The sequence below is a fragment of the Gopherus flavomarginatus genome, chromosome 2 (genome assembly GCF_025201925.1).
Source record: "Gopherus flavomarginatus isolate rGopFla2 chromosome 2, rGopFla2.mat.asm, whole genome shotgun sequence".
Lineage (NCBI taxonomy): Eukaryota > Metazoa > Chordata > Testudines > Testudinidae > Gopherus > Gopherus flavomarginatus.
The window spans coordinates 19,938,147-20,226,504 of record NC_066618.1 but is presented as its reverse complement, the minus strand read 5'-3'; the positions used below and the strand labels follow the sequence as shown (position 1 = coordinate 20,226,504).

Sequence of the window (288,358 nt, the reverse complement as noted above, 5' to 3'; positions counted from 1 at the left end):
TAGTCACAGTAGTCTGTTGGTTTGTCATCATTGTCATTCAAGGTTGATTTTGGTGGTCCCTTACTGCCTCCTGGACTGGGCAAGCCAAGGTGGCATTTTTTAATGGTTAAAACAAAATAAAAGGGGAGGTGGAAGAGAGCATTAAAAGTGGTTGGAGTTACTGATTGAAGCTGAATGTAGGTGAAGCCAAGGAACAAGGACACAGGTCTCCAGTGTCAATGGGAACCAGTTCCGACTAGCCCTCAGCAGAGATGGGAGCGCTGCTCGTTAATAAAGGTAGGGTTTTGGAAAGGATAATAGTAATCTAACTACATAAAAAGGCTAGCCTGGTTCTGGACACATAATGAACCTTTAACCTATTTCTGTCCTTCTTTCCGCCACTGAATGAAACTAGTCCACAGCCCACCATTCAGACCCTACAGCTGTAGTGTGACAGATGTACAGACCATTAATATCTGCCACCCATTCCAAGTCATTAAACTGAAACTGCACAGGGGTGTAAGCTATCCCCAGGGGACCTGTGAGATGGGGGGTTAGTTCTTTTCACTGAAAGGGTCATTCTTATTAGTGACATACTAGGGAGGAAGGAGTTCACATCCTGACTGGGGTTACACCAGTCTTGCAAAATGCTAGTGAACATTTACCATCCAAGGCACAAGTTCTCTATGCTGTCCCATTACCATGGTGGAAATTTCTCTTTCCTGTCAAATATAACTTCATGCCCCAGGTGAACAGGCAATTAGAATACAAAACATTTTTTTTAAAAAACCAGTAAAATTAGAGAGCAGGCTAAACTAAAATTTTCCAGTGTCCAGGGGAAGGGGGAGATCCAAGATTTTGGTTTGGTTCATTAGAAATAGATTCCGATAGCAAAGTTCAGGTCAGGAACTCCAATAGTGTATTGCTAAATGCCTCTATAAAAAGCTGAATAGATGAGTTTGGGTGCAGTGTGAACAGTGGTTTGGGTACAGTGTCCTGATCCAGGTGCTGTAGGTGGATTCAGTGATTTCTGTGCCATTTTGTTAACTTCAGAAAACAACCACTACAGTGGACACTAACTGGCACCTTCGTGGACAGTTTTAGTGGGAGGCCAAGGATGGAATGAATGTGAAGACTAAAATCCCTGCAGCACAACCCCTATGCATTGCAGAGCTCACCTCTGGGGGAGACCCTAGCAGGTTAGGGGCCAGGGCAATTTCCATTGTGTGGATGTTCCTATCCTCACCCTATGGTGAAAGGAGAGGGAACAGCGGTGGCTACATAGCAACCCATCTACCCAAAGCCCAGTCAGCTACTAAGGCTAAGTGCTGAGCAGAATTTGCCCCATAATCACAGCCTATCTTTTAAGCAAAGGTCCCAGACCATTAGCATGGGAATAGATGCTCATACCCATCTCCCACAAACCCAGGCATTATGACACCCCCTCTGCTTTGGGTATCCGAATGCTCTGTTAGTCATTTGAAGGCAACTAGCTTAGCTAATCCTATCAGGGCCTAATTTGTAGACCTTATATGCCATGAATTCATAGCATTTTTGTAGACTGCATGACATTCCAGCAACTGGCTGACTTTATAATGTTGCAAGTGGGTGAGTTTTTGCTCACTCTCTTGCAATCTCTCTGTAAGCACTGCAAGCAGAAGCAGGGCAAGTGTCACAGGCAATATTCAGTGGCAATTCCGGAAACTTTGCTGCTCAGAAGTGGCACTCAGCCAGCAGAGGGGAAAGCAAAAAGCTCATAGCTGTGAGCTTGCACACTTTGTAACAAAAATGCTACTGATGAGGCAGAGAGAGAAATCTGGAGAGGTGAATTGGGGAGGTCACAGAAGACTAGTTTTTGCCAACAAACATGAACACTCGCAATCAGATTGTGGCCTCATGCCATTCACTGTTTTATGTGCTATCTCATCAAAATATTTGAATTTTCAATGGCTGGTTTAAAGGCCTACTTGTTGCAATATTATATATCAAACTCCTACAGGTTTTGAATTGTATAGATACAAAAGAAGGGTATTGAAGAAAGCTGGCATTCAGAATTTATATTGTTCTCGATTAACATTTTCCTTCATTCTAAAAATTGTCATGTGGCTGAAGGTCACTGAGCAACATGGCAAAACTGATGACAGACGGGTGGCAAAAGAAAAAAAAAGATCACTGGAAAATGAAAATCCTTCATTGTCCAGATTGGAAGGTCACAAATTGCCATTTTAGATTGCCTATTCTAAAAGAATCCTACCCCACTTAAGGTGTCAGCTCTTCAAAGAGAAGTTTTGTAAATATCGCTGCCTTTTACTTGATGTCATTTGTGAAGGACTCTGCTGATGTAAAGATTATTACCCATTTATAAACATACGCTATTGTAATCATTAGCACCCTTTGTTCTTTGATTCAATGGAGTTACATTCAAAACGAACAGGATTTTCTGTAGTCCAGTATTAAGGACTCTGTCAACTTAATTTTGGCCCAACATTTATATTTTATTTTTTTAAAAATCTTTTAAAGCTTAAAACCAATAAACATGACAGGTTATATATATATATATGCATTTAAAATATATATCCTGATGAAAGCAGCCAGTTAAAATAAGCACTTCCTTGCAGGATTTGAAATCCATGTACTGCAGCACCAGGAACTCAAAAGCAAAATTGACTGTAAACAAAAAAGTAACTGATTTCATTTCCCAGGCTGAGCTAAATGAGAAAAATAAACAGCACACAAGTGGTGGCAAGGGCATTAGCTATTTTGAATTAGTTCACTTTTAATAATCAAGAGAGGCACTAGTAACAAGTTTACAATATATGATTTTTAAATTGACAGCATCCCATCAATAAGGCTTTATGTTGGTAGAGAAGAATCCCAAAGGTCTTGTCAAACTGTGTAATTCACTCTGTGTTTGTGCGTATGTGGTGGGGTCTTTCTGATGACTCCTTAAGAACTGAGGTCCTGTTTTCTCTGTATCGTCAGTGTTGATCCTTCTTGTAAGAGTAGAAATTTTTTTTCCAGTCACCAAGGCAGAAAAATTTCCATCACAAACTTATAGTGTGTATTTCATGCCACTGGCTGCACTTCAATGGCTTTTAATGTATATTATTTGTAAGGCGCTTTGGGATTTTTCAGAATGAAAGGGGCTATAAAAATGTAAAAGGATTCATATTACTTTACATACTATGGACCAGCTCCCCCTGGAGTCAGTGTCAGAACCTCCCAGTGTCTGCAGTGGAAGCAGGCCTGGACCCTTTATACAGGGATCATGTCACTCACTTCTGGGTAGCACACAGAAACCATCTGAACCAGCACCCACCCACAGAGGCAACATGCCAAATAGGTTCTCTAGCTGAAAATACTAAGAGCATTTTAGATGTGTGGAATATAATTTCACAGATGAGAATTTCTCCAACACGCTATTACAGAATGGGATCTTTCAGAGCACAGTTCATCAGCATCTTGGTGGTATGACCCATCAAAAACAATGCTGTACTGGTTCACTACTGACTCATAATAAGCTGTTTCCTTCTTATTATTAACAATGTTTCTTACAATAGTGCCTAAAGATCAACCTTGAATGAGGCCCCATCATGCTAGGTACAGCAGAGGGCCTCTTCCCTGAAGAGTTTATAATCTAAAGAGACAAGACAGACACAGTGTGGGGGAAAGGATAGAACTCATGAGCAGAGTGAACAATGTGATGGCAGCAAACGGCATGTTAATGTCAAGATTTATTTATTTATTGACTTGGTTGGGGTGGGTTTACTTAGCAGCCGATCAACTGAATGGAAAGAAAAGGATGGGAAGAGGGTGAGAGAAGAAGAGGGTAGGAGGAGAGGTGTGGCATGAATCTGAGATGAAGAGACTGTAAAGGAGGGGGTGGGAAAGGGAGAGGGTTGGCTCAAACAGCCAATCAGTACAGGGCACAGAAAAGCCAGTCAAAACTGGAGAAAGTTCTCTAAATGTCTAGAGGTCCCTGCTTTGGCTGCCTACTGAGTTACCCAAAGTATCACCTGCAACATCTTGGTTTTCCTTGAAAGTCTTCCATGCAGGTATAAGCCAAACCATGACTTGCTTAGGGTGTGATCCAAACCTGTTAAAATCAAAAGAAAGACTCCTATTCACTTTGAATCAGCTTGGATCAGGCTCTTAGTTTATGAGACCGTTGTATGGCTGTCCTTAATATTATGGAATTTTTAACGGAAATAAGTATTTTGTTCATTTTTTCTCTACAAGGTACTTCAATAATACAACATTTACATGCACAGGAAACATGACTGATGCAGGATACTGCACATCTAAATGCTGTTCTTCCTACTTTTCCCTTTACAAACACACTTATAAAGCTGTAATCTGCAGCAAATGAACCGGATCAAATAAAATAAAAACCACTTTCATCTGAACCCACTGAAAACCCAATTTTTCCTAACAGATTAAAGATCATATATTTTTAAAAATCATTTAAAAATGTTCACTCTTTGTTACTGATAGCACCTTGTGTTATTCCAAGTGACTTTTTTACAACACATTTGCTTTTCACCATTAATAATGTGTTGTAATGTAGCCGTGAAGCTGAACAGCTCTTCACATTGTCCAGGCTGATTAAAGTGAGTTTCACTTCCTAGTTCTCATGCCCTAGTGCTGTGCTGTGATGTTTGGGATGTGGATTTGCTGAAGAAATCATGTGCTCACAAGATTTCCAGACAATTTCTGCAAAATAGGGAGGTTTAGATAGTTTATATCAATGCGGGATAAACATCTGTGCTCTTGGAAACAGAATCCAAACACTGTGACTTTCATGGTCTCCCCATCCCCATCTATAACATTTGGATGGTGAGAGTATTCTATGCAGGTTCCTCCCTTTAGCAGGGTAAAATTGATTCCAAGCTCTGTAGTTACCAACCGGACAGAGTGCAATGACTGTATCTTTGTGCTCTTCTGAATTGTATCAACTAGTCTTCAGAAAAACTTCAGTTGACTATTTTTACAGGCTTTTCCATGGCACTCGTGGTATCTGAGCACTTTGTGTATATGAGAAGTTTTATCCTTGCAACATTCCTATAAGGCAAGGGGGTATTATTCTTATCTTACAGATGGGGAACAAGGGTACAGAGTGGTTAAGTGACCTACCAAAGGTCATAGAGAATGTCTGTGGCAAAGCCAGGAATAGAATCCAGATCTTCTGAGTCCCATTAGGCAAAAGACCATCACATAAGTATTTTTATTACACCTTGTCTGTACAAGGAAGTTGCACCAGGTTAACTTAAATTGGTTTTTAAGCTAATATAGTTAATCCATTGCAAAAAACTGTGTGGACTCTCTTAATTCAGTTCAAGGGTGGTTTATTTCAGGTTAGCTGAAACCTATCCCTAAATAAGAGTGCCCATGTGGTCTTTGGTGTCAGTTTAAGTCTACAGTTTGAATTCACACTTCCAGTTATACTGGTGCAACTTTCTCATGTGGAATAGCCCTGAGACATGGGCCTGAGCTGAAGAGTTCAGACCTGGATCTGAACTTATGTGAAATTCAAAGGTATTCAGATGTGGGGATTCTGAACCACCCAGTGAGAAACAAAAGAGCTTAAAAGTACAGATCTGGAGCAGGCCCATCTCTAATTTTAATAATATTAATATTCTCAGGACAACTATCCTGTCAAAAGGTATTTTTAGGAACACTGGAGTTTTTTTACCAATCGTATGCAGTTTTTTTTTTTACTAAAGAATCACTTTAATTGGTTTGAATTCCTTCAGGGTCGATTCAGAACACAGCAACATGGAGGATTATACCCACAGTACTTATGTTACTTTGCTCCACAATAAACATTATAACTGAGTTAGCCGAGAGTCTGTACTTATAGCTGTAACCTACTATTGACATGTGTATACGTTACAGGGGGAGGGCCTCTATCCAGTTACTATGTAACGTTCTATCAGTGAGATTTTTAGGATTTTTGAACAGTGTACTCTGTATATGGCAACTGCTGGTTAGTGTTTGCCTATTCTTCACTGCCTAAGGACTCTGGTTTTGTCTTAAGGGTCCGCGTAAGGTCAACTTCCCACCCCCCAACAGTGTCATAGAGAACTATGCTGAAGGTGGAGGAAATGCCTCCCTTTACTAAGCAGCCAGTGTTGATAAAACAGCTCTCTGTTAGAATAGCTTTCAGGGCAAACAGTGAGAAGGTTTACTCATTCAAACAAAGTTAAGAGTGAGCAAATTCTCTTAAAGATGTACCTATGTCTGAAATCTTTGTTTCATTTTCAGTTACTTGATAGAAAGTACAGATAAAGACAAGTAAGACCTTCCTTGAGAAAGCCTCTGTGCTCGTGACAATGTTTCTTTTGTGTATAACAGAGGAGCATTAAAAAAATATCCCCACTATTGCATTAAAGTCCAGGGGGGAAATATGTGATGAGAAAAAATAAACCACCACCATTTAAGTCTTTTTTACATATATGAGTTACCATTGTTGTCTTATTCTTTCTGAAAGAAGGACAGCACAAGAAATAGAAACACTTCATCCTGTCCTAGTTTCAATGCATTTGATACCAATGAGCAGTTTGGGGGAAAGTGATCAAAGGTAAACGGTGGCTAAGGAACTGTATGATTTGTAAATATGTGATTGCTATTACAGCATGAAAGTTGTATATCATTTTACTACTACTACTACCGTTTGTTCGTTCTTCTTTAGAATTGTTGATGGTATCCAGACAAATCTTTCATTAAGCACCAACAATACACTTGTACGTAATTAAAATAAGACTGTGGATACAGAAGGCCCTGACTGGGAAGACAGGATCCAATTTCCATATTCCCACTGAATGCTGAAGGAGTTTTTAACTAAACTTCAGGGCAGCTTGGAACCGTCTTTCCCAAGCAGATCTGAATCAAATATTGAATCACAGCCCCTTCAAACTTTGGATCCAGACACAGGTAAAGAACCTGTGCCAGGGAACTACACCCCACAAGTGCCTCCAGGGATGAGACCGCTGAAGTGGGTTCCTACAAGGAATGTGGAAGGAAGGAAGTGGATGTGCCACACATAAATAGTGACATAGCCAGAGGGGGTCTGTTCACAGCACAGGTTTGCATAAACCAGAAGAGCACAGGGGGAGGCAGAGTCCACTACTTCCATTCGAGCTGTAGCCAGCCGCAGGCCAGCCTTCACCTTTCTGCCACATTCAGGGGTGCATGCTCCGTCTCTACTGAATTAGGTTATAGTTTTGTGCCAGCACAGTCCTTCCACTCAGGCTTTGCTTCTTTCCTAGGATTGAGCCCTCTTTAGAATGATGTAAGCTAAATGGTGTTCAGTAGAACTATGTTGAAGGCTTCCCTGTTCTCTCTTTGTGGGCCAAATCCTTAAATGCTGTACAACACGTAAGTAAGCAGGCTCGTCCATAGCCTGGGAATGGGGGGCACAGAATCCTTCCCTGGGCTATGACACTTTCAGAAGCCATTTCATGGCTGCTGCTCCAGCCTTGGGGCTGAAGTGGTATCTGTAACCCCTTTTACAGTGTGCACACGTGTGTGTGTGTGTAACGCTGACAGACCCTGGTTGTCAGCAGGCAGGATCGAGCGGGAGACCTCCAGAGCTTAGTGCATGAGCCTCTACTGCATAAGCTAAAAGCCAACCGGCTCTTAGCTAAGGCTGTAGAGCAGACTCATTAATGACTCTCTCTTTAAGTGGTCTTGATGCCACTAGATGGGACAGAACACCACACCCATGAGGTGTGTGGGTTACATGTGCGCTGGCCTGAGGTTCCATGTGGTTGCAGTTAAAGTAGCATGTTCTCACTCCTTCCTTCAGACCTCAAATTCCCCCTCCACATTTCTACACAGTCAATATGACACACTGGGTACAGAATTCTGTGCACACTCTCCAATACCACAGCAAGTGTAGGATTTTGCATATTTTTGACTGAACAGGTTGTTATGGGCCCCTCCCTCCTGTGTAACATTTTCCCTGACAAGCAGAGCCCTAAACACCTACCTGTTTAATCAAAATATAACCACTGTTGAAAAAAACAACACAGACTGTTGGAAACTTCATCGTATTCAAGAAGCAGGAGATAATTCTGGAAAGTAGCAGTTAAAATGAGTTTGTGCCTTCAACCACAGTGAAAGCCACAGGTAGTCTGAATGTAAATAAACCATTTTCACCCCTAACTTAGGCAACAATTCAGCAGTCTATCCCTGTGCTCAGGACATACTGAACTAGAGGCTTACATGTTAGTGCAGCTTCAACATTTTTATGAATAAAGGTTATGTGCAGCCACTTTCCATTTCTTTGCTTTGTCTGTCCTAAGTGAATGCTGTTCTTGACAGACGGGAACTACTATTTGCATAGGAAATCTTGCTTAGTCTAACACATAAGCAGCCTCCTTATGTCATGAGACAAAAAGCATCACAACTGTTATAAATCTTCTGAAACAAGGATTAATGTGAAAGGCAATGAATATAATTATCTAGTGTATGAACCTTAACTACATAAGCAACACAACCATGTCAGACAGAGACAGAGCACACCAAAAATCCTGGAACTTTATGGAAGTTTTAATTTGGTCTCTGTGAGATCTGAGTTGAGATCTGAGTTCTATGGCTCAGACTTGTCTCCAATGATTGTCTGAATATACCAAATACAATGGTGTGACTGTGTGATTGGTCCTCAGAATAAGTTGTGATATATCACTAGGTAACTTAAATATTAACTCATGCTGCTAATTTAGATAGATACACTAAGAGTGAAAATGGTATTTAGCCCATACTGATTTCTTTAAATCTATAAGCACGCTTTGATACTACTGACTCCCAGATTTTGTTGAATTAGCTGTCGACTCTCACATTAGTGGACAGGATTGCCTTTGAGTGTTTCTGTTCCAGTGTTTCAGAAAGAGCCCAGAGGCTGGTAGGAGGTAATTGCCCATTTGTCCCTAGGGGCAGATATGGTTCCACAGGATTCTATTCCTTCAGCCCAGCTCCTCACCATAGCTGTAAGGATTCTGAGGTAAGCAAGTTGCTGAGGTATCACTCTCTCTCACTCTCATCAAATCCAGGGGGAGTGCTATCTTTGATCTCCAGTATGTGGCAGAGATAGGGGCTTGGGTGAGAGCAGCCTTCAACAGAGTTGATCAATTACTGTTAACAAGACTTATCTGAAATGGATGGCAAGGTATTGCCATAACTTCAAGCATTCCTCTTAGATAGGACTTGGAGTTATGCATTACAGCCTCAGTAGCTAGCACTGCCTGAAAGCCATCGCTTGTTCCACAGGGATCAGTATATTTTCCTCCTTCTCTCCAATCCCTACATGAAACCATGTGGAGATACTGGGAGGCACAACAGACTCCTTATCCCAAAAGCATGCTGACCAAACCCAGCTTTGCATCTCGTGCTCAAAAGACACCATCAGCTTTGTCAAAGATAGCACAACACCCGCACAAGATCAGTACCTGATTCAGACTGAAGCCAGGTGAGACTGAGGCAATGCTAGAGGGAAGGGAAAACACCACAGAGCTAGCCAAGATGCTGACCTGTTCCTCCATTGAGGGCATCTGCCCTCTGTTCATTAGCATGGTGTGAAGTTCTCACTCATAGTTGATGGCGGATACCCAGGTAACAAATGTGGTTAAAAATGCCTTATTCTGCCTCCAACTTGCTTGGAGAGTGAGCCCCTTACTGCCAGAGGAGATGCTAGTGACAGAGATCCATGTATTCATCAGCTCCAGAGTGAATTCCTATCTCTCAATGTAGCTTGGGATGAAGGAGAAAGGAGCAATACAATAATTCTAAATTGTGCTGAATGAGGCAATCTGTCTCCTTACGGGGGAAAAACACCCTGGACACAGCCCACGAGTACTCAGCACCTTCTGCTAACTCCCACTTTACTTCTGATGCCAACTCAAGGCCTTGAACAAGCGGGGTCCAGGCTACCTCAGAGACCCACTAGCCATTCACCACCCACTTAGACAATTGCACTCCAGTGGGGCAATGCAGCTAATTATACCGAGGAGGCCCTTGACTACAGAATGACCTACCTGAGAAAAGATTATGCAGCCCAGTCAGCCATTTGCAGAGCACTTTGCACAACACAAAGGTTTATAACAAAAGCTTTCCTGCGATGACTAAACACAAGAAATAGCAGCTACAACAAACCACCTGAGGCTGAGGCTCAGTCGAGATAATGTTTGTAGGCTGATGGAAGCTGTATAGCAAAATGGTGCCTGCCCTCTTTGTCAATGAGAGTCACAAATTTCAGTGCACTTTTGGATGGCAGATTGCACCTGTATTGAGTATGATGAGTGCAAACATTTGGCTCCTACATCGATATTGCTGTTGTGATCTCTACCTTTGTGACCTCCACACGGCTTTACTGTTACACTGTCTACATCAGTCTACCCTGGAAGGCCACTCAGATGCACAGCTACTCTGGAATGCAGAGCCTCCTCACTTCGCTGTGCTACCTTCAGTGAGCGCAGTACATTAGTGCTCCAAAGGGTGAGTTGTCTCCCTGTTTGCTTTAGGTGTTGATATTGCTCTTTGACAGAAAGAGTTTGAAAAGCTGCCTTGCCTTTCTGCACCTGCAAATGATGGGCACGGTTTTGCACTTGCCATTATTCGTTGATTGAATTAATCTCACTCGGGCATCTACGTACCTTTTCTGTGGCAGCAGTTGGGTAACAGGAAATGGCATCCATTTCACTCAGTTCTTTGTATTCTCAAAACTGAGAGGGCAAAAAGAGAAGCTGGACTGAGGTCCATTCAGACGCAAAAATCAGACCCTCTAGCCCTATATAGTTGAAATCCTAGATACCTTGTCATTGCCTCTGTTTCAGAGCACTGGCATAGCAGGGGAGTTTGGTTTATATGCTCTTGCTTACAATCCTTAGTTTTGAATGTCTAAAGGTGGTGACAGAGAATTCTCAAAGGAAATTTCACACTAGACTTCACTTCCCCTGCTCATTTGTTAGGGCCCAGGCCCGTTGACTTTCAAGTCACAGTGCAAGACCTTTTTCAGTGGAGGTGGGATATACTCCTGCTTCCTTCTACTTGCAAGATTGAGGCACTTAAAACTTAGGTCGACAGAGCTAAAACATCAGGGGTGTGAAAAATCCACACCCCTGAGGACCGTAGCTATGCCAACCTAATCCCCCGTGTAGAGTCACCTGGCTCAATGGAATAATACTTCTGTGAGTTTAGCTACCATTGCTCAGGGAAGGGGTGGTTCCTACAACAATGGAAAATCCCCTTATGTTGCTGTAGGCTGCAGCTACACTATGGGATTATGCCAGCAAAACTACTGACCTGTGCTATGTTGCTGTAGTGCCCTGTAGTGTAGACATATTCTTGGTCTCTTTACATTTAGTTTGAGGTTAGTTATCTAAGTGTGCATGTGTTTTTTAAGTAATTTATGCACAAGTACTGAAGACACAATACGATGGACACACATTTAAAAATAAATGGGCCAAATCCTCAGTTGATGTAAACTGGCATGACTATTGATTAAAGTGGAGCTACACCAATTTACACCTGCTGAGACTCTGTCCCAGTGAATGTAGGCTGTGCAATACCCAGGGCAAAGATAGAATACTATTTTTGTAAACAGTCTCTTACCCTGCCTTAAAATTGTAGTTTTCCTTGTAGCAACGCAACAGTGGTAAGAATCTTTTGGCTTTAAAGAACTCTGACATAATTTATATCATATTAAACTGCCCTCTGACTGAGCAAGTCAGTCAACTATAAAGAACAAAAGTCAATACATTAAAAAGAAAGAAACACTGCAGCCCTCACCATCTGCAGCAGTCACAGTATTTTGTGATATTTAGCATGGGAAGTACCACTGCCAAGATGCCAAGTATTGAATTTTTAATGGTGCCCATTGTATCTACTTGAAAGACTTCCTCCACCATTGGCCCCAATCCTGTAACCTAATCCATATAAGTAGACCTTTGTGGACCCCCTATTGACTTTAATGGGACCTCAAGTGGTCATTAGGCCCAGCCTGTACAGATTCATTGGCAGGATCATCACCCATTGTTTGTAATGGTATAAGGGTGGCTCCTATCTGCTATGTGAACTGTAAAACTGGCCAAAATGTAACTATGTTGTTCAGAACGGCAAGAAATTTGAGAGATTTCTGGTCTATATTGACAGTAAAAAATATTTTCAAATACTTACATTTCCTGCTCTGACACTATTTCAGCATGTTGAAGAAGTTCCAGGGTCTTCTTGTGTACTTGTGTGGTTTTAAAGACTGCACAGTGTACTAATTCCCCTTCAAAAGAGAAATCCAATTTCAACATCACCTTGTTTTTTAAAAAAGACATGAAAAATAGTAATTAATTTCATTTTGGCTCAGTTGATGTAAAAAAATGCTTTTAAAACAAATGAATGTCATCTTCTAACCACAATGTCTGGACGTGCTGACAGAGTCTGCCAATGTCCCCTATACCCTACGAACAGTAAACACGTATCTTGAAAGAAGGATTAAAATAAAGAGCCCAACCCTGCTCCCATTGAAATCTACCCAGCAGAAACATTTCTGATGAACTGAGCAAACACTGTGGTTGTTGGGTCCTCAAAAATTCTGTATTAAGTTCTGTCTCTGGAGAGGTGCTTAAAAATTCATAATACTGTGTATCTATTGATGTATTTAACGGAACTCTGGAGTAAGAAAGTAGAACTCTCCAATACTGTCAAGATAACACTGCCAAATTTTCCTTTGGATCTATACACTTCCAGATGAAAAACTGAGTTCCCTTGGGGGTATAGATATTATAGTTGGAGATGACAGCTTGGATCTCTATTGTGAGAAATTATTCATGATATTAGCAATTCTTCCCTTTTAAGGTAAGAAGGTGAAATATTACATCTTCACTCATATTTCCTGCAATAACCTAATATGCAGCTCAATATAACAGGACATTTATCAACAAGAACTAATGTAAAGGTTAGTTAGGTAGTATAACAAAATAGTGCCTATCTGCTTGAAAGTGAACTTGCAATGAATACCAAGTACTAAGATAGTGTGCATCAAGTTTAGAGCCTCTGAGATGAGGCAATTAAACATATGCCTTGTGGGGCTTTCTCACTGCATCGCCAGCCTTTCTTGTGCTCACAACTGCATTAGACGAGCTTTGGCTTTACAACAGAGCTGCAATGACTTGCATACCAGGGGAAAAAAATCCCTCTTCTGTCTGCTACACTAATATCCGATTGTAGAAAACTCATTCAGCTGTTAGGTCACCCATCTGACATGGGAGTAAGTCAAGTAATATCAAGCATGCAGCAGACATAAAAACACAAGTTAAGCACCTTTTTGGAGTGCAGAAGAAACAAGCAAACCCTCCGTTAAGCATTTCTCATGCCCTCCTGCTTTTCTTGTTACTCTGAGCTCTGCTGGCCCTCTGGCACGTGAGTTACACCAGCAAAGACACATTTAGCTTCCCTTCATCTCAGAAGCAGGCAACGTTTAAGGAATATAAGTTACATGTAGGTAAATGAGTGTGAATCTAAGGCCAAAGGGAGTCTCCGCTGGTCTAACATACAAGTTAAATCAACTCAGACTCATCTCTGAATTTGACCCTCAGTTTGAAGATTCTAGGTGCAGTCATTTCCTGAATCCTGCAGTTCCTCTAAGCCCCAAACCTTGTGTATTTAATATCTCAGCCCCACACGCATATACACCATATCCAAACAGATGAATATCCAGCTAGTGATTTTGCCTAACAGCCAAGTAGTTCTTTTTCAAGTCCTCTATTTCAGTTGATGCTATGCGATTTTTCACCTTTGCCTTGCACAGAATAAGTTCTTTAGTTCAGGTATGCTAAAGTTATCCAGACTTTGGAACAGTTTGAGACATGAGAGTGACCTGAGTGCCTAAATGACCTAATTCTTTATTGAAAATGAAACTTAAGCGCTCTTGAAAAGTTTACTCCTAAGGGCCTTGCAATTTCAGGTGGCTATAAATCCTATAAATCTGTTATAATTGTTTATCATAAACAACCTTAAACCATGGCAGAAGGAACATTTTTCTCTACTCCAAAGTTAGTGCTATTTAACAATGAGGGGTCTATTTGGTCCAACGTTTGTAATAGTTACCCCAAGTAATGCCTTTGCAGAACTACCCCTCAAAAGCAAAATCAGAGTCATATAATCACTACGACAAACAAGAAACTACATTGCTATCATGTGACTTAACACAGATGTCCACCTTGTATTCCCTGCTCCTCCCAAGCATAGCTTTAGGATGCTGTCCTCCATTACGAACGCTGTGATCTCATAAAATACCACATGATGACCCAAAAGGCATACATCAGTTCACAGACATTACACAGACATGTCTACAAGTTTGCTTCTGAGCAGTCTGCAAAGATTGTATTTAGCTTTAGAAATAAGATAGTAGAATAGTGAGGAGAAAAAAGGTAGCTGGTACTGTTTGGATTTAAAGTCTTCCTCTGCACAAAGTGCTTGAAAATAGGAGGCACTGCCCCTAGTTTACACCAGTACAGATAACTTTCCATTACAACTAAGTGTTTGCAACACCATCTCTGAGGTATCTGGGCCTTTCTATCCAAGGAGCTCAAAAGATGAATGAGTTTAGCCTCACAACACTTTTATTGTTCCCATTTTACAAAGGAGAAACCTAAGACTCCCACAGAGATTCAACGATCCTATGGCAAAGGCAGGATTAGAATTTGTGCCTCCTGACTCCCAGGCTCAGGTCTTTACCCACAAGACCATCCTCACATCCTGCTGGTATAGCTGGAGAATTATGATTTACACAGGCCTTGGATGAGTCACAAATTACAATCTGACTTCAGTTTGATGCAGGTCACATGGTATTTACTAGGGCACATTGCACTGGGGGGATGAACAGGAGAAGTCACTGCAGCACAGGGCAGCGTCTACTTGCATTACGCACATGTCCTCCTACGCTATATTTGTCATATGGCAACATGTAACTCAGTGCTGGTTTTATGTCTCCCCCCCCCACACACACACCCCTACTCTGATTTCCATCCCTATTTTGACCTTTCTCCTGCTGTGGGTACCCATCAGAAAGTCCACTGGGCCTCAGGATGGTATCAAATCAGCACCCACACGTTTTGATGACAAGACTTTTGGTGGGCCCACAGACATGTCTCTTCCACTAAATTTGACAGGTGCAGAATGAGGATCTGACAGATTTACATGGTCCATCATATATACATGAGTGAGTTACGAAAAGGTTATGAGAAGTAAGAGACTCTCTCTCATTTCTATGGGCTTGCACTATTTCTGACTTTGTAGCAGAACAATGAGCAAAGTCATCTCTGCTATAACTTCATTGCCTATAAGGAAAAACACCAGGGATGAATTTGGCCCAGTGTTTTTTCACTCATACTGCACTCCAAAACAATGGGTCACTGTTTTAACTAGCAGTTTAAACTTTAAGGAAAATTAATATCATGGGCCAGATCCTCAGCTGGTGTTAGTCAGCACAGCACCTCTGAAGTAATTTACACCAGCTAGGGATCTGGTCTCACATGTATACATTTACCTTAGTCAGAGCACACTAGGTTAAAGAGGCCCAAATCTGTCATAGAAATATATAATACTTTATCTTCATGAGCCATTTATAAATAGTTTATAAAAGGTTAATAACTTGTTAATAGATGTTACATAAATGGTAACTCAGTTGTTATAGAGTCCAGCAGGTTTCTTGTAAATATGGCTTATAACATCTATGCCACCTTCTACTGATGCGCTTATAACCATCTCTAACACAATATTCATGTCTGTAATACGCATATAAAATATCAATCATTTATTAACCCTTCATGAAGTATTTATAAATGCAACCTTAATACAAAGAGTGTCCAAATAGATCCTTTCTGAGGTATTATTCCATTCTGGAAACATAACCAGAAAGTTAAAATGAATCAATATTACCATTCCAGAAACATGTGAAAGAGCTGTTTTGTAAACTGGATACAGTTATATATATAAAAAAATTTTGAAATCACCGCTGTCCACCTCAGATAACAAAAATCTGAAAATGAGAAGTTTAAAATAGATATTATTGAATTCCAAATTTAAACTATTTTGCTCATATAGCTCTTTAAAAAAAAAACCCTATGAACATGTCCCCCACATACATGTTTCTGTTATTTTAAAAGGGATTTGGCTTTCTGGGAAATAATTTACTCTAAGGATAATAATGAAAACATCAACACAAACATGCATTTTTTTTATATAAGTAAGTAAAGGTTAGGGCCAAATTCCACTCTTAGTTACAACAGTGTAACAGAAAACAAAATTTGGGCTCAATGTATTAAAAAAGATACATTACATTCCACAGAAATCTGGATTGTAGCAGCTGTGCTGTTCACTCCTACAGTTTTAAGAAAATGTGGCTAGTGTTTGGTTTTTTTCTCTTCTAAATTAACTCTAACTGGATTCAGTGGCCAAAAAGTCCAACATAATTTAAGTATCTTTAAAAAGAAACAAACGGGTGGATTAAGTTGAAAGTTTTTCTTCAGCTAGCATTTCGCAGTGAGCAGTAAAAGACTTCTGCATATGTTTTACAGTACTGTATTATCTACAAAGGCATATACCAGGATCTCTTAATCTCTGACTGTTAGTAAGAACGGAAACATTTTAATTTTTCAGAAATACTTTTTGTATTATATAACTTTGTCCAAGGATTACCTGGGCTTGATTGTTTAATCATTTCTTTAAAACAATGCAAATGGAAGGCAAAGTTATTTTGATCATCACCACAGGCTGAAAGGCCTTGGCTGAGATTTCATACCAGACAATAGAAGAAAGACTGCAAAGAGATAACACGGAAAACATGATTAAATCACAGAAGTGACATAAAATCAATAGAAGCAGCCAAGGATCAATAATTCTTTGCTCTGAGTAACAGTCAGTAGAGCTTGTACTCGTTTTCAGATTTCTTCAAGATTATTTCCTGTTTGATTTGTAGGGAGAGAAAGAGAGACTTTCTTAAGAACTCTTCTCTTTTTAGTGTTTTTATTAAGAGTCTTCATTTGTAAGTATTTATTGTTGAATGCATTAGCTACTGTCACTTTGTTTGTGTTGGTTTCTAAAAAGTCTACCAGTAACAAAGTAATATCAATGTAGGGTAATTATTGAAGAAAAGTTGATGTGACTTAGCAAACGTATTAAAGAATTTAGGAATTTCCAACTTTTCACATATGTGAAATGTAAGCAAGTATCATTCACTTCTTTATTTAGAATATCTCTCTCTCAATATCTATATTTCTGAACATTCAGATGACATTGGCATTGCATTAACTCAACAAATTCTAAAGGAGAATAGCAAAAGCAGATTTGCTGTCAGAGAACCGAAAGGATCCATTACATAGACTCTGGGAAAAAAGCAAGGGCACCAGACAAATTGCATTTTGTAAGTTATCTAAACTGTAGCAAAACGACACAAATAAACAGAGTCTGTTTTTCAGGCATTGCTGCAAATGCGTACTGCAAAACAATACAAGCCTCCACCACACTCCAGTGGTATAGACAAAAACCGTAACCCGTCATTGATCTATACATGGAACAAAGGCAGTATATGGCCCTAGGTTTGCATTTTCAATTAACATAAAGGCTAAGGGCCTGATTCTCATTTATACTAAGGCCTGCACTGTTCTGACAGGGTAAAGGGGCTTTAAGGTGTGTATAAATTATCCAACAACCTCAGTGCTGGGCCAGATGCTCTACTGGTATAAATTGTCATCCCACTAATAATGTCAATGGAGCTATGCCCCAGTTCTGACAACCTCGTGTGCTCAAAAATCATGAGACAGGCCCCCAAAATCATAAGATTGGCTCAAAAATCATGAGAATGCTTATTTTTAAGAATCCATTTTGGGATCTTTTAACCTGAGGTCTGGTTTTTGAACCTTCAGAGCATGCTCCAGGCATGTTTTCAAGATGCTCCCTGCAACTATGAAGGCCAGAAACTGACTTTTTTATTTTAAAATAATGCTGAGATTTTCACATATTCAGCCGACTTCAGGAGCTGGGACTTAAAGAGAAAGGCCAAGTGTGAAATCCTGGCCCCACTGTAGTCAATAGGAATTTTGCCATTGACGTCAATGGGGCCAGGTTTTCACTTCAAATTGCAGGAGCCCTGCAATCAAAATAATGTGAGTGAGCAATACTGAGCCTCTTGACACCAGCTGAGAGTCTGGCCCAGACAGCTACTCAGTCCAAAAGAGCAAAGATTGGGCCTGATGCCCCACTGTGCTTCCCTACTTTCACTTCGGAGGAGCCCCGTTGATTTCAATGGAGTTACACGAGTGTGAAACTGGAGTAATGAAGCAGTGCAACAGGCCTCCAAACTGTGTACCCAGACACACATATTATTTATAATAATCCATTAAAGCTTCACATCCTGTCCATCAGAAACACAGGTAGGCCTGGTATCATGTCCATTTAGAAAACATTAGTACCAGTATCAATTTTTAGCTAAAGTTTAACACAGCTGTAAAGCAAAGGCACTCGGTCTGCAGCTCTTCAGCTACGTGAGAGAATGTGGCTTTTGATCAATGAGCTTCCCACTGTCCCTAGTTCTCAGGCGGAGTGAAAAGAGCATCGATCATAGGAGCATTACTGGGTTTGTGTCAGGCATAGGGAGCACCAATGTCATATCACTGGAGGTATCCAGGAAGAGCTTGCTGCAAAGTGAGATCACCAGGATTCTTTCAGACCTAAGCAGGAAGCTTGCTGCAAAGGGAACTGACCACATCCAGGCAGTTACAAATCTTCCACTGTGGATCTGCTGATCTGGTCGAGACCAAAACACAAGCACACAAGAAGGATCAGGAAGGCTCCCCAAGGGCACAAAGCCCTCGTCACTTGAGGTGGGCAACATTTTCAGCTGAAATTTTATGTCAAAAATGCAGGTGTTGATCAACTAAAACATTTCATGATTTTGCCTTGATTTTGGTGAATTGTTTCAGTCAAAGAGAGAAAATAAATTGGAAATGTTAAAACAAACCATTTTGACATTTCCAAAATGAAACATTTTGATTTTGGGGTCTAGGATCACAAGGGGATTTGGTTGCTATTGACAAAACTGAGGCAGCCGCACAGCTGTGTGCCTCAGTAGACGGATGGTGAGGGCACTCACCTGGATTGTGGGGGGCCCATGATCAAATCAGGACTCCTAGTAGCAGCCAAGCCTGGAGAGAAGGCTTGAGGGGAACTTTGCTATTGTTAATTTCGGCATTAATAAAACCAAAGCCCAGGAAGGGAGGTTGTTTGCACTCTACTCAGTGCGTGGGTTGTGGTTTAGAACAGGTTAGGAAATGGACCTGCTTACTGCCATAAAATGGGACAAGAAAAGTAAAAGACAAAAGAAAGAGAAATGAATAAAACACAAAAATGGAGAGAAGAGACAATGAAAAGAAGAGGAACGCACAGAGGAGGAAGCAGCAACACAAAAACAAATATGGAGGAGAGGACAGACAAACAGATGACGAGAAATCCCAGCATTTTTGAGATGGGGCATATCATTAGCTATGATAGCAATATATCCAAAGAGCTATCTAAGAGCATTCATCTTCTTGTCTGATGTCTGTGAGGAACAGCACAGGAGTGCCAAGCAATATGATCCACAGCATGGAAGATACTTTGAGCAGCTAACCCAAGCCTCATAAGGGGGGAAATAGAAAAGTACCAATGAGGAATCCTCCCTTCATTCAGGAGTCAGGGAGGAAGAGGTAGAGACAAAAGATATGCCTCCCCACCCTTAAACTAGGATAAAAGGGAGAAACAACTTCTGTGGTGAAAAGCTGAAGGGAATGGACATAGAGCTAAAAAATAATCATGGCAGAACGGCCTAGCAACATGCTTTGGACTTTAGCATTCAGATGTAACAGCATTAAGTCATTAGGCTGAAACAGTTGTTTTGCAAGTACACGTTAGATATTTTATATGTATAAGTGAGGCCAAGCAGGTGTATTTATGCAACTGAACATGCCTCCTTCTGAAAACCTTGCCATTAGATGATTAAATATTCTTAAAAAAAAATTATTTTCACCTCAAAACTTCCACAGTTAGTTGTGATGGGGTTCACTACACTCAAGTACTTTGTTATCACTGTAATCAACCCAAGTCATTGAAAAGTGGTCTCCAAATCATCATGTGACACTTCCCTTCAACACATGTCCAGCCCCAGATGTGTTTCAGAGCACTGAACCTGAATAGAAGGCAGTAGACACTGTCAGATTTAGTTGTTTACAAGCTTCTGAAAAGAAAGGATACAAGTTCATCAGAGGAACTACATAGTCATCAGCTTTATAGCATATTTTCTAGCTGCAGACCTTTCCCCTCAGAATTAAATTGGCTTTTGACAATGGATAAAATGTATTATAGGTGGGACTTGTATCAATGTCTATACTAGAATTAAGATTGCCTATTTCATATTACATGAATCTCCTTTTTCAGTTGCTCCTAAGTTTCACCTTTTGCTTCATCTGGTCTTTGCCAAAGGATGATTTTTTGGAGAAGTTTGGAGAATAAAGGTCTTTTGGCTATATTTTTGAATGACAAAAGTTAATTTTATCTCTCTATATATGCATAGAGATGGGGGGGCTAAACTTCTGTTTGCAATTAAAAAACAGTCAAATGAAAACAGAGAGAGAGACATACACACACACACACACACACACACACACACACACACACACACACACTTTTGCCACTATTAAAAAAATGTGGTGTTTTTTTTTAAGACCACGTACTTCATCAGCAGTTTTGGACAGAACATTGAAATGTGACAGAGAGAAAGTCAATGACAGGGGCACTAGATTACACCAGCTACAGATCTGGCCTAAATGCTTTATCCTATTGGAAACGGAGGGAAAGGAGAATTCTTAAGAGTACAAAGGTCCAGGGACCAATTCTCCACTGCCTTGTGCCTTATGTAGTCATTTATACCTGTGTAACATTGATGTAGCAGGCTATCAAATCAGAATTCTCCATTCACAGTGGAGATAGTGTTTTGCATTCACATTGCACAGACATAAATGATTATATATGGTGCAAGGCAGTAGAGAATCAGACCCTAAACGTCTAGGTATTTATAATGCAACTATCACCAAGGTAGCAAAATTTATAGCAAAACTCAGACCCAGTCTACCAAACAGTTTTTGTCTTCTCTATCCTTCCCATTTAGTAGTGACAAATTTCCTCTTAGGCCTGTTATTTGGATTCATGGTTAGGACCCTACCAAATTCATGGCCATGAAAAACAGACTGCGAAATCTGGTCTCCCCTTATGAAATCTGGTCTTTTGTGTGCTTTTACCCTATACTACACAGATTTCATGGAGAGACCAACATTTTGCAAACTGGGGCTCCTGACCCAAAAGGGAGTTGCAGGGGAGTCGCAAGGTTATTTTAGGGGGGTCGCAGTATTGCAACCCTTACTTCTGCGCTGCCTTCAGAGCTGGGCAGCCGGAGAGTGGTGGCCGTTGGCCGGGCACCCAGCTCTGAAGGCAGCATAATGCCAGCAGCAGTGCAGAATTAAGAGTGGCAATACCATACCATACCATGCTGGGTCTCCAGAGAGTGGCGACTGCTTACCGAGGGTCCATCTCTGCAGGCAGCAGTGCAGAAGTAAGGGTGACAATGCCATGCCATTCCATCCTTACTTTTGCGCTGCTGCTGGCAACGGCTCTGCCTTCAGAGCTGGGCTCCTGGCCAGCAGCTGCCATTCTCCAGCTGCCCAGCTCTGAAGGCTTTGGAAAAGTATCCTTCCTCTTCCCAGTCCCATTGTGCTTTCCTCATTAGCAAGAGTGGCTGTGATGTATCAAAGTTCTTATGCTGGTAGAAAAATTAAGAGAAATTCTTTCCAGATTGTACAGCTAATGGCACATATAAATAATGTAAGAAGAAATCCGTAGCTGTTAAGAGGTATAGGGTAGGCACTGTCAGCTTTAGAAAACTCCCACCAAGAAATGCACAAAAATTAAAAGGCAGAATTTAAGGACGTTTCCAGTGCCCCATAGAGTGCAGAGAACCATCCAAAAATTCTTTCCTGAGCTCCTTCCTTCCAAAATGCAGTATCTGAATCCTTGGTATCTTGCACTGATGAACAAACATAGACATTGTTTTCAAGTTGAAGTTTTCATTTAACTGTTTTTTAATTGCAAACAGAAGTTTACAGTCCAACAATATATAACCTGGTAAATCATCATTAAAATGCCTCGAGTCATAAAACAATGACAGGAACAATAATCAATATGTATATATCAAAAGTGAGAGGTTTATACTCTGACTGAGACAATAGCACAACAAAGCAAATGTTTGCAGTCTTTAAGAATAGCAATGTCATTTATAAAGTATGAGTAATAAAATCAATACTGCTGATATTAACCAATACCTGGGTGGAACTTGTTCTTGGACTTAAGACAGGTTTCCAGATAAGAATGTTGGCTATTCAGATCCTTTTTTCAGTAAATATAAATATATTGCTTAAATATATGCCTTTTTGTGACAAGAATGTGCTAGTTGTGTTGATACTTTATGAGCATATAATAAAATAACTATATGATATCTGCAGAAATATAACATTCAGACTTTTTACTTCTACTTACTATTTTCTTCTCCTTTAATTACAATAAATAAATTCCCTGACAGCTGATGAGGTGGATGAAGCTGGCTATTCTGGAATATGTACTTTGCATCGCAATCAATGATATGTACTGAGGAGCTGAATGACACATTTAACAACTCACTATTTATAGGGCATGGAAAGGATGTCTATTCTAGAGGCTCTTACCTAACCTGAACTAGAAAGGCACTTAAAAAATTGAATCTGCTACTCAGAGCTTGGATTCTATTGTAAATTGCCATCTATACTTCTGTCTGCCTGCTGAGCCATTATGAGATCACAAAGCTGGTCTAATCCTCACTGATGTCTTCAGTTTCAGTTTGCATTTTATGCATCTATCCCTCTGTGTCAGACAAAAAAATAGTGGTAGTTAGGCAGATAAATATATTACCAGGAAAAAAATGATTTTACAAGAAGAGTGTTTTAAAAGCCACTTTCCTGGGTCTTTACAGTATGTAGTCCAGATACTGCTCTCATTTACCATGGGGTAAGTTCAGAATAATGCTGGTGGAGTTACTCCAAACTTATGACAGTGTAAAAAAAAAAGGGGAGCAGAGATTTGGTCCTATATTAATCACAACCGTCTTGATTTTTTCCTTCTCTTTCACCTTTTTCTATGGGGTTCCTTCATGCTAACACTTGACAAAGGTCACACAAGTGTTCAGTGGGTGTAGCACCTTTTTTAAGCTTATCTACATAAGGAAGCCTGGCAATGATCTACCAGGGAGCCCTTTTATTACTGGAGATGATCCAGCTTTTTCCCCTTTTTATTTTTCTTTTAAATGAAGCAACCGCTATCAGTTGCAAAATGCACCTTGCCTATAGTGTGTCATGACAAAATAGGGTTGAAGGTAGGTCAAATTCTGTTCTCAGTTACACTCCTGTAAATTCCAAATGACTCCATTATCTTCAATGACTTTATCTGGGATTTTACACTGGTCTTAGAGCAGAATGTGGTCCCCTGACTGGCACTAGAAATATATCAAAATCATTCCAGTGTAATGCAAAAGCCTTAGAAAGCTGGGTAATTCAGCTTCCAATCTAACGAGCTGCAGCTTGTAACACAGAAGGAAAGAGGAAAAATTAGTACAAGTTTTTTAACCAAAATCAGTTTACAGTTTTGAAGTTTACTAATCCATCAAAATAAGCCTAAATAACTAAATTCACCCATCCTTCAATGTGATGTTTTTACCCTTCCTATCTTTGTGTGTCTAATTGAAGTAACAAGAATTATCCAAATATCTTAATAACAAACTATTGAAAATAAAATAACTGTTTTGTTCTGCTGAGCACAAATAAGTGTTCAGCTAGCAAAGCTTTTAGCCTGCTAGAGTCTAAGGATTTCAGTACTCATGTTTGTCCAATAAAAATAATTCTGAACATTTTAGATCTCAACACAGCAACTAGCTGCTTAAAAATAGAACAGAATGGGTATATCAGCTTTGCAGCCAGACATCCATTTACACAGGAACCAATTACATCCAAAAGAGATGGGACTGCTCCTGTAAAGTGCTCATGCTCATTCTAGTTCAGCAATCAAGGACACTGAATTTTGAAACATTTTACAATAACCTCAGTAGCAGAACTTTGCCCCCACTGAAATGAAAAATATATCAGATCCAAGGAATGGTGAGTTGGCAATGATAGTAAAAAGGAGAAACCAGACAGGTCAGGAATTTTTAATACACTCTGAAATATAAATCTTGATAAGAAATATATATTAACATACCCAGATGCATTAACATATACAGGGAAAGCGTTTTCAGGACAGAAATGCTATCCTATGGCAGGTTGGGATTCATTTTTTATTATAAAAAGAACAGGAGTACTTGTGACACCTTAGAAACTAACAAATTCATTTGAGCATAAGCTTTCATGGGCTAAAACCCACCTCATCAGATGCATAGAATGGAACACACAGAAAGAAAATTTTTATACATACAGAGAACATGAAAAGGGGGGGAGTAGCCATACCAACTGTAAGAGGCCAATCAACTGACATGAGCTAGCAGCAGCAGGAGAAAGAAAAAAACCTTTGAAGTGATAATTGAGATGACCCATTGAAGGTGTGAGGATATTTTAACATGGGGAAATAGATTCAATTAGTGTAATGAATTGTGGATACAGACTAACACGGCTGCTACTCTGAAACCATTTTTTATTACGAAGATTTGGTAGAAAACAAATGTGTTCTTGCTTCATGCCATCAAGCTTTTCCTATGAGGATCCAAGTCAGGATCCACCAGATAAAGTCAATCCAAAATGTATTTTAAGATGAAAAAAGCAATCAGCTTTATCCTAGTTAGAGACTTATGAACAAAGTCTAGCTCCATGAGCTCGAGGAAGAAGACATCTTTCTTCAAAAGACTTCACCCACCCCCACAATTACCTTCCCTTAATTAATTATAAAACCTGAACTCTTACCATAATCTGCCTAACAGGTTACTTTCTAGCTCCCCCTTGTGAATCAGCACAACATACTGTTAGTTCCATCCCATAGGATTATACTGAGCCTAAACTTGGATTTGTAATAAAATTAGTGATGATACTTACATAGCACATTCATCAGTAGATCTAGCAGCTTTTTGCAAGGGTAACTGTGCATTTTTATCCCCATTTTACTGATGGGAAAGTGGAGGCATATGGAAATTAAGTGACTGGGTTTTTTGGCTTTGACTCTATTCCCAAAATATCACCATATTTGTATTTTCCTGAATTTACATATTTGACAAGACATGTTGAAATCTGATACACACTACTCAGATACTCTTCTGCTTATATCATGTCTTACTTAATAAACGACTTGCTTTAACTTCAATCCAGAATTATGGAAACTTGATTTGGCAGGATAGGTAAAGGGAGATCTTCCAAGGAAAATTAGGAGCCTAATCCATTCACGGAATAATGGGAGATGGATACTCCGCAAATATCTCCCTGCAACAAAAGGAGAAGTTGAGCTTGATGAAAAATTAAAACATGAGTGTTGACAAATCTGAGCTGTGTTTGTCTGTTATGAATGATCATATCATTTCATATTAGTTTTTTTCCCTGACTGAATGAACATAACTCTCAGAATAAGGAATCTTTTTGGGAGATACAGCAGATAAACGGGATTGGGAAATTTTGGAAGAAAATTAAGGCCTTTTTAAGCATCATTCTTAAAATATAACCTACTGTAGAATGTATTAGCTGACTGCAAATTTCCCATTTAAGTTTTCTCTCATCATATTCACATAGTTATTGTGTGTGAGCAAGAGAGCTACAAAGGGTGCTCTCAGAACCTTCTCAGGCTTATATAAATGTCAGTGTGTCAGGGCTCTGGTGAAAGAGATTGAAAACATTTTTCCTCTGCTGTGTCAAGCAGAGTCCTGATCCACATAAAATATGTCATGCATGATGTGGATACTCAAATATTAAAATTAAAATTTGCTTTCCACAAATATTTGTGTGAGAAAAACTCACATCACCCAAATGTTTGTAGAATGCAAATGCAAAAGGGGCACAAAGCATTGGTGATGGAAAGTCATTTTTACATTTTCAAGAATATTTGGGAATTGATTGATTGCAGTATTAACCCAATTTTGCTCAGTATCATATCATCCATCCCCTAAACGATATAGTTCAAAAATGAAGGGAATTATCAAACAACCTGAAAGCACATTGCAGTTTTTAAACAGCTATTTTGATATGCTATAGAACATTCAAGAGAATGCATGCTTCTGTTCTATGACCATATATGGATTTTTAAGTGGCAGACTAAGAAAAGTTATAGCTTGTAAATTTGATTAATCAGTAGAAAAGTTACTGGAAACAGTGATCAAGAACACAGCAGGGGAACACCTAGAAAGCTATTGTTTAATTAACGATAGTCAACATGGGTTCAGAGGAAATCATGCCTAAGCAAATCAGAATTCTTGATTTTAGAATACAGCACCACACAAAAGAGATATCTATTGTTTGAGGGTGAGCCACTTCATGGACAAAGAATTGGCTTGAAAATATGATCTAAGTGAAGGCAGATCAGGACAGAAGGAGAAAACTCAGAAGGGTTAGTATTCAGATTGGTGTTGTTCACGTTGCATATCAATGACCTGGAAAAATCGAAGTGCAAGATGATGAAATTAACTGACTGTACTTGTCTGGGAAGACAGTCACTAAAGAGGGGAACAAACTTTGGACTGACATTTTTGGACACAGAGCATGAAGAGACGACTGATGGATGCTATTAAACATTATTGTATGGTGGAAAGGAAGACTAATGACAACCAGTATCAAAAAGAACTGGGACTCTGAGTGAGATCATTGGCCTAACTCCTCCTATTCAAGTCATTCAGAGTTTTACCAGCTGACTTCACTGGAAGCAGAGTTATGTCAACACTGAGCATTTTTTAAAATTCTACCATGAAAAAAGTGACAAGTTAGGATAAAAAAGATGCAGTGGCAGCAATAGACAACATTGAAATAATATGTCATATCAATAAAAGATGCAAATGATTCTGGGATTCCAAAACAGAGGTGATGAGCATCACTCAGAAAAATGGTTCTGCAGAAGAGGGGACTAGTGTATGCAAATGTGGAGCACTGGAACATGGCCCAGTGTATCAGGCACAAAACTGGGTCTGGAGAGATCCAGCTTCTATTCCCATCTGTGCCATTGACCGGTTGAGTGACAGCAGGCAAATCACTTCCCCTCTTTGTGCACTTGTTTCTCTCCTACTCTTTGTCTGTCTTGTACATTCAGATAATAAGCTCTTCAGGGCAAGGACTGTCTTCCAATGTGTTTGTACAATGCCTAGAACAATGGGGTCCTGATCTCAGTTGGGACCCATAGGCGCTACTGTAATATAAATAAAAAATGCTCTGGTTCTGCTTTTTAGTTTTTATAGGATACCATAGAAATAGAGAAGGGGTAATAGAAGCTAATCAGAATTCTACCTGGATTCAAGGACTTTAGTGACACAACCAATTTAAGAGGTGCTACATATGCATTCCTTCCACAGGAAAATATGAAGATGGCACCTGACTAAGGGCTTGACTTTGTGGTCTTCAGTTAGCAAAACTTCCACTGATTTCTGTCTTCTCCAGATTGAGCTTTAAGAGACCATGTAAAAATGTCCAAACAATACTAGAGCTGATAGCTTTACAAGATTGTCTTCACTATTGTCGGATACAAGAATGAACAGGGACAAACTTGAGAGGAAAAGGCTGAGGATGGGCCCAAAAGGGATTTAGGCAGAATTTCTTCACACAGAGTAATTAGTATTATTTACATGTAGCAGTTACAGACATTGTGAGGTACAATTTGCAACTCAGGAAGGCTGGATCCAGATGGGCTCTCTGGCTTCCTTCCATCATAATAGGATCTTTAATTTTCCAACATAAAGCAGCAACTTCATGCACATATTCCTTACTTCAGAGCAAAACTTGGTTTATAAACCAAAGTAGTTTAAGGATTAAAAAGTTTAGTCTATCTCTGCAAATAGCTGTAAATGAACTTTATCAAAGTGCAGGGAAAATCAAGCCTTCAGGTAAACAGGAACATTTGCCAAGTGGAAATCCCAGCCCTTTGTATATTTAGTAATGAGTGAAGATAAGATTTCTTTTTTGACAGCATGATGGATACAATCATAAAAGCAATCATGCTATTGTAACAGAGTATACTTGAAGAGTGAATGTGATGGCTGCAGCTTTATACTTTAACGTCTTTTGCCTTTCCTTGATTTAATGTACATGAAAGTTAGTGTCTCTGGCATGTGAAATGTTAAAGATTTTTTTAAGTAATACAGACAACCTAGATCTAATTGTCATCAGACTCAAAACTGCTGAGCAATTCAATAATTTCTGACTCATTTAAGCATACTTGTTTAATATCTTTTATGGAGAGAAAGGTACAGTAAGCACCGAACTGCCAATTCTTGGAAGAACACTGGCTCATCAATTGATGACTCTGACACTATGGTCTAAAAAAAAACAAGGGATTGGTGAGAACAAATGGTTAGTGCCCTGACATTTCACTTCTGGAAGCCTGGTTCAAATCTGCTTTTGGCTACAAGTGAAATGAGTTCACTGGTCTCAGCTTAATCCCTTCTGGATACTTATCAACATCACAAAAACCATATAATCTGACATGACTGACAATCACTGATCAGGAGAAGACCTTAGCTTGAATTACAGCAGTAGAAAGTCAGGATTGCAGTTTGATGACACAGATATCCAGGAAAGCTTTCACAGTGACTCACTGTGCTGGGCCTGGCTATAGTCTGGGCTAACCATCTTTCTCTTTCATTACTCTTTGAATCCACCCAAAATTTGAAGGTGATCAACAAATATTAAAAATATTGGCTCTGTGGGCCAATTGCTACCACTAAACAGGCGACGTGGGGGACATTCAGCACAGAAATAAGTTAACACCAACTTCTTTAGATTCTGGTTTCCCACTTTGAATTTCTCAAAGTACTCACTGGTCCCAGAAACCCCAGAATGTATAATTCTGTGACGTCAAACATCATGGATTGCACAAATGGCAATGAGGCTTCCCATATTTGTGATGTCCCATTCTGGCATAGCTTCAGGGAACCTGGAGGCATCAAACAGGCTTCAGAGAGGGAATATGAGAAAAGGTTAACTATCACCTATTGTAGGTGACTCTCTCTTGGTCCAGACTGGCCTAAGCCTGATGCTGTATGAGTAGTGTAGACCTGAAATTGGCTAGTGACAACAGGTAAAATGAGACTTAGGCACCTAAGTGACTTTTGCAGTTTCCAAAATTTGACATAACCACCTCACGTCCCCCTAGGGGCAGCACAGTAGGTACTCCACATAGTACAGTCACATGGACACCTAACACTTGGCAAGTTCACCTAAGAATGACATGTGTCGTTCTTTGCATTACAACAACCAGAGTTTGTGTAACCCACACATCTGCTGGGCGTGGTACTCTGTCGCATGTAATGGCACTGAGACCACTAGAGAGAGATTAATGAGTTTACTCTACAGCAGTGGTGGGCAAACTGTGGCCTGTGGGCAGCACACGGCACATCAGGGTAATCCGCTGGTGGGCCATGAGACGGTTGTTTACATTGACCATCTGCAGACACAGCCGCCCACAGCTCCCAGTGGCCATGGTTCGCCGTTCCCAGCCAATGGGAGCTTCGCGAAGCGGCGCAGGCTGGCTGCCACTTGGGAGCTGCAGGCGGCTGTGCCTGCGGATGGTTAATGTAAACAAACTGTCTTGCAACCCTCCAGCGGATTACCCTGATGGGCCACCACTGCTCTACAGCCTTAGTTAAGAGTCATATGGCTTTTAGCTCATGTATTTAGCTCCAGAGGTCCCAGGTTCGATCCTGCCTGCCAACAACTGGGGTCTGTCGTCGTTTCACTTGCAATTAACAACAGGGCTATTTTTACTTAACCATAAATTAGGGTTTGTCATTTGCTGCAGCTCATTCTCTGTCTCTGCACAAAAGGGACCCTTTGGCCCTTCCAGCCATACCCACATCCTTACACAACAGCTGCTCCGCACAACAATTGAGTGCAAAGGCTGAAACTTTCTACACTTGGCTTCTGTGGTAAAGTGAGTAAGGACCCAATCCCACAATCAGATTCACACACATTGACCTTTGCACCCAGGAAAATCCCCGGTGATTCTCAGGGGATGCCACAATGGCATTCAGGGAGTCCATCTGGAGTCAATCAGACTCTAATGAGTGCAAAGATCCACACGTATGGATCCAGTTGCAGGACTGGGGCCTTATTTTGGAAAAGTATGAGGCAAAAGACTCTTATTCATCTTTTGAGTTATGAAAGAGTGGGAGAAATGTATATACTTCCCATTGAGAAAAGAAATACTAAACATGCCTTTTTGATCAGGCTACTTATGATATATTGGGAAAGAGTCAACATGGCTTTTTTTAAAGGGAAATCATGCCTCGCCAGTCTATTAGAATTCTTTGAGGGGGTCAACAAACATGTGGACAAGGATGATCCAGAGGATATAGTGTACTTGGACTTTCAAAAAGCCTTTGACAAGGTCCTATACAAATGCACTTAGGTAAACTAAGCATTCATGGGATAAGAAGGAAAGTCGTCTCACAGATCAGTAACTGGTTAAAAAAAGGGAAACAAGGGATAGGAATATATGGTCAGTTTTCACAATGGACAGAGGTAACTAGCATGGTACACTAAGGATCTGTTTTGGGAACAGTGCTGTTCAATGTATTCATAAATACATTGGAAAAAGGGGTAAACAGTAATACAAAATTACTTAAGATAGTTAAGTCCAAAACTGACTGCAAAAAGTTACAAAGGGATCCCCCAAAGCTGGGTTACTGGGTAACAAAATGGCAGATGGAATTCAATGTGGATAAATGCAAAGTAATGCACACTAGAAAACATAATCCCAACTATACATACAAAATGATGGGGCCTAAATTAGCCGTTACCACTCAAGAAAGAGATCTTGGAGTTACTGTGAATAGTTCTCTGAAAACATCTGCTCAGTGCGCAACGATAGTCAAAAAAGCTAACAGACTGTTAGGAACCATTAGGAGCAGAATAGATTATAAAACAGAAAATATAATAATGCAACTGCATAAATCCATGCTATGCCCACCATTTGAATACTGTGTACAGTTCTGGTTGCTCCATTTCAAAAAAAGATGTATTAGAACTGGAAAAGTTTAGAGAAGAGCAACAAAAATGATTAGGAGAATAGAACAGCTACCAATATGAGGAGAGATTAAGAAGACTGGAACTGGACAGTTAGGAAAAGAGATGACTAAAGGAAGATATGATAGAGGTCTATAAAATCATGAATAGTGTGGAGAAAATGAACAGGGAAGTATTATTTACCCCTTCACAATAACTAGAGGACACTCAATGAAATTAATAGGCAGCAGGTTTAAAAACAAACACATAACGCACATTTAACCTGTGGAACTCATTGCCAGGGAATGTTGTAAAGACCAAAGGTATAACCAGGTTAAAAAAAATATTAGATAACTTCATGGAGAATGGGTCTATCAATGGCTATTAGCCAGGAAGTTCAGGGACACAAACCTTCTCTGGGTTTCCTGAATCTTTGACTGCCAGAAGCTGGGAGTGGACAAGAGGAGACAGATCATTTGATGATTACCTGTTCTGTGCATTCCCTCTGCAGGATCTGGCACCAGCCACTGTCAGAAGACAGGATACTGGGCTAGATGGACCATTGGTCTGACCCAGAATGGCCGCTCTTACGTTCTTAATAAAAGGATGCACTTTGAAACTCAGCAGAGTTCTCCATGAGGAGGGGTTTGTTAAGAGGGAAAAATGTGTGAGAGTGTAAGCCATTCTCAGCAGGAATTACTTGTGGGTGAGCGGGTATTATTTGTTTTTATTTTCTAGGCTTCTGGCAGTGAGGGGGAAGAGGGCTCATAGGTGATGATTAGAGCAGAAGTTCCTCCCATCTCCCTATCTGAATGTATTTAGGAATCCTCCTGGAGTTCCTGAAGGGAGAATGCTATTCTTCCACCTTCTCAGTCACACTGAGGGTGTCTCTTCTAACTGTAATATCTGCTTCTCTGGGAGTTTTTCTGGTAGCAATGTGTTATAGATGAAGTGTAGATCAGATCTACCCCTTGTTTTTTCTCTTATCTTCAGGTCCCTGTAGGATTTTGTTGTCTATAGAGAATAAGGAGGAAAGCATCCCTTTGCGCAATCTCCTTGTGTTTGTTTTCCCATTTATACTATCCTTTCCCCTAGCAGAAGAGCTCTGGAGATAACAAAGGATGCAGATTGGCTTAATCAGCAACTCAGAGCTCCCTCTGGAAAGAGTTCCTAATATCTCCTAGTGAAGAGCACACCTGATTTAGCTTGCTTGGCATTCCCACTGTCAGCCCAGAGCTAGCTTGTCTGAGGTAAAGCCATCAGCAACTTTCATTTCAGAGCGGGTTTGTGGGGGTAAAGCAAAAGCCATCTGCTGCTAATCATGGCCACTAGGCAGAGACAAGCCCAGACGAGATTAACAGAACAGTTCACAGGTGGACAGTCAGCAGTTATTATGAAGCAAAGATAATGGGATGTCTATTTAAGGCTTGAGCCTGGCTACAGCCCACTTGTGGTGGGATCCTGGGGAGGTGGGCTGTGTCCATGGGTTTTTGGAGTGCTGTAAGGTGCTTTGATTTACTTAATAAATGTCCTTACTAATACTGCCAACATGCTTTATAGAATCATAGACTTTAAGGTCAGAAGGGACCATTGTATCATCTTCATTTATCAGACAGTGCTAGCTGCTGAGAGTGATACCAAAAAATGTAAAAACACTTGACTGACCATGTGCAGTAGAACATATGCCTAAAAATAAAAGAACAACGTTTCCCACAGAGGCACTGCGCATGCATTCGCAGGTTGGCAAGGGGATTCTATCTGGTGTAGAAGATTAAATGGACCAGTTGTGCTTTACCCACTGAGGGATTGGGGGGGACTTGTGGGCCCATGGGAAGGGGGCAAGAATTTTGGGCCTCTAGCTATGCTGATGTAACCAAGATCTCCAGTTAAATCCTACAGATCTCTGCTAAGACCATAGTCCCAGATTCTCAAAGGTAGTTTGGTTCCTAACTTCCATTGATTTCAATGGAACTTAGGAGCCTAAATACCATTAGAGGAGCTAGGTAATGGTGTCTGCAAAGTACTAGCTGTTCCTGCAAATGGCTCCTAAGCCACCCTCCCTCCTGGCAGCATGGGGACTCCGGAGCTGCCATGGCCTCATGACCTATGTCTAAGCCATGCACCTGCCAAGGGAGTTACTGGCCCTGAGCAGACTCTGCCAGTGTTAAGAATAGAGGGGTTGGAAATTTTCTATAAAAAAACTTTTTGACAGAAAATTGGCTTTTCTGTTACACTAACATTTTCTCATTACATGTCTGCTTTCTTCAAAAAAGTTTGATATTTCATTGGAAACCTCTCCTCTTCCCAGCCAACAAAAAAAATATCTGCAATTTTCAGTCAATATTTTCCAGGTTTTGGGGGGTTTTCTCACAGAAGATTTCAACAACAACACCAAGTTCATTTTAGATGAAATTTTTCGCAGGGGGAAAAAAATCATATTCCAACCAACACCACTTAATAATGACAGGCTTAACATTAACTTCCGCATGCTGTTGTCATTACTAGTATTAATTATTTATTCTTTGTATTAGTAGAGCATCTAGAACCCCTAGTCATCGACCAGGACCCAACAGTGCTAGGTGCTGTACAAACTCAGAACAAAATGAACAGCCCATACCCCAAAGAACTTACAAACTAAGTATAAGACAAGAGACAGTAGATGGATACAGACAGGTGGTAGGTACAAGGAAACAGTGATGCAGTCCTGGGCACCATGATAGGCATTGGTCTGTACTCAGTAGCAGCCTAACTATTGTCAAGTTTTATGTAGGTATCATGACAAAGGAGGAGTTTTGAAGAGCTATTTGAAGGTGGATAGTGAGGTAGCTTGTAGACATGTAGAATGTCTAGCCATGCTTCTAGTCTCTAAACTCATAGATCCTGGATCAAATAATGTTTGTGTAGACAGGCTTCCACAATCTCCGAGGAGGGGACATGATACTGTGTTGGCTCCTTTCCCACCAGGAGTTTTAGGGCTAGCGTAGCAGGCTCTCCATTTCTTTCATAACTTTTGCACTGTTGGGGACGAAGGGAAATAGTTCATGCTTCCTTCAGAGCTCACAGTGCAAGATATACTTCTTTGCACAGTCCTTTTCTCAGTCAAGTACACAAGTTCCATGTGGAGTGAGGGACATGCAGAAGAAAGATTATATTTCCTGTTCTCCATTGGTTCTGCTCTTTGACTCAAGTCATTATACCCTAGACGTCTGGTCAAAAGAAATCAGTGCTTACCTGATTGGAAGATGCTGTTTTTCTTCCTAAATCTCAGTCCAGCAACCTGAGCACCAGTAAGAAATGCATTTCCAGCTTCTTTCCTCTATCATGACAAACTATCCTGAGATACAAGCATGTACAAATTGTTTCTGATCAGATCAAATCTGACTTAATAAATTGGTCAGTTATTCCATTACTGTCCTGTTTGTTTTGCTTACATCCACCTCCAGTTCAACCTCCATTTCCAGGTTGCTTTAATATGCTTCAAGTTTTATCACAGTGCAGCAAGACTAGACATAAACAGTGCGGTACAGGTCTTTGACATGAGACGTTGTTCTAAGGAGGTCTGCTGTTCAAAGCCATCATGATGCTATATCATGAAAATATACAGCATGGAGACCTTGTCAGGCTGAGCTTTGCCTTGTGACTTCCTGTCAATGCATTGTACCAATTATGTCATAATCAGATCTCTGAAATTATATATTATGTGAATGTGTCATATTTGAGACATTACTCTTAATAATTATTGACATGACATGCTAAAAATGACTCTTTTAGAATCAATATTGTGTATGCTGTCAATGCAAACTAAGACTAGCATACACCGTACTTTTTATGAACACAGACAAAGAATCATTACCACCAATGGGAACTTACACACCCTTATTATGAATGAAGGCAATGGAAATAAGGGCTAAATAATTCCAGGGTATAAGCTGACTATGGCCACCACAGATCCTAGAGGAGTGCCTCAGCAACAGAAAGGCCACCGAGAAAGAGGCTGCTTTGATGGACAACATCGACAACCTACTTTCTGCTGGGAACATGCAAAGGCCAACACTGCCACCAACCAGGACAATGTTGGCCAAACAAGAAGTGTGGACATGGGGCTGATTCATTGCATCCTCTAAGCAGCTGCTCTATAGGAGCCCTTGTCATCATTTAGAGCTGCTCCTTCAACTATACATCACAACATGACCATCTCTGTCTTGGGGTGAAACCCCACAGAGGAGGAAGGACATTGGTTGGCATAGGGGAATGTTGCCATCTTGCAGGGTCCTAGAGCCTGGGCACCCGCTCAAGCCCAAATGTCTACCCCGCAATTAAACAGCCCCTTAGTCCAAGCCCCCCAGCCCAAGTCAGCTGGCAGGGACCAGCCACAGGTGTCTAATTGCAGTGAAGATGTACCTGAGAAGTTTCTCCCTAACTGTAGGCAGTAATGGTTGCCTTATGTCCATAAGCCTCGAGACTAACACCTCTCATAAACATATATCCTAACTAGTGCTAGTGCAGAGATTCTAATAAATTATGTAAATACTGTCCTTTTTGGAACCCTCTGGAGATCTTTGCGGCAGTAACATCTAGTAAGCAGTGATTTCTACAAGTGAATTAACCTATCTCCTAGGCACAATCCCTTCCAGGGGATCATTTCCTGTGTGAAGCAGGGCTTGCAGTGGTTCATACCTGGCCAGGAGTGTGCACTGGAAGGAAGAAAAGTAAAGAATGATGCACATTTTGATGAAAGTATATGGGTCACATTCATCCCGGATGTAACACACTGACTTTGTTAGAGATACACCAAGGGTGAGTTTGGCCTGACAGCTTTAAAAACACTCGGTTTCACTGGAGCTACAACCTATTCAGACAAACTCCTGTCAGGGATGGTCTAAATAATACTTAGTCCTGCCTCAGTGCTGGGGACTGCACTAGATGACCTCTCAAGATCCCTTCCAGTCCTACCTTTCTGTGATTCTATGACTTAAAATAGCTGAGTGTCTGATCCTCCAGGGTGTTTCCTTTTTATGGGCTAGATTGTAACACCCTGATTCACGTTTGGTAGTGTCTTACTGTGTGAATAGTCCCATTGTCCTCAAAAGGACTTCTCAGCAGAAAGAGTCTGCTCCGTGTGAATAAGGGTGTAAGCACATTGCAACAGGGACTGACTTATTCTTTGTTAGTTCAATGCCAGGCACAACGGGGTCCCATTCTCAGCTGGCCCCTTGGCACTACCATCATAATAATAAATAATAAATGGTTAATAATAATCATAATAATTAATAATATAAATATGACCATATATGAAGACATACCAGCTTTTGAAACAACCTTGGCTTGGTCCTTCCTCACTGGCATTATAATGGCAAAAATACTAATTAAAACTGAATCATTCTGTGTTAAATTGAATGAATTTTCACTTTATAGTTGATCTGGGGAAATGTTAGCCTGCTCTTTGCTCAGCATATTTAGATAGAACGAATGCATTCTAACAATTGCCTCTGTCTTCTGTTCAGTGCATTTTGGATTGATTTCAAAATTTCCTTAGGTTATATCAGAGACACATTTTCTAGCAGCTCAGAAATCACAGTGCACCCTGTGCCCTGTTGTCTGTGTGTCTTACGTTGTTTACGTGCCAGGATCATTTTATACACCACACTCTGTGCCTTACTTTGTAAGGCTGCCCTTATATTACTTTGCAACTGTTTAGATTTTCAAGCATCCATGCATAAATTATTATTTATTTTGCTCTCCAAATGGAAGATTGAGATGAGTATTTGTATGTGTTGGAGGGGGGAGATTGTTTTTCAATATGAATATTTTAAGAGGATTTTTTCTTCAAAAAAAACTACTGCACATTAGCTAAATTTAAGTTTTTTTTCTACATAAAAAAACTACACAATGTACAGAGCTGGAATTAAATGAAAAAACTAGCCTCGGGCCATAGATTAAGAGGTGCTCAGCACTTGTAACTCTCTTTGGAGTCTACAGGAGCTACAGCTGCTCAGCACCCTCCAAAGTTTGCCTTCTGCAATAATTAATATTCTTTCATATATATGTGCCTATCATGCCATGTAATATCAGCTAGATAGTCGATACAGACCACTGTTATATACATTTGTCAGGACTTACAACAGATATATGAATTGAATAGGCATCAATATAAATATTGTGCAATTTTGAACATAATGGTAGTACAGTATATTGTTGCTCACAAGTTACTCAGACGTCATTATGATACTGAGAGCCAAAAGGTGAGGGCATAATTGAACTATTGCCCAAAGGCAATTACTGAATAAAATTGATTCATCCTACAAACAAATTTGACCAATGGATTAGTAGACACATTACAGCAGATTTGGAAAATTATGCCATAATTGTTAAAGAGACATAACTGCCTAATATTAGGCAGTTAATATAATTTGTTATACTCTAGAATTTCTTGTTGGTTTAGGCAACTAGATCTCATACAGGAATAGGGAGCTGTGCACTACTTTGTGAAAGACGTGAGTTTTTTCTTGCTTCCATAAAAAGCCAACAGAGATGGCTTTTTGTTTTGTTTTTTTAAGTTTCTTCTATGGAAACGCTAAACTTTCAGTAATAAGAGGAGGGCTGCTCTAAATGTAATGGGCTCATTATGGGCCTGAGCCAAAGCCTATTGAAAACAATGGGATGTCTCCTACTGATTTCAATGGGCTTTGGATCAGGGCCTACCCGGTAAGGATGAAGGTCATCCTTCCTTGTATGAAGCCTGATAGGTTTTCTGTGGGAACTGGGAGGGAACAAAGTTAGCTCCTATCAACCCATAGTTAGATTGCAGGGATTTGGGGCCACTGAATTTGCATGAACATGAACTCATGCCCTACTCAATAGTTCAGCGCCTAAATAGAGACCACTTCCATGGTGGCACATAGCATGAGGGGCCCTTTTGTTGCCACTCTTCTTGTGAGGCCCCAGCTCCTCCACATCTAGAGGAATTCACCTTAAGGAAGGACATTGCTTTTTAAAGCAGTCTGGTTTGAAGAGGTTCAGGCCTGCTACTAGATGCCCATGTATTTGTTTATTCCATCTTCACCTAACAAATGACTGTTTGTTTTGGATGTAAATCTTGCCAAAATTATATGCCACCTTGAGACTAGGCTACTCTCATGTACATTACACGGGGCTGCATTTAAGACTACCTGGAAACTGAAACAGAATGTAGCTGTCCACTTTCTAGGTGTGGTGTCACACTGGAAGCAAATAAATCCAAAGGTCCATTTCTTGCACTGGCTATCATTAGCTTCTGAATGGAGTTTGAGGTATTGGTTTTAACCTGTAAAGCTATATTGGCTTGGGTTCAGAACACCCGAGATTCTCTCTTCCCATGTGACACCACTGCAGTTATGATCACTGGGGGGACCCCATTGTGGAGATAGCTGGGACAATTCCTCAGCTGATGTAAATGGATGTAAGTCCACTGACAATGCATGCTGAGGATCGAGCCTGCCTCAGATTAAAGAGGGAGGGCTGAACACAGCATTCTACATGAATGCCTCTAAGCTTTGGGATTTGCCTCCTCATTTGGTCTGCAAGGACATAGTTTTGTTAAACCGCCCGAAACCCTTCAAGGCCACCACCCCCCTTCTTTTTCCTTAGGCATTTTTGGTGGACTAGGATATAGCTGACCGACTGAAGGTCAAGAGGGGAATGTGTGAGGGATAAGGGGAGCTGTTATTTTGAGTGGGCAATGGATGATGCAGACAGATAGTTTAGTACATGATCCTTGTGTTATTTTATAGAGATGCTGCAGTATTTATGACTGTAAAGTGCCCAGAGTGATTCAGATGGGCACTTATTGTTGTTATTAGAAATCAAAATAAATAAATAAATAAATAAAAGTGATTAAGTTTGATGCATCTAAGAATTGCTTCAGAATCTACTGCTGTGACGTGTGTATGTCAAGCAATATTAGGAACTCTTTTTTATCACAGTCACAGATCAATAGCACAGTTAAGTCATTTTCAGGCACATTTAATATATTAGGGACAATTTTAACAAGCACATTGGGACACTTTGACTGGATTAAACAAAGAATCTTGAAAAAGTTAGGGTGTAAATATGCCAGAAGAGAAAGAAAACATGTATATTATGTTCAAAAATAGTCTTCAAGTGTAAGGAAACAAGAAAAACTGAAACAATCATGTGCATACCTCTCCTGCTGCCATGGACCAATGAATACAGTGGTTACCATGGCTGGATCTGGCTATGAGGTGGATTTCAGAGGGCAAGCTTTGTTTCTGGTCATTACCCAAACAGAGAGTCTTGATCCAGTCTGTTGGTTTGTGTACTTTGGGCAAGCCAATTTCACATTGCAAGAGCCAAGGAGATCACTTCAGTTATAATTTATCTCATGCCTTCAGTGTTTCTCTTAGCATTCCCCTGCTTGGCTGTCATATCATACAAACATGGAGATGAATTTCATTTGAAATTCCAAAATATGACTCTGCATTTTTTTCCTGAAAAAGTGCAGTGAGGAACAGTACAAGTCACACTCATAACATTACTTTCATTGCCAAAGGCTATTTATGTATCTTCTTTTTTTCATAGAGAAAAATAGTAACTTAAAATGTAGATCCTACTAGTAAACTAGCTCTGTCACTGATCTGGGAAGTAATAATATATAACGCATGAGTGACAGTTTTTTCAAAGCTGAGCTGTTAAACACGTACACTGGACTTGATCCTAGCTCTTGATGAAGGCAATTAGAGAAAGAGGCCTTCCCACAAAGTCTGGAGTGCCTTCTGCAAAAAGAGAGCCCCAAGATTTTCAGATAAGAATTTTCTTATTCTAATATTCATGGTGAGGGGGGGGAAGAATCTATTGCAACATCTATATCTAGCCACAATCTAGTACTAAAGATAGAATTTCTTTCAAAGGTCACATCTTAATAATGTTTAGAAAATGCAAACTTTAATATTAAGTGACTTACCCTCAGAGCAGGTGAGCATCAGAATCAGGACTAGGGCTCAGGAGTAATGGGTGACCAGACAGCAAATGTGAAAAATCGGGACGGGGGTGGGGGGGTAATAGAAGCCTATATAAGACGAAACCCAAAAATTGGGACTGTCCCTATAAAATTAGGACATTTGGTCACCCTAAGGAGTTCTGTGATTGAACAGCTAGAATACACTGCCTCTTCAGCCTTCTGAATCATTTACAAGAACAGAAGAATGGTCAAATTGGGTCAGACCAATGGTCCATCTAGCCCAGTATCCTGTCTTCTGACAGTAGCCAATGGCAGGTTGTTCAGAGGGAATGAACAGAGTGATCCACCCCGTCACCCATTCCCAGCTTCTGGAAATCAGAGGCTAAGGCCATCCAAAGCGTGCGATTGCATCCTTGACTATCTTGGCTAATAGCCATTGACGGACCTATCCTCCATAAACTTAGCTAATTCTTTTCTGAACCCCGTTATAGTTTTGGCCTTCAAAACATCCTCTGGCAACAAGTTCCACTTGTTGACTCCAACAATTAGAAGCTTAAATAATATGGTCCACCAGGATATTTTTACCTTACTGTATTGATATATTCGTACAATTTTTTTTTTTTTGCAAATATACAGAGAAAGAGAGAAAATGCTTCATTGCAAAGTTATGTCTGTGGCCCGAAAACTTTGCCTGGCTTTTAGCTGAAGACCTGATCTCAAATCTACTCTCAAGCTTCCACTCATGGGGATAGCTGGACACTATGTGGAGGTGATACTTTGAGATTTGAGATGTTTTAAGAGAGTTCTGATCTTTTTAATATATAGCACCCCTAGCGGCTGTTACATGGAGTTCCACTTGTTTCATCTGCAAAGATAGCTTCTTGCTTTTCCCCCTTGCATTCCCAGAGGAAAGTAGCTGAAAAGAGATGTAGATGCAGATCGCAGAGCGGGGAAAACATGAGGATGAAAGTAATCTCTACTTAATAAATCTCAGATGGGAATAATTTGTGGGGGGCGTGAGGAATATAGAGGTGGGCGGTCATAGAGAAGGGGAAAGGTTAGAACAATAAATGTGACAATTTCTCCATATTTAGAAGTAAAATTAGACCCATGCATTGTATTTTGTTTTGTATTTACCTCTTTGTTGCTCTGATTTTTGAGGTACTATGGGTATCAGGAATCCTGTGGAAAACTCTGCTTTAAAGTACAACTAGCAACAACAAAAAAGATATAATTTGTGTGTAATGGTGATGGAAGACATTATAGGCCTTCTTTGAACCAGTGAAAAGCAAGAGGTATCACCACTGTTACCCACACAGGTGCACATGAAAACTACAAAAGCCACACAAATAGGTGCCCATATTCTGGAAGTCCATGGTCCCCCCTCCACCCCTTCCCCCCACCCCAACATGCAGATTATTTCTTCCTGAAGCATGAATAACATGCGGGAAGGATGTGTTTACGGACCTTTGCCAAGACAAGTGGCATTCAGCCATAAACATGTAGTCCATACATTAGGGCCAACTGCAGAGTACCGTGCCATGGCAAAGTCAGGCACTGTCCATGGAGTGGCTCTTCCCTATATATTGCTGCAGAGCAGAACGAAGGGTGGACAAATTCTGACTCTAGTTTTCCTTGCTGAGTATAGGTTTTCTGACAAGGCCTGTGCCCATTACTTTCTCAAATTTGACCCTATAGTTATGACATAAATGATAGTATCTTCTCTTTGTTCAAAACTCTAAATTGACCATGAAGATGTCATTTCCAATATCATCAAGAGAGCCAAAGTTTGCTACCATTGGTTAAACATTTTCTTCTGCAAGAGAAAATAGTCTAACATCTTCATGAGTGTGGGGGGGTGGGAACAACCTCCAAGGTTTAAGACAATGGGTCTGGCTGATTCTCCTTTTACTTATATCAGTTTTAGAGCAGTATAACTCACTTGACATCGTTGGAGATACTCATGATTTACTCCCTGGTAAATGAAGACAGGCCCAGTATTTCTTGGTAAATATCACACATGCAAAGAGGTTACAAGACATGAAGTTTTAACACTCTGCAAAGTGATAAACTGATTTCAAAAGTCATATATTAGAGGTGAGTATAAAGGGTGACTGTTAGAAGAGTGATTAAGGCCCAGTTATCTACACAAACATTGCATCTGCTGTTTTGTGAAGAAAATTTGAGTATTTGCTGCTGCATTCATAATTACATAAAAGCAATGAACCTCATGACGTTTAAAATAAGCCACTAATAAACTCGCTGTGGTGTTTAAATGCCTCAATGCTCTTACATAATGCAAAATAATACACTGCCAGTCTATTTTCTAAAAAATAATCACGATCTCAAGTAGTTTATATTCCTGAATTGCAATGTGGAATAGTGAGGGCAATTTATAGATATTTATGATACATGATGATGTTCATCCATTGTTGTTGATGAAGACCTCAACAACTCATTCGTTCGATGACTGGACTCTGTGCGTCCGAGGATGACTGATCCGTCCGATTCGGGCGTGGAATGTCCCGTCACACGTCGGGCAGACATGTGATGGCACTGTCGATGATATGCGGGCAGCTCTGGACTTGCGCAGCTCATGCTTTCTTTCAGCCTCAGCAGTACGCCTCGCCTCAGAGGTATTACTGCCTGTGTGAATGAGGCTGCGCCATGCTGGACAGTTCAGTGCGAGGGTTTCCCGTGTGGCGGTGTTGATCTCGAGGGACTTCAGAGAGGTCTTCAGCGTGTCCTTGAACCACTTCTTTTGTCCTCCATGGGAGCGCTTTCCCTGGGTGAGTTCTCCGTAGAAGAGTTGTTTAGGAATGTGCTCGCCTGACATTCTCATGACATGTCCGGCCCATCTGGTCTGGGCTCTCATCAGCAGTGTGTGAACTGACGGCAGACTGGCTCTGGTAAGGACTTCAGTATCGGGCACTTTGTCCTGCCATCTGATTTTTAGAAGCTTTCGCAGACAGGAAATGTGGAAGTGATTGAGCCTTCGTGCATGACTCCGATAAACAGTCCACGTCTCGCAGGTGTACAGCAGAGTTGGAAGCACCACTGCTCGATAGACCTTCAGCTTCGTTGGTAGGCTGATCCCTCGATGTTCCCAGATGTTGGAGCGCAATTGGCCAAATGCAGAGCTGGCTTTAGCAATTCTGCAGTTTACTTCATCATCGATTGACACTGCTCGGGAAAGGGTACTGCCCAGGTATGTGAAAAGTGGTCCACTGCCTGAAGTCTCTGTGCATTTACAGTGATGGACGGTTCTGAGTACGGAGCGTGGGGAGCTGGCTGGTGCATGACCTCAGTCTTCTTGATGTTAATGGTGAGAATGAAGTTGTTGCATGCAGATGAAAACTTGTCCATACTGGCTTGCATTTCTGGCTCTGTACTAGCATTCAGAGCACAATCATTGGCAAAGAGAAAGTCTCGAAGTACAGTTTCCTTCACCTTGGTGATGGCATGCAGTCGCCTCAGATTGAATAGTTTCCCATCAGTTCTGTACTTCAGGCCTACTCCTTCACTGCAGTGTTGAAAGGCATCAGTCAGAGTGGCAGAGAATATCATGCTGAACAAAGTGGGTGCTAAAACACACCCTTGTTTGATGCCGTTGGTGACTGGGAAGGCCTCAGATGTTTCACCGTCATCCAGGACACGAGCCACCATACCGTGATGAAATTGACGTACCATTCGTATGAATCTGTCTGGACAGCCGAATTTCGACATGATCCTCCACAGGCACTGGCGATACATATATAAAGATACAAACCCAGTGTGTGTGTTGATAGGGGGATATGTGGTTCATATATACATGTGCATAACATATATATATATATGCATGTGCATGCTGTGTCCGAGCCAAAGCCATTGGAGTTAATGTAGAGCCTGATTTTCAGCAATACAATGGTACTCACTGCTGCCAATGCTTTCAATGATGGTATGGTTGCCCAACACCTCTGAATGTCAGGCCAATGAAGGCCATCTAAATCTGATTCTCTGTGTGTTTGTCTTGGCGCTATTCATCTACAACAGGTGCCACTGAGAGACAATGACACTACAGCCAGAGCCTCTGCAAAAGGCAATGGAAGATGCTGGGCCTGCTGCAACTCTTGATCTCAGCAGCAGTAGTTTTAAGAGAGGATGAAACTGCTGCAGAGGCTGAGAGTGACAGCTGAAGTTGCTGCAACAGGGGAGAAATCCTGACCCCACTGAAGTCCATGGGAGAATTGCCATGGACTTTAGTGGGGCCTGAATCTCACACTAGGAGTTGACGGTACAGGAGCTGGGACTTCTCCAGGGGAGATGAGGGCAGATAGTTCTGGAGCTCACACCTGATAACGGAGCAACTCCAGTAGGCTAGGTGGGGAAAGGAACTAGCCACTGACCTGGAGCAGGAGATGCTCCATGGAAATGAAAGGGGCTGACTCACTGGAGCAGTGTGCTAGGCCTGAAGCAGGCCCTGCAGCAGTGAGAGTGGGAGGCGCTGGGCTAGACCATTGTCACTGCAGGCTTAAGCTACAGCTTGCAGTGGAGGTGAGAAGCGCCCAAAGTGGAGGTGGCCCAGTCAGTAGGTTGGAGCCAGCTGCAGGTGTAGGGAGAAATGCCCTAGGGAGGAGCAGGTCTCCCTGGAACTACGATTAGAGGAAAGAGTGGAGCCCCTGGCTACACAGAGGGCAGGGTGAGGGGGGCTGGATGCAGAGCCCTTACAGGAGAGGTAAGAGGAGCTGGACCCTGCAGCGCAGGTGGGAGGCCTTAACCCCACCCCCAAGCCGGTGCAGCGGGAGTGAGATGCGCTGGAGCCCGACCAAGAGGGTTACCCGCAGAGCGCGAAGCAGCGGCGGCAGAGCCCTGCAGAGAGGCGCGGGGGAGGGCACTGGAATCTGGTTGCAGGGAAGCGGGGGGTACTGGAATCTGGTTGCGGGGCGGGAGGCACTCCGCCCGCAGCCGTGCTGACAGGCGCTGGAGCCCTGGGGATGGCGGGGGCTGGAAACCCTGCAAGGGTGGGGGAGCGGGGAGAGGAGCCGGGCCCTGCTGCAGGCTGAGCCCCGCGGAGGCGCTCCTGGAGCAGCTGGGGTGGGCGCCTCCGGGAGAAGCGCTGCAACCGGGTGCTTGGCAGAGGGGGTCTGGTGGTGCCTCTCGGGGCGGCGGGATCCAGGGGTCCAGCCGGCGCTGTGAGTACCGGGCTCGGGCGGGTGCCAGGCAGCCCTGCCCAAGGTGCGAGAACAGGCCCGACTGAGACTCGGGTCCACTGGGCGCAGCTGCAGCAGCCAGCGGCCGCCCTTCGCCGCTGCCTCCCTGGCAACTTTCAGACACCGGGAGAAATGCACTGAGGGGGGCTAGCGCCTGCCGAGCGCCTGGGGGCGGGATCGGGGGCGCCCTGCCATGTGTCTGGGGGGCCCTGTGGAGCGCCTGGTGGGCGGGATCGGGGGCGCCCTGCCGAGCGCCTGGGGGAGGGATCGGGGGCTCCCTGTCGTGTGTCTGGGGGGCCCTGACGAGCGCCTGGGGGAGGGATCAGGGGCTCCCTGTCGTGTGTCTGGGGGACCCTGCCGAGCGCCTGGGGGGCGGGATCGGGGGCGCCCTGCCGAGCGCCTGGGGGAGGGATCGGGGGCTCCCTGTCGTGTGTTTGGGGTGCCCTGCCGAACGCCTGGGGGGCCCTGCCGAGGGCTGGGGCAGGGCTGGGGGGAGCCCTGTCTTGTGTCTGGGGGAACCTCTCGAGGGATGGGGGGAGCCCTGTCGTGTGTTTGGGGGGCTCTGCCCAGCGCCAGGGAGAGATCGGGGCCCCTGACGTGCGCCGGTAGTAGGCTCGGGGTGCGCTGCTTGGCGGAAGCTGAAAGGAGCACCCCGTTATGTGACAGAGAGAGGGAATCGGGATTCGGGGGGCGAAAGGGGGGGCACCGATGTGCCAGAAGAGACGTGCGGGGGCAGGGAGGTGGCCGGGGGAAGAAATGCGCCGTTGACAAGGATTCTCCTATTGTGCCAGGGCAGGGCTGGCATCCAGCAGTGGGCAGCAGCGGGCCCGGGAAGTGATGGGGAGAGAAAGGCACAGAGGGCAGGGATCATCTCACAGGGGTGGGGCGGAGACAGGAGAATGGGGGAGAGGCTTGCACTGAGCACAGTGGTTATCCAGATGTGCCAGGGCATGGGCTGGCCTCCTGCCCTGGGCCTAGGAAGGAGGAGAAATTGAAGGGGGAAGGCTGAAGAGAGCCTAGATGCGCTGTATGGGTAGGCACGGCAGGGGAGGGAAGCAGTGACTGGCAGCTGAGATACAGACATCCCGCAAGGAGAGGGCCGGAGTGATGGCTAGAGAGAGTGATACTGGCGGGGGTAGATACAGTGATGCTGCTAGTGGAGAGAGATCTGGAGAGCCCAGCAGTAGGGTTACAGGACTTGGGGAGGGGGGCCACGCCAGATAGGCATTGATGCTCCGCATTTTAAAGACAGAGCGATGAGGCAGTGGGTGTTGGAGACAAAGTGCCAGGAGAAAGAGCAGGTGTCCGGGGGGGAAGAGGTGTTAGAACCCTCCTCGCAGACTGATGCAGACAGAGCCTGGATACAGGCAGCAGAGAGACCTGCTTTGTTGTTTCCCCAAAGAGTTTGGGGCTGCCTGGTGACCGGTGGGCTGGTGTCTCTGGGACCTGGAGGCACTGGGATCTGAAGGTGGGAGCAGGCTTGTGAATGGAAAACAGACACTAGGCACCTGAAGGCAGAGGGAGGGGGGCAGCCTTTGAAATGGATGGGACCTCAAGGTAGGGGCACTTTTATGTCTGTTGGGCCTCAAGGCGGAAGGAAAGGCAGGAAGCAGAGGAAGGGAGCTGTCTTGCATCTGGGGACCTAGAGGAGGAGAGGGAGCAATCTTTTCTCCGTGGGACTGTCTCACGAAAAAGGAGGGAGTGGACTTGTGTCTGGGGACCTGTAGGCAGCGGAGGGAGCAACTTCTGTGACCTTTTAGGTATGTGGGAGGTGAAGCCAGGAGCAATCTAATAGCTAGGGACCTGCAGGCAGAGGGATCAGGGCTCTGCATCTTTCCCTTCTGATGCTTGGCAGCTTTTCCAGCTCCATTTGGTTGAAGAAGGGAAGATTCTTTCACAAAAGAAAAAGCCAAGAGAGCTTCCGATTTCTGAGACAACTGGACTCAACATTGATTTTTTAAAGCCAAGACTGAGCGATTAATCCTCCTGAAGAAGGCATCAATGCCCGAATGGCGGTGGTTGGTTTTTTAATGCACACACATACACATATATTATACACAGAATTTACAATCTCAAAACTCCAGGCACATCGGGTAAAAGTGTGCTCCGGTCTCTTTATCCCCAGCATTTCTTTAGAAGTTGTGGTTAAAAAGATGTAATGTTAGTAACAGCACAAACTAGAGTTACTGAGGCATGCAGAATTTATCAAGGCACAAAGGCTGAAGTGAAGAGTCTGCCCCCTCCTACCCCATAGACATAACCTTCCGTTTGCATTCACGTTCATTTCTCTACTGGGTCATCAGAAAGTACAGCTGGTAGCCATAGACTTTAGGTGAAACTGACCAGATCCACCCAGAAACCATAGCTCTGCTTTCTTTCACATCTAATTTGATAGCAGGCTGATTTTCAGCTTCCCATCGTTACAACTTTGCTTGATATCTCCCTTTTCTCCCCCCATGCATTTATTGCTTGCATTTAATTAATTCCTTCTTTGCGTTTCCTTTCCTGTTAATCTTTGGATGACTGCTTTGTACATATGGCAATCTGATAATGAGGGTGTTTATCCTTGTTCTATACTACATCATTGCAATGTCCACGCATTTACTAACTGGTGCATCGATCATCTTTTGGGGCAGTGGGGGAAAAATAGGCGGGGGGATAAGGGATTTGTAATATCCCCCACCGTTAAGAGTAGTACTTACACCCTGGCACTATCTAATCAACTGTTACATCAAGTCATGCTGTTTGAGGCAACCACATCAGAAGAATATACGGTTTTTTGTATGTTATATATTCCCTGTATCTTGACTTGGCCACACACACCCCCTTAAAAAATAGTGTCAAGCAGGTATTTAGCTGTTGTACAACTCGTTTCTTAAACTAAGTTACTTCTCTATGAGAAGTTAAAAGGTAAATCTTTCCAGATTCCAAGTTTAACAATGGAAAGAGGACATCAATGAAGTAGTAAAAATAATAAAAATAAAATTACTTGTCTTTTTTCTTAGAGGAGGATCACAGGTTGTAATCGGCATGGCAGTTTTGAAAGGAGTTCATTCGGCTTTAAAAAATTGTCTAGAGGAAAATCACACACAGTCCTCTGAAACTCTGGTATTCTGTTTGTTACAGCTTAGGACAGAAAACTTTTTAGCACTTAAAACTATGTTGGTTTTTGTAAAGTCCATTTTTACACGGTTTAAGTTGATTCAGCTTAGTTATGTCTCAGACTGTAAAACTCCCATGTGCTCCTTGTCTCAAAAAGTTTGTCTTTTTAAATAAAGTGGATTTTTTTTTTCCTGAGAAGAGGAACATTTGGTTTACTTCAACGTGTCGCTTAGGATTTTCAAGAACTCTTTAAAATAGTCTTTAAAGTTTCTAAATTCCTGGACAAATTGTATTTTCTCTGGAGCAAAAGCAAATGAGCTCTTTACAGAAACAGAAGTGTTTGTTCATAGTGGGACGCTGCTTTTCTGTCTAACCTGCTTTATCAGCACCATCTCTCTGCGATTTTGCTCGTCTCTCAACACCTTTGTCTGATTAGTAGCTTTTGGAGATCGGGATAAAGACATCACTTGCCACGCTGCATAAGATAACAATTAATTTAACATTAAACTTATCCCCTTTCCATTCACTTTACTTGGATCGGTCTCTGGTAATTGTGTTTGCGGATGCTTTCAATACTATGCTTTTCTAAAAACTTAATGACACCCCACAAGAAGGGATAAGGGTTTTTAATGCACTTCTTAGAGTTAGCCCAAAGAAACAAAGCATATAGTCCCAACATGCTCAGGACATCAGAGTCTGGTCTTTTTTATTCAGTTCACTGCTTGTTTCTTTCTTCAAGTACAATATTTTCTTATTTTAAGTTGTCGTCTAATAAAGTACCATTTAACAGCTATATACACTGCAATTGCATCGTGTAAAAGTTATACACACAAACTTTATAAAACTACCATTTTATATTTTAAAAAATACTTTTTTTCTCCCCTAAGCCAGTCACTTACCTGCTGAAAAAGTAAATGTATTTGAAAAGTCGTATTGCTTTCATGCAATGTTGCTTGTCAATGAAAAAGAAAGATACACTTAGACGGGTTAGTTTTCAAATGGTTAGTCATTTTGCCCCTGAAAGATTATTTTTCAAAAAGTTGTTTGATAGCCAACTTATTATTTTATTTTAATTTAAACCCGCCCTTAAAAACTTGAAATGCAGTAAGGCAGCCTGCTAATATTTCTATTTCACAGAGACATCTGTTACTCCTGCTGACAAATGTACCACTCTGCCAAGAAAGTTAAAAAAAAAACAGCATGTAATTGATGTTATCCCAAGAAAGCGCTATCTCCACCCCTTTCAGCTCCAAGCCCTACAGGTAAAAGAAAAAAAAATATCTTTCAAGAATTTGTTGCCTTTTTGAGGGTTAATACATCAGAAGACAAGCTTGTCTCGCCTTAGCCAATCAGAACTCGGCTCTGGCAGCTATAATATAGAACTAAAGGCAGACTCCTCTCACAAGCGTCTCTAGCCTTGCTACCATTAAAATCAGACCCTTTTTGTCTCCCGATTGCTGTCTCACGACCAAACTCCGATGTGTTCCGTTATCAGCGACCTAAAGCCTGCCATTCCAACACCTGTCTTGCTAGGGATCGGTGGATAGTATACGATTCAGAAAGCAGACAAGGACGTAGGAAGAGAGAGATCTAGAGAGACAGCCAGGGATAGACACAGAGAGCTTTGAAGTAATTGGATTCAATGGACGAAATGCTGCTGTTGACAAGAATTCTGTTGGTGGGCTTCATCTGCGTTCTTTTGGTCTCCTCTGGGCTGACTTGTGGACCAGGCAGGGGTATTGGAAAAAGGAGACACCCCAAAAAACTGACCCCTTTAGCCTATAAGCAGTTTATTCCCAATGTGGCAGAGAAGACCCTAGGGGCCAGTGGAAGATATGAAGGGAAGATCTCAAGAAACTCCGAGAGATTTAAAGAACTAACCCCAAATTACAACCCTGACATTATTTTTAAGGATGAAGAGAACACTGGAGCTGACAGACTGATGACTCAGGTAGAGCTACATAGATACATATATTTTTATTTGTTAGCATATCTGAGCAATCATAAATTAAAGCGTCTTAGAATTTTTGAAAGACACCCCTGCCTCCCCCCCCCAAAAAAACCCCTCATCGGTTAGATTCATATTTAAATATCCAGTTAAGTTTGCAGGGGCATATAGCCCTAGATATATATTTGTTGGGGTTTTGTGTAATACTTTACAATTATAACCTTGCCATGACGTTTCCTGTAACTTGGTTAGAGATTTCTGTTTGCATTTGTCCCCAAGCCTGCACTTTGATCAAACGAATTGTATACAGCTAAGAGGATCCCAAGTGTGTAGTGACCGTCAGGCCACTCTTTCGTTATTACAAATGCAGTCAGCGGTTGGTACAGCTGCTGGCTTTTTTTATATTTATTTTATTTTATTACCCTTCATTATTGTGGTTTGCGAGCGGATTCTAAATTTAGTACCTCTAGAGTCTTGCAGTCACAAAAGGCAGCTGAAGTCCAATCGACCATTACTCTCCTGTTTCTGTATTATATAGCTTGTATTGCAAAACCATCCTTTGCAATTGTGCCCATCAGAGCGTAAATATATTGATATTTCTTTAAGGATGCTCGCCACCAATGCTCTGGTACTTCCAAATGGGAGGGACTTGCAACTTATCAGCATTGCATCACTTCTGTTTTAAAAATCAGATGGCACAAGGTTTACAGCTGGATAAATATTGAATCGGGAGTGGAATCAGAATGCGGAACCACTGTATGCAAAAAATAAACCGTCCCAAACAGCCACATTATTATAATAAATATTGTTATTGCTCATGGAGAGATAGGTGAAAGCAATTAGTCTCCCAGTTCTAGAGTTTTTGAAACTGCATGGAATCTAGATGCCATCTAGACACTGGAAATGGGTTTCACCCAAATATAGGTCAACAGCCTCTCCCCCCCTTCCCACTATTAATGTATTTAAGTGCCTCTTTCAGTGCTATAATATACTCGGCTGCAAGAATCGCGTTGAGGATGGGAAGAATTTCCTAAACTCTCCCCTTTGCCTCGGCTTGATTTTCCCCACATTTACTAGATTTATTTGGGCGAAGGACGTGTCTCCTCCAATCTCCTCCCGACCACCTTAAATCTTACTGTACCTATGAGTGTTGACGCGCGCGCCTCTGCCAGATAGAAGCGCGAGCCTCAATTAAATATGCACAGGCCACGGTGCAGAGCATGTTGTGTAGAGAGTTCCCAGTCCAATTCGATAGCAGCTTTAATCTCGCCTCCTAATGCAAAAGAAAGGCAAGTGAGAGAGGGCTGGCTGATGACTATTGTGGCATGCATTGTAAGATCCAGTCCCTCTTATAGCCCTCGGTCATCCTCCCTTGCTGAAAAGATGCAAGGCAGTGTAGCTGTGCGACAAGTCAGACACATCTCGCATTTTCAGCTCCACTTACTCCTCTTTTATCGATCGCAACGGCTAGGATTTCAGTTTGTATCCTTTTTAATACGGCAAATGCTGCTGCTGCTGCTGCTGCTGGGAAGCCCCAGGAAAAAAAGAAGACGTGTTTTTGTGTGTGTGTGCGTGTGTGTAATTAGACACACACACACACACACACACCCCATACTCATGAAAGAGCAAATGAAGCTTAGGTGTAGAAAGGAAGAGAGAGGGAGCGCCAGACAGATTGAAATGCAGGGGGAAAGAGATGGAGACCCACAGAGGAAGGGAAAATGTGTGGTGGGGGTTTTTTTTTAAAGGGGGGTGGGCTGCAGTGGGGGAGACCCCAGCATGTGTGGTAGTGTCTCCTTTCTCCTCTACCGAAGCCTTGGATGTGCCTTGTCTCGCTAGCTGCCCTTCCCTGGGAATAGAGAGCCTTCTACATGGCTTGCCACTCTCGCTGCAATAGCTGGCAGCATTTGAACTTCTGACCTTCTGTCAACTTCCCTCAGACGAACGAAACGAAAACAAATACTTTTTCCTTCAGTGACTATTCTCGTTCCTTACACACACACACACACACACACAAAAAGGGGAGGGGGTAGATAACACCGCTCTGCCTCATAGCCCAGCTTAGGTACCACACCAAAATAAGAGATCAACGTCTGGCTGCACCTTCATTACTGAACCCCCTTTGGGGACCAAGAAAGGGGAGAAAGGGACATCGGTGATTGCATAATGATATTGGGGGAGGGGAGAGGAAGGAACAGGAGTGATCTCATAACCCTGGCTGGGGCTGGGGCGAGGTAATGGGGTGATTGATCCTAGAGCGACGTTCGGGGTGGGTTGGAGGGGGAATTGCTCGGTGGTCTTCCAATAACAATATTTGTAGGGAGGTGGTGGGAAACTGCCGCTGACATCAGAATTCCCTCATATTGCAACCCTACAACGAGCTAGGCCAATCTCTTTCTTTCTCTCCCAATCAGCAACCTCTTGTTCTGTTAAATTCAAGCCTTCAAATGCCTGCTTCACAAGCCCTTCAACCATGGAAAGCTCTTCCCTGAATGGAATTGTTAAACTTTCAGAATCGTTGCTGAATGCATTAGCTGCTAGTTAATATTAACTTAAGAAGGGAAAAAACGCAAACAGAGCTAGGTAAGTCAGGTTCTTAACTTTGCAGGTGAAAACAGTAGTTTGCTGAATGCCCCCTCCTCCCCCCCCCCCCCACACACACAGCAAGAACAACCATTGGCTGGATCTGTGAAAGAGATAAGGGGGCCAGGTCAATATGATAAAGCTGGAATTTGTATGAAATAAAATAGAAATCTAATGCCACACAGGCACACAACCGGTGCATGATGTGCGGAATTTGGAGATCAGCTTGGCATTTAGGAAGCCCACCGGGTTGTTTACACTGACAGGTACCTGTTAAGTGTTTCCTTCAAGCAATTCATTTGTGAAGAGATTAGGGGCTGGCAGGAGAGGGCTTGTTGAACAACTTTGCCTCCACACAAAGCGTTAGTGGAGGCAGCCCTGCTGAGTTTCACGGTGGCTGAACAGAATTGGGCTTGATTTGTGGCACACGACCCAATGAATTAATAAATAGTCTGGCCTTCACGGCTTTTGACTCTGACAATCCAGCTCAGCCAATATGAAAGGAAGGAAAGTCCTTTAGTAGATCGTTCTTTTCCCTTTTATTTTGCTAGAGAGACTTTAGCTCATATTTATAGGGGAAGGAGCTGGAATAGCAAACCCACCTTGTCTACTCTCCTCCCTGCTTGTTTTCTTAGTTATAAAATAACATGGCTTTAGACTGCTGTGCAGCTAAGGGCTTTCTCCTTGTCAGTGGCCTAAAACGTTAACCGTTTCGCCTTTTTCTCACAGTATATCTGCGAGAGAGATTCACAAGCTAAACCTCCTTATGGTTTTCTGCTTTTCCTAGGCTAACATCACCTTAAAGACCAAACAATCAGCTCTTTCCATAAAAATGTGAAGTCACGTGGAACAATCGGCCAGGGAGTCCAAAGTGGACTCACCAGGGCACTTTATATTTAACTGCCACCGAAGTATTACGAGGGTATCTCTTTATGGCTGTAATATACGCGCTGGAACTTTCCTGTTGAGCAATCCGGTCACGTACCTAAAGGTAGCGTTGCAGGAATCATGCAAGCTTTTTCCCCCTTCTGGGAGCTGTGAAAAGAACCTTTGTGGTGTGTTATTTAACATATTGATAACGTTTTGGGTGAGTCCTCCTGGAGAAAGCCAAACATCCCTACCCACTTGATGCGTTTGCCTTTAGCTTTACTGAACTGCAGATGATATTTGTTGGACTGCAACAGTCAAATATCCATATCGTGAAAAGGCTTTGTCCTTTTTTTTAAAAAAAAATTAGCTGGCAACATGCTGTAGTCTTCACATTTGCAAATGTGCCTGAAATATATATTGCTTGTCTAATCCTCAGTGGGTGTGGATGGTAGCTGACCTTTTTCTAGGGCTCATTGATTCATGCAGAGCAGTATTCCATTTAAACTCGGGGATGTGATAAGAATCTACCCAAACTTTTCGTACTTTATTCAGAATGATCTCCTCGCTCCGTCCTCCCTCTCTGCCCCTTCCTTACACGTTTGTCCATAATCTCTTACAATTTCTCGCCGAACTGCCGGGTCCTGCATGGCAAATTTCATAAAACCAAGAAAACATAAAGGAAAGGAGCTAGTTAAAGGAAATAGAAAGTTAATCATGTGGCAGTGGTCTCTAGAGTTAAAAGAATGTGGCACTCCATATAAAGAATGCTTGTTGTCACTCCCGGTTTCATATTCTACGATAGCGCAGCTCTGGGTTTGTTGGTTTTTAACATTGCTATCAACTTAATCCCTCTCTGCTTTTCATTCTTTCCCCTAAGAGATATCAGCTGAGTTTGCTCTTATATATACACGTATGTATATTTCAAGCAGGATGAATGTTTCTAGCCCAGGCTGGTCTAAGGACTCTAGTGAGTGATCTGCGAAGGAAAAACTCCTTCTAGCACAGAAAGGCTGTTAACGCGTATTGAGAACCTTTTCATCACCGACTTAAGTTGAAAAGACCCGGAGAGAGATTGCAGGGGAAGATATTTGGCTCCCAGATGTATGGCAAGTGTTTGTCTTTTGGAAAACTTTATTCTGCTCCCAACAGTGTGAAAATGCACGTCTTAGCTGGAAGAATGAGGAGAGACCATGCCATGCTTCCGACACTCAGACAGGTTGCAGGTTGTAAGGAACTGGGCGATCGTTTGAAAGAATGGTTGTATCTCGACCCCACTCACTCGGTATTATCCGGGCTTCAACCTTCTCTGCACCGACCTCACTTTACTTCCTACATCAGACTAACAGGCTTGCCCATTAGGTATCCGAGAAGCTTTTCAATTCCCCCAGGCTGGCCCCTTGCACGGATATATAGGGCGAAGTCACCAGGAGTTTTGCCCTTGACTTCAGTAATAGTGGGCCCAGGATCACAATTTACTGACAGCATAGCTCAGGCTTTGTCCGTAGCCTTTAACTCTTGACATGGGAAGTGTGTGTTATTTTGAATGGGGGCTGGGGGGGGGGGAAGATCAGTGGCCAGGGTGGGGGGCTGTCTAAATGCCGCAGTGCCCGTGCAATGCGTGTGCCCCTTGTGTGCCCCTGTCCCTGCAGAGATGCAAAGACAAGCTGAACGCCCTGGCGATCTCGGTGATGAACCAGTGGCCCGGCGTGAAGCTGAGGGTGACCGAGGGATGGGATGAAGATGGGCACCACTCCGAGGAGTCGCTGCATTACGAGGGCCGGGCCGTGGACATTACCACCTCGGACAGGGACCGCAGCAAGTACGGCATGCTGGCTCGGCTGGCGGTGGAGGCTGGCTTCGACTGGGTCTACTACGAGTCCAAGGCCCACATCCACTGCTCCGTCAAAGCGGGTAAGGATGGTGGGACCCAGGCCTGACAGGTTGGACTCTAGGGGAGAATAAAAGTATCCGAGCAACAAGGCGTGTGAACCCCCCTAAGGCAGCCACTGAAGGGACTACAGCATCACTGGGGGCCTAGGAGGGGAGGGGCACTCCGCAAGGCTAAGCCCTGGGGCTGCTGCTGCTTGCAGGGCTGCCCAGAGGATTCAGGGGGCCTAGGGCAAAGCAATTTCGGGGCCCCTTCCATTAAAAAAAGTTGCAATACTAGAGAATACTATATACTCACGGGGGCCCCTAGGGGCCTGGGGCACATTGCCCCACTTTCTCTCTGGACGGCCCTGGCTGCTTGTGCCAAGCGCAGGTTGCATCAGAACCCGGCACTTGACCTGGGGGAGGATGCGGTTATCCGGCCATTGCTTTGCCTCGCGGCTGGGCTGCAGTGGGAGCAGGGGCTGAGGGTGCGCTTCTCTTCCCGTTTAACTGATTTGGAGCCATACATAACTACAGGGCTTGGTCACATTTATGAGCCAGCCTCGTCCTGTGCTTCTCTGCCTACGTAGGAGGGGGCTATTAGGAGGACAGTGTAGATTTAGAGTGGAGTTTACAAAGGCAGGGGGAAGCCCTCGTTCCGATCACAGTGACAAGCTGGGCAGAGAACTGATTCGGATATGAATCCGGTTCTCTAGCTGTCTCACTCTGGTGCGGGTGGGGCGAATGCATGTCATGTATCTGACGTGCCAGGCGCCTCTATAGCCCTAGATTAATCATAAGGATGCAAAAACCTGCAGCCAACTCCGCCACTTTGTTACAGTATTGGTCCCCTCCCACCCCGAATGAGCCCACAACTCTGCAAAATAACAGTCGGGTCCCCCCTGGCACTTATTCTTTTCTAAATCCATATAGTATCTTACAAACAAGTATCGTGACCATTTAAAAACATCTAGCTGGCTGCACGCCCCGAAGTCTAGTATTATTACTATTGCCAAGAGGACCTGCAAGTGTGCGCAGGAAAAGGAAAATTAATGCCATTCGTGGCTTAATCTGTAGCCGCTAGGAAACGCCAGGATTTTTCCCCTGTGCTTACAACGCCACATGCTGTTTCAACAAAGGAATAACTTGCTAACTTGCTAACAATAAATCGCGAAATCTGAAACTTCGTTTCTGCGCATAAATTGGCGCTTTTAGCAAAACTGTTAACAGTGCATCACAGAAGAGCTGGGTTTTTCACCTCTAAGCGTTTGTTGCATAGCATCTAAACTGTATTTTAATAGCCTCTTTTAGCCAAGAAACACTTTTAAAGTGTCAAGAAATACTTAGTTGTGAAAGAAAATAATTACTCTCTCTCTAAATATATCTGTTTGCTTAGAAGTAAGGTAACTAGGGGCCTGATCCTGCTCCCATTCAAAGCAATGGCAAGACTTCCATTGACTCTACTGGGAGCAGATCAGCCCCCTTAACCAGTTTTACATTCCTGGGCTGATGAAGAATAACACTTCCCCGGCCAATGCAGGCTTTACATTGAGTCTGTGATATTGCTTTGGTTAATCTTCTGCTTTTATTTAGCCAAAGAAATCTCTACAAAGTTGCTAGTGTTATTAAATGTCCTTTTCTATAGTAAAGATATGCTCAGCTCAAGGTGTTTGTGATGCACAGTAACCTTATTCCAAACGAACATAATCCAACTCCATGTATATTTCATAAGAGACGAATAATTCCAAGAGAACAAATCTACTCATTAAAATTCCACACACACTTGGAGGTTTGGGGTAATATTTAGTGCATGTCAGGCAGGGTCGTGTGACTGTACTACACGGGCTTCAAGAGAGCAGGCTTGAATTCCGCCAGCTAAGTCTGATTTCAAATTGTCAAACCCTCGTTTCATGACAGAGAATCTTATGAGAAGATTAAACTCTATAATTCCAGGCAGGAAGATTCTTTATCTAGATCTCTATTTGCAAAAAGTATGATCCCGGAGATTGGAATGCAAAGAAGAGTTCCCCCAAGGTCTGAATTATTGTCATCAGGACAGAGAAGAGAGGCTGGGGTGGTAAAAGGGACATTGATAATGGGCTACTGCAAGTATTCAGAGCAAGCTCCTACATTTAAAATTCAAATACACATCTTGAGTGTCTTGGAAAAGTGGCTCCGCTGTGCAAATAGTGCTTGGAAGGTCCTGGTTTTTTGGAGAGTATGTGTGTGAATTGGCACATAGGGTTTCTGCACCTGAACAAATAGGGGGAGGGGGGCGAGGGGAAGAAGCTGGGGAAAAAATGGAAGTGTCCTCTCTTCCAAGAGTGTCTGCATTTATTACATGAATCAGAATGACAATGCTGATCCTTTATTGGATTTTAATTAGAGAACCCAAACAGCACAGCTCAAAGCAGCAGATTTTCACACCTCTGCCAATTCACTGGCATGTTTGTAGAGTTGCTACACTACTAGATCTATTCATCAAGCCCTGAATATGCAAACAAAGCGCAAGCAAGAGCTTTACTCGGGGCTTGTACTAAGGTGTAGTTTGCTAGGAAAGGACTCTACATAAAGCGCATAGCTCGTTTGTTGCCATGTTCTCAGTGAAGAGGCCTTGGAGATCTTGCTGTTCCATTTCTGAAGCACAAGTGATAAAGTCGTTAGCAAATCAATAACATTCTAATTTTCGCCCTTCCTGTCCTTCCTGAGAAAGTCATTAGGAGACTCTCCAAGTGTTTATTTAAATCATAATAGCTTATGCACCAGCTACGGAGGCACAAAAATAAAATCTGTATCTGTGGTCTTACAACTTTTAGGGGGGAAATTACTTGGACTAGAAATTGGCACACTCAATAACTGGGAGAAAACTACAGTGAAATCAAGGGAAGGGAGCAAGAATGGAAATACATTGTATCAAATGCCATGGCTACAGTGGAATACTATGGCTGCAGCCGAATACACAAAAATGTAACTAGGGTGTTCAGGAACACGCAGGAATTACCAGGTGAAATTCCAGACTCTATGCTATGGAAGAGGGAAGAATAGACAGTCATACCAGTCTCTTCTGGCCTGAAAATCTTTTAAATTTCTACACATTATAGTAATATTTCCAAGGACAGAGAATTCAAATCTATAAATGTGGGGTGATCTTATTTTTAAAATGGCTAGGATTTCTCTGACGGACTAATAATGGGGCAGTGGTGACAGCATAACCAAGAGTCCCAAAATTTAGGATCAAGTTAAAACTTAGCCCCAATGACTAGCCTGTCCTTGTGCATAAAGTAGAGGGTGTTTTAAGGTTAGGCAGGGGGCTAGGGGAGCATACACTCCTGATCTGGGCTGTGCAGGGTGTTTGTGCGCGTGCGCACAGAGAATCCTCACCTGGTGTGTGGGCACAGAGACTGCTGTGAGGCAGTGCTCAGAAGTTCCTAAGGCAATGAGAGGCAGGAGGATCTAGTGGATAAGGGCTTGTCTACACCTAATATACAACAGTAGCACTGCTGTGGCACCTCAGTGTAAATATTACCTATGCCCATGGGAGGGGTTCTCCTATCAGGGTAGGTACTACACCTCCCTAAGAGGCAGTAGCTATGGCAATGGAAGCATTCTTCCATCCTCCTAGCACTGTCTACCCCAGGCATTAGGCTGATAAAACTACATCACTCGGGTGTGGATTTTTTACAGCCCTCAGATACATAGCTATGTCTAAGTAAGTTCCCATGTAGACCAGTCCTAAGGCCAGGGGTGTGAAAAAAAATATCCCGACTAACAAGAATTTTACCAACGAAAACTGCAGGTGTGGAAAGCAGTTTGTTGGTGGAAGATGCTCTCCATTGGGGGTGGTTTAATTTTGCCAGCAGGAGAGCTCTGTCCTGCCAGCAAAGAGTGGCTACACTGCGTACCTTACAGCAGCCAGCCATGCCATTTAAGGTGCACAGCCTAGACTTTGCCTAAGAGTCAGGAGCCCTGGGAGCTAAGTCTAGCTCTACCATTGACTTACTATGTGACATTAAGCCAGTCACTTCACTTCTCTGTGCCTCTGATTCCCCTTCCGCCCTTTGGTTTTGGCTGTATTAGGTCTGGTCTACACTACAGACCTAGATAGGTCAAAATACCAACCTAACCCACCGTGTAGACAGTGGGAGAGCTTGGTGGGAGAGCTTGACGCAGCTAATGCCTCTCAGGGAGGTGAATTAACTACGCCAACAGAAGAGCTGTCTCCTATCGGCGTAGCATCCTCATTGAAGCGCTACAGCTGCTGCGCCAATGCAGTGTTTTAAATGTAAACTTGCCCTTACACTGTCTATGAATCGGCAGCACAACTTTGGCGAGTGCAGACACTTGCTAAGGGCTGGTCCACACTACGGGGGGAAATCGATCTTAGATACGCAACTTCAGCTACGTGACTAATGTAGCTGAAGTCGAATATCTAAGATCGGATTACTCATCCATCCTCACCGCGCGGGATCGATGTTTGCGGCTCTCCTTGTCGATTCCGCAACTCCATTGGGGTTGATGGAGTTCCGGAATCGATATAAGCGCACTCGGGGATCGATATATCGCGTCTCAATGAGACGCGATATATCGATCCCTGAGCAATCGATTTTAACCCGCCGATACGGCGGGTAGTCTGGACGTAGCCTAAGTGACAGAAGAGCATCTCCCATCGCTGTAGTTAATCCACCACTCAGAGGCAGTAGCTAGGTCCACAGAATTCTTCCGTCAAGAGGCAGGTCTACAGTACAGCCTGAGTTGATATAACTTACATCACTCAGGAGTGTGAAAAAGCACCCCCCAGCCTGGTGCAACACAAGTTTTGCGCTGTCCACACAGGTGCTATGTCAGTGGGAGACGTATCGTCCACTTCTCGCTGGAATGGAGTAATTATGCCAATGGGAGAGCGCTCTCCTGTCAGCATAGCAAGTCTTCACCAGATGCAGTACAACAGTGCAGCAGCACCAATGGAGCATTGTAGTGTAGACTTACCCAACCGAGCGGCATCTATCCCAGGGGGTTAGGTCAGTTTAACTATGTCTCTCAGAGTGTGATTTTTTCATAGCTCTGAGAAGTGTAGCTAGGTCACCCTCACTTGTAAACGTGCACAATTTAACTATGAACTTTTCTACTGGGAAAATTGACGGAAATAAACTATTCCACTTAGATATGATATTGCAGAATAAAAGTAATTTTATTCTAGAATAACACCTCCACTTTGGAAGTGCACTAATTATTCAGGATTAAAGTATCTTTCTTTCCAGAGTAGCGTCCACATGGGGAGTTATTCTGGAATAATTACTGCAGAATAGGTCATTTTGCAATGGCAATTCTGGTCAATTTCCCCCACATAGACAAGGCAACATTAATTTTGAAAGGGATCCAGTTAAACTGGCCCAACCTCCATCTAGTGCAGGGATTGGCAACCTTTGGCATGTGGCTCACCAGGGTAAGCACCCTGGCGGGCTGCTTTGTTTACCTGCTGCGTCTGCAGGTTTGGCCGATCATGGCTCCCACTGGCCGCGATTTGCCGCTCCAGGCCAATGGGGGCTGCAGGAAGCTGCACAGGCTGAGGGATATGCTGGCCACCACTTCCCACAGCCCCCATTGGCCTGGAGCGGCGATCTGCAGCCAGTGGGAGCCACGATCAGCTGAACCTGCGGACGCAGCAGGTAAACAAACCAGCTCGGCCCGCCAAGGTAAGCACCCTGGCGAGCCGCGTACCAAAGGTTGCCAATCCCTGATCTAGTGTAAACCACTTACACTGTTTTAAGTGTTAGCTTATATTGAGTTAGCTTCAGCTTCAACTGGATTATTGCCTGTTCTATTCATTCCTCTGAAGCAATGGGATTGGCCACTGTCGGAATATTGGTCTACCATTGGTCTGACCCAGTATGGCCGTTCTTATGTTCTTTGTAATGTAAGTGCAGCTACAAAGAGGGCTGCACCACTTTCACAAGATTAGTTTTATTACTTTAGTGAAAGCAGAGCACTTTTCTAGACAAGGCTTTAACTGTCTTGTCTAGTTAGACTGTGAACTCCTTGGGGCAGGGGCTGTCTCTGGTGATGTGTATATCTGATGCCTAAGAGAGGAAGGGGTTCACAGCTACTAACCTGAGCTGGAAAGGAGGCATGCAAAGGCAACTGCTATAAATGTGTGCACTGAAACTCAACCTGAGGCGTGGAATGCAGACAACTCTTAACCTGGGGATCTAGGGAGGAGGAGTAGGACACTGAGCAGACCTGGCTAGTATGTCGTATGGCAGAAGAGGTGGGGGGAGTGTGAGATGCAGAGAGCCCCTGTCCTTGGTTCTCGGTGGGGGAGGACATGCAGAGAGTCTCTGTTCTTGGCTCTGGGGGAGTGGGGGGAGATGCAGAGAACCCTTGGCACTATGGGGGGGGGGAAGAGAAGCAGAGAGCCCCTGCCTTTGGCTATATGGGGAGGAGGCGGGATGCAAAGAGCCCCCTTACCCCTTGGCTGTATGAAGGGCAGGATGCAGAGAGCCCCTGGCTAGATTATGTATTGGGACAAGAAATGAAGCCAACACATAGGGTGAAAGGGTGGGATGCAGAGCAGCTGGTCTGATGCCTGTGTGTAGGATGCAGATAGTGAAGGTTGCAGAGGGGGTGAGGGTGCAGAGAGCCCCTGCCCTTGGCTCTGTAGGGGGCGGGGGGATGCAGAGAGTCCAGGGTGGGGCAGGGGGGAAGGTGCAGAAGAATAGGAGGGCGCAGAGCGCCTGGCGTGGGGGCGGGTGCAGACGAATGGGAGCGGGGCGCAGGGAGCCCGGTCGGGGGGAAGGGTGCAGCGAGCCGGGGTGGGGGCGAGTACAGAAAAACGGAAGCGGGGTGCAGAGTGCTGGCGGGGGTGGGCGGGTGCAGAAGAACGGGAGCGGGGCGCAGAGTGCCGGGGGGGGGGCGGGTGCAGAAGAACGGGAGCGGGGCGCAGAGTGCCGGGGGGGAGGGGGGGAGCGGGGCACAGAGTGCCGGGGGGGGCGGGTGCAGAAGAACGGGAGCGGGGCACAGAGTGCCGGGGGGGGGCGGGTGCAGAAGAACGGGAGCGGGGCGCAGAGTGCCGGGGGGGAGGGGGGGAGCGGGGCACAGAGTGCCGGGGGGGGGCGGGTGCAGAAGAACGGGAGCGGGGCGCAGAGTGCCGGGGGGGGGCGGGTGCAGAAGAACGGGAGCGGGGCGCAGAGTGCCGGTGGGGGTGGGGGGGAGCGGGGCACAGAGTGCCGGGGGGGGGCGGGTGCAGAAGAACGGGAGCGGGGCGCAGAGTGCCGGGGGGGAGCGGGGCACAGAGTGCCGGGGGGGGCGGGTGCAGAAGAACGGGAGCGGGGCGCAGAGTGCCGGGGGGGGGGGCGGGTGCAGAAGAACGGGAGCGGGGCGCAGAGTGCCGGGGGGGGGGCGGGTGCAGAAGAACGGGAGCGGGGCGCAGAAAGCCTGGCGTTGGGGCGGGGGGTGTAGAGAGCCCGGCGGGGGTGGGGAGAGCGCAGAGAGCCCGGCCCGGGGCCCCCTCCGTCCGCCCCCGCCTCTAACCCGTGCGCCTCTCTCGCCCGCACAGAGAACTCGGTGGCCGCCAAGTCGGGCGGCTGCTTCCCGGGCTCGGCCACGGTGCACCTGGAGCAGGGCGGCACGAAGCGCGTGCGGGACCTGAGCCCCGGGGACCGCGTGCTGGCGGCGGACGCGCAGGGCCGGCTGCTCTACAGCGACTTCCTGGCTTTCCTGGACCGCGAGCACGGCGCCCCCAAGCTCTTCTACGTGATCGAGACGCGGCAGCCGCGGGCCCGCCTGCTGCTCACCGCCGCCCACCTGCTCTTCGTGGCGCCCCCCCACAACCACTCCCAGCCCGAGCCCGCCCGCAGCCGCGCCCTCTTCGCCAGCCGCGTGCGGCCGGGCCAGCGGGTCTACGTGCTGGGCGAGGGCGGCCGGCGCCTGCTGCCCGCCGCGGTGCACAGCGTCTCCCTGCGGGAGGAGGCCTCGGGGGCCTACGCCCCGCTCACGGCCCAGGGCACCATCCTCATCAACCGGGTGCTGGCCTCCTGCTACGCTGTCATCGAGGAGCACAGCTGGGCGCACTGGGCCTTCGCCCCCTTCCGCCTGGCCCACGCCCTGCTGGCCGTGCTCTCCCCCAGCGCCGGCCTGTCCGAGGCGGAGCCCGCCCCGCCGGGCCTCCACTGGTACTCGCGCCTCCTCTACCGCCTCGGCAGCTGGGTGCTGGACAGTGACTCCCTGCACCCGCTGGGCATGGCCGTGCAGGCCAGCTGAGAGCAGAGCACCGCCGCCACGCCCAGGCAGCCGGGAGAGAGGGGAAAAAACCAACGCACGGGAACAAGAAAAGAAAAGGAACAACATATTTTTAAAGGAGAGCACCTCGGCTTAAGACATCATCATCATACAAATAATGATAAAGTAGGACAGTCCAAAGTAGACTTTAAGGAAAACAGAGACCCCGGGAAGTTTTCTTCTGTTTAGTTTATAAATATATTATATATTTTTTTTATTTGGTTGGTTCTTTTGTTCTGTTCTCTTGGTTGTTGTTTTTCCTCCTCTCCTGGATATTTATTGGTTTGGTATTTTGAATAGATGTTTTAAAATGGATATGAACCGGACCTTCAAGAGCCTTAAGAAGCTTCTTTGATAATTTATTATCACCTGAACTGCACTCACAGGGGAAAACATTATTTTGTGAGGCCAAGCAAAACTGCACAGAGTCTATTTTTCTACATGTCACACCTGTCCTGACTTTCAGAAAGCAAAATTCTGTACTTTTCCCAGCCCTCCATTGCCATGCTACTTCTTTTCAGCAAGTCTATACACAAACAGAAAGAGACAAACTTCAAGGGGTCCATAAATTATATTTTTGTACACAGAATTGTAAATTAGATTTTTTTTGAGAGATCAATACTTAACTTGAATCACATTTTGTTTTTGAAATAGTGTAAAATATGAGAATATATTATTTTAATTTAAATAGTTTCAACTGTAACATCATTTCCTGTATTGTTTTTCATGTTTCTTAAATATTTTGCTATGTAAAAACACCATTCGGCCACGTTCTTGGAAGTCAAGACTGTTACACAAACTTTTTATTTACAAAACCGTAAGAAACTGTTATTTTTAACTTCAAAAAAAAAAGAAGAAATGTATTAGAAAATATTTTTTAAAAAAGCGCACATGGCGGTAATTCTGTGACAAAGGAGAGGGTAGTTTGTACAGAGTGAAAAAAAGGATGTTTTGCATTAATAAATTGAGAAATAACTGCTGTAAATTTACTAAAATGTATTTTTGAATATTTTGTAATAGTTTTATAGAAATAAAAATGTGCCATGCACAGTCTGGTTAGTATATAATAACTAAGAGTTCCTGGTGCAGCCCATTTTTTTTCCTTTTTGCTTATTGGTTTAGGAAACGTGATACCTAAAGAAATGCCCATTGTTTTCTTTAGATTGTTGCTTATACTTTGAATTCTGCTAAACGTAAGGAAGTAACCAAATACATCACATCAGCTCTTGGGACACGTCAGATTTGTTATACTAACAGTAGAACCGCACTTATTCGCACAAATGACTGGCAGACACATTTTGGATTACTGTAGTCTGGACCAAATCTTGCCACCCTTTCTCAGGCAAAGTTCCACTGTTCCAGATTCTGTGTTCACTTAAGAACTCATCCAAAGACCACTGAAGGCAATGGGAATCTTTCCATTGACTTCTCAGAGGAATCATTGGATCATTAAAGCAAGCTAGTCTACAAGTGAACCACAGTGCCCACAAAGAGCCCCACTGACTTCTGTTAGTTTGCAAAAAAGGGGTTCTAAACTGATGTATCTGGTGCAACCACACCGACTTCAATGAGTTACTCTAGATTCACACTGCTGTAGCCAAAAGAAGAATCTGGCCAGCAGATTTCAGTGGCTGTCTTGCCTGAGTAAAGATGCAAGGATTGGAGCTTTTTAAAAATCAACAAGGAACAGAAAAAAAAATATTAAAAAAAAAGTCAAGGATATTACATCACCAAATATACTTTTTCATTTATTCTAATGTATTATTTAGTTATAACTATTTATGATACTTTGCAATATATTAGTAAATGTAATGGAGTGTATTCTATAAAATTAGTGATGCAATCTGAGTAATATGTGATCTCACTACTGTACTCAAGAGATGAAATCTTTGCTGAGGGTGGGGGTCTGACTACCAGGCTTTTGGTGAGAATTGTCACATGTGCTGATTAGCAAGGTGCCAGTTGGCGAGGTTTTGCTGTATTTTCTGATATCTCCGTACACCTCAGAAGAAATTTTTCTATTTCTAAAAATTTTGCAAAACAGTGTGTGCATTTCAGATAACACAACATAAGGGCAACTTTCCTTGAATGCCCTTTCACTTTTTCTTCAGTTTTGATTACAATTAAGATGATTACACTTAAGTTATCATTTTGCTCCAGAAGTTTAGCAAAGTCCTCCCCTGAGCTGGAAAGCAACTACCTTGCACTCAGACAGTCTTCCAAGAGGTCTGCTTGGGCTTTGAGGCTCTTGTAAGGTGGCATTCTTGGGAGGAGAAGGTTCGTAATTTTTTATCCTCAAAGTGTGTCCATTTCTGGAGCAGTAGTAGACTGTCATGGCTAAATTCTGATCATGTGTACCTCATGTACAATTAATTGACAATTGGATGTGCTCTCTGTCCTCTGACAGTCTCTGGTTTTGTGACCTCTTTTCCCTCAGAAGTGTCGGGGGTTGTGTGTACATCGATAGCCAAACCTGGGTGTGTAAGCTCTTTATGCTCAGACTGTTGCAGTGTCTTGGAGTTGTGAACTACCTGTGTCAGAATATAGTCGTGTCTTTGGGAGAAGATTAAATCTCTTGGCCCACCATTTGTGGTGCTGTTTTGAGGCCCAATCCAGCTCTCACTGAAGTCAATGGGAGCCTCGTCATTGAATTTAATGGGCCCTTAGACAACAATCTCCTTGAGCTCAAAGTAGGACAACATCTGGGGTTTGTAAACTCTTACCTCAGAACATGGCAGTGCCTAGTCATGCTGAGCTAAGACTGGCAGTGTCTGAGGCTGCAGATTCTGTCTTCCTTCTTTGGCAAAGTCTGGGGCTATAATCAGTCTCAGCTCAAAATGTAGCAGTATTTGGATCATAACGACTCCAGACTCAGTTTGTGGAAGTGTCTGGACACATAATCACTTCGCGACCAGACGATGAGAGTGGCTGAAGCTGTAATCACTTAAAGCTCATTGGCAGCGCATGAAGTTTTGCACTCTGCCCACAGAGTTTGGTCGGTCAGGGTTGTAAACTGTCTGCCACCCCGGAGTGGGATATTGCTTGAGATTGTAAACTGCCTGGCCTTACAAAGTGATGGCCTTGGGTTCGTAAAGTCATTCCCAGTTCAGGCTGTGCTGTGTCAATGCCATTAGGGTTGTAAACTGTGCCATTAGTGTATGCTAATACATCTGGGGTTATAAATGCCCTGAGCTCAGAATATGGATATTTCTGGGTATGTAAAATATGATCTCAAAACAAATGAATTTTTAGGAGTTTTGTCCTTAATGTGGCAGTGTCTGGGCATCTAAGCTCTCTTACCAGTATCTCTGACCAGCAGCTGGGGTTTTGTAAGGCCTCTACTGTTAGACTGTGACCATGTCAAAGATTGTACTTTCTCAGAGTTCACACTGTTACAGTGTTCAGGGAGGCAGGCTATTGAACTTAAGGCATGGCTGTGTCTGAGGCTGTACTATAAATCAGAAATGTTAAGAGTTGAAAAAGACCTATTAGATCAGAGCCCATTCCCCTGAAAGGGTAGGACACAGTCCCCAGATATTGCTGCATTTGATCTTGGCCAGAAGGCCAAGAAGAGCTTAGAGCACTGCAGTATGAGAGCAGCTAAGATGCTGTGTTATGTTAGGATCAACTATCTTATCCAAGTAGAGAAACACTATGCTGTGTTTTCATTGCACATTATTTCTAATGACTATATGCTCCCCTCTCACGATCCATTTATTACACCTCCTATTGATACCTTCAGAGCTTTATGTCTTGAACACCCCTCCATCCTATGCATTAGAAGTGCTTTGTTAGATGGATCAATAGAGAATCTATAACTAAAGCTCTCGTATGAAGGAGCTACTGTCTTAACATTGTGCAAAAAGTTTAGGAAATGTCACAGTCCATTTTCAGGGTCTGAGTTTGTATAAAATGTACAAATAGTGGTGGCTACAGAAATAGTTTATGACTAAATACATATCTATTACTGTTAAAATAATGTATAAGAATGTACTTGAAGCTATTATCCTTGTGCTCTGTTGTTTGAATAATTAAAGAAATTACAGAGACTTCCTGAAATGTCTGTTATGTGACAGCATTCCTATCACATACTTTCAACTAGCTGGATGTTTTTCCCCTAAGACATATAAAACAGAATTTGGAGAGACCACATTTTACAAATCTCTCCCTTAAGTGCATGAATATTATGCATCCGTGTGATTTTTCACTGGAGGTGCAATGGCGCTTATGACTCATTTCAAACAAGAAAGGAATTCTAGGTGTGCCATTTGGTGCAACTATGGGAACCTTCTTTTCCCTCCATTTAATATCCATGTAAACGGCATAATATTTACATGTGAAATACTGTATGGCTCTACAAAAATCCCTAATTTGTCAAGCGTTTTGGGAAGAAAGAAGAATAGAACACTAGTGCATGAAGAAATGCATGCGCTTCTTAACCTGCGCTTCGGACTCAAAATGAGATATCATTCTAAGTAGCGTGGGGATTTTATGTTTATTTTCATTAGTCTTAACTGATAATTCACACAACATCCAAATCTGAAATGCTTGTGTGCCAGGAACAGCAAATGAAACCAGAGGGAATTTGGGGTGCACAAGGAATGCAGGATCATAACCCCAATGCATACTAATTAGATATGTCGAGCCAATCATCATAGTAAAAGTAAGTATTTCATTTCCTAGCTGCAATCCAATTCTGTCTCTCTCCCTCATCTTATTTATAGATAGATAGATAGAGATATATTTAGGCTATAACTGTTTGCATCAGTCTTCCTGAGCATTTCACATCATACTAAAGTTGAATGAGAGATTTGAATCAACTGAGTTTGGTGATAATTGGATAGCAAGTTTGCAGCTCCAGCATGACATCCATTTCAATTACAATGGAAAGGAAATACAAATGAACATTTTATTTTACTCATTACTGTGAGCTATAGGGGACCAGTAGATGTTCCTAAGATGCTGACATTCTCTCTAACGGTTTCAGCCTTAATCTGGTGCAAACGTAACCAAAAAAAAAATGGATAGTGTGCAAACCAGTTGGTCCTGCATCATTAAAAGCAGTTGAACTTTTCCAGATTTTGATGGGAGTAGGAGCAGGCCCAATAAATACCAGTAGGCTGAAATTCGTAGATGAGAGCTCTAATTTTTGGTGCCTCGATTTCTGAGTGTTAAACTTTAGCTGGATTAGGCTTGACTTTCAGGAGCACAGAACACAAATTGGATGCTCAATGAGAAGTGTCCAAAACTAAGGCTAGGCCCAAATTTTCAAACGTACGTCCCTAAAGCTGCTCCTAGTAAAATCAATGGCAAAACTCCTGATTTCAGTTAGAGCCAGTCCAGTACATAACTGACCTAGGAGCTGTACTGCTGCTGTATTTCAATCTAGTCCTGTAAAGGATCCTTATGGAGCTGAATTTATTTAAAAAATGAAGTGTAAGAAAACGCTTACAGACAAGACTTGTGTGCAATTCAGAAACAAAACCATGAGCTCAGGTAATGGATTTTTTGGGGAAAAACATTTGTTTTGATGCATTGTGTCCTAAATGTGAAAAGAAAACCCACATTAGATTCACACTGTGTGTTGTAAACAAATGTCCATTCATATTAACAAGGAGACCAGAAGGTAAAGATAGCTGTCTGTGCGATGCCAGCTGTTCTCCACTCCAATAGTCACTTTGGGGCAAAACCAGCCCCATCTCTCACAGAGGGGCCCTTGGCAGCAAAATGGTATGGTTTTGCTGCTCAAGGGAGGGTGGAGCCAGGATGGGGGTGGATCACAGAGGAGAGGCGCACCCCTTAAGCAGCACAAAGCCCCGTGAATTGCTGCCTGGCTCTTTCCATCTCCCTCTACTCCCTCAACAACTTCCCTAGGTACTTGGGATATGCCCTGGAATCAGGATTTGTCTTTTTAAAAAGGGACCTTGCTCTCAGTTGACGTACACTGGAAGGTATTCTAACTTATTTTTTGTCCTGGCATGAAATTCATTGTAATAAATTAATTGTAAATATGTATAGAGTTACAGACACCTTTTGTATGTTATACACACACAGAATTCACAATGGGCTTCCTCTCTAGGAAGGAGATGTAAAGCCAAGGTCCTGGCCAGTTTTGACCATTAAAAGATTCCGAGACTCTTGTTTCAAACGATAGCAGTGTGACTTCCAGTATTCTGGCCCAATATCTACTCCACTATTACATTCTGCCTTTCGCCATTCCCCTTTCAGATTCTTTTTAAGACTAGTCTTTGGATGGAAGCAATATAATGTAATATTAAGTTAAAGAAACCAAGCACTCAGAAATCAGGATATCCTAAAGCTAAAGTTGAATGCTTAGCCTTAATTCCACCCCTTTCTGCGCACAACTTAAAATTAGAGCTGGTAAAATCATTTTGCTGTGAACATCAGTTGCATGGTTAGCTTTTTTTCGTGTCTGCAAATAACTGATGAATCTATTCTGTTTTCTGTTAATGAATTTAGAATTGGTAACTATTTGCCAAACAGCTAATGCATACAAATTTCAGCCTATGGGTTGCTCAGGAAATGCTCTCTTTGAATGATCATTATTTACGGTGTGTGGTTGATCATCTCAGTCTCACGGGATTGTTTCTACTCCCTGCCTGATTGGATGGGGAACTATTCAAAACAAGAAAATAACAATCAGCAAATATCGAACAGGTCACTTCTGGCACAGATATTTGTATGAATAATCATTTGTGCTAACATTGGTGAAAGTTTCAGGATTCAGAGTTATATTCAGAAATGCTTGGCAGCCATGCAAATATTTGCAAATAATGAATAGTGCGATCCCATAAATAACAGAAAACCAAACTTGCTGCTGTAAATGATGAAAATATTTGTAAATCACTGTGAGTTATCCAACAACTACTAATGTCAACAGGAGCCTTTCCACAGATTTCAAATGGGCATTGTATTAGGCTCTGTTTGGCCAGCTGTACTCATGGTATAGTTTGTTTTCATATCGTATGATCAAGTAATACAATCTATAATGCAAACAGGAATTTCTTATACCAGCTAACATAGTGGGCCAAATTCTGCCCTCATTTTCATGTGTGCAACCCCATCAACATCAGTAGGGTTACATAATGGGCAAGTGAGGTCAGAATTTGTCAACTCACTTTATGTGCCACCTGGTATTAAGTTTGCCTCCAAGGTCCTGGTCTCTTTCTCACTTAAGCCATTGGGAACTTTGCCATTACCTTCAATAAGGGCAGAACAGGGCACTGAATATTTACTCTTTGCAACTGAGTATAATAATACAGTATAACATTTATTTACACATTTAGTAATATGAAACTATTTTTTTAATGAACTCTTAATTCTGCCAGAAAAAGAACTACTGCATAGAAACACATAGGATGTTTTTTTCAGAAGAGCCTAAATGCATATAGGTGCTGTTAAAAATTCCACCTGATAAAGAATCTAGTGAAACTTTCATGTACTGCTGCATTTAAAAAGCAAAACAAGGTTCTTATTCCCAACTTTGTAGGGCATTTGCCTTCAGCAATAAAATCTTCAAAAGCCAGCAGAGCATGCACCTTTTTAAAGCCAGAGCTGTTTGCAAATGGATATTGGAGACCTTGGCTGAAATTTTCAAAGCAATCTTCAGGGGATCTGGATGTACATCTTCTGTTTGCATGTTCAGCTCTCCTAGACTACTCTGAAAATATCAACTCTTGTTTATAAAATTAAACTATAAAAAGAGCCTCTGAGGATGCCAGTCAAAGTAGAATGATGTGAAATGAATTCTACTCAGAGCAATGACAACTACACACGAAGGAAAGTCTTGTGTACATGGAAGTAGACTTGGCTCAGGAGATCTAGTTTCAGTTCTTACCTCTTCTACAGACTTCCTATGTGACCCTGTGCAAGTCACTTATAATTCATGTGGTGTTAAGGGGATAAATTCATTAAGGTTTGTGAGGTGCTAGGACATTCCTAGAATGGGACCATATGAATATCTAGATATAAAAAGAGTCATTCAGATATCATACACTATTTTTTTTAAAACAAATGAGTGCCTTTTGCAGGCAGGATGGCAATCCTAAAGAAAAATAAGAACGGTCATATATGTGTCAATTATGTATAAACTTATTCAAGTCATATTACACATATATTACTTTATACATTTCTAGAAATTTAAAAAATATCTCACAACTACCAGTGCTATCATCTTTTATGTATTCTGAACATGCATGTTTTGTAAACATTTCCTGGGGTATTTCAATACAATTCTGGGCACGCTCAGACAAGAGAGCTTCTGTCTTTTAAACTACTTTAAACCCTAAACAGATCTCACCGTCCACAACTGGTCAACTGATTGCAAGTTATCTTCACCTTCACTATGCACAAAGCCAGTCAGTTAGTAGCATCTAAAGTGGAAGCATCACTCCTAAGCAATACAGGACATCTGTCCTCTGCTTTCTACACTGACATCCCATAGAATACTGGGTCAAATTTAAGGCCTCAGTCATTATCTTCAAGGCACTCAACAATCCAAGCCCAGGATTCATAAAAGATCTTTCATAACTCCATAATGAGGCAATAGTTACACTCTTCAGGCACAATGGAACTGTCCAGTGCAAGGGTGAGTACAGGGACAGTGCAACCATTAAGGCGACCTAGGTGGTCGCCTAGGGCACTAGGATTTGGAGGGGGGGCGCCATTTTCTTCGGCAGCAACCACGGTGGCCGGATCTTCAGACGCCCCGGTGGCCACCAGAATTTAGGCGGAGGGAACGGGGGCAGGGGAGTGTGGGGAGGGCTGCCTGCAGCAAGTAAGGGGGGGGGCAGCACGCAGGGGAACTCCCTGCCCCAGCTCATTCCTGCCCTGACTCCTCCCCGAGCACGCCTTGGCTGCTTCACTTCTCCCGCCTCCCAGGCCTGCGGCACCAATCAGCTTAGGCGCCGCAAGCCTGGGAGATGGGAGAAGTGAAGCAGCAACGGCGTGCTCTAGGAGGAGGCAGAGCAGGGGTGAGATGGGGCGAGAAGCTGCTGCGGGGGAGGGGGCGCCTCAGGGTGAGGGCGCAGGGGAGGCACAAGGTGGAAGTTTCGCCTAGGGGGCGAAATATCCTTGCACCAGCCCTGGGTGAGCAGAAGACAGAGCTTTCTCAGGGATCAGTCCTAGATGGTGGAACAAACTCCCGCGGGACTTCAGACCCACCACAAACCTCCCCACCTTTCACTCCAAGTGCGAGGCACACTCTATCAACCTTGCCTTCGTTAATACAAACACACAGCACAGCGTACACATTACTGGCTAATTTAAGAAATTCCCACACAAAGATCCCCTGGGTAGAAGGGAAAAAAAAGAGAGAACTACATGTAGGAGATGGCTAGTCACTTTGCTTAATTCACTATGGTCTATAGTGGGGAGGGCTGTGTCAGAATCTGAATAAAAGAGTAGAACATACATCTGTAGATGTTTCAAAAAAAATATCCCATGTTCTAAAGGAGGAGAAGGGGCAGCACCCAGAAGAGTGGCAATCTCACTATGGAATGACAGTCCTTCCCTTTTATATGTGAGAGGGACATAATAGGTTGGCCACACTCCACACAAGTGATATTTGCTCCCTGCTTGGGACAGGTGTTGGTCCTCCTTTATGTTGTCGTCAGGATCTGGGAAATCCACGTATCCAAGGATGTGATGTGGGGCACTGAGCCAGAGACATGACCAGGAGAGGCCACAGCAGCCAGTTGTTTGGATGGCAAGACTAGGTAAATGGCTAGGTATTCTCATTCTGCTCTGATGGATGCAGGAGTGATATGGACAATGGCTCAACCATGAATGGCTGCAGCTTCATGGCTCTGAAACAGCCTAGTGCCTGAGAGCCTTCCAAGTCTTCACAACAAAAAACGAGAACAGACTTGCGTTCTCTCTCCCCCTTCTGAGCAGGTAGCAGTAAATTACTCGTATAGGGTGCATCTACCCTGCACACTCCTTATGGCGGTGAGTAGAGTGCATGCACTCGGCACACCCCCGCAGGGGTATAAATAGCAGTGTGGAAAGTAAGATTTCACAGGTATGACTGGCAGACAAGGCACTGCTTAGGCAAGTAGAGTGAACGCTTAGGCTATATAACCTGCACAGCTCTCTACACACCCAAGCAGTGTCCCCCCTCGTCCCACTACACTGCTATTTTTAGTAGTGCAGTGTCCCTCTGCCTCCCTGCTGCCGGAGCCTTTCCCTGCCAGAAAGGCTCCAGCAGCAGGGAAAGCCTCTGGCACTAGGAAGCAGCGACATAGGTGCTGACTCCATGGGTGCTTTGGGGATGGACCACCCATGGGGGGAAAATGGTGGGTGCTGATCACCCAGCAGCAGCCCCTGAATCAGCTCCCCCCCACAACTAGCGGTCCCCGTGGATCAGCACCTCCCCCTCCTTCCTCACGTCCCACCCACTGTGAACAGTTGTTTTGCTGCATGCAAAAGGCTGGGAGGGAGGACACAGTGCACTTGGGGGAGGGGGCAGACCTGGACGGGAAGAGGAGGGTCAGGGGTGGGGCCTCAGGGAAGGTGGGGCAGGGCCTGGGTCAGAGCTGGGGGCCAAACACCCCTCAGCACTATGGAAAGTTGGCGCCTGTGGCCAGCAGGGAAGGTTTCCTGCTGCCAGAGCCTTTCCCCGCTGCCTCCTCCTACCAGAGCCTTTCACTGACACATGTAGCTACACACCGCAGTGTGGATGCAGCATGCTTTTCCCTACAACTGTAGTTACACATACCCTACATGCTTCTGCGAGTGGTGTGCAGTGTAGACACAGCCTTAGATATCGGGGTGGTTGGATCTTCGTTATCCAGAGGCAAGTGTGTTTGGGAGAGCACTTACTGAGGAAAGTAAATTCACAAAGCTGAATTCTCCACGCTGCGATGTCTGGGGTCATTCTTATCTCTTGTGAGAGCGAGTTCCCAAAGGACCTCATGACTGTTTTAGCAATCTGAGGGGAGATGTCCTCAACAGTGGCGCTGATGTCACCCATCAGGCAAGTTCTTCAAAGTGCTTTCTTCTGCCTATCACCTCAGATTTGTCTTACTTCAGCATCAGCCAGCTGTTCTTCATCCAGGTACATGATGAGCATGGTTATACTTCCCTTGTCAATGGGCAAGAGGAGGTCATTCACCAGAGCAACAAGTGCCTCCTCATTACCCTGCCCAGGCCTGATGCCCATCAGAGGGGTTCAGGATACTAGTAGAAGAGAGGCAGCACTGAGGGGGTTCTAAAGTGATTTCTGGTACAAGTTACTAATTAAAGGCTCAAATAACTTCCACACACACTGAAATCTACAGGAACTGAAGGTGTTCAGAACTTAGCAGAATGGAGCCCAAAATGGTCACAGAACCAAGTTTGCTAAAGGAAACCAAGATTCTGTGCCAATGGATTGTACATTTTGGACATTCATAAAGGCACTCAATTTGGGCCTTAGTACTGGAGTTGCTTCCCCAACATCCACGTACAGCAGAAGAAACTTTTCACATGGTCATAATGTGTTCAGGGGTTTTTTATAAAGATTTTTTTTATATCATGCATCATCTGAAGCTGAGATAAAGACAAATAAAACATGCAAATGTGTGTGTGCATGCGCATGTGTGTGGACACACACACACACAATTCTAATTCTGTGCCTGTATTGAGTGTGACCCAGTGGGAAGAAAAATTAGAAAGTTTTCTTGCAGTGTTACAGTCTCAGTGTAATTTCCTTCCTCTTGATAGTGCAATCCTGTCAAGACTGCAATTTCATGAGAGTGAAATAACTGCATATGTTATGGACGAACATCAAATTAAGTGGAGAAACTTTTATATTAAAAAAAAGAGATTCAGGGCCAAATCCTCTGCTGGGTTATATGGGCACAGCTCCATTGACTTCAATGGAGTTTCACCTGTTTACACCAGCAGAGAATTTGGTCCAAGAAGTTTACACAAACAAGCATCATAACCATGTGCAAAAAAAGTATGTATTCAAAAAGATTCCTTAAAAAAACAAAACAAAACACAATCTTAAGGATCCTCTTTTCTAAGTGGAATCAAAGTGACCTCTAGTGGTTCTCTGTTAACTGTGCAGCTTAAGAGTCATAAAGACACTATTTGTGCCATGATAGCATAGTATTGTACCTTCAGCTATTGTAAATGCAGCCAATACTTGATTAAACCCTAATCCTAGGGACTAGCATCTCTGAAGATCATTATTAAAATTCAAGTGTAAAAATATTTTAATGTAATTTACTATTTTTCTTAGTTCAGTGTACTGCTTGTTTGGCCCAATATATTGTACATAACTAATATGGCCAAAAGAGGTTGTTGCTTATTTTTCATTATCTAATAAGAACAATCAAAACAAATATATCTGCAACTTCAGAATTGCACCAGTAACTTAACCACTGATGTGTCCTTTGGGGCTTCTTTGAAATATAAGGTGCTGTTCACTGTGTATATGGGTGGCAGAATGTGCATTAGAAATATGACCCTGCTGATTTCTTGCTATCTGGTGGAATGGTCACAGCTTGATGACAAAGCTTTTACTATTTCTTATACAACATAACTTGCAAGTTTCCAGCCATACAATATTTAGTTAGTCTGCATGAAAGGAAAGCGGTTTTTACCAATACCAAGTGATCTTTTTCAAACTATCAAGTAAAAATAACAGTGTAGAGAAAGGATGATACAATCAATCAGTAATGTGGACAACTAAAGGTACATCAGCCAATTTATGTCAGTTTACCATGACGATCAGTAGAATACGGAGACCCAAATAGGATATCACTCAGGTCCATTCACCACTACATAATCATCCAGACAGCAGTATGAAGGGATCGAGGCCAGCAGCTAGATGATTAGGAGTTCTAGCCCAACATCCTCATGGCAGGTTTGAGGGGGCAATAAATAAGATATTGATCACTTTGGAACAGGAGTTAGGGATGAATACTGTACGAGAAGATGCTGAGCTGTGCTAATACTTAGAGAATACAGATTAAAAATTAATCCTTTATAGGTAATATTTTTCTTGGGGACACAATGATCCTCAAACTAGAGCAAGATGAAAACCAGGATGTATTTTTTCCGGGGGGGGGGGGGGTAGGGCAGAGGGAATCCATAAAAATGTCATTCTTTTTTGGGGGGGTTGAATTTTGAAGACAAATTTAATCAAAATCACAAATTTAGAAAATTTTTGAGCAGCGGCACTTCTGTCTTTCACATTTTCTCTCCTTTCTTCATCATCCTCACTATGGAACCAGAGGGTCTGCATTTCCCATCCAAATAAACAGCAAAAAAAAGAGCAATGTCTTTTGTCCATCTTTCCTTTTACTGGCCCCTCGGACTTTCATAGACAATTCAAATTGCTATTTGGACCTTTTCCAGAGCTCCTTAACATTCTCCATAATTAAGGTTGGCAGAGTGTCTGTGCACTGCAGTGGCCCAGGCTTGGAAGCAACTTGCCCCCTTGTTGTAGTCAGTATTACTTTCATCAAGTTTTGCAGTCTGGTTACATTTTTTCCTAGTAGCTTTTGTCAGCACTCTGCACCCCCTACTCTTGAGATTGTGTATCATTTTAAAAATGACTATGACAAATTTTAGAATGACTTCCTTTGTGAGTAATGGGACTGCTCATATAAGGGATACTCATGTGAGTTGAGGTTTATAGGATTCTGCCCCATATTAATGTGTTGTTTTAACTTACAATACTGAGATATTAAGACATTTAGAAATGTAAGCATTTACTGAGTATAACCTTATTCATCCTGGGACATAAGGAGACTACTCACAAGTTAAAGTTAAAGTTAAGCATGTATATTTGTACGCCTAAGTTTGTCTACAGTTGAATAACACTGACAGCATTCAATAAATAATAAATACTAAAACTCCCAAATGACCGTCTCCCTTCCCACCCTCAAGCTCCCCTCTCTCAAATGTCCAACTTCCAGATTTAAAGAACTATATGCTACAGCTATTTTTCCTCATTTCCTTCGATGAGCTTAGTATTTAGCCAGATCACATGCACTTGGCCTGCAGATGATGAAATGATAGAAAGAACCGTTAGCATAAATACAAAATAAATCTGCAGTATAATGATATTCTTTCCTATGCTCCGCTAAACTTCTCTTCTCCTACAACCATAAAAGGTTTATGTAGAAGTAGAGAGAGAAGTAGCAACAAGTCACGTTCACATTTCACTGTTAAATAAAATATCACTTGACCTATGTTTGTTCTTAAGGTTTACAGGCTAAAAGAAAGACAAATTATGTCACTAAAAGCAAACCAAAGAAAAACAGATTGATAAGAAGAAGCAAGGCCCACCACCCAGAACTAGCTGGAGCTGACCGACCTTCAATATTTATTAAATATGTACATTTTCCTGCAATGTTAAATTAAAAACACTGCTTTGGTCTATTTAGAACCATTCAAAAATGCAACAGACTTGCAAGCATTCCCTGTTCATTAGTCTAAAATTATGCAGTTTTAATAAAGGACAATGGCTGGAAAAACCATCTGTTTTGAGAAGGATACTTTTAGGTTAAAATCATATCATTTTTAAAAACAAATGTGTGCCAATGTACATTATTTATAGCACTGGGGAGCGATACACCTGAAAGCTTTTTAAAAATCTCATTTACTTTACACATACATGCTTTTTTCAGCTAAGGCAAGAGAGTACACTGGGTCAGTTTCACTTTTGAGATCCAGTGTGGGTTATGTAAAGGACCAGAAGTCATGAAACTGGGGTTTTCATCTTGACTTTAGGGCTCAGACCCTACTACAGAACAAACTGATTTTCGTTTATTATGTCCATTTTAAAGGTTTAAAGCCATAAAAATATAGCAAAGCAAGTTGTTGCCAACCAATTTGCGCTTAGATCAACACACAGATTTGCCTCCAAAGTAGAAAGAACCATGTGCATAAATACAAAACAACACAACTAGCCCTGTCTAGACTTCTCATGCTCCTACAAGTATAGCACTATGACACAGGAAAGAGGAGATCTAAGGTACCCAGAGTCCACCACATTTAGGGCTTTACAGACAATGTTTTATTGTGAGTCTCCCAATAGTTGGAGTTTTTCTTAAGGCCACAGCTCCTCATTGTTGCTGAGAAAAGCTTGAAAATGTGACTCCCACAGGCAAATGAAAAGAACCCAACATTTGAAAAACCTCATCATTTTAAAGACAACTTTATGATTTTGGGGGACTTGTCTCATTACTTCTGAATTCTTGGGGTTGGTGACACAGTACAAGTCAAAACAAACACTTGGAAGCATTTCGATTCTGTGATTTTGGATGCTATAGAAAAGTGTAAACCAGACAGATGGAAAACAGGCTAGCACAGTCCAAGAGAACAGATTGACTCAGTGCCCTTTGACTTAACGCTTCTTAGCAGGAAAGTTGATATTCTGCCCTTACATATTTCATCGAACTTTCAGAGTTGTCAAAACAATAATTCTTTTGTAAGGAAAGTAGATATGACAACATGTTCCTTAAGAAAAGGCTCTATCAAATTTAGTAGGAATGAAACCAATAGGATTCTACAGACTTCTATAGAAATTACTCAAACAGTCTAGAGAATTGAATACAGAATACTGAAATTTAACAGGTTTTACAGAAAAAAAGCCTACAGATTTCAAGATTGAATACAGTTGATTTTCAAAGTCAATAGGAATTCTCTCATTCTTTATAAATTTCGATAGGACTTTTCCATAAGGGGCAAACCTGACCAACTCAAATAATGGAAGAAAAGGATAAGAAAAGGATAGACAGGTACAGCTTCCTTGCTCAGGCTGCTTTGTGTAGTATGCCAGGAAGTGCTTTTGAACCCAAAGCAGAAGAAAGTTAATCCATAACCCCTTAAATGTCAAATACCAACATAACAAGAGCAGTTTTTTTCAATATACAGTATTCAAGTTCTGTGCTGTAAATGACTGCTTAGCACAACGCCAATCTAAACAGTAATATACTGATATACGATATCATTCACTTTTCTGCAGAGGGCCAGCACAAGGCATATTTGCCACTTTAATGCCTTTTAAGATCTCAGATTAGGGTTTAAGTAGGACCTACATAGGGCATCAGCCTTGTGAGCGTTCTCTGTATGGTTTGAATTTCACTGATAGGAAAAATGCACCCATAAACTTAATCACATCCAAAGACATAAGCGATAATCTTACTAGTCAAGTCATAGGGTTAAAGTTACTACTTGATTCATAACCATTGTCAAGTATTCATTCTCATCCATGATTAACAAGGTACATGTTTGCTACAAGCACACTGATAATAAAAACTATTTACCTTAAGTTTGAGCAGGTGTATCTTCTATACTCATCCTCATGGAAGCATATTGTTTGTAGTGTATTAGAGTGTGGTTTTTAGATGTTGCTTGAAATTATTAGAATTGGGAGCACTGGCTGTTGGGAGTCTGAAAGGACAGGAAACAGGAAGGAGGGGGGAGGAGTTGAGGAGACAGAGTGAGAGTTACAGAGGGTGCAGCAGTAGCTTGGTAAAGAGGTTTCCACTTTAAAATACAGTCCTGTTGAAGTTTGTTAGTACCTTTCCTCCTTGATAAAACATAAAGGCCAGAACAGCTGATTGCCTGCCATTTAAAATGGCCACCAAAGTACCAGGATGTAGAATGACAGTGCATGCTGATAGCAACTCATTCTAAATGTTTTATTTAAAGAAACAGTACAATCCAACTGAAATTCTGGGAGGAGACAAAAACAGAAAGATTCAGTAGGGCCACAGAATACTTTCACCTGAGACAAACTGATCCAGTTAACCTCCCTTTGCAAAAATTGTATATGAATAAACTTGGCCTGACTGTGAAGATGACCTTCTCTATCCAAGAAATTTTAGATCTGACGATAGATGGTTTACACTGAAATTGTGAAAGCATGGAGAGATCAAATGTCCTAGGTCTCATGTTTTCTCAGTTTAAGCGCCACTGCTGTTTCCTTGACAGATACCGTAAAACTGCAAACACATGCCCCAAACATAGTGCTTAACACTGTTGTAAATATTCCCACTGACTGTCACCAAAGCGTCTTTACATCAGAACCCGACTTACCCTTTATATAGGCCCCTGACTTCAGCAGAACTACTCGCAGGAGCAAATACTCTGCTCTGTAGTAAGTGATTGCAGCATTGGGCCCTAAAGGTTTTACAAGGCAATCAAATATGTAGATCACATTTTTGGTGGAACATCAGGTACCTTACATTCCTTCACACTCAGTGGTTTCCCTTTTCTGGGCAGATAGAAAAAGTCAACTGAACATGCTATTGCAGTTATTTTTTATTTATTTATTTTGATTTCTTAAAATAAATCAGTTGTCAACAGTTGTGACAACAGATGCCAGGAACAGCTGTTGGGTATTTCCAATATGTGACTTTACTAGTTTTTCATGGATGTTCTTGTGATTAGCAATAAAAGAAGTTGACTATTTGCAAATAGAACGAGGTGCACTGTCCTACATCAAAATATGCCAATGTTATTCTCACATTTATCTCTAGATCTCATGGAAAGTGCATGATCCTGTATCTTTCCTTACCTCCTTTCAGGGGTTTGCTGCTTCTCTTTTAGTCAAACTTGTGACATCAGTAAAGTATTGAAGATTGATGTACAAGTTTTCCTAAGGCACTCATCATGCTAAATATTGGGAGCTTTTACAAAACATAGAAACAGACATTGACATTATAATGGGTTAAATTCACCCCTGAATATAAGGGCTATGCACTGTTCAAGTCTCACTTAAACTATCACAATAATGTTTACATAGGATTTAAATGGTGTGTAGAGGCCATGTGTGGTTCTCTGTGAAGGGGTGAATTTTACCCTATATCCATAAACCCCTCCCCCTGCTGCCCTAGAGATAACCTCATTTACCCACCACTACGTCTACTGTTATCACAATAGCCCTCAGACCAACCATCCGCTCCCTATAAACATTGAGTTTAAGGCCGGAAGGCACCATTAGGTCATCTAGTCTGGCCTCCCATATAACGCTGCCATCCCATATAACGCTGGCCACAGAATTTCATAGAGTTACCTTTGTATCGAGCAGGTCTTCCACAAAGGCATCCAATGTTGATCTGAAAACTACAAGAGATGGAGAATCCACCACTTCCTTTGGTAGTTTGTTCCATTGGTTAATCACTCCCATGGTTGAAAATTTGTGCCTTATTTCTAATTTGAGTCTGTCTGGCTTTAACTTCAAGTCACTGGTTCTTATGTCATTCTCCACTATATCAAAGAGCCTTTTAATACCTGGGATTGGCTTTCCATAATCAAGTCACTTCTCAATCTTTTTGACAAACTAAACAGAGTGAACTCCATAAATTTCACACTGTAAGGTATTTTTTCCAGAACTTGAATTATTTTTGTGGTTTCTTTTCGCACTCTTTTCAATTTTAATATACTTTAACCCTCAACAGCTTTCCAACACAAACACGAAATAAATGTTCTTGGCTGCCCAACACCACATACCACGAAAGAAAGCTCTGCTTCATAGTTCACCTTGGTAACAGGGTGTATTGGCCCTGTCAGGCTAATAAGGGAAGGCTCTGGGGCCAGCACCACCCCATGCCAGGGGTTTATAATAAAGACAGCCTTTTGGAACAAGGAACTAAGGAGTAAAAAGAAGTCTTGGGACAGTAGCTAGAAGTTTGGGGAGAAAACCTCAACTGTTGCCTCTGTTCAGGGCTTGCAACTGGAACTGCAAAGGGCAGGGTGGGTCAACGGGCAGGGTGGGTCAACGTTGCCCTCTGCCCTCAGTGCTGTGATCCTTAGTCCCAGGGCTGCTGGAAATTGTAGGCCTCTGCAGCAAGGCATGCTGGGATGCGGGCAGACTATGAAAAACATTTTTCCTCATAAAAAAGAGAATCTTGGAGAGTAAAGAATCAGTCTCACCAGGGAAATGGTGAAAATCTGGTGAACTTGATACAGATTTTGGGGAGAATTTGTCATCCTGGAGAGTCTGGGTCAAAATCAGCTTTGTGGCTTGTCTACTCTGAAAACATCCATCAACCTAGCTACCGCTTCTTGGAGAGATGCATTAACTACAACTCTAGTGAATGTCTACACTGAAGAGCTACAGAGGTGCAGCTGCAGTGCTGCACCTGCACTGCTGTAGCACTGTAAGTGTAGATAGATCCTGAGAAAGCAAATTTCCTTTTCTGTTTGCTTGGGACAGAGACCTAGATCTCTGAGGAGAATCTTGATCTCAGAGTGCCCAAGAAACAGTACCTTTGGGAACAGGGGAAACTTTTAAAGCTTCTTGGAACTCTGGAAAGGGCTGTTGCCCTTGGAGACTTGGAAGGAAAGTGCATCCTTGGAATAAAGAGCCAAGTTTGTTTATTTTTGTTTGTTTGTTTGATGCATTTCTCCAAAGCCAAAAAATGTGGGGAATCAAACCTTAGAGAGAGAAAGAACTGTTTTCTTTTGATTCCATAGGTGGAGTCACATGATTATGCACCACATAAGCACCCAATTAAAGGGGGGGAAATCCTAAAAAAAAATCTGTTCTATTTTGAAGTCAAGAGATGACATCTAGGTAATTCATAAGCCTGTTGCATACTCACTGGCTCTGTGTGTGTGTGTGTGTGTGTGTGTGTGTGTGTGTGTGTGTGTGTGTGTGTGTGTGTGTGTGTGTGTGTGTGTGTGTGTGTGTGTGTGTGTGTGTGTGTGTGTGTGTGTGTGTGTGTGTGTACAGAAATCAAAACACAAGCCAAATAACATTATTAGGTTTGGGGTGTTTTGGTTAATTCATCCCTCCCTTGCCCTCTTCCTCCCTCTCCCCCTTTTTTGTGGTCTGACTCATGTTTTTTGATTTTTTTGAACTGACAATAATGTATGTGATTTTTTGACTTGACGCAAGGACCAGCTGGGGTTGAAGGTTAATGTTTATAAGGCTATCAAAGCTTGCTAATAATACACTTTTATTTAATGTAATGCAATTATTGTTAATCTAGCCTAAACTTTCCCTCCTTAGCTTTGTACGATTATTTTCTCCTAATATATACAATCAAAGTTCACCCCACTGTCTGTAAAGAAAAGACTGTGATTCAGCTTTGAGCTGAATGACATTCCGTGTCCCAGGTGATCTTATTTAATCACTGGGCCCCTTTATACTAGAAATAAACAGATACTATCATGCTACCAAACAGTGCCTGGGTCTTGCATTCACATTTAACATGTGTGCATAAATCTATTATCTTTGTTTTCTTGAAATTAATTTAGAAATTAGAGATAAGTATGGCGGCCACATTACAGACTTAATGTATTTTAACAATTGAAACGCAAATAGCTGTTCCCAGCAGGTTACATTTTAAAATGTAGCTTAAGAAGAGTTTTGCCTCACTGATATGCTATAAACTTTTGCAATATGCTGTCCAAGTAATGCCCTCTAAAAGCTGAGGTCTGCAAAACCTTCCTTTGTTCTGAGCACCATCTGCTGGAATGTTTTATAAAAACATCTCAGTTTAGCAGCACTCATGCTTAAAATTGATCAGCAGTGTAGTTCCTTGACCATTGCTGAAATGTAGATCTGAAGTTTTGTGTTAAGTCCTGTAAAAGTTTGAGTCAGACTGTTTAAAAACTACCCCAGTAGCAGTCTTCAGTAACAACAGGGAACACTTCATTAATCTTTGTAAAGCAAAGGCAACAAATGTAACAACCATGTAATATAAGCACTAGTTGTCAAAGAAAAATGCACGCAGAAAGATTCAAGAGTCCAATACTTCAAATCTTTCCTCAAATGAATAGTTGCTCTGAAGTCACTACCTCATGTGAATAAGGACCACATGAGCGACAGTCTGGAGAATAGGGTCCTATCTGAATGACAAGTTCTTGAAGTGGAAGAAAAGGGATAAGAGAAATATCTGATAATTGGTGAAATCCTAAACTACTCTGACCAGGCTTTCATTGGGCACCCGAAAGTTAGCCGGTGTTGTGCAGCATTTACTACTGGACTATAAGGTCTGCAAAGATCTAAGCATAACCAGTCTTGCAAAGACTTATTCACGACACTAAGCAAGTGAATAGTCCCACTGAACACACACTGGCCTCTAGGACTTGAGCTAAAGGAGTTCTCTCCTAGCAGGAAGCAGTAGTAGGTTCTTATCATCTCTGTGGGCCCACCCAGCTAGTAGAGGGCAAAATCAGATACACACAAAGCCTGTGACTTGTGATGTGATGTGATAATCAGTGTAACCCCCAATTAAACTCCTTAGACCCTTGCTGAAATTATTTTAAGACTATTTGTGGGGTTAGTATATCCAGTGATTAAAGCTTACCTTAATGCCTGGTTAAATGACTTCTGTGTGTTGTTACTTTAGAAACCTAAAGCGGTAATCTGATTTCAGATAAAATGGGTCTCGCTCTCTCAGTCTCTTCATTTGTACAATGTAGAATGTTTTTTTCCTAGCAACTGAAAGTGGATGCTCTCCGTTGATCTGCTGGTTCATGAACTGCTCTGGCTGAAGGCACCTCCTCTCGTACTCTTTTAAAGGACTAGCATTTGCTGTAGTTGAGCTGCTGCTTCTGTGAAGCCGAACATACAGAGTGCGGTTTATAATGTTATGAAATGCATTACACTAGGTGCATGTTAATAAGCAGAGAGTCAGACGGTCTTCGTTTATTTTTTGTTTTCATTATAGTTCTATCCAAAGAAATTCTGACCTGTCTACACTAGGGTAAGCTTATAACCAGTTTAGCTAAATTGATTTTAAAACTGGTTAGAGTTGTAGTATAAATCTGGTTTAAGACAGCCTCAGCAGCCTGCCCTGTTTTTAACACTAGGTCCAAGACCACAATTTGAAACTGGTTAATTAAGTGTCACACCACTTAATACTACTTAGTTCCAGGTCTATGCTGCAACTCTAACCAGTTCTTAAAGTGTGCCTTCCTGAGGTGGTTCTAACACTGGGTAGAAGATTAGTGCAGAGTCCTTTCTTTTCCATACTCCTGTGACCACTAGCATCCACTAACCTCATGAGCCACACAAAGGAGGTGTCCAGCACAATCCCACTCCAGCTTGCTTAACCTGCAACAGTTCCCAGTCATTCTCCTCTAGCAGCTTCCCTACCACCCCCTCTTGCAAGTCAGTCCCTAGCACGACCTCTTCTCCCTCTATTCTCCAGCAAGCCCCAATTCATGTTTGTACTACTCGCCTGGTTTCTGGCACCAACCCAGCTTCCTGCCAAGATGCTGCATAGCTCCAGATGTTCCTTGCCACCCACCATTCTGCCTGCACAATCTATGCCCCATATCTCACCCTCTTTCCCCCTTATGGACAGTCTCTCTCAGAAATTTCCACCTCTTGTGAGTTCTTCCCCAGGAAACTTTGACTGCTGCAATCACAGAAGCTCCCCTCCTCTGTGGAATTTTAGCCTTGCCTGAGGGAGAATGGGGGAGCCACTCTGATTGGCTGCTGTCCCCATTCACCTGCTTTGGGGAAAGAGCAGCCAATCAGAGCTTCTGAAAAAGCAGGCAGATCTCTCCTCCCTCTCCTCAGGATCTTTTGGGGGAGGAGGGGAGTGGGGAAGAAGGAGCAGTGACAACTTCCCATCCCGGCCTGGGAAGGGAGAGAAGGGGATCTTGCCCCCCACCCAAGACTGGAAAGGGGTTGGAAGATGAAGCACCCTGGGAGCTTCAGGGCCAGGACTGAGTGGGGACAGAATGAATGTGAGGGTGAGGCAGATTTTATGTGGGGACTGCATAATTAGTGGCTGAGCTGGGGGAACAGGACTGGGCTGGGGACACTGAATGAATAATTAGAATTTTGGAGAGAAGCTGGAAGCTCTGCACCATGAGGCACTCAGCGAGAGCTCCTGCAGCACGGGCCAGGCTCATCCTTCTCAATAAAATGGAGGGAACTGGAGACACTAATTCTCTCTCACACACACACACGGGGGTCTGGTTCATGATTTTTAAACTTTTGGGATTGCCAATACTGCACTCTTACCCCTGCCTAGGAGACTTGATTGGCCCAATTCCCTCTCCATCACCCAGAGTCTTTCTCTTTTACCCTGAGTACTGCCAACTCCAGCTCTTCACAAATCATGTGCTTTTAAAAAGTTATAAATGTTGGGCTCCTTTTATTTGCCTTCTGAAGTTTGTGCCTTTAGGGTTCAGAGCTTCAAAAATCTCTCCACAACCACAAGGGCTAGAAAGTAACTTTAAAAAATAAATGAATCTGACATTGTGACATGAAGCCAGGAGCCGGGGATTTAAGGAACACAGTAAATATGGCAGGAGTTCCTACAGGTATGTTAGCAACAAGAAGGTCAGGGAAAGTGTGAGACCCTTAGTGAATGGGGGAGGCAACCTAGTGACAAATGATGTGGAAAAAGCTGAAGTACTCAATGCTTTTTTTGCTTCAGTCTTCACAGATAAGGTCAGCTCCCAGACTGCTGCACTGGGAAGGACAGTATGGGGAGGAAATAAGCACTCCTCATTGGTGAACGAATGGGTTAAGGACTATTTAGAAAAGCTGGACATGCACACGTCCATGGGGCTGGATCTAATGCATCCAACGATGCTGAGAGAGTTGGCTGATGTGATTGCAGAGCCATTGGCCATTATCTTTGAAAACTTGTGGCGATTGGGGGAGGTCCAGGATGACTGGAAAAAGGCAAATATAGTGCCCATCTTTAAAAAAGGGCAGGAGGAGAATCCGGGGAACTACAGACCGGTTAGCCTGGCCTCAGTCCCTGGAAAGATCATGGAGCAGGTCCTCAAGGAATCCCTTTTGAAGCACTTGGAGAAGAGGAAGGTGATCAAGAACAGTTAACATGGATTCACCAAGGGCAAGTCATGCCTGACCAACCTGCTTGCCTTCTGTGATGAGATAACTGGCTCTGTGGATATGGGGAAAACAGTGGATGTGCTATAGCTTGACTTTAGCAAAGCTTTTGATACGGTCTCCCGCAGCAAATTAAAGAAGTATGGAGTGGATGAATGGACTATAAGGTGGATAGAAAGCTGGCTAGATCGTCAGGCTCAAAGGGTAGTGATCAACAGCTCGATGTCTAGTTGGTAGCTGGTATCAAGTGGAGTGCACTGGGGTCGATCCTGGGGCCAGTTTTGTTCAACATCTTCATTAATGATCTGGATGAGGGGATGGATTGCACCCTCAGCAAGTTCACACATGACACTAAGTTGGGGGGAGAGGTAGATATGCTGGAGGGTAGGGATAGGGTCCAGAGTGACCTAGACAAATTGGAGGATTGGGCCAAAAGAAATCTGGTGAGATTCAACGAGGACAAGTGCAGAGTTCTGCACTTAGGATAGAAGAATTCCATGCACTGCTACAGACTGGGGATTGACTGGCTAAGTGGCAGTTCTGCGGGAAAGGACCTGGGGATTACAGTGGACAAGAAGCCGGATATGAGCCAACAGTGTGCCCTTGTTGCCAAGAAGGCTAACAGAATATTGGGCTGTATTAGTAGGAGCATTGCCAGCAGATCGAGGGAAGTGATTATTCCCCTCTATTCAGCATTGGTGAGGCCACATCTGGAGTATTGCATCCAGCTTTGGGTCCCCCCTACAGTAAGGATATGGACAAACTGGAGAGAGTCCAGCAGAGGGCAATGAAAATAATTGTCATCCATTCCCAGCTTCTGGCAAACAGAGGCTGGGAAACTACCCCTACCCATCCTGGCTAATAGCTATTGATGGACCTATCCTCAATTAACTCATCTAGTCCTTTTTTGAACCCTGTTATAGTCTTGGCCTTCACAACATCCTCTGACATAGAGTTCCACAGGTTGACCATGCGTTGTGTGAAGAAATACTTCTTTTTGTTTGTTTTAAACCTGCTGCATATTAATTTCATTTGGTGACGCCTAGTTCTTGTGTTATGAGAAGGAGTAAATAACACTTCCTTATTTACTTTCTCCGCACCAGTCATGATTTTATAGCCCTCTCTCATATCCTCGCTTATTCAGGCCCCAAGCAACCTGAACCACCCCCATCTCACCCCCTGACCCCCTTATCCATACCAGATGACAAAGCTGGTTTATTTTATTCTCACAGCAGTGAGACAGTGTCTTATATTTTAAAAACCAAAACAACCAACCTGCCTTAGATTAGTGCACAATGCCCAACAAACAGCAACGTCTCCCACTTTGGTCTCTTGGCATACCTTTCAATGGCTGGTTTTGTACAAGAGCAGGTTTGAAGGGGGAGAAGTACACTCCAGAGTGTACCCCCATTCTGTGAAGAGCAGCCCAGTCTTGTGTAAGAATGTGGGATAAGGGCGGCAGGAGAGGTCATCCTCCATTTTGGAAGGCAGGTCTCTGCACTGCAGGGAGTACAGCCAACACCATGCTCTGGTTCCTGTTGGACTCCATTATAGAATGTTTCATTAAAATTAATGTAAGAGTTCAATATAAGCTCTGCGTACCTTAATCAGGAGAACCCCATGTGACTCTACAGCCTATATTCATCATAGTGATGTTATAATGATATGATTATGGCATAATTATGATGCATTTTGTACAAGATGGGTCATGTAAGGTGTCATTGGAAAAATTATGATTTGCTGAATATGATTATCCTATTTGTATGCATGTATTATTTTTGTATCTGAAGTTATAAATATGACTATGGATCTGTATTTCAAATGGGCTTATTCTGGAAAACACCCAAAGCCAACCTTTCAGGTACAACAGTAAAGAAGACAGACAGTGCTAATGACTCCTCAGCAAAGACAATGGGCTTTGGAATAGCTTAGCCTTCCTGTAACTATTTCGGCCAGCCTATGAGTAATGGCTGTCAGGACTCTGCAAGAGCATGGGACCTGACTACATGACTCCCAACTCCATTTTGGGTACCTGTGTTTTTTCTCAAACTAGTCTGGGAACCAAGTTTGAAAAAAGGGTTCCCGCTCTATAGAAAAGCTATATCAGGCCGGGAGTGACATCATCGGTTGTTCTTCACTCCCCGTAACTCAATACCTGAGAGAAGCTCCTAAAGAAAAAGATTTGGACTGGGGGAGGGGATCCCAACCTGCAAAGCAAATGCAGCTGGTCCCTTAAGAATCTACAAGCCTGCTTGTATCATCAGCCAGGGTGAGAAACTGCTCATTCATACCCTATCTTTCTAGTATTTTAGGCTTAGTTCATGGTTTTGTTTATTTGCTAGGTAATCTGCTTTGATCTATTTGCTATCGCTTTTAATAATTTACAGTCTAGCTTTTTGTAGTTAATAAATTTGTTTTATGTTTCAATCTAAACCACTGTGCCTTTAAGTGAAATGTCCTAGGAGGGAAATCTCAGCTTGGTTAAAACAAGTTTGTTGCATATTCCTCTTCACATTGAGGGAGTGGCGAACTTTATGAGTTTACATTGCACAGATTCCTGGGCAGGGCAAGACAGTACAACCTTGGGTTTATATTCCAGCAAGGGTGCAGGATGGAGGAGCTGGGAAATTGGCTGTTGTCTCGTGCCTGTCTTTGAGTATGGCACTCAGGTAGCTCAGTTTGGGTGTGTGGTGTCGTGCTAGGTGATCACGGGGCCTGGAGAGGCGGAGGGTCACCAACAGCACAGTGTAGGAAAGGCTAGGCCAGCTGGGAGGTTAAAGGGGCGCAGCAGTTCCCACAGCTCCCAAACTGCACCCCAGGGGTGACAACCCGTCACACCCCACACACCTCTGACTGTGCCCTTTGCTGGAACAGTTTTTAATGGGCATCTCCATGGCTCTTTCTGGGGAGGCCAGAAGCTTCTTCAGAACTCTTAGGGGTCAGCTCCTCCTTATTCTGCAGGAGTGTTATTGATCAGCTGGGGATGTAGTCACCTTAAGTTGGCTTCATTCATTTTTCTTAGAGATCATTGCAGTAATCTCCTCTTCCCTTCTCAGCATGCTCACTTGAAGATCCTAGTCGGGTTTAACCTGGTCACCCCTCTGTTAAACCCACATGTGAAGCCAATGGGGGAGACTGGGAGAAGCTGCTGGGAACAATGTCATAAACATGGTACTCTGTTCTCTACCATATTGGAGGTGGAGGGAACAGCAGAAGCCCTGATTTCTAGAGCTAGTAAAAAAAATTGTCGTGTTTGTTTTTGATGGAAAATGCTGTTGAGCACAATAGTTTTGTTTAAAAAAAATCATTCTGGGTGATTATTTTTTGACAATTTTCAAAATATTTTGAAAAAAATTCCTACAGGCTGGGGAAAACCTCCCCACGCACTCCCCATTTTGTTTTCCAGTGGAAAAGTATGAGTGCATTTTTTCCCACCAAAACAAAATGAAATTTGTTTGATAAAAATGGAAAATTTCAAATTGGGTGAATGCTTTCCATTTTATTTTTAACAAAATATACTTCTTTTCAGCCAGCTCTGCTGTTTTCCTCAATGCCTCATGAAGATGGAGCCTTCGATTAAAAAAAATCATAGGCACAGTACATGTAAGATGGAGATGATGCTACTTGGCACAGAAAAGCAGCCAAGAGCACTGGCAAAGCCTAAAATTCCTTCTTTTCATTTGTCCATGTATTGGCAAAATGATATGAACTCTTACCTAGCCCTGTGTCGTTCACGGACTCTATAGCTGTAATTATCAGAAATGCCACCTTTCAGCTTTTGCTGACCAAAATATTCTATCCCTCTCAGATACAGCTCTCAGTACGGTTATCCATGCCTTTGTCAATTTGAGATTAGACTGACTGGGACATGTACTGACGGGAGGCCTTCTGAAAGCTAAGCAGAGTTTGACAAGTGTATAAATAATAAACGTTTTAAATGCATCAGCCCAGCGTTGAGGTAGGTCAGACAAACCAACTATTACTTCTCTGACTACCAAGTTACATTTGATTGAACTTCAAAGCGCTGGCTTCAAAGGGCTATCTATAAAGCCCTAAATAGTCTATTACAATTTGCATAGCGTGAGCATTGTGCTGGAGGAGTCACAGACAAGGCCTGTTTCAAACAGCTTACAATCTAAACAGATATATAGATATCTATAGGTATATAGATATATATAGATATGGGAGAAGAGGAGCAATGAACAGCCTGATTGAAAGCTGCCACTGCTGCCATGAAGCTTATGGGAAACTGCCCCGACACAATGACTAGCTTGATGACCAGTGAGAAGCCTGCTTTGGATTTTATTCATTAGTTTCGTTAAATCCTATCATTAAAAAAAAAAGGTATTGCTAGGTCCCTCAGCCAGGGACAGAGCTGAGTAACCACATGTTCCTATTACTGTTGCCCTGATTGATAACCCTCTATCACCCTCCAACTTATAGGGTCTTTTCTTGAATTAGATTGTAAGTTTTGTTTTTCTCGGCACTGTGTGTACCATACTAGGGCCCTAGTCCCGAATAATACCAGAATGCAAATAATAATGAAGTTAAGCATGTTCTGTTAGCTCCACAATGCTTGCATCTTCAATATTACATGAAGAAGATACATCAGGCAGGGAGGGAGGTGCAGTTCATGTATACTGCAGAGAGAGACAGCATGAAGCCCCAGAAACAAGACTGGGAGGCAGACATACTGGTGTGTACTTAGTCCTGTGGTGGGGCAGACCAAAAGGGGGTAGGATGATGGAAAGAGATGAGGAGGAACATAGGCAGGGATTAGGATACACAGAGCCTTGAAAGTGATGACCCCCCAGTTGTAGGTTTTGGCTCCGTTTATTTCAGAGACAGCCGTTCTACTCAGGCCCTACCACAGTTACTGCTCAGAAATGAAAGCTGTTCTCCCTGGTGGATCCTGCTGGAAATACACGTGAGCACTTGGGGCATCTGAGTATTTTCATACTGAGCTAGGACATGTCCTGGTTCAGATTTCCTGTACACTGGATTTTAGAATCCTCAGACGTTTTTAAAAAGACGATTCTTGGCTTGTGCATACATTATTGCACATACAGGTATTGCACATGTGCACAGTTTGGAGACCCTGTGCATGCATAGGCTTAGCCCTGGGTATCCACAATATCCAATTTGTGCACACTCACACAGTGAGTATTACTATGGAACAGAAGAGTTGCTCTTCACCCCCTAAAAGCACACAGAACCCCTTGCAATAAATTATGTAAATTTCCACTCACTGAAACGAAAAGGACCAACTCAGAGACCTATACCCATTTTCAATCAGCAACAAGGGAAGTGCTTTGGCTCTAAGCCCACATCCAAAAGAGGAGGAATTGCCTAGTAAACCATTTGTCCTGGGTTTTGAAATTCCCTTGAAACACAAAGCCCAGTGAGCTGTGCTGAGTCATTGAAGAGGAACATCACATATAAGCAAAAGTAGAATTTATTTTATTGGTTTTAGTCTGTTTAGACCACTAAGATTGTAGGCATAAAATATTAGAATGGATCCTTCCCACATTCTAACCCTCTCCCGGCACAATCCCCTTCATCAGTAGTATTCAAACTCTGAGAACCCATTTCACCTTTTAGAGAGGAGGTAATTACGTCTTGTCAATTAGACTCAATCACTGAACTATAAACAGCTGCTGGCATATAACCATTCAGCCTCATTTACAACTGTGATAGCCTTTTAGCTGTCATAATTTTCACATACTCACGCTACCATTTCCCCCCATACATTCGTCATAAAAATGTATGAGAAAAAAACCGTGGAAATGGAGACAGCTAAGAGAAAGGGTACTACAAACGTTAAATGAAGATGAGGGTTATGTACCACCAGCTGTTTGCAGCTCAGTGATTGAGGGGCTAGCTGATGAGCAATGATTACCTCCCCACCCCCACTCACACAAGGGGAAGTGTGTTCTCATTCTGGATACCACTGATTAAGGGTCATGTGGGGAAGGCCCAAGAAAAATCCTCATATTTTAATTTGATAGTTGCATTTTTCTGGCTACAGCGAATGAAAACAAACCTCTTGCAACCAGCAAGGTTCAGTGTTAGGAACCAGAAGTCAAGCATCACCTTGCCATGAACTGGCCTCTTTGCAATTTCTGCATCAGAATTCGTATAAAGGACTTATCCTCTCATTCAGCTGAGCTATGATTCAGTTTTCATTGCCTTTTTTTAGGCTCAAAATTCTAATCCAGCACTAGGTTTAAGGGAAGTGCTAGGATGTCCTTTACGGAGTTCTGCTGAGATGTCCAGCACCTAAAGGCAAAATTAATATATATTTGCACAGCATCGTAATTGCACATGACAGGTTTTAGGCAGATTTAAAAACAAGACATAGGATGAAATCCTGGCTTCACTGAAATCAATAGCAAAACTCCCATTGACTTCAATGGAGTCAAGATTTCACATAGGATCCCTGTGCTAAGGAGCTCCTCTTCTAGGGTAAAGACCAGCAAAAGTGACAACAGCCCATGATGGGGTGTGGCATAGAGAAAACAAAGGATTAGGCCAGGGAGATAAGGAATTTGGGACAAATGGGCTGAAATTCATTCCAGAACAGAGGTGATTCATCAGGCCCTCTATACCATGGAAGACCTACTACAGCAGTGGTTCTCAAACATTTGTACTGGTGTCCCCTTTCACATAGCAAGCCTCTAAGTGCGACCCCCACCTTATAAATTAAAAACACTTTTTTATATATTTAACACCATTATAAATGCTGGAGGCAAAGTGGGGGTTGGAATGGAGGCTGACAGCTCGCGACCCCCCATGTAATAATATGGTGACCCCCTGAGGGGTCCCAGCCCCCCGTTTGAGAACCTCTGCACTACATCATAGCGTAGGAAGGACTGAAGTGGCACTAAGCAGAGCTGTGGGATGTTTTTTGCTTTAATTTTCCATCAGCTTTTAACAAAAGAAACAGAAAAATAAAGTTTGTCAATGTTTTGTTTATCAGAACGCAACACTTCAGAATTAAAAAATGGTAACAACCTTTTGGCCAAGTCTCCTCATCTTGCAGATGGTGTGTAGGCCCTCGGTGTTGGCATGGATGTCACCACGAATCCACTGGGGACACGTGCTAAACTTGTGTTTCTGGTTAGTGCCACCAGTGCACGTTCTACAATGCGATGGCAGGAGAGACCAGCTGGTGCATAGTTTTACCATTTTCTTAGCATGCCAGGATTAAAGCAGCTGCGTTGAAGAAATGCTTATATTTTGTGATGTGGTTTCCTTCTGGAGGAGCTGTGGCAAACAAGGGATTTTTACAGGGAAGTCTGGGGGCAGAGTTGCTTCCTGGGTATCGGGCACAGGCATGGGCTCAGGCTCCTGAAAGAGGGGATTGCCGTCTCTCTTTCAGGGCTGGTGTAGATGATCTGAAATGAATGTTACACTTAGAAAATACCCAGACACCACATCAGTGATTTCTCCTCCAGTGGGAAACTGTCCTGCAAGGCCCCAACATATGCCACTGCCTCCCAGATGGGCTACAACAAAGTGTGTATAATAGATGCACATCTTAAATGGAGGGGAAATCCATAAGGTTGCACAAGAAAATGGAATACGTTTGTCATATGGACCATATCTTTTTTTTTAATCTACCTGTAAAGTGTCATGCAAAGCTCTGGTGTTTCAAAATATAGACTTCAAACCAATAAAATGAAATATTTTTAAACAATGTGTTACTAGACTGTGAAATCCATTGCCCCCGGAAGTTGAAGCCAAGAACTTAGCAAATCAAGGCAACTGGACACTTATGTGGATAGCAACAATATAGAGAATAATCATAATTAATGACAACACATTTTGCAAGGGATTTTATATCCATGCTTTAGGGTTTGAGCCGATCTATTAGAGACCAGGATGAGACCGAATGTGAGAGACCAATTACCATAAATCTGCCTATTGTGGTGTTCTTCCTCTCTTCCTCTGAAACTGGGCACTGTTGGAAGCAGGAGACTAGACTACATGGGCCTTGGATCTGATCTAAGCTATGTTCACACCCACTGATGAGCTGCCAAAATCTTAACAACTGGTTCCTTACCCGGTCTTTGGCGGCGAGTCCTTCAGTGCTGCCGAAGGCCCGGAGCGAGTGAAGGACCCGCTGCTGAAGACTTGGAGCTCCACCCAGTGAGTACAAGCCCCACATGGTTTTTTTTTTTGTTTTTTTTTTAAGTCATCCCTGCCGGGGCCCCATTGAAACTGTTCGAATGGGGCCCCGCACTTCCTAAAGCCGGCCCTGCACATCGGGGTTGCAAAATTGTATTGGGGGCAGGGTAGGGAAGGCTCTGCCTCCCAAAATAGCCTGTCCCCCCCCGACTCCCACCCACGTCCTACACGACTGCCCCCCTCAGAACACGCAAGGGCCACAAGCAACTCATCAACCACCCCCCCGCTCCTTGTGCATTGACCATCCCCTCCCAAGACCCCCCCACCCTAACTGCCCTGCCGAACCCCTCCCCACTCCCTACCCAACTCACCCTGCTCCCTGTCCTGACTCCCCTGACCCCATCCACCATCACCCCGACAGACCCCCGGAAGTCATGCCTACCCAACCCCCCGTTCCCTGTCCCCTGATCGCCCCCTCAGAATCCCTCCATCCGCTCCCTGCCTTAACCAACCCCTCTTCCCAGCCCTGGTCTGGCCCCCTTACCATGCTGCACAACCCGCTGGAGCTCGCAGCCCCCTCCCCTTGCCACTCAAAGTGGCAGGAGCTGCAGAGCTGCCTAAAGCACTGGTGCCAGCGGCTCGGCACGCTGTGGCTGTGTGTATGTGTGTGTGTGGGGGGGAAATGGGGGAGAGGCTGGGGGAGCCTCTCCAGCTGGGAGCTCAGGTGGGCCGGAGACAGGACGGCCCTATGGGCTGGATGTGGCCCGGAGTTGTTTACCCACCCACCCATCCCTTTCACAGCTGGTTCTACACCGGCTTCTAAATTGAACAACCGGCTCCAGCTCACCAGTATCCATACTTTGAATACTGTGTGCAGTTCCAGTCATGCCATCTCAAAAAGATGTATTAGAATTGGAAAAGGGCAACAAAAATGATTAGGTGTATGGAGCAGCTTCTGTACGAGGAGAGATTAAAAAGACTGATTTTTCATCTTAGAAAAGAGGTGATTAAGAAGAGATATGATAGAGGGCTATAAAATTATGACTGGTGTGGAGAAAGTAAATAAGGACGTGTTTACTCCTTCACATAACAAAAGAATCAGGGGTCACCCAATGAAATTAATAGGCAGCAGGTTTTAAACAAACATAAGTAGCTTTTTACATGACACAGTCAAGCTGTGGAACTCATTGCCAGAGGATGTTGTGAAGGACAAAATTGTAAGTGTTCAAAAAAGAACTAGATAAGTGAATGGAGGATAGGTCCATCAACTGGCTATTAGCCAGGAAGGGCAGGGATACACCACCATGCTGTAGGTCAGGGGGTCTCAAACTGTGGGTCATGAGGTTATTACATGGGTGGTCATCAGCTGTCAACCTCCAACCCGAAATACTGCTTCTGCTCCAGCATTTATAAGTGTTAAACGTAAATAATGTGTTTTTAATTAATAAGGTGGGAGGGGTTGCACTCAGAGGCTTGCTGTGTGAAAGGGGTTAGCAATGCAAAAGTTTGAGATCCACTGCTCTAGGTGTCCCTAGCCGCTGTTTGTCAGAAGCAGAGAGTGGTTGACAGAGGCTGGATTGCTCAATGATTGCCTGTTCTGTTCATTCCTTCTGAAGCACCTGGTACCGGCAATTGTCAGAAGACAGGATAGTGGGCTAGATGGACCATTGGTCTGACCTAGTCTGGCCATTCTTATATTTTTATGTAGTATGGTAATTCCTGTGTAGCACTCTTTAATAGAAGAAGGAAAATGTACCTTATTTATGTTGAAAACTTAGCACTTGCCTATGACTGCATCACCTGCCTCTAGGTCTACACTTATGGGTTTTGCTGACATAGCTACTGGTATGTCAGTTATGGGTTTGAGTTTCTGGTTAGTCTGACAGACACATGGCTATGCCTGCAAAAGCCTTAATGTAGATACAATTGTATGTGGGGGAGAGGGGTGTAAAAAAGTACTTTTTGCCAGTACAGCATTTCACTCACTAACCCAGTATAAACGATGCTGGCAGAAACGCTATTTTTGCTGGCATAACCTGTCTATACTAGGATGATTATGCTAGTGTAGCTATACAGGAAATAGTTTTAAGTGTAGATGAGGCTTAAGCCATCTATCTGGGACTTATTCTAACGTTGCAAACCCTTTCAAACTTCAATATGCCAGAGGCTGAGGACAGACAAGGTTCAGAGTCAGGGAAGTAACAGGTTTTCTAGCTCTTACAATTTTAATTTCATGCCCTCCAAGCCCGGCATATTTGGATTCATGGTAACTAAGGCACCTGGTTTTACAGATAGACAGGTTCATGAAATAGTCCCAAGAACATTTTAAAAATTCCCTAAAACTATTTGTTAAAACAGTTTCTGTACCATGCAGAATATGTAACGATGTGGAATAGTGTAAACATTTCATCAACATTCATTTGGGATCAACTGCATAATTCACTTGGGATTTAGATGGTTATGAGACATGTGACCAACCAAACTCATGCTGATAAAACCTGTATACCCCCACCCCACACATTGATGGTAGTAGTACATTCTGGCCAGGGAACTGCACAAAACGAGGTCACTCGAACAGTACTCAATTGGTGGAATGTAGGACAAGAAACAGGAAGACCTGAAATATTCACTCTTCTAAGGAGTCTCAAAATTTTTCATAGTGTGGATCACATCCTACCAGAAAGATTCTCATGGATCCTCCTTTCTCCCATTCTCGATCACGGGCAACCTCCCTTCCCACTTGCAGCTATAATTTTCCTGTGTTAACTGCAACAAGAGCTTACACGGAAAGATAAAGAAGATATGTAAATGTATGTTTAGCTGTCTTTTAATGTAATGTAAGATTTGGAGATAAGGTGCACCAGCACCATGTGATCAGCTAACAGTCTGAAGACGCTTGTTTAGTTTGAAGGGTAGATATTCAGCCACAGATGCAGAATTCCCTTAGCAGCAACACCGTTCAAAAGATATAAAAACAAATTTAGATGTGAGCTTTTGTAAAATGGCCAGTACTTAACTTTAGACAGGTGGCCTTGATGCAATAGGGCCCAATCATGCAACCTTCATACGAGTATGTCCTCATTCTCATGAATAACCCTGCTGAAATCAATAGAGCTCTATTCAGGTTAATGAGGAATACTTGCCTGGGTCCTTTGGTTTTAAAGCAAATGGTTTCAAATAGAAAGGTTGATTCAGAGTGAATTGGGGACCCAAAGACTTTCAAACCTGTAGAACAGAATAAAAGTCTTGAAGGAATGGTGATAAAGGTTAATGAAACAATGTATTAAATTTTTTCTATCCCCCCCATCCCTCCCTCAGCTCCCAGTTTTGTTCACGCTACAAATTGGGAAACTGTGTTCGAAAAATCAGGTAATCAAAATGCAAGTAACTTGATGCAAGTTAATAGATCAGCTCCTGTGAAGAGCTGACACACAGGGAAGAATGGCAGAATTAACTGTCTAGCCCAGGGATATGGCTGGGCCCTTTGTTTCAGACTTTTAAAGCTACATTGTGGGCAGACCAATACAAATGGAAACAATACTTCTTGCTAAACTTATATTAATGCTTTGTACATTCTTTGTGAAAAGGTGTAGGTAAAAACTGCATTAAAATATTCAAAAATAGCTTTTAGCTTGAAAGAAATTTACTAAAATGCATGAGACTAAGAACCACGAAAGCTTATGTGCCAATACTTCTGCTAGTCTAGGGTGTCACAGGATTTTGTCGCTTTTTACAGATCCAGACTAACACGGCTACCCCTCTGATACTTGACTCAAACGGGTTTTAATTTCACAAATCCTTACTGCAGGCATCCTACACAAATTATTTCAGAATTAGTCTTCGTAAACATTTGCCCTCAAGCTTCTTAAAATAGATTTTATTTTGGATAAAATCAAACACTATTTTGTACAAACAACAGGCTATTCCTGTAGATTTCAGCATAAGATCCAGCACATCCGAGATATTTAATTTACATGAACTTCTTACTTAAACTTTCTGAGATCTCGATGAATCAGTGTTCACTAAATGCCTACTGTGGGTATCTGTGATTTAAGGACTTTGGGAATGTCATGATAGTCTATTCTGAAGTTGGAGGATATTTTCTCTGGTTCTAGGCTCAGTAATAGTTATAGGTTGCTACATTACATTGAAAGTTTACAAGCTATTTCACATGCAGCAGTCTGAATCTCAAAACTTATTTTTTATTATGAACATACTGGGGCCCTTCTTATGTGAGTTATATTACATATGTTCTTCACAATACTCTGACACATATTTTTATGTAAATAATGGTGCCTTGAAAAAAATCACACTAGAAAATGCGTGATGTGCAGTGTGAATATAGGATCCGGTTCTGATTGCTGCTATACTGATATATTTAAGTGAGTGGAATGACTCTCCATTGACATTGATATAACTACATTCAGAATCTGATCCATGGTGATCATACTGGGGCCATTTACACCTTTGTATCATGTCTTGAATTATGAACATATTGTCTGGCACTGGTTAGGCACGTGGCCACTCATAACTGTGACATTTAGATTACTAACTTAGGCAAAAAGCCATATTTTTACTGTTACCTGCCCCTATCCCCTTTTGTCTGCTTATTCACCTGTGGGAGTCTTAAAAAACACTAAATTGCAGCCTCTCTGGGTCATGGATTGTCTTTCTGTTCTAGTCATTTGCAGTGCCTATAAAAAAAGAGACCCTGCCATGTGACTGGTCATCTGTGGGCGCTACCACAAACTGATAATGATACATGGTATTTGTAATTTGTAACAAAGGTTAAGTTCATGTTGTGCATAAGAACAGGATACAAAGGCAATCTGCTACAAAGAAAAGGAAAAAATATTTTATTTACACAATTTAGTTACAATAAATACCCTTAAATACATACTGACATTTGAAGTATGGAATCACATATAGGGAACTTGTACATTATTTCTGTGTTTTCATTTTTACATTCACACCTAACATATACCACAGAAAGATATCTAATGAAAATGGAAGGACTTGGTATAATCAGGCATGTAACACTTAAGAAATGAGAAGTAAAATAATGTGTGTAGATGATGCAGTAGAAAACATGAAGCAGATGAACCCACAGTGGAGTCAGTATCATGATACAGTCGCCTCTTGAATTTATATTCTGAACTCCTAATAAACACAAGCTTCATAATCCAGATTAGAACAGTACATTTTAAATTATAGTTTCAATATACCCAAATATATCCAGCACTTAAGAGTTTATAGGTTAGGAAGGATCACATTCAGTAATAGTAATAGAGGTAGAATTGTGTTGACAGGTGCTCATTACTTCTAAGTGGCAATGATAAAGTACTATTACTATCACTGAACTCAAGAATAGAATTCCTGCAGAAGTAAAGGGGAGGAAAAAGTTAGTAATTAGTCTTATATCTCCTGGTATGCCACAGAAGCTAGAGCATATCTGGAAACTGCTGTCACTCCCCTAAGTGGAAAAGAGCTGTGAAACAAAATGGTTGTTATATTTTCCCACATGTTTGGAATGTTCAACACATCCTAAAGTGTGAAACCTCTAAAAATGACCCCTCCTTTGGGTGGCAGCTGTTTATGTTCAACCATTTACAACTAACATCTGTAGGAAAGACACAGCAGTACAATTTACTTTCAACACAGGCGACTAAAACATTGTATTAGGGAGCTAGACTAGAGAATGATTCTGAGAGATGGGTACTACAACTGTCACACAGACAGAAAGAGAAAGTTTTGGACAGAAATGAGAAGAACATCAAGGAAAAGACAGCAGTAAAGAATTAACGTTCTTGCAGGTAAACTAGGAGCGAGGGGAAACAGAAAGGGGACAGAGAAAGGGTGAGGAGAACCAAGGTGACTAGGGATAACTTGGTAATAAAATAAAGCGTTATGACTTGTTTTAATGGTGTATCTTCTTAAGAGTATGAATTATATGGTCCACTAGAGACAGATGATCAACTGTAAATAAATTCATTAGTCTTGTCTTTGCTGTATCTGTAAATGAAAATGTGTATTAATTTGAAAGTTAAAATTACTGAAAACTCCCATCTCCTGCAAAGTAGTCCTGCAAAAAAATGTTTCATTATTGAAAAGAAGTAGTTTTATTTCTATTTATGCAAAGTAAACCTGGCAGACACTAGAAAAATTACTATGCACAATGAAAAGCCTGAACTATGAAATGCATTAAAAAAAAAGGTAAAAATAGCAGTAAAATGCTTCATTTAACAGTGATTTTCCATATAATCACAGATACTATTTCAGCCATAATATATTTTATGCAACTACACACAGGACTGGTTTTTTTAAAACCCTACATTTAATCTGTAATACATTTTAAAATAGCTTCAGCTCAGTTAACTGGGATGCTGTTAAATTAAAAATCCTTGATGTAAACCTGTGGAGAAATTATTAAATACGTACAATGACCCCTTTCCATTTAGAGTTAGAAAAACACAGAGTCCAACTTGAGAAGTGAGAAAGCAATGCAAGTGCTTAAAGACCCAGTGAAAACAGCCTTCCCATTAAGTTTTACACAGTGCAAAAGACAATGTACTTCCCACCAAAATAAGCACAGAAATGGAAACTGAAGATTAAAAAAAAAACCAAAACCCTGCAAAAGGTAGTGCTAAAGAATAAAACAAATGATCCTTCCCAACCATATTATACCAGAAGATGGTATACGTGAGGATCCAATATGAATCAGTGTTTTTGTACACAAGACCTTGCGCTCATGTGGATAAGAAATTAACATGTAGGCAATTTTTAAGATAAAACTAACTAGGTTACAAAAAACCTTACATAAAATCCTTAGGATTTAATACTAACTTAAAAAAATACTTCCAGTATTCAAACTGTTGAATTGATTCATATTTAAAGAACGGTGCTAAGTAACATTTCAGAATCAAAGCCAGTTTAAAAGGTAACATTGAAACAAGAGCCTTAAATTACCCTAATGATTTATTCCTCTCAAAATCTAGTGGACTTTCTTTAATCTGTCTAGTGCCTCTTTCCCCCACATTTATTTTTCATCCAACACTGCTGCTAGAAAAATCAAAGTATCAAAAATGGCTACAAAGAAAAAAGTTCCGTCTAGAGGACCAAAACTAGAAATCCTGTCTAACAAGAGTATGTGAAGCCAGAAGCATATCCTTGTGGTGGAAACATACTTAGAATCTTGCAGTGCTAGTGGAGAGGACAATATAATATCTACAGGAGTATGGTGGAGCACAAATCTAGGACATACCCAGAAAAGTCAAACTATGGATAAAGGCAACGCCCACAGCTACTTCTGCTAATTCTAGGAAGCGCCCACAGTATCATCTTAGAAGGGGCCAATCTTTTAAAACTGACCAGACTGAAGATACTATATGGTGTAAACATTCAAAAAAAAAATTCACGACCAAATAAAATGTTCTTATTTATTCCCCAAAGTAGTCAGAATTAGTTGCTATAATGTACCTAAGGTAATAAATGTAGTAATACAGAGGCATGCTGAGAATACCTACACTTTTGTAAAAGTTCTTCAGACTAAATCTTTGCAATGGAATCCAACTATGCAAGGAATTAAGATGCCCAATGAAGATCTGGTCGTTTACTTACTAAGAGGGCCTTATGCAGAGCTGTGAAACTTAAAAGTGAGTTTTCAGAACCAACCCCCAAATGGGAATTAAACCTATTCGTTTGAAGATTTATTTTTGTCTTATATTCTGTAGATCTGACTTCAATACTTATAAATATCATCATAATCTTTTGTCCAGTTACACATGGAGACGAATCAGTCATTCTTGGCCCACATCAGCCTCCTAAATTAAAAAACTCTGTCACTATAGTTTATAAAACATTTAGTAGCAATTCCTGTATTTATGAAGATTCTGTAGGTCTGCACTTGTGCCTCTCCCTATCCATAGGATTTTACCAAGCTCCTCAATTATGTTTAACAGTTTCTTTTCATTATATAAAACATGCCACCCTGCTCTCTGAGACCAACCTCTTTGTACTTATACAACATAAAGAACCCTCCCAGAAACCAAAACCTTGGTCCGACATGAGAATGTGAAGATCTAGTGTAATGTATAATCTGCTTAACCTTTAAGGACAAAGGCCTTTTAAAGAAATTAAGAACATTCTTCTATAATTTCACACATAGTATGGCCAGACCAATCTAGTAGCCAAGATGTGATATGATAGAGTAAAATGAACTTAGAAGTGCCACAAGATCAAAACAAGATAACTGAAAAAGAAAAAATATATATATTTGGCTCCACATAATCACCTACTGTATTTACCTATTAAAATAGCGTTACTAAATTTAAGTTTCTCTGAAACTTGTGAACAAATAATACACAGATCAGGATATATGTATTGACTTACTAGCATCTTTATAAAAAATTGAAGAGATACACAAAAACACATCAACATTTATGGAAATATGTCCATTAAACTTAGATAAGACAACACAAAAAAACTAACAAGTAGCTAAGATGTGGTTGAATTGTAAGCACTCTGCGTAACATCTTTTAATTTTAAAAGTTCCATATTTACATTGTATATTAAATGCAATTTTTGCATTCTGCATCTTATTTTAAATGCATGATAAAGAAAGAACAAGATAATGGTTGCAACAGATCTTCCAAGAAAATTAACTGAAGATGGCCAGATTTAATGAAGTGCTGTAAGAGAACATGGAAATACCAGTTTTCTAATGTTACCTCTACTTCCTTTGCTTTTGTTGGAGTAGCCACAACAAATGGAACCAAACTGTGATGCTATCGTTCAAACTGGTCATTGCCAGTAAATCCAGTTTTAAGTTAGGAGTTTATTACTGAAAATATGTTTTATTGAAACCTTTTTAATGCATGCCTAAACCTAATAGTGGTTGTTACTACTGTACTTTTTTGAAGATCATCCTGTTCAAAAGATCTATAATATACAGGATGTATGTATGTACATAATTGTATCCATATAAACATACATACATACAGAACATACCCACAGTTCCCATATGATAGCCAGCTACTGTGATAAGCAGCTACAGTCACTACCAAATATGTCTGCACTCTATCTATGCACAAGCAGTAATCTAAAGTAACAGTCTATAAAGAGGGATATATACAAGTATTAAATAATGCTTACATCGCTCCAAACTATTTGGTAAGTTAAGAAGACATTGCTCATGTCTTTGTTTTCAATGCCACAGGATGGTTATGGGGGGAAAAGTTTAAAAAACCCTGACTAAAAATTCTTAATCCTGTAGTTGCAAAATGTTGCTCTCCTAGGGACTGATTCAAAACCCACTGAAGTCAGTATGAGACTTTCCACTGACTTCTTCAGGTTTTGGATAGGGCCTCTATTCTTTAGGTCTCAAAAAAGCTCATATTCCAACATCATCATCTGCCTACTGCTGGACTCCCCCTACTGAGCTATTTGTAGCCACATCCGACCCATACTTCCATGGGCAGACACTCAGATCCATTTATTTTCCAGATTTTTTCCAATCTTCCCCTCACAGAGAAGCTGTTCCTTAACAGTGGGTATGTCACGACCTTTAATGGCCCATCTGAGATGTAAGCATTCCTTTTTTAACAATAAAACCCACAATATATGAGGGGTTTAGTAATGGTGGATGTGAGGAGGGAAGAGCAATGGTGAGAGCCAAGCACCATGGACGTCAGGTGTCACGCTAGCCTTCACATACAACCCCACCAACTCATTTCTACCTGTGACACATCTGCTACTCCCAGTCTTGGATCTGTCCTGAGCAAAGAACATCAACTGTGCTGCACTGCGCCAAATGTTATGATTTAGAGATATGCAAATGTGAGAAAACCCACCTTCATACATGAATATTCTAATGATCTTACTGTGATCTGCTACGATGCAAATGGCTTTAGAAACTACTATTCCTTAAACATTTTCATTTTCCCATTGTAATAATGTTAATACACTACATTATTCTCATATTATTTCAGTGGAAAAAGAAAGCAGTTTTACCTAGGAAACTTTAGACACTATTTACTGCTCAATCATTAATTTTTAGTAACTTCTACTTAATTGGAAATCAGTACAAAAAACTCTGCTGTGAGAAAGCCAGTTAGAAAGACTAAATCTTACATACAAGCTAAGGTTTACCGCAGCTATTTTGCTTCAACCTGCCATTCTTCCATATTCTGGCACTTGTTTAGACCCCATTCACAAGCTCCTGCAGATTCACTGCATCATGTTAGTGTTTTTTTGTTTCGGTTACTTGAGTATCCTCAAAGACTATGAAGTTTCTGTAGGTGCCCACTTCAAAAAATAGGTCAGCACTCAAAAGTATATCCTAAAAATAAAGAACGAAGGAAAACCCCACCAAATAAAAACTAAAAAAATGTTTCATAAAACCTGCAATCGGATATAAACAATGGCATTCTGCTAAATTTGTCCAAAAGTAACTGAAAATTTGTTCCTTTGGAAATACCATCCAGATGGTTCTAACTCAAAGTATAATGAATTTTACCAACTATAAAATGCAATCTTTCATGTTTGCACATAATTTTTAGAACTGCCAATGTCACCCGCAGCATAACATCCTCATAATCCCATCTTTGTGGGGAACACCATGCCACAATTCTAATGCCTTTGCTATAATGTTTTTTTGTTTAAATGGTTTAGCATTAGTCACAAAATAAATTTCAAGGAAAAATACTAATTGACAAAGATTAAGAGGAAGCATACTCTGCAATAGTGGCACAAAGAAACACAATTGGGAATGTACCACATTCTCTGTGTCACCCTATTTTTAAAATGAGGGTAAGTGTTTCACTTTTTCCTCGTATCTTGCAATCCCATTTAAAAAACAATCTAAACTGTAATAAATTACTACTTGGAGTAAACTACCTCATTATGCTACCGAAAGATGAAGATCAAGATCCTTCGTTTTAAACTGGGGGGGAGGGAAGAGATGTAGCAATGTTACTCCTACAAAGTGTTTTCATTTCACAAAGGGAGGGGGAGGGAGTAAAGAGGGAATGTGTCAGACTAGAAGATGCAAAAACCGATCTAACATATTTACAAAAACAGAAACTACAGCCTTCCAGTGTCACCTCCAAAGCCTTTCAGAATATTATCAATAATCAAGTAGACCACGTCTTAATCTATATAAGAATGCACCTTCTATCTCCTCCGAGGAACAACACACGTGTGTTTTGTTTAGAGAAGTGAGTTCTCATATAAATACCATGCACTGAAGATAAGAGCAACCATTATCAAATATTCTTTGCTATGAAGAAACTTTTTAAATTTTTCAATGTAAGTGTTCTTTTTCTCATCAAGTCACTGTGATCACACAGTATGATCTTGAAGAACAATGTCTACATGCATTGTAAGCACTTTGAAAAAAAAATCTGTAGTTCCATGGGGTTACAACTGAATGTGAAGAAATTGAACACAAAACTCCACTTTGCTAGATCCTCTTAGGTTCAGCTTATCTTGAGGAAATCTTGTTACTTTCTGTAGTTCTACAGAGCAGTTAAAGAAAGACTGTAAACTGAAAAGACTTCAGATCCTGATGGTTTTGCCTTTGTATCTTCTCCATGTGTAGCTCCACTGTATGTTTCTATTAGCATTATCAGCTATGCTCACTCAACTATCAAAGCCACGTTAATGTGGGATAGATCTATCATATGCCTGTAAAACGTTAAAGAAATAGTTAGTATATTTGGCACACAAAACCTTACACTACTATGTGCATGGAGAGTAGAAAACGAGGTTTTATGAAGGTCATTAGTAAAATATATGTTTAAATATGGACTTGAATGTGAAATTGTCATAGGAGACCATGATTTCTTCTTTTAAAAAGGGCAGATAAACTAAAGAATGAATCAATGGCTAAATATTTACCTGTGGAATTTCTGTTGAAATGCTAATGCATGTGCTGGTTCCTTAAATTTCGCTATGGCTTTCCGTTGCTGAGGAAGCATCTGTAAACTCTATGGAAGACAAAAAACACACACAGTTATTTTCTCAGATATGATTACTTTCTACAAAAATATTCATTATCTTTGTTTCAGAGACGTTGCAAAACTGGTCATTTTTCTGTTACCTGAAATGCTTATTGGCCTGTAAAAGGGAATTAGACTGTTAATATTATTTACATAGCTGAGATGTGAAACTGGAGTTCTCTGTTGTTCTATATGGAGAGCTTTCAGTCGAGTTGGAAACGTACTGGAGCTTTCCAAGAGAAGAGGTTAGGAGTCCAAACTAACAATTGTACAGATGGGGAAACTGAGGCAGAGATGCCTAAGTATCTTGTTGAAGTTTAGGGCCTAACCCTTCAATCAGATCCATGTGGATGGACTATAGCATCTGCAAAGAGTCCCACTAACTTCAATGGGAGTATCCAATGGGTCTAGCCATGGGGATCAGATTGAAGGATCAGGGATACACACAAGACAGACAGTGACAAAACCAGATATAAAATCCAGATCTCCTGACAACAAGCCATGTGCTGTAACCACTAGGCCACATTCCATCTGTATTTTCATAAAAATATATAGGACTGGCTTTTGATAGACATTAGGGGAAATGTACAGAATGTACTGAAATACAATAGTTACAGTGCTTTGGTAACTCCTGATTGCCTGCTAAGATGAGAAACAAAAGTTATGAACTAGCATTTTAATTATTATAATGGCAAACTTTTCACGTATAATGCAACTGGAAGAAATCTGAGAAATATTTATACATGATGTGCATAATAAGCAGCTACTGAGTCATAAACATAAATGTTCAGCATGACTGGAGACTCACCTAAAAGATCTGCCCCATATCCCTTTCTCCAAAGCCCAATATACCACCTATGAAATCCAGAGTTATGTCAAGTTGGGAGAGGGAAGATTTAATTGAAGAGACTGTATATAAGGCACCCTTCAACTTTCATGGGGATTGATAAAACTATAATTAAAAGTATTAATCCCAATTTGCAGTACACCAATAAAGATGTTTCTGGGAATTATTTTTTCAAACTAAGGGTAAGTCTACACTGCAATATAAGCCCAAGGCTCAAACTCTGGCTCAAAGCCTGGCCCTTCCCCCCTTACACACAAATTGCACTAACCCAGGGCTCGGACCCAGAGTCCCAGGACTCCATGGGGGTGGAGGATCCAAGCCTGAGTCAAGCCGGAAACCAGGGTTCAAGTCTTGTTGCTGTGTGGTGTAGATGCACCTCACTGGACTTATGTGCTGGAACTCTGCCAAAAATATCCCACAACCCCCCCCAGACAGCTCTTCTTTGTCTTCTGGACAGTCATGTTTGATGGACAGTTGAGTCTTCCCACAATGCATCATGAACAAAGTGCTAAAGCAGTCACATTTTGGGAAGGCGCTAGAAAGTCTCAGATATCCACAGCTGGACTCAGGTTTACATAATACAGCGTAGATACAAGAGTGCCAGGATTCAGCAATTCCTATCCTGGGGTTACAAATGAGTGTAGATGCTCAAGCCCTAGGTTAATAAACCCAGGGTCTGCTAACTCAAGTTCTACTAACCCTGGGCTTACACTGCAGTGTAGACACATCCTGACTCTAAAGTATTCCAGCCATAAAGGCTGGAATATCATCGTACACAACAAAACTTCAAGACATGCACAATCTAAAACAGAATCAACACGTGATTTTACTACTGTAACAAATTGTTCTTCCTCATTTTGTTCCTGCAATTGTTACAGTATCACTACATCATGTCTAAGGGCAGGTCTACTCTGCAAAAAAAAGGTTTATTCTTAACTCAGGTTAGGTAACGCACATTAGTGAACTCAGGTTCAATCTAGAGTTGCCACCTGTCCTTTACCTGGACAGTTGGGTTTTTGGCTTCTGTGTCCAGGTGCTATTTTGGGTTGCCAGGTGCCTGGTTTTCAACCGGAAAATCCAGTCAAAAAGGGGAACCGGCAACCCAAAATGGCACACGAACCAAAAGTCCGGTTACTGGGGGAGGTGCCAGGTCATTACCCTGTACCAGTCCCTGCTCAGCCAGAGCTGCCTCCTACCTGCAGGTTGGCTCCTTGAGACGATCCAGCAAGCAACAGGGGGATGGGGAAGAGGAACGAGCGATGGGGGTGGGGCCTTGAGGGGAAGAGGTGGGGCAAGGGCAGGGCCTCAGCTGTCCAGTTACCAGCAGTTAGAATGGTTAAAACAGGAGTGAAGAGACAGCAACTTGGCTTTTAACTCTGGTTAGCTGGTTGAATTCTCCCCCCAGAATCACCCATAGGTTTTAATTCAAGCTGCTCACCTGAGTTGCCATGCCTTCCCTTCTATTTTAAGCTGAGTTTGGTGATGCATGTTAGTAACTTGAGTTAAGAACACACTTTTTCTAGGGTGTGGGCAATGTAGTCATAGCCTGCTATACGATCTGAGGGTATCTGGAGCAGGGATTTGACCTTTTTGAGTTTCTGTAAATCACTTATCACCTTTTTTCTGTATTACGAAGAAGCAACAAGGAAAAGACCATAGGCCCTTTTTTGTGCATTTTATTCCATCTATTGTGTTTCACAATTCTGTGATTGCAGAATTACTACCTGACTGCAGACTCCAATCCCCATTGCTGAATGGAGCATCTCTAACAAATGGGGCTAGATCTCTTCTACAGCTAGACACACGGCAATCCACTACTCTCCTTAGAATGAGGTGACAAAACCAAACACATGTAGCCAGCATGGCCCTGAATGGTTGCTTCCTCACTTGATCTCAAGTAAATGCTGCTTGTTCTCTTGTGTGTTAGCTGCAAGAGGCTCTCCATTTATCTCCACTGCTCAAGGATTTCTCTGGCCAGGGCCATGTAATGGGTACTTGCACATTAACTTTTTTCCTTTGCTTTAAATTAAAGGAGCATTATCAAAGTTTCAGTGGAAATATCCAGATTTGTCGCTGTGGGGGACGTAAGATGCAACTCTTTGCTCTTTTACAAAATGGAAGTTAAAAAAATATTTATTTAAATAGCCTTCAAGACCCTGATTCTTCCAAAATATTTGAAAGCAGGGAGCGAGCAGCATCATTCTTGGGAGTTTCTAGACAAAATTATTGCTTTTTTTTGGTCACTGCTCATTACCAGCTAAAAAGAGCTATAACTTTACAGCAAGTGGGGGCAGTGTATTCTGCCTTGAATACATTCATTCTTTAAATTCTTCATACTTCTTAATTTAGCAGGGGATATCGGAGTTTTATGCTATGTAGTTTAGTGGGGTCTTCACTATTTCTCTCAGTGAAGAACTGCAAGGCAGTATAATGATGCCTCCCCATTTTAACTGGTTGCCAAATACATTAAGCTTTTTTTTTTTTTGTTTTCTATCAATTGTAATCCTGCAAAATGGATCCTAGACTACTATTTTACCATCTAAGGCAGCATCAATGGCCCAATTGTAGAGGTAAGGTGTGCAAACAAGGAAGGACAAAAAATGAGCAACTTAAGCATGAAAGAAGTGTACCTTGGAATGTGGTCAAGTGCCTTTGTGCTAAAAGTAAACCCAATAAAAAATGATGAGTATAGGCATACATGTTAACATGACTCCTGGAGCACACAGCAAGGGAAATGGTCAAAAGCGAGGGGTGACTGTGACAATCACTGCATACTGACTCTCCCTGCCCATAGGGTAAACACTATTCTATTTTCATGAATAACTTAATTTCACTGTAAGGCAGAAATAAGTCAGGTGTGTAATGGATCACATGTCATATCAGGAGAATCCAGGTAGGTTTGCTTAACAGACAACTTCCTCAGAATGGCAAGCGTATCCTATCCATCACCATTTGTGATGTCCCATAAAGAATAAGGGAAGAAAAATAATTATTGAAGACACATGACCCAAAAATTCCATTACTAGGTGACAATCCCAAAGAAAGAAAAAAATCAGTCAGCTAAAGTAATCCTTATATTGTCAATATAGGCTTCAACCATGAGCATAACTGTGGCAACAGCTCTAAATGCCTACATGTTAGAGGAGGGACACTGCTTCTAGTATTCTTTTTATTCCACCTGTGTCCTAGAATTTGAGTGTAAACTTGCATGAATGTTTCCACTGAGAGTTTTGGGGTTTTTTCCTTCATAAGATATGCATGAAGCATAAATGTCTGAAGTTCATCGAGAGTTTAGGGCATGTTTAGAGGCGCATTTCGATTATAACAGAAAACTACACTGGCACCAGTGAAGTAAGGCTCTTAGTTTAATTTTTTCTTTCAAGATTTAGGTAACCTACTTATGGAACATTAATAGGAAAATAATCGTACTCTTCTTTCAGTGAGACATTTCCATGAACACAGAAAAACATTTAATTTAACAGGAAAGTATTCACGTTTCTACATACAATGAATGTATATACTACAACATGAAACTTTCTTCACAAGGATATGATGTTCCCATCATACACTACAGTATTTTCTATTCATAACGTATATTATACACAATCTAACTAAAAAACACCAGTTTTTCAGTTGTTACATATTAAAATTAAATCGCAAACATGACATTAATGTGACAATGACATTTTCTACAGTTTGATTATGGGAAAGCATGAAATAAACTTTTGAACCAAAAAAAAAATAGGGAAAATAACTTGATTGCAGGGGCTAGACAGGCTCTTCAGGTTGCACAGTTGTTTAAAAAAATAGCAACAGGCATGATCATTTCAACATGTTTCTTCTGCCTGTACTGGATATAAAATAACTATACGCAGTATCAAGAGTGCAGGTGTGTACATTAAATGGTTTTTGAAAAGATCTGCAAATGGATCACATTTGCTACATTAGACAAACTTTCTTCCTCTAAATTAGTAGAAAGATTACAGTATATTTGTAATATAAAACTTCAGCACAAATTCTTCAAACTAGTGGATGGCACCGAGAACCCCTCCTCCCCAAAGCTAAAAACTGTTACTAAGAAATCTCGATGGGGCCTGATTCTCATTTACATTAAGACCATGCTAGCAGTGTAAATTATGCCCACTTTAGGGCCTCTTTAATTACCACAGCAACGTAAAAGGGCCGTAGTATAAATGAGAATCAGACCCAATGAGAAATACTTGAGATTTTGTTCATTTTCCTGTTCCCTCCCCCATTTAACCTGTTACTTCCCACTCTCCTGTCCTTTATCGCAGTTTTCTTTCTAAATTTTCTCTATGGTCGCCCCTGATTTTCTCTTTTTTTCAGTCCTTTCCAACAGAATGGGGCCATTCAATCAGAACCACATTCCTGAACAATAGCTATTTCACAATGGCACCAATATTATGAAACTGACACTGTTCCTTATAGTTTCTCACTGTTGCTGGTGTCTCCTGGAATGAGGAAGAGCATAGTATGGTACAAGCACAGGTATTACTACTGGGAGGGGACCCATCTACTGGAAATGAGAAGTCAAATATTAAAGCTTGCCCTTCTGGATACAAGATGTGGGTCAATAGTCCTTATCTGTATGGCTTTGCGAGGGAGATATGCTACATGTTTTGGAGCTTTACTGAAATTTACTGCATGGCTTTAAATATTAAAATTTAAGTGCAAAGGACATATTGCCATATACACAGGCAGTTCATTGACAAAGAACCCCTACAATTTCACCCTGGATGTGAGGGGTGAGGCAAAGACCCTTTATTCCCTTCAAAGAAATGCTGAGAAAATGTGTTAGTTATAACTATTTGGCATAAACTTATTTGCTTAGTCATGTGGTACATTATCACTGACAAAAGACTTTCTGCAGTGTTTTTTGCCTCCATAATTGTCTGATGCTAATTTCAAATCATAGAATTTGAGTAACATGTGAATAATTATGTTAGTCAGTAGTCCAGAGTATTTGGAGTACATTATCCAGTCAGTATTCAGCCAAAATTCACTATCTACATTCTAGCACAGGAATGAAAAAATTAATACAAATCCCCAGTTCCATGAAGTTCCTGTAGTAATCGCATGCTACATCTATCAAGCATAAGGACGTCAATATTATAGCAAACAAAGGCAAATATTTGCCATTTTATTATCAGGATTCAGAGTCTGTTAAGTGGCAGACAAATATCTATATTAATTGTGATAGTTGTGGTTTATGGAGAAACATACCTGCTGCAACTATTTCAAACTATCTCCTTTTTACTTATATAAGGATACTATCAACACTGATGGAGCTGAAAACTGACGTAACATTAGCAAACGTTTTATTTAAACATAACTCCCAAGTGACCAGCACCGAGTCTGAAAGGCAAAGAAAAGTCTGCGAACTGGGCAGACCCAGTACTTTTGCACCCTCTGATTCCTTCAGAGCATTCTCCTCCTGATTGGCACTTCATTGCCGGTGTGGCTCATACTAAAGGCGTCAAGGGGCTCAAAGCACCAATCAGAATTCCAAGGCAAGAGGAACAGAGAATAAAGGAGTCGTCAGCGGAGAAAGAAAACTAGAAAAGACTGCATTTCCACATTACTCTTCCCTCCTTTCCTGTCAGTCTGGTGTCTGCATTATGCAGGATGAGCATTTCACATGGCTATGTTGAGAGAGTCCAACTACACACACTAATCTGTATCATTTCTACAGATATAGTACATACATCCCATTGCTGCAGCACATAATATACATGAATAGGTGAGTCTGATATGAGGCATGTTGCACTGGTCTAGAAAGGGGAAGGATGTCAGATACGTCATGCACGTCAAGAATTTTAAAAAGCGATACTGTACTTTGATGTAAGGAATCCCGGCCTAATGTTTCTGACACTTTGGGGTGCCAATTTCTGTTCCCTCCTTGGGGGGCTGCTGTTCCAACTGTCCTTGACCTTAGGTTCCTTCTCTTCCTCTACACTAAGTGGTGCATACAGCACTGTTCCTTGCACTCTGTGGTAGGGGGCAGCACTGGGCAGTAGCAGAAACAGAGCCGATAAAGCTGAGAGGGGACATGCTGCAGGAATTCATTTCCATGCATGGGAAGACTGAGCGGGGGAATGAGAATGGGAAACAGTAGGGAGGACAGCACACCGGAGGGAGGGAGAAGAGTCCTGATGAAAATAAAAGAAAAGAGGAGATAACAGTGATAAAGACAGGGAGTTGGGAACTAAGGAGAGAGAAAGGAAAGAAGGAGACAACAGCAAGAGTTAAAGAAAATGGGCAGAAGGGATGAAAAAACTGGAGAGAAAATGGGGAAAAAATGGAAAAGAACCAGCAGAAAAATACATATGAAGGAAAATGAGACAGGGGAGAAACACAACAAAAATCCATGAGCGTGAGAGGATAGGCAAAGAAAAGTTAGCAACTGTCTCAGGGTAAGACATGGGAAATCCAGGGGGTGAGGTGCGCATACTCTATGCCATATGAAGCTACAACTAAGAAAGATTAGCAAGTCATTACTTTAAGGATTTCCAGACACCTAACAGTATCTTCAGTATGTCAAAATTTTGGAGGCTGGTCAGTGTTAAACTTAGAAGCATCAGCAGGATAAGTTACATCTCCACTGAAAACAGCAAGTCTTAATGTTTTTACTGTTAAAGCTACAGTGTTCTTTACAAACAGAGCACATTACAGGAAAAGTTTCATGCTGACTTTCCCTTTTCTTCAGGAGTTTGAATTACATTAGCAACATTTTTACATAAGGCAACAAAAATTGCACTCTCTTGTCCTGCTTAATTAACTGATGTAATTTATTCCATTGCTCTAAGTCAAAGTTGAGCAGCTTAACTATGTAATACAATTCTGATCTTTAAGGAGTTGTTTACCTTGCTGAAAAATAGTAATTTAAAAAATGTATTCATGTATATTTTATTTCCAAGTAATTCTTAGAAATAGTTTTAAATATGTAAAGGAAAAATGTACCTTAAAATGATAATAAAAGTACCTAAATATTTATGCTACAGCAATTCTGTGTCTGCCAGAAAAATCTTATTTATATTTTTAGAATATAAATGTCCTTTTTTTTTTTTAAAGTTTCCTGTTCCAGCAATCCACTGGAAAAAAAATACAGATTACTGGAAATTAGCACCTTCATATTTGCAAAGTAAGTAAAAACTGGGGTGCTGTAATTTGGCTCATCTCCCTAAAAGGAAAGCTCAGACAGAGACTTTTGTAAGGAGTACAGAACAAATGGAACACTAACAGTTTCAAACATTTAGGAGAAGAATATTTTCATTGGAGCAGTCCCATGGCTGTATTTGAAAACAATATCCCAAATAGTTCCCCCATGTTCCTTTCCCAAAAATATGATTTGATAAACCTACTCAGCACCAGGTTGGTGAGTTTGTATTGTATTGTTTTGCTGAAGTCTACCACAACAATAAAAATACATTGTTAAGTCATTGCAATTTAGTAGTTTGTAAGCTCTTCAGTACAGAGGGCATCTTTTCAAAACCTAAACACTTAGTACTTATATAGTTACCATTTTTCATCAGTAGAATCTTTACAAAGTTGGTAAGTACCATCACCCCATTTTATAGGTGAAGAAACAATAACAGAAGTCAAGTGCCACACAACATCTGCTGAGGAGTTTGCAAATGAGCTCAGTTCTCCTATACCGTATTCACTGGACTGGGTGAGGAGCTGCAAAAGCGTCTGCTTCTGACTTCATCCTTAATGGAGTCTGTACTATTATGATTTATAGAACAGTATCGAATATAAATTTACTCTCCCAACACCATCTTATCATCCAGACTAGAAAAACACTTTTGAAATATTTATTGAATTTGTCACTTGTTCTTGCATACTCAATAACAGAGCGTGCTTAGGTGTACTAAAGAAAGCAGCAGCAAACATTTGAAAAACAGAGGTTGATGAAGTAATTAGTATAATTAAATCAAGAGAAGCAAACCCTGTTCTTGTGTCACTTGCCACAGAACATGGCAGTTTAACAAGAGAAAAATCCGCTTAACTCGCTGAAGGGATGAAATACTTAAGAGTACAACCAGCCAGTGTAAGTGTAAAAGAAACACAGGGATATGTCCCATCAGCTGCACTCCGCAAGTCCTCCTCTGTCATTTGCTGCTCTCTCCCCTTGCCTGAACAATCTTCAGCCCTTTTGCTAATAACTGATCCTCACAACAATGTTGGGTGTTTCTCTTTCAACTATTGCAGGACATTCTCCCATTGCTTTAGGCTCCAGCCTCCTGTCACAGTCAATTGAAGGGAGGAAAAAAGAAGAAGCTGTATTTAGCTACAGAACAATTTTTCACAATAACTACTGATGTATCATTCCAGAAACCTACTTGAGATGCACAAAGCCAAAAACTGGTTAACCAGTGAGTTTACAGACCATCTCCCTTAAACAGTGACATTATTCTGAGCCATCTTGATAAAGGCCACATTAATTCACCAGGGAAATCTATATGTTAGCGAACAGAATTAGAAAGCATTAAAAATAATCTTATGGCATGTGATTTACCTGTACTTAATGTGAGATTGTAAATTTTGTTGACAAAAGGGTTTGGCTATTATATCATTGCTTGTCCACAATTCTTCTGCTGTGGTGTGCATTTGCACAAAGAAACACAACCATTTAAAAAAAGTGCTTCTAAATTACTTTCGGTTACACTACTTATTGGTGTGGACTAGAGGTCAAGGTGCCATTTTGCAGATAGAACCAGTATAGATGCTCATTTCAGCTGCAAATATGCAATACCGTGGCAATGAAAATGAAAGCATTTCCAATGAATTTCAGTGGAAATTGCATCTACTTACATCAGCTCTAAATGTGCCTCCAAGTGCATGATTTGTTCAGTTTTCTTAGGAAAAATTTTGATTTGTATCTCCACACACAATTACAGTTTCAATTATTGCAATTAGAACTTTTTATCATGTTAGTTCTAGCTACAAAATATTACTTGTTCTTAAGGCAACTAAATAGTGTCACTGAAAACAATTAAAGACTTAACAAATGTAATTCTGTTAGATAGAATATAGGTTTTATTGGCTAATTAACTTCATTACATCAAGATTCATTTGTGCTCATTTAGAACCAGGTCTCAGTTTGTCCCTTTGAGTACTTTTTGAAGGGTTATTTTCAAGAGTACATTACAAGGCTAAACAAAAACCCCTCAAGCTAAAATTATTTTCTTCCATTTTCTGTTATGTTACACTGTATACAAATACTGTACAGAACCACTAGCTTGTGTAATACTGAAGATGAACTGGCAACATAAAATTAAAGACTGCAAAACAAAAGTGAAAGATCTAATTTTTTTTTTTACTGAAGAGTGTTAGATCTTAAATAAAACATGTTAGTAAAGGGATCTTAATTCAAGCCAAACAGCTTGAACAAAAACTAACATTTGCTGTACCTAAACTAACATTGTAGTGAAAATGATGCAAGATTGTTTCAAACTGGTATTATTCAGTATTTTAACTGGTATTTTAACATTAGCTGAAAATCACTTAACATATAGTTTAGCATGATATTAAGTGTTGACACTAAATCACACTCAATATCTGGTTCACACAATATAGTTTAGGCTTACTTTGGATCAAAAAATAGTTTTTCTAATAAATAAACTAGGCCTCTAGTTTAAACTGTAAACTACTTGGCATATACAATACTATAGTTTTAAATAGCTACCCCAAGCCTCCTTACAGACAGAAAGTGTGCAGCATCTTAGCTTCAAGTGTATTGTTTTGCCTTTTATTTAAAAAAAAATTCATGTGTGCTTGTGTCACAGCCCAGCAGATTTGTGGGGATTGTTCAATTCACCAGTGAAAACTTGTTAAAAAAATCAGTTATGTTCTGGTTTTGGGGTAATATTTTTTCAGATTATTTCTTCCTAAACTATGAACTCTCTGCTTAGGAAACTAAGGACTGATGGCACTGGCTACAGCAGTGGTCCCCAAATGTTTTCTGTTGCATCTTCCTGGGAGCCATGGTTGGGAGCGGGCTCAGGAGCAGAGCCACAGCTGTGGTTGGGAGCTGGGGCCAGGACTCGGAGCTGCAGTGGGGGCTGTAGCTCGGACCTGGAGCTGCAGCAGAGGCCAGGAGCTGGGGCGGCAGCTGTGGGCGGTGCTGGAATGGAGTTGAGGGCAGAGCAGGGCTGAGCCGTGCTCCCTCCCTGCCCCCTGTTGAGGCTGGCCTGGGCCCTGCCACGCCGTCCTGAACGTTCCTTTGTGCCCCCCGACAGTTTGGGGACCACTAGGCTATAGACATACACAGTGCAGGTACATGTTGTCTGCATGCAATTTTGACACTGCACCTTAGTGTTGACCTGTTATTCTAGCCCTGAGTTAGAAAATCTTCTCAATCACTGATGAGTTTTATGAAACATAAATTAACGGCAACTAGGGAAAAGATTCCATTCAATTGATTTGAACGGCATTTCAGTTGAAGTCTCAACAGATGACATGTTACCATATTAATCTACTGCATTATCTTCCATACATTTAATGTTATGTGATCCACAAACTTAGGTTGGTCATGCTCCTACTGAAGCTAACAGTGATTCTCTGAATAAAATGGAACTTTTGCACAAGAAAAATGCAGTATTAGGCCTTACGGTATTAAAAAAATTATACTGTGAAGTTTAGAATCCCATAATTTTGTAAAAAACTTATCCTAAAACTTACTTTACCAGCTTCTGCTTTTTGGATTCCAAACGCAGGTGCTAGGAAAATACACATACAATTAATTAATCTGTATATCATACTTACGTTGCTACAATATTCAGTGTAATAGCCTTAGTTTTGTCTCCCTGTTAAAGACAGCTATACACCAAAACTAACCATTACTAGTATATATAACTCCTCATAATAGTTTGTATATATATATACACACACACCCACACCCATTGTAATAACCTCACATGAAAGTATTTTCAGCATTCTCTGTACAAATTTATCTAGACTTCCGTCCAAATCACTATTAAAAACTCCTTCCTCTTTTTAACAATTATCTAGCTGACTTGTACAAAACTCCCTAAGAAGCATTTCAGAATTGTTAGTCTCACTCCCTCACTCGTGTACTTTCTTTCATGGGAAAAAAAAATCCCTTACATTTTCAAGTGCTCACTTTGCTGCTTCTTTTGTGTATCAGGGCTACCCAGTACTATCCATATGTTATACAGTGATGTATCTTGCACATATAAAGACAGTAGTTACTCATAATATGAAGTCTCAATGCCTATTATAACCTACCATCTTCGCACAACCAATATCATATAACTATCAAGTACAATTTAAAAACTTGCTGGTTTCTTTTCACACTACCCCACCAATCCTAGAAAGTAATTTTTCATAAAAAGTACTACATTAGTTTCACAAAACAAGAACACGCCTGTGTGAGTCTATAAAAATGAGCTATTTACCTAACCTCATACTCTAGTACAGGGGTCAGCAACCTTTCGGAAGTGATATGCCAAGTCTTCATTTATTCACTCTAATTTAAGGTTTCGTGTGCCGGTAATACATTTTAATGTTTTTTAGATGGTCTCTCTCTACAAGTCTATATATTATATAACTAAACTAGTGTTGTATTGTAAAATAAACAAGGTTTTCAAAATATTTAAGAAGCTTCATTTAAAATTAAATTAAAATGTTGATCTTATGCTGCCGGCTCGCTGCTGGTCTGGGGTTCTGTTCACCTAGGCCGGCAGTGGGCTGAGTAGGGCCTGTGGCCGGGACCCCAGCTGGGAAGGGTCTGGCAGCCAGAACCCCAGACCGGCAGTGGGCTGAGCGGCTTTGCCCACTGCCGCTCAGGGGTTCCATCCACCAGCTCCTGCCAGCTGGCATCCCGACTGCCAGACCCGCTCAGCCCACTGCCGGTCTGGGGTCCCGGCCCTGCCCACATACAGTGGGTACCTACCTTCTCCCTGGTTCCGTCCCATTCTTTTCTTCTCTCCGCACTGAGCTGAGGGTGGGAGTGGACCAAGCACAGGGCTGGGGGTGAAGGGTCTGGCCAGGAGCTAGAATGAGGGAGGGGGCTCAGGGTTGGGGCAGGAGGTTTGGGTGTGGGGGCATTTACCTGGGCAGCTCCCATTTCGTGTGAAGAGTGCAGGTGGGAATGTGAGTGGGGGTGCAAGAGCTCCCGTTTGGTGCTCAGGATGGGGGTGGGGATGTGCAGGGTGCATGGGATGTGGGGGGTGCAAGAGTCAGGGCAGAGGGCTGGGGGCATGTGAGGGGGGTGCTGTCATAAACAGATAGCTAAGGGTTAACGTCTCTTTCACCTGGAAATAAGTATCTGAAGCACCTGACCAGAGGACCAATCAGGAAACAGGATTTTTTCAACTCTGGGTGGAGGGAAGTTTGTGTGTGAGTCCTTTGTTCTTGGTCTTCTGCCTGTATGCTCTCTCGGCTATGAGGGGATTTCTATTTCTTGCTTTCTAATCTTCTGTTTCCCAGTTGTAAGTACAAAGGATCAGCTAGTGATTTATATGTTTTTTTTAGTATTTACATGTCTATAGTTGCTGGAGTGCTTTGAATTGTATTCTTTTTAAATAAGGCTGTTTATTCAATATTCTTTTAAGCAATTGACCCTGTATTTGTCACCTTAATACAGAGAGACCATTTTTATGTATTTTTCTTTCTTTTTATATAAAGCTTTCTTTTAAGACCTGTTGGAGTTTTTCTTTAGTGGGGAACTCTAGAGAATTGAGTCTGCAGCTCACCAGGAAATTGGTGGGAGGAAGAAGTCAGGGGGAAATCTGTGTGTGTTAGATTTACTAGCCTGACTTTGCATTCCCTCTGGGTGAAGAGGGAAGTGCTTGTGTTTCCCAGCTGGAAACGGGGGAGGGTGGAATCTCTCTGCTTAGATTCACGGAGGTTGCTTCTGTGTATCTCTCCAGGAACACCTGGAGTGGGGAAGGGAAAAGGTTTATTTCCCTTTGTTGTGAGACTCAAGGGATTTAGGTCTTGGGGTCCCCAGGGAAGGTTTTGAGGGGGACCAAAACACTCTAATTTTTTGGGTGGTGGCAGCTTTACCAGGTCCAAGCTGGTAACTAAGCTTGGAGGTTTTCATGCTAACCCCCATATTTTGGACGCTAAGGTCCAAATCTGGGACTAGGTTATGATAGGTGCAGGTCTCAGAGAAGGAGGGGGGCTGGGCATGTGTGGGGGTGCCAGAGTCAGGGCTGGGGTCATCGGAGGGGGTGAAGGAGTCAGAGGGCTGGATGGTACAGGGCTCAGGGTAGGGGCCTGGGGTGTGTGTGGGGCTGCAGGGCTCAGGACAGAGGACTGTGTGGGGGTGGTGGTGGAGGGGGCAGGGCTCAGGACAGAGGGCTGGTGACTGCCCCCACCCCAGAACTCCCAACCCCCCCCACGCTCCTTGTCCCAACTACCCCCTCCTGGGACCCCACCCCCTATCTAAGCCTCCCTGCCCCTTGTCACCTGACTGCCCCCCTAGGACCCTACCCCCTACCTGTCCCCTGACTGCCACAACCCTTATCCACACCCCCGCACCCAGACAGAACCCCCTGGACTCCCATGCCCCATCCAACCGCTTCCTGCCCCCTGACAGAACCCCCAGAACTCTGGACCCATACAACCCCCCCACTCCCTGCCTGCCCCAACCCCTCTCCACACCCCTACCTCCTGACAGCGCCCCCAGAACTCCTGACTCATCCAACCGCCCATAGCAACTTGTCCCATGACCACCTCCTCCAGAGACCTCCCCACCCTAACTGCCCCCCAGGACCCTCCTTGCTCCCTGTCCCCTGACTGCCCTGACCCCTATCCACCCCTCACCCCCTAACAGACCCCGGGACTCCCATGCCCCATCCACCCCCCTGCTCCCTAACTGCCCCTTCCAGAGACTCCCCCCCCCACACCACCCCCCAGGATCCCACTCCCCCATCCAACCCACCCTGCTCCCTGTCCTCTGACTGCCCCTAACCATTATCCATTATCCCCGCTCCAGCCCCAGACCCCTTACCATGAGAATCCCCGCTCATCCGGAGTTTTGTTGCTGCTGCGCGCGCGCAGCCCCACCCCACCCCACTCCGCCCCGCAGAGTGCTGCACGCGTGGTGGCAGGGCTCTGGATGAGCAGGGAGCGGTTTTCCCTCCCCATGGAGCCAAACGCTGCCCCACGGGAGCATGCAGCCCTGACCCCCAGAGCGCTGCGCGTGCAGTGGCAGGGCTCCAGGGGAAGGAGGGGGAAGGGCCAGCGGCTTGCTGTGCTCTGCCGACATTCTGGCCAGGGAGCGCGGACCCTGCAGCTTGTCGCGTCGGCAGGATTTTTAATGGCACACTAGAGTGCCGGCAGGCTTGCGTGCCATAGGTTGCCGACGCCTGCTCTAGTATCTGTACACATATGAAACATTTTCTCCACTCTCCCTGTTTGCCCCAAGAAGTAAACGGAAATGAACAAAAATCCTGCTGGATATTCACAGAGAACATAATTCATGAGGCTTTTGCTTTAGTGCCTGCCTGCATGAAAAGAACAAATTTAAGGACAGCAAACGTATTACATGCATGTTTCCAAAATAAAACAAAGGTAGGATCTGGTCTTTGGGCTATTAGTCTAGATGGAGATACAATACGTTAAAGCTGCTAAACCTCGTGCTTGAAGTCAAAGTTTCTTCAGATTTTTCAGCTCCTTTAATTCAAGACCCAGCTAGCTGGATTCCCCCTATGGCAGCTTGGTTCTGCAGCTCTGCCTCCTGTGGGGCTTAGGTACTGCTTCACTGAGCTACACAGGAAGTCCAGTCACTCTTCAGCAACCTCTAGTCTCAAGCAGTAGATTTCTTCTGACTTTAGGAGTTCAAAATAAACAGATTCAAATTTCAAGGAACATACTCTTCATTTGGATAACTTGCCCTAACTGGATGGAGCAGCAGAGGATGCAGGCCCTCCTCTTGGATCCATCTCAGACACAAAGGATTTTCCACTACAACAGATGCAGAGGAAATGGAGCAGGATCATTCAGAAAAAGTTAAGAAGGACCTACAATGGAATAACTCCTGGAAACACACATAAAATCATCCCCAGTGGAATTTAGAAGCACTTTCTAACCCTGATCATTTACCTCCCACTCGTCTCCTCTCCTGAAAGTGAATACACATCCCTGGCTTACAGATCAAGTGCCTTTAAAACTAGATCTATGAGAGATGAAGGAGGAGAAGATTAAGCTTGATACATCTGACTGAGGAGTGCTGGCCAGCCAATTCAGTTCCGCTGAGAGACTTTGCAGCTCTATAAACCCTTATCCGTCCTTTCTCCTGAAGGGTGCAGAAGACAAAAGCTCTGAGCCCTGAAAATTCAGAAGAAGCTGTCCTTTTTCCAAAGCTATATTATAAAAACAGCTGGAGGTGGAAGATGACACAGTCACAGATGTACCATAGGAAGCATTTGTGTACTATAATGAGGGGGTAGCACTGTTATAGTTAAGATTGAGATATGTATAAAGTTAAGAGATCACCTCTGTCTGCTAGCACTGCTCGACAATCTGAATTGCGTCAACAGTTAAGCCTAGTGACTGATACTCTGTTAAAGAAAAATGAAGTCAGGCTAACAGGGACTCAAAGTTATTCACCTGAAAGCCTGAACTATGCATGTTGATATTTTTCAGCAGATTGTTCTTTTCCCTGTCTGTCCCAGAGTCACCATGGGATAAGGGAGACCCTAGAAACACTCAGCAGTAAAAAACCTGTTTCCAGCTGAACTGCTTGGGAAGCTGAGGAACAGAGAGGGGAGTTGGAGGTGACAGGAATGGCTTCACTTGAAACCTGTCAATAAACCAGACTGTAATGAGAAGTACAGAACACGCACACTTTGAAATAAAAACAAACAAACAAAAAAACAGTTCCATTCATCCCAGGGAAGAGAGGCCATAAATTTCAGACGCTGTTTTACCACTGTAGAAAATGCAGCAGAAGCCTTCTGCCTCTAACCTCTCCAGGAACGAAAGTGGCTGGAGGGTGAATAGAAGCTGGAACTCCTGTACAGATGAGGTTGCCAGCATACTATGCAAGATCTGCAGAAGTGCTCAGAGGTTAACAAAAACAACTTGTAACAGTGTATGACTGGGGAGGAGGCAGCATGACTGCCCTGTCCTGAAAGCAGCTCAGTGGCCAGCTGGCACCAAAGAATGATATTCTTCTACCCATCTTTCCCTCCCATCCTCTGCTCCCACAAACCTTCCCACTTTTACTTCTTTTCCTCTCTCACTTATCTTCAATTTCCTAGATAAGAGCCAAACAAAAAGCTCAGGCATGGACTCTGTGTTTGCTATATGGAAGAAGCAAAAGGACTCTATAGGATAGAGGTTAATACCAATCTTGACTGTCCATTCTTTTGCCTCCTTGAGTCTGTCTACACTGCAAAAAAGACCAACGGCAACGCGTCTCTGTGCCTGGATCAACTGACTCAGACTCAAGGGGCTCACACTACAGGGCTAAAAATAGCATTGTAGGTGTTGGATCAAAGATCCTGGGCTACAGCCCAAGTCCAAACATCTAAACTGATATTTTTAGCCCCCTAGCCTGGGCCCAAGTCAGATAATCCAGACTCTCAGATTTGCTGCCACAGGTGGGCGTTGCTGGTTTTTTCTTAGCAGAGTAAACAGACCTTGTGTAGTGATGGATAGAGCTGGGTGTACAGAATTCTTGTGCAAAAGAAAAGTACAAATAACCAATACTTTAAAATCACTGGTGCTTTTAGTATACATAACTCATGTATCACCACCTTTATTTTACAATGTATTATTTTAGTGAGCAAATTGTAGGGAAAACAGCATTTTCCAAGAAAATCACCGAGAAACACTGCCAGGGCCTAAGGAATGCTCATGTTTAGCGTCGACTCAGACAGTAGGGCTGGAAAAGACAACATGGGCCATCCAAGCTGATCTCTGGCATTTTAAAGAGACTATTCTCTACATCAACACTTCTCTAACAATGGCCAGTGCACTACTGGCCTACAGAGTGATTGCTGGTTACGCTGGCTTCTCCTGCCTTAAAATCACATTTACAAGTGTCCAGGCTCAAAGGAGATCCAAGGCACCTGTAAAAAGCAGCTAGTATGGAGGGAGCAGCAAAACTAGCAGTCTCCACTAGGGGCCACTGCAATCAGAAAGGGGAAGCCTGGTGACTAGATGCAAAAGATCTGTCAATGAGGACACAGCTAAGAGTCACTGGTCAGACCAGAGTTTCCTATACGAGGTACTTGAACAAGGAGGGAGAAGAGACAATGGAGAGTGGGAAGAGGAGAGTAGTCAGATAGGAAGGAAAACGAAGCACAGATAGGAGGTGATCAGCTAATTCACTGATGGGAGCCATATATAGACAGCAAAAGTGAAGTAAAAAGGAGAGATTTTGGTAAAAAGTAAATGGATTTTAATATTAACTGTACACGTACCAGTTCACCAGTGACTGCAGCTCTTGTTGAGTTGGTGTGGATTTGTGAATGGGGCAGATTAGGAGAGGTGGCAACCCAAGAGACAAAAGCTTGCAGGAAGTGGTCCACACTAGAATAAAGCATGAGCTTCCATACTGGTGTGTGATCTAACCTGTTCTTCAATAAGTGTAGTGATAGCACAGCAGGAACATTTAAAAAGGATCAGATTCTATTTTTGTCTTTCCCTCAGCTTAGATCACATAACTCAGCCTCCTTTTATTGTTCCACCACTTTCTGATGCCCTGGGACGGCTCTAGGTATTTTGCCGCCCCAAGCACGGCAGGCAGGCTGCCTTCCGCAGCTTGCCTGCAAGAGGTCCCTGGTCCCGCGGATTTGGCGGCACGCCTGCGAGAGGTCCACCGAAGCCGCGGGACCAGCGGACCCTCCGCAGGCATGCCACTGAAGGCAACCTTCCAGCCGCCCTCGTGGCGACCGGCAGAGCACCCCCTGCAGCTTGCCGCCCCAGGCACTGGCTTGGTGTGCTGGTGCCTGGAGCCGCCCCTGCTGATGCCTGCACTTCATTTCTGAAAGTGACAAGCAGCACAGATTCTGGTCCAGGATACATTTGCCTTTTCTTCTCCTATTGTGTCTGACCTCCTTCCCTTCTGCTACCCTTCCCCTTTCCCACTCTCTTTCTTTTCCTGCTACCCCCTTGACACTCTCACTGCTTCAGTATCTCTGTGTACTACATAGGATTTCCAGTCTATTGCTAGCAACAGATTCTAGAAGCAAAACTGCAACTCCTTAAAAAAAAAGTTGGGATGGAAAAAGAGCACAACCCCCAAACCAACTAAGGCCTCCATCTCAGACACACACAGGGAATTCCTGACTCAAAACATCAGACCCCAGGTGATGCCTCTGGTGGGTCAGCCTTCTCCTCCAGCTCCAGGAAGAGGATGGGGAGGCTATGGCAGTAGTGATCATCTCTGCTTCCAGAGAGTGCTAATGGAGCCAGTAAAAATTCTCAGTTGTGACAGCATATAAGGTTGTCACAGCCTAGAGGAACCAATGGGTCACCAGACTCGTATGCAATGTCACACTCTAAAATGAGCCTTGCTGATACTATAAGAACCCCATGGGCTGGGATTATTCATCTATCATTACCCCATTTGTCATTTTCACTTATAAGCTTCAGCTCAGAAAATAGAATCAGCACTTTTGAATAAAACTACTGAGAAACTTGCCATTACTGTGACTGAGCACAAGGTAGCGCCATGACTCTAAGAAAGCTAAGTGGAATGCATTAACAAAGCACAATCATTTCCCCTTCTAAAACTGGAAAAGGAATGGTGAGAGAGAGAGCAGGATAAAATTCTTGAACTTATTCTGAGTATGGCTAGAGTTACACCAGCCTGAGCTGTATTTACATACAATTATGAAAAGCTATTTTTATGGCAGGAGAAAAACTTTCTAATCCTAACTCTTAATAAAGCAGTGCTAGGAGTCTACACTCATGGTCTATTTTGGGAAACACTTGGTGCAAGGAAATATTTGATTAAAGGCTATTTACACAATTGCTGCCTAAAACGGTCCATCATTACCAAATTATTTGGCGACTGGAACAATCTGATTTTGCTCACGTAATTCCCTGTCTCCCATACAGTCTTAACAGATACAAAAGAGTAACGACTAGCTGCAATCAAGCCTCCTTAGACAGGTTAAGGTAGCACTACATGGAACCTTCAGGGTAGTGCTGGAAAAATGGGACACACTCACGCTCTTGGCAATCCAAAAATAAATCCAATTCAGACAAGTCTGCTTAAATTCAACATGTTAACAATCTACTTTAGTAAGCAATACTACACAGAGATAACTGTGTTGAATGTCATTACATACTTTGGCACTAGGCCTATGAGGCTGTGCTTTAAATACACAATGGTTCCTGAGAGCCTTTTGTACCTTCGAACACTTTAAAAGTGTGATTATGTACAACAATGCATATCTTGTAGTTCCTCACTCCGATTATGATCGAGTTTAATGTCATGTTATTTAAAAACAGCCAAATAGCTGATTTATTGATCTTTCCGCTCTTGACAGAGTTTATGAAGATGACAATGGACAATATTAAAAAAAAAGCATTTTTTGTATTTTTATGATATTTTATATATAAACAGAGCACTTGATTCAATAACTATGCTGGAGCCTAAAGCATTTTATTACATTTTTCAGTATCCCTGGAATCACGGTCATGGGTTTTCCACCTGTTCTAAGAACAGAGCAGCTTTATAGAAGGACAGGGAAAGTGAGGAGTCCAGTGATGAGACAGGATGGAGGAAGCATTTCAAACATTCATGTGAAGGAATAAAACAATTCCCCTCCTGCTTCTGGGTCCGGATGAAAGATGATGGTGCATCTCCCTTTCTACGAACTGCATACACTTTCCTGACCTCCTCCTACCTCAGAGTTCAACTATTCCCAGCTTATCAGATCTGACCTATTGCCCTTATTCACAGCATCACTATCCTAATGTGAAATCTAAGATGGCAATGCTGAGAGGGAGCAGAGAACTAGATTCATTTTTCAATTTCATTCTCCAGGTGCCTGTTGGTGTATCCTGATACTAAAATTCATGTACAGTCCCCAGGGTAAAATAAAGTCATGGCAGGTCTCTGAGGCATGGCAGTGGACTTGCTCTGCTTCCTCCACAATCTGAGAACAACCAAATCTGACACTTTGCTTGAATGTAAAAGCACACTACAGTATTCCGACTAACAAATTATCCAGTAGGTACCAGCCAGAGTGATTCTATTTGCCATCAGTGTTCTAAATGCATACCTCTCTCAGTGGCAAGTCCTGCCCCCTCTCCCCAGAGATGCAGAGGGTTTTCCTGTATAATGGAACCAGTGCAGTTTTGTCATACAGGGGGTTATGCAAGATTTTGGGAGTTTAGACAAGGCATGTGTGCTCCTGCAAAGCCAGGAGCCCAGCTGAAGGGCAATTACGCAACTGGGAACGAGGGGAGGTGCATCAACTGTTATGTGGATACATGAGTCACTTCCCACTACTCGTGAGACTATTCCAACACTGAGGATGGACTAGTGGTTATGGAGTGGCTCTGTTCCTGCAGAGTTCATGGGATGTCAGAAGAATTCCTTCCCTCTCCCAGAGGAAGGACTGTTCAGGCTATACTTTAGGGCAAGGGACCTGGACTTCAGGCAGTCCACATCCCTTATCAGGGTGGCCTGCTGACAGAGGAAAGGAACACTGGCTTACATCTGACATACATTTGGTAGGTTTTGTTGCTCACTGTAAGGGCCAGAAAAGATTCCCCCCCACCACAGGCTCTATAGAAACTGATGGGTAAAAGTCCCTCACTCGCTAGGGAAAGTGCCTCTTTTGCTATAGGCAAGTCTATGTCAAAGCTTTTGCATATCCCACTGCCTTCAGAAATACCTAAACCCTAACTGTCCTCTCTATTCTCCACAACTAAGCAATCTGAATAGGCTGTTGTTACAACCCCTGCTTTGATTTTTCCCTCCCCTCAGTCTCTCCTGTACGTCCTCTAGCTTCAGCCCTCTTCACTACACTGAAAATACCCTTACCAAGGTTTCTAACCACCTTTTCTTGGCTGAGCTTGGGACCAGTACTCCATTCACCTCACCCCTGTTTTTCCTGGAGCCTTCAGTACAGGTGATTTTTTTCTTTTCACCATCTGTGCTCTCTTGGCCTTCTTCACCCTCCCTCCCTCTTGGTCTGCTTCCTACCTAACAGTTTTCTTCTCCCTTTCCCTCTTCCTATCGGAGTAAGGGCTCTGTCGTTGGTCCCCGCTCTTCTTCCTCTACTCTTTATCCCTGGGTGATCTCATCTGTTCACATGGTTCCAAATATCATCCCTATGATGAAGGCTCACAAATCTAGCTTACCACGCTTGACCAGTCTCCCATGAATCCAAATGTTTTTCTGGTATATTGTCTGGTACAGTCTGTTGCCAGTAAAATCTTGGCAAGGCCAAAATGAGCTGTGTTTCTTTTCCACCCCAAATCTTCTCCACTTCCACCTTTCTCTGTTGCTGAAGACAACTTCAGCCTCCCTGTCACTATGGATCTCACCCCTCAAGGTCACCTAGGCACCACTTTCCCCTTTGACACATCCATGTGTTACCATACCTCCACAATGTTGAAAAAAAAAATCAGATATTCCCTATCTCTGACAGATAAAATACTTCTCCATGACCTGGCCACCCCCTGCCTGGACTACTGGAACATCCTCCTCCCTGAAACCCAGAACACCTTCCCAAAGTCTGCCCAAAACACAACTGCTAATTCAGATCATGTCATTCCCCTATCTGAATCACTTGTGCACAGCATATCAGGTTTAAATCTCTCAACTTGGCCTTCAGAGATTTGCACAATCCTGACCCACCAGGACCTTGTTTTGTACTGCATCACCTTCCCTTTCCCCCTCTCCAGCATTACTGCCCTTCTGGTCTTTTAAACCTCCAATCTCTGTGTGATGAGCCCCCTTCCTCTGTTTGTTCAGATCCCTCCTAGTGGCCCAAGTCTGTGTTACCCACAGCCATTAACATATGTCAACTGCCTCTTCTATCCACATTTTTAAGGAAGGGAGAGTAGGAGAAAGAAAGCAAGGGAACAGGAGGTAGAAAATGTCTAAACAAACACCTCCCTCTTCTGGTGCTCCCAAGCTCATCTCGCTGTCTAAGTTATTTAAATTCCAAATTCCTCTGTGCAAGAACTCAGTCTTGCACAATGCTGAGCACAGATGCTAATAAAAATATTAAGTCAAGATCACAAGAAAACTTAGTTAAGACTCATTCTCTCTGGGGTTTCTAGCCTCTCTTTCAAAATTAAGGGCGCATCTCTGTGAACATGGGTTATTACTATGAAAAATGTCAATTTAAACACTCACATTTTTCAATTCAAGCTCTCTCACAAACTTTCTTTGCAGCCTAGGAACTTACCGGCCTCAGTTTCCCCACCAGTAAACACAGATAATACTTGTTTACTTCACCAGGTTGTTGCGGGGATTAGTTAGTATCACTACAGTACTCTGAAGATGAAAAGCACCAGGTGTTCTGTACAATACCCATCCTTTCAACCCTCTCTCTCTTCTCCTCCCCTCCTGCCCCACCTTTTTACCACTCTCAACCTGGAAAATTCTGATCTGTTTTTCCCAGCAATCGTATTAACTCAAATGTAGGTGTGCTTTTGCTACTAACTGCTAACTTGGCTGTTTCTTATTAAATACCATAACCTTTAGATTTCTGATGTAATGCCAGCGCTCAATTTTTACTAGAAGGTGTATCTATACTAAAAAATATTCTTTTTCAGCAATGGTGCAGTTGCATCCATTCTACGAATAGTGCAAGCTCTTGGTTAGCCTGGGCATACAAACTTATACCATGTCATCGGATTCTGCTGAAAAATGATAAGAAATTCCATATTGTAGATGAGCCCTTCTCAGCAAGACTGTGCTGTGACACTGTATTACGAATCACGCGATTGTGGTATTTAATATGAAATAGGAAGCGGTGAACAAGTTTTCCAGCACGTTCACAGTAAATTTTCTTTACCCTGAATACTTCCACAGCAAGGTTTGTGCTAATTTCCTACTAATATTCTCAAACAGGAGTAAGCAAGTAAAAATTGATTAAATGTGCTTCAAAACTGACCCTTTATATTGAAACTCTGCATGCACAAAGAATGCAGCACAGAGTTTTCTGATTTTTCATCACACCCTAGAACAGAAGTTACTGGACTCACATTTAGAAATTAAATGAAGCAGACCAATTTAATAGTGCAAATGCCACCCTTGCTTTTACTTCCTTGTAGTGCAGGATTTTAGGCCCAACGAATGGCTTAAAAAAACCTCTAGAAAATTATTTCTGTACAAAGTACTGTAGGAGCTGAAGTGACAAAGTATTGTGTGTGAATGTTCTGAGTAAGCAAATACAGAAAAACCTAACAATGTTTTCTTTAAACACTATAATAAATCACATACAGTAGCACTTATCAAAGCTTTTTACAAATAAAAGTTAAGTCTCTCAGAACTACAGACATAGATAAATCAGTAGGGCCCCATTCAATAAAGAAGGAAACAGAGGGTATGTCTACACTACAGGATTATTCCGATTTTACATAATCCGGTTTTGTAAAACAGATTGTATAAAGTCGAGTGCATGCGGACACACTAAGCACAATAATTCGGCGGTGTGCCTCCATGTACCGAGGCTAGCATTGATTTCTGGAGCCTTGCACTCTGGGTAACTATCCAGTAGCTATCCCATAGTTCCCGCAGTCTCCCCCACCCATCGGAATTCTGGGTTGAGATCCCAATGCATGATGGTGCAAAAACAGTGAAGCGGGTGATTCTGGGTAAATGTCGTCACTCATTCCTTCCTCCGTGAAAGCAACAGCAGACAATCATTTCGCACCCTTTTTCCCTGGATTGCCCTGGCAGACGCCATAGCATGGAAACCATGGAGCCCGTTTTGCCTTTTGTCACTGTATGTGTACTGGATGCCGCTAACACAGCAGCATTTATTTGCCATTGCAAGGTAGCAGAGATGGTTACCAGTCATTCTGTACCGTCTGCTGTGACATTGTAAATTGGCGATGAGATGACGGTTATCAGTCGTTCTGTACTGTCTGCTGCTGTCATGGGTGCTCCTGGCTGGCCTTCGCTGAGGTTGGCCAGGGGCGCAAAGACAAAAATGAGAATGACTCCCTGAGTCAATCCCTCCTTTATGGTTTATCTAAAAATAGAGTCAGTCCTGCCTAGAATGTGGGGCAAGTGTACTAGAGAACCAGTGTATCAGAGAACCAGAGAGCACAGCCGCTCCATGTCAGATCCCGCAGAAATTATTAGCTGCATGCCATTCTAGGGGGTGCCCCTGCAACAACCCCACCCGTTGCTTCCCTCCTCCCCCAACCCTCCTGGGCTACTGAGGCAGTGTCCCCCCATTTGTGTGATGAAGTAATAAAGAGTGCAAGAATAAGAAACACTGAGTTTTTAGTGAGATAAAATGAGGGGGAGGCAGCGTCCAACTGCTATTAGTCCAGGCAGGACATTAAACGGTGGGGGGGGGGGGGAAGGAGCCCAGCATCCCACTGCTATGATAGTCCAGGCAGTACAGAATCTTTTCTTTAGACATGAAGGGGGGGGGGGGGCCTGATGGAACTCAGCCCCCAGTTGCTATGATGAGGACGGTTACCAGTCGTTCTGTACCATCTACTGGGAATGACCGGGAATCATTCCTATTTTTACCCAGGCGCCCCCGGCCGAACTCATCTGAGGCCAGCCAGGAGCACTCACAGGATGATGAAGACAGCTATCAGTCCTTTTGTACGGTACCGTCTGCCACCGGGGAGGGGAGGGGAGAGGATGCTGCTATTCATTGCCGCAGCACCATGTCTACCAGCAGCATGCAGTAGACATAGGGTGACATACAAAAAAGTCAAGAAACAATTTTTTCCCCTCTTCTTTCACATGGGGGCGGGGGGAAATTGACGACATATACCCTGAAACACCCCGGACAATGTGTTTGACCCTACAGGCATTGGGAGCTCAGCCAAGAATGTAAATGCTTTTCGGAGACTGCGGGGACTGTGGGATAGCTGGAGTCCTCAGTACCCCCTCCCTCCCTCTGATTCGTTTGATTCTTTGGCTTTCCATTACGCTTGTCACACAGCACTGTGCTGTGGCCTCTGTCTATCATACCCTGGAGATTTTTTCAAATGCTTTCTCATTTCGTCTTCTGTAACAGAGCTATGATAGAACAGATTTGTCTCCCCATACAGCGATCAGATCCAGTATCTCCCATACGGTCCATGCTGGAGCTCTTTTTGGATTTGGGACTGCATCGCCACCCGTGCTGATCAGAGCTCCACACTGGGCAAACAGGAAATGAAATTCAAAAGTTCGTGGGGCTTTTCCTGTTTACCTGGCCAGTGCATCCGAGTTCGGATTGCTGTCCAGAGCAGTCACAATGGTGCACTGTGGGATGCCGCCTGGAGGCCAATACCGTCAATTTGCGGCCATACTAACCCTAATCCGATATGGTAATACCGATTTCAGCGCTACTCCTCTCGTCGGGGAGAAGTACAGAAACCGGTTTAAAGAGCCCTTTATATCGATATAAAGGGCCTCGTTGTGTGGATGGATGCAGCATTAAATCGGTTTAATGCAGCTAAAATTGGTTTAAATGCGTAGTGTAGACCAAGCGTGAGACGGAGGCATACCTCCTTATCACATCTGTTTTCTAGGATACACAACAATATAGTATAACCTAACTCCAAAGGTTTCAAAGCCAAGAAATAGCATCAATATGACAACTGTATTTCTGTCTGCAAATTCCGTTCCTAGAGTTACAAGGAATACATGAAACTCCTAAAACTGAAAGATAAGATGGGGAAAACAATCCATTTTTTTTTTTAAGTTTGCTTTGTGTATTTCACAGCACTTTGGTGGATATTTTCAGAGTTATTCCTCAGTGAAAATCAATGGGACTTCTGCTTCTAAATTCATTAGGCATTTTGAAAATTTCCCCTTTTGCTTAAAGTCATCGTCACTATTTAGCTGATAAGTCACAAGCACTAGTAGGCAGTGCATGCACAGAAATAGGCACAAGAGTTAGGCTGGGTCATATTCGGTATGATTTTTGGGGCTTGTTTACAAACTGTTCCAGAAAAGACTTTTCTAAATACCACCAAGTAAAAAATCTGAATAAATCCTTCAAAAAAAGGTTTTTTTAAAGTCTGGCTATGATATCAGAATATACTACTGAAAACTGATTGTTTAAAAGTCATCCAGTTTAAAAAAAATCACTTGACAGTATCCTTTAAAAAATTAGTGATTCTAAAGAATCTGACCTAAACATCAGAAAAGAGCCTCACTAAGTTATATTAGCAATAATTACTGAATGTTGTGAATTAGTAAACCAACAATAAAAAACAAGGATAATAAATACCTAAAGATGCTTTCTTTGGACATGATTACAACACTTCATTATATGTTTATGAATGTGGCATTTTATTCAAAAAGTGGGAAAAAATTCCTTCAAATATAAGTAATTACCAATAAAAATAATGTATTTAGTGTCAGAGAATTAACTGAGTTTTCCAGAATGAAAGACTTCTGGCACAAAAATTATAAATCAAGCTTGACCTACCTGAATGGGTCCTACTGACATCAGCAGGTTTTTCAGTTGGACATCAGTAGTTGATGAAGAAAGCCCTTCAACTGACACAACACAGGGCTGAGGTTTGCACTCCACCACTCGCAGGTTCTGTTTATTTGGCATCAAGCGTCCCCGGCCCATCTGGCCTGCTACTCCTCTGCCTCTCCCATGCATAATGACCTGCCAACAACAAAGGTAACAGTATTTTGATTTCCTTAGTTAATGCTTCTGTTAAGTAACTTTGACAGATAATATGAAAGTTAACAGTTCATTTAAAGGCTTGATTAAAGTACATGTCAATAAAAAGCAGCATGTCACTGTTTGCTAATTTAAAAGGCCACATGTTAACATATTTATCCGCTTATTATCCAGATATCTCCCCAAATTACAAAAAGTTATCATGGGTACAAAGTCTGCCTTTGTATTTTGAGGTGGGTTTACAAAGCAATTGAGCATCTCATGCCAAAAACTATAGAGTCTACTCCTCTTCACAGTGATTGCATCACATGCATGTGATCAGCGCAGGCCCTCCCCAGTCTCCACTGCTACAGAAAAGATGTTGCCCAGTAGACCGTGCTAACTATTATCCTGAACTGCCCCTCTTTTTTTGAGGAGAGTCCACACTGGCTGATCAGTATGGCTGATCTATAGCCAGGAACTAGAAAGAACTTGAGGAAAAACCCCAGCCTGATCTGTAGGGCTTGAGTCACTTAGGTGGCTGCCAATCTCACCAAAAATTGATTAATTTTCCTTCACCAAAAAAAAAGTTTCCAGGGATCCAGAATTCACTGGCCTCATAGGCTAGCACTGAGCAGCTTTTTGGAAGCAAATGAGGTGGGAAGACAACCTATGACTCTTAGGGAAAGTCACCATCAAGCTTTTAATCCTAGTAACTGGTTTACCAATATCATCTCCATAATGAAAACAGGAAGCAATTTTTAGAGAAAAGAGGAGACTAGCTTTCACACACTTATAAAACCAACACATTGTTGGAGAGCCCCCCTGGCCCTAAAAACTGGCTCTCATAGGTATCTTATAGTACTGATAGCAGTATTGACTAAGATTTAATGCAGTACCTCATGCATAATGCACTTTGGCAGCTGCATAGATGTCTTTTTAGTATTTGCTGCAGAATTCTGTTTCAGAATATAAGCTTCCATTATAGTAAATAAACAAAATAAAATAAAATATAGGTCTCTAAGCTCTTATGATTGCAAAGACAACTTTCAAAATGTAAGCCAGATGTAACAAAAGCCTTAACATTTGCCTGATTCTGCAGAGTTTGAAACATTAGCTATGAGAGATGTGAAATGGTTCAGGTCATCTCACTGGGAAGATAACGTGGAAAATTAATGAGGACCCTTCCTAAAATGTAAACATGTTAACTATTTGACTGCTGACTATTTTAGGAGAAACTTCAAGGCAACATTTTTTGCATCATCATTGGATGTAGTGCGGATGTTGTGATGGGATCCAGTGGAGTTATTGTCAGGTTGGGGTAGATACGGTCAAACATTGTTTCATTTGGGAACAGCACAACAACTGAACATCAGAGGAATAAACACACTACTGATTACACTGGACGAAGGGATCAAAGGAACAGGGAAGTATGAATTATTCTGGGGTTCTTGCTGTAGAATTCATGTTTAATTTGATGCACAGTGCATGTGGTCTTGAGTCACTGTCAGAAACAGTTATAATTACTAAAACTAAATATCCTAATATTAACCCTGGCTGGCAGGACAAGATGAAACAGCACAGAAGGTAATGTCTAGCAGCATTACACCAGCTGTTGAGCTTGATTCTTCAACTGTCTCTGGCAAATATAGTGAACATCAGAAGACCAAGAGCTTTTGAGGAAGCTAAATACACCTCTACCCCAATATAACGCGACCCGATATAACACAAATTCGGATATAATGCGGTAAAGCAGTGCTGGGGGGGAGGGGGGGCGCTTCACACTCTGGTGGATCAAAGCAAGTTCGATATAACGCAGTTTCACCTATAACGCGGTAAGATTTTTTGGCTCCTGAAGGACAGCATTATATCGGGGTAGAGGTGTTATGAGTCAACAGTGTAACACTGTTGCAAAAAAAAGCAATCATCATTCTGGGATGTATTAGCAGGAGTATTGTAAGCAAGACACGAGAAATAATTCATCCACTCTACTCCACACTGATTAGGCCTCAACTGTAGTGCTGTGTCCAGTTCTGGGCGCCACATTTCAGGAAAGATGTGGACAAATTGGAGAAAGTCTAGAGAAGAGTAACAAAAATGATTAAAGGTCTAGAGAATATGACCTATGAGGGAAGACTGAAAAAATTGGGTTTGTTTAGCCTAGAGAAGAGAAGACTGAGAGGGGACATAACAGTTTTCAAGAACATAAAAGGTTGTTACAAGAAAGAGGGAGAAAATTTGTTGTTCTTAACCTCTGAAGATAGGACAAGAAACAGTGGGCTTAAATTGCAGTAAGGGCAGTTTAGGTTGGACATTAGGAAAAATCTTCCTGTCAGAGTGGTTAAGCACTGGAATAAATTGTCTAGGGAGGTTGTGGAATCTTCATAATTGGGGATTTTTAAGAACAGGTTGGACAAACACCTGTCAGGGATGGTCTGGATAATACTTAGTCCTGCCTTGAGTGCAGGGGACTGGACTAGATGACCTCTCGAGGTCCCTCCCAGTTCTGATTCTATGAAATAACTCCTATTCTCAGGAGAAATGTCTTCCAAGTCCTGCTCCTTCTGAAATTTCCAAGAACTCAAAGATATTCAAGATAATTCTCCTTAAAGAACAGGAAATGCTCTGCAGCAAGGGCAGAAGGCTCCAGAATAGTAGGCAGTGCAATGTTTGGCTCAACTTAGGAGAACTGCAAGTACACATTTGTTTTGCTTTAACTTAGTTTCATGTGGTGAATGCCATCATTCCCCAGAGGGTAGGGGACAAACACAGAAGTAATTCCACTAATTAAAAAAATAAAATATATTTTCCCTCTAAAATTCTCTTGGCAATTTCAGGTTCACAACAGAGAATGCCTTAGTCGGTGATCTTACAAATACCATAGACTGCAAAGAAATTTCTGGTACCTGTGATATCGTAGACTAGTATATTCTGGCAGTGTTTCTCAAAATTAATTGCACAGTGACCCCCTTCTGACAACAAAAATTAATACATGACCTAGGGAAGGGGGACCGAAGCCTGAGTCTCACCACCCCAGGTTGGGTGGCAAATCCAAAGCCTGAGCCCTGCCACCCCGAGCGGGGGTGTGGGAGGGCGGCAAAGCTGAAGTCTGAGCCCCATCATCATGGAGTGGGGGCTGAAGTTGAATCTTGAGGGCTTCAGCACCGGGTGAGGAGTTGTATTCTGAGCCCAGCTGCCCAGAGCTGAAGCCGAAGTCTGAGCCTCACCGTCCACAGCTGAACCCTTGGGCTTTGGCTTCAGCCCTGGGCAGTGGGGCTCAAACTTTGGCTTTGGGCCTGGGCCCCAGCAAGTCTAATGCCAGGCCTGGTGACCCCATTAAAACAGGGTCACAACCCACTTTGGGGTCCCAACCCACAGTTTGAGAACCACTAACTTATGGGATCGCTTCAGTGAAGATGACAGTACCAAGGAGATCACACAAATAGGGATTAACTTAAAAATGGTTAAAACTTATTCATGTGCTGAGTGCCTTTGAGAGCCTTGTTAGTGGAGAATTCAGCAAATGTGTTCCGAACTGAATTTTTGTGTTTGCTTTGGAGGTCAATTTTATTGGCCTACTCCATACTGCCATTGTTATACAAGAGGTGCTGAGATCCTTTCAGAAGTGTACCAATAGCTGACTTTAAGCCCCCCTACATCCCCGCAAAAAAAAAAAAAAAAATTACACGAACCTGAATCAACTATAGAATATTCAGTACTAGAGGGGTGTTCCTTGTTTGAGTTCAAAATAGAAAAGTCATAGCATGGAAGAAAAAGAAGAAGAAATCTATACCTCACAAAAGTACTATTTTACTGACCGCCCAATAAAGGTTCCTTGTCCCAGTATTCTCCATTTACAAATGTTTATGTTAGTGGAGGTCCAAATACTTATTCTGTGCTGAAGGGAGAATGTTTTCACAAAGGGTTATACAGTATAGCAGTACCATCTAATATAGTCTAACACATGAACCAGAAAGCAATAAGATGCCAGAGGTACTTTGGAAAAATTACAGCCACTATCTCATACTTTATTAGTGTTTCAGGATTTAATACAGACATAGTTTTTGAGTAGGACTTGTTGTGAGTTTAATCCTCGAGGGACCCATCTAGGGATCTGGGGCAAAAATCTGTCAGGGACGGTACTTGGTTCCACGGTGAAGGCAGGGGACTGGACTTGATGACCTTTCAAGGTCCCTTCCAGTTCTCTATGGTTTTTTTTTTTTTTTTTAAATATGGAGATATACCTAACACGCTTAATTTTTAATAGAGAAAACCGTTATAAACACTTAATTTATAGCTATAATCCTAGTGGAAAATACCACCCTGACAGTGCTAATCCTTTGTCTACCAGACATATACACAGAATAAGGGCTTGTCTAAACTACCCGCCAGATCGGCGGGCAGCGATCAATCCAGTAGGGGTCAATTTTGAGATAAAGCAACCGCTGAGCACGCTCCCATCAACTCTGGTACTCCACCAGAATGAGACGCACAAGCGGAGTCAACGGGAGAGCGTCAACTGTCAACTTACTGCAGAAGACACCGTGGTAAGTAGAGCTAAGTATGTCAACTTCAGCTACGCTATTCATGGAGCTGAAGTTGCATATCTTAGATTGATTCCAGACGGTAGTGTGTACAAGCCCTAAGTAGCCTAACTTGGGAACGCTTCTAGGAGGAGAGAGTATTCATTCGATCTTTGACATCTCGACTCATAATGCCAAAAAGCACTGTCAGTTGTGATAATGATTTTCAAGTCATGAATATTCCTCCACTGGAATACTGGACTGAATGAGATCGGAACAACTTTCAGGCATTACCAACCTTGGCTGGATTCAAACAAGTATCCTGTAGGTTAAAAGCTTTATATCCTCTTATCAATTTCCTGAGTCATCCAGCCTTCCATTAATAACTTTACCTGGGCAGATACAGTTTAAATTTCTTCAGTGCTGGTAAGGATTCTGGTTATTTCTTAAACAATGCTAACATTAATATGGCAACACATTCAGCAGATAATACAGATCCTAGCAGTAACAATGCATCTGAAAATCACCTTTTTAGCTGGATGAATCCCTTGGATGTTTTTGACTCCTTGAGGAACTGTTGAATGTATTTGAGCTTGCTGCTGCTGCTGCTGTTGCTGCTGCTGCTGGAGTGGTCCCTTTGTCAATGTGACCTTCCGCACTGGCTGCTGTCTCAGTTCTGGAGGTTGTTGGAGGCGTTGGGGCTGGCCCTCTGGCTGCACAAAGCCAACATTCTCCCCCTCCTGCTGAAATCAAAACCAGAACATGCTGTTCAGTACCTATCTACTCAATGCAAACATTCACTGCCTGTGAGACCTGCTGTGGAGAAGAACTTTGTTAGTGCACAGAGAATTAGAACAACACATACTTGCATACTAAAATCACACCAGTGTCTGCAAGAGAACTGTGTATGGTACACACTTCAGCTACGAACTATATTTAGTTACACAATCCATAATGCAGGAAGTACAAAATACTACATCTGGTATGATACATTTACTGTGTTTTTCAATTGCTTCCTTTCAGTAGACTGTGAAAATGTTTTATTATTTATCCAAGGACTCACCTATTCATTCTTCACTACAATTCCAGCTTTTCAGGCTATACGTTTACGTTCCGCTAACTAAATTTTTCAAAGGGACATTTATTGTAGACTAGAGAAGGGCGGCAAAGCAGTCTGAACGAAGCAGGAAGCAGTCTGAACCGTTACACATCTTTCAAACCAAGCAAACCTTCCAAGACTAAAGGTTGGTGATTTTTATTAAGTGCATCTTTATGCTGCCTATTTATAGCCAAAATAAGCTTCTAAGTAGTCTCCTCCCTGCTAACGATGACCAATATTAGAGTAGTTTTCTCCTCCAAGTGTTTTTATTTTTTCTCCCTTAAAAAAAATAAAAATAAAAACAGACGTGACAAACCATGTCCCTGTCTCAGCCTCTGAAGTCATATATGGAAGTACTACAGTCTTCCCAAAACGAGCTGTCTCTGCAATTCAAGCTTGGGATGAGAGGAGAGGTAGAAGAGAGGAGCCTGGAAGAAAAGAGTAAAAGAGTGCAGAGGCTCGGCTACTTCCACCCAAGGAACCAGTGATTCTCTCACAGGGATACATGTCCACCTTTCCCAGATCAGATATGGCCAAGTTTACAGTCACCATACACAGTTTTCTGAAGATTACATACAGCAAGCGACAATATAATTAGTCTACTATGGAAACCTGAGAAGGCACTAGGCAGCCTCATAATTACAAAAAGTGTTTCAAATGGAGGATCTAGCTTGCAATGCTATGCAGCATATTAACAGCTTAAGGCGACCCGTCAAAACATTCAATATCTGTTACAGAATAGTAGAGAAAAGGCTACTCACCAGTAACTATGCTTGAGTATATATTGCCCCTGCAGACCCACACTCAGAACACTCATTCCCCACAGAACTGCTAACTTAACCACTGAGAAATGCACAAAAACAGCAGGAGTCCGGTGGCACCTAGTGCCTGTCATGGCTGCGTGAGCACCCACTCACTGATCTGAATATTCTAGAAGACCAAGGTAACTGAAGGGCCCCGCAGCATCAACTACTCAGTTTCTTTCGCTAATTCAAAGAATCTACAGAAGGTCTCAAAGAAGAGGGGAAAGAGGACGGAGAGGGTGGATGAGCAGAGGTATTAAGACTTGAACAGTAGTTACTGGGAAACAGTCACTCTCTGCGCTTGTCTACATCAGAAAGTTGCAGCGCTGGTGAGGGAGTTACAGCGCTGCAACTTAGGAGATGTACACATCTGCAGGGCACCACCAGCGCTGCAACTCCCTGTTTGCAGCGCTGGCCGTACTCCCGTTTTGTCTCGGGTGTAGAGGATCCAGCGCTGGTGATCCAGCGCTGGTAATCAAGTATAGACACTTACCAGCGCTTTTCTTGACCTCCGTGGAATAAGCAGGTATCCCAGCATACCTGAGGAAGCCTCTGGTAATCAAGCTGGTCTCCTTCCCCGGCTTGCTCTCGCGTTCCCCGAACCCCGAGCAAGCAGGTCTCCTTCCCTGCGGTTTGCAGGGTGGTTCCGGGAACGCGAGAGCAAACCGGGGAAGGAGACCAGCTTCGCCGCGGTTTGCTCTCGCGTTCCGCGAACCACCCTGCAAACCGCAGGGAAGGAGACCTGCTTGCTCGGCGGTTCGGGGAACGCGAGAGCAAACCGGGGAAGGAGACCAGCTTCGCCGCGGTTTGCTCTCGCGTTCCCCGAACAAGCAGGTCTCCTTCCCTGCGGTTTGCACGGTGGTTCGCGGAACGCGAGAGCAAACCGCGGCGAAGCTGGTCTCCTTTCCCGGTTTGCTCTCGCGTTCCCCGAACCCGAGCAAGCAGGTCTCCTTCCCTGCGGTTTGCAGGGTGGTTCGCGGAACGCGAGAGCAAACCGCGGCGAAGCTGGTCTCCTTCCCCGGTTTGCTCTCGCGTTCCCCGAACCCGAGCAAGCAGGTCTCCTTCCCTGCGGTTTGCAGGGTGGTTCGCGGAACGCGAGAGCAAACCGCGGCGAAGCTGGTCTCCTTTCCCGGTTTGCTCTCGCGTTCCCCGAACCCGAGCAAGCAGGTCTCCTTCCCTGCGGTTTGCAAGGTGGTTCGCGGAACGCGAGAGCAAACCGCGGCGAAGCTGGTCTCCTTTCCCGGTTTGCTCTCGCGTTCCCCGAAACCCCTTGAAGCCGCCCAACAGCGCTGCAGTGTGGCCACATCTAACACCACTTGCAGCGCTGGTTGCTGTAAGTGTGGCCACTCTGCAGCGCTGGCCCTATACAGCTGTACTAATACAGCTGTAACAACCAGCGCTGCAAAATTTTAGATGTAGACATGGCCTCTGTTTGGAATTACCTTTGTAGATTCCCAATCTGGGAGATTAGCGCCCAACCCCTGGAGGAAGTCAGATGATTAAAAGAGAACTGCCTAACTCACCCAAAACAATCACTGCAATCAAGTACCAACCAGAGTGTCATGATGCACAAATGTATACACATACACAAACTGGCTTCACAAATTTCTGTGAAACAAACACGTTAATTGTCATAAATTATCAAATTTTGTAGAATGAACTGAGTCTTTAAACTAGAATGTGAGTGAATACAAAATCTAATCCATTTTGAAAACATTTGTTCTCACAGTTCCCTTTCCTCCCTCTTTTTGACATGTTGGCAAAATCTATGAATAACTTGGGAAATTAACAGAAGGATTTCATCTTAACATGCCAACTTCTTACTGATCAGGACAGACAATATACAAGGTTTTGGGAAGAAGAACAGGTCTATGTAGTCTGAAAGTCAGTAACTTTTTGATAAAATCATGATTGAGGATTTCATCTCAAGGGATACTCTAAAGGAAAATAATTAATTGAAACTCATAACTTGCTCACTCTTCTTACTGGTTTTATACCAGAAAAACATTCAAGATCAGGCAGATTCTCTTTTCAAACTCCTCTTGTATGTTGGCTGAAATGCCTGACAAATGCACTCTGATACGGGCAAAAAAATGAGGCAAATACTTCAGATTATCAAAGCTTACTTTTTTTTAAGCAAAAAAACCCAAAATATCTTGGATATCTTAAAGATCTTGAATCAAACATTACGGCAGCTAGAAAATTATGATGCCTGCATGAACACAGGAACTAGGATCCTAAGATGGCTCCAGATGCAACAATCAGGACTGATAAAGCCTCACCTGATGGTTAAGTGCCTGCTGGGGGAGGACAGGTGGGGGGAGAGACTTAAACTTAGCTCTCTTTTCTTACAAGTTCAAGAGATGAACCCTATATATAGAAAACACTACCTCAGAGTGTGAGAAATCCAGAGATACAAGAGGCAGTATCTGGCATGCTGATGAATCATGGATATTTTAGAATCAGACACCATACACCTCTTCAAATAGGCCTGTTTAAAAAACCCAGGAAACACCAATGTTTAAACTACTGGGCCCACATATCACACAATGAAGCTGACCAGACTGAAAAATGAATTAAAGCAATACAAAATCTTGAATGGCATGGAGTCATTCTAAGGCAGCAACACTGCTTCACAATCTTGCAGAACTGTAATCGCTAAGGCCCCAACAATGGGGACTTATCGAAAAATTTTACTAAGCTTAAACTATTTAGAGAAAAATGAAAAGTTATAAAAAATGGAAGGCGGCTCACTAACTCAAATACATGTGAAAGCAAAAGAAAGAAGTGATACCCACAACTGACCCTGGCAAAGGAGAAAGAAGGGAAGCTGGATTCAAAATCTATTTTTATATTCTTGTTTAGGATTTCCACAGCTCCCTATGCAAGCCCAAATGGTTACTATTTTTCTATTTGGCTTGGAAGTCACAGTGCAGGAGCACCATGCATGTGATGAGAGGGATCTACTGCATCCACTCTTGAAAGAGACTTGTGTATGCATTAAAAAAGACGGTTACTCACCTTTGTAACTGTTGTTCTTCGAGATGTGTTGCTCACATCCATTCCAGTTAGGTGTGCGCGCCGCGCGTGCACGTTCGTCGGAAACTTTTTACCCTAGCAACTCCAGTGGGCCGGCAGGTCGCCCCCTGGAGTGGCGCCGCCATGGCGCCCAATATATATCCCTGCCGGCCCACCCGCTCCTCAGTTCCTTCTTGCCGGCGACTCCGACAGTGGGGAAGGAGGGCGGGTGTGGAATGGATGTGAGCAACACATCTCGAAGAACAACAGTTACAAAGGTGAGTAACCGTCTTTTCTTCTTCGAGTGATTGCTCACATCCATTCCAGTTAGGTGAATCCCAAGCCATACCTAGGCGGTGGGGTCGGAGCGAGAAGTCGCGGCATGGAGCACAGCAGATCCGAAGGCCGCATCCTCTCTAGACTGCTGGACCAGGGCGTAGTGGGAAGCAAAGGTGTGGACCGATGACCAGGTCGCTGCCCGACAGATTTCCTGGATGGGCACACGGGCAAGGAAAGCCAGCGACGACGCCTGCGCCCTGGTAGAATGCGCAGTCACACGGCCCGTAGGGACGTGGGCCAAGTCATAGCAGGTCCTGATGCAGGACGTTACCCAAGAGGATAACCTCTGGGAGGAGATAGGAAGCCCTTTCATGCGGTCCGCTACTGCCACGAAAAGCTGGGGGGATTTGCGGAAGGGCTTAGTCCTCTCCACGTAGAACGCGAGAGCCCTACGGACATCAAGCGAGTGGAGCTGCTGCTCCCTGCCTGAGGAGTGAGGTTTCGGGAAAAAGACCGGGAGGAATATCTCTTGGTTGACGTGGAAGGCTGAGACCACCTTGGGGAGAAAAGCAGGGTGTGGTCTCAGCTGCACCTTGTCCTTGTGGAAGACCGTATATGGGGGGTCTACCACAAGAGCCCGGAGTTCCGACACCCGTCTAGCTGAGGTGATAGCTACTAGAAAGGCCGTCTTCCAAGAGAGGTAAAGCAGGGAGCAAGTAGCTAACGGCTCAAAGGGGGGCCCCATGAGCCGGGACAACACCAGGTTAAGATCCCAGGTTGGAGCAGGGGGACGGACGTTAGGGTATAAACGTTCCAGCCCCTTAAGGAATCTAGACACCGTCGGGTGGGAAAAAACAGAGCGACCATCCGCACCCGGGTGAAAGGTGGAGATAGCTGCTAGGTGGACTCGTAACGACGATATGGCCAGACCTTGCCCTTTGAGGGACCAAATGTAGTCTAAGATGTCGGCTACTGAAACTTCCATAGGGCGGAGATTTTTCTCCACGCACCAAAAGGAGAAGCGCTTCCATTTGGCCAAATATGTCGCTCTTGTGGACGGCTTCCTGCTGCCCAAGAGCACCTCCCTCACCGGCGTGGAACAGCGCAGCTCAGAGCCAGTCAGCCACGCAGGAGCCACGCCGCTAGGTGCAGCGACTGCAGGTCCGGGTGACAGAGGGTCCCGTGCTCCTGGGTAATCAGGTCCGGATGAAGGGGCAGGGGAACTGGGTCGGCTATGGTCAGGTCCAGCAGCATGGGGTACCAGTGCTGTCTGGGCCATGCCGGGGCTACCATGATCACGTGAGCCCTGTCCCTGCGCACCTTCAGAAGGACCCTGTGGACCAACGGGAATGGGGGAAACGCATAGTACAGGTGGGTCGACCACTGGATGAGAAAGGCATCCGCTATCGACCCGGGCTCCCTGCCCTGAAAGGAGCAGAACGCTTGGCACTTCCTGTTCCCTTTGGACGCGAAGAGGTCCATCCGGGGATAACCCCACCTCCGGAAGATGGAGAGGGCGACGTCTGGGCGGAGGGACCACTCGTGTGACAGGAAGGATCTGCTCAATCGATCCGCCAGCGTGTTCCGTACTCCGGGGAGGAAGGAAGCCATGAGGTGAATGGAGTGGGCTACACAAAAGTCCCAGAGTCGTATCGCCTCGTGGCACAGGGAGGAGGATCTGGTGCCGCCCTGCTTGTTGATATAATACATGGTCGTCGTGTTGTCGGTGAACACCGCGACACAACGACCCTGGAGCTGATGACAGAACGTTTGACAAGCAAGACGGACCGCTCTCAACTCCCGCATGTTGATGTGTAGCCGCACCTCCTCCTGGGACCACAGGCCCTGCGTCCTCAGGGTCCCTGCGTGGGCCCCCCAGCCGAGATCTGAGGCATCTGTTGTTAGGGACACCGAGGGCTGAGATGGGTGGAAGGGGAGACCCGCACACAACACTGACTGGTCCAGCCACCAGTCGAGAGAATCTAAGACCCCTTGGGGGATCGTGATTAACATATCTAGTGGCTGTCTTGTCGGCCTGTAATGACCGATGAGCCACAGCTGGAGTGGCCTCATGCGGAGCCGAGCGTAATTGGTCACGAAAGTACAGGCCGCCATGTGGCCTAACAGGGTTAGACACGTCCTCACTGACGTCAAGGGGGCTGTCTGTAGCCGTTGCACGATGGCCGACAAGGCCTGGAACCGCTGCAATGGCAGCAAGGCCCTGCCCACAGTGGCGTCCAGGACGGCCCCGATGAATTCCACCCTTTGTGTGGGGGCCAGGGTGGACTTGTCTGTGTTCACCAAGAGGCCCAGAGCGGCGAACATGTCGGTGATCACACGGACATGGCTGCAGACTTGTTGGTGCGACGTGCCTCGAATCAACCAATCGTCCAGATACGGGAACACGTGGATACGACTGCGCCGAAGCTGCGCCACAACAACTGCCATGCATTTCGTAAACACTCTCGGGGCCGTGGACAAGCCAAATGGGAGGACTGCAAATTGGTAATGCAGAGACCCCACAAGGAAGCGAAGGAAACGTCTGTGGGGTGGCCAGATAGCAATGTGAAAATACGCGTCCTGCATGTCGAGGGCGGCGTACCAGTCTCCCGGATCCAGGGATGGGATAATGGTCCCCAAGGAAACCATGCGGAACTTCAACTTCACCAGGTACTTGTTGAGCTCTCGCAGGTCGAGGATGGGCCTGAGGCCTCCCTTGGCCTTGGGGATCAGAAAGTAGCGGGAATAAAACCCCTTGCCTTTCTCGTTCTCCGGCACCGCCTCTATAGCTCCTTTGCCGAGGAGCGTCTGCACCTCCTGCCGAAGGAATTGCTCGTGAGAGGGGTCCCTGAAGAGGGACGAGGAAGGGGGGCGGGGAGGAGGAAATGAAACAAACTGCAGGCGGTATCCCGACTGCACCGTGCGTAAGACCCAGCGGTCTGATGTTATTAGGGACCACGCCGGGAGGAAAAAAGAAAGGCGGTTGGAAAACGGGGGGAAAGGATCCAATGGGGAAACTGTTACTGCGCCCTCGGGCGCACCTTCAAAATGAAGGCTTGGGACCAGGCGGGGGCTTAGAGGAGCCTTGGTTTTGGCCCCCTTGGTTCCCCGAGTGCCTGCGCCTTCCGTTCCTACCGCGGCGCCTGTTAAGGTCCTGCCGCTGGCGGAACTGGAGATACGGCCTGCGCTGTTGTTGCTGTTGCTGCGGCCGGAAGGGTCTGCGTTGCGTCACTGGAGTGTGCATCCCCAGTGACCTCATGATGACTCGGTTGTCTTTTAGACTCTTGAGTCTAGGGTCTGTCTTATCCGAGAACAGCCCTTGGCCTTCAAAAGGGAGGTCCTGTATTGTGTGCTGGAGCTCCGGCGGGAGGCCGGAAACCTGCAGCCAGGAGAGGCGACGCATTGTTACACCTGACGCGAGGGTACGGGCAGCCGAATCCGCAGCGTCCAGAGAGGCTTGTAAGGACGTGCGTGCGACCTTCTTGCCTTCCTCTAAGATGGCCGCAAACTCCTGACGAGCATCTTGTGGCAACAGCTCCTTGAATTTGTCTGCTGCCACCCAGGAGTTAAAGGCGTATCTGCTTAACAGGGCCTGTTGGTTGGAGACCCTGAGTTGCAGCGCCCCAGCCGAGTACACCTTACGGCCGAGGAGATCCATCCGCCTGGCCTCCCTGGATTTGGGGGCTGGAGCCTCCTGACCATGACGCTCTTTATCATTGACGGATTGGACCACCAGGGAACACGGAGTCGGGTGTACGTGGAGGTACTCGTAGCCCTTAGAAGGAGCCATGTACTTCCTCTCGACGCCCTTCGCAGTGGGAGGAATGGAGGACGGAGACTGCCAGATGGTGTTGGCGTTGGCCTGGATGGTCCGTATGAACGGCAGGGCGACCCTGGTGGGAGCGTCTGCCGAGAGGATGGTGACAATAGGGTCCTCTACCTCCGAGACCTCCTCGGCTTGTAGACTCAGGTTTTGGGCTACTCGCCGGAGGAGGTCCTGGTGCGCCCTGAGGTCCAGCGGGGGGGGGCTGTTGGAGGAGGTCCCAGCCACCGCTTCATCAGGGGAAGAAGATGAGGAGACCCCCGGCAAGAGGGTGTCTAAAGGGGGGTCTCCCTCGGCCCTCGCCTCTGCCTCAGGAGCCAAAGTGGAGTCCTGGTGCTTGGATCCTTCCTCCCCATCCGGGGAGGGAGGGGGGCGAGACAACGAGGCCTCAGGTGCCCTGCGCTCCGCAGTCGCCGGCCTAGCAGGGAGCTGTTGGGGGCCCTGGGCCTGATGATATGCCCAGGGTGTCCAGAAACCCCATTGCTGTGGGGCTGGGTCCTGCTGTGGAGGCTCGCTGAACAGCGCCGCCTGCCGGTCGGTGCCCAGCGCGTACCCACTGTCCGCCAGCGAAGACACGGACGGCTGCCTAGAGGGCCATGGCGGGGCGGACCCTGGATGGTAAGGGTCCGCGCGGGCCGGCACGGGCGATCGTCTCGGTGCCGGGGACCGGTGCCGGGAGTCGTAACGGTGCCGGGAGCGGGACCGAGTTCTGCCACGGTGCCGGGATCCGGATCGGTACCGGGCGCCGCTTCGGTGCCGGGATCGGGACCTGCCACCGGTTCGGTACCGGGAGGTCGACCGGGACCGGGACCTGCCACCAGCTCGGCGCCGGGAGGTCGACCGGTGCGGCGAACGTCTGGATCGGCTCCTGGACTCGCGGTGCCGGTAACGACGGCTGGAGTCTGACCGCGATCGTCTCGGTGTCGACCGGCGCCGCGAGTGCGACCGGTACCGCTGAGGGGAGCGGTGCCGGGACTGCGAGCGGCGGCGGGATCTGGAGCGACCGTGACGTCGGGACCTGGAGCGAGAACGAGAGTCCCGGGACGGTGCCGACATCATAGGCTTGCCTCTGGACACGACCCGCACCGGAGGTACCGGGGGTGGTAGCTGAGTGGGCTCGGTCATGGCTATGAGGTCCCGTGCCGAGGCGAAGGTCTCTGGTGTAGATGGCACCACTATCTCGACCCCAGATGTCATGGGGGAGCTTGGCGGCACCGGACTCGACGGACCCGCCGGGCCCGGAGTCGACGGTGCCGGCGGCGCCGCGGCCGATGCTGAGGCCGGGCGCTCCACTCGGGTGTGCCTGGCCGGAGTAATGGACTTCGACGGCCTAGGCTCTGTCCCCGGTGCCGGAGAAGGTCGGTGCCGGGGAGTCTTCTCGGTGCCGGTGCGATCCGGTGCCGGCGCCGAGATCACGGCCTGCGAAGCCGCCGGGTCAAGTGCCGCCTCCATGAGGAGAGTCCGGAGCCTTTGATCCCTCTCCTTCTTAGTCCTTGGCTTAAAAGCCTTGCAGATGCGGCACTTGTCGGATCTATGCGATTCCCCCAGGCACTTCAGGCACGCGTCGTGGGGGTCGCTGGTGGGCATAGGCTTCTTGCAGGCCGCACACTGCTTGAAGCCCGGCGAACCAGGCATGAGCCCGGTGCCGGGTGCCGGGAAGGGCTAAGCCCCCGGCGAAAAACTATTTACAACTACTTAACACTTAACTACTACTATCTAACTTAACAGTCTAATTAACAACTACAATAGAGATAACGATAGAAAAACAAGGAGAGCTAGGGACGTGGAGGACAGCTATGCCGCGCTCCACAGTTCCAACGACCGACACGGCGGTAAGAAGGAACTGAGGAGCGGGTGGGCCGGCAGGGATATATATTGGGCGCCATGGCGGCGCCACTCCAGGGGGCGACCTGCCGGCCCACTGGAGTTGCTAGGGTAAAAAGTTTCCGACGAACGTGCACGCGCGGCGCGCACACCTAACTGGAATGGATGTGAGCAATCACTCGAAGAAGAACTATTTGGAAGCTAAAGGGCCAACAGTGCCACCCCCAGTTCATTCCAAGCCAGCAACAAGTTCTCTCTTTTTTCTTTGCATAACTATTCAAGATTTTAACTTAAAATGGTATCGCTGTCTTTCTCTGGGGAGTTCAAGTGCAAATATTGCTGCCAGGTCAGCACCTGTCCAGGAGCAAGCAAGCAAAGGCTTTGTGAAATGAATTTGTCTTAGTACCATTCATTTCAGTTTGTTACAGACATAGCTGATCAAAGACACATTATCCAAGCCAAAAAAGGTAGCTCAAGGTGAAAATGAACAAAGTGTATGTGTTAATATGTTTATATATCAGTTCAAATATTAGAATAAATTACCCACATCATGCTTTAAGTCCAATTCCTTACATTGGACACAATCAATGTCAGTTTCCACAAGTTCTAAGTCTGAAAAACTAAGCCAGTAATGCTGATACATCAGGGGTTCTCAAACTGGGGGTTGGGATCCCTTAGGGGGTCGCAAGGTCATTACATGGCGGGTCGTGAGCTGTCAAGCTCCACCCCAAACCCCGCTTGCCTCCAGCATTTATAATGGTGATAAATATATTAAACAGTGTGTTTAACTTATATGGGGCGGTCGCACTCAGAGGCCTGCGATGTGAAAGGGGTCACCGGTAAAAAAAAGTTTGAGACCCACTGTGATACATCAACTACACATATTTCAGAGTCAGAACATTTGGACTTCATGCTACAAAAGTAACTAACAGACCACTTATCTCTGATGGGGATACAGCATCAACTTCAACAATTTTTTGCATTCTACCTACAAAGGAAAATGTAAAACATAACACACATGCTGGCATCCAATTCTCCTTCCAGGGAAATATTAACATGGGATCTCGAGGACAAACAATACATACAGTAGTGGAACTTCTAATCTGCATATTAAAATCGGGAAAGGTTCTCTGGTTTATGGTAAAATGGTAGATAGAAGAGAGGGGTGGTGTTGAATTCTACTTGACGCTAGATTCGGTGATGCCTGGGCCAGAGCAGGTGGTTGAGCTGTTGAAGAACCAGGCCCACAGCTTGCAGAAGAATAAGCTTGAGATGCTAGTGTCTCTAGTATACCCTAGTATAGTTGTTAAGTCTCTTAATTCTTGTTGATTTTTCTTGAAAGCAAAAATAAAAATATGACAACTTCTTACAAATTTTCTGGTTTTTTTTTAACACTTTTCACCAGCCTAGTTTTGATTTATTAAAAGTTTTTAACATCCAGGGTAAAAGAAAGGGGCCAGCAGGTCCACCTATCATTTTAACTTTTGTCCTCAAAATCTATTTTGATTTTTAAAAAGTTCATAAAAACACTTGATTTTTGGGATATGTATTTTAATACTAGATCTTGCAAAGAGACGTTTATCATTCATTTACTCTTTTATAGACAATTTGATGCACAAAGTTTTGACACTTCAGGTGAAATTTACCCCATCCATATAGCCAACACATGGCTATGGACCACAAATCCACTTAAATCCTATACTACAAATCCTATATTTAAAATCTATACTGAGGACTTAATTGGGATGATTTAAGTGGTGAACGGCTTCTGCCCAGGGGAAAAGTTCACCCTTTGCCTAAATATCAATAATGAAAAAATATTTTCTTGAGATACTGGCTGCCCCTTAAACTCTAAAGCACAAACCATTTTTCCCCTTCACAATTTGAATTATCAAGTTTTATCTAAGGCTTGTTCCCCAATTGCTAACTTACAGTCAGGCGTGAACATTTCTGGTCAAAACCCTGAAAATCTGGGTTTAAATGGCAGTCATGACAAAAGCTGCTATGTGTAGCAAGAGTTCTATCTGTTCACCTGAAAGTCTTTGGAATATAAGGGAAACTGGTTATTTGCCAAAGAAAATCTGCTCTTAAAAGTCATCTGACATAAAAATCCTACTAGTTCTAAATATTGAATATAATTTAAAAATGAAAACTCAAAAGGAATGAGCAAGTGGATTTGGTCTATATTATGAATATTTTTTTCAAACTTCGAATGCTAAAGAACATATTTGCAAAGTATTCTAAAACAGTGCAATGAACAGAAATTGTCTCATTCATGCATGCCAGTGATTTTAAAACAGATTTGTCAGATACAGATTACGATCACATTTCAAAGTGGTCGCTATATAATATTTCAGTCGTTTATTTTATCAATTCTTTGCATCTTCAGAAATTTAAAAGTTATTCTGTCTTAACTGAATATAAAATGAGTTCTATAAAGGGTGGGGGGGTTTTTTTTGTTTGTTTTTTTTTTAAGAGGGGGGCCTGAATTTAGTAAGCTAAGGCATTGTACTCTATCAGGGATGTTATGACAGTTTTACAATACAGATGAAGTTTGTTTGTCACCAACATTAGCAGGACAAATTTATTTATAACAAATGCTTTAAAAATGTACTGATAAAAATGCCTATTGATACTGTCAGCGCTTCTTGCAATTTGACAGATCAAATCTTATTTTCATTCTTAAACCCCATGAAGGAGCGATATCACCAACTTGCATTCTGTAGTGAGCAAATTGATTAATCCCTCTCTATAGAAATCTCAACTCTTGATTACACCTATCAGACGTTAAGCAGCATTATTCTAGAGTGACAACACTTGACAAATTCCCCAACCATTTTTCTCAGCCTTTGTGGCCCTGCTAGCTTGTATTAACCCTGATGAAAAATTAATTTTTCTTATCTTCTGCTAAACCCCAAAATCCAAATCCGCCAAACTGGCAACTCTTTCTGTAAAGGTATTATGAAAACCTCTAAAAGATTAATTGCATGTCTTCAGGTGACATTAAATTAATTTCTATACTCATGACAGACATTTGATACTCCGTACTGAGAGGACAGATAACATTGTCAGGATACACAGGACAGTGGTGTAGTGTCCCAGGGCAGCCTCTTATGCATTCTCCTTTCGATAAGGCCATACTTCACTGTCACCCGCACTGTTACTGATCTTGCAGCCCATAGACCTCACTGCACAGGTTTCTATTAACTACTACAATGCTGTGTCTATCCATGTAATCTTTAAAAAGCTAATTCAAAAATCACCCAACAGTAAGTGGATGTACATGCTGCAAAAGCACTTCACAAATCAATCTAAGTTTATTTACTTTAAGTATCACATGCATAAAAACAGAGGCAACAACAACAAAAGAGGTTCTAATATGCTCACCTCATTCTGTGGGTCTATTTGTTTAAACATACACCATAATTCAAACAGAGCATGTGGCAAAAGATGAAGTCTTAAATCTTACCCCGAAAACCTCAAAGCCCCAAATGGTCTTTGTAATTGATTTTCCTTGGGGGGGGAAAATAAAAACTCCGTATGCAGTTTAAAAGTCAGTATTTCCAGAAAAAAAGTCACTTTATAGATCACAGCAGTTGAGAGAAAATATCTATTAGATATTAAAGTCATCCTCCTTCAATGGCAGAAGATAGTCACTATATTTTATCATATATCTACAGTATATAGGTCTCTGTGTGGAAATAGATTTTAAACTGATACTACAATGGGTTATAACCAAAAAGACTAAAGTCCACATAGACTGTGATGCTAAGACAGCAGTGTGATACACAAAAATAAACACTGTAAAAACAAAGCAAAACCACTGATAGCTACGCTAAAATGTAAGGAAAACAGCTAATTAATAGTTCAGGACATTTATCAACAGTATTAGCAGAACAATAGGTGCTGGTCAAAAAGAAACTCTTATGTAGCATTTTTTATCTATAGATACTGAAAGTACTGTACAAAGATGGCAAATATGTTTCCCATTCTAAAGATTGGGAAGCTAAGGCATAAGGCATAATTACCAAATATCACACAAGTCAGTGGCAGGAGTCTTCAGACTCAAGTTCAATGTTCACCCTGACTGGGACATGGCTGATGCTTGTCATTATTTTTTAAATGAAAGAACAGCAACAATACATTGATTGAATACAATTCCCACTTTGCTCCCTCCACCCATATTGGATCATAGCCATCTCTACTTAAGAGAAATTCAGTATTGATGAGCAATCTAAGACAGAAATTAACTATCTAAGTTCCAACTATTTACTCTCACACAAAAAGAAAAGTATATGCCTGGCAGACACAAGGTTAGATTAAGTATTACTGAAATCAAATAACTGGGTGACCAATCAAGCAGTCTCCATTTATATTGAAGGAACTGACCTTTTCTAACTCTTATCAGAACATTACAGTGGATGTTTGAGGAAACGTATATTTTTCCCCTTTTGATTCTTAAAATTTTGCTCATGAAGCCAGCTTACTCAGAACAAATATACACAGAGATAATACCCTACAAAACGACATGGACAGAAAAATATAACTACATTCCCTTTCCAGCTCAGTACAAAAGGAAACGTGTTTCAGTCAAATTACAGACAGGCATTCAGTAAGCAATGATGTACTGAATACCTTGCATGCCTCCTTCAAAAGTGGGCTGAAAATTTCCTTGCTTGGAAATTTGTATGTTGTTCATAACTGCACAGCGGTAAAAGGGCACAAGCCTTATCTACGCTACAGCTTTGGCCATTACTATGACTGTAATAACTGCACAAATGGTGAATTATTGCTACTTCCTTTACTAGGGTAGACTCAGCCTCTGAGTTATTGAGTGTGGTATGGGAAATTCCCCAATAAAATGTAAATATAACTGCAAAGATACAGTAAAATCAACTAAGTTTGAGACTTGCTATGTGTAGTAAGAGGAGGCCCTGAGATATAAACCTTGGTATCAGAGGCCTGGTATGAGGCCTAAGGCCTGAACTAAAGTAATAGTCAAGACTTTGCTAACATAAAGCCAAGTGGAGCTGTGAGCCAGAGGCAGGCCCTGCTCACATAAGCTGGCAAGGAAAGGGCTGATGCTGCAAGAAGATACGTACCTAAAAGGTACTGAACACTAGAGATTAGAACATTCACATACTTGCACATTCTACACAGATAACAAGGAACAGACTGACCCATCCCAATGACAGGGGCAAAAGGGTAATACGATGGATACAGTTGTTTTGTTCAAACCAACACGTACAAGGTGAGAGGTGGCACCTTACTACATAGAGGGGTTGTACCTTGCTACGTAGAAGGGTTGCACCTCAATACGTCAGGAGTGATGTGTAACTTGTTTGTACCTGTGTATAAGAATGCATCCCTAGTGCGGTGTCTTTGTCCAGCCGAGGGGGCAGCGGAAAGTCCCGCCACTAACTGAGCCGAGTCCATTGACCGTGGGCACATACTCGTAGCATGCCCTGTAGAGTAACGATCTGGAGGGAACTATTATTGTGTCCAATACGGCAATAAACCTGGCCGAAGTGCCTTTGTACCTTACTAGACTCTGTGGTCATGGGGTTTCTCTTTGGGTCTGCTGTGTCAGCTATCTGCAGAGTTGGGGCAGCACACAGAGGGAACACACGCACGCAGCCGAGTGGTATCAACACTGAACAGAGCAGAGCACCACACCGGTAGCATCTGACAACACCTCTGACAACACTATGTACATAGCCTTCACTGAGTTACAGTGTCTCTATTGTAAAATCTACCTCCTTCCACCAAAAACAATGCACTGTTTTAAGCAATAGAAAAAGATCACTTCAGAGCAAGTACACTGGGATTATTTTAGCAGAGGTAAAGAAAGCCCCATAATACATATTTCATAGAATACATGGTGTGTAGTACGCATATCTGCTATTGGGACACACCTTTTTGGATGGAGACAAGGGGTTTGTCAAGGAAAATTCCTGTTTTGGGAGTAGAACATCCATTCAAAATGCTAGGGGCTACCAGACCATAGAAGCTGGTCACTATTTTGTTTCTCCAGTCGCGCAGTACGTCTTTCAAAGAAAATCTCCATGTCAGGCTTTTCTGTTGGAAAACCTCTATAAGTAGTTCTTTCTCCCTCTAAGTGAGTCAGCTTTTTTATCTTGATTCTTAAAGCACACCCATCATTGAGATATCTGAGCACCAAAATTAATATTCAGCAGGTTTAAAACAAAACAAAAGGAAGTACTTCTTCCCACGGTGAACAGTCAACCTGTGGAACTCATTGCCAAGGGCCACTCTGAAGGCCAAAATTATAACTGGGTTCAAAAAAAGAATTAGATAAATTCATGGAGGATAGATCAAGGACACAACCCTATGGACGCAAGATGGTCATGGACACAACTCTATGCCCTGAGTATCCCTAAACCTCCAACTGCCAAAAGCTAGGACTAGACAACAGGGGATGGATCACTCAATTGTCCAGTTCTGTTCATTTCCTCTGAAGCATCTGGAATCAGCCACTGCCGGAAGACAGGATACTGGATTAGATGGACCATTGTGTATGACTGTTATGTTCTTACACCATTAAAGTGAGCACAACGAGATTAAACTTTCACTTTCCCTCATTCTGTAAGATCCTTGTTTTGTTTCAAAACATGATTTTGGTGTGCTTTTCAGGAGTAGATAGGTCAGAATAGGTTCTGAACATGCCCAGATGTGTCATTCTGATCTCTTCCGTTAGGAAAAGCAACTCTGCCTCCTCCTTGCAATCTTGACACTACACTAGTGGAAATGTCACTGTGGTCATTACTTTACAGAGTGAAACAGTCCCACTGATATTTGAGGCTATCCTAACATAGGACTTTCAACATGAAACCAGAATCTTAAAATTGAACCAGCATTCAACAGAAAGCCAGTGAAGAGAGATTACTGGGATGATGTGCTTTTGTTGGACTGTGCTGCTGAGCAAACAAGCTGCTATGTTCTGAACTGACTGGAGTTTCCAGGTTGGCACGTTCATTCCTAATTTTTCTAGTTCAAGTTTCCTGGCTTAGTTGAAGGTTTCTTTTTGCCTACATTAAAAGCTGGTGAGTCACTTATATATTACTTGTCAACAGCAAGTACCTCTGACTGTTGATGTACATGAAATTGGTGTTGGATTCTCACCTCATACTTTTTCCTTTTAAATAAAGAACAGTAAAACTTACAGGATGCTCATTTCTAGAAACTGTTGACTGTGCACCCACTTTCCTGGAGGAAAGTGCCCCCCACTTTATACCCACAACCAATAACTCTGGTTGGCTCTTCAACAGATTGTGGTATTCATCCATAAGTAGGACTACCTAGAACCTTGGAAGAAAAGTCAATGCTTGTTAATTTGAGAGTTGTCTCTCTGAAAGAGACTCAGATAATGTCTCACCTCATGGTAAAGTCATTTTGAGCTTGATCTACACTGCTCCATAGTTTGGACAATGACCGGTATGAATAGCAGTGTGCACTGAAGTGCTGCACTGTAATCCCCCCATGGGGATGCTGTGCGCTTGAAATAAAAGTTTCCCTAGTTTGCATTAATGTAGCCCTCTTCAGCCACATGGATCTTGCAGCCTTAGAGATGCTCAGATGAACAAATCCCTGCAGACTGACAATTTCTTTACCAAGCCAAAACAGGAACCCAGTGCGTACCACTCTGCTACGGCCACACAAATCCGTTTGTTCAACTCTTGCCATGTCCTGCCCCAAGCTTCTAGCATTATGTTTTCCATAGCACTGATGGTATTCAGTTATTTAGTTCTCCATTTGCGTTTGAGTGTCTTCTAGACGTGAGGTATACCTGTATTAGTGCCTAGCTCCTCTAATTTCTTAAATGTTGAACATTTTATATTAAAGCATTTCATTGCTCTTGGAGTCACTAAATTTAAATGAGACAAATCTGCATCCTTTCCCACTCCAATAATCCCATGTTGACCAATTTTCACTTTAAAATAAGATTTCTATTAGTGACATATTTTTACTTACGCTGTCACGGTCATCCTCTATCATTTCCTCTCATGAAATCCAACTACTGCTTGATGTTGCAATAATGTACATTAGGCCCACCATGCGAGACTGTTTTACAGTATAAAATTCCAAAATTAAAGTGCAGAAGACTATTACAATTTTAAGGGAATGATGGAACCTGCTTTTACAGTATTCAATGAAAAGTCTAGTCTTACAATTGTATATTGAAATTTTGACTAAATTTTAAAGGTCTGTTCTCAGGCTGATAAAAGGATGCATTTTATTTTGCATATACTCTAAGTTATTTGCAGTGAAATTCGATTATAATTTAACCCGTTAAACATGGATTCCTTTTAGTCAGGATTTGATTGCCAGCCTCTCTTAAAGTGCCATCTAGTTCTTCTCTTGCTCTTGACCTCACCTACCTTTATGCCCTGGTCTCCTCCTGCACTGCCCTCCCATTAACTGCTCCTTTGCCCATGTGTGAATTCATGTCTCCTTTTGTACCATCCCACTAAGAAGTGTACCCCCCTCTCTAAAAGACTTGTGAAAATCATGACTTATTCCACCTCAATGAACCATATCAATCTATGCCCTAATGGCACCTATATAGTTTTCAATATTTTGCACCATCCCGTGCCTTTAGAGTGTACTTTTACAGAGCAAGAAATTTAGTGAGTTTTTCAGTAAGGAACATTCTAATTTGAGAAATATTGCTAGATTGAAATTTTACAGATACTGGAAGTCTGTCCATCCATTATCTTTGATTGAGTTTTAATCTCCTTGATGTTTAGATTAGAGCAGCTTCTTGGGTGTCACTCTTTTTGTGCTGAGTTGTAAGTGTGAAAAAGAGGCATTAAGATGCAATATAAAATGCTGGCCTACATTCAGCTTTTGCCTGCACACCTAATATGACATGCACACTGACCTTACTTGTGCCCAAAACCATTCTTTCAGATGGTGGGGGATGAGTACTGATGCTGATGCCATCTCCCACTGTGAAAATAACGTTATTGTACTCTGCTAATGTTCTGATATTCCACACCTGAGAGCTGCATTTCAGATATGGGTTGAAAGTTCCCTATATACTTCTTGCCACATAAGTGTTTGTATAAACTCTTCTGATGTCTTTGGACGAAAGGCGCTATAGAAATTTAAATTATTTAAACAATTTTTATTGGCTGTAATGAACAATATACATACAAGCAAAACAAATACAATCATCAAGCAAATCTTAGTAGATAAATTTACATCATCCAAAAGGATTGTCTAAACCAAGAACATTTTTTCCCATTTTTAAGAATTCAGTGTTCAACTACCTCCCTCCTTGACCGTTATCCTAAATAAAGCAAAGCTATCTGCCCTTTAGCTGCCCTCTTCAATCTTTTTTACACAACCCAAGAATATATCCTTACAGACTGAATTTCCAACAAAAATAGTTTGTCAGCTATTTCGGTCACGCTTTTCAGATGCAGTGTCGGGCAGTAGTTGCTATAACTCATGAAAATCTAAGACTTCACTTTTAATCCAAACAGAACATAGGTACTTATACAAAAGGCCCACTAGGGCACTTATACAAAAGGCCCACACAGACAAAGAGTGGTGTATTCTTGGTCCAGCATAAGATTCAGCATTTTCGGGCCACAGAGGCTGAGACATATCACTTTGAGCAAGGAAGACCAGTCTTTGGCTAGGGAGAGATCACCCAATAACAAAATAAGATGACTGAGTGGTACAACAACGATTTAAAAACATCATGCAATGCCAACAGAACTTCAGACCAATCAATGGACATGTCTAACATGCCGAGTTTGCATAACCTTTTAACATTTAAGACATATAGGGCTAACACTGGGTACAAACCTGCTCCCTCATGACCAGGATCATTCCTGCTCTATGATATTGGATTTACAGATTTCAACTGCACTAGATATTTTTTGAAGTATCTACTATGCCTGCCTACAAATATCCATTTATTACTGTATTTCCTCCCAACAAATACCATTTCAAGATCTTATCCTGTCTGAATCCTATTGTGTTCTTTATCTAGTATTGAGATCAGGCCTCTGATTGAGCCAGACAAATCTAAGACTGTTTCTCATGGACAGCATGATAATAATATGCTGATCTTGTGTATCCAAGACACAGTGAAGTGATGTCCTGAAGATATGCAACAAAGTAAGACCGAAGCTAGATAAGCTATGCCAAGAGAGGTCTTGTAGCTCTGCAAAAAAGCAAAGCCTTGATATCAAAAATATCTGTTGAACGCCTGATCCCACTGTCTCTTCAAGTCCTAAAGATCAGACTGACTAAACTTGCCAAGCATATTTGGACTACCCAGACTGAAAGGGAATAATCAAAATAGAAAGCCACTCACACAGGCATTCCTCCTTGCTCATCTAGAGGCACGAAAGGAAGGGTTGGCCTTAAAATGTTTGAGGAACTAGGATTCTGGTAAAAATGACAGCTATGACATGAAATAAATAAGGATAAATTCTATCATTAACCCCTTGCATCACATGACTAGTCCCTGATAGGGCATGCAATACATTGCAGTGTCTGACACACAGGAAGTGTTCATCTTCTGCTTTCTTTTTCTTGAGGTTTGTCAGGCACATACTGGAGCATTTACTGCAGGAGAGGGCAAACTATGGTCTGAGGGCTGGATCCAGCCCCTCAGGGCTTTCGATCTGGCCTATGGGATTGCCAGCCCTGGGGCACAGCAGGGCTAACGCAGGCTCCCTGCCTGCCTTGGCCCCATGATGCTCCCAGAAGTGGCCGGCACCATGCCCCTAGGAGAGGGCTCCGTGCACTGCCCTCGCGTGCAGGCACTGCCCCCCACAGCTCCCATTGGCCAGGAACGGGGAATCACGGACAATGGGAGATTCAGGGGTGGTACCCACAGGTGAGGGCAGCACACAGCGAAGTTGCCTACCCCACCCCACCCCCAGGAGCCACTGCTGGCTATGCTGGACACTTCTGGGAGCGGCGTGGGGCCAGGGCAGGCAGGGAGCCTGCCTTAGCCCCACTGCTACCCCGGAGCCGCTCAAGGTAAGCGATGCAGGGCCCCGCACCCCAAACCCCTCCTGCACCCCACACCCCTGCCCTGAGCCCCCTAACCTCCTGCCTTGAACCCTCTGCTGCACATCTCTACACCCCCAATCCCCTGCCCTGAGCCCCCAATGCCTTGCCCTGAGCCCCCTGCTGCACCCCTCTGGTACCCCAACCCCCTGCCCTGAATCCCCTCCCGTACTCCACACCCCATCCTGCACCCCTGCCCTGAGCCCCCTCCTGCACCGCAAACCCCTGCTGAGCCCCCTCTCACACTCTGCACCCCATCCTGCAACCTATACTCCTACTCTGAGCCCTCAACTCCCTGCCGAGCCCCCTGCCACATCCTTCCTGTACCCCAACCCTCTTCACCGAGCCCCCTCTTGCCTCCTGAACCCCTCCTGCACCCCGAACCCCAACTTCCTGCCCTGAGCCCATTCCTGCACTCCATACCCCTCCTGCACCCCAACCCTTGTCCGGAGCCCCTTCCCGCACACTGCACCCGCTTCCACAACCTGCACTCCCTCCCACACCACAAGCCCCTGCCCCAGCCCTACATTCATGGCCCTGCATACAATTTCTCCATCCAAATGTCGCCCTCAGGCCAAAAAGTTTGCCCACCTCTGATCTACTGTGTCAGAGACACTGGACAGCAAATATCTGTTTTTGAGGATACTTAATTGGCAAATATTGCAATTTCATGAAATCTTCTTTAAAAAGACTATTCGTCCCATGAGTATGAAGTGTAGTCATAGCCACTTTGATGGGTCATCTTATTTTATTCAGAGATATGGGGATATTGCATACCTGGAGTCAGATACTCTAGCTAGTACCCTAACACCTAGTTATGTAAAGGACTTGCTGCACACAAAATAAAGACTCACACTGGGGTGTATCCTTACTCAACAGCAGGAGCCACTGTTCTCTGAAAGTAATTTTGAACCAAGAAAACTGACAACTTTCTTAACAAGGGAAATCAAGTTTGGCACAGCTGCTTTGAGATTAAATAAAACCCATCATTAGCATATAATGCCACTTTGATAACTGTTCTACCCACCACGGTATCAGCAAGCAGTCTAATGAGCAGACAGTTTTTGCCAACAGCTCCTGTGCAAAGCAAAACCGGTTTAGATAAAAGGTGTGGTATGAGCATGATCTCAGTCCATTCCCTGTTAGATAACTGTTTACTTTACATTATTTAGTACTATTGCCAGTCTGCTAAAAGAGAGGACTTTTCAAGTGTGTACTGACATACACTGGCACAGCTGGGTAGAGTAGCCAGCACAGCGCCTAACCAGTAACAATCTCACCATTCCATGGGCATTAAAGATTTCGTCTGCACAAACAATTAAAGAGAAAGGGAAATGGGTATAAATGATCTGTAGTTTTGACAGCAGCAGAGAGGTTGCTATACTGCAGAATCAAGTCACTGCTTACAGATAAAAGGAGCCAAAGCATATTCTGGTGGCTGACAGCAGGGAAGTCATGCAAACCTAATTTAGACTGAGGAAGAAAGATTAGGGAGTAAATGTTCTTTTAAAAAAAAAAACAAAAAAAACAGCACCTGGACGTCTCAAAGGTCTGGCAATAACTGCTGTATGCTGCAGTACTAAAAAACAGAGTTATAAACAGGATCTGAGATCCTTATAGTCTGCAGGCCTCTCATAAACTTGTTAATCTTTTTTAATATACTGAGCATCAAAACAGGCCAGATTGCCCCCCTGTTGCTGAGATTTTCCCTTTTTTCTGTGTGGCACATGGAACAAAGTAATATAGATTCAGCTTTCCGACATACTATTAAAAAATTAATTAACCATCTTGATCAGAGTTAAAAAGCTAATGGTAATGCTTGCTTTCATTTTTCTATAGTCTGAAAGAAAACAAATATTCCATGGTGACAAGGAAAAGCAACTACATACCATGCACAGACAGCCTGTTCTATGCTGATGATCCTGCAGATATGAACTGAATTTTCAAGGGACAAGAGCAAGTCTACATAGCATACAATGCAGCAGGAACGATACATGTATTTAATGTGGCTAAATCTGATGGCAAGCAACCTTACTGTATAATTGGTGTAAAAAAAAAAAGTCACTTATGGTTGGCTGGAAAAAGAAAACATTAAGGAAAAAAAAACTGTTTCATGACACTTGCTACATTGGGCACTGAATCATTTGCCCTGGAGACCTCTATGCACTGGTGGCTGGGGTTACAGCTTGATGTTTTGTCTCACCAGATAAAAAGAAAAGTTGGGGCCAGACTGTTTTTGTTGAATTACCAAGAATAAAATAAGCCAGTCACACTACTTGCAGGCCAATGGGATTCCTGAAAGCATGATTATATTTTTATTTAGTCCAACAGAAGGGATTACCTACAACTTCTGGTATTTACTCCTTCTACTGGACTAAAGTTACTACCAATGTCTGAAGAAAGTCATCATCCACTCTTACCAGATCCTCATTAGTCATATTCTTTCTATTATGCTAATATATTTCTTTAAAAAAAAATGTTAAGAGGACCTTTACAGTCACTGTGTAACTATACAATTTGAAACATTTTGAAATTTGTAATCTAATAAAATCCTAACGAAAAGTAGTCACCTTTAATACTTTAGTATCTCCAGCATTTTAATTTCCTCTTCCCTTTTAAAAACACCAAGAGTTATCTCTGTCTCCCTTTGCATATGTATACGGTGCTCATTACTAAGATACCTGAGCACCTAAGACTACATTTTGAACTACTTATTTGCTAAATTCTATTATTTAACAAAATCAGATTTTGAGAGAAGAGTGAGAAACAACTTCTGTAACTGAGGTCCTGTTCAACCTCTGCTAACACACTGAATATGTCCACCTGCTTGTCGCTTACTGCAGTTCTAGTGGTTTCCTCAATTAGTGTATAGATTTCTTTCAGATTGCCCCTCTCCTAAAAGGTCCCACAGCACAGAAAGATTTTTATATTTAAATATTTTTGCACAAGGCAAAGCAAGGGCCACATGTCTCTCGGAAAACCCTGTAGTTAGACCTTGTGAATTTTCATCTTATTCTGCACTTCTATTTTTTTCAATTAAAAAAAAATCAAATTCAATATAGATCAGTGGTTTTCAATCTGTGATCCGTGGATACCTGGGGGTCTGCAGACTATGTCTAAGATTTCCAAAGGGGTCCGCTGCACCTCCATTCAAAAATTATTAGGGGTCCGCAAATGAAAAATGTTGAAAACCACCGATATAGATATTGGCTGGATGAATACAGAAAAACATTGTGAATATACAATGCTACTAGGACCACCACCAGTGCTCAGGGGCCAATGCAGACAATGGACCCCTTTGTCAGAAGATAAATACATCTGATTTAGATACAAAAGTGAAATGGTGGCATTTTCAATCTAGTCCCTAGTACAAAATTTCCTCTCCCAAATTCTGTTTATATCACAGTTTTGTAATGTGGTTCTCAAAGAAAAAAGGGTTGCCCACACTGTTCAGACAACTATGCTAGCTCCAGCCATACTTAAACATGACTGGCTGCAAGTTTGGTTTCAACTGCATGATGGACAGGGCATATGTCTTTTTTTTTTTTTTTTTTTTGGGGGGGGGGGGGGTTAACCCTTCAAACTTAAAAATAGCCACACAAATTCTTTTCTCCCGAACATCAAAGCATTTCTGGACCAAAATGCTCCATGCCAGGGTTTCTTAAATTGGGGTCTGCGAGGGTACTCCAGGGGGTCTGCAAGTCATGGCTGGGGCCACTGGCCCGGCTGATAAACTCCTCCCCCTCCCTCCCAGTGCCTCCTGCATGCTGTGGAACAGCTGTTCAGTGGAGTGCAGAAGACGCTGGGAAGAAGGGGCAGGGGTAAGGACAGGGTGCGCTCATGGGCAGGGCAAAAAGAGGCAGGGAAGAAGAGGGGCAAGGGTGGAGTAAGGATGGGGCCTTGAGGGAAGGGGCTGGAGTGGGGGGGGGGGGGGAAGACAGCTCAGTGGTTTGAGCATTGGCCTGCTAAACCCAGGGTTGAGTGTTCAATCCTTGAGGGGGCCATTTGGGAATTTAGTTAGGGATTGGTCCTGCTTTGAGCAGGGGGTTGGACTAGATGACCTCCTGAGGTCCCTTCCAACCCTGATATTCTATGACTGAGCGAGGGATTTAGGAGTCTGCAAAAAAATTTAAATCAAAATGGGGGTCATCGGGTTGCTAAAGTTTGAGAACTGCTGCTCTATGCAAAGATTCACAGGTGAAGAATTTTTAGGTGCAAGTTACAAGCACCCAAAATGAGTAGATATTATTCAGGAAACAGTGATGTAAACTTAATGGTAACCCCACTCCAGTGCAATATATTACAGCAAACCTCTGTTCCAACAAGTTTTTTTTAAAAATAACTCTTGTCTATAACTCTGAAAATCATCTTCCGAAATATGGATTATTAGTTCTGTTGAATTTGCTGTTTTCTTTTCAAAATAGGTTCTTTTCCTACTTTAGAATTGCATTGGATAGAACACACAAAAACAGACCATGACAAAACAACACAAAAATAGATGAGCCTTGGAAACTTACCCCTCCTGACAACTTAATCACCCTCACTTTGGTGCTGACATGGGGCCCATCTCCACTACCAGTGTTTGCCCGTTGCATGACAGTCCTTTTCACACCAGGTTTCAGTTCCTGAGGCCTTCCTTGTATCGATGCCACTCTAGCAGTCTGTCCTGGGGTGAGTGATGCTGTAGTTGCTGAAGGTTTTGTTTGTAATACTTTCGGCAATGGCTGAAGCTGACTTTGTGGTACTGTTCTAGTCTGTCTCAAAGGCTTCACTGTTTTCACTTGCTGTCCTTGAAAATGCATATTAGCCCCATCTTGCATGAAATCTGTGGGTTTGGGCTGAATATTTGCAACTACCATATCTTGCTTTTTAACAAGAAGTCTATTTTTCACATTTTGCCTGGTCTGTGCACCAGGATGGACAATAAATGGATTTCCATTGGTGGGAAACTCTGATGATTCCTCTTCCTGCTGTGTGAAAGATTGTTGTGTAGGAGGCTGTTGCTGCTGTTGTGCAAGTCTTTCAAGTAACTCTCTCTTTCTAGCACCTGCCTGCTGCTGCCGTCTCAGCTCCTTCTGTTTCAGAATTTCTTCTCTTAGGCGTTTCTGTTCTTCTATCTTCAAGCGGTATAATCTGGTTTCTTCATCTTCATCAGGAAACTACAAAAAGGAAAGGAAAGGCATTTACTGAAATAGTGAAATATGTCCAGTTTAATCAAAGCTAACATGAAGTTATTATTTTATAAGATGTCATAATGGCATGACTCTGAAAAGATATTTTGAAATTACCTCAACATTGTGCTAGAACTATTAGTGACATCTCTTCCAGTAAGATCTGCTATTCATTATAGACAAGCAACTTGAATCTGTTTTAGGAATTAGATATACTACATCCGGGGGGGCGCACTATATTGCTAGTTTGGAAATCTTATCAAAATACTAAAAATGAAGTCTTATAAATTGGAATTCTTGTAGAAGTTTCTGAAACCAATTAAACTATTAATATAATTCAAGATATAAAAATATGTTTCAAATGGAAAGTAACAATACAGAGGCAATCCACTGTCACACAGGTTTTATCTTTCTCTTTTCTGACAAACTAACAAAAGGTAGGGTGGTAAATGACCTGAAAAGCCCTGATTAGAACTATTGATTTTTCTTACAGAATTTTCAGCCTGATCTCAAACTCATTTGTCACACAATAATTGGTTATAATGAACAGCACAAGTCAATCTCTCTGACCTTGAACTCATGCACTGTCCTCAGAATCAAAATGTTGCCACATGCAGTGTTGGAATATTAATGGTATATAGAGAATGCCTTTAATATTCCATCCCTAAGCCTTTCTGAAAGTATTATACTCTGCCAAATAACCTTTCTAAAGGTCCTGCAACTTTGGCAGAAAGTGTCCTTATAGGAAGCTATAAGAAACAGGGAACAGTTAAGGAAATGCAGATGCCCATCTTCAAGAAAAAAGATCCAGCTCGCTTTTGAGATAGCTGCTTCAACAGGATGTATATATTTTATTACAAAATATACCTGATGGAATTAGATTCCGTTTTAAATGGATTTAAGATTGTTTTTAAAGCAATCTGCCTATAAAACACGCTATATAATGAATTTACTATTTCAATGAATAGATCATTCTGATTTTAGGCTATACTTACCAGAAATATTTGCCAAATAAAATAAGATTAGGCTTTCATCAAATAATAACACATTGCATTTCAGTAAAGTCTTCCATAAAAAGGTACTAAAGCATTTCATGAACAATCTGTGTGCCCAGTAAAGAATGGTTACTTACCATATTTGTTCTTTGAGATGTACTGTCCATGCAGATTCAAATATGGGTATGCACATGAGATTGGATTATTGTACCAAGCAGTGTTCATTAGGGCCGTGCCTGTATCCTAGATGTCTTTGAGCCTAAACCCCAGTCAAGGGCATAAGAGGCAGAATGGGTGCAAATACCCCACAGTTCCTTCTCCAATTCAGAGGAGTAAGACTTTGGGGCAGTGGGGAAATCATGGAATTCATGTGGATAACACATTTCGAAAAAAACACTGTAACCAAAAGATAACTATTCTTTCTTCTTTGAGTGATCATCCACATGGATTCCACTCCTGATGACTAACAAGTAGTTGTCTGTTTGGAGGTGGGTATTAGGAATTCTGTTTAACCAATGACTACAGAACAGCCCAACCAAAACTGGGAGATAAATAAATTAGTTTAATATGGAACTCAGAAACAAACTTTTGGCAGGAAGTTGGGATGATACTTAACCCTAAGCCTAGCCTTATAAAACTATCAGGGGACATGCATCTCCCTACCCTTCAAGCTGATGTAATGGCTACTGAAAAGGCAGTCTTCATTAATAATGGGATAGGGAACTGCTTGCTAAAGGGGAATCCATCAACCTCGCTAATACTATATTGAAGTCTGAAGACTGGGTGGGGGGGCTTCCAAACCAGGGGGGGGAGGGAGATGAATAAAAACTCTCTCTTCCACTTTGATATATGTCAGTCTAGCTGAGACCTTCTTGCTTTGGAGCAGAATTTTTTCTGAACTTCAGCTGAACTGCTTCATTCAGTGGGTCGGTCAGCCACCCAGCATCACAGCTGTCATACGTAACAATATGTATGTAAAGTCTGGGCATTGGATCCAACTATTGATTGTTCTATGAGACTGCTGGGCAGAGCAGCCAACACAACAGGGAAGTATAACAAAAAATCCACCAGATATGAACATCAGACCTGCCTGGCCCATTGGAGCTATCCTGATCATCAGTCCAGCACCCTGCTTCAGACTACACTGGACCCTTCGTATCCTGGGGACTGACGGGAGGACATACATCTGTCACAGAGTAACAGGATATGAAAGGCACTAATGTGTTTGGTCCAGAGCACCCTCTGGTGCAGAACACTTGGAATTTCTTGTTCTGGTCTGTGGCAAATAGGTGTATTAATGGGCAACCTCACTTGCAAAAGATGCTCTGCAACATTGGGTTCTTGATCATCCTCTCATGGATGTCTGAGAACTGTCTGCTGAGGTGATGTTAGTAAGTTCTGAACTCCTGGAAAATGCAGGGTCAGTGTGATCTGGAGACAAATACAGAGCAGAACAGGCTCCTGACAAAGTGGAGATGACCTGGCTTCTCCTTATTGGCTGACATACCACGTAGCTGTGGTGTTGTCTCTCAGCACCTGGAATGAGGATTGCTGGAGCAGAGGCAAGAATGTTATTCATTCCAGATGGATGGCTCTGAGTTCCAGGATGCTTAAGTGCAGGTGAGCTTCTTGAGAGGATCAAAGGCTCTGCGTTTGTAGGTGATCTAGATGAGCATCCCCATCCCTTAGCAGAAGTGTCTTTGTAGGCAAAGATACAGAGAAGGGTACTCCATTGCATAGGGATGTGGGTCTTTCCACCAGTTTAATGAGGAGGGGAGTTCTTGTGGGATTGTGACCAACATGCTCATGCAGTGTCTTCCAACTAGATATACTGATTTCAACCACCCTTGCATGGAGCACAGCCAAAGTCTGGTGAACTGCATCACCCAAATGCATGAGGCCCTATATCCTAGAAATTTAATGCATGCTCACAGTGACATCTTTGAGGGAGCTTGAAGTTGGTTGATGAAGTCTATTCTAATTTGACATTCTTCTTGTGGGAGACAAGCTCTCAGTGACCTGGAATCTAACATGGCTTCTATGAAAGCTATGCTTTGAGTGAGAGTAAGTGTGGATATTTGTCTATTGACTCAGTCCTACTGCAGCAAAGAGATTTAAGATTACTTGAACTGAGTTGATGACCTGATATAATGATCTTCTTCCGATCCACACATTAATAGGATATGCATAAACCTGTATCCCATGCCTCCTTAAGAGAGCTGGTAGAGTCAAGTATTTGGTGAACATCCTTGGTACTGTGGCAAGTTCAATGGGCAGGATCCTGTACTGCTAATGAGATGTTCCAGCTCACAGGAAACGCATCATGTTCTTAGTAGAATATATGCTCTTGACATATCGAAGGTTAAGAATAGTTCCTCAAGCCCCCTTCTTTGGAATGAGAAAATAACAGGAACGAAGCCCCCTGCCTCTGAATTCTAAGGGTACCTTTTCTGCTCCTCAAACATGCAGGACAAGGTCCATCTCTTTCTTCAACAGTATCTCATGAGAGGTGTGGAGGGGAAGATGGGAGCGAAGGTGAGAAGGAACTAGAATTGTATGAAATACCCAATGCTGACAATCTCTCAGCTGTGATGATCCTAGTCCAAGCTTCTTGAAAAAAAGGCAATTGCCAGAAGGAGGCTGAGGGCAGAGATTCTCCAAAGGCTCTGCCAGACTTTCAACTGCGGCATGAAGCTTCCTGTCAAAAGGAAGATGTTAAGTGCACTATAGCTGAAGAGGTGGTGGGATGTCTACATTGGGCCTCTGCTTCTCTCCTGGTGGCTCCAATGCCTCCATGGGCGATAATCGTATTTAGCAGGAGGACACTATCTGGATGAGATTTGAACTCTGGCTTGTCTTCTCTTCGGGGCTGGAGTGTACCAGCAAAGGAGCTGGCTGTCTTTGAATTTAAGAGATTGCAGTCCTCAAATGAAAGATCCTCTACCGCGGTTTGGACTGATCTGGGTATTCCTGAAGAAAAAAGGCTTCCTGCATCACCATGCAAATGTGATCATGCTGTATGTAGATATATCAGATACATTCAAAAGCAGCCAGCAAGATTTCCCTCTAGCACAATGGACATTAGTTCTTCCATGGTCCTGCATGAGTCTATCCATAAACTAAGACAATGTGTCCCAGTGTAGATTACCAATTAAAGATGCTTCCAGCAAAATGACTATGTACATCTGGAGACTGGCAGAGGAGCAGACTTTTCTGCTGAACAGATCAAGACTCCTAGGTTATGTCTACACTGCAATTAAAAAACAGTGGCTGGTCCATGCCAGCTGACTTGGGTTAGCAGGGCTTGGGCTAAAGGGCTGTTTAACTGCAGTGTAGAAGTTAGGGCTCAGGCTGGCTCTCAAGCTCTAGGATCCTGCGAGATGGAAGGGTCCCACTCTGAGCAGGAAAAGTAAATGACACCCAATGTCTCAACAGCTCTATGCAGTACCATGATTTCAGTGACTGAAGGCTTAATTAGCATTTTGAAATCATACGCTCCAACAGGGAAGACTCTGGTACTGGCTCACAAATATGTCACTTGGTGATGAATAGGCCATAGGCACCAAAAAGGCTAGCAATATGGGAGCTACATACCAAGATTACGAGAACTGGTGCTGAAGGCGGGCAGCAGATTTAGCTAGTACCACAGACACTTTTTTCATACCTGGCAATGAGGCTCCAGAGGCACCCATTTTAGGGCATTTGCTGCCCTTTGAATGCAGAGCTTGAGACAATGTAATATGTTGATTCTTGCATCTCTGTTCCATGGATCCCACAGAGGGAGATTCATGTCTTATCTCTGGAGCACGGTTCCTTTCAATCCCTTCTTGAAGTCGACAACTGCAGTCTCTGAGACATCTTAGCCCTGGCACTTGGGAAGGAACAACAGTTTGTTGGGGCACTTGCTGAGCAGGAATGGAGAGGAGAGTGAGCGTTTGCTATATCCTCCTCTGAATAGGTTTTCATGGAATGCTCCAGGATAACTTTAGGTAGGCATCCCTTGCCTTCGGAGTCCACTTGGAAAGAGAGCGGCACGAGAATCAACAGTTAGGGATATGCTCCTTGACTAAATAAAGGCACTTAATGTCCATCACAAGAGGGGCATGTCAAACCAGAAATTCAATTTCTGCCATACGAAATCAAGTCACAGTACTGAGGAGGGCACTCAGAGCCCACTGTTTACAAAGAATTAGTAAAAATGATCTTTTTCATACCAATGAGCAAACTGAAAGTAATTAACTACTAGTCATTAACACGAACTGTAACAGCGTTGCAGAGAAGCAGGCGGACACTGCACATCAGCGATAAGAAGAAGCTGAGTGATGGTGGGGTCTGCTCTGCCTTTTATGACCTTGGGTGGGTTAAGGAGGATATAGGAGCAGCCCCAATAGACACTGATAGCCAGAAAAATCCAATTTCACGTGAATGAACACCATGAGCGGAACTGTGTGTACAATCACTCAAAGTACTATTATTCCCTTTATACCAATGGAGTGTCAGGTACAGAGAGATTAAGTAATTTGTCGAAAGAAAAAAGCATGTGTCAAAGATGGGAATAGAACACAGATGACTTGACTTTCATGCCTATGTTTTAAATTCAAGTCTACCCCAAATCAAAATGCTGACGGTCTGACGCTTGAGGAGCTATAACCCAAAGATCTGAAATGAACTTCAGGTTTCTGATGACAGCCTTGATGATAGGCTCTTAGCCTCTGAAGAGGTGGGTGCATCCCACAGGATGCAGGTCCTAAAACATCTTACTTATACCAAAACACAGAGAATGAAAAAGAACAAGATCTGTTGCTTCTGAAGAAGTGCATTGTCCTCCTCCAGTCCTCTCTCTCTAACAGGAAATTAACAGGATGAACTGGGGAAAAAATTATGACAAAAGTCCTCTAATCAAACAACCTTCAAACAAAATAGGAGGAAAACACTCCTAACTCTGGAAACCAAAGCCTATACAAATTGAAAAGAGACCAAAAATGACCACATAGAACAGAAAGTTATGAGCCCGTTTTCCCACCTTGAGGGAAAGATTTATCGAGAGAAGTTAATGCTTTATTTTAAAAGAGGCAATGAAAACTTTTCTTTGTGCACTTCACAAATTAATGAGGCGCCTTTATTTCATATATTGCCAGCCTTGCAAAATTGATGTGAAAAGTTACCAGCCCATTCACAAAATTCATTTCTCTGCCCTTTATAGCGATGACTGATTTTGACATACAGCAAGAAGATACTTATACATACAGAGAACACGGAAAGGTGGAAGTAGCCATATCAACTGTAAGAGGCCAATCAATTGAGATGAGCTACTTCCATCTTTTCATGTTCTCTGTATGTATAAATATCTTCTTGCTGTATGTTCCAGTCTATGCAGCCGATGGAAGTGGGCTATAGCCCACGAAAGCTTATGCTCAAATATGCTCGTCTAAGGTACAAGTACTCCTGTTCTTTTTTGTGTGTGAGAGAGAGAGAGAGAGAGAGAGAGAATACATATGTTAATTGCTGTATCTTCAATAAACATGGCGTATTGCCTTTTCTCCTGAAAAAGATCCTGTGTGCTTCTTCTAAGCATAACACAGTAATAGTTTTTCTATACATAGACATATCAATCGGTTTTTTAAAAATAATATTTTGCAGCCCTGTAGGGCTACAAAGAGGAGCATTATGCTATGGGAAAAGTAGATTCCCAGTCTCTCAGTGGGACTCAGCACTTGCTTCTAGTCCTGCAGGGCTGCAAACTTTTAAAATGACACAATTTTAAAATACAGCCAAAATCTATACAAGGTCATATTTGGATGTTTGTAGGGCTCCTTCTGAGCCCTAGTAGGATCTCTAGTAAATAAGGACACTAGCTTTAGAGAAAGAGGGACGCAAGAAATAGTCCTAATAATTTAGTTTTTCAGTTCTAACACACTTGAAAAATGACCTCTGTAACTAATTTGTGGCTTTGCCACTTATGAGCAATGCAACAATATGACAAGAGAAGAGGACATTTCCTCATTCTTCATTAACACCTGTGGAAGTAGTGAAAGAACTGACAGGGATTTGTAGGGGATCTTAATGCATGACAGTTTTTGTTAGTAGAGATTCCAGTGCCATAAAGGTAAAGAAGCAGACAGAGTGAAATTATTGAAAGAAAAGGAGGAAAGAAAAATATGGAAAAATGACTGCACCAGAGAGAGTTCTGCACAGGTCTGCCCTAAAGAGAATTGTCAGAACACAACTTAAAAAAAAAAAAAAAAAAAAAAGTAGTATCCCACTACATGTGAACAGAAGTTACGTACCGATTTAATGCACAGGATGTACAAATCTGTGGTGAAATTGAAAGGACACATTTGTTACTATGGTATAGTATGTGGATTGTTGCTGCTTTCCTTTGAAAGCAGCAGCCCCGTTTTCCATTAACATCTCAGTTAATTGTTGAGCATCTTCCCGCACTTACTGTGGTGGGTTCTACTGGGAATTACAAGGAGACACTTCCTCTGTTCCAGGATAAAAAAAAAGCCTTCTGCAAGTTACATGAACAGGAAGTTTCACAAATTGTTTCCAAATAAAGTTTTGAAGCACCCACAAAAAGATCAGGGATACAGAAGTTCTGTAAGACTAAAGCTTCAGATAGGTAAGGCCAGTTAATCTTAGAACATACAAAGTTTACAGGGATTTATTTACATTTAAATTAAATCTGAGGGGACAAGAAGGCTGCTCTGTCTTGTCTTATAGGGAACATCCAGTCAAAGACAGTAACAAAAGACTTAATGACTAATGTATACATTTTGGAGTTAATTCATATTTAACTGGAGAGAGAAAGCCTGTAACTGTAGGTCACAAGCTTATAATCTTTATCACCTTTCTTACTGGCCTGAAAGATACAGAATTTCACCCCAAGATCTGTGTTATTTTCTGTTACTTTTAGATTCTTCTACGAGGAACTGATATGAAAGGGAAAAAAATCTTTAGTATTTGCTGAAACTAAAGAGCAAAGTTAAATAAGTGACCTCCTGAAAAACTGAACCAAGGGGTTTTTAAGCCTGATGATGAATGAGTGCACAGGAAGTTAAATACTGATAACTGCATGTTTCTTTCATGTTACATTTGTGGAAATGAGAGATGGTCATAACTAATTCAAGAAAAAGAAGAGGAACTAATCGCCAGCAACTTAAAAGAAGAAGTTCTTAAAAGAAACCTGGTGTTTGAGACAGAGCAGTTCATAGCTAACTTAACATGAAGGATCTGTGGTTCTGCTTGGAATGACTTGACATTTGAAAATTGTAACAGTCATTTAACCATCATGTAGATACAGTGTCTCATAGCATTCAACATTAAGAGCCCAATCCTGCAAACTGCTCCACACAAGAGGACTCCCTGTGACCATGGGGAGCCCCACCGGCTTCAATGGAGTTCCATACAGGGGTAAGGATCCACACACGGCTGCATTCAGAATTAAGACCTGAGTGAGGTTCAGAGTACAGCCATACCTCACACTCATGGGGCGGGGGGGTGGGGTGGGGGAGTGCGGTCCTGGCAAATTAATAGCAACTTTTTTCAAATGGAAAATAATAAAAACAAAATATTTTATATCTCCTCCAGATGAGATGTAGGACAAATATCCGCTCCATCAGCAGAAGAGGCGCCTGAGGGGATGGCTCAGCTGCAGCTTATCATGAGGACTCCAGGACTTGGAGGAGACTGGCTGGAAGCCATGTTTGGAAGTCATTTGGGTCTCATTTGAGAGAGCAGAAAATGAGAAAGAAGAGGAAGGGAGGGATCTGGCGGCTGTCTTATTCACAAGACTGGGGAGGAAGTGATAAGCAGTAGGGAACCAGGTTGGAAGAGGAAGTATTAGATAGGGATAGGTATTGCTGAGAGAGTAGTATCAGGTGGTATTAACATGTGGAACTCATTGCTATGGGATAGTGTAATAGCCAAAAATGTAACTGGGTTAAAAAAAGAACTAGACAAGTTCAAGGAGGACAAGTCCATCAATGACTATTAGCTAAGATGGCCAGTGATAACCCCATGCTCTGGGTGACCCTAAACCTCTAAATGCCAGAAGCCAGGAGGGGAAGACAGGAATGGAGCTATCCAGAACTGCCCTGAAGCTCTGGTACTGGCCACTGTCAGAGACAGGATACTGTGCTAGACAGACTACTGGTCTGACCTAGTGTAGCAGTTCTATGGCACTATGAGAAAACCAAACTGAGCAGCAGGGAGCTGGTTGGACCCAGAAGCCTCTTAGTCTGATATGGGAAGTTGCAGGACCCGAGGTAAGGGAAGAGAAGCACTGCTGTTGCTAGCCCTACTCCAGCCTCATTTAGCTTCATGTCACTCTCTGTGGTTCTCTCAGACACTTTCAACTCCACCACCAGATTTCGGGTCAGCAATGTCCTGCCCATACCATCTCTGAAGCGACTTTAAGTCTAATTCATTCCTGCTCCATGTCCTCCCTCTTCTCTTCCTTTACTCATTCAGTAGCTGCTCCTACTTTAACCACATCATATACCAAAGCAGGGTGCCCCAAATCAAGCAGGTTACCTGTCCCCAACTTTGGCAGGAGTAGCTCCCTTACCTCCCAAAATTGACTCACCCAGCCCTTTCAACCTTCAAGACCTGGACCACTCTCCTGGGAGGAGCTTGCAGCTAATCCCCTTCTCCCCTTCTGACAACACTATGAGGAGAGCCACACTAACTGGAAGTGGGATGCCTAGTGGTAATGAAGTGTAGCACATGGGTGCATATGGTGAGTTTATACTCCACAAATCAGACAAGCAAATGTATAAACTTATTCTTTAAAAAAAGGTAAATAGATTAGCCAATGTTTTAACTTTTAGCCATGACTCCCTACTTAGCAGCACCATACTGGTATGTTTTGCAGGTATTTCTCATCTTTACCTTACAGCAATTGGTGACATTAAGAAACAGAAATGCATGTACTACAAAAAGCCATTTAACATTAATGGAAAATCTCCCTTACCTCTGGTTCAGATTTTACTTCTACTTTAGTTTGGACCACTGGCACGACTGCTCTAGCTTTCATTTCAGTCCTCCCATGTGGGCTCCCAACACCTACTACAGATCTTGTAGCAGGTGTTGTGCTGGTAATGGGTTTCACCTGCGCAGCAGGTGCAGCGGTTCGCCGGTTGTTACTAATCTCAATAGCATGCGAAGGTGCTATTGGTAATTCACGCAAGTTGCTATTTCTTGAAGCAGTTGAGTGCAGCTGCTGATTCGGACGCTTGACCATGTTCTGCGTTGGTGTACTCTGATATAGGCAAAAGACAACATACAAATAATATGGAGGCCTTGGTAGCTATTTCAGAATGCAGGTTATGTTGAGATTTCCACTTCAAGCAGGACTAACATTTAGTCCCAAAAACTGGCACTAATTCTTCAGAGAACAATTGCATTTTCAATATAGCTTTTTAGTAAAATACGCACTAACTTTTGTGGGGTAAGTGTTTAAAAGTGCCCTCCTTCTGAAATTTTCTCAGTTCTACCACATATCTTTAGGTTTCTTTAAATAGCAAAACTTAAGACTTCTCTCACATATACACCAGTTCTAACATAAACCCCAAGAATGACTGTCTGATCAGAATAACTGCTCTGAGCTATGTCCAGATTGGCCAAGGTAAATTGCCTTGTCTCCCACACCAACCAAGTAAACGGGCAAGGGGAAGAGGGACAGAAGGAAATGGGGTAAAACTTCTCTGCATTGGAGCAGTGAGAGTAACAAGGGATCCCTCATGGCACTGCTTCATGGTGCACCAGGAAGCCCAGTCAGCAGTGCTATGGAGAGGTCTTCCAACACAGATTCCTCATTGCTGAAGCACTAGCTTCCCAACCCCAAGTTTACATTTGACTATACAACCCTCCTCCTATTCCACCCTTCCAAACATCCTTGATCTCTAGCTTCTTAGCATGAGAGGGCACTGTGTCCGTCTTTCTTTCACACAGTGAGTGAAGAGTAGGGGAAGAGGGAAAGACAGTAAGTCAAGGGGGAGACAGAGGTGATGGGGAAGTGGTTAAAAATATAGGATATTAAATAAATGAGGAAGGAAAGAGGAGAGGATGAGTGAATGAAGGGGACAGAGTAAGAGGAGAAGGAATAGGAGTGGGAGAGCCTATGCTCAAAAGGTTTTAAACTTGAGCTCAGATACACAATCTTTATACACACAGACACAAAATGAGGGAACACTGATGTATGCCAGTATTTACTGGTACTTACATGTCTTGGATTCATCGGACCCTGCCGCTGTTGACACTGCATTCTATTGTTATTTGACTGTTGCTGTGAAGGCTGCAAATGAGGTCTGAACTGTGGCTGGGTAATGGGAATCAAAGGCTGTGGTGGACCAGTAAGATGCTGCTGCTGCTGCTGATGTTGATGCTGAAGCTGATGATGCTGTTGGTGGTGCTGCTGGTGGTGCTGCTGCTGGTGGTGCTGGTGGTGCTGTTGCTGATGGTGAGGCTGAGGTGGTAGAGGAGGGTGCAAGGGACCCTTTACATTTTAAAAAGAAAAAAAAGACATTCTATGCATTTTTTTCAGTCCTAAGGAAAATAAGCTCCTTAAGCAATCAGATTTGTTCTTGTATGGCAACAGTATTTTGGCTGTAAGTAAGGAGCTTTAGAAATATAGGCTTTCCTGGGGCAAGAGTATTTGCGGTAAACAAGGACTGTTGATTGCTGTGCAGGTTAATGACATCACTTGGTCACTAAACATTTGTACTTAGATTTCAGCTCAACTTCTTAACGTGAAAAAAATCTCAAATAATGTTATTAATGAGACTACAATAAATAAGTCGAACTGTCCTACTTGCTTCTAAGAATTACTAGAATATAATATTTACTCTTAAGAAGAAATCCACAGTGTATGCATCATGAATCTATAACAACCTCCTCCCCTCCACCCCAAAATTCAAGGGCCTTTGCATAATATTTTTCGTGGTCATACAAACCATTTGTCTACTTTAACAAACAGTTTAAAAGAAAAACTAATTTTTAAGAAGCTAAACTGATTTCTCTCTCACTGCTAGTCCCCTAAAACACACAGCTCATTTTTATCAGCAGAGGGCACCCAAGACCCGTGACAAGAGGTGAAATAACCCAGCAATGTCTATTTTCTATACATATACTTCTCTCTGTAAACAGACATTTTTGAACAATACAATACTTTCATATTTCTGTTGGAGTAAATTAATTTAAGGAACCATTGGTGAACAAAATATGTCATTAAGAACTTTTCTAATCTCATTAGGTGTAAGCAGTTGAGCATAAATCACAGCAATTTTAATAATTTCACTTTTGAAATATCCGTTGGTGTACGTTTCACAACTGAGTGGTTGATATGGTGATGAAAATCAGCTTCTCTGTCTAACACCAACACAATAATAGGAACTACACTTAAATCTACTTCACATTTGTAATATCAAACAAGACTTAGCCATTTTGGTTAGACTGCTGCTATGAGCTGAACGTAAAGATCGCAATATAACTTTCTAAATGCAAAAGTTCTAAATAGTTCTTATATGTTCCCTTTTACCATTGATTAATACCTGCATATTGGGCTGTGTATGTGTTGCTAGAAATGGCTGTCCTGGGTTTTGTAAGAATTGCTGTCTGGGTTGCATGAAAGGTCGTGGATTTGCTGAACCTGGTTGGCTGAAGTGAAGAATTCCACCAGGATTCTGAGGCTGGATGTTTGGCCTTACTGGTCTGTCTCTGGGAAATACTGGTTGCTGCCCTTGCTGATTATATCCTGGTCCAGGTTGATTGAAAGGCAGAGGATTTTGGGTAGGGACAGGATGGGTACTGTTAAGGAGTGGGGGAGGGGGTGGAGGTGGGGGACTCCGTTGCTCGAACAAATGATGACTTGGGAATCTTGGATCTGTTGAAATCAAAACATTTAATTAAGTGACAACCTCCTCATGAATACAAATGTGTTTTAAATACAGTCCTGGCATATTTTCAGCTTCAGGGGAGTAACGTGATAATTTGATTGAGGAATAACTATAAAATAGTTTAGCTGGAAGAGCAGCTCTGCAAGATTATATGAGAGATACTCCTCTTGCTTGTGCCAAGAACCACCTTCACATGGAAGATGCAGACCCTTGGGAGAAAGAGGACAATTTGATAATAAAAATAGCTATTAATGCCAGCTAGTTATTTCTATTGCAAAAGCACCTAACTCCTCCAAGCAGGAATTAGGACTAGAGAAATGCAAGCACTGACAAGCTGAACAAAACAAACACCCTTTCAATTCACGCAAAGAACTAGTCACACCACTTTATGCAATGTTTATATTTTACTTAACACCATGTTTGCTGTGTTGTAACTTTAACATTAACTGGAAGACTGAACAGAATTCATAGAAAGTTAAATTTGTAGGGCACCAAATATTCCAGATAGATATAATTGTTAATGGGGGAACGACCACAGATGAAAGGAGGAATGGTGTTGATATTTAATATCTGAACTGTTACAAACTGAAAACAATGTTATTTGGTTGGTTTTTGAGAGACGACAAAATACAGGATCACACTAAATCATAATGGTCCCTTCTGATCTTCAGATCTCAAGTGTGTGGATAGATTAATTCATAGAAGGGGTTAGTATGTGAAAAGGAAGAATATTCAAATAGTATATTTGCAGTGAAAAAGGTCACCCTGTATACCAATCTCAAATAAAAATTATATACCTCCCAGGAAGAAAGGGTCTCTTTCCTGGGGAGGAGGAGGAGGAGGAGGAGGTGGTGGAGGCATAGGTGGTGGAGGTGGGCCTCTCCACTGGTCCTGTAGAGGGATTCTTGGGGCTTGGGTGAAGTTGGTAGGAACAGGTCCAGGAGGATGCTGCTGAAAATCTGGAGGGACCTGTTTAATAAAACAAAAATCAGCAAAACTAAGTCCATCTTTGAGAAATTCATCCATAGTCTATTAAAAATACTCTTAAAAAAATCAGTTGACCTATCAATTATCTCCTGTAGTATGTACAAGGTTGGCAGCCATACTGAGTCATTCTTGCACAATGAATCAGACACTGAAGCTGAGAACAGGATCTTGAAATGATTTTACAGCATTTTAATAGTCATTGTAGCACCACAGGAATGCCATTTCTTTTCAAGCTTATTGAAATCCATGCAATTATTGACCTTCTTTCCCATTAATCCAAAAGTCTGAAATGTCTACTTTAGAAAACGTTCCTGACATTTATCTTCTTAAACCATGCTATTCTTTGCCATCTATTTAGTGCAACCTAAGCTACAGAAATGAAGCAGCTTTACTTCAAAAGGAAAAAAAAAAAATCAATTTGTGACATCCAGAAAATTAGAGCCATCATCTTTCAATAAATAACAGGAACTAATATTTCTACCAATTCACATAAAACTTAAACAGTTAAGCATCTGAAGCATTTCAAAAGGCATAAGAAAAATTTACACAGAATCTGTCTTTTCTTGATTTTTTAAAGAAGTTTTAAGTAAGTCTTTAAACACTGGCTTAATGTACTGTTATTTCACAATCAAGAGCACGCAAATAATTCAGATTTAATTCAGTAATTCATACTCCCACTATTATTATTTGCTTTTATATGGAAATGTTTGACAATTTTAAAAATTGATACCATCCACTGAAAATGTGAGGCAGTCCCCCATCTATCAATACATTCACAAGGAAACAGATACCATATTCATGACAAACATGCATGAAAAAACCATATTCATGATAAGCATGCATGAAAAAGTCAGAAAGGTAATCAATGTCATCTCAGCACATCCTTGTTTTCAAACTAATATGCATTTAGAAATTTGCGATATGTATTACATGTGCACTTGGTATTCATCAACAATTAGAACCACATTAAGCAAAAACAAGCCCTTCAAAATAAACAGATTCAAGAAGAGACGCTCCCTTTTAGAGTTAAGTAAGAGAATGTTAAGTCTGAAAGAACACAACATAGATCTTAAAATGCGACTAGGAAGTTTACCAAACCCCAAATCTAGCATACTTCCAGAGGAAACATGTCCTACGGCCTCCACCTTATCACTCATCCTAGTGTGTGCGTATGCACATGGGAAAAGGTAGGTGTCACAGAGCTAACCATAATTCAAGAAGATCATTTAAGCAAGTTGGGCAATTTTTACTATGGTGGTCATCAATTTTAAGAACAATTGAGTCTCCATGCCCATAAAACTTCTGGCCTCTCTGCTGAGAGTGCTAAAATTGAGGTTTTTGAGCAATTAACACCTTTCCACTAAGAGCAGAGCTGCAATCACTCATTTTACATCACTAAACAGCTGTCAGACATAACTAGTTTTGGTCACTCCTACCCTGCACTAGACTGGATTTAGCAATCCTACAGATTAAAGGTTCTATATCCCATTATCAGTCTCCCGAACCATCCAGTCTCCAGTGGCTACTTCATTTAGAGGAGAGGTATTATTTTAAACTCAAGCATGAAAGTCTTCACGACATGTAAAATTTATAAGAAGAGCTGGTAGTGGCTTCTCTATTTAGATTGCCTAACATCTTCCATTATTAAATATTCTTGGGACTTTTTCTTGAAACATCTTAATATCTCCATTGTAAGCAGCCAACCTTTGAAATTCAGTAAGGAAAAAGCCTAGGGCTAGAGAAGTGACTTTTCTTGTCCCAGGAAATTCCATTCAGGTGTAGCTGAATGTTACTATTAAATATTACCTCTCTCTCACTTGTTGTGTAGGAAACTTCTGGCAGCCTGCCAATATGACAACAGAACATTCTGACGTGCGAGGCCTGTGCTACCACCTAAGCACCATCACCATACACTGTACTGGGAACACCCAGGAGCTGCCAGAGCACCTGTAGTAGAGTGGGGGAGGAGGAGAGCAAGGCTACCCCATCTGACCAAACTCCTTTTCTAGACCTGGCACATGGTACCAGCTTCTCATCTCTTCCTCTGGGGGCTACACATGGGACAGGAGCCCCACACTTCCTGGAAAGGAGACGAGAAAACAGATCCAGGCAGGGCTCCCCCGACCATCTACTTTACCCAGCACATGGTGTCAGCAGCCCACCTCACCTCCACAAAAACACACTTCTGCTACTGCCAGCCAATGTAATTAAGGCCTGTCACTCAAGCGGTAGCAGTGTGTATTGCAGAGCCAAAGATTCAGGGTTTGAACCCTGCTGATAATGCATGATGGGAAGATTATTACAGCTGCACACAAGAGAAATTGTTTTACCTTTTTAAAAACCTAGCAAACTGCATATAAAAACAACTGGTAAAAGAAAGTTATTTAGGTTGCAAAGTCAAGTACTTCAAAAAGTAGAAAATTCCAGATTTACAGTTGTCAATGCAACCTTAATTCTACTCACATGTATGCATGAACTATGCTTATCTTTAATAACATAACATACTATTTATTCCACAGGAACCCAAGCCTCATTCAATGCAGAGGATTCACTATTTTGTCTTCTCATTGTTCAATGTGTAGCCCAAGTCTGAATTTATTGCACACTCTTCAAGCCCTGTTCTGAAGGCAGAATTATTAATTTCCTCATGGAGTTTTCTAGAGTATCAGGGCTTCACAAACAATTTATTTTTGCAATTCCCCTATAAGGTGAGAGGGCATTATGATCCCCATTTTACAGATGGAGAACTGAGGCACAAAAAGACTAAGATGAAAAGTATCCACCTAACTTTGGGTGCCCAATTCTAAACACCGAGGCCCTATTTTTTCAGAGCGTTCAGCATCTCATAGCACTTAATATGTTCAAACTACTGCTCCCATAGACTTCAGTTGCAACTGAGAGCACTCAGCATTTCTACAATTCAGTCCCCAGGTCTCAACTCAGGTACCAGAAAATGAACAACACAATTAGTGCCCCCTCCCCGCTGCTGCCACCAAAAGTTTAACAGATCTGTCCAGCATCACACAGGAGCTCCGTGGTAGAAGCAGGGATAGCATCCAACTCCCCAACACATCAGTCAACTGCCTTAGTTATTACACGGTCCTTTTCCTTACTGCAATGTCCTGTCTCATTCACCACACACCTTTTCACTTCTACAATAAATGACGCAGGCATAGAATCATAGGACTGGAAGGGACCTTAAGAGGTCAATTAGTCCAGTCCCCTACACTCGTGGCAGGACTATGTATTATCTAGATCATCCCTGACAGGTGTTCACCTAACGTGCTCTTAAAAATCTCCAACAACAGATTTCACAATCTCCCGAGGCAATTTATTCCAGTGCTTAGCCACTCTGACAGAAAGGTTGGACATCTGGAAAAACTAAATCTCCCTTGCTGCAATTTAAGCCCATTACTTTTTGTCCCATTCTCAGAGGTTAAAGAGAACAATTTTTCTCCCTCCTCCTGGTAACAACCTTTTATGTACTTGAAAATTCTTATGTTCCCCCTGTCTTCTCTTTTCCAGACTAAACAAATCCAGTTTTTTAAATCTTCCCCCACAGGTCATCTTTTCTGGACCTTTAATCATTTTTGTTACTCTTCTCTGGACTTTCTCCAATTTATCCACATCTCTCCTGAAATGTAATACCCAGAAATGGACACAATACTCCAGTTGCGGCCTAATCAGCGCATAGTATGAGTGAAAGAATTACTTCTCTTGTCTTGCTTATAACACTCCTGCTAATACATATGAGAATGTTTGCTTGTTTTGCAACTGTGTTACACTGTTGACTCATATTTAGCTTGTGATCCACTATGACCCCCAGATCCCTTTCTGCAGTACTCCTTCCTAGACAGTCTTTCCCATTTTGTATGTTTGCAGTTGATTGTTCCTTCCTAAGTGGAGTACTTTGCATTTGTCCTTATTGAATTTCATCCTATGTACTTCAGACCATTTCTCCAGTCTGTTCAGATCATTTTGAATTTTAATCCTATCCTCCAAAGAACTTGCAACCCCTCCCTGTTTTACAGCATCCGCAAACTTTATAAGTGTACTCTCTATAACATTATCTAAATCATTGATGTAGAATATACATCAGTAAAGTAACACTTGATACTGTCTATTCAGCTATTAAGATGTATTATTTAAGCATTAGTCCTTGCTAATCCATCCCAGCTGACAGCTGGAAATATTTAACAGCAGTCTAGTCCAGTCCATTCAAGATAAGGCAACAAGGAGGCAATGGATGTGGTTTAATTAGGCTACAACATCATTCACTTAAAATATTTGGAAGTACCTACCAATACATTGCACAGTGAAGGGGTTACCATCATTTCCTTATAATCCCCAACATGGCCCCTGCCATCCCATTGCCAAGAACTGTCACCCTCCCCTCCTAAAAAGGCTAAGGGGGCTATAAAACAAAGCAGTTTGGCTTCCCACTGTATCACATGTAGGAGACCCAAACCCTCCTTCCTCAGCTCCCATTAGGGATGCTTTCCCTTCAAATCCTTTTCCAAACCATTTGATCTATTAACCATATCCCTTCCATACTGAGTACCTGCACTGGACATCTGCCACACGTTTTGCATACTAAGTTGCAACATTATAACTTTACTCCCCTACCCTACACCACCGGGTCCCAAACCCATTGTGGGAAAGATGAAAAAAAGTCCACCCCTCGGCTAATCCAGTGGTAAGGGAAAAATTCCTTCCTAGTCCCCAAGGAAAAAGAGGCAACTAGCATAATGCTCACAGCTGATCATGAAGGATCTTTCAAGTATCATGGCTGGAAAGGTAGATGCTGCCAGCTCAGTCCAGGCAAAAGAAGGTTCCTCTGGGACTGCACAGGGTATCAACACCCCTCTTCTTCCTGAGCAGCTGGAAGGGCAATGCTCACTCCTCCCAGACATCTAGTCTAGCTGCTTCCCACTCCTACAGGGGGCAAACTTTCCCCTTCCTCCCCCTCTACCACCAGTTCTACAGGGAGCCCTTAAAGGGAAAGCCACCCCTTTTCATTTGGTCAGCTGGACAAAGATCCACTATATACGGTTGTGGTGAGTACATTTTGCCACTTACACATTTTAAAGGTTTTTACTGGTTATTTTGAGTAGCCAGTGAAAAACTACATTAACAACCACTGTTAGGCTGATAATATGAAGGACAAGTCATCCAAAGTCAATTATAAATAGATTTGTTTTCCATAGAAAAGAAATGTGAAGGATGAACATTTTTCAAGGATAGTAACATTTGCTCCTGTAAGGACAAACTATGGGCATGATTCTGTTCTGCCAAATGTCAATAGAAACAGGATTGGGCCCCTATGATTTTTAAGCAGGATTTGATTTGACTTTTACTAAAAACTGGAGGAAGAATTTACTACTGTGCCTACATTACATAGTAATCGTGTGCAGGGCTGCCCAGAGGATTCAGGGGGCCTGGGGCAAAGCAGGGGAGCTGTGGCACTTGTATTCACCCGGTGGCGGTCCAGGTCTTGGGCGGCATTTCGGTGGTGAGGGGCCCTTCAGTCACTCTGCATCTTCAGCAGTGCTGAAGGGCCCCCCGCTGCCGAAATCCTGGACCGCTGCTGGGCCAGGGCTAGCGGGCCCTGGGGCAAATTGCCCCACTTGTCCCCTCCCCTGCCTCTGGGCAGCCCTAATCGTCTGTAACTGTATAGATTTGTATAGATTCAGCAGTTTCAATACAATTCTATTAAATATTAATTTGTATTGTGAGCAGGATATGTGCTGTACAACTTTCCAAGCTTTTAATTTAAAAAATTTTATTCAGTGCTCTCATTTATTTTCTGACTTCCATTAATTTAAATTCTCAGACGATGTGCATACATGTAGGTTGAATTTTTTTCCATTTTTTGTTTGTTTTTGCACTGCGTTTGAGGTACTGATGAGTTGAGTCAAATCAGTTGAGATACGGATTTATTTGCCTGTGAGATCGTTAAATTTCTCATTCATATAAAACACTGTAAACTCTGAAGCACCAAAATCACAATGGCACCTTTAAATGAAACTTCATTGCAGTTGCTTTAATGGAGAAATAAGGTACAGTAATATTAGATTTATTATTTTACTGATAGATGCACATTACATACATTTCTGAAAGATAAAGGTCAAACCTGCATTGAAATATATCTAGAAAAACTGCAGTTTTGTCTGTAAATTTAAGATTAGAATGCCAGCGCTGAATTATTACTTTAATGACTCATCACAATACTAACCTCTGAAGTCAGCAACTCTCTAATACCACCTACTGCTGTTGATATTTGGCAAACAAAAACAAAAGCAGAACATGCAGTTACTTAACTTTAAAAATTAACAGAGCAGGTGCAGCAGCCAATTTTCATAATGGCATATTTTTGGTAAAATAAGCATACAGTAACAGATGCATAATAAATCTTGATATGCACAGTAGTTACTTCCATTTTTCATGGTTTTTTATCTGCCTAGTTTCAAATTACAGAAAATAGTGAGTATACATGTCAACTAAGATGTCTTTTTGCAAAAAAGAAAATTTATTTTAACCCATTACTTTGCTTGAGTAATCAGTATGTTGATTCCGTAGAAGCACTTCAACTAATCTTACAACCTTGAATAATTAAAAAAAAAGGTAACTGGTTCTCAACTAAATGAAAGCGGCTAGTGTTGTCAGACAAGGTAATAGAGGTCAAATTCCTTAATCTCAAGGCTGAGGTCTGTCCTTAAATTGGGGAAAGAAAAGGAGAAGTGCATCACTGTCACCCTCCAGTGACCCACCTGGGCTGGACTGCAGCAGCAGAAACAAATGGCTACACAAAACTTCCTGACTTCCATCCCAGGAAGAAGATAGCTGCAATGCAGGACCTACAGTGCAATGTGGGAAGAAAGATGGATAGATGGTACTTGGGGGAGTCCTTTCCATCGACAACAGGGAATACTAGTTTCCATCATTGATTTTGTAATGTAATAAGAATGCACAACATTGAATGTTTATGATACATGTCATGTCTTAACAGGCACAAGCAGTTTTGGCAATGATTTGCCATGGGATTGGTCATTTTTTACTACAACCACATTGTATCCATATGTACTATCTATTTCAATGAAACTGTACACAAGACAAATATTCCACTAGATGGAAGATGATAAACTAACCTAGAAAGTAAAGCTTCCTGAACTATTCCAAAATCCAGGACTAACACCAACTAGTCAGCAGCACCACTCACTCAAAGTGGGGGGAAAAAAGTAGCAGGGTGAAAAATCTCAGAGAGGCTTCTCTATTTCTGCAGTGGTTTGATTTAAATGCTACATCATTTTTAAGCTCTGCTGGCTTTAGGGTTTGATAGTACAAAAGCCAGGAAAACCATTTTCTAGTTATGGTACTTCTTGTACTCTGACAATAGGAAGATAAGTAGAACTTCAATGAGAAGGGACTGGAGGCTCCAAACTTCTTACTACCCATAAGCAGACAAACCCTATCATTTGGGATTTGAAATCTGCAACTCTACTGGACAGAGCCACAGCAAATGCAGGCTCAACAGAAGAGAGCAGGACTGACTCAATTATGAATGTGCAATGGGACTGAATTCTTATTGCTCATTCTCCCTAACAGAGAAAAAATGTTGGTATTGGCTGTTTTTTTTCTAAAATGTTATGTAGTTAGATTTAGAAAACTGATTCGCTTGTTTTTTTTGGAGACTCCAAGGTCGGAACTGAAGAAAGGGTGAAATACGCTAGTGAAAAACTATTTACCATTCAGTTTGTGGCTATCACTGTTTATACTGGGCTAAACATTGCTCGGTTACCTGGGTGTGAACTTCACTGAAGTTCATGTGTTGTACTAACATAACTTAGAATAGAATTTGGCCCTTTGAAATAAGGTTGATTACATAATAATAAATTACCCCACTACATCATGGAAGGCAAAGGTCAAAGAAGGCAAACCACAGAGTACACAACTGATTATTAATTTATAAAGAACTGTAAATTACATAGTGCTTTGCAGAAATACAAAGAGGGTATATCTGCCTCAAAGCTCTTACAATGTAAATTTACACATTAATATTTTAAAAAGGATTAATTTCTTTTACTTACTAACAGAGAAGTTTATAATCTCAATAGAGTACTCCAAAATGAATGTTTTGCTGTATTTAAGCCTACTTACAAAGATACTACTGCAGTGAAGGGAGCAATTCGTGTCCTATTGCTATCTTTACTGCTCAAAATATTCCATTGATAAATAAAGATGACAGACAAATGTGGTCAAAAGTGCAGCTTGTGTGACAAAGGATCGCTGTAGGCAAGCCCAGTACTACCACGTAAGGTCTGCATTTAAGAGTGTATTTTTCCCTGAAGGTTGGTATGGATTAGGAAAAATGCAACTTCTAGGCAAAGTTCCATCCCTTTGCATTAGCAGCCTTTACAGGTCACATAAGAGAGTGGTCTGAAGTCACCAACAGATAGTCTGGATATATATCTTCTATATGTAGTGTATGGATCCCTTATAACCAGTTCAATATTGTACCAGCAACGTTTCTGCTAATGTGCTAGACTAGCACCCCAACTAACAGTAATGAGAACATATCAAGAGAACTGAGAGGGTAATTAATTTCCTTCTTTGAAGGCATGATGTTAGAGACCCATTCCCACTGCTCAGGTCTTATGAGCTTTCCAAAAGGAGTTGCAGGTCTGGAGGGGAACAGACAATGGCCGTCACATTTCCTTATTTGGGTATCCCCGCTGTACAATCTCTCAGAAAATGGAAACATGACAACTTCCAGACTCCATTTTGGGAATGCAGACTGTTAATTAAAAAAAATCTTTACAAATTTTAAACTGAATTAACTTGTTCTGGAAATCTTTGAAAAACAATAAATGTTGAACTCTCGCATGCCATTTATCCCAGAACACTGGAAAGTGCAGTTCTACTCTGAAAAGTTAGGAAAGTGGCAGTAGATAGATACCTAAAAAATAACATGTAAAATTTGCCCTGCTTCCATGATGACAGGCAAATTCCTGAAATAAACTATGTTTAAAATGAACTTTGCATTTAACTGTTTATGGCTGAATTTTAGAAATCTCAGAAATATCGTGAGTTAAGTTTACCTGACACCCTCCTCCCCCACAAAAAGAAGTCCTCATCCACTCCTCCATCACTCTTCCTCTCATACTACAAATTATGGCTCCACAGACAAATATTTCTTTCTACAGTAATACATGCTATGCTGGTTATGCAATTTCCCATTTTACTGACTTTCATTATTCAATACATCTAAGGCACAACTTGCATGCTATCAATCACTTTTGCAAAAATTGCAACGCTAAGTTGTGTCTCCAATTCATTAGAGTTGTGAATAGCTCATTGAACATGACTTTCACACACTCAGGCAATCCTCCTCCTGAAAGAATATGAGATAAGGTTACTTTAATCCTTTCAAAGAATTGCACTATTTTGCTTTCCTTTTTATCCCCTTAAATATCCTTCCTAGTTAAGAAATTAACATTCTCTCATACAATTCTTACACAAATTGTACTTTTACTTTTCTGCATCTCTTGTTAATTACATGATGTTATCTGGAATAATCTATTCAAGAAGCACCAATAACTTTGGTTACCATTAAAAGAGAAAACTTAGCATAAATTGCTTAGCACAAAGTTAATCTTATAAAGCAAGGAATAAAGAGGATCTAACAGCTATTATATGACTTATCTGCTTCCCAAAAAGGGTCACTCTATACCTTTTTCAAGAGACTAATTAAATACCTTAACAATGTCATTGAAACTTCATGAATCTTTCAATAAATTATACCCTGGCTCTACAACATGTTTTCATTTATTAATCTCACTTAAAATGCAAAGAGCTACGAGAACCCCATTGACAGTTAAGCAGGGCCACTCAGTTAATTCTTATTATATGGTTTAATGCAAAGAATAATGACCGCTATAACCTATGACACAATTAAAACTATAGCCATCTGTCACAAGATGTTAATCCTCTTATTTCAGCAGTCATCAGACTTTTCAAAAAGCTTTCCTAAAATGCCTACCTCTTAGGAGAAAGCACATATTGTTGTGGATAACTAGACACATTTTATATACCCTGAGTGCATTATAAAAGATTTTAACATAGAATTTATACACACCACTGTATGCTTTTAAGAGGTACACTTCTAATCCATTTCACTTGGCTCTCATTTACTAGGCACAATGTTTTTAGGATGAGGAATGATTCACTGAAATTGAAAAATAATATACGCATTCTAATACTATTTTAAACACCTAAATTTGGGACCTAATCTGCCCAATAGCTTCCATTTAATGCTTATTACAGTGATGCATTTGCATTGAGGAAAAAACAGCCCGCTGACTGGCATAATTATTTTCTCTAATTAAATTAATACTTAAACTATCCCTTTTATTTAAGCCTTTATCAAGAGCAGGACGATAATAATGGTTTATAGTAATAAACAGATTCACGTGATATTGAATGTGTACTTACTTTCAATAGAATCAGATCGTTCAGGAGTCAGTTAAAAATATCATAACACAATAGTTAGCTCTATTCAAACTGTTTCAGGAAATGGAAAACTGGTTCAAACAGAAGGGCTGTGGGAGCTGTAGGACTATAGGCAGATCCAGGACAGGAAAATAGGTTGGGAATGTCTGTCCAAATTAAGTCAAAACTAAAGGAATCTTGAATAATATTAGGTGATCCACTAGATGTGGAATATATGTTTGACACTTTATAATGCTAAGACATGAGAAATCACATTGGGAGGTATAGGCCCAAGTCTGAGCCATCCTGTTGGAAAATCCAGAAGAGCTATAACACCTGGTTTCTTTATCTTTACATCAGTAAAAATTCCATCCATGCTCTTATATAGGCTGAAAGGGTGGAAGACCTGTGCAAGGCAAGGAGAGTTACGGAGGAATTTCATGTTAAGATATTTAGGTAAATAAGGCATGAAATACTGCTCACTCTTGTCCTAAACTCCTGCTTTAAAGCCATGTTGGTAACAACGATTCTTGAGCTCTCACTGCTCTGTATGCATGGCTGGAAAAAGAGTATTTACAGTGAGCAGGAAAATGGAATAGCAAAGTGATGAAACATCATGGACAAACCTGAACAGCCTCGGTTATCTGCAGGAAGGGAGGTGCAATTCTAAATGTCTCAGATGAGATTAGAAACCCTAATGTGACAAAATGTTTTTTAAAAAGTATAGCTGTTTAGTTTTAAAAATAGTGAGTCTTCTGCAGCTTCAACTTCAATTTCATCTTTGGTTTACAAGTCTCTCCTCTAGGGTCTTGCATAAGAAAGTTAAAGATGGCCATTACCACTAACACTGAAATGTTTAACTGAAGATTCAGTATAATGTAGGAATAGCGCACAGAACAGAATCTGGAGGACTGGTACAAAATTGCAGTTCAGTTTAGGGTGGCAGACCAGAAAATATCCCATTAGCAATAAAGAACCCAGCAACCACTTTGTTTAAAGACAATAAAGATCTTTTTGAAGATTGATGTGCTGGGAAATTTACAATGTATTAGAAATCTCAGACTGATCAGTGTCCCCAAACATGTGAATAAGAAAAGCACATCTTAGAAATTCCTCAATTTCAGGACTATTGAGATTAAGCTTCATTAAGAGCTTTTCTTCTTCCTTAGATCAGAAGCTATTAATTGGGAAGACTATTAACTATGTTTATGAACCTGGTGTGTCTTGGTGATCCCGCAAGTCACCAGTGAGAATTCTGAAAAAGACTAGAATTAAATCAGATCATGAATATAATAAATTCAGGATTTCTACATTTTATTCCCGCCGGGGTGGTGCAAAGGGATATTCTTGTAACTAATATAAAAGCAATTTGAGAATCTCAAAGCAAAACAAACATTGGAGTGATCATGTCTTTTTAAAAATGAAAACAAATGTTTTATTTCCACCAAAAAACAAAACAAACTAAAAGCAGCTTTACAAACTACTAATATTTCTAATGCAGTTGACTTAGACTAGGAGATACGTCAGTAAACAACATTTAAGACTTTACCATACAGATGTTAAATTACATAATTCCTCGTTTATATTTCTGCAGAGAAACTAGATTTTTAAAGTAATTTACATAGCCCTGACCATATCAATACTTACATCTGATACCCGAGGGAATTCTGCACCCCCAAAAATTAATAATTCTTTACAAAATATTTTTAAAATTCTGTAGAATTCTGCAAATTTTTATTTGTCAATAAATAAATGTGCCTCTAGCATGGCAGTGGGGAGCACAGCTAGCTGCATTGAGGTGGGAGATCACCCTGAAACTCCCACATCCCTCGGTACAGGGACTTGGCAGTGAGACTGCACCTGATCCTGACACAGTGCAAGGGCTGGGCCTACCCCAAAAACACCTCCGGGCCCTGTTCCTCTGTGCCAGGCACACCAGGTATCCATCCCCTTCCCTCATTTCCCTCATCACCACCCCTTTACCCAGCCCCACTGCCAGCACTCACTGCTGCACAGAAAACAGGCAGGCTCCCAGCACAGAGATGGGGAGCTCAACTGGCACTAGGACCCAGGAGGCGACATTCAGCTGCAGAGTCAGCAGAGCAAAGATGCAGCCTCCTTCAACTGGAAAGCTCTGTGCTTGCAGAAATGGGGGGAGGGAGGGTAAGTGACATGTAACCCCGTGTGCCCCCCCCCCCTTTAGAGGGGGACAACACTCCCCCAAAAACTGCACCCATGGCAGTGATGCACTCTTTCCCCCCAACCCCGCGGCTTCCCTGCTGTTTTCTGCAGGGAAGCACAGGAATTCTGCCGGGGGGGGGGGGGGGGCGCGTTTTCTCCAGGCATGCAGTCATGCAGTATCCCCCTGGAGTAATCTGAGTAATTTTATATGAGAGAGCTCTCCCATTGAACTCACTGGTACTATTTGTGTGCATAATGTTATGCATACATGTATTTCCAGGTTTGGGACCCATCTGCTTTTCTGCACTCAGACTCTATTAACCCAGTGCATTATCTCTCAGATGCAGACCTAGTTTGTTGTAGGACAGAAATTCATTTATACAACTGTTTCCTGTATACAATGGTGTGAAACATGTTCATTGGATTTTCTTATGGGGGGAGGAGGGGGTCTTGACTTTTGTCATCAGAGTCTCCTTCTTGGCCTATAATTGCTATATTGTTACATTTAATAATTTGTGCTGGTTTCCCCTCTAGAGAAGTTTTATCTTTCTCACAAGAACACTTAGGGGAGAAAAGTTAAATTTGCATTCATTCAAATTATTTTTTTTAGCAACTTTTAAGTAGTTAGGTAATAAAAAATGAAACTATTGAAAAATCTAAGATTTCATTAATGCAGGAAAAAAACTTTAAAAAAATATTCTATGTATCTTTTATTCCACAACTCAGGATGCTCACAAGTCTAAAATAGCAGTTAGCAAACAAACTAAATATGGCAAGTACCATGAAATATAAATGTGAATTCTCTGTTTGTTTGATTTTAACATCTATGGAGCATGTGCACCGTGGAGATAGTATGACAAGTTAAAGGGTTACTGCATTTTAGAAACTATGTATTCCTCTCTTATTTAATAGCTGTTACCATCATGTTTAGCTACTGCTGCTCCTCTTGCAGATGGGAATTCACTGATATGATTAAATTTGATGGTATGATAATGTATGGTAATCGTGATTAATCAGAAGCCTGCTAGCAAATGGAGGATGTTGGGTATTATGTCACCTGCATTTTAAACTGCATTCCCTCTATGCCAGCCTGACAATATTTGACAGCTGGAGGGATCTCATGCTGCATCTGCTTGCTACTACTTATAGATCTGATAAGAGAAAATGCCCATCATTCCTTCACTATCTTAAGTGCTGTAATTACAGGGCTTTGCAGACAAGTTGTGAAAACAGTAAATGTTCAAAATGAAAGCTTTTTGCTAGATGTTGAACAAAGCTCAGTCTCACATCTGCAAGGGCTATAATCTGAAAGAAATGTAATTTGATGCAGCAGTCTCCTTCAAACATGATTTGCATGAAATGCCATATAAAGCACTATCCAAGAAATGTCAATCAACACCACCTGATACCATGTATGCTGTTAAAGGGAAACAAAATGCTTTTTACACTACCTGTGATTTGCTGTTGCTACACAGTAATCCAGTGAAAATTTCATTTACTGTTACTGTTATTATAGTAAAGCCATAACTAAAGCAGAATAATTTGGAGGAAGTAGTTCAGTAGGCTTGTTTTCACAAGTGTTGTTTCATTTCCATTAGTAATTTACCTCCTAAACAAATACTATTACAAAATATGTAATAGTTAATCACCACCCATCACTGAATATCGTCAGGAATGACAGACTGCCCTGGAAATTGCAATCCACGAATAAAGAGTAACATACTTGTTAATGTGAGCCAAAACTTTAGATACTAGGTTTTTAAATCCCCAATTTCCTTTTATACCACCTCATTATTAAATCTGAAATAATTTTGAAAATGACATGTAATTCAATTTGCTTTTTGCAATTTCCAGTACAATGAAGACAATTTAATTTTGCCTCATTCCCCTAAAAAGTTGCAGTGTTTAGGATCCACTAACGCAAAGATATTTTTACATAACAAAAAATGCTTTAGTATAATATCACAAAATCAGTTCTGCTACTAAATTTGCTAAAGCTTCAGTTTCAGTTTTGGACCACAAGTTCAGCCTGTAGTCCACTTTCTAATGCTACTTAGAATTTTTAACATTAGTAGCAACATTTATTGTTTGTACCATAGTAGTGTTTCCACCTGAGGCAATGCCCTAGCAATCCTAGACAGTGTTTGCCTCAGACCTCAAAATGTAAGACAAGTGGCAAATGGACAGTAGAAGAGAGAGATAAAACATTAATAGTTTAAAAATGTGTCACTACCTTAAGTTAGTAAAATGTGTGAAAAGTAATTTAAACAGCTATTTTAAGGACTTCCACAAATAACACATATAATTATATTCCGACGTATATTTTAAGATACTGCTTTAAGAAACTTGAGACTTTTTTTTTAGCAAGAAGTTTACAACGAAGGGTTCAATGCCAGAACCAAAACTAATCTGAAATGTAACCTTACATACTGAAATTTTTAAAAAGAGCTGATGTAATGAAGATATATGGAAGCATACTGCAATCAGAAAATAGAAAGAATATTTAATAATGGTGATTTTTGTAAGAAAAATACAATCAGAGAAGTAGAAATCAAGGATATTTAAATAGAAAGGGATACAAATGGATAAGATACCAGAAAGGGGAAATGACTATGAAATGTGGAAAGTTGTTCATGAACGCATGAGGGCTCTCTCTTTTATTAAAAATAGTATTGTTATACTGAATAAAACAGAGAATTTATAAGAATGATTTAATTAATGGATTTGAATTCTGCTCTGTACACAAGTGTTTTATCAAAGAATAAAGTTTCTGGATCTCAAAATAAAAGGACTGGGGGTGCATCCATGGACCACTAAGGGTATATCTAAACGAGATCAAAAAAGCAAAGATTCACCAAAGAGGTGGCGTAAAGAGATGCCTCAGTTACTACTACTCTTACCCACAATCCTTTCTTCTCCATTCTAGAGTGTCCACTAAGTGTCAAAGGCCCAAACTCTGCCTCCTTACTTTAACTGCATGGGAATAAAAGGCCCTAAATATAAAGAAATTAATGTAGGTCTGCCTGTGGAAAGAGGACATGACTCCAAGATCCAACTAAGGAGATCCCCACACACCTTGTGCTTCAGAGTTAGATAAGTTTGACCAGTACAACGAAAGAGAAGGGGTCAGTCAGTGCATCTGTAACTATAGGTACCACTGGCTATTGTCCCCTATTCTCAGATGGAGAATACCAGCTGCCATTAGCAGCTTGATGGGACCAAGCAGTGTGAGGGGGAAACAGTCTGCTCCATAGGCTGTTACTTCAGCACAAAGCTAATATTCTTGCTAGAGAACAAATACTTTTTAGCTAATTGTGTCAAACATATTTGCTTAAATTCAGAACACATATTTAATACTGTATTTATACAGTGTTATTATGACTCACTTGCTGCACAACCGTGATCAAGGCAGTCACTTAAACATGAAATTTTTCAAATTCATTCCTTACCGTTACCGTTAAGCTAATAAATTCATATTACAAATTCAAACTACAATTAATGGGTCTGATTTTCAAAAGTGCTGAGCAGCTAGCACCTACTATTGACTTGCAACTTCAAGTCAATGGGTGGGATTTTCAAAAGCATCTAAGTTAGGCACCTAACTCACTTAGGGTAGACTTTTCCAAAATACTTATAGGTACTCCCGGTTGCCCTACACTTTTCAAAATCAGGCCTCTTATGTAGGTGCCTAAATATATATTTAGGTGCCTAACTAAGGGCTTGTCTACATTACTCACAGGATCAACAGGCAGCAATCGATCCAGCGGAGATCGATTTATCGCGTCTGGTCTAGACGCAATAAATTGACTGCCGAGCACTCTCCTGTCAACTCTGGTACTCAACCAGAGTGAGGCGCAGACAGAGTCGACGGGGGAACATCAGCTGTCGACTCACTGCAGCGAAGACATGGCGGTGAGTAGATCTAAGTACATCGATTTCAGCTATGTTATTCACGTAGCTGAAGCTGCTAACTTAGATCAATCCTCCCCAGTGTAGACTTAACCAACTATTTTGGAAAATCTTGGCTTCTTTGTGCCTGTTTTCACAGCTACAAAACTGAACTGTAGGAAAATGTATCTTGATTTCCCTAAAAATGTCCATTCTTGCAATGGAAAGGTCTGCATCCTGTTTGCAGCTTGCTCAGAGGCAGAACCAAGCTTGCTAGTAAGGACAGGATGGGTGTCCTCTCACATGTGTACATGCTATCCATTCTGTTCTCCCTCCAGCAACTAAAAAGGCAGGCTCTGCTGGATCTTCTCAGATCAATTGTTTTATTAATTATTAAAAATCTCTGATTTGGCTGTTTGGGCTTTCTAATTTGGCAGTGAGGAAGATAGAGTTCTGCCAAGAGATCTTATATCTCCCATTTTATGCCAAAATGGGAATAAGAATACGCACCCAATTTTTGCAAAGCACTTTAAAATCGACAGCTGAAAAATGCCATGTAAGTGCCAAGCATTGTTATATTTGATTTCATACAACACATGGGAAACATGGTCCTTGTATCAATGGTATCAAGACCTACGAAAACACAATTTAAGCATAGTATCTCAACTGACCATATGAGGGCCCAATCTCAGAATATTTTCTCCTTTTTAGTATACAATGTTTAATGGATTAACTTTCAGGTTTGAAGGACTGAGTGCACTTTACAGAGAGTTTTGAAAGAAGACAGGATGGTGATTTGGCATACAAGAGGGAAATTATGGTGACAGGCTTTTAGGTTGAAGTTATTAATTAGTACCCCTTTTTACTTTTAAACTCATTTATTACCACCACAAGGAATAGTCCAAATCCACTCAAAAATGTATTTGGGGATGACTGTTCTATCCTGGGTGGAGTTGTGGAATAAAGGCTATAGTGATAGACTGTCTGACTAGGCTTTCACCCCTCCCCTGCCCTTGTTTATCTGCTTATACTTCCTGGCCAAATAGCATTTAAAGACTTTGCTAGCATGGGTCCCAGGTCTGTAAAAACAGTGCCTAGTAGCTCTTCTAAAGAAACACATTTAAACATGTTTTCCTGTAAGAAATGTGGTACTTTTGCACATTAGCGCTACCCAGTTTATAACTCCATTTGTAAAATGGCTTCTTGTTAAGTTGGGTCCTAGTGGCCAGGTCATGGGAAAATTGGAACCTTTAATAGCAAAAAATAATGTTCAAGAATGGTTCTTGAGAGAGATGCTGACAGTTTTCAAATGCACAAGGTCCATGTCATCACCTACGAAGACCTTGGGGCCAGCCCCCTCAGCTGGAGTAAACTGGCAGAGCTCCAATGAAGTCAATATCTCAATGAAGTTATGCCAACTTATAGCCACTAAGGAGGATCTTAAGCCATGCAGACTGGACTGGTGGCAACCTAGGGATAATAAAACCATCAATTTATGAAAGATGTTCCCCTTTTACTTTTAACTTTTCCTTCCTTTCTTTTGCCTCACCAACAGTGTGACCCATCTGCTCGTTACATTTTGTTATTGTATTGTATTAAATTACGAGTTCTCTGGGGCAAGCACAGTCACCGTCTTATTCATCTGAACAGCATTTAGTACAATAGGGTCCTGAACCTTGATTGGCATATCTGCACTACCGTAATATAAAATAATATGGCCAAGAAACAGTAATAAAAATACAGAACGCCTAGTTAATTGCTCCATGGGTAAAGCCTTCAATCAGTTTAGCCAAAAATGGCAGAGTCATCTGAGCAGACCTTTGGCTGGGCTATCTATATAATAAAATCCCAGATTATCACTAGAATGTTGGCTTAGTCAGTGTGAAGCAATGGGAAAAGGTACAAGCATGAGCCTGAGAGCTTTTTGTATAGAATATCACTATGTTCAATCACCACTGGGATTTGCCGTCTGTTACCATCCAATTTTTAAGTTCTCAGACATTTTGACTTTACTAATTATATCCATGTGGTATACAGCTAACGTAGGGCATTTATCAATGCCGTGCCAAGAGTTCTAGACCACTTATATCAGAGAAGGTGACAAATTATCACTTTTATTCTACAGCAATTTCACTGGCTATATGAGGAGACAGTGGATTATTTGGCCCAGTTGCCACACCTCTGCAAGAGATTGGGCTTTTAGATACTAGCAATTTGTTAAATGACAACTGTGTGATTGGCACTTTGAGACAAAAGCTAAAGTCAATTTGCTTAAAGCCCAAGATACATAGATAACATAAGACCTAGTGGAAGGCTCAGTGGAATGTGTTAGCTTAATGTGCTGGTTTTTTTAATAGACTATTTAAAAATAACTGGAAGAATTAAATAGTGTCAACTGCACGCTGATTAAAATCTCTGTATAAATTTTATTGCCACAAACTAATACACTAAGAAAAATCTGGAATACAATGGAAACCTACGGAGTCTTCTGCAATTTTTAGAGAATGACAGGCACTCTTCAGAACTGACCATTTTAATATTTACCCTGCGTACAAGTGCGCCATAGCCTTCGGCTGACAGCCCCGTCTCAGAACCATTATCTACTCAGTTTCCAATGAGTTTAATATGATTATTGATAGAGACCTGTTTGCACACTAAACAAAGTAGTCACTGTTTACTGAAAGGAAAAATGCTAGACAACGAGGTATTTGATATATTCCTTGAGTAGTCCAAGATTTTACTCTGTTTCTGTAATACCCCATATGTTAGAAAATAACCAGAAGAAATGTGTAGGAGGTCAAAAAATAATTCCATGTCTTCTCCCCCACTTACTCTCAAGGGACAAAGCTTTAAAATAAATAAGTAGAGATGAAAATGTTAAAGTTTTACTTATTACTACTGGCAACTGAATATGAAAATGCAGCATCAAAACCTGTATTTAGTGGCAACTGATTTGTTTAATAATTGTCACATTTCCAATCACTGCTCAACTTCAATCACTGTAAGCACTGCATTATGCTTTCTACCAGTTTCTTATAACATGATGCTCAATGTGCCAAACACAGCCCTGGTACAACTTTGTTGAAGTCAATACAATTGTGTCCTCTTACAGAAGGGCTGAATTAACACTAAAGGTTTTAAAAATGAATGATTACCTTTTCTCATATACTTAAAAAATTCAACTACAGTCCCAAACAATTTTTAGAAACACGTAAGCAGCTTGAAAATGAAAACACAAAAAAAATCTGATTTGCTTTGTGGACTACACATGTCCTTTGTTTAGGTGGTCCTATAAAGGAGCAGTAAAATCAAGTTTAAAGACTTCTTTCTCTCAGTCATAAAGACTTATAGGAATTCTAACAACATTTTATTCAACCTTTCAGGTTTTTTTAAACTGTATTTGCAAAGTTTTCTAACTGCTGGTCTACCTGTTAAAATATACGTCAACTAAGAATAGTATAGAAATCTTTGCAGATTTTAACATGCATCAGAGCAAAAAAAATTGCTCTATAACAAAAGCATTTCTTCCACACAGAGATATTTTTAAAATGTTATGCCTCTGATAATTATGCAAATTTCACATCATATTTTATTTTCATGGAAAACAGGCTGAACAGATAAATGGAAAACCTAGAACTTTCAAATCTGAAGGTAAATTTGACTTGAGTTCAACAGCTATATACTACATTTGATAAAACAGAAGTGAAATATATATAATGCTGCTCATACCTATCTATTACCTAGCAGCTTTGGTACTCTGTGTAAACAGCTGTAAAGCACTTTACAAGGGAGGTCAGTATCATTAGCCCTATTTTACAGATTCGGATAACTGAGGCACAGAGAATGGAAGTAACTTACCCAAGGTCTTATCCAGCAGGCTAGTGACAGAGCTAGGAATAGAATCCAGGTCTCTTGAATCTCAGTCCAGTGCTCTGTCTACTACAATGCACTGCTTCTCCACTTAATAGGAAGAAACTCTAACCAAAAGAATTTTCTTAGCTCTGAATATCAGCTACTTAATATTACAGCAAGTACCAGTGTCATGTTTACATAAGAAAGATGCCCCGTTTTCTCTAGGGAAAATTTTTGGGGAGAAGAGAAAAATATTCCTATCCAGAAGAGAAATACAATTCTATATCAAAAGTAAGCTGAATCTTTGCTATTTTATTCCATTTAAAAGTTGTACTGTATATGAATTATTTTGCTATATGTATGTTAATTAGTATTGTCTACTGGAAATAGGAAAAAATATTTAAAAAATTCTAATCGTACAACCTATTTAAAGAAATCAAGTTCTAATTTTAGTATGTTGGTGTAGACACATTTTCAAGGACGTCAGATACAACAGATTTATACATTCTTTCTTCCTCCTATTTCTCTTCATTTCAAAATTTGCTCCAGATCAAATAAAATATATCACAGGAAAACAAAGTGTAAGATTCAGGGATACAATGTAATTCCAATGTTCACAAAGAACAGTTACAATTAACATTTTTAAATGCTAGGAAGATTTCTCTGTTTTGCACTTGGACTTGCTCAGATAAAAGTATTTCCTCTAGTTACACCACAGTCAAATTGTGGTAACTTGGAGCATAGAAATTTCACAGAAGTATGACAAAATTGGGTAAACGATAACCAGGCTTTGTAAAGCTAGAGTTTGTTTTAGGTTATTTTTTATACTTCATAAAACAGATTCTATGGTAATGAATATGACTATCAGTAACTGTACAAAAGGAACAAGCATAAGTAGTTGATTGGATAAGGATCTTTGAGAGGAAATATTCTGCACAGAAATAATCCTTGTACTATATGCATATGGAAATCACAAAACCAGCACATTTTTTTTGTGATCTGCCTTTTCAGCTACAAGTGATTTCTATACAGATGATCTCTGTATATCAGTATATTCTGATACATGACCATTTACTTCCCCCTTCCACATTCCATATATTACCAAGGTTTAGCTTTCCCATGTACAAGCTTCATGGACAAGAAAAGCACATGAGTTTCCAAGTTTTGGAAAACGAAGGCAACATTACACAAAAATTACTCATTTATATGATGATACTCTGTGTGAACAGTTGTAAGTAACTAAAATGATACAACAAAATAAATTAAGATGAAAAATACCACAAACTGGAAAACTATGAACAAGTGATTTTTCACATTTTGTCCACTCAGAGTAAGTCAGGTGGTCAGATTAAATTAGAGAAAGAGCTAAAAGATGGCTTGTATGTTTTGGAAGCCAAAGATAAGCAAGAAGGGAAGGATCGTTCAAATGCCAAATCCATTTTTGATATAAAAATTGAAACTTATTAAATGCTTAAAGCAAGCAGAAAATAAGGCACTGATTTTATAATAAAAATATGGAGCTTTTTAGCCAGAGAGAATTTTTTTCCCCCAACAGAGTTTTTAAAGGATGCCAGTAGTTAAATGAAAAAAAGTTCTCTAAGACAAGATGCATTTATAGCTCTCTCTTTGGAGAGACTGGTTCAACAATTTTACAGTCAAACAGAATTAATTCTACTCTCAAAAATCCATTGACCTTAAGCTTTTAACAAACATTTTCAACGGCGGAGATTACTGTCAATATTTACAAATCCTTAAAATTATATTTCATTGGAACAGCTTTTATTTGCTATATTAATATTTCTCTGCAAATGTATGCTTATCCATATCACAGAAGAAGAAGCAGCTGCTACTCACAGGAAATCTCTGGGGTCCTACAGCAGGTCTTGGCTGGGTTGGGACTGGCAACAAGGGCACTGAAACAAGAAACACCTTTTAATACAAATTATTTTACCTAACAGTTGTTGACTTTATCTCCAAAAGTAGTCACGAAGCAGATCTTAATCACTGCTCGTTATGTTTACCTTTAAGAACTAAGCATGTGCTCCACAGTCCCTAAAATTAGCCTAGAGGAGAAAAGTTTTGTTTCCAACATTCAACAGGCAATTAGTATTCTCATAGCATAATTTAGATAATGCAATCCTGAATTTTCCAGAATTAAACAGCCTGTTGACAGAGAAAAAAAAACAACAAATGGCCAAACTGAAGGAAGTGCACTCTTTTAGGCCTGTAAAAGTGGATCTAAAGGACATAACCATACAGCATTTAAACAATGCTTCAAATGCAAAAGAGGAAATTCAACATGTACATCCTAAATTATTCTCTCTCAGAACCTTTTAGATTGTCATTGTGACTCCCGACAGACTCCATGCTTCAGTGCATCTTGAGAGTATCCTAACACTATACATGCTATGGCATCACAGCAGACCAAGAGCTGGAATGACTACAGAGAACCTAAAATGGGAGGGAGAGGGTAAGAAATTCAGAATTTATGCACTGTCGTCTCCTATTAACATTACTGAATGGGACACTCCACCCACACAAGGTTCCTTCCTTAAACACCTTGCAGGTTGAGAAAGGTCACACTCAATTTGTGATATTCACAGAATCAGTGTAATGTCTCAAATGAAAAATAAACTTTCTATAAAAGACTGCAGCAGGCAAAGGATCCCCTGCCTCAAAAACAGAAAGCTGTTAAACTGAATTTCAAAACTTCAGCAGTGGATCAGCACTCCTCTATATTGATGAACTTCTTGGGGTTATTAATAAAAGCACAATACACACGATTACCAAAGCTCTTCCCTTTATGGTGCACAGGAGAACACTGTAGTATTTCAACTGATTTGGTAACTAGAGCTGGCTGGGAAAATTTCCAGAAAATATTTTTTTCCATTGGAAAATGCAGATTTCTCTCAACAAACTGTTTATGGAACAGGGTTGGTTTGAACAAATTTGCTGCTTCAAAAAAGTTTTGGACACAGTTCTGAAATTATTGGAACATTCTATTTGCATATTTTCTCCATAAAAAATTCCATTTTTTCACTTCTATATATATCTATAGCTATAGGATGAAGTTAAAATGAAGCATTTTGAAAATATCAAAACAAAAAACAGTTTGACTGACCCAAAACAATTTTTTCCTTTCACACTACAAGTCTATAAAATGAAAAATTTCATCCTAATTTGGGATGACCTTTTCAAAATTTTCCCAGGATGGAAAAATCATTTCCCATACTTCTCTAATGGTCGGTTATCAAATACTGACTCTAGATGGAGGCCATTGTATTATGGTCTCGTCTTAGTTCTTACTGAACATCTGTCAGTATCATACAATCATCAACGAATTTGGAAAGATGGGGAGTTTGACAGAACCATGACTAAAATAGCTTAAGTGTTACAGGACCTGTATGCAATTAAAAGCTGTATAGGAAGGAACACACACAAAAAATAGGCCGGCATTCTGTTCAACTGTCATTATCTGTTTTGGCATAGTGCCTCTGGCAGTGCCCATTCCCCCCCCTCCTTTTTTTTAAGCACACAAATGAATTTAATACTCATGAAAGATCATAGTTCAAATCCTTTCAATCCTTGAGCTCTTTGCTGCAGCAGCAAAGATGGCTCAAACCAGCCCTCTTTTTGGATCAAATTAATCCACAAATTTATAATGAAAAAAAAGTGGAAGAACCAGTGGTATAACATTTTAAAGCAGCACAGTGTTGGACAGGATTTTAAATAAGAATGGAAGTAAATATCATCTGATGGTAAATGACCAGGAAATATTTAAAGAGACGGCAGAAACCATCCCTGTCTCATGTTTTAAGGAATTTTTTAATAGTATTTTTTTTCTGACAACCAGAAAATTGCTTTAATTTGAAGTTAGTTTTAAAGGATAAAATTGAGTCACTGCACAGCAATTTAGAAAGTTACTAAGAGACAGTGTGGTAGCTCACTTCTGAACTTTGGTGGCCTTAAAATCCTTGGTGGGATAGTTATTTGTGATGCCAATATTAAGGGAAAAAAACCTGAATCCTCAAACTCAAAAAAAGTTGAATTGATTTGCGATTACTGCTCAGATTGGGACCATGCTGTCCTATCATATTTGTTAATTATTTTTACTGGAGTGTATTGACCTATCTAGTGCTCGCAATTCTGGGGTGGAAGAGGCAGTACGTTGCAGGAGGGTAGGAAGGAAAGAAAAGTTTAAGATACAGCAATGTGAAGGACCAAGTATTCAGATGCTGCATGTGACTGATAGCTGTATGTCAACCTCATGTCTGCTGAAGATGCGAATGGCAGTTTTGCAGATTTTCATGTATGAGTTTCTCTTTCATTCTTCCTGAGGCTGAAGAAAGCATGGAGTATGGTTGTACTCCTCAGGCACAATCTTGATTTGAACATCCATCTCAGAAAGCAGGGGGAAAAAACCTCATTTTCAGAAAAAAGCAGCTCAGACAAGAAAATTTTATAGCCAAGATACAAGAGGTATGAATTGGTTTTTGGGAATACTTGGGCTTAGAGACCAGGAATGGTAACGGCAAGTTCTTCTCTGATATAAAAAGAAGAGTTTATCTTGGGAATGAAAACAGAAGTTACCTACAGATAGGGCTCTTCAGTGGGAAAAGTTTCAAACTCACTCTTCAGGCCAAAGTGATGGCCATTAGGGAGATTACTTCCACAGTCCTGATGGAACACTTCAAATGGCAGCTTCTTGACAATTTATACTATGGAGACTTTTTCAGAAGAGGTTTAAAACTATTATTAATCATGTTTAAGGCTAAGATTTTGTCATGGACATTTTTAGTAAAAGTCAGGGACAGGTCATGGGCAACAAAAAAAATCACGGAAGCCGTGACCTGTCCCTGACTTTTACTAAAAACATCCCTGACAAAATGGGGAGGGAGGAGGGTCCAGCACCCTCCCCTACCCACTGCAGTTGGGAGCTGCAGGGATCCCATTTCCCAGTGGCTGGGAGGGGTCCCCCTGCTGCCCTGCCCTGGGGCTGGAGCTGAGGGAGTCCCCTGCTGCCTGCGGTGGCAGAGGAGCTGCGAGGTTGGGGGGTGGAACGGGACTGTCAGCACTGAGCAGCTCCGGGGTCCCTCTGCTGCCACCAGCTGGGAGCTGCGGGGGGGCCCCGGATGATCTCAGCAGCTGATCCACTGCAGGGGGGACCCCTGCCACTGGCCGCAGCTAGGCAACTCAGGGGTTGTCACCAACAGTGGCAGCTGGTCAGTTGCCGGGGGGAGGGGGGGCTACCCACGGAGGCTGGACTGCTGCAGAGTCCCTCGCTGCCGGCAGTGGCTGGTCAACTGTGGCACTCGCACTGTCACAAAGATTGCCGGAAATAGTGGATTCCGTGACCTCCATGACATAATCTTAGCTTTAATCATGTTTATTACAGTAGTGGCAAAGGGCCAAGCAAGAATAAAGCACCACTGTACTATGCACTGTACAAACACCATCTTAGCCCTGAACAGTTTACAATCTAGACAGACACAGGGTGGGGGAATGAGTATAAATTAGGATTGGAAGGATTAGATTTTTATTAGCAAATGTAAATTTACCGCACACACACAGATGAAAAAATATTTCCGTCAATAACTGAAATTTACAGATGAGTAAAAAAAATGCTCCATGAGAACTTATTAGAATTCAATTTAAGGATATTTACTTTGTATATTTTGACATGTGATGTTGCAAATTTCTGTTTTAATGGTTATAAAGCTTTAACTTATTCAATTTCAGTCTCTACTGTCATATATAATAGTGACTGTACCTCCCTCAATTTCATACAGGTGTGAAAATGTAAATAGATAAAAATTTTAAAAATTGCTTAAAAATAAACTGTCAAAATTATATAAAAAATTCAATTCTGTCAAGCCTAGGTATAATACACCCAGTGAGCAATGTGTTGGCAACAAACATGTTTGTTCTACAAGTCTTATTTTGTTGATGGGCTTAGTTCAGAGGGAATAAGTTAAATGGAAAGATTAGGAAAAGGAAAGGTGACACTGAAGGGAAGAGGTGTAAGGAGGACAGGGCAGGGGAGAAGAGGGTAAGAGGCAGGTGTGGAGTACACCTGAAGAGAAGAGATAATAAAGGAGGGGACAGAGAAGGGTAAGAGCAAACAGCCAATCAGTATAGAGCAGAGGAAGTCCAGTCAAAACCACAGAAAGTTCTCTGATTGAACAAAGGTCCCTGCTTTGGCTGCTTCTGCTCCTACCAGCTGGAGTCTCTGGCTGGCTCCTATTCTTCATGGTGATATTATTGTGATGCAAGTATGGCATAATTATCACGTATTTTGTGCAAGATAAGGCATGTGATATATCATTGAAAAGGTTATGATTTACTGAATCGGATTATCCTACTTGTATGCATGTATCAGTTTTGTAAATGAAGTTAGGAATATTGTCTATGTATCTATTACAAATGTGTTTAAACCTGGGAAACGCCAACTAGGCGAAAGACTGTCAGTCTAGATGGCTGGCTGCGAAGGAACCATTCAAGTTAGTGGACCATAAGGGAGAACAACAGGGGCTTGGCTACACTGGCGCTTTACAGCGCTGCAACTTTCTCACTCAGGGATGTAAAAAAACACCCCTCTGAGCGCAGCAAGTTACAGCGTTGCAAAGAGGCAGCATAAACACTGCCCCAGCGCTAGAAGCACGGCTTCCAGCGTGGCAAGCTAATCCCCACGGGGATGTGGAGTACGTGCAGCACTGGGAGAGCTCTCTCCCAGCGCTGGCGCTGCGACTACACTCACACTTCAAAGCGCTGCCACAGGAGCGCTCCCGCGGCAGCACAGTGCAGCTCTAAGTGTAGCCATACCCTAGGTCTTGGAAGAAGCTAATCTCCCACCCAGGAGCCTTCCTGAGGATGCTACAAACATCCTTTGAGTCATGGCTGCTATGACACTACAGGGGCATGCGACCAGATCACGTGGTACAGGACTCCATCTTGCAATACCAGTGTTTTTCCACTGAAAGGCATAGGACCCAAGCTTGGAGACAAAGGATTCCTGCCATATGCAAAAGCTAAGGTAGGGAAGTGACTGTCATTGTGACTCACTGACTCCCCGCCCAAAGGAATCTCTTGAACACCTGAAGGAACAAGCATTGAATTGGGGGGAAGTGCTAGACGTAGGCCATGTCTACATCTAAAATTTTGCAGCGCTGGTTGTTACAGCTGTATTAGTACAGCTGTATAGGGCCAGCGCTGCAGAGTGGCCACACTTACAGCAACCAGCGCTGCAAGTGGTGTTAGATGTGGCCACACTGCAGCGCTGTTGGGCGGCTTCAAGGGAGGTTCGGGGAACGCGAGAGCAAACCGCGGCGAAGTTGGTCTCCTTTCCCGGTTTGCTCTCTCGTTCCCCGAACCCCCGAACAAGCAGGTCTCCTTCCCTGCGGTTTGCTGGGTGGTTCGGGGAACGCGAGAGCAAACCCGGGAAAGGAGACCAGCTTCGCCGCGGTTTGCTCTCGCGTTCCCCGAACAAGCAGGTCTCCTTCCCTGCAGTTTGCAGGGTGGTTCCGGGAAACGCGAGAGCAAACCGCGGCGAAGCTGGTCTCCTTTCCCGGTTTGCTCTCTCGTTCCCCGAACCCCCGAACAAGCAGGTCTCCTTCCCTGCGGTTTGCTGGGTGGTTCGGGGAACGCGAGAGCAAACCCGGGAAAGGAGACCAGCTTCGCCGCGGTTTGCTCTCGCGTTCCCCGAACAAGCAGGTCTCCTTCCCTGCGGTTTGCAGGGTGGTTCCGGGAAACGCGAGAGCAAACCGCGGCGAAGCTGGTCTCCTTTCCCGGTTTGCTCTCTCGTTCCCGGAACCACCCAGCAAACCTCAGGGAAGGAGCCTGCTTGCTCGGGGTTCGGGGAACGCGAGAGCAAACCGCGGCGAAGCTGGTCTCCTTTCCCGGTTTGTTCTCGCGTTCCCGGAACCACCCAGCAAACCTCAGGGAAGGAGACCTGCTTGCTCGGGGTTCGGGGAACGCGAGAGCAAACCGCGGCGAAGCTGGTCTCCTTTCCCGGTTTGCTCTCGCGTTCCCGGAACCACCCAGCAAACCTCAGGGAAGGAGACCTGCTTGCTCGGGGTTCGGGGAACGCGAGAGCAAACCGGGGAAGGAGACCAGCTTGATTACCAGAGGCTTCCTCAGGTATGCTGGGATACCTGCTTATTCCACGGAGGTCAAGAAAAGCGCTGGTAAGTGTCTATATTTGATTACCAGCGCTGGATCACCAGCGCTGGATCCTCTACACCCGAGACAAAACAGGAGTACGGCCAGCGCTGCAAACAGGGAGTTGCAGCGCTGGTGGTGCCCTGCAGATGTGTACACCTCCTAAGTTGCAGCGCTGTAACTCCCTCACCAGCGCTGCAACTTTCTGATGTAGACAAGCCCTTAGGCTAGAGGGATTTCTAGCCTATGAAAGGAACAACTGGGGTTTGTAAGCTGCAAGCAAGGGCAGCTGGCCCCTTAAGAATCTCTGCAGCTGGCATAAATCAACATTCAGGATGATAATTTGCTACCTATATCCAATCTTTTTAGTACACCTCTACCCGGATATAACGCTGTCCTTGGGGGCCAAAAAATCTACCGCATTATAGGTGAAACCACATTATATTGAACTTGTTTTGCTCCCCAAGAGCACACAGCCTCGCACCCCCTACACCCCCGGAGTGCTGCTTTACAGCATTATATCCGAATTCGTGTTTTATCGGGTCACGTTATATCAGGGTAGAGGTGTATATTAAGATTAGATTGCATTTTTGTTTATTTGCTGGGTAATCTGCTTGCTATCTCTTATAAGCACTTTATCTATTGTAGTTAATAAATTTGTTTTGTTTTATCACAAACCAGCATATGGGAGTCGTATCTTGGGGCAAAAAGCTGTTGTATATTCCCTCTGCACAGTGAGGAAGGGGGCAAATTTCATGAGCTTATGCTGTACAGCTCTCTCTGCAGTGCAAGAGGGTATAATTTTGGGTTTACACTAGGGGTGGGGAGGAGTTCTCTTGAGCAGCTGGTCAGTTCCTTAGCTATAGCTCCACATGCAGAGCAGATCACAGCAGCCTGTAAATACTGTAGCTGGGTGGGTCCCTACCTGTGTGTATGCTGGTGAAAGAGAAAGCTTGGAGAGCTTGGCCACTTTTCACAGCAGTGGTGTGAGAGGGAACCCAGGCTGATGGGTCGGGGGACTCAGTGGTACCCCAGAGGGAACCCATCAGAGTAGGTACCGCCTGGGCCTAGTGCCTTCCGAGAAGGAGATCTTCCCTCACAGTTCCAGGTCCAGAGGACCCTGGGGGTGAAAGGTGGCCCTGGCTTAGTCCCATTTTACTCCCTCCCTCTAAGTGCAGCTCTCTCTGCTTTGGCTGCTTCTGGTCCTACCAGTCGGTATCTCTGGATGGCTTCTATCTGCCAATTTCCCCCCACGGTTTCACTCATGAAATAGATTTAGAGAAACAGAAAATAGGAGTGTAAGAAAGTAAGTTTCCCTTATTTCTGTTTAGAACAAATGTCCTTAGTAAAGAGACCTAATCATACTTGGGGGCTCAGCTCTGCTACAAAATGATTTAGCAGAAATTCCAGACAGTCCTGCAACAAAATTTTAGTGACTTGGTATCACCAAATTTTACAGAATCTGCTAGTCTGAGCCCCCTAAGCTTCAAGTCTTGGTATTTCAGCTTCCAGGAAGCAAATTTTAGACAGAATGGATTCAAATGAACTTAGTGAAACACCTACCTAAATTTCTATAATACTCCCCATCACTGCCATACATAAGCACCTTTTGCATGTCTGGGAATGCCAGAATGAATTAAGGAGGGCAGGGTACCATCTTGATGCACCAAGAAAACAAAGGTATACTGAACTAACAGGAAGCTGAATTATTCAGTAGCAATCTGGCTTGGTCCCTCTCATCCTTGCTGGTCACTCTGACAATAAATTAAGTTGTGAGGTAGTCATACAGTCAAAGACACATTCACCACATGCTGAAGTTGTCAACTGACCCATCTTTAGCTACTGTAGTACCATAGAGAGATATCAGAAACTGAGCACAAGGAATATTTTGTTTTGTTGATAGCCAATACAAACCCCTATTTTGGGAAAATAGGTCTAAATTTCCTTTAATATTTCGGTCTCTGTCTCCCACTTACTTGAGCTAAAGGAACTGTGACTCAGTCAGTCCGCTTGAACAACTAACTGTGCTGGATATGTGTTACTAAAACTGTATTTTTCTTCACTGAGGAGAATCATTCTTTGTCCCCTCCCCTCCCCCCTTTCAAGATTTACACTACTGATGTCCTCTTGTCATCTTCCATAAGTATACACTTCGTAGGTATTCAAGTGACAGTAAATCTACTGCTACAATCTGAGGCCTGGTCTCCACTATGATTTTAGGTCGAATTTAGCAGCGTTAGATCGATTTAACCCGTCCACACGATGAAGCCCTTTTTTTTCCTCCCCGACTTAAAGGGCTCTTTAAATCGATTTCTTTAGTCCACCTCCAATGAGGATTAGCACTGAAATTGGCCTTGCTGGGTCGAATTTGGGGTAGTGTGGACGCAATTTGACAGTATTGGCCTCCAGGAGCTATCTCAGAGTGCTCCATTGTGACCGCTCTGGACAGCGCTCTCAACTCAGATGCACTGGCCAGGTAGACATGAAAAGGCCCGTGAACTTCTGAATCTCATTTCCTGTTTGGCCAGCGTGGCAAGGTGCAAGTGAGTGCAGATCTCATCAGCAGAGGTGACCATGATGGAGTCCCAGGATCGCAAAAGAGCTCCAGCATGGACTAAATGGGAGGTACGGGATCTGCTCACCATATGGGGAGACGAATCCATGCTAGCTAAACTCCGTTCCAGTAAACAAAATGACAAAACATTAGGAAGTCTCAAAGGGCATGAAGAACAGAGGCCATAACAGGGCCACACAGCAGTGCCGCGTGAAAATTAAGGAGCTAAGGCAAGCCTACGTAAAAACCAGAGAGGCAAACGGCCACTCCGGATCAGAGCCCCGAATATGCTGCTTCTATGATGAGCTGCATGCCATGCTATGGGGTGCAGCCACCACTACCCCAACCCTGTACTTTGACTCCATCAATAGAGAATCACGCAGCAGGGAAGCGAGTTTTGGGGACGAGGAAGATGATGATGAAGAGATTGAAGATAGCTTACAGCAAGGAAGCGGAGAAACCGTTTTCCCCAACCGCCAGGGTATGTTTTTCAACCTGGACCTGGAGCCAGTAACCCCCGAACCCACCCAAGGCATGCTCCCGGACCCTGAAGGCAAAGAAGGGACCTCTGGTGAGTGTACCTTTGTAAATATTACACATGGTTTAAAAGCAAGCGTGTTTAATGATTAATTTGCCCTGGCATTCGCGGCCAGTACAGCTACTGGAACAGTCTGTTAACGTGTATGGGGATGGAGCGGAAATCCTCCAGGGACATCTCCATAAAGTTCTCCTGGATGCACTCCCAAAGCCTTTGCAAAAGGTTTCTAGGGAGAGCGGCCTTGTTCTGTCAGCCATGGCAGGACACTTTACCACGCCAGGCCAGTAGCACGTAGTCAGGAATCATTGCTTAACAAAGCATGGTAGCATATGGTCCTAGTGTTTGCTGGCATTCAAACAACATCCCTTCTTTATCTCGTTGTGTTATCCTCAGGAGAGTGATATCATTCATGGTCACCTGGTTGAAATAGGGTGTTTTTATTAAGGGGACATTCAGAGGTGTCCTTTCCTACTCGGCTGTTTGGCTGTGGCTGAACAGAAATGCTCTCTGCTGTTAGCCACGTGGTGGGGGGAGAGGTGAAGAGTGAGTGATTTCTCCCACCAAATCAGCAGGCCCTCAATACAGGAGGCAAAATGCGACCTTGTAACAAAAGCACATGTGCTGTGTAATGTGAACAGCAAGGTTTAAGGTGAAAGAAAGAGTGTACCCATTTTTCTCTAAAATGTGTCTTTTTAACCACTCTCCCTTTTCCTCCACCAGCTACAAATGTTTCTCCTTCGCAGAAGCTAGTGAAGATTAGAAGGTGAAAAAAACATACTGGGATGAAATGTTCTCTGAGCTCCTGCTGTCCTCCCACACTGACAGAGCACAGCAGAATGCATGGAGGCAGACAATGTCAGAGTGCAGGAAAGCACAATATGAATGCGAGGAGAGGCGGCGGGCTGAAAAGAGTAAGTGGCGTCAGCTTGCTGACAGAAGGCAAGAGTTGATGCTCAGGCTGCTGGAAGATCAAACTCATATGCTCCAGCATATGGTTGAGCTGCAGGAAAGGCAGCAGGAGCACAGACCGCCGCTACAGCCCCCATATAACCAACAGCCCTCTTCCCCAAGTTCCATTGCCTCCTCACCCAGATGTCCAAGAACGCGGTTGGGGAGGGGGGGCCCTTCGGCCCCCCAGCCACTCCACCCTAGAAGATTGCCCAAGCAACAGAAGGCTGACCTTCAATAAGTTTTAAAGTTTTTAAATTTTAAAGTGCAGTGTGGCCTTGTCCTTCCCTCCTCCCCAACCTCACCCGGTGCTTCCTTCCTCCTCCACCCATCCCAGGATACCTTAGCAGTTATCCCCCTATTTGTGCAATGAATTAATAAAGAATGATGGATAGCTGGATTTGAGTTAAAGCTATCTCAACAGACTAGGATTTCCAACCAAACAGGCTAGAATCTATTATTTTGGTCTACATAGAGGACCGTATTTAGCACTAACACAAGTGTTAAATTGTCTTATTGATGGTCAGTTCAGAAAAAAAGGAAGATTTGCTGGAGTTTCAGATGATGAAGAAGAGATCATGAACTGTGTCAACACAAATCATCATGAGACCTAGAAGGCAAAGACTTTGTCATGTTGAAATCCTAATATATAAAGGTTACAAGACTCATTATTCAGGTGCCTATTTCCTGGGAATAGAGCTAGACCCTTCACTGGCTAAAAAAAATGAGCTCCCACACAAGAGATCTTGAGCAGAGATGAATTTTTGAAAAGAGATTACAAATCCATTTTGAACTTTGAATACGTACGGCATACAAGTTGTTGAAGAGAGATATTTTGATCAACAAATCAAGACAACAAAAGCCATATTTAAGATAAAAAGGTACCACTGGCATGAGCAAGATTTTAGAAAATACTATGGGTGCAGTGGAAAGATCCAATGTGAGCAACAAACTGACAGTATCTGTAACCACTGATATAAAGAAGAAAGCCATAAAAGGGTCAGTGGAGAAGGTGCTGATATGCTTTTTGACGTCAGACAGAGCAAAAGTCCCCAAATGCTATTTGCTGGAATTAGAAAAGGGAGGCTGTCCATCTGGATGCAAGACTTTCATTGACTAGTTGAAGAGGTGTGGGACAGGCTAAATGTGATTCTTTGCTTTCCATAAAACAAATACCTTCAACAGTTGCTTTAGAAAACTTAAGAAGGGTGAACAAAAGCGATTCATCCAAGAGTAAGGCGCTTCTGGACTATTGCAGGTATTCTAACATACTGACAGAATAGGTGGGAAATACTGCTTTTATTAGATATGGAAAACTAAAATAATCTCCAGGGAACAGCCATTCTGAAACCCATCTGTGAGAAGTTCTGGTACAGGATTAACACACTTGAGATCTCTCCCAATTGGCAAAGCCTAGTCCTGCCAACTTTCCTTTATTTGACAGAATGATAAGCAGAAAGTTAGCTTCAGGCCAGGACCTCTGTTCATTTGAGGACAAAATATCTATCAGATCAGAAGGTAAAAAAAAAATTTGCTTTTTCTAGTGCTGACTACAGTCACAAAGACTTCAAATTATATAAGTATTTCTTCTCTTTAGTCTCAGGCCTTGTCTACACTACTGGGATAGAAAGACCTAAATTATGCTACTCCAGCTAAGTGAATAACGTAGCTGGCGTCGACTTAGCTTGGGTTGACTTACTGCGGTGTTTATACCGTGCTGCGTCGACGGGAGATGCTCTCCCGTCAACTTACCTTACTCTTCTCATTCCGGTGGAGTACCGAGTTGACCAGAGAGCGCTCTGCTGTCAATTTAGCAGGTCTTCACTAGACCCGCGAAATCAACCCCCGCGGCATTGATCACAGCCACGTCGATCCCCAGTAAGTGTAGACATGGCTTCAGATTCAACACAGTCAAAGAAGTTGCAACTTTAACAGCCTCGTTGCAAGCTCTCAGAAAAGTTGCCCAGCAATGGGTGCTTAAATTAAATAAGTTATGGAAAAAGCGTTTAATTCTCAGGCTTTGAATCAACTAATCCATTAAAAGCAGCGGAGCTGAGAAAAGAACAAGCAGAGCATATCATGTCAAATTCATCATAAATAAAATGGATGCAGCTTGTACCTTTCACACAATAGCAGCAGTTTGACGGGTGTCACAGCATATTCACACACAAATAGTTGGGTGGATGTTCTGAAAGTGCCTTGCTGAAGCTAGTATGTTACTTGTGAAATTTTAAACTGCAATGCTTAGCTAGTTCTTAAAAACTGATGTCCACTATTTAAATACATCTTCTTTACAGTTGGCAATTCAATTGCTCCTTATTACGGAATAATGCAAGTTTTACCTTAAGTGTCATTTTAAAAGAAGAGCTAGAAGTGGAAGAGGCTTTGTTTTTTCAACAAACTACTAACTTTGGCAAAATATTTCCGCTATGATTAAGCAAGGAGAATTTTAGCCTGAAATAAGTTTGTGTACGTTATGACAGAATGAACACAGAAAACCAACCCTGTAGATAGCATTGACAGTGCAGGGAGCAGGGAGACACTAACACAAAACTTACAATATTCAGAACACTCACCTTGCACAGGCGTCACTACTGTCCCTTTGAAATGTGGGTTTATATGTATGTTCTTCGGTTGTTGGGGTGTCACTGGGGGTGGAGTCATCATTATTCCAGGTGTTTCTATCTGGGGTGGCATATGTAGTCCTGGAGGAGGAGATGAATGGTGTTGATGCTGCATAGGAAGCAGTGTTTGTAGTTGTTGTTGCTGGAACAGACTCCTAATAGGCTGCTGCTGGTGAGGAGGAATTAACCTCTGTGAATGACCCTGCAAATAACCAAAAAGAACAAAATCCATTCAGTTAAAATCCAAGTACACGGATGGAAAAAAGAAAAATCAGTAACAAAACACAAAACTGGGATTCTCTGAGAATGTTCAAGGCCTAATTTTCAAAGAAAGACACCTCCAATTCCTATCATTAAACCAGCCGAAACTACTGGAACTACCAGCATGGGAAGAAATAATTTGAAAGCAAAAAAATGTCAGCGTGAAGGGAAAATAGGCAGGAAATAAATAGTAAAGGAAGAGGTAAGAGACTGTTCATTCTTACATGTGGGGCCTGAGCCTAGCACATGGAATTTTACCAATATCCAAAAAAATTTAAGACAGATGAGAATAAAATGTCACTGTCAAGTACTGGGTGTAGCTGTCAGAAAACGAACAGAAGTAGGAAAAACAAACAAACATATGGTGCAGAATGGCTTTCGTTACTAGTGAGGATCAACTGCAGTGTAGTACCAAATAATTAGCTCTGTTTGTATGTGTCATTAGGAAGCACAGTTTAGATACCATAATAAATCCATTAGCATCTGATCATTGTACAAGGGTAGGACTGCGCTAAGAAAACTGGCATCTTTTTGTTGTACTTTGTTCCAGTGTAAGTACTTGGATTCACTAAAGGATGTAGCTGCATGAACAAGTCACATTTAACTAAACATAACCTGCAGACTTGAACAAGTAGCTTCAAAGTATTGGGTGGGAGGGGTAGGGAGTGTAGGATAGGGCTTCTCCATATGAAAAATCACAGATGTATATGAACAAATGCGTCTTGATACCTTGATGATGAGAGCACAGAAAGGCTTATAATAAAATCATTAGATTTTAATTTAAAATACATTAAATGAATTGAAGATTGCAGCAATATAGTAGGTGAAAAAACAAAGGTGATTTATGCCCCACCCATTCTGTTCTACAAGCATGAAATATTGGCATGCATGTTTTGAACCATCAAGTATTACAGCAGTATCTACTAACAGTCTGTTATGGTTTAATTAATACTTCCAGTGTAAAACCTTGCTCCCTCACTTTAATGCATCACCTCTATCATACCATCATACCCATACATAGACTGTAATCTAGGAACAGGGATCTCAGATAACAGTACTCCACAAAAACAAACAAAAAATTAATTATATTTCTTGACCACTCAAGTATTCTCTTTTGGATAAGACATTAAATTAAGATTTAATCATTTGTGGCCATTGTTGTTCCCATGGCATTTTTCATACAACAGAGGCATTGACCTGAATAACCTGGCCAAATTCCAATGTGGGTAACTAATCTGTCTACCTAAATTCTCTGGTAATTTCAATTACAGATGTTATACTTCACCTGCAACTTTAGAAAACCATTGTGTAGTATTTCTGAAGTAGAAAACTGCTGTGTGCTAACCCACAAGTGAGTGAAGACTCCTCTCTGAGAGCCTGTCTACACTAGTGAGCCTACAGTGGCACAGCTGTACTAATGCAGCTGCGTGGCTGTAAGATCACTCATACAGCCGTTATATGCCGACAGGAGAGAGCTTTCCCACTGACATAATAAAATCACGTCCACGAGCAGCAGTAGCTACGCTGGCAGAAGAAACTCTCCCACCAACACAGCACTGTCCATACTGGCGCTTCTGTCAGTCTAACTTATGTTGCTACATGGTGCTTTTTCCACACTCCTAGACAACGTAAGTTATACTGACAAAAAATGGCAGTAGAGACAAGCTCTAGGTTTTTATTTTCCCCTCAGCATAATGTACAATATTAGAAATATAAAAATACTCAGTTTTAAGAAATAACGTAACATCACTATTTTAACGGAGTCTTGAAAGTCACCAGAATGAATTCAACAGAAAAGGAAATATCTGGTCACATTTTTTCCATGCCACGATAAGTAGCAATCTCAAATGCAAAGATGGCTTCCCTATACAACTGGAGTTAACCTGCTCCTCTCTGTTGATGCAAAAAACAAAGAGCCTGATGATCTGTTTGCGTCATTTGAAAAATGCCTGAAATTTGGATACTTTGAAATACCAAGGTCTCAAACTCTGAAGTGGAAAGGTGACCCTTTTCATACTTCCAAAATCACAATTATATTTGGGAGAATAATGGATTATTTTTGGGTTTGCTGGCAAGTCCAAACAATTGGGGAAGAAAAGATGAGTTTTGGGTCAAATTTTTTTATTAAATATTTTCTGCAAATCAAGACATTGGAAAAAATGTTTTGCGTCGAACAAAATGTTTCATTTTGATCTGGAGTATTCAACATTTTTTATTTTTTTTAAATTAAATTAAAGGAAACTTCAAAACAAAAAGTCATTTTGAATGAAAAAATTCAAAACAGTTCAATTGCAAAAAATGTCTAAATTCAATTGTTTGGGATTTTTAAAAAAAATTTTCACTGATCAAAACAATGCAGGGAATCTACGAATTTGGGGAATATTTCAGTGTTGCCAAATCTGTATTTTTCACATACAAATGTTTTGGTCAAAAATGTGCGTCAAGTTCTAATCATAAGACTGTGAGAAGCCCATCTTCCCTTAAGGTCCACTGGGGCAACAGTAAATTAAGATTTGGGTTTTTTAAATCTTTATGAATGATTAAGAATAGTAAAGTTTTTCTAAAATTCACCCGTTTTGAAAGACAAGGAGCAACATAAAGATCTACAAATCAGAGTAATAACTGCCATAATTATTTTCTTAAAAGTACCAATTCATAAAGAAAATACTGTGCATTAGTTACCGCTGTTGGTGGCTGCGTTGGCAGCAGCGCAGGCCTGTGATCCTTCATTCTTCCCCTTTCATTGTTGTCTCTTCTTTGTTCTCCCATTCCATGACACATTATGGAACCTCCTCTCCTCCCTCCTCTCCTTGAGCCATAGCGTCCCTGTTTAAGCTGTCTTTCCCTTTCTTCAAATTCAAACAACGCTGCTTTGGCTTCTGCTGAGAGTTCTGTTATATGAGAAAAAGGCATATGTTAGGTATTTGCGGTAAGGATTAGAAAGGACACCATTATAACTAGAGAAAAGTGTCACTACAACCAAGATAAAATTTGCAGGCTCTTTGATCACCTTAAGGTGGCAATGGCATGCTAACATTTCATTAAAGCAAAACCAATGTTTTTCTTTTTGTGTATTTGTATCTGCTGCAAAGGTAAACATGTAGTGTCAGGTTAATGAAACTAACATGAAGGAAAATGTTAGTTTACTATTGAAGTCTGCCTCACATTTGTTGCTTGTTGTTTAAGAAGTTTGTTATGTGAAAGGAGCTAGACTGCCAGCACGGGTATCTTCATTCTCTGTTTATCCACAAAAAAGGCGTACAGAAAAGGAAGCAGCAGGAAACACTATAGTAAAGGTTATGCTGAGTCTTCCATTAGAACCATAGTTTTCTAATGCTTCACCTTCTGTTCTGTACGTTTGTCTTATGCCAAAGACCTTTTCTGAATATTTGAACAAATTCAGCTAATGCCATTTTTGAGAAATATTAAAGGACTAAATGATACACACACTCTTATGCAATTTATTTGTGGCTCAAAAAAAAAAAGGGATGAACTTAACAGGGGACAAACAAAGACTAATCACATTAGGGTGACCAGATGTCCTGATTTTATAGGGACAGTCACAATTTTTGGGTCTTTTTCTTATATAGGCTCCTATTACCCTGCACCCTCTGTCCTGATTTTTCACATTTGCTGTCTGGTCACCCCAAAACACATACTACAGATTTTGGGCCCATCTACAACTGAGAAGCTGGTTACAACAGTTGCCCCCAGTTCATTTATAACATGGCTAAATGTTGCAGAGTACATGGTACCTGGAACTAAAGTTAAAACCCAAGGCAAACCAGGTCAGGGGATAACTATTAATCCACACTTCTACTGTAATCTAGTCCCCGACTAACATACAAAGTCTGTACTAAATATTAGGACACAGAGTGAAGGTTTTACCAGCAGCATGACCAGGCAATACTTTATATGCTGTACATTTTAATGGGGTCCACTTAGTGACAAGCAATATAACAAGCTAAACGCTTAACTAGAAAATCACTAATAAATAATACGGTGCTGCTTTTGAAACTGACTTTTCCCTTTATCTTGTTAACTGTGCAAACTTAACACTATTAGAATATGTATTTGCTGTATGATGAAATGAACTTACAAATCCTTTTTTTAATAAAGAAATAATCCATATTTAATGTTACAATTTAAAGGGACAGCATCAAGAGTCACATTTCTGTATGAAATATTTTTCTCAACTGGTATTACAAATAATACCTAAAATTGAAAGTTTTGAGAGAAAAATGTGTCGTTTGCATGTCAAACGACGCTGGGTATAAATCAGTTTCTCTGCTCCTACTGAGTGATTTTTGCACGTTGTATAGGTCTTTCACACAACTCTGGGGGGAACATCTAAAAGTAAGAATGTGATAAAGTGACAAAAATGGCAGGGGATGTAATAGCTAAAGCTACTTAAATCACTGTTTTAAACTTACTTATAAGTGATCTCATCAAGCTTTCAAGTTCACAGCTGATTGAGGCATGCGTATGTATGTGTGGGAGGAGCAGAAATGGGAACCTGCTGCTATTCTTATTTGTCTGGAGATACTTTGTGTGCATTTGGATTGTGAAGGCTGTATATTTGCAACAGAAAAAGGTAACTAGTGGCCTAATATTTCAGGAGGCCCCTAAAAAAGGGTTTAGAACTTGAAGAGCATTACAAAATGTGGCAAAAACTGCAGACACCCTAACATTCATTATACATTTGCACAGAGTTGTTGCCATTTGCTGATAAGAAGATGGAGCCAGGGGATGGTTGCTGGGAGCAGTTGACAAGGTTTGGAAAGCTGACAGCAGCCCTTTACCAGATGGAATAGATTATGGAAGGAAGGACAAACTGCACTGGACATGTTATTGCCAGGTAGTTTCCAAATGAGTTAATGAAGGTCTGATGTAGGTAAAATCACATCCCTGGTCTCTCATCTTTCTTCCTGTGTGTCCAGGATAATGCCCATACTATGTTTCAAGGTTCAAATTTCAGTTGTGTTGGTCTCCAAAAATGTGATTAAGTTGAGGGAAAGGAGAGGTGTCTAAACTATAGAGGAAGCTATTCTGTCCAGTCAATGAACTAAAAAACCGTAACAGCTGACAAATGTATTTTAGGTCATATAAGCACAGACGACTTGCTCAATTTTTCAGTCAACAAATATAGTTCCATAAAATTATGGATGTAAAATAACAGGGTTACATAATGGCTATTGTTCTGCAATAAACTACAGCAGACACTGCTACACGTGTACTATGAAGACGGTGATTATTTGGATATGATTTTGTTTACTTCATTGCAGTTTAGAAACATTTAACAAATTTTTGATTGTGGCACTGAGGAAGTACGTTATGAGGTCAGGAGAGATATTCAGTGTTTTATTCCTCTCTCTTTCCTAAAAGAACAAATAAATCAACTTGAGGGTCCAACTTTATGCCCCAGCCCTGCAAATGTGCATCTGTGCAGTAACCCCTTGCAGTCAGTAAAGGCCTGTTTTCACATACAGTGCTGCAGCTTGCCACTGTAGCGCTTTAGTGAAGATACTACTACACAGATGGGAGAGATTCTGCTGTCAGCATAGTTGACCCATCTCCCCAAGAGGCGGTAGCTATGTCAGCAGGAGAAGCTCTCTTATTAACACAGTGCTATCTACCCGGGGTTAAGGTCAGTAGAATTATGTTGCTCAGAGGTATGTACTATTCAGACCCTGGAGCGACATAGTTATACTGATAGAAGTCTGTAGTGTTAGCCTGGCCTAAGACACCACACAATGGAGGAGTACACTATTTGTACATTTATGTGATGGTTCAGAGCCTTAAACACTTAAAAGTTAGATAATGCAAAAGTTAAGGTTCTCACAGTATCCTTCATTCATCCTCTGTACATACACAGAATATTTTGGAACAACGCCGATAAACATACTGTAAATTACCATGGGAATAACTCTATTTAATATACACATGCACAACATGAACAGTTTTCAACAGCAGCAAAGAATCCTGTGGCACCTTACAGACTAACAGACGTTTTGGAGCATGAGCTTTCGTGGGTGAATACTCACTTCCTCAGATGCACGTTCTGCATGCATCTGAGGAAGTGGGTATTCACCCACGAAAGCTCATGCTCCAAAACGTCTGTTAGTCTATAAGGTGCCACAGGATTCTTTGCTGCTTTTACAGATCCAGACTAACACAGCTACCCCTCTGATAGTTTTCAACAGGAGTGCCATGGGTGTATCAGAGGGAGAAACTGGGTGCTATGTATGCGTTGGTGATGGGACAAGGTTAAACTATGTGACATTTTGCGTATTTCCTGATTTGAGCACTCAGACTTGTAACCTTATTACATTACACGTTTCTGTAGGAGTGTGTGTGAAAGAGCAACAAATTTAATGAAACACTGAGATTTCAGACCAAAAACTCAGTACATTCAAAGTTAGATGTTATACCAAGCATAAACAGATTACATTGTGCATACTATTGCTGGCATCAGTACAGCATCACTAATAGTTCCAACTGCTTTGTGTATGGCTTTCCACAAGCGTGGAAGCCACACTGTTTGTTTTTTTAAATCAGGCCTAGAGGGAAGAGTTCCTGGGAAGAGCAGGAGAGCAGAGCAGAGCTGCTTTGAAGTATGCTGTTGGTTTTTGATTGTACCAGGCCAAATAAGATAATTATCTCCCATTCTTTCCTTAAAGATAAATAAGTCTGTTATATACATCCATCCATAATGTAAGCTCTATACAGCCAGTCAATAATTCTATATGGTAATAATGAGTACATATAAAGCTTTATTTAAAGGATGAATTCAGTATTCTCAGAAATGTATTTTATATCCTTTCCTTAACATGTCTACTTAAAATCTTTTCAAAACCACCTATTACATTTTCTTTGTCAAAAAAAGCAAACAAACAAAAAAAAAAAAAGAAAAAAACCATTTAGGAAAAGTTGCAACACCGTTCAAGAGAGAATAATTTTTACATTTTATATATTTATTTTCCAAGCACATACATTCTAATATTGACTACACAGTTCTCTCTCTCATACACATACACAGTTAACGCAGTGAATCAGCAATTATTTTTCTAGTGGCTCTAAGTGTCAAGATTAATTTCACTACCCCTGGTAATAAAATGGTTTTAAATGACATCTTTAATCAGCAAGTAAGAATGCTTCCCTCCAATAGAGACAAGCTGTCACAAAAGGTCACCAAAATGTGACAGGATGGAAATTACGTTTGTAACTTCAACTGAAATGTTAATTTCTCTTTAAGTGTTTTCTCAACTATGTCCAGATTTTAAAGTAAAGAGATGCAGCTATGCAACAAAGTTTCATTTTTAAATCAGTAATATCTATTAACAGTAATCCCAAGAGCAGGGCTGATATTTATATGCAAATGACAAATTTTGCATTGCTTTTAGTTCAACGGCTAAAGAGTATCAGTTACTGTATGTCCTTTCATTAACAAACACAAAAATTAAACCAATCACATTTACAGAAACTGTTCTAACAAAAGCAACTGGCCAAAAAACAAAAACAAAAATAGAACTAACCACTGCCATCTATTTTAGTTCATATTTGGATAGTCATTTTACCTTGCTTTGCTTGTATCTGAGCGACATATCAAGTAACCGAAAAACTTGATAAAAACTGTAATATAAAAGCACTGTCTCCCTTTAAGCTTTTTCCTTAAGCATTCACAATTGTTACAAAACCACCTGGATACACTTAAATCTGTTTACAGCTGCCATTTACCTTAATACTAGGCAGCTATAAACCAATTCTATGCAAGGGTTTACATCAGTTAAACAAATTTCATTAAAAAAAATCACTTTAGTTAAGCCAGTGACACACTGTGTGCAGATAAGGCATACACATCTGACGGTACTTAGTGCATTTGGTATCACACCTCATCTCTAGAACTTTTATGCATTATTATTGGAGTGCCCTGGTGTGATGCTCTTTTGGAGAGCTCCTGCCATCCTAGTCAGGATGCATTCAGCATTCTACAACAACATGGATTGGAAGTCTTTTCCTAATTAAAGATTTTTGCCTGAAATACCAAACAAGCATGGCTAATAACTTAATTCATTGCCTAGATTCAATAAGAGTCTTCCCCTGACTTGAAACCACCGAAATCTCAGGGTCCACGGAGGTTTGACATGGATCACATGCCATGAATTTTGTTGTGCCAATCAGGCCAACATCTGTAGCACGGTCCCTGCTGACAGGATTTGTCAAGGTGAATAAATTTCTGGAAAAAAAACTCCTTCCTTCCTTCATTCAACAGCATGAACTCAATGACTTTTTGCCAAGAAGAATCAAATTTCTTGCAGCATTATTCCTCTTAGGCTACGTCTAGACTACCTGCCGTATCGGCAGGTTAAAATCGATTGCTCGGGGATCGATATATCGCGTCTCATCTAGACACGATATATCGATCCCCGAGCATGCTTATATCGATTCCGGAACTCCACCAACCCCAACAGAGTTGCGGAATCAACAGGGGGAGCCGCGGACATCGATCCCGCGCCGTGAGGATGGGTGAGTAATCCGATCTTAGATATTCGACTTCAGCTACCTTATTCACGTAGCTGAAGTTGCGTATCTAAGATCGATTTCCCCCCGTAGTGTAGCTCAGCCCTTACTGTTGAACTGTAGAGGAATCTCAAGAAGGACAATTTGGAGGAGTCTCTCTGAAGCAAGTTCTGTTGCCTTGCTGGATCTTAGGTAAACTAGTGTTTATTGAAGGTAAAAAGGTTCTTAATCTCCCTCCATAAAAAAGGCTCTCTGAAGAAAGCACTGGCAGTCTAGCTATTTGTTATGGGACCCTTCAAAAAACCTGGAGGTTTAGGACACATTGGCTTTCTTTGGAAGGAAAGCAGAAGCAGCCTGATTATTGAATTCAGACCTAGCTATCTAGACTAATCTCCAGGCTGAGGCCGCCGTTCCCTTGCCACCTTCTTTGCCTGAAGAGGGACCAGAGAAAGCAAAGTGGATTGTGCCCTTTGCTCTTGTGAATATAGCCTCTGCAGTCTTCCAAAAATATTCCACCCATCCTACAGAAAGTCTTTATGAAGATCTGATGAGTGCAGCCATACATATCGGCAAGCATCAGCGTCAGCACCACTTGCTCTCAATGCCTTATAGACCAATGGTATCTGATAAGCTAGCTCCATTCCCTCTCAAGTTAGCTGCTTCATACCTTGACTCTCTTCAGGAAGCCATTCAAACCTTTTTCCACAGTTTGAATTGATACTTAGTTTCTGCAGAACTATGAGCACTGCGCAATGGCAAACACTTCTTCAAAAGGTGTTCCAGTATCTGTATCATCATCATGGGCAGCCATATTTTGAATCTGGGCAGTCTTGATTCTAGATCATTATGTCTTAGCATTTAACCCCAGTAATACCAAGCACTTCTAATATCAGATGCTGGTATTGATTGTGGCATCAATATATACTAAAGTGCTGCCACTATCTGAAATTCAACATGAGCAGCAGCTTCAGTGATCCCCAAGGGATTTTTTTATATCACAGTATCAAATATTTCAGCATCCAGAGAATAAAAAGATTTGGTGAAATGAACCCCTCTCCAAGACACCTCATTGTGCCCTTATTTGGACAGATGGACTAAAACTGGGCAAATAAGGGGAAGCCGAAAATCAATTTATCACTTTTTCACTGAAATTGCACATAACATCACAACGGTTTATTAGCTAATTGATGAAAAAGTCTTATTAGGATTAAGCACATAATGGCTTTCCCACTTCAATGCTGAAACACGTGCCAAATATACATTTAGTGCAGCTGGATATATGCTGTGTGCCAACGTACTACAGCAAGTTGCTTTCAACTAGTGTGATGTTTACTAGAACTGTGAGCCTTACACCATGCATGAAAATCTGTGGGGGTCATTTAAAAGGTGGAAATATTAAAACATTAGTGGAATTTTCCCAGTGTATAGGCAACTGCTGTTTAAAGGCACAGGTGCTGGAACTACGGGTGCTGCAGCACTCCCTGATTTGAAGGGGTTTGCATTATATACAGGATTTTCAGTTTGGTTCAATGGCTCACAGCATTCCCACTATAAAAATTGTTCCAGTACCCCTGTTTAAAGGACAGCCAGACTTAAGGAATCTGAAATGCTTCAATGAATATACATTGCATTGGCTTTTGAAAAAAGCATATACCTTTTCTGATATTCTGAAGGAAGTGGAGAACTAAAGCTACTGGGAAAACAAGTAGCGAACAGCTTGCATATAGACAAGCAGAGTCCATGGCAGACTACATTCTTTAACCTTAAGAATAACAGTTAGTAGGGTTTTAAGTAATCCAATCTTTTCCTTTCTTTTATTATAGTCAGTTATTAAAGTCCATTGCCACAGAATCTTACCCAACGTTTCTGGAATGTTTCTCCTCTCTCTCGTTATGTCTGAGAGCCTAATGATGGTTCCTTCTTTTCGTTCAGTTTTGAAACGTAGTCGTCCAGATTCTTCATTCTCCTCCTCCTCTTCATCAGATTCTTCTTTTGTTTCCTCCTGAAGTTCCAGAGTTTCAATAGCTGCCTGCATCACAAGAGAAAAAGAGGAGTACAAACTAACATTGGCCGAGACAGATTTTCAACGTGCTAAAAATATTACCATTTTTGAAAGAATCTTTGTCAAGATAGGAAACACACACACACACACAAAATGTCTTGTATAAGGGCTCCACTGCCTGTACCTTTCTGGCATTATAAAGAATTCTTGGGCACGGTTTGGGAACAGCAGGTGATTCGCCATATCTTATAGCTTGCTTTGGTTACAATATACAGTAGCTACATATCTGAGGTATAACTGATTTCTGTAAAACATTTCTAGCCAAACTCCTGGAACATATCTTGTATTGTTATTACAATGCTTAAGAGGGCATTTTGAATATTCTACCAGAACCAAATCTGATTAGTCCACAGCTATTAAAAAATAAATCCGCATCAAATATCCTGTAATGACATGTAGAAAAATGACTATTCCATAGTTTCAGGGTTTGGATACCATCAGTATCCAAAAAACATTGGATTATTCAAAAAACATTAAAAGAATAAATTAATTAGTCTTAGTGTTTATGACTCAGAGCAATTGTCAATAACATGAAAGAATAAAGACTAGATAACTTCAAAATTTCTAAATTAGATTCCTTTGATTAGGCACAGTTTTACTTGTCTTGAGAAAACATTCTAGTGGAAACAAAGTTTAAATTGAACAGTTTCTCATCTCATCAACAGAATGTACTGTTATGCAGTACCCAATTTTAATATACTAAATCTGCATAATAGAATGTTATGCCCTTGTTCTCAAGTCACATTTGAGATCTTCTTGGGGGAGCAAATCTTTATTATTCACAGAAAACCATGTCCCAAGTGTTAGTGTCTCTTTACAGCCTGTCTAACCTCCATCTAGTCCCCCCTCCCCCACCCCCAAAAAGTTTTCCTGTCCTGGGATGGTGGACAGAAAGCTAAGAATGTTACATTCAGCTTAAATTCGATTTATAGTTTGGAATTTAAAATATTATAATATAGCATTATTTGCCACGAAAGATTGGGTTTGGGGTTTTTTACATACTAGCAGGCTGATTCCTGATTTACTGGGTCTCTCATACACAGTTTTTAGTTCTTTTTAGAGCCTACACATGAACTATGACTTTTTTTTTCCTGTTTGGTGAACACAGAAAGAACATACTAAAGTGAGACATGATTTTGTCTTCTAAATTAGGGCACTTAAAGTAGTAATTATTAGAAACTCATAGGAGGCAATTAGCTCCACGGGCGACACCCATCAAGCCTACTGTCCTCACCGCAACTGAATGCAGCAACTGTCTAGGCAACAGGAAGATCACGATGGAGCTCCTTTAAGGGCCTCTACTACATCTGGATTATAAGGAAAGAGAAAGCGGGGGACAGCCTTCTCTGAGTGGAGCCAGGGAGGGACCAGGAAGTGGCCTCTAGGAGGAGGAGAGTATATTTTCATGCCATGTATTCCAGACAAAACTCTTTCCCCTCAATCCCCAATCATCAGTACCCTACTCCTACCCATGGGGTCAGAGTAGGACCACGTTTTATGATCTACTTTAGACTTTCTCTATTCCCCTTTTTTCTTTTAGGACTGGGAAGGAATTTTTTCCTCGCCACTAGACTGGCTGAGGTAGGGTGGGTTTTTTGTCTTCCTCATACAGGTTGGGGACACGGTGAGATAGATATGGAGATCAGGTCAAGATATCACAGCTATGTAGGTAGCAAGTCTGGTATGTGTCCAGTGCAAGTACTCATTAGCCCACCTTAATTGATTTGTCTCGTTAGAGTTGATATGGCAATCCCCATCTTTTCATTCATTTCAGGGGTTCCATTTATAATGTTGGCTGTAGGGTTGTTAACTTATTACTGTGTTCGATTATTTTACACGTAATCGGATAATTTTTTTTACAGAAACAGATTACTCAAACTACTCATCAATTCCACATTTGAAAAGTAATCTGGGTTTTTTGGATTTGGATTTGTGACTCCCGCCAAACCACTCTTAGGTTCTGGCCTAAGTATTCTAGAGCAGAGAAAGCCCAGCTTAGATCAGCAATCTACACTCTGCAATAGGCAGACATCTTTGATTATTGCAGCCTTGACTTCAAATTTGCAACTACTTACAAACAATTCAGGGAGCTCTCCAGGAAATGGTTGGTGAAGAATTGCAATTTCACCATTGCCAGTACAAATATCCTCCAGTTTTCGATGGATGAATACAAGGAGTCTAATATTCAAAGAAATTCATGTATACACCAAAAAACCTTTTCTCAACCTCATTGTCAAATTCAATATGAAGAATTCTTCCAGTTTAGCTGATATGGATTCATCCACACATAGTGAAGAAATCTTGCAGCTCTTCCAGAAAAGGAATAAAAGCCTTTGTGTGTTCAAGTAACCCATATTTCTTACCCAATTTTTTGTTTGATCATACCACCACACTTCCACTGCTAATTAGTCATATTTAGCACTAGTGGCAGAGCGCTGACATCCTTGAGAAACTGGCTTAATGATGCCCAACCTGAGGTTTGTTTTTGTGTGTTTTTCCAAAGGAGTCACAGACTATCATTCTTTTTTAAAGTTATATGCCTTTTGTACCAAGAAAATAAACTCATATAAATTTGAAGAAGAATTTAGACATTAATAAATACTAATCAACATGACTGGAATAATGAATAAAAAGGTGACTAATGAGTTCTAATTTGGGAAGGAAGGTCACGTTATTCTGAATAATATGGTAAAAGTAGTCAATATTATTACTTCTACAGAAACACGGTAAAATGTAAGAGATTACACTCAAAGTAACTGTCAATCCTATTTGGCAACTTGATGTCATGACATCCCGATATTGGACTGTGCGTACTTTAAGACAGTGATATACAGACTAAGGCTTGCGAGCCGCAAATGTCTCTTTAATATTTCTCCTCTGGCTGCTTGCAGCATGGGTTATTAAAACATTGATTTAATTATCAGCCAATCTAAGTTATGAAAGACAGAAAAATTAAATATTTCCCGTCATACTGTTTAAATACAAAAATATAGTACTATAATAAACAAAACAATGAATTCACAGTACTGTGGGGTTTTTTGGGTAACGCTGAAGGCTAATTTGGCTCCCGAACCACTGAGGACTGAATATGACTGCTTTAATAGGAAACAAACATTCTCTGAAGCAACATTTGTAGCTTGTCTCAATGGAACTCTAAGCAGAAACTGTTTTTATTAGACTGTAAGAGAAGTTTAAAATTACAAGCCAAACTATACTAGCATATCACTCTGGATAAAGTAGAACTTCAGAGTTACAAACACCTTGGAAATGGAGGTTGTTCATAACTCTGAAACATTCGTAATTCTGAACAAAACGTTATGGTTCTTTCAAAATTTTACAACTGAACATTGACTTAATACAGCTTTGAAACTTTACTATGCAGAAGAAAAATGCTGCTTGCTTTCCTTTTTTTCTTTAGTAGTTTACTTTTAACACAGTACTGTACTCTATTTGCTTTTTTGTACGTCTGTGTCTCTGCTGCTGGCTGACTGCATACTTCCAGTTCCAAATGAGGTGCGTGGTTAACTGGTCAGTTTGTAACAGAGGTTCTGCTGTACTCTCTCTCTCTCGTGTCAGCTAGCTATTGGCTTCAAACCCTCTCACAACACACACACACACACACACACACACAATCTTCTCTGTAGCTGTCCTCCATGCTTCCTCACTTCCCTTCTCTCTCATCTTATCTGGCCTACTCTGCTTCCTTCTACTGCTCCTCTCCCTTCCTTGCTCTCCATTTAGGTAATTCTTAACAAAACCCCACAGAATTTTTTTTTTTTTAAAGGAAATTGCATGAGATTTGCAAGTAAGCACTGTATTTCCTCTGTATGTTACAACCTTTCCTCTACCCTGAGTCAATCTTGTCTATTTAGATTGTAAGCTCTTCGGTGCAGAGACTTATTACTCTGTATTTATACAATGCCTAACAAAATGGTTCTTGGCTGGCCCCTGGGCATTACAATACAAATAAACTATAACAATATTTACTCTGTGTAAGCAAAGGGCAAAACATTTGTCCAGGGAAAGTCTAGGTTTGGGGCGAGGTGTTCGCTAACCCATTAAAAATGTGAATGTTCTTTGTAATAAAAAAGAGTTGCATCTATAAAACCTTCACCACAGAGCAGCCTCTCCCACGGTGACATCTATCCAGTGAAAATTAACGAAGTTCACTATTCATGGATGACTTGTAAAAGTCAGAGTCCTGTGTTGTATATTTGATGTCATACATCCAATGATTCCTCATTTGCTTAGAGAAGCAAACATGACCCCCTCACAAGCAAATATAAACAGGATATCCCTGGTCATGTTTAAAATACATTTCCAAAATATGACATCTTATTCCCAATTTAAGTTCCTCCTCTCATTTTAAATTAAGAAAGAATGCTAGGACAAAAAAGAAATCCCACTTTAGCAAAAGGAAATATATTTCCCTGTAATTAAAACTCAGTAAATGCAGAACTTATAGAGAGAGACACAGAAAAAACAAAACAAAACAAAAAAACACTCCCTATGAGCACTGGAACTGTATTAGCTTTTTTAAGTCTGAAAAGTAACTGACAAGGGACATAATATTCTGAGTGTACACTAGCGTCTTATGATGAGTGACTCCTCCAAAAGTTCTAACTTTTGAATTCTAGTCAGTTGTTGAATCTCAGATCTGTGGCTAGAAACCCAAGAGTGGGAATCTCTAGGGATTACTTCCAGAAACATACAGTTGCAGTTTGTTTTTAGCAGCTATCATCTCCCTTTTATCTTTTACAACAATTATATAATTGCATGTGCAGTAAAATTACTGTTTAAAACAAAATGAATGTTCATACAGTATTTACATACAGAGTTTATGGGTAATATGTATTTCAAGATGAAAGTTACTATATTCTGATTTTATTCTTACAACAGAGCATTAGATTTCATTCAAATTGATTTTGTGATAAGGAACTTCATGTAAACTAATTCTATATCTTACCGGCAGGGCTATTTTATATTGACCTTGGGGCAGAGACCATCTTTTTGTTCTGTGTTTGTACAGCACCTAGCACTGTGGGGTCCTAGTCTGTGAGTAGTGCCATTAGGCACACTATAATAAAAACATATTACAATATAGTGATAATCTAAGTGTCTCCAAAAGATGATAAACTCCAAATCAAAAAGCAAAGAAACCTCTAATTTTGTAGGGACTGGCCACAAGCACAATGAGAGTGACATTTTGTAGAACACCACAGCTGGGCTACCCGTCAGGATTCAAAAGTATTTCTGTCCCAAATCACAAACTAATTACCATGGACAGAATTATATGCATCCCCAAATGGGGGTGTGAAAGGATTATGCAGAGAAAAAATAAATAACTGCAATCCAAAACTTATTCTCCATCAACATGATGGAGATGTCTCCATCAGCATGAAGCATTCAGTTGCTTCAGTGAATGAGAGCTTGAAGCTGAGGGTTCAGGTATGAGACTAACAAGAGGTCAAAGCACAATACATCTATTATTCAATCACACATATTAAACCACTACAAATGTGGAAGGCTTAGTATCAATACTCCATGCCATGCTGGAGAGCCAAATTTAACTTCTGCTTTGTCTGTCTGCTTTGTCACTAGGATACAGTCATTCTGCTAAACAGCAGAACCTCCAGATGCTATAGGAGCCACACTGATCAGCACAAGCAAGTTCTACGCAGCAGATTACAACCAGGAAGTAGGGAAATGATTGTGGGAGAGGAAAGGCAGGGGAAATGTGGCAGGAATGAATACTCCAGCTTTGTTCAGGAATGGGGAGGATCTCCATTCCCAGGGAGAGGAAGGCTAGTAGTGGGCAGCACCATCAAAACAATGTTTTCTTTACCTAAGAGGTGGATCTCACTTACCAACACTTTCGATTGCACTGCATTTTCAAGCTGATAATGAAGATCAAATACTCTTGACATTTTTGTCAATAGCAAGAACATAAACAGCTAAGATCACAGCCATATAACACCACACACCATGAATTTATTGATTCTCCTTTGAATAAAGGAACAAAGCTCATTAGTAAATTGCTTTTACTGAAAAGCTGCAGGCAGGTAGTCCTCAAATGATAAATCTGAGGCAGTCTGAAGTTTCTCTTTCAAAATATAGGCTACAGAGCAAGTAGAGTCAGCTTTAAGGTAGGTCAAAATTTGGGCGTACATAGGCTGACATCATCTGCTTTAAATCAGTGACTAAAAAGAATCTCCAAGGATTTGAGATGATGGAAAAAGTAGATAATAAAGTATATACAGGGTGCATATATGCAAGCTCACTAATTATGTCTTTTCTAGTTATACAATTTGTCTCATTTTCCCACTGGGTTCGAGCTGGTTAAATTTTTCTGCTGTTCCTGGAAAGGAGTCTAGGACATATTATGCCTAACAGCAAACCAACTCCTCTAAGGTCTCAAACTGTACACTCATGATGACTGATCTGATTCTGCTTAGCCTCTGATTCTTCTTTAGCTGTCCAGAAGAATCTCTGAAAGAATTACTACTGAGATTCCTTCTGAAGTAATCTCATTTTCCCTCTATGAATTTATAACTTTGCAACAAAATGTTGAAGTAGGCTCATATTGCACATAAAATGGAATCTGTTAGCGTCAAAGTATTTACCCACAACTACACCCTGGTGGTCCCAAAGAGAAAGGTTGCTTCATCAGGGTGAAGAGGACAGTTTCTGTTCTGACCTCCAGAACATTTAACAATACGAAGGAAAGCTGCAGAATTCAAGAGTTCAACGTGCTGAAAGGTGTCCATTCAAACTGTAGAATGACTGAAAATTATGAGTTTGGAGACTGGCATTTTCGCAGTCCCACTAAGGTCAAATTACCCAGGACATTTTAGCTTTCTGCTCCACAACATTTTTTTGTAATACTTGTCAGGATGTTAATTACATACAATGATCTGTTTTAAGTAATAACATGACAGACTGTGATTTCATCAGTTAATACACAAACCTTGGCTCTGGATAGTCAAAGTACAGCAGAGTACCAGAAGGTGGGTGTTTATAGGCCAACAAATGCACAAAATGAAGTATTACTAAATGGATCTATAAAACATTACTAAGACTTTAAAATTTTTATTAAATATTAATCTACCAAAGATTATTCCAGTGCAGTTTATTTGATACAACTAGAGACTGAAAAGTTCTAAAATTGAGTGAGTATACAAACAAAAATGCCACTTTTTGAACCTCTTGGGGTTGAACTAGCTGATGGATTTGTACTCAGAGGCACAACTGCAGCTGTGCCGTTGTAGCACTTCAATATAGCGTAGGTATTCCACCTTCCCAAGAGGCAGTAGCTAGGTCGACCAAAGAATTCTTCCGAATTAGCGCTGTCTACACCAAATCAGGTCAGCTTAACTACATCCCTCAGGGGTGCGGATTTTCCACAGTCGGGAGCAACATAGCTGGGTCAACGAAGCATTTTAGCATACACGAAACCCAACATTCAGACATTCCACTTCAACGAGTATTGCAATAGACCCTATAAATTAAACTATCTCCTTACTGCCCCCACCAGGAATCTGTTGCAAGTTAATGCTGAAGAGTCAGTACAACCCCTTCCTACTGTAGCCAGTGAGCAAATACCTGTGGGTTTTTGGCATCAAGCCTCTGTCTAATTCTGTAAGAAGGGAACACGGGACCTCACTTTTTCTCTTAATTCTTTCATCAGGAGAGAACTGCAAGGAGAAGCTTGTGGAATTTTCAGACCCATGCACAAGATGCTCCCACATAAGGCACCAGATGGGTCTTTGTCTTTTTGACTTTCAGTGACTCTTAGGCTTTTAAATGCTTACATTTCCTTTGAATATAGGACTTAGGCACTTTAGAAAATTTTACCATCTTTACCCCAGTATATTCATTTGGACATGGAGGTGTCACATTACGGTTACAGTTACTAGGGATATACAGTAGAACCTCAGCATTACAAGCGTCTTGGGAATGGAGGTTGTTCGTAACTCTGAAAGGTTACAATTGAACATTGACTTAATACTGCTTTGAAACTTTACTATGCAGAAGAAAAATGCTGCTTTTAACCATCTTATTTTAAATGAAACAAGCACAGAAAGTTTCCTTACCTTGTCAAATCATTTTTTTTCAACTCCCCCCCCCACTTCTTTTTTTTTTTAATAGTTTACATCTAATAATACTGGCTTTTTTTGGTCTCTGCTGCCTGATTGCAAACTTCCAGTTCCAAATGAGGTGTGGGGTTGACTACTCAGTTCATAACTCTGATGTTCGTAACTCTGAGGTTCTACTGTATGTATAACATCACAGATACCGTGCAGAATCATCATCATTCTCCAACCTAAAAACTCCAGTTGGGTAAACATTAAAGGAAATATGCCCTTCACACTTATCTGTTGCCTTCGGGTTTTCAGAAAAAAAAAAATTAAATCCAATACTAACATTAGAAAAAAGTGACCACAGATGCTAGCAAAACTAGCAAAGGACAGTAAAACATTTCTGCAACATACCATACATCCTAAAAACAAAGTGAGGATATTAAGAATTGTTGGCATTTAGCCAGCTTGCAGCCAATTGGTATTAATTCTTAGCCAGCAATTTGAACAATTCTAAATTATTACAAATTCTGCAATAAGCAATTGTTTCAAGATTTCTGTAAAGTGCACGATATACCTCCTCTGATTCATTTGTAGGAGTTTGGGAATCAACGACCTCCTCCAATTCCTCTTCAGCTACATATTCTTCCTGTTCTTCCATCCCTTGTTGTTCATTATATGACTGTATATAATCTTCATCCTAAAACAATTAGAAAAGGAAGTTACAAGGACGGGCCACGTGTAACAGTTCAGAACTATACATGTATAGATTACAGCAACTGAAAACAGGTTTCATCAAAATCCAGGCTATTACTGTGATTTTCTACTACACGTGGTAGTTTATCTAGCAGGGTTTTTAGGACAGTTGTAGTGGCTTTAATACCACTGACAATATTGTATTAATAACATTATACAGCAACACAGATAACTAATATGGTGTGATCCAGGTGAAGCCACAACAAATATCCCATTAGTTTCCGTGGGATGAGGATCAGGCCCTTAGATTTTAAATTCTTTGGAGGTAAATCTGGAATATTTGCTTGTCTGAAGTGCCATCTGCCCCATGGCACTATATTGACAATAGCCTTCTTTATTTTAAAAAGGGGAAAATAGAATATTCCATTATTCTTTAAAATATTATTCTACTAATTGTATACAGCTATTATTCATCTGTCTAGAAGGCCCAAACAAGGATCAAGCACCTATTATGCTAGAAGCTGTACAAACATGAATAAAAAGAAGAGCAAAAACTTTTCAGAATATGTCAGCTGATATTTTAGGCAGATTTTTTCTTACTAAATGCATGAAGTATAAACTGTGGTTATGGAATATATTTACTTGCAATTAAAATCTGTACATGCTCTTCTGTATGCTGCTTAAAAGATATCAAATTATGCATGTGACATTTTCTGAACTAACCTCCAATCTCTTTATTCAGATTTAGACAGTTCTCAGTTACAAAAAGGATGAATGAGCAGGACATCAATCACTTTGGAATATTAGCACCTTAAAGATGTCTTTAGCAGGTCAATAATCTTTTCACCTTGGAAGGACTTTATCAGATCTTGTCTAAAGCCTGGATAAAAGCTTTTGCATTAAGTACTTTTAACAATTGGCAGTGTATCTCCACCACACAAAGCTGTTTTCTTCCTTAAGGATACAACCCTCAAGGTCATGGTTCTCAACTGCCTTCCAGCATGACAAAGGAGCATTACCTACCGCCAAACAAGCTGTCAACACAAACTTTGTCACAGCCTAGATAAAGAAACTGGCAGACAGTGATAATAGGTCTAATTCCCCCCCTTCCCTAGGGAAGTAAACAGATTTCAAATCAGTCTAAAAACCGATGCACGTGAAGCAATGTGATCTTTGGAGATACAATAGAAAGAAACTCACTGGAAATTCATCTAGAGGTTCATTGATTTCAAGGTCTAGCACTTCATCATTGTAAATTTCTTCCTCTCCCTGTTCTTCCCCATATTCTATTTGGTCTTCTGTCAGCTCAGCATCATTGCCTTCATACTGTCCTTCCCCTGTGTACTCTTGAGAATATACTTCAGGTTCATCCGATTTGTCATAAGCCATTTCATCCTCCCCTTGGTCATATTCCGACTCATGTTCTATCGAATGATCATTAGCGTTCTCAGAGTAGTCATATGACGTAACCATGCCAGATGTAGCATTAAGACTAACTGTGACACCTTGAGAACTGCAATGGAAGGGGAAAAAAGATTCATACCAAAGTTGAAAATATACCAATTAACTACATTTGTGAGGATTCAGTACAATGGAGCAGACAAATACATATACTCTAAGTTAGTGAACAAAAATGTAGCTCACACATCAACTTGACTGCATGCCATAAACTCATAATGCATACCGTACCACAGCTTATCACCAGCTGCAGATTATTTGACCAGGGGAATCAAACCAACCAGATGGTCTAACAGGTTAGGCTGGCAAAAGTCCTGCATGGTAACTAAGCAGACTGGATTCAATTTTAATTCCCAGACTAACAAAAATACACAAAATGACTTCAACTGCATCTGCTTTCTAATACCTCCAAGTAAGCTACTAAACCATTTTTATTACTATATTAATATAGACAAGAAACAAGCAATTTGAATTAGATTGTTGTTTTTATTGTGGTAGATTTAAGTTCCCATTCGGCGGGAAAACAATACAATTTATACAGTCAAGAACTGTCTTTTAAAGGTGACCTGTGGAGGTTTAAAAAAAAATTTTATGTTAGTAACAGAATTTGTGTGAACCTAAAACAGTATTTAAGAAATTGTTTTTAGGTGGCTGTGATATCAACTGTTGCAAATTAAACATAAAAACTTAAATTCTAGCCTTAGTTCATAAGAAAGATCTGAATTTTCAAACAGTCAATCGCCAACTTGAGATTTGGTGAGAAGGTAGGAAAACAAGTTGATTCATAAATACGATGTTTTAAACTGGATTACTGATCTGCTGAACATTTTGATTGAAAAATGTTTTTGGAGGGTGTTCTTAAAAACTTTTTCCTTTACCGTGTTACAATTCTACAAGTTAACTTAAAAGGGACCTATTTTTGCAAAATTTGGGACTGCAAGATCTAAACAGATTTGTATGCTGTTTGTACACCAAGTCGGCCCCCGACTGGAAGGCTTTGAGTAGATGTTGGAGGGAAAAGCAGCAAAAGCGTTCACCCCATGGGTAACAGTAATACAGCTGCCAGAGATGGAAAAGTAATAGTTCATATAAAAGGGCTTATGCACAGTTAAAATGCTGCAGTGGCACGCTTCAGTGAAGACACTACATTAGGGGTGGCAACCTTTCAGAAGTGGTGTGCGGAATCTTCATTTATTCATTCTAATTTAAGGTTTTGCATGCCAGTAATACATTTTAATGTTTTTAGATCTCTAAGTCTATAATATATAACTAAACTACTGTTGTATGTAAAGTAAATAAGGTTTTTAAAATGTTTAAGAAGCTTCATTTAAAATTAAATTAGAATGCAGAGCCTGCCGGACCAGTGGCCAGGACCTGGGCAGTGAGAGTGCCACTGAAAATCAGCTCATGTGCCGCCTTCAGCATGCATGCCATAGGTTGCCTACCCCTGCACTACATACGCAGACGGGAAGGGTTCTCCTATCGGCACAGGTATTCCACCTCCAGGAGAGGCAGTAAAATTCTCCCATCGATGTAACACTGCCAACACAAGGGGTTGGATCTAATTTTTCTTCACCCCACGCCCTCCGAATCTAATTTCCTAGTGTAGACCAGGCCTCAGTTTCCTACCCCTTGGGCAGCACTACTGCCTATTCTGGGTGCTCTCCTCTTTCCTTTTACCACCTGTGAAGTCACATAGCTATCTCGTGCTGCACAGCACAAGAAAGGAAAGGTAGCAGGGGAGAGAAATAAAGGACACACAACTGGTTATCTCCTACTTAATGGAAAATCCAGTTTCTCTTTTGATGGTTCTTTAGCTCAATTCTGCTGAGAGAACAGCATCATGTGCCCAGATTGCTGGTCTGAGGATGGAGGGAGTTTGACCCTACCCCCATAACTGCAGTAGAGAAAGCTACCTCCTTTTCCTCCCTCCCCTGCCTAATGTGGACTGCGAGTGGGAAAAAAATCTTAGGACAGACACCACTTTGTCTCCTAGAGTGAGCTTTCCAAGCTGTCAGATATATTGTATTGGACCATATGACCCCTTTAGCCTGTACCCTCAAACAGATTATAGTGGTTAGGGACACCACCACCACTATAGAACATTCATGTGGCAGGGAGTGACTGTTCATCTCTAAAGCCTTGTTCAAGCCTTTGTGCAAGTTTCAGTACTGCATGGTGCAAGAAGGGATGGATGCAACAACATAGTCCTCAATTCAAATTTCATGCATTTGGAGCCATCCTCCACAGATTCAGAGGATGTTAAGGGGGCATTCCTGGGGTTCTGCAGGAGGCATGGCTTACGATGGTGATGGGGGGGTGTGGACAAACAGGACTTGCGCTAATATCAATGATTTAAAAACAAAAACCCGTTAACTGAAAGTTAAGATTGCATAGCTGAAATGTCTTATAGCTCAAACTAAATGACGGGCTGAAAAAATAATAAGCAATTTCAGGTCAAGCGATAATTTTAGGGATAGTTTTACAAATCACTGCAATTATAAGATAATTACTTTCTCAGCCATAAATACAGTAGAAGCATGTTTGGTTTACACAAAAAATGTCATGGATATATCCAGATACAAGGGAAGGCATTTCAAAGCAAATAATGCAGATACCACCTTACTCTGGAACATGGAAATTTTTGCAAGGATTGATTTTGATGAACAGGTTTTACTATATAGCATTATAGTGCAATGATGACCTGAATATCTTGCATTCCTGATGACTAATACTCCATTACAAGTCAGTAAGAATACCTATTGTTTGCAGTGTAGTTGTAGCTGTGCTGCTCCCAGGATATTAGAGAGACAAGGTGGGTGAGATAATATCTTTTATTAGACCAACTTCTGTTGGTGAAAGACAAGCTTCTGACGATATGTCTACATTGTTTACGTAACAGCACAGCCGTGGCATTGCTGTGACGTGGGCAGTGTAGTCATGCTTTATCATCAGGGGAAAGCTCTCCCTGCGATGAAAAATAACCACCCCGAATGAGGGGCGGTAGCTTTATCGCCGGGAGCATGGCTCCCAGTAATAAAGTGCTGTCTATGCTGGCGCTCTTCAGTGCTCAAACTTTTGTCGCTCGGGGGGTGTTTTTTCACAGCCCTGAATGACTAAAGTTTTAGCACTGAAAGTAGCAGTGTAGAGTCAGCCTGAGTTTGCAGAGCTCTTCTTCCAGTCCAAGAACAGTACTCAGAGTGTCAATAGCTAAATAAAAGGTGGAACAGATTGTTAAACATATGGAGTTAACACATGTTGCAAGAGACCATTCAAGGTGAAGCGGACAGTTAACACCTTTGCAGTCATGGGACAAAGGAGGGCTAGTGGGTGACAGGAAACCCGCACAACACCATCAAACAATGAGCCTGGGAGCTTAAATTCATAACTTTTTCTAGACTAAAAATCATGGACTCCTATTTGTCCTAGGAATGCAAAGGTATTAACTGTCCACTTCACCTTCAATTGTCTCTTGCAGCATGTGCTAACTCTTCATGCCTAACAATCTGTTTCATCTGGTATTTAGCTGTGACACTCCGGAGCCTGGTCTACACTATAGGGTTAGGTCGATGTAAACTGCCTTGTGTCAACCTAGCTGTGGAAGCATCTTCACTTAAATTTGGCTCCTGGCAATGTAAGCGTCTCTCTATGCCCATTTAGTAACATCACCTCCCTGAGGGGTGTAGAACACATACCTAAAACTTGGTTCATCTTCATTGTCACTCTGTAGAAGATCATCATTCAGTTCTTCATCTGACAAGTCTGACTGATTCTAGAATATAATAAAACAAGAACAAATGTTCATGACTTTTTTAAAAACACAGTATCTCTTTGAAACAAAAACAAAGTAAAAGGTTCTCTAAATACTACAGTAAAAGAATATTGACAATAAGCAACCATGTTGACAATGAATAAGTCGGATCAAATTTGATTGCTTTTTGAAAGAATTCTATAATTAGCTGATGAAAAGAATGAGGTAGAAGACACCATATCTAAATTTCAGTGAAGCATTTGATATAGTCTCATGAAAACTTGCAAAAGTCATTCCAATTGGTTTAGATTTCAACATTGCCACAGGGACTGAAAACGGGCTGACGGACCAGCTAAAGGTAACGATCATCCAGCAATGTAATGAGATGGGGGAGATGTTTAGTGGAGCATCAGAAGGGATGGTATAAGTGCCTTCTTATAAACACCTTAATTAAATAATCTAGGAGCATGATACAGGATGGAAGTGAACATCATGTTACTGCCATTTCTTGAGGATACTAACTTGGGAGAGAAAAATAACTCGAAAGGGTCTAGAGAAGTTAGAAATATGCGGAAATAGGAAGGAGTTCAAAGAAGAGGAAAAAATTACTCAGGCATATGTAATTTTTGCTGCCCTATTCTGAATTGCTTCCAGTTTGTCAGCCGTGCTATCAACTGTTTTATTTATCTGTAACAATGAGTTACTAACTAAAAGAACTAACCACACACAGCTTGGCTAAGTGACAGTATTCCCAACCTCCCGAAGTAGTTGTCATGGTATAAACCCCCACTCTGAAGCTTAGCGTCCAAAAGATGGGGTACCAGCATGAATTCCTCTAAGCTCAATTACCAGCTTAGTACTTGTAGCGCTGCCACCAACTAGGAATTCCAGTGCCTGGAACACTCTGGTCCCCCCAAAACCTTGCCCGGGGACCCCCAAGACCCAGACCCTTGGGATCTTAACACAAGGAAAGTAAACCCTTTCCCTCACCGTTGCCTTTCCCAGGCTTCCCCTCCCTGGGTTACCCTGGAAGATCACTGTGATTCAAACTCCCTGAATCTTAAAACAGAGGATAATTCATCTTCCCCCCTCCTTCTCTCTCTCCCTCCCAGATTTTCCCTGAGAAAGAAAGGTTAATTTCTCTCTGTGTTAGGATTACTTTCTCTCCCCCTTCCCTCCTTTCTCCCCACCAATTCCCTGGTGGATCCAGACCCAGTCCCCTGGGGTCTCACCAGAATAAAAAAACAATCAGGTTCTTAAACAAGAAAAGCTTTTAATTAAAGAAAGAAAAAACAGTAAAAATTATCTTTGTAAATTTAAGATGGAATAGGTACAGGGTCTTTCAGCTATAGACACTGGGAATACCCTCCCAGCCTAAGTTTACAAGTACAAATTAAAATCCTTTCAGCCAAATACACATTTGAACTCCTCCCAGCCAAATACACATCTGCAAATAAAGAAAACAAACATAAGCCTAACTCGCTTTATCTACCTAGTACTCACTGTTCTGGACATACAAGAGACTGTAACAGAAAGATTGGAGAGAAACCTGGTTGCATGTCTGGTCACTCTCAGAATCCAGAGAGAACAACCACCAAATTCTAACAGCACACACAAAGCCTTCCCTCCCTCAAGATTTGAAAGTATCCTGTCCCCTGATTGGTCCTCTGGTCAGGTGACAGCCAGACTCACTGAACTTGTTAACCCTTTACAGTTAAAAGAGATATAAAGTACTTTTATTCTATTAACTCCTACTATCTGTTTATGACAGTAGTAAAAGCATTAAAAGTTATACAAAGGTGGGTTTAGCTACAAGTAATGGGATGAGATTAAGAAGAAACCAATTTAGGCTTAGTATCAGTGAAATAACTTCCCAAAAGATTTATTACCAGACTGTTGAACAGTATCTCACAGAAAGTGGTGGGAGTCCTGCCACTTAAAAAATTTAAAATAAGACTGCACAAAGCACAAGAATAGGTACTCCTGGGGGCATTCTATGCCAAAAAATTAACAATTCTGCACATAATATTTTAAAACTCGGCAAATAATATTTGTCAAAATAACACTACATAATCATGCCATTTTCAATTATTTTGGTAATTTGGTAACAATACAGACACACACAAAATTTTCCCCAGGAGTAGAGAGTTAAAGAAACCCCTACGACAACCCAGTTCCTGTTTCTCTGCCACCTTCCCCTCCCAGAGTCCAGCTGCAGGACCCCCGCCCCAGCACAGACACACACACACACACTCTAAGTCCTCGGATCCAGAGGGAGAAAAAGCCTGATGCTCGGTCCCAGGATAGCAGAGAGTTTCATGCGTGCTGCCTTCTCTTTTCCTCAGGGCATGCTGGGAACTGCAGCTGCCAGGAACTCTCCAGCTCCCGCTCCCTCCTCCTCCCTCTGACAGTGTCTTCTATACATGAGCTGGGCTCTGCCAGGTGCAGCAGCCCCTACTGGCGGTTAACAGCACTGCATCCCACTTCTATGGGGGAAAGGAAATTCTGCACGCACGTTAATTTCTGCAAAATTCTGTATTGCACAGTGATGCAGAATTCCCCCAGGACTAAGTAGGTAACTTTGAAAAGAAATCCTGCATTGCCTGTATGATGGATTAGAATTTATTCATATTTGGATTAATTTATTTGTCTAACTCCAACCATTCTGAGAGATGTTTTTTCAACAATTTATTATGGCAAGGATTTCCTATTTAGGTGTTATTCCTACCATTCTAAAAAAATTTAAAATAATGGAATTAAACTAACATTTATGGTGCAAACCACTAAAAATGCACACAAAGAAAGCCAATTTGCCAGTGGTACTTGGTCTGTTTAACAGGAAGCTATATCATAAAATCTATCCTCCAGCTGTGAGTAAAATGTTCAGAAAACAAATTTCTCTTCTTAATTTAGTTTACTTAGTATTTAACAGAGTAGCTTCCTCTTTTATTTTCTCTTCCTATTTTCTGAGGAGAAGCCCCACTTGCTCCAGCAGACAGAGTAAGCCTGCTGAAGGAAGCGCCAAAACCAGATTTTATATCACAGGAAGTTTTGTTTTGGGAATGGGTCTCTCTCTTCAGGCGTCAGGAGTCTGTGATGCAGGAGAGAAGATCTCTAGACGTTCAGTACTCCTCGCAGCCCTTCTTTTTGGAATCTGACCTTTCAGCACCATCTGTCTGCCAATAACTGGCATTACGGATTTTCCTACTGTGGGAAGGACAAAGCCATTGCCTAGTAGTTGCCCCATGCACAGAAAGAAGTGGAAGTGGCTATGAGCCTTGGCTGCTGCCTGCCTTCCCCCTACCCCATGCATCCCTGATAGAGAAGAGCTGCAGTTCACTGGTTGAAGAAGCTGCACTGGTATCTCAGATTGGAAGGAATCAATAAAGACAGGACTGTTGGAATGGGTCTCAGGGCTTGTCAATACTTACAGCTAAATCAGCACTATTGCAATGGCAGAGCGCTTTCCCATCGATGTCTGTACTCCACCTCTCAGAGGCAGAAGGTAAGCTGGCGGGACAGTGTCTCCCGTCGATACAGCGCAGTGTGGGAGTTATGTCCAATTCAGTTATGTAACTTACATAACTGAAGTCGACATAACTTAGGTCAACTTACAGCTTTAGTGTAGGCCAGCCCTCGGGAAGGAAAGACAGGAATGTTGGGTAGCATCAGGGAAGTGTTGTTTTTTGCACTGCTTAAGTTACAGAATAAGCCAAGAGAAACTAGTGTTGAGAACTAACTCTCTGGACTGGTGAGTAGAACTGGGTGGAGAACAGTAATTCCATTTCACAAAGGATTGGTTCTGTTCTGATGTAGAACAAAACTAAAACATTTAGAAATTCTCTGCAAAAGGGAATGAAGCCCTGGGGCAATCTGCAAGGCAGGGTGCCCTAGTCACAGACACTGAAAGCACTGGGGTTAAGAGGAACTTAGTTGAAACTGAACCATCTCTGCGAAACATTTCAATTTTTTTCCCCCACTGAAAGCTATTGTTGGAATTTCTCCAACCACCTTTACTGTTTAGATGATCTAGATGATATTAATATATGTATACATTTAAAAGGTCTGCTATTGTTTGTGCTGTCTTTCACAGTGGACTGCAAGAATTATTTTGGGGTTTTTTTAGATTTCAGTATTTAAGTTGATTTTACTCAGATAAATAGAATATCCTGGATCATTTACAAATGGTCATATAACATGACAGCATGAGTTGTGAGTGAAATATAGGTTCACATTTAAAATTGTAATGAATTATTGGGCATACATGAAACATGCTCATTTCTTACCTTTTTACCAGTAAGCAAATCCTCTCCAAGCAAATCATCTTCAAGTTCACTAGAAAATATAAGTGAATATTAAGAGTACTCATGTCACACACATGAAGTAAAGTATATTTTTTCTGGAATCATTATTCAATACAGTAATTTCAACATTGGTCAGAGGAGAATTGTTACTGAATCCGCAATGCTTTTTCTTTGATAAAATATATAGCACATTAATATGACGACTCAGGAAAGAGGTTTACATTATGCAAGGGATAGGCACTGAACTTCTCTCTTAAGGAAAGGTGGATGTTTTCAGGATGTTGGAGTCTTTTATAAGCCATCTTTCCCAAGACAGCCAAATCACAGTACTCAAATCCAATTCCCTACATGTGGATATCTTCATGCCTTTCATCTCTTAATTCTACTTGATTAAGCCACTAAGGAGGCACAAAGAAGCTAACATTCCTGGTAGTCCATCAGACCCAGTATGAACAGCTGAAGAGTGAGAAGAACTTACATTTGGAGAGTAAGAGAAATCCTGCGGAAAAAGACTCCTCCCCTTTCAAGAGATTTGTTCAAAGCTGGAAGAGTGTTTGAATGCTTTTGAGGGACAGCTCAGTGATTTGAGCATTGGCCTGCTAAACCCAGGGTTGCAAGTTCCACCCTTGAGGGGGTCATTTAGGGATTTGTGGCAAAAATCTGTCTGGGGATTGGTCCTGCTTTAAGCAGGGGGTTGGACTAGATGACCTCCTGAGGTCCCTTCCAACCCTGATATTCTATGATCTCTAAGAGTCTACACTAAAATGCAGCTCCCACTGATATAAGTCGCCCACTACACTGACTTTACTCCACCTTCGTGACAAGAGTAGTGCTTAGGTCGAGGTAGTTAGGATGACACAGTGTCCATGTAGACATTGCGTTGCTTACGTTGTCTGACAGCTGTCAGCACCCTGGGCAGCCGGGCTCCGACTGTCAGCAACCCACAATGTCCCATGCTGACAGTTAAATCAGTGGACACACTCCTGGTGAGAGCGAGCACTGCCGACAGAAAGTGGCTGTAAGTTGAGGTAACTTAAGCTGACTTAATTTTGTAGTGTAGACTTGCCCATAACCTCTCTTCCATAACTAAGTTCTGGGTTGCCCACAAACAACCACTTTTGCAGGTGAGAAACTTTAGGGCCTTTGCTAGATCTGCCCAGATCTTTCCGGTGGCATAAAGAACAAGGCGGAGAGATAGTAACATGTAGATCCCAAAACACAACAATAGAAGGGAACTGAAGTTCCCATTCTGTAAGTGTCAATATTAGCATCTCCAACCCTGATTCTGAAGGTTTGCATAAAGTATTCAGAATATGCCTTAGCGTTAAGGAATAAGAATCTACCCTTAGATGTATGGCAAGCAGAGCTTGAAGAGACAACTGTATTTACTGATTTCCTTTGTGGGAAAAGGTAACAGCCCATAAATTACAGTAAAGTAAGTGTGGGATATATAAACAGAGAGGTAACTAAGGATGGTCAACAACCAAACTAGAACATTCACTTTAATATTTAATCAAGCCCATAGTGAAACGGTTAAGCACTTGCCATTTTTCCAATTTATTTGCCAGTGAGTCTAGCTGCAGATCCAAATTACAAGTGCTAGATCTGAAAATTGGTTGGGAATATGGAATAGGTATTTCAACACAGATGAAGCCCAATGAAAATTCCAGGATTAACACTGGTACCTCTTAGAAAAGGATAAGGTATGTTTTGGTGAGTTAGTTTTACTGCCTGACAATGTTCAAAAAATATTCTTAAATGTCAAAGATGAGGAAGAGGAGATTTCAGTTCAGCAATAAATAGGAAGGGATTATCAGCACACAACATTCAATTATGCTTGCTGTTCTCAAACTTCATCCCATGTATATTAACAAACTGATTGCTAAAGGTTCAGTAGCAATATCAAACAAGAGTGGGTATACCTGTCTCGTGCACCCCCAGTAAAGTGACCAGACATTAGGTCCCTTTATGCACAGAGGCAGAGATCTCTGTAAAGGAAATGGATCCAGTAGAATTTAAATCCAAACCCCATAATAGAGGTAAGTGTTTCAAAAAGGCACTGTTAAAATTCTAATGGGAAATAATTTTCCAGAACTGTGACTTATTTTGCATTCTGGATTACTCTCTATATCTCTTCCAAAGTATCAGAGGTTCTCTAGCTCCTGGTTACCATGCTCCAATATCCAAGGAAGGGTAAGCTAATCTAAGAATTCAAAAGGGCTTCACAGTGGGGGGGATGGAGTTAGGCCAAGTAGCGACCCAAAATGGTGGAAGCCATGGGGGGTAGACTATGGGAGATGATCAAAACTACCAGAGGTTACACACAGCGGGGTTAGGGTTACCAACTTTCTAACTGCACAAAACTGAACACTCCTACCCTGAGGCCCTGCTCCTGCCCCGCCCCTTCTGAGGTCCCACCCTCTCAGTCGCTCTATCTCCCCTCCCTCTGTCACTTGCTCGCTCTCCCCCACCCTCACTCACTTTCACCAGGCTGGGGCAGGGGGTTGGGGTGCAGGAGTGAGGTGAGGGCTCCAGCTGGGGGTGCGATCTCTGGAGTGGGGGCGGGGGGGAAGAGGACTGATAGCACAAGGCCCACCACCACTGGGGGAGGGGTGGGGGGCAGGAACGCACAGCCCTGGCCTGAGCTTCAGCCTCCGACAGCTGAAGCCAAAGAAGTCAGGGAGGAATCTGTAACTGCCGTGACCTCCATGACTAAATCGTATCCTTAATCTTGAAATAATAAGCACCTGGTAGTAACTACAATAAAAAAAAAAAGTACAATTTGTATGAACAAAGCAGATCACAGCTGTACTGTTCAATTAATGCTGGCAAGTTACTGCTTCATATCATTCAAATATAAAGTGAAATAAAATAAATTCATGAATCACAATGAAGAGGCTATCTACAGTTAAAGAAATGGATTAGCTCTCCTCAAAACCTGAACCTTCATATGCCTTAACTCCTCACCAAAAAAATTAGTGTCTCTCCATTTCTTTAAAAACAAAACAACAAAAAAGCTTCATTATAAGTGGAGTTTTACCATAAAAAGAGGCTCATGGCAAAGAGTGCCCTCATTTTCATCACAAAAATAGCAGCACAATGCTTCTTAAAACCCTGCAGTTACACTGGCAGTTGTGGGGTGGGATAGGAAGAAGTATTGGCCAACCTCTAGAAGGTCACCTAATCACTCTCAGTGGAAGACAACTGTAGTGAAAATAAATCAGATCTTCTCACTATCTACTAAAAGCAAAAGGCAGCAAAATGGGGAAGCTTTGATTCCTACTCGCCTTTTCTCTCACAAGGCTGAGAGAGCTCCCTCCTTCCTCTGCTGAGCAATAGCAGAAGGGGAGATAATTACTCTGGAAGGCAAGTAAAAGTTAGTAGGTGATAACTGCTGCACTTCCAGGGCATTAGCTCAAAGGAAACTGCTTAGCCTGGTCTACACTATAAAGTTAGGTCAACATAAGCTGCCTTGCATCAACCTAGTTGTGCAGGTGTTTACACTTAAATGTCTACCACCAATTACACTGACATAGCAACAGCACCTTCCATTAATGGAGCAGCTGCAAACAGTGGAGTGCTGCTTCTGGGCCTGAGAAATGAATGCTGACCAGTGGGATTGCATCATAATGCAGGTGTGGGGTAACAAACTGCAGAACTTGTGCATGAGCAAGGCCACATTCTTGGATTTGTGTGCCAAGTCTTGCCCCAGACCTCCAGCACAGGGACACAAAAATGAGAACTGTTTTGTCAGTGGAGAAGTGAGTGGCGATCACACTGTGGAAACTTGTAATGACAGATTGGCCGTTAATTGTCTCCTCCATGCAGAATTGTGACTCTTAGCAATGTGCAGGACATAATGGATGGATTTGCAGAAGTGGGGTTTCTGAACTGCTGTGGAGTGGTAGACAGCACATACATCCCTATTTTGGTACCAGACCACCTTGTGTGATAGACCCAAGCCAGTTGGGAACAGCAGAGTAGTAGAAGGGAGATATCCTGGCCACTGGATAAGCAGTTTTCTGTTCCGTAGGTGACCAGAGCAGGGGCTGCTCCAGGCTAATGAGAACACCTGACTCCAATTAACCTGCTAAGAGTCAGGTGAGGCTGTTAAGCACTTGACTCTAATTAAGGCCCCTCTAATGCTATAAAAGGACTCACTCCAGTCACGCCAGAGGGAGCCAGAGGAGAGGAAGTGCATGTGAGGAACTGGGAGCAAGAGGTGTGTAAGAAGCTGAGAGTGAGTAGGCATACTGCCGGAGGACTGAGAAGTACATGCGTTATCAGACATCAGGAGGAAGGTCTGGTGATGAGAACAAAGAAGGTGTTGGGAGGAGGCCACGGGAAAGTAGTCCAGGGAGTTGTAGCTGTTGTGCAACTGTACCAGGAGGCACTCTAGACAGCTGCAGTCCACAGGGCCCTGGGCTGGGCGAGTAGAGGGTGGCCCTGGGTTCCTCCCAAACCTCCCAACTCCTGATCAAACGCAGGAGGAATTGACCTGGACTGTGGCTTCTACCAGAGGGCAAGGTCTCTGGGCTGTTTCCTGACCCACAGGGTGAATCTGTGAAGCGAACAAATCCGCCAATAAGCGCAGGAGCCACCAAGGTAGAAGAGGAACTTTGTCACACTTGCCACAGAGTACATCAACAGAAAGGGCTATTTTACTATGGTTACACAAGTGCTGGTGGATCATCTGCAATACTTTACCAAGATCAATGTTGCCTGGTCAGGGAAGGTGCATAATGCTTGTATCTTTAAGAACCAAGGACAGTTTATAAAAACTACCAGCAGGGACCTTCTTTCCTGAACAGCCAATTACCATTGGCGATGTTGAACGGCCAGTAGTGTTTTGGGGGGACCCAGCCTACCCCTTACTCCCCTGGCTCAAGAAGCTGTACACCGACCACCTCAATATCAACAAAGACAGATTCAGCTACTGTTTCGGCAGGTGGAGAATGACAGCTGAATGTGCTTTTGGTAGGCTGAGGGATGCTGGCGCTGTTTACTCACAAGACTGGACCTCAGACAGAAAATTATCCCAATTGTTACAGCTGGCTGCTGTGTCCTGCATAGTATCTGTGAAACAAAGGGGAAGAGTTGCTGCTGGGGTGGAATGCAGAGGTGGAGTGTCTGTCTGAGTTTGAACAGTCAGACACAAGGGCCATCAGAAGAGCTCAGTGTGGAGCTCTATGGCTCAGGGAGGCTTTGAAAGAGCACTTCAACAGAGCCACAATAATGGGTTGTGGTGTACTGTGCTCTATCTGGCCCTGCAGTTTGGGGGCCTGTTACAAATTACGTGGTGCTTGCTGCACATCTATCAAAATAACACTGACGATGCGCCTAGTAATTTTATGGTGCTTGCTGTTTATGATTTAGGCTGTTTGCCACTGATCCCACGAGTTGTCACAGGGTACAATACTGGCTGTGTGGGCGCTTTCACTACTTTCAGGCATTCCCGAACATATGCTGGGAACTAATAATGATGAATTATTTTCCTAACAATTCAGTTTTATTTACTTATGAAAACACCTCCAAAAAATTCTTTTCAAGTTAAAAGCAAATGTATGAATCACAGAACTTAAAGAACAGAAAGGAACATTTATTTCAATTTTAGCTACACATGCATCAAGCGTGGCACTCACAGGTCACTGTATGTGTATTGTCCTTAATGTCTGCCAGTGTGGAGCAGTAGGGATAGGGAGATGCCCCTGGTGCCATGTGAAATGTTGGCAGAGGGGGGTGTGCGGAGAGGTGCTATACTGGAGTTCTCCATGGACTGCACGGGAAGATGAGCCTGGGATTGTTGAAACTGTAGGTCTGCAAGAGTCTGCAGCATCTGTGTTTTCTCCTGGAGAAATCCCATTACTCCTTGGTGCATCTCCCTCTCCTTTTCTGCTGGCACTCTTGAGCTTTTCTTCTGTCCACTCTTTCCCTCTCCATACAATCTGCAATATTCATCTTCCAGACCCTCTATTCACTGTCTGATTCAGTACTGACTTGCAGAACATATCATCCCAAGTCCTCTTATTTTTCCTCCTTATCTGGCTAAGGTGTTCTTTGGCTGCGGAGGGGGAATCCCCCAACAGCAGCAGCCACAGATGAAGTACCTCTGTGTGGTTTATCATTACAGTCACAAATGGAAAGCAAAAGATAAGATTTGGAACTACCTTCCCTTGCTCCCGTAAATTTTTAAACAAGACATGCTTATTGACAGTTCTGCTTCAGAGTACTTGTACTCGGCAGCTGTGGTGAGTATGGCCTGTCAGGGATATGAGAAACGAGGAGGAAGTTGCTCAGTTGCATGAAATTGAGTACAGGGCAATGGCACTGAATAGCAGCAGCATTTCCCATAGGTGGTGGTGATTTTAGCTGCTATCTCACTCGTGAGGGTAACAAAAGCACAGAGAGCACAGCTGCTGCAGGCATCCTGAAGCCACCCAGGCTCGTATGCTGCTAGTCTGTTTACTGCTTTGATGCCTTCTGAAGACATTGTTGATTGACGTGGGAAAGTGTACTACCGCAGAGGAAGAAATAAGGCAGCCCCTTAGAAATCTTTGGGAGAGGATTGCTGTGTACCTCCATGGAAGTTTCATCGAGATCTCTCAGAACGATTCAAAGGACATCCTCCTGAGAGATAAACAAACTGTTCCTCATGCCCCCCACCTCTGGCCTAACTCCACAGGGACACAAAAAGCAGATAAAAGCTCTAGCTCTTCGTTGTACCACTACCTCTTCTCATACAACTAGATTAATGAAAAGTCGAGAGCTGTGTCCTAAGTCGGGAAACAAATTAACAAATTTAAACAAGGTTCCTTCTTCTGCATCAGGCTTGCCTATGCTCAACTGGACTGCAGTGGAGTCTCAAACAGGTGCTGGATTGTGGCATAGCTAGACCTTCCAGTTGCATGTCACCCTCCTCTTCCTCCTCCACTTTCTCCCTATCCATGTCAGGCGCCTGTGACTTGGACTCTTCAGAGCTATCCACAGTGGCATGTGGGGTGATGGTGAGTTCTCCCCCTCATGTATTGCATGCAACTCTTTGTAAAAGTGGCAGGTCATGACTCAGCATTGAATCAATTGTTGGCCTCCCTGTCCTCCTCATGTGCCTGCTACAGTTTCTTCACTTCCATACGGGACTGCTGCTGATCTCAGTCACCACCCTTCTCCTGCACCTCTTGTGCAATCTTCTCATAGATGTCCATGTTTCTACTGCTAGTCCATAGCTGTGCTTTCACAGCCTCTTCTCCCAACAGACCCAGGAGATCCAACATCTCCTGTGCAGCCCAGCCTGGAACATGGAGCCAGCTGAGCAGTTCCACACAACAGTGGAAAGTTGGTAGGTGTGCTTGCCAAGATGGACAATTGCGAAAAGGCATTTCAAAATTTGCAGGGTTTTAAGGGATGGGGTGTGTGGCTTCTGACCACCATAACCTGTTGGCAGTGGAGTTAACAATTGTGACCAGAGTGGTCAGTGTTGGGCATTGTGGGACAGCTGCTGAAGGACTGTGAGGGTTGACATAGGTAATTCAGTGTCTTCACTTGTGCTACGTCGACCCCAATACATTGACCATGGCTCAGCACTGCTTAGTGTTACTATGTCAGTGTAATGGAGAAATTACATTAGCGGTAGACATTTAAGTGTAGACACGTGCACAGCTAGGTTGATGCAAGGTGGTCTCCTGAACCTCAGCGGGAGATTATTTTCAAATAAAGAGAAAAGGGAGCAGAGGCCCCAAATTATCTCTCCCTTCATTGCTACATCAACCACACCTGAAGGTCAAGGAAATTAACACTGAACTGGGGGGTGGGGGAGTGGAAGGAGGGGAGGACTACTAGAGCATGTGGTGAGAGAAACTTTGGCTTTTAGTTGCATTTTACCTTTTATTTCATTGTAACCAATTCTGACTTTTTATGCCTTATTACTTGTAATTACTTAATCTTTTTTTTTGTAGTTGTTAAACTCATTTTATTGTTTTATCTAAACATGTGTGTGTTTAGACTGAAGTGTTTGGGAAACTCCTTTTGAGATAAGGTTTGTGCACATCTATTAATGAAACGATGGACTTTATATGAGCTTGTACTGTCCAGGAGGGTACTGGGCAATACAAGATGCACATTTCTGGGAGAAAGTCTGGGACTGGGTGTTTGCTGGTGTTGCCCAAAGTATAATTCATGGGTGGTTGGCTGTAACACTCATACAGTATAGCTGGAGAGATTTACATGCAGGAGGTTGTGTTGGGGCAGATCAGGAGTTTTTGCTCTCACAGTGAAGTAGTGTAAAAGGCACACCAAGTGGGAGAATTGAGGGAACACAGCTGTTCAACAGTCCAGACCAGAGGTGAGCAAACTACGACCCACATCCGGCCCATGGGACCTTTCTCGCCGGCCCCTGATCTGGCCCCTGGCCCCTCTCCTGCTGTTCCTTCTCCCCCGCACCCTCAGCTCACTGCGCCACCGGCGCAATGCTCTGGGCAGCAAAGCTCCTGGGGCAGTGAAGCTGCAGAGCCTGGCCTGAACAGGTGCTCTGTGCTGCGCAGTGCGTGGCTGGCTCCAGTCAGGCGGCATAGTTGCCTGTCATGGTGCAGCTGTGCCGCTAGCCACCGGTGCTCCAGGCAGTGCAGTAAGGGGGCGAGGGGTTGGACAGAGGGTAGGGAGTTCCAGTGGCAGTCAGCGAGAAGGGGTGGTTGAATGGGGCAGAGGTCTTAGGGGGGAGGGGCAGTCAGGAAGGAGAGGAGGGGTTGGATGGGGTGACGGGAGGCAGTCAGGGGCGGGAGTTCCAGGGCCAGTCAGGGAGAGGGGGTGGGTGTGGGGGGGGGTGGATGGGGCAGCTGGGGGCAATCAGGGGTGGGGGTTCCAAGGTGGTCAGAGGACAAGGAGAAGAGGTGGTTGGATGGGGCGCGGGGGGGCAGTAAGGGTGGGGGGCCTGGGGTGGTCAGGGGACAGGGAGTTGGAGGAGTGCATGGGGCAAGGGTTTGGGGGGGGGGCCGTGAGGGAATGGGGGGTTTGGATGGGGCAGGAGTCCTGGGGGGTCGTCAGGGGCAAGAAGCAGGGGGATCGGATAGGGGCGGGGACCGGGCCACGCCTGCCTGTTTGGGGAGGCACTGCCTCCCCTAACCAGCCCTCCACACAATTTCTGAAACCCGATGTGGCCCTCAGACCAAAAAGTTTGACCACCCCGGTCCAGACTGTACCCTGGGGAATGTCACAGCAGGTTCACGGAATTTTCAACACAGGCACAAAAATTATGAGACAGAGAAGACTCTAAGGGGTGTAGAAAGTTGTATGATGGGAACTTGACCCTACAGTCCCAGTCACCCCTGCGTGACTTGTTTCTGCCCCACCATGCATTGCCAAAACCTCCCAAAAGATATTACGCTGGACAGTAGAGTTTTGTACACTGCGATGCCTACCCATAGTGCACTGCACTGTGCATCAAAAGAAGCAGTTCTGGTGACTACGCACAGCGCTGATGCAAGGAGCCAAGAATGCATGCACACAAGCGATATACTAACTTTAGCAGCTTTATGCCCACGTAACTTGCGGCAGCAAAAGTTTGTAGCCTAGACATGTCCTTAGAGTGGATAAAAATTGTACTGTAACAGAGTGAAAGATCAGACAAAAGCATTAAATCAATTAGGGACTTTGATTAGACTCTACATCGGTTTTACTATACTAAATGTCTGAACAAATCACTATGCTACTAGCATGGAAGAGAAAGTATAAATCTTTTTGGCAAGTAGCTTGACAAGTGTAGTTGGATTGTAGGACTCAATACAAAAGAACATACCCTTAGCTGGGAAGCAAAGCTATGTCTACACTAGCAAGTTTCTGCACCACAAGTTATACCACTTTTATTAAAACACTGGAATTAAACTGCTCTTGCGTGTCCACACTGTGCTCCTTGTGATGCTGGAGCGCATCCACATTAGCAGCTTTTGCAATGGCAAAGACAACAGTGCATTGTGGTAGTTATCCCACTGTACAACTGGCCGCAGAGTGCTTTGGGAAAGGTTTGCAATGCCTCATGGGGCAGGCACAGCATCATATGATGCAGGTTTCCCAATCCCATTGTTCCATAGGCATCCTACTATATTGCCAGCTGCTTTTCAACTGAAGGCGGGGGAGGTGTGGAGGAGAGTGAGACAGGATGTGATTGTGTGTGGCGAGCGGGGAGAAAGACAGTGTGTTTTAGGGCCACAGAGTATGTCAGCATGCTGTCTTGTAAGTTCAGACAGCGGCAGGAAGCAACCAGTCCTGAAGCAGGGGGAGGGGGAAACCCCTGCCTCCCTCCCTGGGCTCTCTGCAAAGCACTTTCTCAAACACACACAGACACATCTCTGTGTTCAACAGCACAAGCATTCCACATTAATGGTTTGCTTTGTGTCCCAGATGGCTGTCATAAACGGTGCTTTGAAAGGGGAGTGATGTATGTCTTCAGGGCAGCCAAGTTCAAAACAATGAGCAGAGTGGTAACTTGAGGCATTGTGGGACGGCTCTGGAGGCCAATTACAGCACAGAACGCAATCAAGTGTCTATACTGGCAATAAAGCACTGGAGCCTCTGCACAAACAGCCTTACGATTCTCGAGGTGATTTTTTTGCAGCACTGCAACTGAGGAGTTTCTGTGCACAAAGTGGCTTGACAGTGTGTACACACGCCCACAGTTTGAGCACAAAAAGGCTGCTTTACTGCACAGAAATTTGCCAGTATAGACAAGCCCTAAATTTGGTTACACTTTCAAATCTTTTCAATAGCTTTATATTTTTCAACAGAAAATCTAAAAGAAATCCACCCATCCTTCCCCCTCCCCCTGCCAAAAAAAAGAATGACTCAGATTAAAGACACAATTTTTTTTAAAGGTAGCCAAAGATCACAAGTTTTAACAGAAGTTATCAGTTGTTTATGGCATATGCCTCCAAAGACTGGCTAAAATAGCTTTAAATATTCCATGATTGAGAAGGTAAGTGTAGTCAGAAAGCTGACTGCAAAAACAGTTACGTATATCCAACATTTAAAAAAAATTATTCTATGCTGTATTGTAGCTGTTCATGTCTTCAGACTCTACGCTTGTCAAGGCAGGTATATATGTTTGCCAACATTTAGCATCCACTGACAGACACACAGCTGCCAACAGCTTCATTAGTATCTGAATTTGCATTGTTTTAAGAATTAGAATACAAAATGGCACTCCAAGAAACTAAAGCAATGTAATACAATGTCTGACCATGAAAAAAGTTAACTACCTGTCCCAGTCATCGTCTCCAGTTCTTCTTCTCCAAGACCTTTCTGCACCAGGCTTATCGAACTGATCAAAGTCATCATCTGTAAAGAAGAAGACTACATTAGATAGTTCTTACTGGAATATATATAGGAAGCGCAGAAGTTTTCTAATCCTGATCCAATGATTTGTTCTCTTTAGGAATTACGGTCCTACGCCTTTTTGGTTTTACAATTTTTCTCTAGTATTTGTTTAATTCAAAAAGTTAAGGTGTAGTCTGGCCTTAGTAAGGAAGTAGTAAAAGTAAGATGTAGAGGTCTTATTGCTAATAAAGTTGAGACTGCAATATGGGGAAATCAAATGTAGGAAAAGATGTCAGCACATTGATTGAAAAGTTTACAATCAAAGGGTCAGCCCACAAACAGAAAGTATGCTACATCTGCAGTGAAACCAAATTTCAGATGGTAAAAAGTATTTAAACACTACCTAAAAGAGCCAAGTTGTGCTGACTGGTTATCAGGAAATATTTTGCTTTTTAAGTGAATTTGTTTGTAAGTGGCGAGAATTTGGCAACCTCGAAAACTGAAGTTCTAAATTTATCCACAAAACAGGTGCAGCATGCAGCGTTCAGACAATCTTCCCATATTGCCCAGCTAATATGTCTGACCTGTAACTTACAGGGACCATCTCTTGTGAGGAGAGAATAATCCATTCCTCACCCCCAACTGGAATATAGTTGTAGTATAAAAAAGGCTATCACTATAACTTTGGATTAACATGTTTTTTGTTTTAACGGCTTCTATAAGACAGGTGTCATTTTTACATAATCACTTTCCTCACTAGAATAAGTACAATTATTTGCCTCTTAACAACAAAGGGGTACCAAATTAGGGCCAATCTCAGAATAATTTTTTGATGGTTTGGTTTGAAATAAGCCTTTAAAAACCTACACCTTTTCAGTTTCCACTTAGAATTTTGTGTGTGTTCAAGTCCATTCAACCGGGCATCCTTCTGTGACAATTCCTCCACCCAATGGCCAACCCTAGTTATCTTCCTTTTATCTAATTTAAATGCAGGTTTCATTGATGACACTCATGGAAAACGCAAGGTGAGCATAAAAAATAATGAAAACTCAGCTAAGTCAGTCATCACTAATACAATAGTTTTCAAACTAAAATGGTAGTCACTATACATTCCCATGCCATTAAAATTATCTGCAGTAGCTTGTAACCCAATGAAAGTCAAGTCATGCATGATGAGGTGCAAAAGGCATTGTTCTAGATTTCTTTTGGCAAAGAAACAATACACCATTTTTTAAGGTCCTAACCAAGGGAACTCAACTACTTAGCATATTAGTGCAGCACTCCACATCCAAGCAGTATCTACATTTTAATATTTTTTCCTCCACAACATCCAAGATTCAGCTTTTTCTCTGCCCACACAGATAAAATCTTTGTCCAGGACTTCACACCACCTTGCTCCTTGACCACTAAAACCTCCTCCTTTCCAGCCTTACCAAATACCATCTTGATCCCCATATAGTCAAATACTGCTGCAGAAACCATTTTCCCGAATTATAGCTCTGATTATGTCACCACTTTCTCTATTTTCCCCTGCTCACCATACACTTACAGGCATGGTCTACTCTACGTAGTTTTTATACCAATATAACTGTGTCAGTCGGGTGTGGTTTTTACCAACAGTTCTACAGGTACAGCGCTCAGCATGGGCACGTTATACTAGTAAAAAGTTACCTTATACCAGTACAGCTTATTCTGTACAAAAAGATGAATAGGTTATACTGGTATAACCGTGCCCACTAAGGGGGAGTTATACTACTTTAACTATATCGGTATAGTTAAAGCAATAGAACCAACTTGTGTGTGTAGATAAGCCCTATAGCTCTTTGGGTCTTCACCTCATCCTACTTATTTCTTATAATGGTATGTATGCTGCTATCAACCTTTACTTCAGCCTGGTCTACACTAGAAAGGGGGAAACTACACTGACAAATCCTCTACTACCATAGATGCAGCTCTAATAAGCAAAAAAAGGGCTTTTGACAGTACAGTTTATACTGAACAAAATAAATTATACCAGTTTAAAAGTGCTTTTGTGGTGTAACAATCTACACCAGAGCTTTTCCCGGCACAGAAGTGTGTCTCAAAAAAAAAAAAATCACAGTCCTTATCAACATTACTATTCCAGCAAGAGTTTTCTACCGTAGACCTTCCCCTCAACTCTACCAACACTACCAGCCTTTATTATCCATTAGCCTCTCTATCACTCTTCAGTGTCCTCTAAAGATCTTTGCACTTTCTCCCATGCCATCACTTATCCATGACAGGAACTCCTTGTAAAGATCCACAAAGCTACATTATCCTCTTTCAAATCTTTCATTAAAGTTTCCTCTGCCATGATTCTTACCAAAGACTCAAAAATGGCTAGACACTGCTTATTACAAGAATCATGATTTTCACACTTTTATCTTGTGCCTCCCATGTCTGTCTGTTGTAATCTCTCGTCGTTTCATGTATTTAGACTGTAAGGTCTTTGGAGAAAAGGGACCTTACTTTCATTTCTGTACTATGCCTAGCATAATACAAATAAATCTACAGACCAAAAGTGAGAGTTACAAATTACCATGGTACTATCAAAATTTGATTTAACACTTTGAAATGTATTGTTAGATGAGCCCATAAGAGGGTTACAAGTATCTGTGTAGTCAAGAACAGAGTAATGACAGAAATAAATTTAGGAACCCCAAGTGAAAAGCATTCATTTCTAACACTTATGGTTTGCAAGATATTAAACATCAAAGTGTTTTTTTATTCATTGTATGACTAGTGTTATTTGGAGAACAGCAAGTCACAATCATGTAAATTTTTCATTTCTGAAACTACAAAAATTTTAGTCCCCCGCACCCCTCCTTTTTAGGCCTTTATATCAGGAATTCACAATACAACCAAAAGTAAATGAACAAACTTTACATGTGGATGTGGATGATGCTCCCAGAGAAATTCTTATGAAGCAGTTCATGTTAATGTCAAGCATGGTTACCTGCCCATAAAATATAACATGTAAGAGGGAAAGAAAGCTCCCCAGCATCAGCAGTAGCACAAAAGACAAACTGTAAAACTGACGGTGGGGGGTGGGCGTGAGGTAATATCTTTTACTGGACCAACTTCTGTTGGTGAGAGAGAAGCTGTCGAGCCACACAGAATTCTTCTTCACATCTGAGAAAAGTAGTCCCAGCGTCACAGCAAAATGCAAGATGAAACGGATTGTTTAGCATAAGTAATTAGTACATATTGTGAGGTACCATTTAAGGTAGTGTAAGACTGACAGCCAAACGTTTTCCACAACTCTCAGACAGCAGCAGGAAGAATTCACACACACAAAATAAACCCCAACCTGACAAGAAACCACAAGACTTGCTGTAAAAGTGGCCTCTACCAGCCCACATGCATGCCTGAGGCTCTCCTACAGTAGGTAGTGAGATAACAAGATGACTCTCTCCGTCTTCCCACCTCGCCACCGTGGATAACATCAGGCACTTGATGCAAGGCTGAAAGATACTCACTAACGGCACCAGCACTCTACATTAACTTTCCCAGGTGGCAAGGGAAGAAAACAAGAAAATTTGTATGCTAAAACATACCAGGATTTCCCAACTGAAGGGAAGACTTAAAGGACATCAGTGGAAAAAAGTGGTCCATTGTTTGGCTCTGTATCGCTACAATAATATAACAAAAGAAACCCTCCTATCAAAGAAAGAAGTCAGTTCAAAACTGCACACACACTGGCTGAAAGTCAGCCATTTTGTTAGATAAGTTTGATCTCCCTCTGGTATTGGCCAACAATCCGTTAACATGCATTAAAGTTTCTTAACATACTATGCTCATTTCGCTGGCAATATTTTTCCTTACATTATATTTTTCTAGTACATGGGAGCACTGTTGCATGCGTTTGACAGTCGCATTTCCATAATTTGGTAGATTGATTAGTTTTTGATTCTGAGTGTTGAATAGCAGGTAATGTTTACAGGTATTATCCTGCTTACAAGGGACAACAAATCGTAAAGATTTTCTGAGGACAAGTTTTTACAGAGCAAGGAGATCTCATTTTTCTTTCCATATCTACTAGTTCCTCCTTCAAAAACTTTCACTAAAATACATAAAGCCTTGTTTACTAGGCTAAAATAAAAAATTGCCCTTTAAAGACTCCATTAGGGTGATAGATGGATCAGCTGGAAGATTGCATAGTAGTGTTCTTTTAACGCTTCCTATAGCAATACCAATGCAGGCTAAGAAAAAGCTTGTCCTATATACTTGTTGTTAAGATGCAGTGTTCAAGCATTTCACTCGGATGAGATGGCTAAAACCTCTCCTCCAAGCAAAACATTAGACCATACTGTCAAAGTTAGACTCAGGACTCACAGTATGTCAGACCACTCTGTTTTATTAGCACAGCGCTCTGCTAACACCCCCCAGATAATGTGAGCACCATGCAAGACACAAATTATCTTATTTACACAGATAAAAGGATGCCAACTAAACAAAGGAGCAAAGAGAGCAAAACTGTAAAATTTACCTGGGGCACAGCATGCATATCCTACTTCCTTACTAACTCTTATCAGTCTAAGGATAATACTTCACCAATTGCCCTTAAGTAGAACAATTATTGCTTCCTTAATGTCTGCATTCCTGACACCTGGATTGCAGCATTTCAGCTCTTTTGCTTAAAGGTACAGACAGCATTTCTTTAATACTTTCTATTTTTACAATATAATTCATTCTACTTTCACAATCCCTCCTTTCGGTCAAGCTATGCCATGAGCAACGTTTTCTGGGTTTCACATATTAACCATTCTTTATCTCTTTGTTCACCAGCGATATTTAAAATTATCATATTAGCACTCTGTTTTGGGGCAGTCACCTGGGTGGCATGCCTTACACAATTTTGGATACAACAGAACACTAACTGAAAACATACAAAAAAAAAAAATTATTAGGATTCCAAACAGGATAGTCAGGGCTCCCTGAAACAACCAGTTTTCTATGCCAGATAAATTGAAAAGGTTACTTAGCCACTTCCATAAAGAACTTGGCTCTTTATGGGGAAGATATGCGATTTGTTCTAAGTGGCTAGAGCGATCTATTACCTCATTGATATTGTCAGGTATAAACACACAACATTGTTTTCCAATGAGAGCACAGGTCCCTCCTTTGGCCACCAGCATTATGTCCAATGCCTGACGGTTTTGGAGGGCCACCTGTCGGATTGCTCCTGTTTCTTTGGCCAGGGCTTCTTTTTGTTTTGTGCACCTCACCTCTGCTGTTGCTTCAGAGGGTCACTGTTAATTTTTTATTCTTTCGCTACAGCTCTTATCTGCTATTGTTACATAAAAACAACCAACCAGACTCCAGAATCTCTTCCTTTGCTCCCGATTTTGACTGCCCTATTGCAGCCATGATTTGGTCTTCATTTAAAAACATCTTAAATTTTGTAAAGAATCAAGTTACCCATTAAGGGTTAAATGCTAAATCCCAAAGCCAAACAACACTCATTACCTGTGTCTTGCAAAAAGGTCTGTCGGTTTTGCAACTCTGAATTAAAGAGTCAAATGAATTTTTAGTGGCATTAAAAACAAAAACAAAACCAATTTATCTTACATCTAATAGGAGGTTTACAAACCAGATGTGCTGGTTTAGATTCTTAGAACTTTACATATTTTCACAGACAAATAGATACATACACATTTTCTTTTCCTTAACATTCCTTTACATTGCTTTGTTTTTACATAGCTGTATATATATTTGGATTATTTACAGGTATTCTTTTGGAAAAGGGCCCATTTTTCCTTCAGAATGGCTGCAAAGAAACCAAGAATTCTCTCTCTTTAACATGGTCCTTTTTAAATATTTTCACAAAGTTTAACTGCTTAATTCTCTCCAGCCTCTGTAGAGTTAACTTTTCACTCTTTCCTTAAATCACTTATCTCCCAAAATGACACCTTTATCACCTCAGATTTCACCATTTTAAGTATTGTTCCAGGGGTTCGTGCCTGCACTTACTGCTTTTTTTTTTACTCCTGACACTATGCCCTTAGGGCTTCCAACCTGTTTTTCAATTTCTTTATCTGTTGCTTGCCTGCTTGTCTGGGCCCGATCCTGCTTTTTTTTTTCTTCAATGAACCGTTTTAGTGTGATACTGTGGTCATTTCACAATTTTGAAAGAAATGTTTAAGGGTCCAGGAAGGGTGGGGGCTAGTTAAGGAGCCAACTCTCCTTGCTGAACTGGTAGTGGAACACGAAATAATCAGTTTTTGAGGCAGACAACAAAGATGAACAGAACAAGGGGCTTTTTGTCCTTTTTACAATGAGATGGGAGTATGAAGGGTGTTGGGATCGATCCGGGGTTTGAAGAACGGGGTAAAGGGGAGTGCTCGGTCAGGTGATGGGAGAGGAGGCTTTTAATAAAGCGTTTAACTTATTATTTGAATATTTGAGAGAGGTGAGTTTTGATTTTGTCCACCTACAATATGCCTCTTCCCCCCACTGCATGAAACAATTAACCTCTTCTTTAGCCAATTTAGTTTTAGGTTGGCCGAGTTTGTCTTTTAAGACATCCACTCGGTCTTTGTCCCAAGATCCTAACAGTGGCCACTGAGTTTTGGGATCCTCCTGAGTTAGCCTAGACCATTTTCACAGAAATTTACAGGAGTCCAGACCCATCCTAAAACACATAAAATGAGCCTGCGTTCATTTAAGGAACTGTCCCGACTTAGATGTCTGGTTACCCATACAGGAGGACTTCATACACTAATCGCACAAGAAGGAAATTCGGGTTCGTCAGAGCGATGCCTGGTGCAACACACAAAAGGAGCCCACAGGCTACTGCCTCAATCGCCCTTGCTTTCACACCAGGGATTTTACCCGAAGTGCGGTGCGGCTGCGATTGTGCAGATTCCACTCACTCAGACCACGGGGACAGGAACCCCTTGGTCGGCCGATCCCCGGATAGAGACGACATCCAGACTCAAACACTCCACAGGGAGGACGGATAGACACAGAGACAGGACAGTCCTCAGTCCGGACAAAACACAGAAATAATTACCTGACCAGATTCCTGATGTCAGATCCCGGGATCCCTACCAGAACAGAGTGGGAACCAACAGGTTCAATAGCGTAGACCTCACTGTGGTCGTGCGCCTTTCCGTTCTGGTGGAGGACCGCTCGGGCCAAATGTCCAGGTGCCGGCTGCCACGGTCATCCTACAAAAACAGTCAGGAATCACACGGCCCAGTGAAGACGGTTGCCATCTCGGTGGGGCCTCCAAATTGTGAAAATTAGATTCAGGACTCACAGTTTGTCAGACCACTCTGTTTTATTAGCACAGCGCTCTGTTAATAACATCCAGATAATGTGAACACCATGCAAGACACAAACTATCTTATTTACACAGATAAAAGGGCACAAACTGAACAAAGAGAGCAAAACTGTAAAATTTACCTGGCGCACAGCATGCATATCCTACTTCCTTACTAACTCTTATCAATCTAAGGATAATACTTCACCAATGGCCCTTAAATGGAGCAATTATTGCTTCCTTAATGTCTGCATTCCTGACACCTGGATTGCAGCATTTCAGCTCTTTTGCTTAAAGGTACAGACAGCATTTCTTTAATCCTTTCTATTTTTACAATACAATTCATTCTACTTTCACAATACCATTCTCCCTCACTCATACACACAATCACCAGACAGAAATAGCCAGCAAGCCTCCAACAGTATGGAAGTTGTAAGTTTTCAGTGTGGGATAAAAAACATTTTTTATTTCAACTGGACTTTTTAAATGAAATACATTGTTTTAAATAAACCTAATTAAAATTAAATTTGAAATCATGACAACCTACATTAAGGTCTAAATTTACTACAATTAACATCATTTAAATTAATTTCAAAAATAGTAAGCATACATGTTTGCTGCCAAGTTTAAAGAAAGTCAAACCACTGAACTGGTGGAAGTCACTAAGCACATGGAACCAATACCGGTTGAAGGGCTAAACCAGTTTTTGACAGCAGTAGCTCTTCTGCAGATGCAGAAACAATGTTTCCATTTCAGTTGAATCAACTAGTTCAGTTCAACTAGAGTTAAGAAACCAAATGGGAGGTGAAAAAGCAGGAAACCTTATTTTTCTTTTCCAACCTACAAATAAAAATTAAGTGTGAAAGGATGAGTTTTACTAGTTCTAAAATCTTGAAGAAAATGACCTCAAAACAAGCAGTACAATTCACTAACTAAAGATAAGACTGATAATACTTTGTTGACTATATCAGTTAGTTTTTAAGCACAACATGTTTTAATAAATCTTTTTTCTTATATATCCAGCACATTTCAGGTAGTTTTATTTAAAAAATAAACAATTTTAAGATGCTGCTTGTATTTTTAATTAAATTTCCATCCACATAGACCTTGAAAACCATAAGTAAAAAAAATCACCTAGTAAATAAGAATCATTTTCTAACATAATAAAAATGTAAAAATTAAGCATCTGAATAAAATGTAAGTTAAGCTATAAAACTGCTTAAATAAGTGTGTGTAGCTATAGCAGATCTTGCTGGTTAGCAAAAAGCAGCGCCAAATTTAATGCAGAGGCTATATTCAATTGCAACCATATTGTTTTAATACTTAATAATCAATGAGAACCAACCTTTCTTTAGGAAAATAACTAAAAAGTACAAATGCTAAACTAAATTTATAACCATGCTTTACCGTAAAGCATTTTCATTTAAATCAATCCACCCTTATGTTTCGTTTCATTTCAATGCTTCTCATTACTGCTGGTCAAAGTACAAGAATTTGATACCATGTAACGTCCCACTATTTTATTAAATCAAAAAAACTTTGTAAATTTCCTCCTTGTCCAAAAGACATATGTAAAAGTCAGGAGTAAAATTATATCCTACAATATAATCCAATGTTCAGTAGGCAAGAAGTATTTTCTTAATTGCTTCTATGTTTAGTTAACTGCTTCCTCAACAGGTATTTTAACAAACTAACCAAGCTGGCACTGTTTCTGGCAGGAAGTTTTTGTTAACATAGAGGGAAAGCTGAAAAACTCAATTACTGTACCATCTTTCCAGGCTAATTCAATGTGACTTTGCATCAGCTATTTCGACAACTGCTAGAGTCTAACCAGTACTGCTACTTTTTCAAAATCTGGAACCTCTGTTTTCAGATGGTGTAAACGTTTAGTATCTAGTGTGTTTGAGAAACATGGGCTGTTAAAACTGTTAAAGCTGAGATGGGAGAAGAAACAGCTAATCAGAATTACATGAATATATTTTCTTTAAGTTCCATTCTCTTTTACCTGGCAGGGCTTAGAAATTTGTGTGAATTAGTAGTTTTTCCAAACACTGGTCCTAGATCCATGATCAGCAAGAGAGCAGTGCATAATCCCTGAATATGTACCATTATTAATTAATATTCTTTGCTAATTGTTTGCCATAAACAACATCTTCTGTAGCAAATCATTAAGTAGACTGATAACAGCTATCCAAGACTTTAAAAAACAAAACAAAAAATGGAAAAGAATTTCAATAAATATCACATGCAGAACTGTACATAATTTGACATAGCTTATTTTGTCAAATTACAATTATATACAAATTATGGTCTGTATGTACTGAAGAGGCAAAAAGATCTGAAGAACACTCATTGAGGGCCAAATTGTGCAATCCTTATGCTTGTGTGAGCACCTACTCATTGAGATACTCCCAATGAAGTCATTTGCACTTTATGAATACTGTAATCGGAATGATAAGACTTTCAAGGACAGCTTTCCAAAGGTATGAAAAGAGTTGGTTTTAGCCATGAAAATGAAAACTATCTTCCACTAGTTCCTAAAAGTAGTAATGCCTTATTCGCACTGGTCCATGACTGGATACAACTAGTCCTGACCTCAGATCTGTGTAATTTTCAAAACTCTAACTCGGCCCATCTGACTGCACAAAAATGGAATCTCTCTCTAGGTTCTGCCTTTTATTGTCAAGAGAAATTAAGTTACAGTGAAGTGAGTCAAACAATTTCAACAGGACCTGTGAAGCGTTCAGAATTTGCAGTACAGCTCTGAACTGTGCAATGGCCAACCACAGGCAAAGATGAGAGGAAGGATGCTAGAGTACTAGTGGCAGAAATTATGTTTTCTCTCTCGTAGGTCCAACCCTTCTCTATTCAAAGTGCTCCAACTCTCATCAAAACCCTAACGGTCTACTATAACCCCTTCCTCCAGAGCATCCTTGAGACCTCACTTCCCTTCCAGTCAGCATAAAATGCACCTGGCTAAAGTTATCTGTCTCACTAGCTCTGACCATTTCATACTCCCTCTTTGCACTCCTTCGCTGGCTCCCTGCTTTTTCACTACATCAAGTTTCAACTTTTATCTTTACTTTCAAAGCCACAGCAACCAACATTGTCCTTCACTGGTTACCCAGCTAATAACACCAACCTGTTCATTTCTCCCACAACCATCTCCATGTCTCATTACTGTATAACCCCGTACACAGGAAGTGGCCACCCTATTCTAGACCACCCAGCCATTACTCTCCTCTCCTCATTCCTTAAACTCAATTCTGCGATGGGAACAAGAATTGGATCTACAACATTAATGCATATTTTTTTAAAAACTGACTAAGATGCACACATACCTAAATTGAGTAACAATATGACCTCATTGTTGTGTTCCTCACCACATCCCTGACCTACTGTTTACTACTGTGACTTGTTTAAAATTACATTGCAAACTCTTCAGAAAGGGATTACGTCTTTCTATTTGTACATTAAAGCATCTAGCACAGTTTCAGATGTTGGAATATTGAACAATATATTTAACCACCACCCTAACCAGGGGTTCACATCTACTAGCTACATTGAGACAGTCTTTATGTGCACTTTGTCTACACTACAATATTACATTGAGAGAACTATTTCAACGTGCAACACTTTTTTTTTTTTAAGTAATACATAGCCTATATTGTAAGCTCACTGAGACAAGGGCCACATCTTCCCAACCTCTGTTCATTACTGAACGCAATGCTGACACTGAACAAACATTTTTTGAACCACACTTAGCACAATGGGGTCCTGGTCCATGTTTGGCTCCTAGGCACTTCAGTAGGACAAATAATAATATAATTGTAGCTTGAAACAACATTTTGATCAGCTCCAGCTCCCTGATCTTGCCTGTCATGCACACGTTTTCACACAAAAGAATGCACATGCAGCTTGCAACAGTTTTTAAATACACCTAAAAATGACATATTTTTCCTTCCCACAAAATATCAAGTGTTTTTACAATGTGAATTTTAAAAACCTCAGTAACAGAACTCAAGTTTTCAGAGTTCATTTTCACATAACAAATGCACTAGTTTCTTTTATCTAGTCACCTCAAGGTTTTGAAAAAAACATACAAAACACTATTTGACAACATTTGATGCCCTCAAAGGTATTTACAATCAGTATACTTGTACCCATGTTGCTCGCATTCTGATCCTACCACAAAATCCTCCACACTTTTTCCAACTTTTAACAATTAAATATTGACAATCATTTTCTTTTAAGGGTTTGTCTTCACTAGGGACTGTAATTATGTTTATATTCTTTTTAACAATTGAGCTACGGTTACCATGACGTTACTTGACTTCTGTGTAGACAAGGATACCCATGTTCAGCACTATGACAGTTTCTTTGAGTAAATCTTGTTCCCAACTGGGTTTGCTCATAATTAGTGCAAATGATAATCATAACTTGCCATTGTTTCTACCAAAGGGGCAGCATCCTATCAGCTAACCCAACTGTAAAAAAACTGTTTAGAAGCATTTAAATACAAGTATATTTCCTAATGAAACTGATTCCCAAGAACTAGAGGGTAGGGAGAAGTTGAATACATTTTTACATTAAACTTTTCTGAAGAACTGATTAGATGTGACCCAGCATATCTTTTCCATCTTTAACTCTTAAAGATTGCATTTTGTAGATATGTAAAATATTGTTTGAGACATTTAGAATAGGACAAGAGAAAGCAATATGCTTTTTAATTTTATACTCATACAACTCAAGAAAGAATGGCCCAGTGGTTAAGAATTCTGGCATTGAAATCTTGGCTTTGTCACACATTTTCTATGTGACTATGAGCAAGTTAATCAATCTGCCTGTGCTTCAATTCTCCATTTGTATAATAGGGATAACTACCTCACAAGGTGTTTTTTAGGATAAGTTATTAATATTGGCCAAGTAGTCAGATACTCTGATTATAAATGTCACTGGAACAAAAGGCTTTGAATAAAGATACGAGATGAAAATAGACCTATTAGGTCCCGTCCAGTCCAAAGCTTCGGAAATCTGCCGTGTTAGTGGTGAGAAAGAAGCCTTTCCTGGCAAGAGAGAGCCAAAACCACAAACTATAGAAACTTTCATTTTGTAAAAGTGTACAGCCCTTACGAATGGAAAAAGATCTTTCTAAAAGTGAATCAGTGAGACCTTCAGGTTTCCCACACCAGCCCCCTGGCTGCTGCCCACAATTTCCCCAGGTATCACAAGAGCAACTGACGGGCCTGATCAGTTATTCGAAGCCTGTCGAGCAACCGCGAAACTGACCAGAACTGACTCAGTTTCGCTCCGCAGCGCTTCTGCTCGGGGAAGCTATGACCCCTAGCACAAGAAGCCAGACAGGAGACACCCCTCAGGAGACCCCCATCGACGCCACCTGCAGGCCCCCTTCAGCGCCGTAAGCCCCCCGCCCCCTGCTAGGTCCCATGGCCAGAGCTCTCGTCGGCTCCCCCGCAGTCCCCCCAGGCCCGCGCCATAACTCCTAGCGCCACCGCTGCCCACGCCCCCTCCCCAGACAGTCGCACCGCAGGTCTCAGCTACCTGCTCCTCCCAAGGCAGCAGCCATGGCGCCTCCTCCTGCGCGGGCGGCGGCCGCTCCTGGCGGTGTCTCCCGCAGCTGCAATGAGGGCTCAGAGTGGGGGGAAAGCCTCGGGCGCAGGCCCCGCTCGGCGCCAGGCTGCAGAGGGCGAGGATACTCCGCCCTCCCGCCGCCTGCTCCGCACCACCAGCCGCAAGGGAACAACAAACTAGCACAACATGGCGGCCGCCACTGACGGCTGGGGGTCGCGGCCGCACCGCATGATGGGATAGTGGAGGGCCAACCCTTCCCTCCAAGATCGGAAGGCAAGGAAAGGCCGCTGGTTGGCTGGCTGAGGAAGGCCTCACCGAGGCTGTCACGATAAGCGCATGCGCCACACTTGCCTCTACCGGAAATACAAAAAAGACTGAGACGCAATGCGCATGCGCCAAAAGTGATGGCCCCGATCTTGGTGACGTAAGCCTCAGTCTGCTGGAGAGGCGTGTATCTACAGCCGGGGATGCTGGAGACAGCGCTGCGGGTTTCGGCGCGCATGCGCATAAGGCTGCTGGCGCTGGGCTGGAGGAGAGGTGCTTCAGGGAGCTCGGTGGGCTGAAGTCGTGCTGCCTTGGGGCGTGCACACTGGCTTCGCTGGAGTGACGCGGCGCGGCGCTGCTCAGAGCGGAGGCAAACCCAGTCCCTAGGGGGTGCAGGGCCTAGGACAAGCGCACTTGCGCTGCCTGACGTAGAGAGCAGGGAGTGCTGCACCCATCTGCCAGGGCAGCCCAAGGGCCTCTGGTGGCGGGGCTGGGGTCATGTGCTGAAATCCGATCAGAGAATAATAGCAATGTAGGGCTGCAGGAGACCTCAGGAGACCAGCTCCCGCCCCCCGTGCTGAGGCGGGACTAACTCGAGAGCAGTGGTTTGCAAATCGAGGGTCGCGACCCAGTGCTGGGCCGTGGACTGTAAGGCACTGGGTCGTGGCAGCCCTGTCAGCACTGCTGACAGGCCATTAAAAGTCCCCTCGGTGCTGGCTGGCTAAGACAGGCTAGTCCCTACCTGCTCCCGCACTGCACTGTGCCCCGGAAATGGCCAGCAGCAGGTCTGGCTCCTAGGCAGGGCAGCCACAGTCTATGGGGCTCCACACACTGCCCCCACCCTGAGCACTGGTGCCACACTTCCATTGGTTGGTTCCTGGCCAATGGGAGCTGGGTGCCTGCTGGTGAGAGCTGTGTGGAGTCGTTTTCGAGTCTCTGCCTAGGAGCCAGACATGCTGCTGGCCGCCTCCAGGGTGCAGTGCGGTCCATGGCGCTAGGACAGGTGGGAAGCCTGCCTCTGCATCTCGGTTGCGCTGCTGACCGGAAGCCGCCAGAAGTAAGCCTGTGCCCCAAGCCCCAGCCCTGAGCCCCCTCTAAACCCAGAGCCCCGTCCTGCACACTTAACCCCTCATCTCCAGCCGCACCCCAGAATCAGGAACAGCTCCAGGCATCAGCACACCAAGCACGTGCCTGGGGCGGCAAGCCACGGGTGCTCTGCCGGTCGCCGCGAGGGCAGCAGGCAGGTTGCCTTTAGCGGCTTGCCTGCAGAAGGTCCGCTGGTCCCGCGGCTTCGGTGGACCTCCTGCAGGTGCGCCGCCGAATCCACGGGACCGGGGACCTCCTGCAGGCAAGCCGCCGAAGGTAGTCTGCCTACTGTGCTTGGGGCGGCAAAATACATAGAGCCACCCCTGCCCAGAATCTGCACCCCTAGCCCAGAGCCCTGACCCCCTCCTGCACTCCAACCCTCTGCCCCAGCCCAGAGTCCCATCCCACACCCTGAACCCCTCACACTCACACCCTAATCCTCTGCCCCAGCCCTGAGCCCCTCCCACACCCCAAACCCCTCATCCCTAGCTCCGTTGGGGTGTGGGCATCAACAATTTTCTTCAACTCGGTTGCCAGAAAAAAGTTTGAAAACCACTGCTTTAGATCATCCCTGTCAGATGTTTTTCCAGCCTCGTCTTAAAAGTCTTCAGTGGTCGAAAATACACAATCTCCCCTGGAAGCATGTGCAGTGCTTAACTATCCTTATAATTAGAAGTTTTTTCCTAATAGCTAACCTGGTTAAATGTCCCTTGCTGCAGATTACTTCTTGTCCTACCGTCAGTGGACATGGAAAACAATTGATCACCATCCTCATTATAACAGCCCTTGCCATGTAAAAACTATTATTAGGTCCCCTTCAGTCTTGTTTTCTCTAGACTAAATTTGCTCAGGTTTTTTGGCTTCCTCGTAAGTCAGGTTTTCTAAACCTTTTATCATTTTTGTTGCTCTCCTTTGAACTTGCTCCAGTTTGTCCACATCTTTCTGAAAGTGCGTAACCCGGCATTGGACACAGTACTCCAAGCTGAGGCCTGACCAGTGCCAAGTAGAGGTCAGTGCAGGCAAACAGATTTTGTGTCTGAGCTGATAATTTTATAATGCTTTCACAAATCTTTTTGAGCAGCTGTGCTAGTGTTTAGAAATGGAAAAAACCAACTAGATCATGCATCCCCCCCCTGCCTAGGGCTCAGATTGGGTGAAAAAAGATGGCAATACTCCTATAAGCTCCACCTGCAAGATAAATCCCACCCATTGAGTCACCAAAATAAGATGCTATTTACACAGTCAATTGTGCAGATGGCCTTCTTGAATTTAGCTCCTTCACTGTGGGACTTGAATATGCCCATGGGCCCAGCCAGAATTCTTGGGCTCAGCTCCTTGATTATAGAGGGGAAGAAGATGCATTTCCAAATGCCACCCACTGGTGACACCAAAGAGGGATCACTTGTGTTGACCACCACAGGGCATCTGAATAAGCTGCCACTGAGATGAATGGACAGTTCACACCTCTGAGGGCTACTGTGCCAGTCTCATCTCTGCATCAGTTACACTGAGGGTAGGTCTACATTAAAAACCTGTAGCACTTTAGTGAAGATACTACAATGCCAATGGGAAAGCTTCTCCCATCAGTATAGTTAGCTACTGCCTCTCGCAGAAGTGGAATATGTCAACAAGAGAAGCTCTCCCATCATCATAGACTATGTTGTCTACACTGGGGATTAGGTCAGTATAACTGTCGTTCAGGATGAATCAGGAGTGTGGATTTTTAACACCCCTGAGCAATGTAGTTATGTCAATGTAAATTTGTAAATTCAGCCGCCTCCTTGAGGTTTTCGTCTCAATCATAATGATTAGAGACTTACTTTTTGTCTCTTTCCTGGGACCCACCCAGACTTACAGCCAAAAATTAACTGCATTTTAACACACAGTCCTTCTGCAGGAACTGCCTGCTGGTACTTTAACACAACCCTTCAGATTGAATTTTACGGAGTCAGAAGGTACAATCCTGACCCCACTGAAATCAATGCTAAAACTTCTGTTGACTTCAGTGGGGCCAGGACTTCCCCCAGTACATCTTGGTGTCAGCCTTCCTTTTGTGTAGATGCTTTGCAACACAAAAGAAAACTCATTGAGGTTTCCCTTCAAACAGGAGAGTGAATTAAACCTGCCTATGCTCCTTAAGGAAAGGTTTGATGATTGCATCAATGAACCCCAATGAAAAGCCATTACAAGATACAAGTTTGCCCATGCTTCTAATAATTTTACAGATTTTCGCTGAACCTCTTCTATTTCTCAGATGGAAAATTGTGTTAATTGAAAACAGCATTCAAAGTGACACAGCATTAATGTATAAATTGACATTTATAGTATTTTCTTTATTGTTTTCTTTTTCTACGAGTTTGATTGCTTTTAATGACCAGCACTGTATATTAAACATTTTCATTGGGTTATACTATATCAGACATATAGAGGGTTAAACAAACATGTTATATTAAACTGATATCACACTTGGGGCTAAGTTTTTCATCCTGCTTTGGGCACTTGATACTATTCTGATGGTACAAAGAGGGCATTTCTTGAAGGTTTCCAAACCCCAGATGCACTAGGGCATGCATCCCACAAGTGGGACAATGCTTAGGCAACAAAAGCAAAAGACAAAAGTCAATCTGTGCACTGATGACTGGCATATTGGTTGTTGCTGACCTTGAGCCGAGTTAAAAGATATACACACATATAAGACAGCCATTATCTTTAATGACATTTCCCAGAGTGATAAGTGCAGAAAAAGGAACAGAAAGAAGATTAAAGGAAACAGGCAGAGGATTTAACATAAATATGAAAAGCAAAACAAAACAATTCTGCAATGAAATCTGAAATAACCATGTTGTGCAGTAGCTGAACTGTATGTCTGCTTGTTTTATCACTGTAGTCTTCATCCTGTTTACCACCCCATTATTGTTGGTTGTTAACCCACTTGTTGCATCTCATTTCAGTGTTAAGCTCTTCAGGGCAACAACTTTCTAATGTGACCCAGATCCACTAACTCATACACCTGAGCGGAGCCCTGCTCGCACATGGAGCCCCACTGAATTCAGTGGAGTTTTGCACTGGCATAGAGAAATGTGCCCCCACATATAAGCTCGTGGCTCAGCACCTGGTACAAAGGGGCTGCAGTCACGATGGGGCCTGTAAACACTACTGCAGTGCAAATAATAAATAGCAATAATTAATTCTGCTTTAATTTATGCTGTGTATTTCTTAAATTTCAATAAAATAAATACTAGGCCAAATGCTTCCCTAGTGGAACTCTGTTGGCTTCACTAGAATTACATCAGGGATTAATTTGGTCCATTGTGGTTTTCTGGCATAAATTACCAACTGTTGATGTTCTGCCCTTTAAAATTTGGAAGGCATGTAGAGAAAAGCTTGCCAAATATGCAGGAGTTGTGGGCACTGGGGTCCTACAGGGACCAGAGAATGCATATATAGGAGTGTAATTTACCAGGAAGATCTAGCATTGAAATCCAAAGGCTAGACCTTTGGCCGTAAGTTAGCTCCCTTTGCATCACACTAGCAGCACAAAGTATATTTAAAACTATCCTAAATTGAGAGCTGGGGCTTCCCAGGCTTTATGCTACCCACTCCCCTGTTCTGTGCAGGGGTTGTGTGAGGGCGGGCCTGAAGTGTGGAGTGGAAATGATGATGGCCCAATCATGCTGAGCTCCAGAGAATTCAGGCCTGCAGAATGTTCCCTAGGGGGACCATTCTAGCTGACACAAGTTGGAGCAGCCTTGTGGCTGCTCTCATTACACCAATGGGCAATTTTGGTCCTTGGGCAGATGGAAAGGTGGCTTACAACTAGGCACTGTTGAGAATGTAGCTCCAGCATCTAACTGCTATGTGATAACCTGTCTATCATGGGCCCTGACCTTCTTCCATTGACATTAGTTGTGGTCAGGGATTGTCTTAATCTGCTTTTAATGTACCATTCTAACCCCATTGTCAGCACTAATCACATACATTTTAAAGCTCCCATCGCCTTCTGTGGGACTGAAATCCAACACTCAGTGCTTATACTACACTGATCACCCTGGTAACAAGCACTAAGTATGTTGATGTCCTACTCCTAGCAGACAGAGGTCTGTGTTACAGAACCACTCCAGCAGGTGGTCTCAGGGACTCTCTAACAGTCTACATTTCCCCAGCGCGGGGTGGGAGCTGCAGGCATTACAGGGCCTCTACTTTGTATTTCGCCTCACCCACTGCTAGAACAGAATCTAGATTTATTGGCCTAAAGAGCATGCAGCAGGATCTGTCCGTTTGGTCAGGCTTCTGCCTACTGGGATTGGGAGGACATGAGTTCAGAATTAGTATGGGATAGGGTTTGAGCCTGATCTTGTATCCTGCTGGAATTTAGTGACTGAACGGAGGTAAGGAGCTGTAGGACTAGAACCTGGGATGTTTAATATTCCCACATTGCCACTGGAAGGCCAGGCAGAGCTACTGCCAGGGAACACTGTGGAGACTGGGTGCCGCAGGCAGTACCACCCAGAAGGTCCAGAGTGACAATATGTGGCACTGGTAAGCTAAGTGCCAGCTCTCGCCAAGGCCATAGGCATTAGCTAAGAACTGACAAACACAGCAGGAAACCAAACCAGCTCATGTGTATGTTAGTTTTGTTCAAAACAGATATTAGTCTGATAAGAATGTATTTAGAGTTTAGGCTGTATGGAATGCTTGTAAATTGCTACATGCATTACTCTCACTTCTAATGTCAGTATTCCAGGCTATAAGGAAATATGTAAGTTTTGCTCTACAACTTTGAAAATGTTTGCTCTGAACTTGTGAACCCAGGCATGGCCATTAAGAAATGTCACAATACAAACGATTGGTAAATGGCCCGATTGGTAAATAGCCCTGTAGTGGGGTCGTCACCTGCTCCCAGCCTGAAAGGATTAAAAGCCAGCCCTTGGAGAGGGCTGGGTCTGGACCCTTAGGTGGGGCTGACTGGGAGGCAGCCACAGCAGTGGCCATGCCCCAAACAGACTCAGCTGGCCCCATAGAAGCCAGGAGCAGACACACAGTCTTCCCTAGCTCTAGAGGGAGACGTGCCTGGCTGCTGGGGAGCTAGAGAAGGTACCTGGAGTGGAGCAGGGCTGGGGGAAGGTCAGAAGAGCTGGGGAGCTCCAGACCTCTGGCCCTGTGACTGCGGCCTAGTATAAGGCCAAACAGGTACTGGGGTTGCAGAGGACAGCCCAAGGCTAGGCAGAGGCAGCAGGTCCAAACTCCTCCTTGCCTGTGATGAGTGGCAATTAGACTGCAGGGGGATAGATGGGGGCTAGCTGTAGCCATATACTGAGGTGAGGTGGGGATAGTGGGTGGGGGTTCCCTGGGGAGGGGAGACCCAGAGACTGAGGGGTGTACTGCCAGGGGGCAGCACCCCAGCGTGCAAGGGGCACCGGGTTCGGGAGAGACACGAGGGCCAGAAGCAGCGAGTGGCAAGACTTCAGCCTGCAGAGGGCGCTTCGACGGCTGGAGAGCTAATTCCCAGAAGATACCAGCAGGAGGCACCATAGGGTGAGTCTGCGCACGATTACAGGCCCTATCCCACCTTGGAAATGTTATGTGCAAGGGAGTTCGTCTCATGGACTGGGAGGCCAAAAGTAAAAGATAAAGCAGGGTCACAGGAAAATTGATCTTCTCGTTGCTGTTTGAACTGTCACAGGGCCAGAGGCATTAAATAAAGGCAGAGCTCACCACGGGAGCCCCCTGGGTCCACCCTGAAAGACATTTTGAAATGACAGTTTATCATATCTCTGTCATCTTTAGGAATCATAGTTATTTGTGTGTATATGTTTGCTTGCTTTAACCTGTAAATAATTCTTTTATTTCTTTTTCTAGCTAATGAACCTTTAGATAGATAGTTTATTACAGGACTGGTTACAGCAAATTGTCTTTGTAAGATCTAGAGTACTAGTTGATTTGGGGTAAGTGACTGATCTCTTGAGACTGGAAGCAACCTGAATGTTTTGTGATTTTTGGTGTGACTGACCATTTATCACTAAGTCCAGCTTGCCAGGGTGGCAAGATAGACTGGAGAGTCTAAGGGGACTGACTGTCTGTGACTCTATGGTAGGTGGTATAGTGATCCAGAGTTGACGTTTGTTACTGGCTTGGTGAAATCTAATTATAGAACATGCCACCAGTTTGGGGTGTCTGCTCTATTTTTGACAGTCTGCCCTGAAGTGGGCACTCACAGTTGCGTGCTGCTCCAGATAGTGTGACACAGAACCCAGCAGCCCTTTGATTGGTCAAGTGCACTATTTAACCCTGGGCAATCTTCATAGACTTCAGGCCTGCTGCAACTCCAAACCACATCCTGTTTTCCAATCTCTGGTCTCTGACTCCAGCTTTACTCTGACCCTGACTCTTGCCTTCTGATTCTAGCCTGGCACGACCTCTGATCTCTGGTCTCCAATCTCGGCCTGAGTATGACCCTGACGCTTGTTTTGAACCTGACTCTAGCCATTCCTATGACCACTGCTCATGGACTACTTTTTTATGGCTGTCCTTGATGTATGGACACCAGCCAGCTGTGACCACTAGGCCAGACCGCCAGGGGCCCGTCCCAATTTTGTTCAGGTACACAGTAGTCTTGACTGTTATAGACCAACTGACCAAAATGGCACACTTCATCCCCTGTGACTGCCTGCCCTCTGCTGAAACAATGGCTCGACTCCTAGTGGTGCACATGATCCGTCTTCATGGGCTTCTGAACGATATCAACTCAAACTGGGACCCACAGTTTGCCTCATGCTTTTGGCATGAAATGTTCTGGTTAATGGACCTTCAGCCTTTTACATCTTCTGCATCACACCCCCAGCCAGATCGGCAGTCAGCCGGGGTGAACCAAGTATTAGCGCAATACATAAGGTGCTTTGTCAACTACCATCAAGATAACTGGCTCTCCCTCCATCCTTATACCGAGTTCTCATACAACACTACCAACCACGCCTCCATGGGGCAGATCCCCTTTTTTTTTTTGCAAATTATGGGTTCCATCCTCACTTCCACCTGGCCTTTCCATCTGTTACCAGATTTGCCCATTACTTTGGGGTATGTTTTATTTGGGTTACTTTTCTGGGGAAGGGGATTCTGTAATTCTATCAATGTACTGCTTGTGTCACTTGTGTGTTCGTACAGAGCTCTACTTCTCCCTTCTGCAAGTCCCCTCCGAATGGAGCTATCCTGCAGGACCTCGGTTCCCTAGGGCTGGGTTTCTCCAGCCCCAGAACCGGATGAGCACACACCCACCCACACATGCATTAACAGAGCAAGTCTGAGCAGACCGGGTCAATCAGCACTGTCAAGCTGACCCCTTATATGTCTCTGGACTCACTGGGCTGGATGAAGCAGCACTTTCAAGCTGTTACCCTTATGTGTCCCAGATTCCGCACGTCTCTATTCCCACTTTCACAACACAATTGTACTGGCAGTAAACTGCTTGACGAGCAAACCCCACAGTATTTTGGGCGCTGCAGGGATCTTTAGCTTAGGTAGAAGAAGCGTTGCTGTAGAGTGAAGGGGGAAAGCTAAAAACACAAAAGAGTAAAGTTCAGCAGAGAGAGAGAAGCAACCAGCTTAACCATGCAAGTTATTTATTGAATACAGGTGATAACTACACAAGGAGGCTAAACCAACATAACATACATTATTAAAGGTTAATACCTAAGGTAGAAAGGAAAACAGAGAGAGAGAGAGAAGTGGGGGTGTCTCACCCACTCCATGAGACTTGAACTGGTCGAGGTTCCCAGGTGATGCTGGTAGCTCAGGATCGTGAGGGCTGGAGACAGGCAGTGTCCCTAACACGATCAGCCAGGAGAAGATGGAGTTCCAGTGGAACTGATGCCTAGTTTGGATCTAAGCATCAGAACCCTGACTAGAGGATGAGTAGGGATTTTTGTAGAGAAAATACAATTGTTCAAGGAAGAACACTAGATTTGTTTATAGGTAAGCTGACGACTCAAAGGTTTCCTTTAGACTAGACAACAGGAGCTGATCACTCTTGGCTATGGGTGGTGTTTTCTTCCAGGGAGCTCACAATCCAACTAGGCTGCTTCACTATTTGGATATCAATTAAGGGTTCATTACTAGAATTGGTCTGATAATTGCTGAGCTGGGTGTGTGCAGACATCAGTTCATTAGCATCTGGAGCAGAGATTCTCATGATGTAGTGCTTCCCTGCTTTTTCTGGTCCCAGAATTCAGTGTGGTTCTCTGTTCTCCATTCTGTATGTAAATTGAGATGTCTTCCTGTCCCATCTTTCATGCAGATGAGGCTAGGGGAGTTGTTTCTGCTCTCCATTCTGTATGCTAATGGAGATGTCTTAATCTTGTCACCCTTGTCAGGAGGGGTCTAGGTGTGTCTCCCAACACCCTTCACTACTCTCTGCAATTTTTTTTCCCTCTGATGAGTTTTGGTTTAAGCAGAGTCTGGGGGTGGGAGGGGTGTCTTTCATGAGTCAGGCTGGATACTGCACCCTGGTTCCCCAAGAACACAGAGTTGTCTGGTATCACATCAGCTTTCCCGACTCCAGCAGCCGCTGGCTGGATCCAATGAATTAATCAAATCCAGGAGGAGCTCAAGGACCACCTCAAAGATGTGAAAAGGGACTACAAGCATTATACAGACCATCAACACCAGGAAAGCCCAGCTCTCACTGTGGGTCAGAAGGTCTGGCTTGCAGCAAAATATCTCCGTACAAACAGGACATCCCCTAGCCTGAGACTGTTCCAGATTTGTCAGCAAATCAATCCCATCACCTTCAAATCACAGGTCCCTCAATCACTTAAAATACACTCTATTTTCTATGTATCCCTCCTGAAGCCTTACATAGAGGACCTCTCTCCTGACCAGTCCCAACATCCACCCCCACCAGTCCAGGTCCAAAGGCATGAGAAAGGCTGGCCTCAACTCTAAACTCCAGAGGGGAAGACTGTACTACCTAGCTGATTGGAAGGGCTAAGGTCCTGAAGAGCACTTCTGGGAACCTGGTGTCCACGTCCATGCCCCTGACCTGGTCAAAAGTTTTCATCAAGACCACCTGGACTAACCAGGCTCAACAGTGGGGCACCCCTGAAGAAGGGTAATGTAAGGATCTGTGGGACTAGAACCTAGGTCTGTAGATCCAGGCAACACTGTAGAAATTGAGTGCTGCAGGAAGTACCGCCCAAAGGGTCCAGCATGACAGTAGCCTGTGTAGTTAGTCATTGGTTGCATGTGTGTTCTTTTTGTGTGCTGCACTGAGAGCCTATACAGCAGACTCCTATTGAACTGCCCAATAAGACCACAAGACATGGTTTAGTAGCAAAGGCACCCACCCAGGTTTACTGTCGCCAAAGCATGGTAGTGTCCCCGTAGAATCTGTCGGATGCTATTAAGAGATGTATGCCCGTGACAATGGACTGAGCTCAGTGAATGGCAGGACTTTCCATTCCACCCTTGGCTGGCCAAAGACACTCCCTCTGAGCCTCCTCTTTATACATTGCTACAAACAAGTTATATATTGCCCCTCTAACATAGCTAGTTACAACCCTTTACCTTATACAGGTTGGTTCGATCAATACATCTCTATTCATCACCCTGTCATCCTAACCTTATCTTTACGAGGGGGTCAGTGTGTCCTTGTACCATCTTCGAGGAGTGCGTTTACACCATAACCCTGTAGTGGGGTGTCATAAACAGATAAGAAAAGTTAATAGCACAGAAGTACTTTATATCTCTTTGACTGTAAAGGGTTAACAAGTTCAGTAAGCCTGGCTGTCACCTGACCAGAGGACCAATCAGAGGACAGGATACTTTCAAATCTTGAGGGAGGGAAGTTTTTGTGCTGTGCTGTTAGTTTTGGTTGTTGTTCACTCTGGGGGCTCAGAGGGACCAGACATGCAACCAGGTTTCTCTCCAATCTCCCTGATACAGGTTCTTATAAGTTCAGAATAGTGAGTACTAGACAGATAAAGCAAGTTAGGCTTATGGTTGTTTTCTTTATTTGCAAATGTGTATTTGGCTGAAAGGAGTTCAAATTGGTATTTTGCTGAAAAGATTTTAATTTGTATTTGTATACTTAGGCTGGGAGGGTGTTCCCAGTGTCTACAGCTGAAAGACCCTGTACCTATTCCATTTTTTTTTAATTTACAAAGATAATTTTTACTGTTTTTTCTTTCTTTAATTAAAAACTTTTCTTGTTTAAGAACCTGATTGTTTTTTATTCTGGTGAGACCCCAGGGGACTGGGTCTGGATTCACCAGGGAATTGGTGGGGAGAAAGGAGGGAAGGGGGGGCAGAGAAGCTAATTTCTTTCTGTGTCAGGATTACTTTCTCTCTCAGGAAGAGTCTGGGAGGGAGAAAGAGAAGGAGGGAGGAAGGTGAATTGTCCTCTCTGTTTTGTGATTCAAGGAGTTTGAATCACACAGTTATCTTCCAGGGTAACCCAGGGAGGGGAAGCCTGGGAGAGGCAACGGTGAGGGAAAGGGTTTACTTTCCTTGTGTTGAGATCCAGAGGGTCTGGGTCTTGGGGGTCCCCGGGCAAGGTTTTGGGGGGACCAGAATGTACCAGGCACTGGAATTCCTGGTTGGTGGCAGCGCTACAGGTTCTAAGCTGGTAATTGAGCTTAGAGGAATTCATGCTGGTACCTCATCTTTTGGACGCTAAGGTTCAGAGTGGGGAATTGTACCATGACAGGGGTGTTCTCTTCTGCACGGGCGGCCTGGGTTAGCGGAGGTTTAGTTTCCCCTGGCCTATTATACCTGCCGCCCATGCCCTTCTGTAATGTGTTTGCATGAGTGTCCAGTGCCTAGCACTTCTTAGGAATGTGTGTGGTCTTGCAATACCAAACCTATTCTTGCTAGTTTCTGTGAACTTGCAAGAGGCACATTTTATAGCAGGGCCTGACTTCTATTCTCAGCCTGATTTTTGCTAACTTCGCTTTATATTAGCAGGGCCTGACTGCTGCTTTAGTTCAGGCCTCAGGCTCATACCGGGCCTCATGTCTCAGGGTTTTTCTTTCTACTATAGCCTGTGGCCCTCTGATTGGTCAAGTACATTATTTAACCCTGGAGGGTGCACCAGGAAGTTGTCTTGGAAACCACATTGCTTTCTGGCCTGTTGCAACTCCTGATCACATCTTGTCTTCTGATGACTCTCACTCTTACCTTCTGATTCCAACCTTGTACTACTTTTGGTTTCTGACCCAGTCCTGACTCTAACCCTGACTCTTGCTTATTGACCCTGACTCTAGTGATTCTTCTGACCCCTGCTCATGGACTACTGTCTTATGGCTGTCATCAACATTCGGACACCAGCACATCTGTGATCACCAGGCCAGAATGTCTAGGCCCTGGTCCTTTACAATGGATGTTATTTGATGTTTTGCACATGCATTTGATACTGTGAAAAGATCTTGCCAGTGCTTTATTTTAATAATGGGTTTATTTGTAAAGAACTGCAAGTATTAAACAGTTTTCTAAAAATACACTTGGATGTGTAGCAAACAAGATAACTTTGGGTTGGCTCTGACGTTCATGGAAGGCTGATTTTAAAAAAGAAATCTTGATACTAGGGCAGTGGTTTTCAGCCTTTTTTTGTTTGCTGACCCCTACAAAATTTCAAATGGAGATGCAGACCTCTCTGGAATACTTAGACATAGTCTGTGGATCGCCAGGCATCCGCGGACCACAGGTTGAAAATCACTGTACTATGGTATTCATTGCTGTGTAAACACTACTGATGTATGTTATTGGGTTAATTCTCCTCTCACACTGGTCTATGTAGACATCAATGCTACACTGATGTGAACTATAGTCCTATTATTTACTATCAGGACTCACCCCTGGGTGTTTGTTCTCATTCACTGTGTTTGTTTCATTGATTTCACAATGTTTTTAAAATGATTTAGGGATATATTCACTTTTACATTGTGCTACTGAGCTGCCTCTGCATTTTGGCTGGGCCAGATCCTATAAATGTTCAATATGCAGAACCTCCATTGACATCCATCCACACATGAAGGGCTGGCAGGATCAGGCCCTTAATATGTCAAATCAATTTCTTCCTGGGTTCTTTCATTTATCTGGTCAATCCAGCAGATCAGGGCTGGCTTTAGGCCTATTCCACCAATTCCCCCGAATCGGGCCCCTACGCCTAAGAGGGCCCCGCGCCCAGTGAGAATCCCTTCCCTGGCTAGAGGCACCTTTTTAATTTTTACTCACTTGGCGGCGTATGGGTCTTCAGCGGCACTTCAGCAGCGGGTCCTTCACTCTCTCCGGGTCTTCAACGGCACTTCAGCGGCAGATCCTTCACTTACTCTGGGTCTTGGGCGACACTTCGGCAGTTGGTCCTTCAGTGCCGCTGAAGACCTGAAGCGAGTGAAAGACCCACCGCTGAAGTGCCGCCAAGGACTCAGAGCAGCGCCCGGTGAATACAAGCCCTATGTGATTTTTTACATGTGTTTTTTTTTTAAGTCATCCCTGCCAGGGCCCAGTCGAAACTGTTTGAATTGGGCCCCGCACTTCCTAAAGCCGGCCCTGCAGCAGATTTATTTATCACAGGCTTTGTTTTTACTCAGTTCCTTCCTGCCCAGGAACAGGTTACGAAACATGACCCATTACAGCAGCCACAATACAGAGAGCCAATAGAGATGCTCTGTCCAATACAGACACAATTTGAAGTGCTCTCTTGTATAACAAATTATTGACTTCATTGTTCATAGTATTACGATTTAATTAAGCGATAAGGCCCATCTTGATAGTGGTCCTTTATCTGTCAGATAAGGATTTGCCAAGCTTAGCCCAAGAGGTCTTTATCTGAGAGATAAGACAAAGATGCGTTGGTGCCTTCTTGCTGTTTTAAACCTTTAATTAAAAAGACCTTTATATTTTTAAGTTCTAGGTTGTTGCCTTTTCTTTCAACACTTGATGGTTTAGTGTTCAGTAAAGATTGTGATGGGTTTTTATAGGAAGATTATAATGAGAAGGAATGTTGTCATTGTCCTTCATTAGGTAAAAGTGACAGGGCCTGTAGATTTTATTTCCAATGTATCAAGACGTCCATTCAGATGGAGATTGAGGGCCTGGTCTGAAGTTTGAGTTCAGAAAGATTCTTCCTATTGTCTTCAAGGGGCTAGGCGAGGGGTGAGCAAACTTTTTGGCCTGAGGGCCACATCTGAGTATAAAAATTGTACAGTGGGCCATGAATGCTCATGAAATTGGGGGTTGGGGTGTGGGAGGGGGTGAGGGCTCTGGGGTGGGGCCAGAAATGAGGAGTTCAGGGTGTGGGAGGGGGCTTCAGGATGGGGTGGGGGGGAGTTGAGGGCTCTGGCAGGGGTTGTGGGCTCTGTGGTGGGGCTGGGGATGAGGGGTTTGGGGTGCAGGAGGGGGTGCTCTGGGCTGGGACTGAGGGGTTCAGATGGCGGGAGGGGGCTCTGGGCTGGGCTGGGGGGTCCTTGGGCACAGGCTCCGGACAGCGCTTACCTTAAGCAGCTCCTGGAAGCAGTGGCATGTCCCCTCTCCACCTCCTATGCAGAGGCACGACCAGGTGGCCCTAGGTGCTGCCCTGTCCGCAGGCCCCACTCCCACAGCTCCCAGAAGCAGCAGCATACCCCCTTAATGGCTCCTATGCAGAGGCGTGTACCAGCCATGTGGCTCTGCGCACTGCCCCATGGGAACTGCGGCCAATGGGAGCTGCTTGGGGCGGGGGCAGCGTGCAGAAAGCCCCCCGCTGCTTTTGGGAGCCACGTGGCAAGCCCTCGACCTGCTCCCAAGCTGGAGTGCTGGAGTAGGACAAGCCCCTGATCCTGGTCCCTGGCAGGGGAATTAAAAGGCCTGGTGGGCTGGATGCAGCCCATGGGCCATAGTTTGCCCATCCCTGGGCTAGGCCCTTAAGTGAGCCAAATTCATTGCTGATCTTGGGGTGTAGTGGTTATTCCTGGAATGAATTTGTCCCACTGTGTCAGGAAGCTCAGAAGAAGTAGTGTTAGATGGTTCTAACAGACCCTTTTACTTCGAAGGCAACTGTTTAAAATTATTGGGTATGATCCTCAGTTTGTGTGAGCTGAATTTCACTGAAATCAATAAAGCTAAGACAATTTATACTAGCTGAGGATCTGGCCCATTCATTTTAGTATTACACAACAGTTGCGTAGTATCCTGAATTTACCCTTCACTTCACAAATGCAAAGACATCCCTGCCCTGACAAGCTTACAGTCTAAATAAGAAAAACACAAGATCACACTTCAGATGGAAGTTGAAGACATTATTAATGCTGAGGGAGGAGTGAGGTTTTAAGGAGGAATCTGAAGGAGAGGACATTTGGTAAATGAGGATCCAGAGTGCCAGACAGCATTGCAGGCAGTATAGGGGGCAGCCTGAGAAATGGCACAAAGCCATAAGCAAAGAAAAGAGACTAAGGGCTAGTTTGTGGTTGAAGTCATGGAGTGGGGAAGGGTCACACTGCAGTGGAAGCCGCTGGAGGAATTGTTCCTGACAACTTCTCACCATGCGGTGTGCACTTCCAGGTAACACTAGCGGTAAATTGCCTGGTAAGCTTGCACATGCTGTTTGGTGTCTGATCAGTAACAAAAGGATTTCATTTCCAGTGTTGACAATCTGACACCTTTTATGGGCAATTGATTTGTTTTTTTAAAAATGTGCTCGCAGAAGCCATAAGTGGCTGGAAAGGTGTGAATTAAAATGTATACACAGCTAAAGACAATTACTCACATATTTGCTTAAACCTGGAGCTGCAGCAGCTGAGCTTGGATTATTCTCTCTTGGTCCAGCAACTGCATTGTGAGCAATTTTTATTGTTAGTTTGTTTGTTTTTTGCAACTTTGAAAAATGATTGTGTGACTTTGAGTTTGTTGCCTCAGAGGAAGTTCTAATCACAAACTTGCCTTTTCTTGTGACATCCCATTCTGTAACTCCTGCTGATGAGGAGACAATGGGGTAGATCTCTGCTGGTGAAAACTGTCACAGTTCCAGTAAAGTCAATCAAGCTATGTAGATTTTCTCTGACGATCTGACCCAACAGGTTTCTGGAATTCCAATTTTTATTCCAGGAAAAAAATATTGTCTGACTGCTTCTGTAGGGATTCTGCTGATCTGTTCATTCTTAACAACTTGTAAACAAGTTCAGAACCCTTTAATTAGATTAGTTTCAACACAGAGTTACTTGGTACATGAATTTGATATAAAAAGAGGGCTTTCTTTGGTCAAACCACTCTGTGACGGGACCTTCCCAAATCAAAAATGTTCACTCTCACACTACACAGTTGCTCAATTCAAGAAAGTAGTGGTGGAAGCTCCAACTGTGTGTCCACTGTCATTCTGTATTATAATTCAATGGCAAACTAATGATATGCAAGCTTGATCCTTCTGTAATACTTTTCCTTGGAAGTACGGCTCTGCCTTTTCTGCTGTCAACCTTCATTTAGAGTGCAGAGAATGCTGCATGACTTGAAAGCAGCAGTAGGCAATTCCCAGTCTAAGCTTCAGACATTTACATATTTATGCTTGCATCCGTGGAGTAAATATACTATGAATAAATCCTATTATGTCTGAGACTGTACTTACAGTATAATAGAAATATACAGTATGGTTATGCAATCTCAGGTATGCCTTCAGCATCAATATGGACATAAATTCACTAAAGTATGTATTGTTAACATGGTATTCAGTTTCCAGGCCCTGTTAGAATACTTTGTATAATATGAGACAATAATGAGGAATAAGTCGTTTAGTCTTAAAGCAAAAATTCAAGGAAGACAGCTGCTGCAAGTGTAATAATTTTGCAGGAAATAACAATCCTATTATGTTCTATTACATTATGGTTAAATTTTGTTATTGCAATTTTAAAAGTTTTGTTCATCCAAATGTGCAATGTATTACAGCCGTTCATCGAAGGCAACAGATTTTCAAAGAACACTGTCAGGTATCATTAATACGGTATCATAAATATGCATATTTTATTGCCAAATTTTAGTGCAGTTTTCTGGGAAGAAGCATGTTTTACAAAACTGAATATTAATGCAAAGGGTGATTATGTAGGGATATTAAAGAAGGTACTAACAGTGATTCCCCCAAGTGACAGTGACCCCCCCCCCCAGTTTCACCAAGTACAAAAATCTTTTAGTTCTTCTGTTAAAACTTCTAAGCTAATGTCTGCAGAAACCATTGATTGTATCTGTCCTGTGAAAGATACTCCATTACTATGTATAACTTACAAACAAGTTAATTGACTTTGTTCTTGAAGTAAACACTATGCAAGCCTTAACTGTAATTGATACAATGTAAACAAACAGACCCCCCTCCAGCCTCTGTGATTACAGGGCTGGGAGTCTGATATGAATTAACACACACCCCGAAAGTGGTGGAGACAGTAAATTAAAATATGATTAAGATATGGAATGTATGTTGATGAATGCTTGATATACATGAATGGTTAGAGAGGTGCCAGCCTAGAAAGGGAGTATCCATTGGGTGAAGAATGTGTCAAGTGGACCACCGAACAACCCCCGGAGGGTAAACTGGGATCCACCTCAACACCTGGAAGGATGAGAGGAACAAACTTTGAACAGTGTGGAGCCACCAGGAATATGCCATCTGCTGAATGAGTCAGCAACAGCAGGATGAAACGGCTCCCATAGACTAACATAGGAATTAATTCCTATAAGAATGAACTCCAAAGACTGAGGACTTTGAGTCTCTGGTTCTGCTGCCAACCTCCAGGAGCATCAGGTGCATCTGACACAGACTCGGCTCCATCCTCATGACCAAGATACCTGGCCAGTAACTTGGCATGAGCAACTTCTAGGCTGGTAACTCTAACACCTACACAGAATCTGAATGAATGATTGTGTGAATGAATATATATATATGTGTGTGTGTGTGTATAAGGAATAAGCAGTGATAGGAATAAGTAGTTAAACAATGCTGTTTACTTTTATCTTTTGCTTTATTATTATATTTACAATAAATGTGGCATCTTTGCCTTATCCTTCTTAATAAGATCCTGCTGGTTTTTATTCTATTGGTATAACATTTTAGGAATTTAATAAATGCAAAATAATGAAAACTGCCTATTGCTTGGATGTAAACATCTCCCTGCAATCAGAGCACAGGAGCATTATTAACAGAGTGCAAGAGAAGGGAGAGTGGTTAGAAGAGAGGCAGTGTGTTCACTGGGCACTGGCTTGGAAGACAGGAGATGCGGGTTGTAGTCCTGGTTCTGCCACTGACCTGTTCTGAGATCTTAGGTAAGACACTTTCTGGTGCCTCTGTTTCTCTTGCCATCTTTGTCTATCTAGACTGTAAACTCTTCAGAGCAGGGACCGTCTTGTACTCTGCCTCTGGCCAGTGTCTAGTGCAGTGAGGTCCAGATCTCTGTTGGGACCTC

General features: G+C 42.3%; 2 protein-coding genes across 10 annotated transcripts; one reads left to right on the top strand and one right to left on the bottom strand.

The window, feature by feature from the left end:
* The first annotated feature begins 49,916 nt into the window (after positions 1-49,916).
* On the top strand, positions 49,917-65,521 carry SHH (sonic hedgehog signaling molecule). 3 transcript variants are annotated; one of them, XM_050940448.1, is made up of 4 exons: positions 53,305-54,022; positions 54,828-55,183; positions 55,551-55,812; positions 63,323-65,521. In XM_050940448.1, the coding sequence occupies exons 2-4, from the start codon at positions 55,001-55,003 to the stop codon at positions 64,024-64,026; spliced, it is 1,149 nt and encodes a 382-aa protein (XP_050796405.1). In that variant the 5' UTR covers positions 53,305-54,022; positions 54,828-55,000; the 3' UTR covers positions 64,027-65,521. The 3 variants fall into 3 exon arrangements, with proteins under 3 accessions (XP_050796403.1, XP_050796405.1, XP_050796404.1); XM_050940446.1 differs by lacking the exons at positions 53,305-54,022; positions 54,828-55,183 and adding an exon at positions 49,917-50,451; XM_050940447.1 differs by lacking the exon at positions 53,305-54,022 and having other exon boundaries at positions 54,030-55,183.
* Positions 65,522-106,573: 41,052 nt separating this feature from the next.
* RBM33 (RNA binding motif protein 33) lies at positions 106,574-269,815 on the bottom strand. 7 transcript variants are annotated; one of them, XM_050940397.1, is made up of 19 exons: positions 269,571-269,815; positions 256,663-256,741; positions 245,402-245,450; positions 241,060-241,136; positions 237,107-237,419; positions 235,788-235,910; positions 226,928-227,099; positions 219,233-219,441; positions 216,242-216,491; positions 203,323-203,381; positions 180,870-181,041; positions 179,728-180,059; positions 178,401-178,673; positions 177,150-177,437; positions 166,527-167,168; positions 140,636-140,851; positions 135,400-135,588; positions 107,864-107,952; positions 106,574-107,650 (listed from the first exon to the last, which is right to left on the bottom strand). In XM_050940397.1, the coding sequence occupies exons 1-19, from the start codon at positions 269,593-269,595 to the stop codon at positions 107,602-107,604; spliced, it is 3,606 nt and encodes a 1,201-aa protein (XP_050796354.1). In that variant the 5' UTR covers positions 269,596-269,815; the 3' UTR covers positions 106,574-107,601. The 7 variants fall into 7 exon arrangements, with proteins under 7 accessions (XP_050796354.1, XP_050796356.1, XP_050796357.1 ...); XM_050940399.1 differs by having other exon boundaries at positions 140,636-140,848; XM_050940400.1 differs by lacking the exons at positions 106,574-107,650; positions 107,864-107,952 and adding exons at positions 115,692-117,075; positions 119,516-119,553.
* Positions 269,816-288,358: the final 18,543 nt, after the last annotated feature.

Excerpts from the sequence above, each read along its gene's own strand:
- SHH (XM_050940446.1), top strand. The coding sequence starts at position 50,143 with ATGGACGAAATGCTGCTGTTGACAAGAATTCTGTTGGTGGGCTTCATC. Across the intron at positions 50,452-55,550 it reads CTGACAGACTGATGACTCAG|AGATGCAAAGACAAGCTGAA; the intron begins GTAGAGCTACAT and ends CTGTCCCTGCAG. Across the intron at positions 55,813-63,322 it reads CCACTGCTCCGTCAAAGCGG|AGAACTCGGTGGCCGCCAAG; the intron begins GTAAGGATGGTG and ends TCGCCCGCACAG.
- RBM33 (XM_050940397.1), bottom strand. The coding sequence starts at position 269,595 with ATGGCTGCTGCCTTGGGAGGAGCAG. Across the intron at positions 177,438-178,400 it reads GTCCGATGAATCCAAGACAT|AGTACACCAACGCAGAACAT; the intron begins GTAAGTACCAGT and ends TGCCTATATCAG. Across the intron at positions 167,169-177,149 it reads AAGTAAAATCTGAACCAGAG|TTTCCTGATGAAGATGAAGA; the intron begins GTAAGGGAGATT and ends TCCTTTTTGTAG.